Source organism: Pituophis catenifer, unplaced genomic scaffold (assembly GCF_029215685.1).
Source record: "Pituophis catenifer annectens isolate HBS135680 unplaced genomic scaffold, rPitCat1.0.hap2 SCAF_1, whole genome shotgun sequence".
In the NCBI taxonomy this organism is placed as follows: Eukaryota; Metazoa; Chordata; class Lepidosauria; order Squamata; family Colubridae; genus Pituophis; species Pituophis catenifer.
This window is the reverse complement of record NW_027256881.1, coordinates 58,158,128-58,446,485: the sequence shown is the minus strand read 5'-3', so window position 1 is coordinate 58,446,485 and position 288,358 is coordinate 58,158,128. Positions and strand designations below refer to the sequence as shown.

The window sequence follows — 288,358 nt, the reverse complement described above, 5'->3', positions numbered from 1 at the left end:
GTACGCACACTTATTTTTATCTGTTCAATGCTAGCATTACCTTTCTGGGGGAAACAAACAGCTATATAATAAATAAAAGCAGAAAAGTAAATCATCTCAAGTCAGAAGTATAGAACACAAAATTCAAAAGAGCAATGCATCTGTACTCAGGTAAGTGTATATTAGTGTACTGTATTTTTGGAAAATAAAATATGAGAACAATGTAAAAGAAATACTGAAACATTTAAGTAAAACTAAATCACTTCAAGCATATGGCATTCGTCTTCATCTAATGTCAGGTTTCACAAGTGGAAGCAACTGAAATGCTGGCAGTTGCCACATTCTGTTGGCAAAATAAAGGAATAACTAAATGAAAGAAGAACAAGAATTTCTATGGTTCTAATAACTGCTCAGAAGAGGTAGGAAGTAAAAATTTTCTTATCCCACATAAAAGTGCCTTTTCTTTTAACTGTTATAAATGGAAGAAATCAGATTTCTTCAACTGAACCTAGTTATTCTGGAGATAAATATGGATCAATAATTAGCAGGATCTATGTTATGTAGTACTAAAAAAGCACCTGGTTTTTGAAAACCTAAAGTTTCAAACAGGAATGATAATTATGGCAAAAAGGTAGGGTTATCTTATTCCTCTGGGGCTCAAAGCTAGGACTTTCTAGATTCCTCTTCTTCTGCTATTTTAGGAAAGAACTGTGTTTTTTCTTACAATTCTAAATTACAATACTGCGTGTTTTCCATACCAAACTACAACTGAGTTTGTGTATCACATTAAATCGAAACCAACGGTGTTTACTGTTTAGCATAATATGTGAATTTTATTAACAAAAAGAATATAATTACTCATATTGAAGGAATCAGCAACGTGGAACTTGCAGTACCTCAAGGACCTAACATAATGATTTTTAAATTGTTGCAGTCTAACACGATGTTATTTTCTTTTATGGTGCTGGAAAAGGTTCATGAGCATGCCTTTACCCAAATAATTTTTGGCACCTCTTTCTTCTCTCCAAGAAGGAAAGAGAAAGAAGATTTGAATATTTCCTTATAAACAGTAGACACATTGGATTAATATATAATCGGATTATCTTTTCTCCTGAAATCAATTTGAAGATAAAATTACAAACTTTATGCATAATAGAGTCTAATATAATCAAAGAAATGATAATAAGACAGCTAAAGCAATTTGATGAACTTTTGAAGGAGGTTATCATTTGGATAGCATTGCATTCAAAAGATACTTATATACTACTAAAAAGCAAAAGGAAAGAAAAGAAAAACACTGAAAGAACTGCAATGCTGTTGGTTACATATATAGCCAAGATTTAAGGTGGAATATTGTACAGTATAGCAAAAAACTATAAGAAAGAGTTGATCTGATCTAGGCAAACTTTTTATGACATTTTCACATACTTATTCTTTTAATTCCATTGGGCTTCAGAACTATAGTGAAGCAGAAAATAATTCCACTTTTATAAATTCTGGACATCAACATCACCAGGGAGAAATTTAATCTATCTATATAAAAGCGAAAACCACTGATGCATTAATCACGAAATTTCCAGAACCGTAAAGCCTACAAACTTGAAATTTGCCACGTATGTTCCTCTTGGCTTCTAGGTGCTCACTAAGAAAGGATTTTTCGAAATGACCATCAGAGCATTAGTATTTTCTAAATTGTTATAACAGGCTCTGATACTAATTAGTTAGATGTTCTACTCCCCCTCCCAACTTGAAAATAACTCTGAAGAGAATGGGATAGCATGACAGGCTTATGTGAGGCAAGCCTCATGGAGAGAAGAGGCTAGAAAGCCTGAGGGAGAGAAGGGGATAGGATAGGAAACGTTTCTGTGGGGCAAGACTGAGGGAGAGGAGGGGAGAGGAGAGGCTTCTATGGGGCAAGTCTGAGGGAGAGAAGAGGATAGGAGAGGATCTATGGGGCCCGTCTGAGGGAAAGAAGGGGAGAGGAGAGGATCTATGGGGCCCATCTGAGGGAGAGAAGGGGAGAGGAGAGGATCTATTGGGCCCATCTGAGGGAGAGAAGGGGAGAGGAGAGGATCTATGGGGCAAGCCTAAGGGAGAGAAGGGGAGAGGAGAGGAGAGGAGAGGAGAGGAGAGGAGAGGAGAGGAGAGGAGAGGCTTCTGTGGGGCCAGCCTGAGGAAGAGAAGGGAGAGGAGAGGATCTATGGGGCAAGCCTGAGGGAGAGAAGGGAAGAGGAGAGGCCAATCATAACTACTCATTAATTTTCAAACTCTAAATGTCGATTTATCAAGCCCACAAAAATTGCTCTCCTCTATGCAAAATCACATGAATACAGTCCAGCAACAGGTGTACCTTTCTAATGCTTTTCTATATTAGTTCTAACATAACTTTGATAGTGTTGGTTTATTAAGGCAAAATTTTAGCGGATTTGCTAGAAAAGCATCTAGCTGGATAGAAAAGGCTTAGGCACATTGGATGTTGTTGTACACAGAGCAAACATGTAAATTAGTTATGTCACACTGATTTCAATACATCTACTCTAATATATGACTAAATTAATTTCAATTTCCTGAATATTTCTAGGGCTCTTAAATTGATTCCTGGTGAGTGTGCCTGGTCTTCTACTTGCAGTTTTCTTGGGAAGCTTTTCAGAAATGGCTTGCCATTGCTTACATCGTAGAGGTGAGAAAGTGACTGACCCAAGGTCACTCACCTGGCTAAAACGGGACTAGAACTCATAATCTCTCTGTTTCTAGCCTGATGTCCAGATGTATTACCAAACTGACTTGCATTATCATTTTTTTAATTTTTGGTGTTTGTTTTTCTTGGGATAGGAAACTACAAAATCAGCTATAGTTAGAGCCCAATTTAAAAAAAAATAGCTTTTTGATACTCCACCTACTACAAAACTACTTCTAGTTGAAATCTGTGATTACCCCAAAAAAAAAAAAAAAAAAAAGGGAGGGGGGAATTTATGTAGACATTTGTAGAAAAGAACATAATTATGCCCTTTTACAAGCGTATAATATTTTAAAGATTAAAGAGAAGATAAAGTCTCTTAGCAAATACTGGAACTTCTAGTATATTATTTACCTAATACTAGAATACAGTAGAACAGAATCAATTTGCACAAGAAAACGGCATATACAGACATTGGCATTATGCCCATCTAATTGGATACCACAAGAATTATGGCTCCTAAAATGCCAAAGTGCAAAGATATACTTCTCATAAAAAGCACTCAGAGGTGCTCAGAAGCTTATCTAAATTTTAACTGAGCGTTTTCTATCTCTGATAGGTAGTAGGAGCCATATACATTCTAACTAAGAAAGCTTTGTGGGGCATAATTAATTTAGGATAAAAGACAATTTTCAGTCAAACAACTCCTGAAGATTAGCTCTTAACTACAGGTTATCAAGTTTATATAATCTAGATAATTACAAATTCAACAGTGAGGGATTATAATTTTAATTGTTTATCTTTGAGTCAATCAGTTAAATCTGAGCAAGTTATTTTATTTCCAATATGTCATTCTAAATGTACTTTTCTAGGGGAAATACTGACATACAAATTAGCAAAATTAGAAATGTTTATGCAGTAAGAAGGAAAATGTATTCATCCATGGACTATTTAAAAGAAACTATTTAAAATAAACCTGAAGAGATACAATTCTGTCTTTCAGGGTGGCATGTAAAAATATTCAAGGGAACACCTGAACTACTTAAAATAAATGAGAGATTTCTAATTCCTGGTGTTGTGAATTAGAGTCTTTCCAGAGTCTATGTAAAAACAAAAAGCAAAAGTGAATTTGGGTTATATAAGATATTAATATCTATGTGCTAGAAACACAGAATGAGATGTATTAAATGTATTCTCACTGTGTTCATGAAACCTTTTCATTTACAAACTGAACTGTAAGATTGAACTGAGTTTATTTACAAATGGACAGAAACCATTATGTAGTTTTATGCACTATAAAACTCAATATCCCTTTGTGTCAATAATTCTCTGTGCTAATTTTTCCAGGAATAGCTAATAACAAGTAAGCAACTAGTGTAGTAGGTTTAGTAAAACAGCAATGGACGATAGATTATTTTTTCTACCACAAATGATAGAGAAGAAAATAGAAATGAAGATGTTATCCTTAAGATCAAAAATATACATCTGTTGGGATTTGTGAACCTCCAAAACATATACTTATAAAAATCAAAAGTGTATAATTAGGAAAATCAATACTTTCATTTGAGCTTACACTTTGCCAACAAGACCAGCAATCCAAAGCCTATGCTGATATGAGGGTCCTCAACCTGAAAGGCAAGACTGCATGATGCACAACCAGCACAAGTCCCCCAGTGCCACAGCTCCATCTTTTAAAAGAAATTAGCCTTGTTGCAGCTCTAGGGTATGTTATTTAATACTCCATATTTCACCTCAGCCATCCCTCCCAACTCTCTTGTTCTGCTTGAGTCCCCCAAGGAGAGCTATAATTGTTGATTAGCATTCCAAAGTCATGCTTGCATCCTGTGAGCCCGTCATATTTAATTACATTTTAACTATATTCGTCTTCAATAATAGCCTGAACATAATTTAGATAATTATCCCTTGCGTTCTCTTTCTCAGAATCTGTCTGTCTCAGAGCTCCTTGAAATGAATATTGCTTTCTCTGCTCAAACACATAAACAGACTCTTGGGCCAAATACTTTCATCTTTCAAACAGCAACAGCTGTCACTAAGAAATTCCGTGGCTCTGTGCATCCAGTCAATTCAAAGTGTAATCTTCATGCTTTCTGCTGTTTTATTTGGGAGGCAGAAAAGAATACAATTATCAAGGATGAAAGTTCCCTATAAAAGTTTTTTTGATCCTTAAAACTTTAAATGTTTTTGGCATTTAAATACTCGACTGATCAGCTACTAAAGTGATTAAAGTATTGGTCTTGGATTAGAAAGAAGAAAGCTCAAATCCTCACAGAAAAATAGGACTCATTAGATGAGCCAGCTATTCTCTCTCAAATTTCTTATAGAATTGATATTTGGAAGATTTTGAGCTCCCGGAAAAAATGTCAGAATATAAATCCAATGAATTATTCACATTTCTGTTTAATTTTCCCTGAAGGTTTTCTTCAGATAAATCAAGGTTAAAGGGATAAAACTATCAGTCATTAATCTGTAATAATAATTGCAACTTAAAAAGTGCTATTGAAATTGCCTTTTTATATTAATATTGTCTTCATATTAATGAAATAAATCAAACAGGAAAGCAGGAAGAGAATTCTACTGTACAAATCCTGTATCAATCTACTTCAACCTTGGTTCTTAATGATGTAGCAATGACTTCTGGAGAGAAGCTGTGTCGCCCAATGTTGAACACATGTTTTTCATGCATAAGATCTTATATTCAATCTTTAGGTAAAAATTCTTTAAGTAAACACTGCTGAAAAAATACCTCTTGATAAACCTTGGAAGGTAAGAGAAGGGTGAATGATGGAAACGTTATGTTCAGACTAACCCTAACACAGCAATGTTTTTTAAAATTTGCAAAAACTACAAGAACATATTCAAGAGTTAGCATGCTGCTTAGAAAAGATGAGTAAAGAAGAAATCTCTGTCTCCCTCTTTTCTTTTTATTAGCCAGGAGGTTTATGCCTATTTGCAGAATAGGTGACTCCAAATGTCTGGAAAGCAAACTCCCTTACAATTTATTTATTTAGAATATCAATCTTTGTTATAGTTCTGTCAAGTATAAAGTAACATTAAGGCATCAAAGAAATTCACACAAAGAGAACTAAGCCTGCTTCATACAAAGTCGCTAAAAGTTAGAGTGGGTGAAAGGTGAGCAGAAGGCCTCTGTACTACTTTTGGTCACAGTGATTCTCCCCTAATTATAGCTTCCATTCAATATTCCACAATTGGTCTTTTGTTTGCACAACTAATGTTGTCTTTTGTCTTTTACATTGCATAGATACAAGTCTGCTCTTGAGAGTCCTTTAATTAGTAGAGCAGGTTTGGTCGGGCATGAGATGTGCTGTATGGAGGTGGCAGAAGATGAGGATGAGTGGGAGCAAAATGTGATCTTCTGGCAAAATACCCAAAGCGAAAACAATATTGTTCCAATTAAAAAAAAAACAATCTGTCTCCATGTTGCTGAGATAAATTAATAGAATTCAAAATGTGGAGAATTGAAAACTTAATAGGATTACTATTGTTCGTCCTGAATTTTCTTTTTAAAAGTGCCATTTTGATTTTTAATTAAAAGCTAAGTTGAACTATGGAATACGAAACTCCAAAATGCTAAACTGTTGGTGAAACCTAAGCATTTTGTGTTGTGCCAGATTTACACCAGCAAAGTTCTTATAACATTTTTGTTATTATATTAGTTTATCATGCATCATTTAATGAAAGAATAACTGTTACTCTTTGCCATATTCAAGACTTCAGAAAATTCTAGAATAGATACTCAGTAGATATAATGAACATATTTGACCAGCCAAGTTAAAAATTCTAGGCTTTTTTATGTTTGGTAATTGGGTCAAATTAACCTTCTATATATTTAAGTTGCCAAATCACTCACACAGCCATTCACGAAACAGCAGTTTCAAATCATGGAGGGGATGGGATAATAGCTTGCCTTTGAAATACATGAGGTAATATGCGTCACCACAGGGGAAAGCTTTTAAGATCATGAAATATATAATTTAAACTTATCTGCAATAATTGTAATGGATAATTATTTAACCATTTCATCTCTGAAATTGCAAACTGTAATATAATAATGCAGATTGAATCCACATATACAGTAGATTATTCAGTGAAATTGGACAAAATCACTGTAATTTCACATCCTAATTCAAAGGTCAAAATAAATAAATAAGCTGTCAAAAGATCATAAAGTGTTCTGAAAAAAGTAGCATAATTTACACAGCTATCTTGGACCAAAGTTTCCACTTTTTAAAAGAAAAAAACGTTTAGCTTCAAAATAGGTAAAAAAGTTTAATATGTCAAATATTATGGTATTCCAAAATACATTATTTCTTCCATCTGGACCAAAGAAACAATCTTTAGCAAAACACTGCAAATAATGAAATAATATTTAGTTTCTCCAATCTAATTTATTTAAATATATTTATATTTAAGGTGTTGTCTATGTTTCAACCAGTCAAACACAGTAAGAAATTGATTTACTTAAAATGAAATACCGGAGGTTATCTGTACACCCTGTTTACCGTACAACTGTGAAGTACTGTTTAGTGAGATGTTAATATTGTCATGTCTGTACAAAACAAATCTGCTAGGGCCTTATATTCTTACTTTTATGTTTCATGTTTTCAGCCCAGAAAACTATTTCAATATAACAGATATACAGCATGAAAGTTTGGAAAGAAAGAAAGGAAGGAAGGAAGGAAGGAAGGAAGGAAGGAAGGAAGGAAGGAAGGAAGGAAGGAAGGAATCCCAACAGTTCTCTGCCCCAAAGACTTACAATCAGAAAATGGGAAAAAGAAATAAGTTGGTAAGCAAACAGCTATAATTTATTTTTAATTGTGAATTGCAAGAAAGAGGTAATAAAGCTTTCATGAATAAAATATGACTTTGGGAATAAGTTCAATGTTGTGATACTTGACCAGCAAAATAATGTTTCTTTCGAATCTCCACTGTTAAATAAAGACAATCAGCCATTTGGCCAAAGAGTGGGCAATGTATAGTTCTCCATGTGCTTTTGCTGGGAAGGGCTGATGGGAACCAGAATTCAGCAACATAGGGAACGACAGATGCTGCCAACTCTGCTTGGGCCCCTAAAGATAACTCTGGTTTCCTCATCCTTAGATGTTAAGGAAAACATGAGCCCATGCTGAGCTATCACCCAAGGCCCTATTAACTCAGTCAAATTTTGCAGTTTGGCTTTTTCCAATACTCACTCTGATTAAGGTGTTATCATAATATTGTAGACAGGAAATATTCTTACAGATTGCTTATATGATTCAGACTCTACTCATAAAATATCTACCTACCATGTATGAATGTGAGGCTATCATTTTATACTTCTAAAATTACAGAACTATAATAATCAATGAGGGGATTTTTATGTAAATCTGTACAACATTTTATGCTCAGTGATTTACAATAGAAATAAGTCAGAATGGACAATGCATATTTATTGCAACAGAAAATCTATCAAAAAGATTTAATGAACTCTAGATTAAGCTCCTAGCATTTTACTATAAAGTTCTTATCATGCTTGAAAATATAGAAATAATATTAAAATATGAAACAGAAGAAAATGTGTAAAAAGTAGAGCAAAATCCAACTACTGGGTTTTTCTCTATCAACTGAAGATTTCTGATAGCTGAAAAGGATCAAGACATAGATATCAGCAATTCCCTCAGCCCTGTAGCCCCCACAACTGCCAATATTTTAATAAACTGCTGTCTTGTGGTGCCTGGAGGCAGTGAGAGTCTGGATGGCGGATGACAGATTTTCATTGAAACCTGGTAAGACTGAGTGGCTTGGGTGAATGGAGCTTCTGGTTCCAGGATTTTGACAGTGCTTAGTCACTCAAGCCCTGGTCATCTCATGATTGGACTATTGCAACACATTCTACATGGACTACTCTTTAAGAGTATCCAGAAGCTTCAGCTAGTACAGAAGGCAACCATGTGAGCAGTTCTTGGGGCCCCTAGGGTGGCCACATACCATCTCTGTTCCACAAGCTACACTGGTTTCCAGTTTCCTTTTTGGTCCAATTTAAGGTGTTGGTTATCACCTTTAAAGACCTTCATGGCATAGGTCTATGAAGGTCTTTATGTCTCACCTTGTCAGGAAATGTCTCACCTAGTTAGGTTATTTTTATATGCACTTTTCTTTACTGCCCATAGCTCCTTATATAACTCAATAAATAAAAGTAAATATTATTAATTTATAGTATATTCAGTTAAAAAAATATGAAATCCAATAATTATCTGAAATGATATCTTTTAAAAAGTGAAGCAAGTCAAGTCTAACAACTGGTTATTTTCTGGCACATTCATGTAATCTTCTTCTGATATCAAGCCCAGGCAACAAGCCAGCCGGTCAGTTTTTTTGTTGCATCCAATGAATCCGTCAAAATGCAGACATGACTCGGATGGTGCATTTGATCAGGCAAGATGGTGTTCATTGATCCAAAAAGCAGACCCTGCACCTGTGGGAATAACACTAGGAAGATGATAATTCATGTAGTCTTCTTGACAGAATTCAGAAGTGACTTGCTATTGCTTTCTTCTGGATATCTTTTCAGTTCTGAAGTATAGATAACTGTCCTGGCATTCCCTAGTGATGTCTTATCCAAGTATTAACCAAGCTGGAATTTCTTAGTAATATTCACCAAGCCCAACTGGTCCTAACTCAAGATGTATGCTCTGTGTGTGTATATGGGTGTGAATGTGTTTAGTCAAATAAACTGCCTAAATGATATTTCAAACCTCTAAGAGACACAGAAGGTTGTACAACTGTCAGTGAATTCAAAAGATAAATAAGTATCCACATTTAGCAAATATGCAGGAATTCAGTTTGCTAATAATTCTTTTTCTACCTACTTGCTAAGACAAGCTTAAGAAACAAAGCCACCTAACTAGTAAGAAATGTGGCTGAGTTACTTCCAAGAAAGTATGCTTCAAAGAGCACTTGGATATCAATCTGCTACATGTTTCTCCACACAATCATAATATTTTATATTGACCCTGATGTTTATAGTATCTTCAGATTCTGATTTAAAGTTCTTATTAGTGTTAACATGAAATATCTGATATATATTTTAACTGTAGTTAATCATTAAAAGGAGGAAAACCACAAAAAGGAAATAAAGGAATTAGGGAAAGATTGCACCAGCTATAAGCCTTAATTATACTTTCAGATAAGGGATAAATTTGGAGCTATCATCATACTCTGATAGAGGAACTTGTCTCCTTTACCTAGGAGCCTTGGTAGTACAGTGGTTTAATGCACCCTGTTATTAACACAGCTGCCTGCAATTACTGCAGGTTCGAATCTTACCAGGCTCAAGGTTGACTCAGCCTTCCATCCTTTCTAAGGTAGGTGAAATGAGGACCCAGTTTGTGGGGGCAATAAGCTGACTTTGTATAAATATACAAAAGTATGAAGGCTATTGCTTAACACATTGTAAGCCGCCCTGAGTCTCCGGAGAAGGGCGGCATATAAATCAAATTAAAAAAAAAAAAAGATCATTCAAAATAATTACTAAATTGTAATCACTGTGAATAAAATAGTATTAATTTAGTTACCATTTATTGAGGTATCAATGGTACTAGATATGCAAGTTCATTTCTAGCAAGTAAAATACAAAAGGGAACAGGAGCTGTTAAGAGCTGGAAAAGAAAAAAATAGTGAATTGCCCTGAAATAATATCTTTCAATGTGTGTGTGTGTGTGTGTGTGTGTGTGTGTGTGTGTGTGTGTATGTGTGTGTGTGTGTGAGAGAGAGAGAATTGTCCTGAAATAATCTCTGTGTGCGTGCATGTACATGTGTATTCGTGTGTGAGTGTGTGTGTGTGTGTGTGTGTGTGTGTGTGAGAGAGAGAGAGAGAGAGAGGGAGGGAGGGAGGGAGGGAGGGAGGGAGAGAGAAACTGTGGCTACCTTTTAAATTATGATTTAATTGTTCATGGGAAGCAATGAAAGCCGTATCATTAGAGACCTATGAAGCCGGACTGATAAAATCACTTGAGGAAATATATAGAATAATCTCACAGTAACCCCACAGGGGAAAAATTGAAGACCTAATAATTCCTTTATTTTTTTTTTTATTTCTATGATTCATGTATTTAATTTATACTGGTAAAAGCTTCTCTAGAATGAATCAATAGTTTAATACTGTACAATCTGAACTGCATTATGTCAGATAGGTGATGTTAAAAGATTCATAAGACTTACATCAGCAGTTAGTATGAACTATGATTTTCAATATTCAATAGCAATCAATATTCTAGTTAGGATATAAACTATTGCATAAGAATGAAAAAAAATAAACTGATTTTAGGAAGCTGTCAATTGTTTCATTGCTTAAAATTACAAAAGCTGTACTTTTAAATGAATTTTTTAATTGTAATCTTTCGTTCCATCTGGAAGTAAAGATTGAATTCTTTTTTTAAAAAAAAAAAACATGTTTGGACAAGACTTTAATCCTAACCTTTTTTTTTTAAGAATTCAAAACAACAGCATTTTCCCACAGGAAGGATTCTCATAATTAATTCCAAAATCTTATCGGCCTCTTAGTCTGGCCCCTTAGTGTGTTTGTAACTTTTCAGAAACGATGTTCTGAGCTTTAAGAGCCGCAGTGGTGCAGTGGTTAGAATGCAGTACTGAAGGCTACTTCTGCTGACTGCCGGCTGACTGCAATTTGGCAGTTTGAATTTCACCAGGCTCAAGGTTGACTCAGGTTTCCATCCTTCCAAGGTCGGTAAAATCAAGACCCAGATTGTTGGGGGCAATATGCTGAGTCTGTAAACCACTTAGAGAGGGCTGCAAAGCACTGTGAAGCAGTATATAAGTTTAAATGTTATTACTATTTAATCATGAAAGTGATTAAGAAATGAGGCCTGGTGAACCTTATGTCCCTATGGTCTATATTACAGCTGTGAGCTTGGTTGAAAATGACTCCAACTGCTCACAAGTCAATCCTAAAAATTTCAGTTCCTGCAATATAATCATTAGGAGCAGCTGTCAGGAATGCAAATGGACTGTCTCATAATCTTGTCTTTTTCTAGCCAGAATTCATCACCTGGCCACCAATCTGTGCTGCAATACTGTCCCCATTCCTTCATGGATACTAATTCAATATCAATCCTCACTGGAAACAAATTGTTTTGTGTTCTGAAGAGTGTTACATGTAATTGATATGCATTATCTGTAGTTCTCTCTATTTTTAATGCTCTAAGAACAATTAGGACAAACTTCTCTAAAATATTTTTCTTAGAACAAGAGAGCATAGTCAAGTGGTACTATATTGATATATCTGGGTGCATTTTGCCCAGTTTCTCATTTAACAGATAATACTGTGCAATTTCTATGGTTATAAAACAACTGTCATTAACTATTAAATTATCACTCAAACATAGATATACCTAATTCTGAAATCATGTGTTAATATTCTCATGGTGCTTGAAAAAATAATTAGAGGAAATTATATTTGGCTTAAGATACTTCTTGAGTTACTCTTATAAAAATGTAAGAATTGAAGGAACTTCGGCAATCATCTAGTCCAATATCCTGCTCAGTGCAGAAAATCATTAATGTAGCATTTCTGATAGATCCAGTCTCTGTTTAAATACTTCCAATGAAGAAGAGTCCATCACAGGGGTGAAATGCTCTCGCCCGATCCGATAGTGAAGGCGGTGGGTGGTTCGGAAAACCGGTAGCAAAAATCCCCCTCTCTCCCCCCCACCATGCCTAGCTGAGCCGCATGATCATCAGAGACTTTTTTTTTAAGAGCATTTTTTCTTCAGCCAAAAAAATGCTTCTAAAAGTAAAAACAAAAGCCTCTGATGATCACACAGCTCAGCTGGGATTGTCAGAGCCTTTTAAAAGCATTTTTTCTACTACCTCTTCGGCCAAAAAAATGCTTTTAAAAGTAAAAAAAAAAAAAAAAAGTTGGCCACACCCACCCAGCCACATTACCCATCCACCAAACCATGCTCACAGAACTGGTAGTAACAAATTTTACAGTTCACCATTGGTCCATCACCTTTCAAGGCCTGTTCCATTGTTGAATAATTTTTGCCATTCAACTAAAATCCATTTCCTTATAATTTAAACTCACCTGATGTGGTCCTGTGACATCTTGTGTTACAACCACACTGCTTAGTGACTGAAGCTCTAATCCCAATTATGGTTGTAAATTGAGGAATACTGAGGAATACTGTACTGTTGTTGTCATCCCCCTCATCGTCATCATCATTTTAATTGTATTCTGTTTTTCTGCCTAAAGGGGATAGGTAATTGATGACTTGGGTTTTTTAGTACCCAAGCTCAGCAATGGTAGAACTACTGTATTCTGTAAGTTTTTAAACAAATCAATTTTGATTCTTAACATGTCCTTTTCTAAATTTTTGGACTCAGTCAGCTTCCATAGAACACTGCAAGCTGAATCATTCCAAACACCACAAGGTACTACTTTTCTCAGTTCTGGAAAAAGCCAAATATAATAATTGCTCATGAATTTTGTTTAGACTTCTAAAACAAAATGCTGCATTTTCTACTTCTAGGTTATGACACACTGCCAGGATTCAAAGAACCTTGTATATGGATGACAGAATGGGTCTTACTTAATATAAAAGCTATGAAATAATGAAAAAAACCTAAAAGCACTCTTTGAAATCTTGAAATATGAATGTCTAAATTCATAAACAGTACATGGTGAATGAGACCAAAGTAGTGTAATAATATATAAACAGTGAGGTTTTTTTATTTTACTAGCAACTTAAAGAAAAATTATGTCCTGCAACAAATGAATTAATGTATTATAATGAACTATATCTCCTTTCATTCATCATGAAAAATTCCTTATGTTCCATAGTTTACAGAATTGAAAGTTGAATATTCAATGTTCTAATGGCTAAGCATATTACGTGAATTTCCACTGATCTATAAGCACTAATTTATATTTTAAGTTATGTGCAGCAATAATTTATTGCTAGACTAGGAAGTTGTATAAACTTAAGACTCATGCAACCTTAGCAGTGAGGTTCAACCTTATCAGTGCAACCTTAGCTTTTTAAAAATGGCAATATGAATTAAGGAAAATGCTGAATCCAGTTACTAAATAGATGTATTACACCACTTAAAAAAAACTTTTTAACATTTTGGACTTCACTATGGTTATTCAGCTTCAGAAATCCCATTGCTTAACATTATAATGTTAAGCATTTATAACATTTATAACAAATGGAAGATAAACTTTGTACACTACATTTTCCAAGTAAATGTAGCTGGATGGATTGTTTTAACTGTGTTATATATTTATTTGGTCTGGCAAGGGTGTGAGGCAGGGGTGAAATCCAAAATTTTCCCTACCGGTTCTGTGGGTGTGGCTTGGTGGGCATGGCAGAGGAAGGATACTGCAAAATCTCCATTCCCTCCCCTCCTGGGGGAAGAATATTGCAAAATCTCCATTCCCACCCCACTCTGGGGCCAGCCAGAGATGGTATTTGCCGGTTCTCCAAACTACTCAAACTTTCCGCTACTGGTTCTCCAGAACCTGTTAGAACCTGCTGGATTTTACCCCTGGTGTGAGGGGCATTTCATAGCAAAAATGATCATTAATTTTAGATTTCTTTCTGAAAATTCTTTCACTAACTAAAATTACTTTCCAAAGCCAGAATTTGATATTTCTTTGAAATTAACCATAAGGTTACACTATATGGCATGACAAATTGTTACTAAGGAAAAGTTTAAAGTTCTAAGCCCTTCTCTTCAATTATTTGGATGGAAAGGAAAGAGCACACTGTATATACAAAAAAACAAAAAACAAAAAAACACCTCACTGTGGCTGTCTGTAGACAAAGGACTAAAAATGGTGTAACTTCCATAGATGTGTAGTCAATGTATCTAGATTTGGATTTCTATTTCACCATTTCTTTGATATTAGTATAAGTCTTGTCCTGTGTAAGACTTGTCCTTCTCCTATGGTGAGTTGTCCCACAGCATTTGGCCATGGCTAGTTATTCTGCAGTGAATTGGCCTCAGTAACTTGGTTATGATGAGTTGGCCATGGTGACTTGTCATAGACACACACACACCCCAGCAATGCCAAACAAAGTTGCAATGTCCTGGGAAACCAAAGCTTCCCCAGCCCAGTCACACTTGCCCTCATCACTCTGCACTCCAAGGTCTCTGCCACCTTTGCCATCTTCTCGCTATCTCTGCTTCCAAGGTCTGCCTACCCTGGCCCTTTGTAAGACTGTCCACATGAAGCCATCTTCTCCAGCTCTCATGAAGAAAATGTATGCATGAACTTGGGAAGAAAGTCTGGCTGGCATGCCTGGTCAGCAGCAGAAGTAAGAAAGTCCAATTAGAGCAGCAGGGGCCATAGACTACAGAGGGTCAAAAAGCCATAGATGGGTGGGGGGGAGAGGTGGCTGTGGGGAGTTGCAGCACCTCTATGGTTGTAAGTGCAGGTGGGCGGGCAAGTGCCTGAATTTTGATCTTATAACTACAGACCATTGCAGTGGTCACAACTATTGGGACCAGTTTTTAGTCCTTTAATTCAGTATCATTTTAACTTTGAGTGGCCTCTGAACAAATGATAATAAGTTAAGGACTACCTGTATTTAAATATCTATATGCTTTGAAATTTCAATATTGTAACACACTGTAGAGGGCAGAGGAAATGGCCTTCAATAAATGTCTCACAAAAACCCCTCCTCATTTCATTCAAAGATAAAGGGAGGGAGGTGGAAAGCACATTCAGATTTGCAAGATTCTGTTACTAAAGCTTTACAATAAAAATAGTGCTGACGTACATGGGATTGGTTCTCTTGTCTGGTTTATGGTAAAGAATGGATATGCAGCTATTAAGCAGCTGTTCTCCAAGCTTCCCATCAGCTGTCCTCTCCTTGAACTTAAAGAACAGAATGATATGTAGGGAGAAATGTCAGAGAACAAACTGATTTCAAAATCAAGGTACAAAGGTTTGGGTGGGTAGTCACTTTTTGTTTTTGTAAACTGGAACTGGTGTATCCTAAACAAAGCAACACCTTTTTGGAGATGTCAGGGGCTACTCCACACACTTTAGGGGAATGTGGGCGGGGAAGGGAGGTGCAAAAGATGAAAGCTCTTTCCCTCTTGAACATGTACCATGACATCATACATATGTACAAAAACAGCAGGGCTTCAGTAGTTTTGACCACAGGATAGTGGTGGATGTTGCAGGTGCTTTTGATGGAGGGCCAAAAATGAAGGTGTATGGCACACAACTACAATTACTAATACAATGAAAATTACAGGGTTTGTTATTCCATTTAGCCTTTGGTGACAGTTTATTTGAAATACAAACAAATGTATACAATGATAGATCAAATAGATCACCAGAAAAATCCAACAATTGAATCCCATTATAAGGATTCAACTTTCCCCCCCTTTTTTTCCTTTTATCTTTTCTCCTCTTAGGATTTAAAAATGTTTTCTACTTTGGGCCCTTGAGACTTTGGGCTGACTATTCAAGAAAAGAAATATTTTCTTACTTTAAATTTATTATTTTTTCAGGTTTAATCCTGTTGTTATCAAGTTTCCCCTGAGTAAGTCTTTTGGGACAGAATGCTTAGTCTTCTGAGCATGTCTAAATAGATGTAGGCTTCCTTCCACAAATATAATTTTTGAATTTCTCCCCTTCTATATGGCACTCTGATTTTATTATTTTGCTTACTTTCTATTTGAAGGGCTCAGACTGCACTATTTAATTTTTGTTTTAACATTTTCCTCACTTTCTTTTCATAGATGAGTATTTCCAGGAAATTAGATTTGTATCTAGACTTTCAGACTGCTATCTTCTATTTTTCATTCAAATATGGAAGAAACTTTCCCTGGAATCTCTGCTCCTTATTAAACATCTATAAAGATTTCCTTTCTTGTAATAATATTTGGACTTGATTATGATATAGTTGAAAATCTTAGTCTTTAATTAACTTGGCTAACAGGAGTTCAGGTGAGGCTAAAATAACATAATTAAAGTGCTGCTAACTTTGCCAAAGGTGGGGTTTTTTTTTTTTTTTTTTTTTTTGCAATAATTTCATGCAATGAATACTGTTTTTGTCTTTCTTTTCTAGCAGATTTCACTAAAAATGAAAGTGAATTAAATTTTAAATACTGTAAGCTCTGGATGTTACAGTGACCCCATCTTGTGGTTTACATCCATAATTGTACTATCTCTGTAACTATTCCTTGTTTCACATTCTAATCATGCATATTCTTCTAAATTTTATTTTTTCTAAAATGCATACATTTATCCCGTGCATATAGTTTCCTACAATAATATGATTTTTTGGGCTGCATAAAAATCTTGGTTTACGTAGGAAGAACCTGGCTAAACAGAAATACATATACATACATACATAAATAAAAACATACACACACACACACACACACACGTATATATATGTGTATATATATATATATATATATATAAAATTTATATTTCGCTGATAAAGAAATAAAGGAGATTAGTATAGATCTATTTCAAGCTATTTAGCTCTTATCAGCTAGACGTACCCTTACTTGGATTCAAACTTGGGCTGCCTGCATGTTAAACAGTTGTATTAACCTCTGAGCCACAAGCCCTCCTCCCTTCATCAGCTTGACCCAGGGGAGAGATTAAGTACATACATAGATATACATACACATGCAGACACACACACACACACACACATCAGGCAAAACAAAAATCTCTTTTCATTTTTTTCTTATGACTTACATAATTCGTAAAACAAACCAATCAAAGTCTGGATAGTACACTGATTTTGATCATATGAAACAATTGTAATGTGTCTAGATTTTGCTGATGGTGTGGAAATAGCTTTATAAAAAGTAAACGTTCACTCAGATTGTCTCTAATGGCTTCATGGCTTCAGTCCTTAGAATTTTGTTTGATGAACAGTCTTGCCTGCACCTTCTTCTAGGATATTATTTAACTTACCATTCTATCTTATACAATATCATATTTTATGAAAAGCCAAATAATTTGACTTTGAGGGAAATTGGCAACCCTACAATATTTCCTAAACTAAAGGATCTTGCTGTTGATATATTGACTGTTTTTCCTAAGATATATAAATGGGTACATCCTAATACACAGATTCACTTTCTATTGCTAGCTGCCAATTTTCTTTATAAAATACTGGAAAACCATATCTTCAAGTGGATCAGGGGTATTTAAAATTATAAATAATTGCTCTGGCTAAAAAATGAACACAATAACAAAGAACTCTGGGAAATACTACAATGAAGGTCACATTTATCCAACGCACTTATAACTTTATTAGCCTTTGTGTTTTTACTAACATAGTAATTTATTTGTACAAATATTTTATATTATTTTTTGCTGTTTTCTTTTCTCACCATTATTTTTGTCCTGGTTTATTTTCTTTTCATCGCTATGTATTTTTCCCTCATTTTGTTTTTCCAATTAAAAACAAAAAACCTGTACGCACACTGAATGGTCATCTATTTGGCAACTTCAAATTTCAATTAATAAATCCTACATATTGGTAAACGTAATCAGAATGTCAAGTATAAACTAGATGATATTGATTTAGCAGATGACCCTCACTTTATCAAGGACCTAGATGTACTTATTTCTGACGACCTATGCTCCAAAGTTCATTGTAACAGTGTTGCTAAAAAAGCACTAAGAGTTCTAAATTTAATTTTGCGAAGCTTTTTTTTCTGGATACATTGTATTGCTAATTAGAGCTTATAAAAATTATGCTAGATCAATCTTAGAGTATTGTTCAACTGTTTGGAATCCCCACCATATATCTGACATCAGTACAATCAAGCGGGTTCAGAAGTATTTCACGAGAAAAGTTTTGCACTCTTCTGTACATAATAGAATTCCCTATGCCAGGGGTTAGCAAACTTAAACACTCAAAGAGCCACTTGGACCCGTTTCCCACAGAAAAAAAACACACCGGAGCCACAAAACCTGGGTGGGCGTGGCCAACTCGATGTCACTCACTCACCCAGTCACATGACCCCCCCAGCCACACCTACCCAGCCACAAAACCATTCTGTCTCTCTCCCCCTCTTCCTATCTCCCCCTCTCTCCCCCCATGTCTCTCTCCCTCTGTATCTCTCCCTCTCTTCCCCTCTCTCACCCTTCTCTATGTATCACCCTGTATGTGTCTCTCTATCTCTCTCTCTCCCCCCATCTCTCTCTCTCTCTGTGTCTCTCCCCCTCCCTTCGGGTAATCGTCCTCCTCCTCCCCCTCCTCTTGTGATGTCCTGGATGGCTGTGGCTGAGCCAGGAGCGTGTGCATGGGCGGGGAGACCCTCCCTAAACGAGCACCAAAGCACAGCAAAGGCACCCGCGGGGTGAGTGGCTGCTCGATTAGGAGGGTCTTAACAGGATGGGGCTTCTTTTCTGCACTAATGCTCTGGCCATCGCCTTGCTGTTTCATCCCCCACCCCCAGCAGCTCTTCGGCTGAGTGCGGTGGGTGCGAACTCCAGTCTGAAGTGCCAGGAAGCAAAGGTTGCTTTACGTGCAAATGTAGCGCAAAGGTAGGTACAGGGGAGCTTCTCTCCTGCACTCTCCTCCTCCTCCCACTCTCGTGATGCCCTGGCCGGCTGTGGCTGAGCCGGGAGCATGCGCACACGTGGGGAGACCCTCCTTAAGCAAGCCGCTGCCCACCCTGTGCGCACCTTTCCTGAGCTTTGGCGCTCGCTTGAGGAGGGTCTCCCTGCGCGTGTACATGCTCCCAACTCAGCCACAGTCGGCCAGGGCATCACGAGTGTCGAAGCCGCATGTGGCTCAGGAGCTGTGGTTTGCCGACCACTGCCCTATGCTGCTAGGCTCGAAATTCTCGGTTTGGATAACTTAGAACTGCGTTGCTTGCAGTCAGACCTAGGTATTGCATACAAAATTGTACACAGTAATGCTTTACCTGTAAATGACTTTTTCTGTTTTAATTGTAATAATACGCGCATGAACAACTGCTTTAAACTCAATGTAAATTGTTCTAAACTTGACTGTATAAAATATGATTTCTGTAATAAGAGTTGTAAAGTCTGGAATGCTCTACCTGATCCAGTTGTCTTAGCTACAAATTTTCACAGTTTCAGTCGCAAATTGACTTCCGTGGACCTTATTTCATACTTAAGTAGATTTAATCCACTTAAGTATGAAATAATGACAATGACTTCATCCCTGTCATTGTATTTTTTTTCTTTTATTCTTGTTCTCATTTTTGTTTGACAAATTATAATAAATAAATAAACATTACAGCATTCTGATATTAAAACTAGAGAAAGAATATGTTTATTTATCTACAAAAGTAAGGTGCATTTTTAAAAGGTGTTTTACAGAGCAGGGGTCCCCAACCTCTGGGCTGCCGTGAAATGTTTGCAACCAGGTTGTGGAAACTGCAGGCAAGCGTGCGCATACGCATCCACACTTGCGCAAGTGATGTGCGTACATGTGCATATGCACTCCATTTGTGTGAACTGTGGGCGAGCGTGCACACTGCTTGCACAAATAGAGCTGTGCTTGTGCGCTTGCTGGCCGCTCGTGCAGAACTATCCCCTCTCTCCCCCCTCCCCTTCCAGTCTGCAAAGCTGGAAAGGTTGGGGAACTCTGCTACAGAGAATTATTTATTTATATTAAACTGTAAACTGCCCCGATAGCCATAATGCTCTGAGTGGTTTACAGCAAATAGCTAAAATAAGTATTAACAATAATAATTTCTGTGAAATCAACACTCAGCAGAGTTTACAGACTTCCTAGTAAAAGCCAATTCTGTTTGCTATTTGGAAGATAGCCTTTTATTATTAGGGGCATGAAAACCTTTTTCTGCTCTAACATTCCATACACAGAATATTCAGTTTTAAGCACAGATCTGGAACATGATCATGGAATGAAATATCCACAAAATTGGATAATATTGTCCAGTGTCCAATCTTCTAAGATTTGCTGAAAGGGTGGTTGGTTCACAGTTTCAAAGGGCCCTGGATGAAGTGGATTATCTGGACTTCACAGTCATGATAGGGCACAGAACTGAAATGATATTGATTGTATTATCAATGTCCTTTGGAGGACTCTGGACAGAGATGGACTCTCTGCATTTCTCAGCGGCTTTTGACTATGGTATCCTTCTGGATTGCCTTTTGAGGTTGGGAATAGGAGGCACTGTATTATGGTCATCATTTGTACTCCATGGCAAGCTCCAGTCAGTGTTGGTAGGAGAGGAAAGATTGAGTCCTAGGCCCCTGCAATGTGGGGGTGCCCCAGAGCTCAAGTCTTCTGCCTCTCCTTTTCAACCTCTACATGAAACCACTAGAGGAGGTAATCCATCAGTATGGGGTTTGGTTTCATCAGTGCTAATCATCTGTTACAATAGCAAGTAATATCCTTAAGTCTATGTTAGCCTATTTTAAAAGGAAATTATTTTGTCGTACACTTGGATAGACTGCAATGTAACAGAGGTAGATTTTAGTCTCTGCAAAACTGAAAAACCAAATACTTGAATATAGACTATAAATGTATACAAAGACTTGGGCAAAGTTGATAGTCCACAGTCCTTTTCTCCCCAGTCAGATTTACAATAATGCCACTGAAAAAACTGGATCAAATTTGCATTCAAATTTGGAGAAAAACAAAACAAGTTATATAGTTGCATTAAATCTCTCACAGATTAGATGAACCTATTAACATTTCCTATATTTTTAAACAAAGCCTAAGAAAAGAGTTAATTGGGCTGGATATCCTCTTTGATAATGTTATCAACCCACTATTTTCCCTCTCAGCAGTTTTTTTTTAAAGGCAGCCCTGTCACACAAAAAAAGTTGTCACTCCAGTTCTACAGAAGTAAACAATCAGGCATCAAAAGGATCAGTTGAATAATTTTGATTGATCTAATGTAGATAATATAATTACAATAAGAGTCAGTTTGGTGTCGTGATTAAGGCATCAGGCCACAAACTGAGATTGTGAATCATCTTAGGCACAAAGCCAACTGAGCCCTAGAAAGGGGGAAATGGCAGATCACTTTTAAAAAAACCTTGCCAAGAAAGCTACAAGGAGTCCAAGCAGTCTCTGTGAACGGGAGACAACTGAATGGAAGAAAAAAATGCATTTTTAAAAAAGATTAGAAACAGTCTGAAAGTTTACAGACAACCATGAGTATGTTTGAGAACGGGCAAAGAAAATTTAAAAGCTTGATTTATCAACTTCAGTGCATTGCTCACGTGAAAGATCACTTTCTGTCCTAAGAAGGTCAACATAATTTCAATCCTGATATTTTCAGACATTATTATAGCCTTTGGGGTTGGCAGATTTAGAATGATTTTACTGATTCAGATTATTTTTATGTTTGTTATTGTTCAGATTTATTTATTTACTTTACTCTTCCTGTATGAAATAGGTTTAGTATCTTCCTCTATAATTTTTTAGCAGCACATATTTCTCTTATTAGAGCCAAGAAACCAAACATCAGAAATATTTGCCCTTTCAGAGAGAAGAGAACATGAATCCATGTCATTACTGTCACGCTGTGTTGAGAAAACAGAATTTTTCCAGAAGGGACTTTTTTTTTTTAACCTGTATGCAGCATTTAAAATGACAATTACAAGGCCAATATGCATTAATTGGCTTCCATTTAAAGAAGACAGCAAGCTTCCTCTCTAAAGATAATAAATACGGCAACATTTCCATCACCAGCATTTTGAGAATTAGTAAAAAAGGTAGAGGGCTTTAAGAATAACCTGTCATTTCAGGCCCTGATTCTAAATAATTAATTTACACAAAAAATACTACATTAAAATACAATTAAACCAACCAAAGGCAGCATATGCAGACCTGAAAACAAGTTTTCACACTTGACTAGACTATCAAATGCATTTCCTGACATGTATACTGAATTTCATTTTCTTCTCTATTGTTTCTCATTATTTTCTTTGGCACTTTCACTGATCAAAGAGGTTTGCTAAAAATGGTGTTGTCTTATTTTTCCTGCTGGGACTTTGCAGGTACTCTTTATACTATAATCTAATTCCATAAACAAAGGATTAGCTCATCAATGCTGGATTAAGCAAATAGGAAGCAGCAAGGAAGGAGAATACCATTATTCAATCACGCATTAAAGTACATTAAAAAAAACCCATAGAACTAAACACTCCTTGTTTAAATTTTTACTTTTTAAACTAGATTCACCAGAAATGTCCTTCTTTATTGTGATTCAAAGGATGAATGCTTATAGAATAACAATGAAACCTCTTTCACAAGATTTTAATTCTTAATTTTGATCTTGGCCTAAGTACAATACAATACAATACAATACAAAAGCTTCTATTTTATTTATTATTTATATGTTTTCTGATCTAGGCATTTAGATATTTAAATGAAACTCACTTGCAAGAAACTTTTGTTCTGTCAGCCACCATGGTCCACTGTTGCTGATTTGTAGAAACTTCAATGTAATAACTGTAGCTCCTATCATCACAATCCCAGAGGAGTAACCTGAAAGGCAGATAAATAATTCAAATGTCACCTCTATATGGAATTTTGTATTAGTAATTGAGTTTTTAAATTAATTGCAGAATATTTGTCATAAATAACATGTATTATTTAGCTTTAAATTTTCAAGAGCAAAAATTTAAATATATAGGTAAGCCTTTCAAATACAAGTAGTCCTCAATTTACGACCACAATTGAGCCCAACTGTTATGTTGTTAAGTGAGACATTTGTTAAGTGAGTTTTTCCCCATTTTACAACTTTTCTTGCCACAGTTGTTAAGTGAATCATTGCAGTTGTTAAATTGGAAATATAGTTCTTAAGTGAATCTGGCTTCCCCATTGATTTTGCTTGTCAGAAGGTCGCAAAAGGTGATCAAGTGACTCTGGGTCACTGCAACCGTCATAAATATGAATCAGTTGTCAAGCATCCAAATGTATAGTATGTGACCATGGGGATGCTGAAACGGTCATTAGTGTAGAAAATGGTCATAAGTCACTTCTTTCAGTGCTGTTGTATGGTCACTAACTGAACTGTTGTAAGTCGAGGACTACCTGTAGTATGGATATGTTTTTGATAATTTGGGTTTCTAAAATTATTCCACTTCAGATTTCCTAGCTCACAGTAATTCTGAAAAAAATCTTTCAACTACTGTGCACTGAATTTATCAATTTGTTTTGTATATATGTGGATTAATAAGAGGTGCTTTAAAATGAAGCCGGCTTGTTTCTTGGCAGCATTTTTATGAACATGGCCCTGAGATCTTCTCAGAATTTCAAATACTGTTATGTTCCCAGTCCCCAAAGGTAAATAATTTGATAATTTTCTTCTAGGAAAGAAAGAGTGGCTAACAGATTGATTGTGATGCATGAGTTTTGTGACTACTGGAATATATATATGTTTCTCTAGATCTTGGAAATATAAATAGCAATAGATGAATTTTAAAGCTATCAGCATTATTAACCATAGTATCTTTCATAATTTACTCATTAGACTGCTAGAACATCTTTCCCTCATTTTCTGGAATTTCCTATTTTTTAAGTTTAGAGTACAATGATTGCTTGAATAAACGGACACCTGAAGTTTAATGAACATATATCAATTAAAACCTATGAAAAAAGTTGTTGTTTGCACTGGCGGATAACATCTTTTTAGACTATTTATATTTTATATGATGAATCACCTCCTCCCCATTAGAGTCTCCATGTTTGTTTTCAACTGCTGAAAAAAGTATTGCTTCTACAAAATCATTTCATTCTTCACTACTAGCTATTTAAATGCTTTGTTTTAATGCTGAAGGATTATTGTAAAAGTTGGTGCATTATTTTTTTTTTAAGGAAAGAAACTTATTTGTTTGAAAGAAAATAACCACTGATTTCGAACTGGGCTTATTTTATAAAAATATTAAATGTGATATAAAAATAAGAAAAAGCTTCATTCTTCAGAACTGTAAATCTTTTAATATTGATTAGGTTGATATACTGGGCAAACAAGATTTCCAAATTCTACTGTAGAACCCTCTATATAAACCTGGGGTGTTATTAATAAATAATTTTAAGAGCCAAAATAAAAGAACTCTGAAAAAAGAGACTTTTAGTTCTCATTAATGCTGAGTTTCTGCAAATTAAAAATTCAGAGCTGATTCCATTAAAACTCCCCAAAGCAGTATTCCACATTTGGTTAGAATAAACATCCAGCTATCTAAAGTTCTGCTTTCTCGCTCACTGGCTTTTTGTTTAGCACAAATATCTTTTGATTGCTCTAAGCAAAACTGTAGCTAACTTGCTTATTAAAAAATCTGTCAACTTAAGGACAGAATCTCGAATGTGTGTTGAGCTTATAAACATAGCTGTAAATCAATGCAGAAGTTTTAATTATGGGATAAATCTTTTGAAGAATTACAAGTACTGAAACAAAAACATGTAAAAAAGGAAATAATCTAATTAGATTTTCCAATGAAATCATTTTTTATAACTGGCGACTCTGCAGTTTCCTTGATTCAAATTGTCAGAGTAACAGGAATTATACAAAAAAAAAATCAATTATTTTGAACTGAACATCGGTAGATAATACCATTTTGCTGCTTAATACCTTAACTAAAAACCAACTTAGCAGGGGACAGTCTCAGAACAAGAAGATTAGGCATATATGGAACATTGATGTAAACAGCAGAATGGTTGATCATGATAGAATATTTATCCAGTGTTAACAAAATGATAGATAATGTATGCAGTGCTTTAAGCTATTTTTAGTTTCTTGTAAGTATGCCAATTGGGTAAGACTATAAATATTCAGTTAGGTAAAAATGCAATTTATTCCAAAATGTCATGATGAGTATAAAGTGTCTTGTAACAGGTTAAAACTTACTGATTTATTATAGCTTAAATTTTTGTGAAGAAGAAGTAGAAGAAATGTTTTCCTTGTTGGCAGGTGTGTATATGCATGGGTTAAGCTCAGAGAGCAATAAAAGACGCCACACATGGTTAACAATGAGTAATTTGTAAAACATAAATAGATAAAATGAATAAAATAGAATGCAAAACCTAAACTCAGGCACAATTCAATTAAATGTTAAATAGAGGCTGAATAAATATATTAACTTTTCACAAGCGCAAAAATTAAACGAACACCTGCATCTTTCAAAGGAATGTTGTGGTACATTAAACTATTTTCTACAAATTTCTGAATGATGTTATTCCTTCATTAAGATCAATGTGCATAATACTATCTATTTATTATGTTCAGCATCAAACATTTGTTTTGATGGAAAGATGGAACATAGAGCTAATAAATGAAAAGGGTATAACAGCTTTTGCCATGCTAAATATTTTAGAACTTCAGATTCTCTTTGTATAGCTTTTTTGTTTTTCTTTCTTGTAAAATAAACTATCATGGCTATTCATCTGACGCTTTACATTTAAAAAATGTTATTTCATTAAGAAGCAAAAACACTACATAATTCCACCATCTTTGATAGCTCACAATTTAACATGCATTATTTGCCCTTTCAATCTATCACTACAGGTAACTGTATATTCTCCAATATACACTGTTGTATCCAGTGGCTAAATTTCTTAAAACTTCAAAGGAAAGCAATCTACAGTAATAAAGAGCTTGAAAAAGCAAACTTATAATGTGACTGATAGGCTAAGGTCAAAAGAAAATAAAAGGGGGCAGAAGGATGTATTTCCACATATATTCGGAAATAGTACAATGTACTGGTTTTTGTTATCAGCTTTTGTTATCAGCACAGCTCACTTTCATCAATATCTAGAATATTAAACATTTGCATTCGTAACAGCAACCTTGTTTACATTTTATTAATTAAAATAAATAACAATGACTCTAATAAAAATGGGATAACATCCACTCACATTTTAGAAAGCCTCTCTGAGCCTATTCCTTTAAGGGAAAACATGTACACCTGTTAAAAAAAAGTCAAGCACAAGAGCTATACCTTAAAAATGAGAGTAGTCATAAAATTAATTTTCCTTGGTTAATAATCCCACTTCTATACTATGGCTTATTGAGCATAATATTTCTATCCCATCCTAAAATATATGTGTGATTGACCAAGAGTGTGTTTGTGCAAGACTGTTTGTATTATTGATATTTTTCATCAGTGAAATTTGGCAATTCTATCCCTTTCTAATATTCTGCTAGACTCAATTTACCTTCTGATTGCATTTTAAAATGTTACACATGTCAGAGGTCCTGCTTTTAAATGTTTGCTTTTGGACCAGTAGTCTTGCAGGTTTGTCTGTTTCTGGAACAAGAATCTTTATTTCTGTTGAATGTTTTCTAATTATTCTGAAGAGGCAAGTTGAGATGCTGAGAAAATACCCTACAATAATGTTTCTTGAATACTTAAGCACATAAATTTTTTCAATAATTTTGCTTTAAGATAAATTATATACTTTCAAAACTGCATTTTCTTGCCTTTGTGAATAATGATAAAAATCCCTAGGGTTCTTTGTATCAAAGATAAAAATGCAACATTTTAATCTCCCACTGAAATTCTTTCTGAAATTGTATGTGCTAATTGTACTTTAGTAAAGTGTGTCAGACTTCACACCAGGCCCAGCAATAAATCTTGATTCTCCAGATGTTTTATTTTGCAATCAGGTCATTGCTTATAGCAGTGGTTCCCAAGCATGACAATGCTAGGTGAGTTATTTTATTGCAGACAGGACACAAACCATATATGTGCAGAAATCAAGCTTTATATATGTTCCCTCCAGAATTTGAATTCAAGGTTTATTTTCTTCTTGCTTTTACCAGTGTGTGAAATTAGATCTTGAGATTAGGAGATGAGCTTCTTAGTCTTTATAGAAAAATTCTGTCTAGCTGGAAGATCACTAGTCCATGCTTTATTAACTTCATACTTTATGCCACCAGAGGTTGTTTCCTCCCCTTTCCTTTCATCAGATGCTTCTATCTGATCATGGAGAGATGGAGAGCATATTGCTCTTTTGGTTTCTTCTTCTTTGGCTGAAGCTAATGAACTCTCTTTCCTTTCTGGGCATTTTGCCTCTCTCTCTGTCTGAAGAGGTAAAGTCAGCAGAAATGGAGGGATATCTCTTCTGTTGTATTTCTTTGTCATGATTTTCTCTTCCATTCTAGGAGTCTCCATCTCATTGACACTGTCTCTCTCTTGGTAGTTGTTCAAATGTCTCCTCCTTCAATGTCCTCTTCCCAGTCAATGACAGAAATGTTGGCAGGTGATGAATTCTGAGTGTTCAGTCCACCAGGTGATATAGGCTTCTGAGAGCACTGAAAATGGAACTGCCAAAATAGAGAAGAGGAATGTACATCATCTGCTATTTCCCATGAATATTCTGTACCTGGGTACCCTTTCTGATGAATCAGATATTCCAATTTGCCTTTCCTGTACTGACAATCTGAAATATACTCCACTTCAAACTGTTTCTCTCCTTCAATTTGGGAGGAAATGGTGGAGCAGAATTGCATAAGGAGGTATATTAGGAAGGAGCAGTAGAAAATGGAATTTGCTTTCAGTGTGGCTGGAAGCTATAGATAAAACGCTACAGGGCTGATTTGTGTTCAATAAAGTTCGCTTCCAGATTTGTAGGCAGTTTTGAAGGGAAGAACTCTGATAGAAAGCCATATGTGGCCTCCAGCAGCAGTAGGAATGAGGAGTTTTCTAGTAATAATGGTCAGTACAGCAAATGTAGAAGTCTTTGTCATGATCCAGCTGTTTCAGAAAAATGTAAATTAAATTAAGAAAAGAACTGTCCCCAATCCAAATTCCTGAGATCAGTTCAGACCTTGATAGTATATTCCACTCTTTGGAAAATATCTCTGTTTATAGATTTGTTGGTACAATCAAGAATCCATTGTTTTCTCAGTGATTATGAATCATCCAGGCTTTGAGGCTGTAAAACAGTCCCAATCCACAATATTTCCACGATCATGTTTTACAACTAGGTTAAGACTGTTTTATTAGAATACAGTATTTTGTTTTCAGCAAATATGTTATTTATCATTAATGCATAAATGATATTACTGCCAAGTGAAAAGGTTGATCTTGTGCAGTAAGAAAAGCAGATCTGGCACCATTTCCAGGAGCTGAGAGACACAGCAAATCTGGGATCACTGAAGGTCAATGTGGCCAGCACAATGACCACTGTTACAAAAAAAAAGGTGTGGCAAATCATCTGAAGGATGCCATCCTTATGAATATATTTTCAGTGTCAAGCATTTTGAAATATAAACATTATTTTGTCCTTCATTTATGTAAGTGCCTCTCGTATCTTCACCATTCTAATATCAAACTATAAGAAACTAAAAACAAAGAAAGCATTTTATTTTTCCTTGCATTTTATTTTATCATAAGGATTTTTTTCTTTATGCCTCTCTATCACAAATATACTATGGTGAAACCGTTTTGTTTTTTAAAGGATTATAATGACTTAAACATAGAGAAAAATCCTAAATTCTTTTTTAGAGTTGAATATTTTGCAGTAGTCTCCAAACCTTTATCACATATCTTTAAGAAACTTTCCCTTTTCCTTCTCAAAGACCTCTAAGCAATGCACATATTTGTCTTTGGTCTTATCCCACAAATAGTGTTATCCTCCTCCAACCTGCCCCATACCAAAACTAAAAAAGAAAAAAAAAATACAATTAGAAGGGAGGTAGCAGTTGGTCAGAAATTATATACTGAGCTTCATGGATACCCAGGAAATTTATTCTACGGTTTTTTCTCATTTAACACATTAACATTTCATTTTGTTCACACTGACTCATAGATAAATTTGAGGAGATAAATAAAAATTTCATCAGCTCAAGGCTATGCAGATGTAAAAATCACACAGCAATATAAAATAACACAAATTGGAGGCATTCTGATTCTGATGCTATTCTCAGCACAAAATAAATTGGCTGCCCTCAAGTTATGTCACTATTTTCATATCAAATGTGTCTATATGCATATACAGACTGGTTTGCTTTCCAACTTAGGTTTAAGAACACTATCAGTGCATGAAAATATGAACTTTTCACAGCAGCTATCAGGAGGCATGCATTACTGAACTATTTTAACATGAAAAAAGAAATCTTCTTACTGAATTGATCCAATCATGTATGGCTGCGCCAGCTGTACAACAATAGCACCACTGCCTAGCTGATGGCATGTATACCCGGAATCCCAGTCATAATTCTTTGTGTCTCCATTCAACAAAGCATTGCGGCTACGGCTCACGCCCTCAATCACGCTGGCGCAATCTGCAACTGTTGCAACATTCTCAGTGGGAACTGAAAATTAAAATACAAAAGAAATCAAAGGAAGGCACAGGCAACTCAGTTCCATCAGTTTCTCTATCTGGGGAAGAATAAAAATAAGCAAAAATGTTGCTAACACACAGGAAAACATGGATACATTTCAGAGGCAAGATTAAAAATGAATGAGCAATGAGTGAATTGTATCAGTGAAGGCCAGAAATCTTTTAACTTCAAACTAGTTATACAACAAAACATTCAGCAAACAAACATTTAGACATATTGTAACAATTACTGTGATTAACAAACTTGAATTATGCATTTAAAATCCTTAATCAAAAATTGTTTCGAAGAAGTAGATGAGGCTAAATAGGCTGTCAAGGAGAGAACTAAAGAGACCAATAACCATCACACCAGCCAGGTAATAGACACAGCCTGAATGTAAGTGTGGTTGTTAAGCAGTCCTTCTTCTGTTACTTTCCAAGCATCTGAAGTATCATTAATAGAATTTAGAATAGAATAGAATAGAATAGAATAGAATAGAATAGAATAGAATAGAATAGAATAGAATAGAATAGAATAGAATAGAATAGAATAGAATTCTTTATTGGCCAAGTGTGATTGGACACACAAGGAATTTTTCTTGGTACATACGTTCTCAGTGTACATAAAAAAAAGATACATTCGTCAAGAATCATAAGGTACAACACTTAATGATAGTCATAGGGAACAAATAAGCTATCAAATTATATTAAGAAACAGTCAATATAAATCATAAGGATACCAGCAACAAGATTACAGTCATGCAGTCATAAGTGGGAGGAGATGGGTGATAGGAACGATGAGAAGATTAATAGTAGTGCAGACTTAGTAAATAGTTTCACAGTGTTGAAGGAATTATTTGTTTAGAAAAGTAATGGCATTTGGGAAAAAAACTGTCCTTGTGTCTAGTTGTTCTCGTGTGCAGTGCTCTATAGAGTCGTTTTGAGGGTAGGAGTTGAAACAATTTATGTCCAGGATGCGAGGGGTCTGTAAATATTTTCACAGCCCTCTTTTTGACTAGTGCGGTATACAGGTCCTCAATGGAAGGCAGGTTGGTAGTAACTGTTTTTTCTGCAGTTCTAATTCTAATGCAGTTACACATACATCCTATTTGTGCAGTTTTTAGAAACAAAATTCAAGATCAGAAGATGTAGCATAATTAATCATCTATTAACTCTTTTGTCTCACATTTTCAACTGATGTTATATACCTGAAGATTTTTTTTTATTTTTATTATCCTCTCTTTTTTTGCATATATAAGACAGGGTGAGGAACGTATCAATATTTTCTCCTATTTTGTTCACAACAGCAACCCTGTGAGGTCAATTGATGGAGAGAGATTGACTGGGGAATGCCTAAGGTGGCCTAGCATCAGTCTCCTGGGCTCTAGACTGGGACCTTAACCATTACTCCAAACAGCTTTTACCTTAAGAGGATTTCACTCATAAATGAATTTAATCAATCAAACTTGATGAGGGGTGTTTTGATTCTAAAGTGTTCCTAAAACTTGCTTTTGTTGTTTAATTAGTCTCTTGTCTGTATGAAAACAAACTATATTTATTAAAAATGTTATTTTGGACTATTTATGAGTAATATTGTCCACGATGTTTCTTAATACATGGCCAGGAAAAACTTGCTGCACTATTTTATACAATAGGATATTAGAGATTAATCAAATAATTTCAGCACACAAAAGGTATCTTGCTGTTTCAGTTCCCAAGAGAGGATTGCCACTCCCCATTTTGAATGTTCATTATTGTCTTTCATATCCATCTGATAAATGTATTAAAAACACCATCTGGAAGGGACGTCATTCCGTGAAGCATTTCAGGGTTTTTGGTTCCCTTGGCTTTTCCCTATGGTATTTCTGTCTCAATCTGTGTCACTTTGTTTATAAAAATGCACTACCAGAAACAACACTGTCTTGCTTCTAAGGGTTTTTTTTTTTTGTCCTTCAACTAAATATTATATGTAACAGGTTATAAGATGGAAAACAGAATATGAATTATATTTTATTATATATTGTTTTTGCAGAACATATTTCTTCACAAATTGAATGTACCATTAGAATGGAAAACAATCCATATTAATGTAAATGCACCATAGAAGGAAACAAAATGTTTATTTTAATGTTTATTTTAAAATTGTTTTATAATTTTAGAATTATAAGTTGCCCAGAGTCACTTGGTTGAGTTGGGCGGTTATAGAAATTGAATAAATAAATAAATAAAAATTTCAAAATAATAAAAATAGGTAGATAAATTTCATGTTATTCTTTCTGGCCCGTATCAGGCAACAGGTGGCCAATAGACTGAATATATTATGAAACAGTAACATTTAAAAATAATGTTATTTCCAAGACAAGACTTTAAAATTATGTGTGTGTGTGTATAAAATTATATATATACGCACACACATATATACCCACACATATATGTATGTATGTGTGTATATATATATTATAAATAAAATATAAATATGTATATAATATATATACACACACAAACACACAAACACACATACATATATATAAGTATACATAAATATATATCTTCAGTAATACCTAATGAGAAATGAGCAAAAGGAAAAAAAATCAGACATATGTCTTTAGTTATTTTCTAATTTGACAATCGTTTTTTTAAAAAGTCAAAATATTATTTACTGAAATTTTTTTGCATTAATTGGATTTTATTTGACTAAAATTTCTTATATTTATTTCAATACAGTAAGAAAATACTAATGAAAGGACACTTTTTAGACAATGGCTGAACTATAAATTCCATAAGCTATCGAATGTTCTGTGCACATTCTGAACCTTCTTTTATGCTTTACATGTGAACAGAAAAGCACAGGGTTTCCCCACAATGTCTGACAATTTTATGATGATAAAAGTCTAAGCTGTTACCCTCAATATCTATTTTAGATTTATTTCTGTATATGAGAAAGCAATTGACATTCTTTTGTTATATAATTAAAGACTAAAAATAATTACTGTATTAACCTTTAGCACATTCTTTTATATGGAATTGGCAGAAATCAGAAATTGAAGAAATATTGATAACTGCTAAATCAGAGGCAATTCAATACTACTGGTTGTAATTGGATAGAAGAATAAATGGAAAAAAGTAGAGATAATCACTCTTAAGAACTGACAGAGGAAGACCACTAATCACCCTGAGATAATGAAATTGTTACAATGGAGAAGACATCATTATTAAATTGATACAGCATTCTAACATGAGCTAACATGGGATTGACTATCTAATACAAGATAATGGAAAAGAAAGCTGATATGGCACAGCAATTCAGACTGCTGCTTAAAGCTTCCCTCTTCTGAGCTCAATTTAGTTGTTAAATAGAAGTGGAGGATTCTAGAAGCATAGGAAAAAATGATTTGGTAAATGCAACAATATAGGAGATAGGTTAACTGAATTTTACTAAGATGGTTTTATTGCCAATAATACATACTTCATGCAACATCAATGCAGATTCTACACATGAAATCAATATGACTGGAATCAAATAGATTGCATAATTCAAAATAAAAGGAAAAGTGCAATCCAGTTACTATTTTCAGATGCATGAAGAGATCTTAGGCTCTTAGGGTTAAATACACGGATTAAAGTTTAAAGAGAGTAGGTGTAGTAATAAAGTACAGGTAGTCTTTGAGTTACAACAGTTCATGAAAACTGATCTAGGAAAATAAAACCCTAAACCTAATTCAGATACAAAAAGATTTGACTGGCTTTCAAAACAGTTTACTATGATAGCATATGTATGAACACACATGCACATGCACATACACAAAGAGAAGATGAATATGCTGAGAAACAAAAAGGATATTTTGCCACTGAATCAAGACTTCCAGTTTTAAGCAAGAAGGATATGGAAAGCTATCTCAAGCAAGGATGTCAATCATTAAAGGAAAATAACAATAAAATTAAAAAAAAATTTTTTTTAAAAAAAGATTAGAGCAGGGGTTCCCAACCGGAGGTGTGAGATGATATTACAGGGTGTGTGTGTGTGAAAACTTGGGTTTAGAAGTTTCAAAATTATAGTGTATAAGCATAATTATATGCATATAATTATTGACTTTTGTAAGGGGTGCGAGAATATATCAGAAGCGTTCTAGGAGTACGGGGTATAGAAAAGGTTGGGAACCCCTGGATTAGAAGAATTATGGAAAAATTTACAGCTAAGGCAGGGATACTCAAGAATAATTATAGAAGAAAACAGTGGCAAATGAACGTAAAGACAGAAGGAAAGACTACATCAGTGGTGGGTTGACCCCAGTTCGGACCGGTTCTATAGAACCGGTAGTAAAACCGGCAGGAGGCTCCGCCCACTGACCCTGACGTCATCCGAAGCGATATGTGCAGAAGCAAGGCACGCACACGAGTGAAGCGAGCGCACACGAGCCCGTTGCAAACTGGTAGTAAAGGTAAGTAGAACCCACCCCTGGACTACATGTAATCCCTTTACAAAAAGGATTATACATTTAGAGAAACACTGAAGAGTAGAAGTACAAGAGGTAATAAATCAGCAAATAAATCAAATGTGAAAGTATCAGACGCAGATGAAGCATCCACCATTAAAAGTTGTAGGAGATGCTATTCAAGTATTATCAGCTCTTTGACAGCAAACTTGGAAGAAAACTGTGTAATCCAGAATTTGGAAAAGATTAGTGTATAAACTATCTCAATGCAACAGTATGTGTCAGTAACAAACTCACTCCATCAATCTCTTATGTAAGAAAAAAAATGCAACCATGGACTGGAAAGACCTTTAAAAGGAGAAAAGAGAACTGAATGGCAACAGCTTCATATAGAGAAGACATTAAATTGCTCAAAGAATGCCTCACTAAGTGAAAGATAGAACAATATTTTACAACACCAAGGTAATGCTACTAAGAAATTGATTTGACTTTTTCCTTCTGTTGGACATTTAAATGATTTCTATAAAAACCACTACTGAGCAAGGGAGAAATGAGCATTTATTCACTTTGTCCCTTTCCACATTTTAAACCATTTCTCCCAGGCACAAAAAGATACGCAAATGAAGCCTTAGTGATTCATAAATGCTAGACAACTTTCTCTAGAGGATGTCCAAGGACATTCCATTTTTTATAGCCACTGTTTGGTCTGCAACCATTATTCACTCTTCTGTCTCTCTGAGTACTATGGAACTAACATAAAAAGAGGTTATAATTTGGGCACCTGAAAAGATAAGAGATTTTCAGTTGTGCCTGTAACCATATAACCTAAACTTTGCCTTCCAAAAATAGCTAACAAATGATAAATGGTATTTTTAACACTGTATCAAACTTTTTATGTGGTAAAGAGTTATTCAATTGTTTAATTTTAACAAGTTCCTATTTTTTTTCCCTAAAGCAAACTGAGTGTGCAGAGTTTAAACAAAACAGAATGAAATTATTTGCCAATTTGTGGAAAAGTTTCTAACCAGTATCTGTAGGCCACAGATTTTATTGTGCTATGACCACAGGAAACCACCACAACAGAGATTTCCAGAATTTTGAAAGTAAATATTGCTATATAGAGTACAGAAAGAGTAAAAAAAAGTATAAGCCAAATAAAATATTTGAGCCTGGATAGCTCAACAGACTAAAAGCCTGTTATTAACATTCATCTGTCTGCAATTATTGCATGTTCGAATCTCTCCAGGCTCAAGGTTGACTCAGCCTTCCATCCTTTCTAAGGTAGGTAAATTGAGGACCCAGTTGTGGGGGCAGTAAGCTGACTTTGTATAAAATATACTAAAGTATGAAGGCTATTGCTTAACGCATTGTAAGCCGCCCTGAGTCTCCGGAGAAGGGCGGCATATAAATCTAATTAAAAAAAATAAAAATAAAAATGTATATATGTTTTTTAAGATGAGGACTCATTTACACCAACATCATACACTACAGTATTCCTCTCCATAGCTTTTTTTATTGTAAAACATCCTTGCTTGTACTATATACATTTATAGTTTTCTATACATTGCTACATATATTATATGCACGGAACCCTTCTCCTTTCTTGCAGGTTTCTGCAGTGCTTTGAATAAAATTCTCCAAAGATACTTCACAACATTCAGGATGTGAATATAACACGTGTCTGCAACTGTTTTTTTTTTTTGGGGGGGGAGGGGCGGGGAATGCGTAGCTTCCTTCAAAAGTGTAATTTTGGATCTAAGATGAAGCACTTCTTAGTATTATTTCTTTGTCTTTCTTGCCATTGGTCTTATACAAGAAACTGTATTGTTATATTGTTATACAATATAACTGTTGTTGAGGGTTGTTGTTTTTTTTATCAAAAATTTTATCTCTGCTGTAGTCTGGAATCTAAACCCAATTTCCGTGCCCAGATTCCTTTGCTTTTCTTATTTGTTCAATTTGTTGTCTTCTGAAATGGAGAGATGTAACATATTCCTTTTTCCTCCTCACCTTTTATTTTGTATTCTGTTTTCATCAGCAACGCCTAGTCTACCTAGCTATTCAGTTCAGATATTTTCCTAGCACTTCTTCATGCCTATGTATCTGGTAAATGTTGTTATTCTTCAGCATATCATAGATATTCAGAATACAAAACATAAATATATTAAGAAAGTAATTTTCTTTTCTGGATAAAATAATGTTTTTCTATACCTTTCATTATCTTTGTATACAAAAAAATAAACCTGTACATTTTTTGAACTTTAGATCTTTTCTGAGCAAATAATCTTATTCATTTGTTCTTTTAAGCAATTTACATAGCTGTCCATCTCACAGCAGTCAGTTTGGATGGTATATAAAATGCTACAACCACAATCAAATCATAATACACCAGATAGTAGAATATCAACAACAACAATAAACAGACCAGTGGCGATTCTATATTCTATATAAATGGCAATAGAAATTCTGAAAATGGAAAACCAAACAAAAAGGAAACAATCCAGTTTGGAAAGATCGATGGGAAACTCAATATGCCTATAACAATAATGCTGGATGAAGATGAATGTAGCAAAAATCTAATGGAAGACCTAATAATAATAGCAGAAAGGGTTAAAATCAAATGAAAGGGATTAAAAACTGGGTATCTCTTGGAAATAATTGATTGCATGGCTTTAGGCTCAAAAATCTAACTAGTTACATCCAATGATAGCTAACAGCTTAATGAAGAACTGCATAAAGCAGATACCAGCAGTTGGTTAATAATTGACAAAATGTATCTAGTTTTAAAAAACTAGCAAAGGGATAACACTAGGAAACTATAGGCCATAACATGCTTATATACAATGTTTAAATATGTTCTTGTTTCAAACCATTTTGCTGCTTATCCAAGTAGCTTCTTCAGAGCAAACTAGCAGGGGGACCCCATATATATTCCTTCCACTCCTTCAGAGTGGTTTCATTTCTTACCTAATCTGAATAGTCTTCTTAGGTAAGAAGGCAGAGAGTTGTTGGGATGTAAATGTTCCAACTCCTAAATTTAGGACAGGGAAGATAGACAGTTTAAGAGAGGAGTGAAGGAATCCATTTATGCCAAAGTGGAAAATCCTTCCCTCAATAGAGGTAGAGGCCATGGTCCCCCCTTGTTTATGCTGTTCTTTCATCAGTCTTCAGGAAGATTAAGACCATTTCACAGGTTCACCATGGAGGCCACACTTAACAACCCATTTACAGGAAAGGATTTAGGATTTGGAACATTTACATTCCAACAACTCTCTGCCTACTCACCTAACAAGCCTATTCATTAGGTGAGAAATGAAACCACCCTGGAGGACATATGTGGAATCCCCCAAACCAACTTGTTCAGACTGAAGAAGTTATTTGGATAAGCAGCAAAACATTTTGAATCAACAGAAAAATAAGTCCAGTTGCCACGACTCAATTTCCAGACAATTCTCGCTGGATAACTGAGAATCTTCATTGACAAGGTTTAAATACTCACAGGCATTATAGCAGATAACATCCAAGATTATTTAGAAGAAAATAGCATCCTTCCAGTACAATAAAAGGAAAAGCATCAGTACAAAAGAAACTTTTGATTGATAAAATGGTTCTGGAAAATTGCAAAAGTTGAAGAACCATTTTACGTAAGATGGCTTGATTATAAAAATACGTTTTGCCAGTGCTGCACATTCTTCTAGGCTTCTAGCATTGGCAAAATCTCTCTTTTTCGGTTTTATACCAAATGTTCATTGCAATTGCAAACCAGTTACTGGTTAACAATTGATCTCTATGAACAGCCCTTTGAATTCAGGCAAGATTTGCTATCTAACATGATACCATTAAGGAGTACTCCATAGCAGTACTCAAAATATGTCAGAAGATGACAAAGCAGTTTTAAAACCATGTAGACCAGGGATCCCCAATCCCCAGGCCACAGACCAATAGGAACTTGGCCGGGCAAGCTAGCAAAGCTTCATCTGCCCATGTGCAATATCTAGGTAACATGTGAAAACACGCCTCCCAGTCCATGGGGAAAAAAATTCCTGTCCCTGGTGCCCAAAAGATTGGGGGCCGCTGATCTAGACCATTATTATAGTGTTTTGTATTAGGTTTATTGTATTATTTGTACTAGATAAGATTTAATTTGTCATATTTTAGGTCTATTCATTGCTTTTATCTGTTCTGTTAGATTTTTAAAAGGTTTTTTAAAATATTTTTTTTAGCTTAAGTAATTTCATTTTTGTATTTTATATGTTTTTAAATTCCTTATACTTCACCCTTCTTATGCTGGTCTTTGACTATAGTAAAAGTCAAAGACCACCATAAGGATGGTGAGTTACAAGGAATAATAAAGGTTAATTTGATTTGGGTACATTTTTTAAACAAATGATAAAGTGCATCATTGGTAATATAATTCCCATTCATATCACTTACCTATTAGTCCTCTGTCAAGAGTGAAGGTTTTGTTGGTGAACATGCATTCAAAAGCCACAATATGGAAAACTTTGTTTACTGTGTTGTGTGTTCCAACTATTCTGATATACCTGTAAGTAAAAACAAAACAAAACAAAACAAAAATCAACAGAATGAAATATGCAACATAGCGCTGATCTTTACTAATGCTGCAAGGATCAGTTTATTTCTGTACTGAGAGACTGAAGTGCCAAGAGAATGAAAAAAAACAGGCTTGTAGTAAGTGCATAAATAAATATTCCAGCTATATGAGAAATATCTCCTCCTTTCCAACCCACACCCCTATCCCATCTAGTAAGGAGGATAATATCAGCACTTGGCAAAAACCATTTTTTTGTACTGTTGCAGCAACAGCAACACAACAAACATTTTAGGGAAAACCTTAATAAAAATGAATCAAAACTTACAATATTAAAGAAAGAAAACAATTACATAATATTAGAGAAGCAAAGTTCTTGCTATATTTAGTGTATAAAGAATATTTATAACTAAATGATTTATTTAAAACAAACAGAGCCACTTCATCCTGAAGATTTTTGTTTACCTACTTTCAAATATTTGTCATATCTCTTGCAAATTGTTACTGGAGTTTTCAAGCTGAGTAACTGCTTTTTATGAATAAAATGCTAGGCTTTTCAGCTCAGCCTATTGTTCTACAATATCAAAATTCTGATTTTGATATTTGATATTTTATCTGCATAAAATGAACATTCTACAACTTTGTATATTGGAGAATGACCTTTTAAAAAGTGAAAAGGTTGGTTTGATTTTCTTTTTCTTCTAAATGCAGGCTAGATTGGGCAAAACAATTAGATTGTCTATTATCAATCAGATGGGGGAGGCTTATTTTCTCTGACTTCTTGATTTCAGGCCTCTGATGAATCAAACGTAAGCCAGTGCAGGTCAATAATTTAGATTTTTAAAAAAACTCTAGTTACCAATGAGGCAAGCAAATCAAAAAATAAAGGAGACTGCTGCTTACCCCAGGAATGAGGTAAAACTATAATTCAGTATATCATCACACCAATCAGCACGAGGAACAGAAACTAACTCTATATGATATGCAATATTGGATTATTGATAATATTCTTTAAATACTGTTTAAATTTGTAAAGGATTGAAGAGCAGAATATTCTTGAATTCCATTTAAAAAAAGCTGTAATGATGCTTTAACAATCTAGAACAGTTATCAACCATGATGCCATAGAACATTTGTGTGCCATGAAAAGGTTATGGCTGTGCCAAATCAACAAACCAAAGCAAATGAGAGGAAGTGATCCACAGCCAGAACCCCACCTCTATGATATCACCAGGGTGGATTGACTCCATTTCCCCTCCCAAGTCCCAGGAACTTGTGATGTCATGGGACTTCCAGTTTAATGACTCAAATGTCCCACCCATGAAATGTATCCTGTGGCATGAAAAATGTTGAAACCATGATCTAGATATGAAATAAGGCTGGGGAAGAGAGTGAATGGGTTGAGAAGAACAAGACTAAGACATTTGTGGTGGGATGGACAGAGGTGAGAAGTTTAAAGAAGGCAACATATGAAGCAGTTTATGGACCCAATGGAAGCATGGATGGTAAGGAAAAAGGGAAATACAATACATTTTGTTGGCATTGTTGGCATAAATTCTATTTAATTATCTTCACCTTTCACCATTAGTTTTTTTTTTTGTCTGTATACTGTTGCTTATTCCAACAAATACAGTGTGATAGGCATATATGTATGTTCTACTTTATAATGTTCCATATTATATCTAGAAACCTTAAAGACGTACTCGTAAGAGAAATATAAGCCAGCAAGATGCAGAGGTTTTTTAAAGATAAAACCTTAATTTATTCTTGTTCTTGTTACCAGATTGAATTTTATAAACCAAAAAACAAGCAGAGAAAAGGCAATTTAACCCAACCCCTTTAATATGCCCATTATACACACTCGTATCAAACTACAAAATGATGCATGCTTCCATTTTTCATTGTAGACACAAAGAAATGTTATTATTCACCTCTTTTTCATCATAATGAAAGGTTCCATAAATCAAAGACAAAGACAATAAATCAATCCTCCTCACCTAAAGAAAAAACCTTTCTCTTTTTAACTGGCCCTACTCTCATTCCATACTATAAATATGCTCCCTCTTTTTCTCCCCCCTCCTATATACACAGGCACACTGTATTTTGTGTATGTTTAAAAGTTTTACTACAAGCTGTTTTTTAAATTTTCAACTGCAGCTCTCTCTGCCATAGTTGTCATGAAGAATCACAAATATTTAGCAAATTTTTAGCTATATGTGAGATCCAACAAAAGGCCTGAAATGTGTGTAAAACCCTATTATTTGTTGCTAAACCTTTGGATTTTATTATTGCTATAAAGCTAAAGATATTGTGAACTTAACTCCCGGATACCACTGCAAACCCAGACGGAATTCTTGAAAATAATGTCCCATTAAATTTTTTATGTATGTATGTATTCAATTTATATGGCCATCCATCTCAACAAGTGTTTGAGTGGAAACAGAATGAATATAAAATGAAAACAATCAGAAGCATTGAAAAAAATAAAATAAAAATAAATAAAAGCAGGAAGGAAACATTATAACCTAAATTACTAATGCAACTCAGAAGCAGGTTTCTGCAGACTAAGGGGCTTGGGGAATGAATAACTTATACAATTTACATGTGCTGCTGCATTCTGCATTTGAAGTTTTCAAATGCTCTTCAAGAGCAGCCCGATGTGGAGCACATTGCAGAAATCAAGACAAGAAGTCTCTTTTGTCCTCAGGACTTAACTTTCTACAAGCATTAACCTTGAATCAATATGCTCCTCTTGTTCTTAATGGGAGAATGAGTCCAGATATTAATGAAATTAGATTATTAATAAATGTTCAGAAAAATCCCAAGCAAAGTAATATACAATATCTCAGTGGAATTTTAAAAAATCACAAAATTATTAGAATATAATTTCTTATCATCCAAAGTGAAAATACATGTTATTAAATCAACAGCTATCTATATAAAAGGAATTACATTTTAAGAATACAATTAGGATTTTGCTGCATATTCTTTGAAGATGATATAATTTAACTTCAGCGCTATTCTCTTGACGGTGGGCACGGCAGTCATGCCTGGGAGTGACACTGCCTTGCTCCAATGAGACTGAGTCTGCTGTAAAGTTCTTAAGTCCCGCCTCTTCCTGTGTGGTCCAGTTTTTTGACTCGGTCTTCTCTGGGACAGTCGTGTCTGTAGTTTCTCTACTATTTTTAGAGTATTTACTCTGCTTTTTGATTTTATTTTATTTTATTTTTTGTTATTTCTAATTGACTCTAACTGGAGCGAGAAAGGCTTTTGCTCATTCTTGGAACCACAACGGTTAGTCATAATGACGGACGCCAGCCTAGTAGGTTGGAGAGCTCATCTGGAGACACACATGATTCAAGGCAGGTGGTCCCCTCCGGAATGCGACCTCAACATCAATCTCCTAGAACTCAGGGCGATCTTCCTCGCTCTTCAGGGATTCCGGGCTCAGATCCAGGGCAGAGATGTCCTTGTCCTCACGGACAACATCACTGCCAAAGCACACATAAACAGGCAGGGAGGGACCCGTTCCCGAGTTCTTCTCCAGGAGTCTCTTCGGCTGGGGCTCTGGGCCGAGTCCCACCTAATTTCTCTCAGGGCAGAACACATTTCGGGGGTGTCCAATGTTCAAGTGGACTCCCTCAGCCGCAATCCAATCGACCCGGCAGAGTGGAGCCTACACCCTCGTCTATTCCAGGAGCTTTCCAGAAGGTTCGGCCATCCTCAGGTGGACCTGTTCGCCTCAGCAGTCAACCATCAACTACCCCGTTTCTTTTCACGTTTCCCAGCTCTGGGGGTGGAAACAATAGATGCCTTACGCAATCCGTGGCCAAAGGGAATCCTTCTCTACGCCTTTCCTCCATTCCCTCTGGTAGCCAAGGTGGTCCAGAAACTCATCAGGGAGGGGGCAGAAATGGTACTGGTGGCCCCCATTGGCTTCACCATCCTTGGTTCGCGGACCTAGTGTCCCTGTCAGTGGCCCCTCCCTGGAGGATTCCCGACAGTCAGGTGTCTCTACTACAAGGATGACTAGTTCATCCAGATCCACAGTCCTTCCAGCTAGCCGTCTGGAGATGGAGCAGTTCCTCTTGACGGAGGCTCAAGTTCCCCCGGATGTCATCACAACCATTCAGGCCTCTCGACGAGGATCTACGACTCGTATTTACAACGCCACATGGACTGCTTTCTCCAAATGGTGCAGGCGGTGCACTATACTTCCCACATCAGCATCAGTTGTTCAGATCCTTGGTTTCCTACAAGACGGTTTCTCTTCAGGTCTCTCTCCGAATATTCTACGATGCTAGGTATCAGCGCTTTCATCTATTCTGTCTTACTCATCAGCTGTATCGCTGTCTAAAGATCCTTTGATTCACAGTTTTTTATGTGGAGCTACAAACCTCAGGCCTCTAGTCATACACAGGTTTCATACTTGGGACCTTACCAAGGTATTGTCAGCATTCACTAGGCACCCTTTAGAACCTCTTCAGGAGGTGGACCTCAAATTTCTGTCTTTCAAAGTCTCTTTCCTGGTGGCCATAACCTCAGCCCGCCAGATTTCAGAATTAGCAGCCCTATCGGTCCGTCAAGATCTGTGTATTTTTCATGCGGACAAGGTGGTCCTGCGTCTGGATCCGGCATTTATTCCTAAAATCAACTCTGTCTTTCACAGATCGCAGGAACTTGTTCTTCCCAATTTTTGCCCTTCTCCTCAGCACCGACTAGAACAGACATGGCACACTCTAGACATTCGCAGAGCCCTTAAGATCTACATTGCCCACACATCTTCTTTCCGTCGCACAGAAGCCCTGTTTGTCGCCTTCCAGCCCTCTTCCATGGGCGCCAAGCTGTCTTCTTCGGCCATTGGACGGTGGATCAGGGCTACCATAGCTATGGCGTATTCAGTCCAGGCCTTGCCGGTTCCCCGGAATATTACGGCACACTCCAAAGGAGCGCGGCCACATCAGCGGCCTGGTCCACCAGGGCCCCCCTAGAGGAAGTTTGCAGAGCGGCCACCTGGTCCTCTCCTACTCCGTTCATCTGGTATTACCGGTTGGATACTTACGCCTCAGCTGATGCGGCATTTGGAAGGAGAGTGTTGCAAGGAGTTCATCTGGAGACTGCTTCCCGGGTCCGGCCTGATCCCACCCTATAGGACATTGGCTTTGGTGTGTCCCAGGCATGACTGCTGTGCCCACCGTCAAGAGAATGGGCGTTGGTCTTACCTGATATGCCCTTTCTGTGACAGGTGGGCATGGCAGTCGGCCCCTCCCTGTTGGGCAGTTCCCGGGCATGGGGGTGGGTGGCAATCTCATGTATGTTCTAATTTTCCAGACACGACAGTCTGCTGATCTACCTCGTCTCAAAACTGGACCACACAGGAAGAGGTGGGACTTAAGAACTTTACAGCAGACTCGGTCTCATTGGAGCAAGGCAGTGTCACTCCCAGGCATGACTGCTGTGCCCACCTATCACAGAAAGGGCGTATCTTGTAAGACCAACGCCCATTTGCCATGCTACTAATGTTGAAAAGCTTAGATTAAGAACAGATTTTTGAAAATAGGTTCTTTAAACTAGATTTTGATTAATATTTTAATGCTTGTATTTCTATGAATATTTGGGAATTTTTTTTCTAATACAGGCTTACCACAATTTTTTTTCAAGAGTTGTGCTTCAGTGGGATTCTTCCTTTATTTAAAGAATACTGTCATTTTCTTCCATTCCTTTTTCTTTTTTCCTCTGTGGATTCTGTTCTGCACCAAGCTATAACTACTTCATTAACTATACTGTCTTTTAAAATGAACATTTTTCTTTCTTAAAATTATTCCTTTTTTCCTTCAGAAACTACAAAAATTACATGGAATAGTTGTATAGTTACATATCTTTAATTGCAAAGTTCTTTTCTTTTCGCTCCTGTGAATTTTCCAGACCTTAAAAACCCTTCAGAAGGAAGCTTTGTAGAAGAGAAAGTGAACCAATATTTTGAAGCTCCATAGTTTCTATATTCAGAGAAAATTGAAACTTGGTCAATATCATCCAAAGTATTGGAATCAAACTATATTTTAAGAAATTGGTAGTAAGATACATAGTATGCCTTTCATGCTCAAGCACAAATAACGACAATTGGATATACAGTCCCAACTGGGCAAAAATATATGCTTTCACACATATGACTGTTCTTTACTCAACTATAAACTATACATGTCTATGGAGATTCTCAGTCATCCAGGTCATAGTTGCCCCAAAGGTGCTTTTTTCAAGAGGCAATTGAACTTTCTGTTTTTTCTTCGAAGATGTTTCGCTTCCAAGAAGCTTCTTCAACTCTGACTGGATGGTGGGGAATTATATATGACATGTAAACCAAACTGAAATAGAACTCAAGATTCATAGAGATACAAGCAACTGTTAGTTGGCTAGATGACTATAAATAAAATCAATTACATTTCATTTACTGATTACTGTCTACAATGGTTTAGTTAAGTTCTATTAAATGATATCTAACCTTATTAAGATCTGAACTGAAAAATTTGGGCAAAGATAAAAAATTCCTTCTCCCTTAGAGAGAAGGGAATGTGAAGAGGAAAAAAAGTGAAGGTTAATATCTGTAAAAAGTTCTGTCAGATAACAAATAATAAAATGCTATAATGGCAAACATATGGTTAAGGGAAATAGTGTGAGAAAACTAATTGGTTTATAACCTTCTGTCCCTGGAGATGCATATTATATCTAAAATAGTGTAACTGAATGGAAAATTGAGGTTTTTAGATAGCATTTTCAAATGCATTCTGATATTCCAAATCAAAAAAGGCATTGCAGACAAGCAATTTACATCCATCTTTGGGGGATATTCCATGGAGAGAAACTGTATGCATATACTTTATTTTCTCCAAGGACCACCCAAACAACTTAAACAGATGGAAGATAATTAAACCTTAAACATGGCTGGAGATGGCAGATACTGAACAGATTGCCTATCTTTGATGAGAATCAAAATTTCAGTAAGAATAAAAATACATCTGTTGTAAAAAGGATGAACACAGATATTATTTAACTCCAGATAAATATAATACCAACAATTAAAATGCTCAATACTTCCTAATTTTTTAAAACTACATCCAGTTAACCTACCCCAGCAGTTATTAACACTAATCTTAAAGATATTTTTTAGAAGAACTGCCTTGATCCTATCTGTTCATCTTATTACCTTTCCTCATCTATTTACAAAGCCCCCCTCAAAAAAATCAATTTATCAATTTGTATCAAATGCCCATACTCTGTAAATTGTTACCTCTATCTCTTAATCTCAAATTAGTAGCCAGTCATAATTTTATCCAAGATTTATTTGTTCCTACTTTTTGTTGTTCATACTATTATTAACCATTTCCAAATCCATTAATTCAGCAGCATCTATTCTGTCCACTCTTTCTTAATATCCAGCTATCAGAACTGGAAATTACCAACAGAAAAAAAACCATTTTGATCTTTACTGGCATATAAATCTCTGCATCTTTATGATCCTGATAGTCACAGCCATAGTTCCTCAAACTATTCTCTGTGTTTCCAGTAATTTTTTCATTTGTATGTGGCCAGAAATACATTTTGCATCTTCATATCTTCACAAGTTCATTAATAATCTTGGGTACTATTACTGACTTTATATTGTTTAATGTCAATTTAAAATTTTCACTTTCTATTTTTATTTACACAATGAATTCTTCCAAATGAATCATTTCTGTATCTTAATTTTTTTAAAAATATTTTAGACTGCCATTCTTAAAAAAATATTCACTATACAAATCAAACATTAAACATACTTCTTTGTCTCCATTTCTGTTTTTGTGTCACTATATTTTTCTGGATCAAGTACTTCTAGAAGCTTCTTGTTCATTCAATCTTTCCTTTCTTGTTTGACACTTACCATCTCCATCCTTCTTGTTGCCCAAGATTTCACTGACTTTGAGTATCATGATAGTTTTTTTAAAAACCACTAAGATAGCTTTTCTTTGTGACGTTTCAAGAGACCAAAAAAAAAAAAGTCAAATTCAGTTTTCTCTTTTGCCTGTTCCCATAGCTTCTTTTCATACATTAATCCTACAATATTGTTATATTCATATTATATTCTTAATTTCTTAATATGTGTCTTCCAGCTCAAATTCTGATAGTATACATATATACTTTAATTTATTTAAATTATTATTGTACTATACATCAATAATAAATCAACTTGGTACACCAAATTCACTTATTTATATTTTCAATTTCTAAGGCAGCTGACTTACCAACGTTCTGGAAGGCTTAAATTAAAAACAGATAATAATAGTACAATAAAAGGAAGAAAACAGCTACACCAAGGAACCCCCTCCCCCCAAAAAAATTAAACAGTTCCATCTCAAACTGCAGTTTCACACATCTTCTCAGGCCAGTACCTGTTGGAAGAACCAGATCTTTAATGCTCTCTTAAAGGTTAGCAAACTGGTACCTACTTACACTGCTACATTCTGGATTATCTGAGGATTTAATTTTAATCGTCCAAGAGATTGTTAGGTTGGGAAAAAGGGCAACATCTTAACTTCTTTGTTAGGTCCAGTCATTAGGTTACCAACTCAAGTATTTGCTGAAGATCAAGAGATTGCTTGGATAACTTTCTCTTACATGCTATATAGATATATTTGAATATTAGAGGTAACGCCAATCCCCAAAGCTTAAAGAAAAAAAAGGAACAATAATGTATTCAGTTTTCCCATTTCCAATTTCTTTAAGATTGTTTAAAAAGATTTACATTTTTGAAGGAAACAAAGTGGCAAGAATTTCCTCTTGCAGCTTTCAATAAGATATATAAAATCTAATCCTCATAAAAATGACTTGCCCTCCAAAACCAGACAAAATACAAAAAGTAGGCTGGTTGCACAAAGTACTAACCTAAAGCTCAGCAGAAATATTTCCTCACTATATTTACTATGCTCTATTTAATCAACACTTTTGTCTCGGCATTGCCATCTCATAACCTGCAGACATGGAGTCAAAATAACTATTTGTACTTAACTGCAACTCTAAATTAATTATCACATTTGCTGTTTATTTGAAGGATAAATAGGGCTGCCAAACAGATCTTTGTAAATCAAAAAGTGTTTCAAAGAGCTAGAATCACCTGGAAAAAATAATAAAGAGCTCTCTCAATCAAATGATTGGCATATTTTATAATATTGAAAAGTCTTCAAGATGTAAGTATACTTAAAGAAGAAAATACTTTGGGAAGAATGTATTCTCTATAAAAATAATTAAGTCAACTATGTTAACCAGTTATGCTTGCATTTATAAATTGAATTTTCAATCAGACATACAGTACACTAAATCCAGCTTCTCATTCAGCCAATACTACAAAATAATTTCAAAAGTCAATATCTGACAATAAGAACCTAATCTTCTAATGAACCAAATAAATTCCATGCTTGGAATATTTTAGTTATGAACAAACTAACCATATTTGAATGACAAATTCAATCAGTGTTGAGTCTATTTAGCCAAAAGATAAGCTCAATTATACAAATCTAGAGTGATAATAAAAAACAATATTAAGCAATGGAGATTTTCAGAGGATTAGTAATGACTTTGCAGATATATTCAGATTTTCATAAACATTACAAATGGAATCTTACTCTAATAAAGTAATAGGAGTGGTTATAATTATTTACTATGATCCCAATGTTATGCAGTATAGACCACAATTCTAACAATGAGTTTTTTTATCTTGCCTAAATATATATTACTGTTTCTGAAACTTGACTTTAATATAACTAAATCAAAAATGCCAATTCAGTTATCAATTTTGCATATCCAACTAAAATTTAAAAACCACTTGGGAATTTGGAAGATTTAGAAAAGACAATAGGAATCTTTATGACAAAAATCCATTAGTTTCTGAGGTATATGTAAATATCAATCAACCTTTATTATGATTGAAAGCCAGCATATATAGATAAAGAGGCTGATCAAGAACTCTACAGCATCCATTACTTGGTGTCCTTTTATTCTAATGTGTATCCATCAGTTAAATGCATTAATGTTTATGAGATTTTTGTTTCTGTACTTATTGTTTCTATGTTCTCTGGGTCTGCTAAATGAATTGTGGTTTTTTAAAGTAACTTAAAGTAACTTCCTTTATCTAAGATTTTAAAAAATGAACAAGCCAGTAAAACATTGTGTGGCTGATAGTCTATATTACAGTTTGTTTTTGCTTCAGACTGCTTACATCTTATCTTATTTTTAATCAAAGTTATTTTCAGAAAAGTCAACCTAATATCAACCTAAGGGGTATAGCAGATTACTAATAGACAATAACCTCAAAACTGCAAGGGACATGAGATGTAAGAGAATTCAGATGATGATGGTGGTGGTAGTTCCCAGGTTTGGGCTAGTCAGCATTCAGGTTGTAAGATTCCCCATCTGCCTTACATGCCACTTTTAAAGGGGAGAAGGCAGATGGTGGCAGTGAAATAATAAACAACTGTGCCCAAACAGGAAGACAATGCCAATTAGTGGTCAGGGCCATAAAACCAATGAGAACAGAAGGGCAAGATCTTCCCATCTCATACCCAGCACCAACAACCACCAGTCCAGCAACCTGTTTCTACTCCAGTACATTTTTAGGAATAAGAATTAAAAGCTTTTTTTTTTTACATTTAAATTTCTTACCATTTCACAACCCACACCCACCCTACAAAAAAGTTATATAATGAAAAAAAAATCTCTGAATAGATTCCTTTTGTGGCCCTAGTGAAATAAATAAAACAGTACGGCTTGTTTTTAAGTTCCTATTATTTTCCCAATAGTGGAACATTTATATTCTTTAGGGTGCATGATGTTCAGGCTATTTTGACAGGTTTCCCCAGTGGAGCAGTTCAGTCCCAAGCTGAAAGCAAAATACTTTTCTGTTTTCTGCAAATCTCTACTAAAACAACAGAGACCAAGAAAAGTTTTGCCATATGATCAGTTGCCTGTTTGGAAAAACTCTAATTTTCTTGGGGAATAAATTAATGGGGTGGCATGGGAAAAGAAAAATATAATTTTCCCATGAGTAGTCACAGGAATTTCAGAATTGAATTTCCTTTATATTAGCTCTGTTGTATTAACTCTAAAAAAGTAGGCACAATGGAGCTGAATATCAACATTATAAACATCATAGATTTGGTAACAAATAGAAGTTGAAGTACACTGATTGGGAGGATATATAAGAATATGCAGGAATTTTTACAGTACATACATTTTGCATTATGAAATAGAATGTAAAAGTAAACGAGGGGAAAAAATTGTCTGTACACTCCATTAAGGCAAGCATTCATTTTATCTTGCTATTCATTTTGTTTTTGTTTAAATATACCACAGATCAATAGGCCCAAAGATATAAAAGGGCCAAATTTCTTTTCAATCTTCTTTTCTACAGAGGTACTTTACAATTGCTATTACCAGCAATACAGAGCTGACATGCCTAAGACAATTAGACTCAAACAACATTCACAATCTGGTAATTACTGTCTTTACAAAGTTGTTTAGGCAAGAGAAATGCTCTTCAATTTACATCATGTTCAGACCAACTCTCAAGGATATTAAAAGGCAATTCTTCATTGTCTCTTCGTAAAAAAGGAAATGGTGTTATTCAGTACCATCTGCTATTTATTGCCAGATGAAGGGCACATTTCTTACAGCTCACACAGTTGAATCAACACATACATGAAAGGATGATATGTGAAAAAACAGAATCATTATTAAAAATATTAATTAGAAAAACACCCATTTAAATGAAATGTCCTTCTCAGTAAAGACACAGTCTTTTTTGTATTGCAGTGGACATCTCTGCCTTGTAAATGTTAGGAACTCACAAACTGAACATTGAAGCTTCTGACCTTTATATGTAATAGGGACTTTAAAAAAATTACCCTGGGCTATATTCCTGAGTAATTCCTGAACCTTTCATGTCATGCTTTATTCCTCTTTCACTATCAAATCATTCATAATGTTCAGCTACAAGCCTGTGTGTTACTGTTGAAGCAATCAATTGAAAATTAAAATGGTTTATATATTCATGGAAGCAGTTTTTTAGAAAGGTTATATATGTATAGGAAAAATGATGGCAATCTGGAGTTAAAGCAACAAAGATCTAAAAACAGAATTAAGAGGAAAGGCATAAGAATGACGGATGGGTCAGCAGCTGCCTCTGCTGGCGAAAGAGGACAGTGAAAGTAAACTGAGGCCAGTGGAGGGGGAGAGTGTGGCAGAGTGTAGGGCGGCCAAAAAGACAGATATGGGGGAAGATGGATGACTTAAGTGGAGGTGAGCATAGCAGGGCAGGAGAAATGTGAGGTACTTGCTTGACGCAATGCTCTCCTAATAATCACAACTGGGACTACTGGAACTGCAGTCACTAGATGTTTCCTAGCTTAGCGAGAGAAATTCCAGCCCCAATTAGGGTTATTAAGCAAGGATTACTGTACCAGTATGCTTTTATTTCAAGAAAATATACCACTAAATACTTTTGTTCCCATTCTTCAGACATTTAGAGATAAATCCAACATTTATTTTAAATTTAAATTTTAAATTTAAGATCCAAACTTATTCAAAATAACAAAGCATTGCTGTAAGAATAAGAATAATTTTATTTCTATACCACCCTTCTCCCGAAGGACTCAGGGCGGTATACAGCCTATTAAAAGCACAAGACAAACATCAATTAAAATAATTTAAAATTATTAAATAATTCGGCTCAATTTAAAACCCCAGAAATTTAAAACACCCAATTTAAAATTATTATGTTGATAGCCCGGCCTGGCGGAACAACAGGGTCTTGAGTGCACAGCGAAATGCCCGGAGGTCGGAGATCTTACGCACTTCCGGGGGCAGTTCATTCCACAGGGCTGGGGCTCCCACAGAGAAGGCCCTCCCCCTGGGTGTCGCCAGCCGGCATAACTTGGCCGATGGCACCCTGAGGAGACCCTCTCTGTGGGAGCAAACTGGCTGGCGGGAGGCTATTGGTGGCAGAAGTCGGTCTCGAAGGTACCCGGGTCCTATGCCATGGAGAGCTTTAAAAGTGGTGACCAACACCTGTAACTGTTTAGAGGAAAGAATATTCTTCTAAATATTCAACAATCCTTTTTTTCTTTCAAGGGAAGAAAATATATTTTCACACTTAAATAATCACAGTTCATACACACTGAACCATAATTCATGGTTTATGCCCCAATCACTGTCGTCACACAATTTAGCAATCCTAAATTATACTTCATGGAAATAGATTAATAAGTTCAATTCTAATTCCACGAAAGCATAATGAACTAAAGATGACTCTGTGAGAGCAGAACTGATAACCGCAGCAAAAAGAGGAGCTCTCAGGTTTCCCACTCCTGGAACATAAACCAGTGGTCTCCAGCAAATGTTAAAGCTCTGGCCACGGGGAAAGTCAGCTTTGTCCAAGCCACAATTCATCGCCTTTAAAGACATACTGGGTTCACCAACTTCCTTTCTTTGATTAAGGATTTCACTGAAAATGGCTTGTAGATTGCTTTTCAAATACTAATAACCTTCAGAATAACAAGTTTTATTATAATGGTGATTTTCCTTCAATCCTCAGCAAAAGATGTTTTGTGTAGGTTTAAGAACTTAAAGAAAAGTTTTTTTATTTGAAAATAAGCAGTGAAAAGATATTAGAACATTGATTTTGGAAAGTTTTTAAATAAACTATCAGACTAGATTGACTTGAAATAATATTTTTAAATAATTATAATACTATCCGTGGTTTGTTTAAAATCTTATTAAAATATATGAAGATTTTGAATTTAAGTGCAAGGAATCTTTCTCTGGGAAAATGTTGTGAATTAGAGAAAAAACAAGGTAAGAGAAGACTTTGAAGGGTAGTTTTTAGAAGCAACTAGAAAGAACTAAAGATTATAATTAAAGAAGAAAGTCCATTAATACAGAATGGATAAAAGTATTTTAACTCTGGAAAAAAATCAAGGATATTTGACAACAATATACACAGAACTTTCTTTTCAGATTGTCCATTACTATAAAAATGGTTTACAAGGAGAGATAAAAGAGGATACAACTGAAAATCAAGTTGTTTTGGATGTGAATTTAAAATTGACAGGATATAAGAATGATATTGACAAAGACGTTATACAAGATTTACAAATGAAATCAGTTAATATTTTAATAATTAAAATGGACCCACAAATAATAAATCAGAGGAGTGATTTAGATATGTGTATTTTAACTAAGAAGAATGTCTTGGACAAGTTTGTTATTTTGGATTTACAAAAGAGATGGGTTGTACCTACGAAGGAGTTCCTGAGAAAAGAATGAAAAGAAATCAAGTTTCTGAGATACTACTTAAAAGAAATAAACATCAAGATTTTTAAAAGTAAAAATAACAGGTATAAAGTTTGTTTATTTGACCAAGATTAAAATATACAGTGGATATATAAAATCTATACATCTTTGTTAAAATGAGGTATTTGACATGTAAAAAAATCCTACCACAATAAATCACTTCAGATTTTTTTTCCATCTTTAATATAACACATATGCTGCACAATTCAACTGAAAAACAAATTGACATCTTTTAGGGGGGAAAATACCAATAAAAAACTAGAATACTTTTTTTTCTAGCAGCTTTTAATAGGTTTTTTCTTGACCAGGATTGAATGATGAGGCTTTAAAGATTTGTTTATAGGTAAGATATGGGATCCTGCCCAGAGTCACCATGTAAGGGAGATAGGGACATGAATGAATGAATGAATGAATGAATGAATGAATGAATGAATGAATGAATAAATAAATAAATAAATGTTTTTTATTTTTAGAGAAAGCAATAAGCTAGCATTAAAATTGAAGGAAAGTATTAAATTTACAAAGGAGTTTCTGTAGAGATGAAGAGAAGATGATAAAAAATTAATTTGTAGAATATTATCTGATCAGCTTAAATTTCAATATGCTGTTGTTTCTGATAGTTCTTAATAGAACCTTTTCTGATTTATTTTGAACGATGAGACTTTAAAAATTTGTACACACGAGATAAGATATGGGAAGAAGAGATATATTTGTATTTTTAGAGAAAATGATAAATTGCTGAGTAAAGTCAATGAAAGGAATATGTAATTGATTTACTTAATCACACACACACACACACACACACACACACACACACACAGAGGTAGTTCTTAATGAACTTTTGCTGACTAAAATTGAATGATGAGGCTTTATTATTTGCTAATAGACAAAAAATGAGATATGGGATGAAAAGACTACTATTTACAGCCACAACACAGAAATTATGTGGGGAATGAGGCCTTCTCCTCACTGGGCATTTCACACACTAATGAAACATAAATTCATTACATTTAAATGGAAAATAAATTGTCGTGTTATACATTATGTGTCTATAGAAAATGGAAACAATTGAGATGACTGTTGCTCTTAAATGTTCTCTTTCTACAGAAAAAAGAAACAGATTAGCCTCTTGCTTTTAAATATTTTTTTTTTCTTTAGAAGAAAGTAAGTTAGGAAGAAGATACACTATGATTCCCTCCCCCCTGTAAATTGCTTTCCTTTAATATCAAGAACCAACTTAAGTTGACCTGGAAAGGGGGGTGGGAGATAAATTACTTCTAAGGTAGAGAAAGGAAGAGCTAAAATGCATTACTTGGAACAGTATACTCAAGAAGTAGGACATATTATCCACTGAATGAGCTAAAGCTAAGAGCCATTGACTATAATACAAAACTCCATTCTAAGGAAGTCAAGTAAGCTTTAACCTTAAAATGTACAAGGTAAAATACTACAAAATCAATCCTTTTCAAAGTGCTGATTTTCAGAATCTGGTCAGGGGGAAAAAATCCATTTCCTATACTCAGCAACTCATCTTGACTAGCCAAATGTATATTTACTATAGTATCATTTATCCTATTTTCAGCAGAAGTTCACTAACATACATAATATTCCTGAAATCTTCAATGTAGTCTGCAGCTAACAGCTAATTACTGTTGACTTACAAAAAACATTATATTGCCAACAAATGGCATACAATATTTAAGGCTTGTTAATCAGCAGTAGACAAATCACCAGAACCAATAGCATTACATGCAATAGACTTAGTTATATTAAATCCTATTAATTGTTAAGATGGCTGTACGTAGATTTATATTTACAATATTACAACATAAAATTTCAGGGTTTTTTTTACTCTAAGATAGATATAAGGAAAGCTAGAGAAATAAAAAAAAGAGGTGGAATTATACACACACGTATCAAAACATATCTTTTCATCTCTCTCTTTGTCTCTCTCACACACACAAACATATATTTTGCAATTTTTAGAGATTGGAAACATTTAGCAATGTTATCAGTCTGTCTTTTATAATCATCCTGGTCATTTTGCTCAGCAGGTAAAATTTGAAATGTAAAGTTTTTATACAAAATAATGTAAATTTTTCACTGTATTTTCTTTCATCTATTACACCATTTATCTTCTGTATATCATAAAAACAATGATTTAATATTGAATTTAACATTGCTGACAACAATTCTCTTTCATCAAATTAATCCAGAACTGGTACAAAAAAGAGGAAGAAAATGACCCACCCCTACTGAGATATTGTTGATCTTGCTCTGTGTTATATTCCAACTCGTCAATCCTACAAAAACAGGTTTCAAGAATTTGAAAAAATAAAGGGGAAAGAACTGAAGGAAATGTTGTAGTAAAATGTTGAAACAGATTACTGCAGAGAAAAATTGTTAATGAGACAAGTCAGAAGAGCTATATAGCGTGACATCTGGCTTATAAGAGCACTTGTGCCCAAAAAAACCATCAGTGAATCAGAAATTTAAAAAATGAGTAATGCACTATGGGAGACAAGAGAATTAAAGGTAGCTATGAATTTCATATGAAGTAGTATGATGTTCAATTCATAAGAAGCAATTACATCATTTACTCTATTTGAATTGGATTGAACTGGAACTCAGCTAAAGTGCATGTTCATTCTTTGGGAAGGGTAAATGTTCATTTATAGGAAAAGAAAGTTCTACAATTTCTGAAGGTAGGAATCCCTCTTAAGACAGGTGCTTAAAAATGTCCAATAGAAAAAGCTGCCTCTTGATGGCATACCTTGGAATTTAATTGAAGTCTAAAAGCAGAGGAAACTATTAAATAAAATTTACAATCTAAAAGTGTCAGATGAAAAAAAGAAACAACAGATGAGGGGAATGTTCAAAATAAATAGAAAATTACTAATATGAATTTGCTAATTATAAATGCTAAGAGGTACACTAGCTCAGGAATAATCATTTTGAATATTCTTTCAAATTTTCTTTTTAAGAATTAAACTAAAACAAAGCACAACTTCCATAATTAAATACTATATTATTCCTTGCTGATGTTCATAATCCTTCAACAGCACAATCAGGATTTGTTACTAAATTTGGCATTAATTTGTTAAATAATCACACATAACTTAAATATCAGCAATAATATAATACAGCATTTCACAATTTATATAATTTGAAACAATCTTTTGGCACGTATGTGATTGTTGAGAGATATAGAAGTTCTAAAAGAACCCAAAATGTGTTTGTTAAATAATTAACTACCATCATTTTTTTAAAAAGAAGAGTATCTATTTAGAACCTAACAAGATGCCACTGGTATAAAATGTATATGTCTGGAGGAGGGATGTTTCTGAATCTTTTAAAAATATTATTTTGAGGGACGAAGTCTGCAGTGGAGGAGGGAAAACCTCACTGTTATTGGGCAATGTTTGACATGCCTTTGTGTCATTTATAAGAAAAAAGGGATTTAAGTCTGAGTGTATCTTCCAATATTAAGATCTCAAGCTTTTCAAAGTCTAAGTGAAGACTACATTCCTGCTGTTAATTGAAAATGGAAGAAATTATTGTTTATCAGCAGCTTCCTGTTGATAATCAGTTGTCATATGCAGGCTGCAAGTTTTCAACTCTGCATGTGGCGCTTGAGCCTTCTGTGTTACACACTTGACCTGTGTAATTTAAACAAATTCAGAATATAATATCACATATGGTATACTTCATGCTCATCCTTTACACACTGGGGACCATTTTCTCACATATGTGTCAATTCACATTAATTCTGAATTAAGTCCTTTTAAATAAGCAAAGAACTAAAGAACTTCTCTGAATTTAATTGCTTGAAAATGCCAAGGTGGCATTTGATTCTAGTAAGTCAGCACTGATCTTTCTATAAATTAATTGGTTAGTTAAAACACAAAATAAGTTAAGTAGATGGACTACCTTCTTGTAATTTTCACCTTGTATTACAGGAGCTGACTGATGAAGAAACAGGTGACAATTTCTTGAAATGAAAAATCAGCCACAATGTTGTAATAATTGAAATATATTGGAAAAAATAAAAATAAAATAAAATAAAATAATATTTCATATTATAGCAGAAAACAACTCTTTATTGTTTAAAATTCTAAGGTTTATAAGAATTGTGAACATGATTTCTAGAAGGCAAGGTTATGGAAAGTATAATATAAAGATTATATTTAAAATTAAGGAAGAAAATGGTACTATAAAGTTGCTCATCCTTTATTGTTTTTCTCCTCGACTTGTTTTTTTGAATAGACCTTAGCATTAGGAAATGTGCTTTGGCAATCTCTCAAACGCTTTATCAGATACAAAATGAAAATAAAGGAGAACATGCCTTCAAATATTTATACATAATATAAATATAAAGGAATTTTCTTGATACCCTAATGATTCTTTATACTACACAAATGTCAAGTAAAAAAATAATAAAAGTTTTATCTTCAGGAAATAAGACAAAATCTAAATTACAGAAATTGCTGGACAGCAAGTTAAGAAACATTTTTATCTCTTTGCTGATATCTAGTGGTTCTCTAATTTTTTTTTCTACCTAGAAAATCATAGTCCTACCATAAAATATGCATATGTATTGACAAATAATGCAGAAATTTTTAAATGCTAATGCTTTTTTAATATTTAATCTTAATTTTAATATTAATTAAAAATTTAAAAATTTAATAATTTTAATCTGAAATCCCATTTATGTCTATGATTTTAGAACTGTGTGTTGTGGTATTTCTAAGTTCTTTGGAGGGTCCTTACCATATTTTAATTTCATTAAATGTAGTAATCTGAGATAGATAAGGAGGTAACATATTGGCAAGGAGAAGGTGGATATAACTACAGTATTATATGAAATTATTAGTGTCTAATTTCTAAGTTGACTGGCTTCTTTATTTATTTGACTTTGATGACCACTCAACTTGCAACAACTTTGGTGATTCCCAATTTCCTGAAAGAATTAATGTCATTTTCATTTTTTTTAACAGCAGATAAGAATTCTTCTTAGTGAGTCTCATTTCTTTCAGGACTAAAAAATTAAAAGATGACTTAAAGATTTAAAATATAAAAAATATTTGGCAAAAGGTTTAATAAGGGATTATCTAAGAAAGTTTAAAACGGATAAAGGGGATTGCTATTTTTAAAAGATTACTTTTTCTATTAAACTACATTGGAGAAACTGTAATTGAATTAGATAATTGACTCAGACATTCTGTGGGAATGTTTTTTGCTTTCTTTTAAAGACTATAGGCAGTTGTTGGAATCTATAAAACAAATGATATGGGCAACATGACTAGACTAGACCACTAACAGTAACTATGAAGATCTAAATGTGTCATGTGCCAAGAATTACGGTATTAAAGGCACAACAAAATAGAAGAAAAGAAGAGGGGAGTGTTGTTTTTCCTTTTCCCATTTAAGACTTTCACTTTTGGACTGCAACTCAATGACAACTTGCAAAGCTGCATTATTGCAGGAGAGAAAAGAGTTGTTACAACAGTCTGCACAGAAACAATTCTATTAGATAAACTTCAGAAAAGGTTTGATCCACTTGGCAATAAAAGTAGCTGGCTCACTTGAAACTAAATTTACAGCTTTAAAATTAAAAAAAAACAACACTTGAGATGATGGAAAACTTTGTAAACAAATCTGGAGATATAAAACAAAGTAATGGTAAAATGGAAATAAGATGGAGTAAAACAGAAGTTTTAGATGGAGAAATGGAGACAGTGCCAGATAATTTGGCTCTGTAGAAATTAAGAATGAATTTTCTTTGAAATGTAGAGCTACTTCAGGAGGAAAAGTGAATCCAGAAAACTACAGACCAATCAGTTTCACATCAATACCTGCAAAATCCTGGAAAATCAGTGTGTTTATGAGTACCGTATTTCCCTGAAAATAAGACATGTCCAGATAATAAGCCCAATCAGGCTTTTCAGCGCATGCGATAATATAAACCACCCCTGCAAAATAAGCCCCCCACCAACTATTTACACACATGCGCAGCCGGTCCCACCATTTCCTCTGGTTGCTTATTGCGCAACCAAAGTAAGTTGAGGAGGCGAGGCCAGAGACGGGGAAGGGGGGGGACATGCCCTCCCCTCCCTGTTCTTCACGCCGGCTGAGCAGCCCAACATGTCCCACTCCACCCCAATGGCAACAGCAGCCTGGCTGCTTCTCTTCCCCGCCGTCTCTTTATCGAGAGGGGTGGCAGGTGGGACGGGGGAGAAGCAAGACGCGTGGAGCGAGACGTGGCTCCCCTTGCTGCCTCTTCTTCCCAGCCTTCTGACAAGCAATGTCAATGGGAAAGCCAGATTCACTTAACAACTGTGCTACTAACTTAACAACTACTACTAACTTAACAAGCATATAAATCAAATTAAAAAAAAAAACTGTAGTGATTCACTTAACAATTGTGGCAAAAAAGGTCATAAACTGGGGCAAAGCTCATTTAACAAATGTTTCGCTTAACAACATAAATTTTGGGCTCAATTGTGGTCGTAAATTGAGGACTACCTGTAATCTCTCTTGTACAAACCATAATGAATATGTCCATACATCATACTCGCCTGAAAACAAATTACGATATCATTTGTATTCTATCTCATTATCAACTATAAATACTGATTTAGCACATAACTCCATGACTATTTAAGGTGGAACTACTATATTTACTCCAAAGCCAGAAGTAGCTATATAGATCTATGTGAAAGCAAAAGCTGAATTTTAAATTTGATTTCCTAATAACTATTGTATGGTTTCTTAGAATTAAATATGAATATTTAAAAAATAATTTGACATGACCTATGGAATGGTACAAAAAAAATCTGAAGAATGTTCTTTTGCATCCCACAGAGTTTTAGAATTCTGTGGCCAATGATTCTTGATTAATAGTGTTTGAACCTTGTTTTCTGCTGTTGCTAATAAAAGCAAATGACAACCTTTCTGTCATGGTTTTTCCTCGGTGACTTAATTATTTTTTAAAAAGTAAGCAGTTGAAAATTTGAGTTTTCACTTTATACCCAGGAGGTAAGACATGTTAACTTGTTTTATAGAGTGTATTATTCGGATGATCTAATTGTGTTTGTTTAATTTCAGTTTCTATTCATATATAATTACAACATATATATTTAAAGAGAAAACAATTATCTGGGTTAATTTTCATCTTAAGTAGAACTGATAGCTATGAAGAGCATTTCATTCTGATTCTGGTCATTATTCAAAGTCCTATAATTTGCTTCACATGCCTTGTAGTGTTCTCAATTTTTTTTCTGAACAGCAATTCCTATATTGAATAGGAAGTAGTTTTCAAAACTGTATCAGGAATAAAATAGAAAAGTAAGCTGAGTATGACTTCTATGATAGAGTTAGTTGGTTTTTATTACAAAACAAAACAACCTACCCAAACATCTGGGATTGTTTGAGCTTGTAAGGTTTTGTCTGTTCATACAGCCAATAATTCATTGTAATTCATTGGTTCACTAAAGTGAAATGTAGTCAGGTCTGTGACCTATGAGAATATAAAGTGTACTTTAGCCAACACTGCAGTTAAATGCACAAGTTCCTAGATTAAGCCAGTATATATATATATATATATATATATATATATATATATATATATATATATATATATATATATATAATTCCACCCCTGTAAATTATTCTTGAATTCTATTTGAAATGCTTAAACAAATAGAAACAGGAATAAGCAGTTCTCAATTTACATCTCTCCATGTACATTTATATCTATGTATTTTTAGCTATTTGAATATAAGCTTGGTATAGCTTGTTGTAATGCCAGTACATTGATTTAATGTAATATTTGGAAGGGAGAAATAATGGTTAAATCTGAATGTTGGTTAAGTCTGAAGATTACCCCCCCCCCCCCGCCCACTTTACTTTCCCTCCTCAGAGGTCAACTAGGGAGACCAAGGGTTTTCTTGAGAAAACCTCACAAGGGATTTCATTCTCAGTGCCAGCCTTGGAAATTGCAAAGAGTAATTTTTTTCTCAATCAGCAAAAAAACATTGGGTCAAATCTGTTATTTCACAGTGCTACCTGGATGTATGTTTTGTTATATTTGTATCCAAACTTGAGCTTGGTTAAAGCAAGAATATTGCATCTGTCAAATTGTAGCTTGTATTAACATGTCTCTTTCGAAAGAGAGCCAGCATATATTAATAATTTAAGTGCTGGACTCCATGGAAGTCAGTCATTCAAGAACAATCTCATTCAAGAAAATTCACTGGGTGTCTTGAGTCTTATAGAGGAAAAAAGGGAGGAGAATGCTATTTATACGACTTTGAGTGCCTGAAGGAAGGGTGGGATATAACTAACAAACAAAACAAAATTAGAGATAACTATTGAAGAAGGGATTACGAATTGTGGGCTTGATTAAATCACAGTTTGCTCACCTGGGTCATCATAACAAATTGCAATTTCCTGAAAGAAATGAAATTAGAATGTACAGTTGCAAGAAAAAGTATGTGAACCCCTTGGGATTAAGTGGAGTTTTGCATGAATTGGTCATAAAATGTGCTCTGAACTTCATCTAAGTCACAACAATAGAAAAACACAGTCTGCTTAAAATAATACTACACAAACATTATATGTTGCCATGGCTTAATTGAACATAACATGTAAACATTCACAGTGCAGGGAGGAAAAAGTATGTGAACCTTTGGACTTAATAACTGATTGACCCTCCTTTGGCAGCAATAACCTCAACCAAACGTTTCCTGTAGTTGCAGATCAGACCTGCACAATGATCTGGAGTAATTTTGGACCACTCCTCTTCACAAAACTGTTTCAGTGTAGCAATATTCTTGGGATGTCTGGTGTGAATCGCTCTCTTAAGGTCATGCCACAGCATTTCAATCGGGTTGAGGTCAGGACTCTGACTGGGCCACTCCAGAAGGCGTATTCTGTGCTGTTGAAGCCATTTTTTTGTTGAATTACTTGTATGCTTTGGGTCATTGTCCTGTTGCATCACCCATCCTTCAGTTGGTGGACAGATGGTCGTACGTTTTCCTGCAAAATGTCTTGATAAACTCTGGAATTCATTTTCCCATCAATGACAACAATCCGTCCAGGCCCTGAGGCAGCAAAGCAGCCCCAAACCATGATGCTCCCTCCGCCATGTTTTACAGTGGGGATGAGGTTTTGATGTTGGTGTGCTGTGCCTTTTTTTCTCCACACATAGTGTTGTGTGTTCTTCCCAAACAACTCAATTTTGGTTTCATCTGTACACAGTATATTTTGCCAGTAGTGCTGTGGAACATTCAGGTGCTTTTTTGCAAACTTCAAACGTGCTGCAATATTTTGTTTGGACAGCAATGGCTTCCTCCGTGGTGTCCTCCCATGTACTCCATTCTTGTTTAATGTTTTCCTTATTGTAGATGTGTCAACAAAAATGTTAGCATGTGCCAGAGATTTCTGTAGGTCTTTAGCTGACACTCTAGGATTCTTCTTTACCTCATGAAGCATTCTGCGCTGTGCTCTTGCAGTCATTTTTACAGGACAACCACGCCTAGGGAGAGTAGCAACTGTGCTAAACTTTCTCCATTTGTAGACAGTCTGTCTTACCGTGGACACATGAACATCAAGGCTTTTGGAGATACTTTTGTAACCCTTTCCAGCTTCATGCAAGTCAACAATTCTTGATCGTAGGTCTTCTGAGAGCTCTTTTCTGCGAGGCATGGTTCACATCAGACAGTGCTTCTTGAAACCAGTAAACCCAAAACAGGTGTGTGTGTTTTAAAGGGCAGGACAGCTGTCAGCAACACATCCAATATCATCATACTGATTGGAGTCAAGGTTGGCTCACTCCTGGCTCCAATTAGCTCTTGGAGAAGTCATTAGGCTAGGGGCTAACATACTTTTTCCTCCCTGCACTGTGAATGTTTTCATGTTATGTTCAATTAAACCATGGCAAAATCTAATGTTTGTGTAGTATTATTTTAAGCAGACTGTGTTTTTCTATTGTTGTGACTAAGATGAAGTTCAGAGCACATTTTATGACCAATTCATGCAAAATTCCACATAATCCCAAAGGGTTCACATACTTTTTCTTGCAACTGTATAAAGGTAGAGGGTATGCAAACATTGGGAAGATCAGGGTACTAAATACAGGGAAGCTAAAAGCCAATTTATGAAAGAGCTGACATAATTGTAACATTTATTTGCTACTTGTTTCAAGGGAGCAATATCTGTTTATTTTGATAATTATTTCTAGACTGTCTAGTTCAACAAAAGGGCTCAAGGCAGTTATCACAAAACATAAGAATTAAAACAAACTTGAACCTAACCCGGCTAATGATTTGTTACTGAAGTGTTTAAAATACATTTTGTTCAGAAAGAGATTTGATTATATCTTACTTAAATATATCTTATATTTTAGGTACATGAAACAGTTGTCTGGATTTAAACTTATTCTAAGTAGGCGTATTAATAATATGGGCTAACATTTTCTGATTTAAAATTTCATGGTTTTTTTCCAAGCCAAAAAAAAAAAAACAAAACAAAAAAACCCACTGAATTCTGCCTTGTTTAAGGCAGGTTGCAGGTTGCATAATCCTGCCCAGTTCAGTTTATTTTATATATCATATAATCATAGGATTGGAAAGGACCTTGGAGATCTTCTAGTCTAGCCTGTTGCTCAAGGAAGGAGTTCTCATACCATCTTGGATAAATGGTTGTCCAAATTTCTCTTGAAAACCTCCAGCAATGGAGCACCCACAACTCCAGGAAACAAGCTGTTCCACTACTTAATAGTTCTGTCAAGAAATTCCTCATTTCCAGGTTGGATCTCCCTGAGATGGGCTTCAGCCCATTGCTTGTAGTTCTACCCTCAGGTTGCTATGGAGAATAAATCAATGCTCTCTGCCCTGTGGCAGCCTTTCATATATTGGAAGATTGCTATCCTGACTCCCCTCAATATTCTCTCCATTTAATTAAGCCTACCTAGTTCCTTTAGCCATTCTTCATAGGATTTAACCTCCAAACCTTTTATCATCATTGTTGCTCTTCACTGCAATCTTTCTAGGGTCTCAGCTTCCTTTTTGTATTGTGGGAAGCAGAACTGCAGGACTGGATTAGCTTTATTGGCCGCTGCAGCACACTTATCACTTATGTAAGATTTGTTTTCTTAACAAACCCATGCTGGCTTCTAATAATCACCCAATTCATTTCTGAGTACCGTGTTTCCCCAAAAATAAGACGGGGTCTTATTTTCTTTTGACCCCCCCCCCAAATAAGGTCTTGGCCGTATTATTGGGGGATCTTTTTATTTTGGGGGTTGCAGCAGGCAACAAGTGTGGGACTGGATGTCCCATCGTTGCCGTCACCTCCCCTCCCTGTTCTTCATGCCTGCCGAGTGGCCCAACATGTCCCACCCCATCCCAATGCAAGGGTGCTTCTGCTTTTGGCTACATGCAAGGAAAGCAGCAGAAGCCTTTCTTTCTCTCCTCCAAACTCTGCCTCTGCGGCTTCCAAACCCCAGCCAGGGCAGCGGCCGCTCTAGGAATGTGCCTCCCACTCTATGGTGACGGCTGGAGCCTGCAGGGAGAGCTGGCACAGGCCATGGCCTCCGTGTGGATGCTGGTGGTGGGCGCTGGCGGCATTGGCTATGAGCTCAAGGACCTGGTGCTCACCGGCTTCGCCTACATCGACATGGTGAGGCCTGGGAGGCGTGTGAATAGGGGGTGGGGACAGGCACTTGTGCGGCTTGGTGCCTTAGGGCTGCTCGCGTTCTACACACACACACACACCATGGGAGGGGAGGGGCTTGATGGCGGCACGCAAAGGGAGCCTTTCTCTGCCAGACTCCCGGTTCTGAGTGCATAGGCTGCCCAGGGCTCCTGCACCCCCAAAATAGTAAGACCCCCGATAATAAGACCAAGCACTTATTTCAGGGTTCAAAATAAATAAATAAATAAGACCGTCTTATTTTTGGGGAAACATATTAAAATAACCGAATCTCTCCAAATCAAGCTGATTATTCCACTCTTTGGGAACTTAAGAGTTGCAGTCTTAATTGTATTACCGTGTTTCACCGAAAATAAGACAGGGTCTTATTTTTTAAGATAATAATTGGCCTTATTATCGGGAGGGTCTTATTATTTTTCAGGTGCAGGAGGCTCCTACACATAGGCCCACTGCAGGAGGACTGGTGCTGGAGCACCAACCAGCTGCTTTGCCACTTCTGCCCAGGCCGCTGCCTCCAGCAATTGTGGAAGCTTTTAATTTGCTTCCCGTGCAAACAGCATGAGCTGAGCTGAGGCGGGGGGGCGAATGGTGAGGGAACATGCTCCACAAGCACCTGCAACCACCCGAAATGGCCTCGCGGCCAGTCCCACAAATCGTAGCTTGCACGCCCCTTCTCTTAGTGGCGACCGTAAAGAGTGGCCGCAAACTCTTGCCAGCCCTAACCCTGTCGACCTGGGGGGACAGGTACTGGCGCCAGAGCTCCAAGCAGTGGCTGGTGTGGGCTGTCTGCGTAGCCATGAAGCAGGATCTGCATGGCCGGTTCTTGCCTGCAGCATTGCCAGCGAGGATCAGGTCAGAGCCGCTGCCGCCCGAGATCAGCAGGCTAGATTCAATGAGCCAGACGCATCACTGCCACTCGGGAGAAGAGAGAGAGGAGGTGCTGCAAGAGCCCATTTCTGATTTTCTTCTCCTCCTGAGCGGCAGCAGCATGTTTAGCTCCCCAAATCAGGCTTGGCGATCTCAGCCCATGAGTGGCAGGGGGAGTGGCAGGTGGGGAGTGGTGGGGAGGCGGAGAAGCGAGAATTCTGCAGCTCGCCCAAACCCCAGATCTACTGTTTGCCCTGCAGCCTCTTCAAGAGGAAGGCGATCGAGCTTTTGCAATCCAAGCCAGCGCTTCTTCTGCTCCCCTTTCCTCCCCCCTGGAGCCGAAGCAGAGAACAAAAGGATGGCTGGGAAGAGTTTAAGAGAGAGAATCCAAATCTACACAATATTAAAAAATTAAAACAAAGTGAAAAATTATAATAAAGTTAATAAATGTAAATATAAATTAACATTTAAAAATGAAATAAACAAAAAAGTACACACACATGCCCCTATTCTTACAAACATTGCCCGTGGCATGATGCACAAAACTTGCATCACACCAAGTTGAACTGACAGTTCTGCATCCCTTACTTGGTATTATATTTTGTTCAAAAAACCAGGGTTAAAAGGATCTGGTTTAACACTGTGTATTAAAGTAGATTGTGCAATGTTTGCCCAACTTGAAGTGTAACATGTTGATCCAAAATGAATCAGAAAAGGTTCACCTATATTTACTTACAATTGCCTCTCTTCCTGGTAATTTAAAAATACTTACAGAATCTCTGAATCAATTCACTTTGTATTATTCTATAATTTGGAAAAGGCCTGAGTAACATTGCTAATAGTTTTTATTTTATTTTGATTCACATAAGTTCTTTCCAATGTCTGGAAATGAAGCCAAATTAATGAAAATATATTAGTGATGCTTTGGATTTGTTATTTCCTCCACAAAACCTATATGCAAATGCATTTATAAATGTGTAATTCACCATTCTTATATTTTTTTTCCTGTAGGTCTATGTTTAGATTGCTACACATCAATGTTTTTAATTCATCTACTTATTCCTTCTTCATTTGAGAGATTATAAATCCATAGATGCCTTAGGTCCATTTCCTCAATTAAATGGAATAAGAAATCTTGTTTTGATATGATCTGATAATAATTTATGTTTGTGTATTGGCATAATCAGTGTCCACCAGTAACCAATAAGGGAACAAAGAGAAAAGTATGAACATGTGTATGTTGCAATCTAATCTTCAAACTAGCTTCCACCAAGCTAATTTCCATGCCCAGCGATAGATAAGACAGAAAAGAACACAATTCAGACTTATTAAAGCACATGTAAAGTGAATAAGGGAACATTAAAGCATTCCTGAAATACAAACTGTATGGTTCAGACAGTGATTCCCAAAGGAAGCAGCTCTTTTGGGATTTGTCATGTATCTCATTCTAGTTTAGTCATTTTTATCTTTAAAGAAAGCAAATATTTTTGGCATCATGAATGTTTAGCTTCTAAAATAAATGAGTGGAATGTATTGAGTTCTCAGTACTTGAATTCTCATGTGGTATTCTAGCATATATTTCTGTGAACTCCATGATAATGGAGATTTAAGTGCTTCTCAGAGTCAACTCTATCACATAAAAAAGAGATACCTCTGTTTAATATCATGTGGTGCTGCTATGAAACCAGAATCAATACAATCTTTTTAAGACTAGCATCAAATTCCCTTTGAGGTAATTTACTGGAGCAATATATCAATGATTGATGAACCTGAAATATGCAGTAGGACAAAATGGGCCAGGGACCTAAAATAGAAAGAATTATTCATTCTCTTTTTCAGATACTCTTTTTTTCTTCTGAACCTCATTCTTCCTTTCTTCACACAGAAGATTCTTGATGAGTGAAGAATCTCCCCCACCTTGGCCAAGTACAGATTGCTACATCTTGCCATCTTTTTTTTCTTTTGGAATATTAATAACCAAATTGGAACACAAATAAGCCAGTTTCTCCAACTTGGTACTCCACTACTCCACCATCCATACTGGACTATGTTTCTCCATTATCACTATTTAATATGGATGCTGATTTATGCTACAGATAATAACTTAGCATATTTATGTTGTTTAATATAAAAGAGGAATTATGTTTACATCAAATATAGCTTTAATTTCCATGTAAACCAGCATCCTGATATGTGAAACCTACAACTTCCAATTTAAGAAAGAACAGCCTAATCTGATTAGCTGGGAAACATGTAATAGGATTATGATTAAAGCTACAGATCATTTCTGAAGGGCAGTTTTAGATGAGACAGTAATTTAGGAAACATTTTATAGCATCAAGCATTTATTTCTTACTCTTATACACAGAGTAGAATTTAATATTAGTGCTATTAAAGGAACCAAAAAATATTCTCAAGGAAGTATTGCACTAGCATTTCTTTTGGAATATGCATGTATCAGTTTATTTTGCTTTGGTTTGAATAATATATAAGCATGATTCAAAAGGCTGTATTTCACTTCTTTTCCTGCAAGAGCCCACATATGAGCTCTCATCACCCATCTTAAAATATGATTCTTATCTATCCTATCCTATCCATCTCCCCCCACCCCCCCATCTATCTGTCTGAGTTATATTGCCACCCATCTCACACTAGTGATTTTGGGTAGCACACAAAGATTAAAACCCACGCAAGGTTAAAATAACAAACCTCAAGTTGTAAAAACCACCTCAGCAACAGAGTTTATCTAATCTCCTGGGATGTTATCCTTCTTTTTATATTCAATGTTGGTCAGATCACACTTAAAATATTTTGTCCAGTTCTGAGCATTTTAGTTAGAATATTGACAAACTGAAGCATGTCTTATGGCTCTTCCATGGTCATCTTCGATTCTGCCATCAACCTTATACAATTTCTTCCTCTTATTCCCTCAATCTTGTCAAACATAGTACTTTTTCTAGTTCATCTTCTTCTCACATCAAAGTAACTTTTTATTTGCTGATAAGTGTTTTAAGGGAATAATCAACCTTTATCTGGTACATTTGCTTTTTGCACTGCATAGTGCTCTTAACTGATTCCAAATCCATACTTTAAAGATATCTATCATCTTCCTCTCACTCTTACCAATATACTTTAACTATTCCAATAGTGTATGTGTGCATATATTTCAGAAATCAAAAATGACCCTTTTCTTTATGATCTTGTTTAAATTTGCCCTTGCTTTCCTCAAGATTAATCTCCTCTTTATATTTCAAGCACACTGTCCATCTTTATCTATTCCTCAGGGTAACAAAACAAAATTAGCTATGACTTTCACTTATCTGCCATCAAGCATTACTTCACTAAGCATGAAAGATGATATTACCTTTGTCTCTTAATATTTAACTTTAACCCAGATTTCACTTTTGTTTGTTTGAGATACTCTCAGCCTTGTTTTGTTTTAGGTAACAAAGTATTGGCATTTGCATATCTTGAACTGAGTTTCAGTCCCAATTATTAACACCAGCTGCCATATTTTCCAATCATGCTTTTCTTATGATATATTCACTATATATACTAACTAGACATAGGGATAGTAAACATGCTTGTTTCATTGCCTTCCATATTTTGAATGATTCTATTTCTTCAAATTTAATTGTTAGAATAGCTTTTCTATTTCAAAAATTTCATAGGAAAACAATCAGGTGTTCTGACATTTCCATCAGCCTTAATTCCATATTCTGACATGATCAACACAGTCAAAGCCTTTTGTAATCAATGAAGCAGAAACTCTTTGTTGTATTATCTTTTCTCCATTATCTATCACATATTAACTATCTAATTTTGTCTTTTTCAGATACCTGACATTTCTCTACATAGATTAACTTTTATTTATGTTTTAGGTAAAACATCTGATGAAGAATTGATGCAATTCTTCCATAATTTGCAAGTTCTCTTGCAACTTCTTTATACAGGTGGCTTTTTCCCATCTCTAAACCATATTTTTTTCTGTATACATATAGTTTAAGGTGCTTTAACCATCTCTTATCCTGCAATTTTAAATAGTTCTATAGACATTTTATTTGTGCCTGTTTATTTTCCTGCTTGACAGCTGGTCAAGGTCCTGCATATCTTCTCCCTGTACAAATGATTCTATAATCTTGTGTAAAGGATTTAAATGTAGTTTTTCTACATTGAGTTTCCCTTAAAATTAAGAATTTTCATAATCATTTCCCCCAATGTTGTGGTATTTCTTCTTTCTCAAATGTCAAGGTTTTTGATTAATAGCAAGTAAGAATAACTGGCCCCGTTTTACCTTACCATATTTTCTGAAAACAAAATAATCCAAAAAGACAGTTTCAGAATTTCTTGAGATGACTGTTTGGCAAAGTCTGCCTTCCAACAGATGTCAAGTTTATTGAAGTCCTCCATCACTACTCCTTGATGCAATTTTTTTTTAAAAAAAATTCAATTTGTTTCTTGAAAATATAATCCATAAATTCTTTCTAGTTGGGCAGGTAATATTAGATATCAAGAATAACAAAGTCTAGAATCAAGCGCACATACACAAACAATATTTTTAAACTTTCTTTTTTCTGAGGATGCACCAAAGAAGCACGATAGCAGGGTATTTTTAAGAACACCTAAATGTAAGTAAGAACCAAATCCCATGCACATCGTGTCCAATCAGGAAAAAAAATCTTGTAAATATATACAAAGACTTTAAAATGCAGGCCTTAGATAGGAAGGCATGTCTAATAGATCTCAAAGTTTTTTGTAAAGGTCACAGATTTATTAACAATGCAAACAAGCTTGTTAAAAGTTCAGTCTTCAAATCAGAAAAAGCTTTTAATAGGTATAGCTTTCAAAACATCTTCACATTCAAAATTAAGCACTTGCATAATTTAAGAAGAAACTCTTGAAAGAACACTGTGGCAAGAAACAGAAAATAACAGGATCAACTAGAAATGGACATATATCCAGGCACATCTATTACTCCATCCCTAATATAGAAGCAATTACTTTATATATTTGCACTTTCTGTAATCATCTCTCCTGCTTTCCATATATTTCCGTTTATCCATAATACGTTAAGTTTTCCTCAAGATTGTTTTCTGTCATAATAATAATAACCATAAAACTGATTTTGAAAAATTTCATGGGTGATATAGGTGACGACAATGGGACTGGTTCAATAAATTGCATATGGACTATATATTCCGGGTTACTGATTGCTGTGACTTTTCTCCTTTGTCATACTATACTTTCTATATGCACCAAATATAATTTGCTGGGGTTTTTTAATGTTGCATTACACATAACTGTATTAAGCAATCTTATATCAGGTACATTTTCTAAGCATCCTGAAGGATATTCAGTTTGCAAACTCTTTTTCAACTGAAAGAATCTCCATAGTTATTGGGCAATGATGACTTTGATGCTAAAAGCAAATGAAGTAGTAAGTTTTTTTCTTTGTAAGTTTTTTATTTCATCGAATATATATAATAAGTCTAATTTTGGTATGAATTTAATTCTATGGTTATTGCTATCATTTCACTAAAGATTTCAACGTTTTGGGACTTTATTACACTCCTACTAAATATGGAAGATAATCAATAAAAATGAAAATAGAGCACAATAATGAGTATGTAAAGGTATTTGGAAAAACAGTTGAGGATCCCAAACCAAAGAAAAATAATCACAAGATGTGATTAGAAAATAAATGTGTTAAGTCAGAAGGGTCTAGCAGAAATTGAAAAGGCTGGTTTCTTCTATACATGTCTGTAATGGTATGTGGTAAAGACTTTGAGAGACAGGTTGCTGCTTAAGGTAGGAGTCCCCAACCCCCGGTCCATGGACCGGCACTGGGCCAATGCCAGAAACCAGGCCGTGCAAACAAGCAAAGCCCCATCGATGGGATGCAGACAACATGAGAAACCATGCCCATGTATTTCCTGTCTGGTCTACCTGGTAAGGCTGACAATCTCTGATTTTGATAATCAATGAGCCAAAAGTTTAACAATAAATCTTAGACTGAACATAGACTGAATTCTACAACTTAAAGGAGATCAGTCCCAAGAGTCAGCAGAAAGATGGTAAATTTTTACTAACTTCTACCGCTCCGCCCTCCCCTGCAAAGGAAATAATCAAAAACAAGAAAACTGCAGAAATACTGTGTGAATATTAGGCATCTAAAACAGGAATACATTTTAAGAAATATTCAAAAAGAGACCTATAACATTCTTGCCTTATAAAGTAAAGGAGTAAAGGAGAAGAATGAACAATATTTATTTGAGCAATATTGTAAATTATCAGTTCTCCATCGAAGCACATTTCTGTATCTTCTAGCTCAGAATTCATCAGTAGCAATTACTCCTTTGAGTAGGCATCGTGTGTCAAAAGGGAAGAATGAGCTATTTTAATATGGAAATACTTACATCTTTCCGTTATTAATTGGCAACTGTTATTAACTACCAACAGGTACATAAATTTCCACCCAGAAGTGATCTCCAAGAAACTAATTCTGAATTGAATGATTATGTGCAATTTTACTGTATGAATTTATTACATCAAATAACAGACAAAATTGTATGTCGATCCTATGGGATTCAGCAATTTTTATTACTGACTCAATCAGTTTTTTAATATTTACTGGATAATAATAATTTATCTGCCATCAAATAAACTTTGGTTTCCATAAATACCCCCAAAAGAAAGGTAAATTACAACTCTAATGGAATTGTACTGTAATGGAAACAATCAACTTACCAAAATAAATTAAAATAGTATATAATTGGGAGCATAAGACAAAAGTATAATTAACAAAATCTTCATGCTTTCATAGTTTATGCACCCAAGAACCTTAATTATGAAACCATAATGAGAAAAAAAGTTTACTATTTTAACTGAATTAGCTATAATTATGTTATTGTAAATTATTTTCATGTAGTTTTTTATATCTTCCATAAATTATTTTATGTTGAATATTAAATATTCAATTAATATTCTATAAGGTCATTATAGTGCTATTCAAAATAGTACCCAGATTTAAGAATTGTGTTATATGCAAACTGGTCTCACATTATATAATATAAATCTTTTATCTCTTTAATGGGAACAGAGAAGAAAGAATTTGAGCCTTAAAATAAAAAAAGGTTGAAGAGAGACAGCACCCTCCAGTGGTCAAATGTGAAAAATACAATAACAAGCCTTTTGTGTTGAAATTCTTGTACATCCAGACATAGAGTAAACCCACAACTAATGGAATTCAATGAACACCACTGCATTCAATGTTTGTTAATGGCAAAACCAGTCTTTACAATGTTAGTTTCTGTATATATATAAATCCTAATCCTATGTTTACACATTAATATATGTGTGTGAAACTATACTTATTTTTCCATTAATCCATTAAATCAAATAAAGTTATTTATCAGCTTAGTTATTTATAAGCTTATAGTTCCAAGTTGTATAAATCAGCAGAAAAGTTTCCTTATTCTTTCCATAGTACAGCTTGCAAATTAAGAACCAACTCTATTAATAGGAATTTTTTCTTCTTCTCTGGTACAAATTCTCTGTTAGGTATGAATTATTCTTCCCTTTTTTGCTGTCAGTATCCTTCATGATTACATGCACACTGATAGGAATTTGGGTAAACACTAATCTCTGCTAAACGAAATTTTAGAGAACCTGGTGAATATTAATATTTTTGTTATTTTGGTAAACTAGAAACTATAGGAATTTTTGTGTGTGTGGCTGGTCCCAATTAGTGAAAATAGCCAGCAGTCAGCTGAGTTTGATCTGATTCAGTTACTCTATATTTCAGGGGTGTCAAACGTGCGTTGTCACTGTGGCATCACGTGATGTATCGGGACTTTTTCTCCCTTTGCTAAACCGGGCATGGGCGTGGCCAGTATGTGATGCATCCGGCTTGGGGGCCGGGAGTTTGACACTCCTGTTATATTTAAACCGAAAATAACACATAACTTTCATAATAGTTCAGTCCATTTAAAGAAAGCAAACAAACTTAGAGAATATACAAAAACATCCAACAGGATTAAGTCAGGTACAGTTGATTTCAATAATTCTGATCTGTATTAATTAGAGCAGCATGCTAAATTGAATCCCCCATGCCAGTTATAGTTCTCATATAGTTATCCTTATTGCAAATATAGGAACCGTGATGATGATTTATTCATTTTTTATTCCTATTTACACGGCATGTATATCCTAAAGTAAGTGATTCTGGGCAGCATTCAATAAAAATAAAAATAATATAAAAAATAAGGAGGAGGCAAGTTTCCAATACTGGAAAAGGGGGTTTTCCCCCAGCATATCTCATAGTGTAATGAAAATCTTTGAGTTTACTACTTTTACTCAGTAGTAAAAATGTAATTTTCTTTCAAATGTTTCATTACAAGAACAGGCCCCAAGGAAACACCTTCAAGAACACAAAGAATCCAACTAAAAATAACTTTAACAACCATTCATTCCATGACTGAATTTACGGAAGGACTGAACAAATGGTCTCCAAAGTTACCATCATTGCACTGCTACCACAATCACATGATCAATATTTGGGCAATTGACAGTTTTCCCCCTTTTATGACTGCAGAAGTATTTCAGCTTCCTCCATCTGCCAATCTCTTCTCTATCTCTGCCCTTTTGACTGTCCTGCATGGTGACAGTTCTTGGCCCCAGCAGTGCTGCTATCAATGCTAGAGCTGAAGAAGGCACAGGGCCTTCTGCAATGTCAGCCAGGCACCCATCCCTGGGCCTCTATTTCAGCTCCAATGCCACTGCAGAATGACAACTCAACCCCGGACTGCTGTCAGCCACCTGGCACCATAGCATAAAGTTGCTGCCACTCCCACCACAGGCCCTGCCACCCTCGGCAGGCCTTCACCATCTTCTACCTGCTGCAGATGAGGCATGCCCAGGTTCACCCTATGCAAAACAGCTGCTGGATGTGGCCAGGCCTTCTTCGTGAGGCCATTCATGCACATTTCTCCAAATAATTCACTGCCTTCTCAAGATGCCACTCGTGATGCTTCCGAGGCCTTCCAAAAGCTTGCTAGAAGGCTGGGCCCACCCTTTTGCAAATCATTTGTGGCCACCACCAAACTGCATGCTGCTTTCTAGTGGTGCTTCTGTGAGGAGTGCTACTAAGTAATGCTGTTGTTCAGTGGCCAAAAGGGCAGAGATTGGGGGGAAGGGAGAGGCAGGTGGGGGGAGTTCCAAAGGCAGTACCTTATCTAACCAAAGTTTGGGATTAAGGGGAAGGGGCAAGCTGGAAACACCTCCATTGCTGTTGCTAAACAATGCATGGGAATGGTTCAGATTAGGTCCCTGCCTTGCAATCAATGAAATTCAGTTAAGGATGGCAACAGGAACTGCCAGCATTGCCGTTGCTGAACAATGCATTCATGTGACATCTTGCTTTACGACCACATAACGACAAAAAAATCTAATTCCAATTATTCTCATAACCCAGTACCTGTTGTCAACTCTGAACTATCGTACGTATGTTTTTCACTATTGTGACTTATTCCTTGTTGAATGTCATAAAGTTTAATTATTCATCATCAGCACAACTCCGCAAATATCTGCAATAGCAATCTTCAGTCTAATTTCCTAATTCCAAATGACTATGCCTTTGTTTTGTTTTCTTTTCTCTGTGCACACACATTTGCAGTTATTGTTAATACATATTAGTTAAAACATGGACTCCAGTAATATTTAAGGGGCCATAAGTGCTATAACTTTATTTAATCTGGTGATATGCCCCCTACAACATGACATTCGGTATATATCATATTTTCGGCATATACTATTTTTATTTTCAGCATAATTATAACTTCCCTAAAAGTAATAGAACATTTTATAATTATAAACTCAGTGGTACAGGCAGAAGTTAAAATCCTATTTTGCTAGATAAAATCACAATTCAGAGTAATTTGCTACTGTATATTTTTTTGTGCTTTTGAATTGTAAAAAGAAATATTAAAGAGCATTATTTAACCAAGAGAATAACTCAATATTTTTGCTAATTGTATATTAATGCATATAAACTATCAACATGCTATGCTATCAACATATTTATTATTAATCCTGAATAAAAGTCAGTAGGGTAATTAGTTACACTAGAATGCCAATTCAACTCTTTCAAATCTTCTATGTAAAATATCTCTAGAAAGCAGGTCTGATCAAATGAAGTCTTATTGTAAATTGTCAAATGTCATCTCCTCTTCATGCCTGCCTTAAGAAGGGCACTCTTAATCATATGAATTAAGAACATTATTATTTTGACTGGTGGCAATTTAAAATGTACCAGAAAAAATTAAAATAATTTCAGACATTATGCCACCACCATTTTTGATCATGCAAGTTTTTTATCCTCATACTTCCTATGCTCTTTTCTATGAGATGATGCATAAGTTGAGGTAAAATAGAAAGGTGTCAAAGTGAGAGATATCAACATTTTCCTAAGCATTTAATGAGATCTCCAGAGCCAAAGGCAAACCAGTAACAAATCATAACTTTCCACATATTGAAAAAGGGCAGGAATTAGGGAGAAGAATGTCAGAGGACCCTGTAGCTTGTCAGCTGGAATTAATTGAATTTATCCATGCCAAGAAAACCTTCCTTTTCTAAATTAACGTTTTTACACCGTGAGAATTCATGGTAGCAATTTCATCTGGATTTTTAAAGAAGTATTTGTTGTTTGTTATTCTGTGCTTATGAAGAAAATCCCATAGGAGTAAAACAAGGAACAAAAAGGAAGTCTTCTAAAAAGATACCATTTAATTTTTCACTCTTCCTTTTTATTATTAGAATGTTTCTATCCTTTAAGCAAAACATTTAACTTTTTCACTGTCACATGATTATATTGTATAGCAACAACACAAATACAGTTAACCCTAACCCTAACCCTAGAATTACCATATTTTTTGGAGTATAAGACACACCTTTCCCCCCCCCAAAAAAAAGAGGGTGAAAATCTAGGTGCTTCTTATACTCCGAATATAGCCCTGCCCAGCTTCTCAAATGGAGGTTTCAGAGGCTAAAAAAAGCATCAGAAACGAAGCTTCAGAAAAGAAGCTCCCAAGCAGAGCTTCAGAGGCTTTGTTTCTGAAGCTCTGTTTCAGAGGCTTTCATTGGCAGGGAAAATGTTTTTTCTAAAACGGAGTTTCAGATGTTTCAGAGACAGAAAAAAAAAAGCAAACAAAAAAAAAAAATAGCAAGGCACAGAGCTCACAACCAAAGTTCCTGTTGCTAAAATTCACCTCTGGGAACAGCTGATTGGGGGTATTCCGGGAGGCCGATCCACCTGCCAATTAGCTTTTTTCTTATTTTCCTCCCCAAAAACTAAGGTGCATCTTAACTCCGGTGCATCTTATACTCCGAAAAATACAGTATATTAGAAAAGAACATCTTAGAACTGATTCCTTTGTTTGGCACTATCATTAAAAAAAATATCGTTATAAATTCTTACCTTATTTATAGTTATACAATATGGTGCACTCGTAAAATGACTCTGTGGGGAAAAATATGAACTACTCCCATGTTATTGTCTTGTACAATCTTTGAGTTTTATCAGTTTACAAACAAATATAATGAAGTAAACACAACTGCTTTGCTTGTTCTGTTTTGACAATCCAGTCTGGTTACAAAAAGCTGTATTTAGTGCATCAAACCATCCTAGCAGAATTCTAATAATTATTAAGATACCTTATGGAAACATCATAAAAGAAATAAATGTACTGCCATTATTGATATAATATTGGAAAACGTCCATTGCACAAGTTCTGGGAAATCAAGCATATCACTCTATTTAATTATGTAAATTATTTATTTTTATTAAATTTAGTAACCACCCATGTTACCACAATATAATTCTGGGTGTTTTGCAACATCAAAAAAATAAAATTTTACAAACCCTATACACAATAGGAGCTAAATAATAAAAAAGATAAATATACAACACTAACCAAAAGGTGGGTAAGGCGGGAGTAGGATGAGCGGGATCTCTTATTAGTCTGTCAATCACCCCCAATGTGAAGATCTGCCCCCACTGGAGCCCCAGTCAAGTGGCTGAGCCAGATCTTTAAGCTCTTGCAGGAAGATTTGAGCTGATCTGATTGGGGGGGGGGAGATGTTCCAAAGGACAGGAGCAATGGCAGAGAAAGCTCTTTTGGACACCACCCGTCAGAATACCCTGGCTGATGGCCCCGCAGCTTGCATCCTCTGCTAGCACAGGTGGGATGGGCCAATCCCACTGAGGTGAGATGATCCCACAAATATCCTGGACCCATGCCATGAAGGGCTTTAAAGGTAATTCCCAACATCTTGAATTGCATGTGGAAGCAAACTACAGCCTGTGCAGTTCACGAAACAGTGGTGTTATATGGGCCATTCTTGGGGCCCAAAAAACTGCCCGCGCCATCACACTCTGCACCAGCTGCAGTTTCTGAATGTTCAAGGGTAATCCTTTATAGACACATTTTGTAACAGTCCAAACATGACATAACTATGGCTTGAATGACTGAGCGCAGGGACTCCTGATTCAGGAAAGGCGGTATCTGGATTGATTATGTCAAAAATACTAACCCCAATTTATTCTAATCCAGTAATGCAGGCCCTTTACTATGCAAAATCTTTCTTTTCTTTTTGAAATAGCTGTAATAAATTTAGAGTTCAGGAGGAACTTCCTGACTGCATGAACTACTGTACCAACTAGTAGAACAAGCTTCCACATGACACAGTGAATCTTCACTAGAGATTCTCATAGAGAGGCTAGATGGCATTCACCACATAGGATCCATTAGAGCACTAACAGGGAGTAGGGAGATTCAACTGAATCAATTCTATGGTCTCTTCCAATTTATGATTCTTTCATTCTGCAAAAAGCCCGAAAGAGGTAAAGATCATTATCATCTATAAACTATTATTTATGGGGATATTATTCAACTAAACTATATAAGATATTCAGAATCCAAGCACATTGTTTTCCTCTGTATCAAGTTCAAGAATTAAATGTAACTTATAGTAAATTATTTTGAATAGGAATAGATTCAAGATATAGATAATAGATTCAGATACCTGTACAATTAGCACAGGGGTCCCCCAAGGCTGTGTGCTCTCCCCACTTCTCTCTGTATACCAATGACTGCATCTCTAACGATCCATCTGTTAAACCACTGAAGTTCACAGATGACACAACAGTGATCGGTCTCTTCTCCATTGTGGGTGGAGACAGCAGCCAGGATGGGGTGTGCTCATCTGCCATGCTGATAGACTGAGCCAATCAAAGTTGCCAAGTCCCGCCCCTGTTGCCGGGCAGACCCAGCTTTTGGCTCAGTCTGTCAGCGAAGACAGGCGTGTGGGACTGTTCCTCTAGCAAATTTCTTCTATTCTACTTTATTCTTTCTGAATAACATTCTAATCTGATTGATATTATTGGTTGACTTTGGACTGCTACTGGACTGCACTTGGATCACGATTGAAACTGTAAGCCTGGACGCCCCAGTAACCGGCCTGCCTGGTTATCTGGGGAATCTTCCCTTTCTATTAGTTGGTCTTAGAGTTTTTCTTTACCTTATTTTTTAGCGTTTACCCGCTGTGTTTCTTTATGGTTTGTGGAGCTTCGCGCCCCCGTGGGAGAGACCTCGAGCCTTCATTCGGCTTTTTCTTAGCGACTTAATCCTTGTGGAGCTTCACGCCCCCGTAGAGCTAGATTCCAACCTTGTTTCGGCCCTCGCTTTAAAAGGCCGACGAGCGGAGCTTCGCACCCCCGATAGTGCGCTCTTCTCCTTCCCGCCTTCAAACCGCTCTGCGGTTTAAAGCCGACGAGCGGAGCTTCGCGCCGACAGTGCGCTCTTTACCCTGCGGTCATTTTGCGCGCCTTTACCAACCGCTGACTAACGTTCAGCGACGCCCTCAGCAGTTTAGGCCATACAAGCGGAGCTTCACGCCCCCGATAGTGTCGGCTTCAGCGCCTCTGCCTCAGATCGATAGGCGCTTGGGGGAGTTTTTTCACGCACATCGTTGCGATTTCAGTCCTGCTTGCGATTACGAGCGGCTCTTTACCTGCCTTGGCTGCGTTGCAGGAACGTTCTCCGTTGATTGCCAGCTCGTGGTTTCATCGTTTAGAGAGGGGTCTCGCGCCCCCATCAGCAACAGTGAGCGCCTTCCCTAAACGGGGGACTAGTTAGCGTGGAGATTCGCACTCCCTTACCTGCGCAATTCCTGCGGTGTGCTGAATCTCTCATTGGTGCAGGACTGGGCATTCCCTGAATCGGTGGAGTTTTTCCTTGCGCTCCCATTGGCTGGGGCTCGCTGTCTGTGACCTCCAGGTCTCAGCCTGTGCTTTCTGACCCGTTATCGCTAATTCACCCGGGTACATTTGGCCGAGGCTTATTACCTGAGTCAAGATGCCCAAAGCTTTGCAGAAGTCAAAACATGGCCGGAGGGCGGGTCGCTCCGAGAGTCCCCATGATAAAGGGGACTCTCAGACCAGGAAAGACCACTCTGTGGTCCTCCCTTCTCGATCTGTGAGATCTGAGGTCCCTCGCTCGCATCACAAGCCCTCCCACCTCACGACCTCCTGTGCTGAGGCTCGCCGGGACAAGGTCCTCAAGAAGCTTTGCGCTAAAGCGAGCACACATCAGTCCTCCTCCAAGGAGACAACCGCTGTTTCCCCCCGGGGGGTTATCACATCAGGTACGAGAGCGCATTCAGACCAAGTCTCTCTGCAGGATTGCCCAGCGGTCATTCAACCGGAATCCCTGTGGGGCTCGGAAGTTGCCCCTGCGCCTCTTCCTTCATCTTCTTCCCCATCAGGACAAGCCGTCCTTGACCCGGTGGTTCAAACTTCCCCACCGGATCAGAGGTCTGACGGAACTCAACAACGCGATTTTCCTTCGCCTGACCAGATTCAGCAAATGATCACGACTGCAGTGCAGCAATCGTTGGCTTCCAACTTCCTTTCCTCCAATAGGACAAATTCCATCCATTCAGCGGCGACTCTTTCGGGGGTGGAAGTACACCCGGATGATGTCCTTTCAATCGAGGCCCCGGACTCTCCTGTAGCCTCTATTGCGAGCCGTTCCTCTTCGGTGGCTGACGATGCGTGTCCGGATATGGAGTTGTCGGAGGATGAGGACCTTTCCCCGGATCAACCCGCCTTTTCGGGTCTATTTCCTCAAGCCTTGTTCAAGTCCCTCCTGCACAAGGCTATTGCTACTGCCCAACTGGATATGCCTAAACCATCTCCATCTACTTCAGCTGTGGCCAAGGGGGCTCTGAACCCTCTGTTTGCTGAACCGTCGCGACAGGTGGACATCATTCCGACTCCACCGCTGTTCCTCGATGTGATCCGAAAGCAGTGGTCTTCACCTGGAGCGGCTCCGGCTCCTACTTCAACGGACAAGCGGAATTTTTCTGTGGCGTCGGATCTGGACTCTATTCTCCAGGTGCCAGCAGTCGACGCTCCTATAGCCGCTCTCTTACCTCAGGCGGCAGTTCCGGGAGTTCCGACCGAGGGCCTTCGTCCTGAAGAACGACGAGCTGACCAGGTTTTGCAACGGGCTCACCAGGGTGCCGCTTGGGCTATCCGGTCGTCGTCGACCGCCTCATTTTTTAACCGCACTACCCTTCTATGGCTTCGCCAGCTCCAGGACACCTTGGCGACAGAGGATGCACGCATTCGACTGGAGCTGAACAAGATAATAGCCGCCACCCAATTTTCAGCGGATGCCACACTCAATGCCGCTCGCTTCGCAGCTAAATCCCTCGCTTCTTCGGTTTCTGCACGTCGCTTGGTCTGGCTCCGCCATTGGCAAGCTGATGCCAGACACAAATGGCGATTGGCTTCGGTTCCCTTTGGCGGCTCCAAGTTGTTTGGGGATTCTTTAGAATCCTTCCTCGTTGAAACGAAGGATAAGAGGAAGGTTCTCCCGGTTGTCTTCCGTAGGGGGGAACCTAGATTCCAACCTTACCCGTCCCGGTCCCACTCTCGGTCTTATGAGGGTTCCAATTTTGCCCCTTCTTCTGCGAGACCTCAGGGGTATTTCCAATCCAGACATCGGGGGGCTCAGGACAGAGCCCCTAGAGGTAGGACATTTGGCTCCAAACGGCCCTTTCAAGGGGGAGGAGGTCGTTTCCCCCAGACGCCGTCGTTAACTGCATCCCGGATCCTCCCATAGGGGGCAGATTGGCCCTTTTCGCCCCGATTTGGGAGGAGTCCACCTCCGATAAATGGGTCCTGGCCACTCTAAGATCTGGGTTGGCCATTGAATTCCTTTCCCCTCCTCCAAGTTTTTTTGTACGCTGTCCGCTGTCCCATGACATCGAGAAGAGATCTCTTATGGAGTCGGCGGTTCAGCATCTCCTTTCAATCAGGGCTATCCAACTAGTGCCCGAGATTGAACAGGGCACGGGATTCTATTCCCGTGTTTTTCTTGTACCAAAGTCTTCGGGGGGGTGGAGACCCATTCTGGACCTCAAGCGTCTTAATCGGTATGTCGCATACCGGAAATTTAAAATGCAGTCTCTAAAATCTATTCTCGACGGTGTTAGGAGGGGCGATCTCCTCTCTTCTATAGACCTCACCGAGGCCTATCTACATATCCCAATTCTCCCTTCCCATAGGAGGTTTCTTAGATTCTGTTATGGAGGGCAACATTACCAATACCGGGCCTTACCCTTTGGTCTTTCGTCGGCCCCTCATGTCTTCACTAAGGTACTGGCTGCCTTGGCAGCCTTTCTTCGGTCCAAGTCTGTGCGTCTTCAGTGTTACCTGGACGACATCTTAATTTTGTCATCCTGTCATCAGGGGGCCTTTTCCGACCTGCAACTTACCATCCGTACCCTGGCTTCCCATGGGTTTTCCATTAACGTGGAAAGGAGCCATTTCGTCCCCTCAACTCGTTTGGTCCATCTCGGGGCTCTGATAGATTCGGTGGAGGGGAGGGTCTACCTGTCGCGTGAGCGTCAGGAGAGTTTACGCTTGCTGGTAGCTAAGGTTAAACGTACCAGGTCTGTCTCCCCCCTCGCTCTGTCCCAGCTCCTGGGGAAGATGATTTCGGCCATCTCTATCGTCCCATGGGCCCAACTCCACGCAAGGGAACTTCAGTGGTTCCTTCTACCTTGGCAGAAGGCAGGGAGGGGCACCTCCCGTTCTCCCATCCCTGTCCCCAAGAAGGTGCTCAGGTCCCTAACATGGTGGCAGTCACCAGCCTTATCCCGGGGTTGTTTTTTCTTTGACCCGCAGAGAGTGGTGGTGACAACAGACGCCAGCCTCCATGGCTGGGGTGCCCACTGTCGGGGCCAGATGGCACAGGGCACCTGGACAGATGTAGAATGCCGGCGTCCGATCAACTGGCTAGAACTACGGGCAGTCTACCTGGCCCTGCAAGCCTTCCGTCACATGGTGTCCAAGTCACATGTCCTGGTCCTCACGGACAATATTACAGCAAAGGCGCACATCAATCGCCAAGGGGGCACTCGATCTCGGCTCCTGATGGAGGAAGCATGGCGGCTGGGAGTCTGGTCGGAGCTCAACCTCGCCTCGTTGAGGGCGGAACACATTCCCGGTGCCACCAACCTACAGGCGGACTGGCTAAGCCGTCAGCGACTGGATCATGCGGAATGGCATCTTCACCCGCACATCTTCCAACTGATCGTGACACGCTTCGGGATGCCGGCGGTAGACCTTTTTGCCACGGCGGCCAACTCTCAATTACCACGCTTCCTATCACGGTACCCGTCACCTCATGCGGAGGCTGTGGATGCTCTTCGTTCCCCGTGGCCTCCAGGACTTCTCTATGCCTTTCCTCCGGTCCCTCTGGTTCCCCGAGTACTTCGCAAATTATTGACGGAACAGGCAGAGATGATTCTGGTGGCCCCTTATTGGCCTCGCAGACCTTGGTTTGCCGACCTCGTGTCTCTTTCAACGTGCCGCCCGTGGCAGTTGCCCCCAACCGGAGGACTAACACAAGGAACCGTGAAGCATCCGGACTTACAGTGGCTCCGTCTGACCGCTTGGCGGTTGAGCGGCTATCGTTCGAAGCTGTCAATGTACCCGCCGACGTAATCGACATCATACAAGCGTCGCGGAGGCCCTCGACGAACCGGATTTATTCGGCCACCTGGCGAGCATTTTGTGCCTGGTGTGATCGTACGGGGGTTCAGCCTCTTCGAGCTTCGATCCTCAATGTCCTAGTTTTTCTGCAGAACGGTCTGGCTAACGGCCTTTCGCCCAACACTTTGCGACGGCAGGTGGCAGCGATTTCGTCTATACTTACGCTCGGGTCGGTGTCCTCTCTCTCTCAGCATCCGATGATTCGCCGTTTCCTACGAGGGGCGACGAACCTCCATCCCCCAGTCCTCCACAGGTATCCGACTTGAGACCTTTCGCTGGTCCTTAATGCGCTCACGGGGGCTCCGTTCGAGCCTTTATGGACAGTGAGTCTTCGATTTCTAACGTGCAAAGTTGCATTCCTAGTGACAATCACTTCGGCTCGCCGCATCTCGGAGATAGCCGCGCTCTCCGTACGAGAGGACCTCTGTGTATTCCACGCGGACCGTGTGGTACTCCGGCTAGATCCCACCTTTGTGCCAAAGGTGAATACCACCTTCCACCGCATGCAGGAACTGGTGCTGCCTAACTTTTGCCCTCAACCGTCTCATCGACTCGAACGACGATGGCATTCACTAGATGTCCGTCGGGCTCTGCGGATTTACATTAAGCGTACAGCGACTATCCGCAAAACTGAATCGCTCTTTGTGTCTTTCTTACCATGTTCCTTGGGCAATAAGGTGTCGGCTTCCACCGTCGGTCGCTGGATTCGCCAAACGATAGCCAAGGCCTATGAACTTCGCGCTCTCCCTCGGCCTCCTCGTCTGACGGCTCATTCCACCCGTAGCGCGGCGACATCAGCTGCCTGGGCTGCCCAGGCATCCTTGTTAGAGATCTGCAGAGCGGCTACGTGGACTTCGCCGTCCCCGTTTATCCAACACTATAAACTGGACAGATTCGCTTCGGCGGATGCCGCCTTTGGTCGTAGGGTTTTACAACGGGTTGTTGAAGGGGGGATTGCTTCGGACCAGACTGGTCCCTCCCCTTCTTAGGGACTTGAATCTTTGGTATGTCCCATTCTGGCTGCTGTCTCCACCCACAATGGAGAAGGGGCGTTGGTCTTACCTGAGACAGCAGGGTGGAGACAGCAGCCAGACCCTCCCTTCTCCAGTCTGTCCTCTATTTCTTGTGTTTTTTTCTTCCTTTAAGCTAGTGTCCCACACGCCGAGCCTCTCTTCTTGCCTTCACCAAAAGCTGGGTCTGCCCGGCAACAGGGGTGGGACTTGGCAACTTTGATTGGCTCAGTCTATCAGCATGGCAGATGAGCACACCCCATCCTGGCTGCTGTCTCCACCCAATGAGAAGGAGCGTCTCAGGTAAGACCAACGCCCCATTCGAGACAATGATGAATCCGCATACAGACGGGAGGTTGAACAACTAGCCTCATGGTGCGACTGGAACAATCTGGAACTGAACACACTTAAAACCATGGAAATGGTGGTAGACTTTAGGAGAAACCCTTACATACTTCTAACTCTTACAATACTAGACAACACAGTATCAACAGTAGAGACCTTCAAATATCTAGGTTCTACCATATTGCAAGATCTAAAATGGAGCTAACATCAAAAATGTCATCAAAAAAGGACAACAAAGAATGTTCTTTCTGCACCAACTCAGAAAGCTCAAACTGCCCAAGGAGCTGCTGATATAGTTCTACAGAGGAATTATTGAGTCTGTCATCTGCACCTCTATAACTGTCTGCTTTGGTTCTGCAACCCAATAAGACAGACACTGACTTCAGAGGATAATTAGAACTGCAGAGAAAACAATTGCTACCAACCTGCCTTCCATTGAGGACCTGTATACTGCACGAGTCAAAAAGAGGGCTGTGAAAATATTTACGGACCCCTCACATCCTGGACATAAATTGTTTCAACTCCTACCCGCAAAATGACTCTATAGAGCACTACACACCAGAACAACTAGACACAAGAACAGTTTTTTCACGAACGCCATCATCTGCTAAACAAATAATTTCCTCAACACTGTCAAACTATTTACTAAATCTGCACTACTATTAATCTTCTTATCGTTCCCATCACCCATCACCCATCTCCTTCTACTTATGACTGTATGACTGTAACTTTGTTGCTTGTATCCTTATGATTTATATTGATATTGTTTCCTGATTGCTTATTTGTACCCTATGACTATCATTATGTGTTGTACCTTATGATTCTTGATGAATGTATCTTTTCTTTTATGTACACTGAGAGCGTATGCACCAAGACAAATTCCTTGCGTGTCCAATCACACTTGGCTAATAAAAAATTCTATTCTATTCTATTCTAAATTATTTTGATGTATTCACGCTACATATTTATCTTTGTTTTTGAAACACATGCTAACAATCCAGGAACTGTATTTGCGTGTGTGCGCACACATAAAAACAAACTAACTCAGATACCTATCTTTTAAAATATGAGAATCCCAAAAAAAAGCCAAGTATTAAATGTAATTAGTTCCCTCTCTAGTGAATTTTATCTCATTAAAGCAAAGCTTCACATACAATAACATAGCATGACTATTTGTTCTGTGGGTTTCTATATATTCCTTAGCACTGCAACCATTTTTATATATTACAAAGATAAATAATATAGATTGGTAGGTGGAATTTAGTTTAAATCATTAGGTAGGTTACATTATTTCCCTATTTATTTTAAATTTGTTCATGCCATCTTAATTTTATTTCAAATAGACTATAAACAGAAATATTCTGAAAATATATGTAGCCCAAATAAAAGACAATAAAAGGATTTTTCCAGTTTTGCAGATACTTCTAGAAACTATCTAAAGGATTAATCTGCAGCTATTCAACTGCAGAACATTACTTCTGTGCCACAGACTTGTATATGAACTATTAAATCTATTAAATCAATAGCAATTCCTCCAATATACTATTAAAAAAATGATTTAAAGAGCAGTACATTTTTGTTCATGGGGCAGGCGAGGCCTTTTTCAGCAACTGTGGCTGAATATAAATATATATAACCTCTGATCCATCATTGCAATTATACAGGAACTGAAACATGAAATATGAAGTATTTAAAATATACATGAAGTGCCATAAAGATTGTATTAGAAGATGTAAAACGAACAATTTCGAATACAGACACGCTACAAAAATTCTACATACAATGTTAAGCATAAACAAACCTTTATTTTTTAGTTAGACAACTGTTCCATGACCTATGCTGCCTTGCAATGGGTCAAAGACAAGAATCATTCCCAGCACTACTCAGAAATATCCATGACTGAGCCTTTTCTGCATATTCTGCATGTGCAGTACCTATTTGGGAAACTGTGGCCATTTCCCAAGGCTATATTCTTCATAATTAAACAGTAAGAACAAATGGTATTAAGACTGTTATTCCAAAGAGGGTCTTGTGGAAATTAATTGTTTACAATGTGAAATTAGCAAACCATGGTGCAATTAAACAGTTTGTAAGATCATGCTGAACAGCCTTTGTCATTTTAACACTTATTCCCCGTTTGGTGAAAATGTGTTAGAACCCTTCGTTCCTTTATTTCAAGCCATCATGATTTTTTTGGTCTCATTGTAAAATTCTACCTCATTAATTATCCTGAACTTCTGCATCTGAGAACTATGTCAAACAGAGTTGGCAATAGAGAAAAGGCATACTTTTAGAGTATACTACTCAATCCATGTCCCAATGGGTTATTGTTTCAGAGATAGGGAAGAGCCTTCTCTGTGGGGGCACCTGCTATCTGGAATGAACTCCCCCTGGAGATACGGAGGATCCTGGATTTACGCGCCTTCCGCCGTGCCCTCAAGACCTTTTTATTCCAACAGGCTGGCCTGGCCTTACCTCCCTTTTTAATTGTAAATTTTAAATTTGTCTAAAATTTCAGGGGTGTTTTAATCTGTTCCGGGCCAAATTTATTTAATTAGGTTTTTATACTGTTTTTAAATTTTGTAATCTGTGTGTTTTACCTCTTGGCTGTTCACCGCCCTGAGTCCTTCGGGAGTAGGGCGATATATAAATCTAATAAAATAAAATAAAATAAATAAATAAATAAATATTATTTCCTTATTTTAACAGACAAACTACGGTGGGCAAAAAAACCTGTAGAAGTGAGAACAACTTCAGACTTCCTTATTTAATTTCTTTGTGGGAACTGGCAGAAAGTGTTGAAAATGAACACATGACTGAAGCTGATTGAAGCAGCCACAACTTTGCCAAATTTCAATCCCATGGGAATAGTGGGTCTCATATTTTGGATACATTCTTTAAGTTAGCCCATTTGAGATAGATTGATTTAAAAACTGTTGCCTTGTGGTGCACTATTTTGCCCAATTGAACATTAGACAAACAGGAGAATTTTACTAATATATAAATGACAAATTAACCATCTAAAATTTGTGTAATATTTAATAAAGAAATTTTTTTTTCCCAAAACATGGGGGGTGGGGGGGAAACAGTTTTTAAAAAGTATGTTCATAGAATTACAGAATTGAATAAGGATAATGAGGCCAATTTCTTGCTTAACACAGGAAACCAAATGAAAGCATTCATGACAGATTACAGGTAGTTCTTGAGAAATGACAGGACATTCAACAATGGTTCAAAGTTATGATTGATATCCAAAATCTATATACAGCCCTGTGTCAAAATTACAAAAGCTCTACTGCCACTGTCATTTGCTCTTATGATTGACCATGGGGATGCTGCAGCGCCCGCCCCACCCCCGCCTCTCTTCTGCCCGCCTCCTGTCTCAATGGGTTAGGGTTCTCCTGCTCCCCATGCCTCCTAGAAACAGGCACATTTTTCAGGGTTCCAACAATTCCTTGTGAAAATGGCAGCTGCTTTCAGAGCTTTCTGCGCCTATCAGCTGGCTGCTAATCAGCTGGCCACTGGGAGGCTGCAAAACTTCCTGCTCTTGCCTGGCTTTGGGAAGTTGGCCTCTGCATAAAAGGCAGCTTCAGGACAAGCTTCCCAAAACCTTCCCCTTTCTTTACCTCCTGCCTCCCTCCCCCAGAAAGCCACATTTCTTTAAAAAAAAAAAAAAGCTGGGAGACTTGTTGATCTCCTGCCCCCCCATCCAATTAGGTGCTAAAGCTAAACTCTCCCTCTGCTCACCAATCTCTCTCTCCTTTTAAAAAAAGTTATCTTGACTCCATGCTGAAGAGTAGAGGAAGAAAGCAACAAGGAAATATTAATCTTGAGCCTTGGTAGTACAGTGGTCTAAAGCACCCTGTTATTAAGACCAACTGCCTGCAATTACTGCAGGTTCGAATCTCGCCAGGCTCAAGGTTGACTCAGCCTTCCATCCTTTCTAAGGTAGGTAAATTGAGGACCCAGATTGCGGGGGCAATAAGCTGACTTTGTATAAATATACAAAAGGATGAAGGCTGTTGCTTAGCGCATTGTAAGCCGCCCTGAGTCTCCGGAGAAGGGCGGCATATAAATCAAAAAAAAAAAAAAAATCTTTCTGCAGTGTTTTGCCTTGAACTAAAGGAAAAAAAAGTCATCTTCAAAAGTTGCACAACAAAATAGAGGATGCTTGGTCTTTGCAAGCTTTAAATGTCCATCCCACTACAGTACCATAGCTAATTAACTTTTATAGATGAAGGGATTTTTTTTGCCTCAACAAAAAATCTTTACACCTCCTTAGTAACTTATATTGTATAATGCACATTCCAAAACATGACATTTTTGTTTTACTTATGGTGACTGTTTCTACTGTATATTATTTTTGACAGAAGTCAAAATTATTCAGAAGTATAAATATAAATGTTATGCCAATCTAGGAACAAAGTAATATATGTATAGTTCATAATAATTTCCATACTGTCACTAAATTAATATTAATTAATTTAAATATTTATACAATTTAGGATACTCTTTATTTGGTAAGCTATTATAGTAGTTAAGATTGGACAGAGTCTGTGGACTGTCCCACCTCACACATTCACTAGATCTATGGAAGTCCAGTCACCATCCGTAGTCAAACCTACACTGCAGTTGTTGAGGGGATAAAATAAAAGGTCCTCATATATGCCACTTTGAATTCCATAAGAAAAGGTAAAAAATATAGGTAATAAAGAAGCATTTGTAATATGTCTGTAAAATTTCTCCTGTTGCATGCCAGATTTATTTCCCTAAAGAAATACAATGTTTAGTGTATGTATCACAAACTATTTGGAATGTATAGTTTAAAAAAATATGTTTACAGGAATCTGCATTGAAATACACGAGAATCAAGCTGAAACATAAAAAGCCAGATTTATTCCTGGCAATATACAATTAATAGCTATTCAATCATACCAACAATTAAAGCAAACATAATACTAGCTGACAGCTGGCTTGAAAAAATTTGGCTTCTGAAAGTAACAAATATGCATCAATTTTCCTTTTATTCTATCATAAAGGTATGAATATGCATGATCACCAAGAAATTGTATCATTATCTATATTGCACTTCAAGTGTGAATTTAAGCAGAATACAGTTTGTTTCAAAAATCTATCAACAAACTATAGTCATCTGTTTAGAAATATGGGCATACATGGATTTCTTTTTGTAAAGACTAATTCAACAGATGGCATTCACTGATAAACATACCAAAATAAACTCAAAAGTTATGGACAAATCCAAAACGAAACTAGACCATTAAAAATTTAGACAGATTAGTATAGCTAACTGGCAGCAAACATAACGTTAGGGCTTTGAAAATGGAAAAAAACCTCTCTCAACACTCAGCAATCAGTTCTATAACCTTGTGTAATGCATAACAAATCTGCAAACTTGTGACATACTGCAGAATTATTAATATTTGCAATGTGTGAATTAATTCTTCAAGCAGCTTTATAATTAGACTTCAAACATTACACTGAACAGTTGATTCAAAACTTATTTTTCCTTGTCAGAAAACATTGTTACAAATCAACTGGAGGACTTTATAACACAAGGCAACATCGGTATGAGTTAACATGCTGATGAAACACTATTGTTGTTTTAACTTCAGATCCCATGTTTTCACAATATAAGAATTCCTCAACTAAATTCCTTATTTAGTGACCATTTGAAGTTAGACTTTTTTTGCACTCCTTTGTGGTCGTGTGATCACATTTTGTGATCGCATGGTAAGCAGCCCACATTTAACAACTGTTTGCAACATCCCATGGTCTATGATCACAATTTACTTTTTTTTTTTTTTTTTTTTTGCTGGAAACCAGCTTCTGGCAAAAAAACCCGCCCACTGTAGAGAATGGGTTCGCTTAACGACTCTGATGTTTGCTTAATGGCCATGGTGATTCATTTAATGACTGCTGTTAAAAAAAGTCATAAAATCAGATTGATTGTGTAATAAACGGCTTAATAACTTACAATTCAATAACAGGCTCAACTATACTTGTAAATCGAGCACTATCAGGAAAAATTAATCTATACCATTAGATTATACCTGGGTGGTTTCTGCAGTCTCTATGGCAGGTTTATTGGACATATTTTTCTCATTCAATAAATTTTTGCTTTGTACTTTAAAGACATTTTAATTACCTTATAGATCTCAAGATGCTTTTTCAAACAACTGAATCTCAGGAGACAGAACTGTATACTCTTTATGTATTTTCCTGGCGGCGGGGGAAAGAGAGATAGTAAAGAGAAACAGCTTCAGATATCTTATTGATTTCGGGTTCCGGTTGACATTGCAACAAGATTGAACACGAGGAGCAGGTCCCCGTGCTCCTGTGCTGAGTTCTCACCGTTGGTGGACTCCAAAAGGAGCCAAAGAAGCCCTGTAGGGGCGGCAAAGCAAAGGGGTGCCCTGTGAGTCCGCAGAGAGTTGCAACTCTCCTGCTGGACCCCAGGGTTTTTTTTCCTTCTCAGCCACGACGAGAAGAGGCAGCCTAAAGATGGCTGCCACAAAGCTGGGGTAGCCAAGGAACACCTAAGACTGGTGCTGGAGTGAAGTTAGTGAACATTGTCTGGAACTGGGTGAAAGGATTCTTTCTTATAAAACCTAACCCCAAAGGAAATAATCTAGGAAAAGAAAGGCTCACAACTGTTTGCTAAAGCAGCAACTAAGCATTTTGAGAAAAACTTCAGAATTGAAAGAAAAGAATTAAAGGGAAAAAGCAAATAAAAAAATAAAAAACTGTTAAAATTACAGAAAATTGGACTTTTAAACTGAGTAGGTGTTATTCTGGAAAGGCATTTTAAAAATACTGGAACTATTTACTTTTTAGGTAAATACTTTGTTACTTTGTTTCTATATTTTGACTTATTAAATTGGTTAACATTGAAATCTAAACTGGGAGTGCCATCTGCTGATGAAAGGAAAGTATAACATATTCTTAAATCCTGGAAAATTCTGACAAGGATATGTTTTATGCACCTACAATGTGACTACTGGAGATTTAAATATGAATATAAGGAAGATTTTTTCATTAAAGAAACCCCTGAATGCTATGATACAAGACTGAATGCATAAAGGGGATTTAAGGAAGTTCTGAAAAGCTTTTGGGATTATCTAAAGGAACAGATTGATTAACTATGGAATATAAAAATTGTGAACACTGAATTCTTTTGGAGGAGTGACTTTAGGCTAGAAATGATTTGTTCTTAAATATAATGGTGGCATGATTAAAAGTTAGAATAGGGATAGAAGTAAGAGAGAGGGGGAATATTAGTATACACATTTTTATACAATAAGATAAAAGTAATAATAAGAGGGAAGATTAGAAACTGAATGATGGTATTATTACGCATGTTTAAACAATATTGTGATTGGCATTGGAATAACGTATTGAAACATTGAATAATTAAATAATGAAAGTCTATAATTTAATACAAATAGGTATATTAACACTAGAACTACATAAGCTTGAGGAATGTAACAAATATGATTAATAGCACTATTTTTATTTGTACCAAAATGTATGATACCCAGATGCCACTCTGCTCACGCATTGATATGGATATATTGTAAAATAAAATAAGAAACTTGGGGGGGGGGGGGAGGTATCTTATTGATTTCGCAGTCCTCTCAAAAATCAGATTTCATTGGCTCAAATCCTAAACATTAACACACACACACACACACACACACACACACACACACACGTGCTATTCTGCATTAGAGCACTTGGAAATAGTGCTTTTGTCTCTTTTGGCATTGCTCCTCTTTCTCCTTGAAACTTATAGCAGGTTTGGACTTTCAGAAATATGAAAGGTACAAAGCTGTGAAATCTTAGTGTTAGCAACTATAGCTTTGGCAGAAGAGCTGTTACATGATACCATAAGCACAAGTACAAAAACCTACAGCTTGTGAACTCTCTGCATTCCACCAGGGTATTGTAATCACTGTAATGGTAAAGAGTAACACATTTTTTACTCCATTTCCTCTACACGCACAATATGGTTTTCCTTCTAAACTCTTACACATAATGTACCTTGGCAGGGACTTAGATTTTTAAAACCAAGAATCTGAGCTCCCCTTTCTTTTCCTTCCCAGCTGGTCTTCTTATCTAGCTGTTTTCTCCTGATACAATCTATCAGAATGTGACTGCTTCCTTTCAGAAGCGTTCTGCAAGCTCCATGGTCAGCAACCTGTAGCAGAGAGATTTTGATGTATGATAGGAAGCTGTTAATGTGGAACCAATCACTATTGAGTAGTGTCAAATGTGGGTCCTGTCAGAAAAGTGAAATCAAAGAAAACAACAGCAAAAAATAAACATTGATGGCTGCAGAACAAAAAAAATGTAAATGCCAAATGGAAAAAATATTAGGAAAAAAATTAATCTGTTCAAATGAATGTGAAAGTGACCACATGGAAAAAGGATATGGAAACTGTTTGTTAAAGAGTAAACTTTAACAAACAAAACTTTCCTTTTATGAGTTGCCAAGTATGTGAAGTATTTTAAATGGGTGATTCCAAAAGGATGCCAATAAAAGGAAATATTTGTAGCTCTCCAAAACCACTAAGAACCCCTCTGAAAAGATGTTTAGTAGTATGATGAAGCAAGACAGACTGTGGATGAGATGAAAATACATTAAAAAGAATGACTGCTGGAAAAATGGGAATGAAACATATTGTAGAGTGAAAAAGGACAGTTGGCAAGAATGTGATCAAAAAGAACAATAATGGTTAAGATTAAGCAAAGAAAATGTAGAAAAATGTTAATGGAAATAAAAAAATACTCGGAAAGTGACTAAAGGAAAGAATGGAATTCAAAATAAAACTGAGGAAATATAGAAAGAAAATAGATGAAGGGAATGCTGGAAATAATATTTGAGTGTCTATAAAGGAATGATGCATGGAAAAATGGAATAGAAACTAATGGATTTCTCTAAGAATGTTAAAAAAATGGTGACAAATGATGATGATGAAGAGGAGAAGTAATCACTGAGGAATGTTTGAATTATGAAATGTTTGCACAAATATGGAGTTAAAGTTTTGTCTCTGAATGTCATAACAGCAGTATATGGTAGAAATAAAGCATAAGTGAGATATAAATTGAATGCTTAGCAAGTAGTTCAATAAGGAGCAGGACGAAGACAAAGGTATCTGATTTCCCCATGGTTCTTTAATGCATTTATGAATAAATGTATAAGGAATGCTTCTGATGATTGATGGGGAAGTGAATGTATACTATTTGGCCATGTTGTTAACCAAAAGCTTAAGTGATCTGTAGTGAATAGATGTAATGAAATCTGTGGATGACCTTGGAGGAGAAAGAGAAGAGATGCTGCCTAGGAAAAAAATCAAGCAAAAATGGGAGGAGCCCACCAATGGATTAACAATCAGAGGAAGAGATTTAGGAAGGATCTGCCATAATTAATTAGGAAATTAAAAGTGGCAGCAGGAAATTTCTACTTTCAGACTTTCAAGATTCTGTTACTGTAGCCTTACAATAAAGGATACCAGCACCATCATTTGTTTAAAATGGTATAGGATTTCCTGACTAAGTAGGAGGTTGGACTAGAAGACCTCCAATGTCCCTTCCAACTCTGTTATTCTGATAATTAGTTCATATAGCCGAGTTTCCTGTCTGGTTCATCTGGGAGAGCTGATACAGCCCAAACCACGTAATAGGGCTGTTATTGTGGTGAAATGGGAAGGACTATTAGATTTATTTATTTTTTTGTTTATTTATTTTATTGAGTATGTATTAGATAATATATATAAGTATAAGCATGAATTCAATATATAAAATGAGTACAATTAAGGGGAACATTAGGAGAGGGACGGTAGGCATGCTGGTGCTCTTATGCATACCCCTTACAGACCTCTTAGGTAAGGGATGAGGTCAACAGTAGCCAATCTAAGGTTAAAATTTGGGGGGGGGGGGTTGGGGGATGAAACCAGAGTCAGGTAGTGCATTCCAGACATTGACCACTCTGTTGCTGAAGTCATATTTTCTGCAATCGAGTTTGGAGCGGTTCACTTTAAGTTTGTATCTATTGTGTGCTCGTGTATTGTTGTGGTTGAAGCTGTAATAGTCATTGACAGGTAGGACATTGTAGCAGATGATTTTATGAGCTATGCTTAGGTCATACCGAAGGTGGCGTAGTTCTAAATTTTCTAAGCCCAAAATTTCAAGTCTGGTGGCATAGGGTATTTTGTTGTGAACGGAGGAGTGAAGGACTCTTCTTGTGAAATATTTCTGGACACGTTCAATTGTATTAATGTCCAATATGCAGCGCGGGTTCCAGACAGATGAGCTGTATTCGAGAATTGGTCTAGCAAATGTTTTGTATGCTCTGGTTAATAGTGTGATATTACTAGAGAAGAAGTTACACAAGATTAGGTTTACAAACCTTAATGTCTTTTTGGCTATGTTGTTACAGTGGGCTTTGGCATTTGATACGAGTACTTCAAGGTCTTTGACAGAGTGAGGGTCATCTACAAGGTGGTGTCCACTCAGCTTGTATTTTGTGTTCTGATTCTTTTGGCCAACGTGTAAGACAGAGAATTTGTTGGTTGAGATTTTGAGTTTGACCATTCTGACACAAAGTCAAGGTCTTTTTGAAGGGTAGCAGCATTGGTGGTGCTAAATAGTTTTACATCATTTAAAGCGGGGGGGGGGGAGAGAAAGAGAGAGAGAGAAGTGGGATAAAAATAAAACAACAACAACAATAATAATAAAGAGTCTCGTAAATTTATTAGGCATATCCCCCAAAATAGCAAAGAAAACATTAGATGATTGAATTATATTTTAGTGACACCATGTGGCTACATGCCAATTTGCTATCTGCTGAATTGAATTTCTTGTCATTGTGTAGGACAGATGAAACTCCATAAAAAGACATAATTCAGAAAGAAAAGAGACCTCACTGATTTACAATTTAAGAACCACAACTAATAAATCGATAATCAAACCTAATAAAGTGGATTAGAGAGTGAAGTTTGTCCAAATTTGCTTATTTTCCTGTATTGTCACATTGAATGTGGATATTGATCACTAATTTAGCACTTATTCTCTAAACCTAACAACTAATTTTAAAAGCTTATCCAGAAGGATATAAATCAGGGGTGCCAAACTGGCGGCCAGCAGGCTGGATGTGTCACACACAGGCCACGCCCACTCCAGCTCCAAGAATGGGAAAAATGTTGTGAAACATCACATGACTGCAATGTGACGTGGTAAGTTTGACACCCGTGATATAAATAATTAACACCAGAATTTTAGCACACTGAGATCTGTCTAGCATCTAAATTAACTTGCTTTTCTATGCCAGCAATTTATCTCATTTTACACAGAGAAAAAAATAGTATTATCATTGATACTATTACTACAGCTACTTTACTGTTGCAAATCTTTATTTAGATTTGCAACAGTTTTTCTCTCCCCCCCAATTCTGACAAGAAAATTATTGTTCTATTTGGCTATGAGATTGATTTACTGTTTTATGAATGACAGGTAAAATTCTGCTGGTTTTTTTTTCTGCTATTAAGATAAACAGAAAATACAAAAGTGTTTTTAAAAAGACTATAGCATTTAATCATAATAATATTTAGAAGGAAGTACATGAAGCCAAAATTATGACAGTGTTCATACATCACATTAAGCTATAAACCACTGTTTATCAACTACACTGCTGACTTCATGCATCTCAATTTAAGAAACAATCTTAAGCTCTCAAGCATTTTGAATTGTGAATACAACCATCAGAGTCATCCTGTAAAATGTAGAATTTTTTTTAGAAAAATAGAACCTTGCTATTTTAAATACAAAAATGGTCCAACTAATTATCTAATTCTAACATTCCATTTAAAACAACACCAATGAGAATGTTTTAGTGAATCCTTAAGAATGCTATACTTGCCCACAGTTTCTTCTGCATAAGTAATTTCTACAAACCAAACAGTTGCCCATAATAGATTCTTATGATTCATGCTGAAAGAAATCCATAAACTAAAAACCCAAGAAAAATAGTTCCTGCTGTTGCTCCACAAATGTTTGCTAAGTGCTATGTAAGAAAAATTTTCTTCCAATAAATTAGCTTTAAAACTGCACAGATTTACTGGGACTATTATAATAGTTTGAATTATTGTTTCTGTCTAATTTCCCTTTTATATGCATGTAGAAGGGAGAGTAAGGTTAAATTCAATCTTAAATTCTGGTTCTTCCATATAAGTAAGATATCATTTATTAAATATCATATTTTCATTTGCACAAGAATATCTGGAGATTGAATTTCATTTTTATCAAAGAATACTAGAGCACAGTATAGTAGTCCCTTCTATAAGTTTGTCCTGTGCATTGGCACTTGGAGAAAAGAAACCCAATACAATGACTATTAGCAAATGACAAACACATATAACACATGTATAAGCAAATAGATTGGTCTATTGCAAGCCTCTGCTAAAATAAATTCCACACAGAGTATAACAACAGAATTAATAACTTAGAAAACTAATTTGGATTTCACAAAATGCTATTAAAAATCAATTTTGCACTGTTAAAATATATTGCAAAATAATGCAGCAAATGATTTATTGAGCAGATTAAATCAGTTTGTGTTTATTGTAAATATTCTAGAGTTCATTTAAAAACTAATAAATTATCGATTTGGTTACTATGTGAAACAATATCTTGTAGAATTTCTTTAGCATCACAATGATATTTTATTATTGGAAACTCAGTGAAGAAGTTAGGAAAAGAAAAAAGTACTAAGAACACAAAGCAAATGCCTAAAGCAAAGAAACTTCAATGAAATCAAGGACAAGCAATAGTTTTTTGTTGTTTCCAAGACACTATGAAATTGAACTAATTACGATACCCTCAGGAATACTGTACTGAGATTACTTTGATCTAAGTGTCTCTTAGTACATATGACTCATATTTACATAAAAATTAAGATGTCATATGTAGTGAGAATTTAATGCAACCTTGCATTAACTTCTCACCTAGCATCATGAACTCCAGGCAAACAAGTGCATTCCATCCAGCAGAATGAACAGACTGAGATGCAACAAATAAATCTATTTTTATCTGTTTCAATGAATATTTTTACTGACCTACCTCATTAGCCTCTTAATAGTGTTATAAATAATTTTCTAGCTAAGTAATATGTATGAGTTTATAGTTCATTTGATTACAAATAGTTCTTTAATGTTGTTTAACAATCAGTATTTCCAATGCTACAAAAATACCTTCCCAATATCAAATATAGTTTTGACGTATTTAAAAGAGAAAACAGATATAAATGAACATAAATATCTTACAATTTCTTTTCTATTCTATCTGTCCATTCTCCTTATTCCTTTATTCTTTTATTTCTTCTAAACTATCCTAACATCCTTTTGCATAGCTTCTATCACAGATATTTATTTTATTTATTTATTATAATTTGTCAAACAAAAACAAAAACAGGAATAATATAAAAATACAATGACAGGGACGAGAGGCACATTAGTGCACTTATGCACGACCCCTCAACCGACCTCTTAAGTATGAAGTGAGGTCCACAGAAGTCAATTTATGACTAAAACTGTGAAAATTTGTAGCTGAGACAACTGGATCAGATAGAGCATTCCAGACTTTGACAACTCTTTTACAAAAATCGTATTTTTTATAGTCAAGTTTAGAACGATTTACATTGAGTTTAAGACAGTTGTTCGTATGCTTATTATTGCGATTAAAACAGAAAAAACTATTTACAGGTAAAACATTACTATGTACAATTTTGTATGCAATACCTAAGTCTGACCGCAAGCGACATAGTTCCTAGTTATCCAAACCAAGAATTATGAGCCTAGTAGCATAGGGAATTCTATTATGTACAGAAGAGTGCAACACTTTTCTCGTAAAATACTTCTGAACCCACTCAATTGTACTAATGTCAGATATACGGTAGGGATTCCAAACAGTTGAACAGTACTCTGATTGGTCTAGCATAAATTTTATAAGCTCTAGTTAGCAACACAATGTTTCCAGAAAAGAAGCTTAGCAGAATTAAGTTTACAACTCTTAGTGCTTTTTTAGCAACCCTGTTACAGTGAACTTTGGAGCATAGATCATCAGAGATAAGTACACCTAACCCTAACCCTTAACAAAGTGAGGGTCATCTGCAAGATCAATACCACCTAGTTTATACTTGATATTCTGATTACGTTTACCAATATATAAGATAGAGCATTTATTAATTGAAATTTGAAGTTGCCAAATGGATGACCATTCAGACACATAGTCAAGATCACTCTGCAAAACAACAGAATTATTTGTAGTATTAAATAATTTTACGTCATCGGCAAAAAGGACACAATTGCTTTTAAATTGATCACATAAATTGTTGATATAGAGCAAGAAAAGTGTGGGACCTAAAATGCTGCCTTGCAGAACACCACTATTAACTGATGCAGGATTAGACAGCGAGTTCCCTATTTTGACTTTCTGCAATCTATTAGACAAGAAAGCAGCGATCCGCTTGTGCAAAGGTCCAGAAATGCCATAAGAATTTAATTTCAACAGTAGTTTATCATGTACTACTATATCAAAGCCTTACAAAAACCTATGTAAATTGTATCTACAGCTTTACCTTGATCAAGACATGTAGTCCAGGTATTTTTACAGTGCAAAAATTGTAAATTACAGGACAAGTTTTTCTTAAAGCCAAACTGTTTGTCGGATAGCAAATTATTTGTTTCTAAGTGGTGGATTGGTTTATGATTGATGCCATAACTTTGCATGTAACACAACACAAAGAAATTGGTCTATAATTTTCATCTAAACTAGGGTCACCCTTTTTAAAGATTGGTATAACTATAGCTGATGACCATAGATCAGGCAGAGAACTAGTTCGAAACGATACTTCAAAAATTGTACACAAAGGTTCAGCTAAGACAGTAGCAAGCTTTTTCAAGAAAAAAGCATGCAATCCATCTGGACCTGTGGATAGTGATGGCTTTAGATTACACAATGCTAGTTCAACATTATCTACTGTAAATTTAAAATTCAGCAATTTGCTACAACTATTTGTGGTTTGACTTGCAAATGAGGGATTGCAACCATTGGTACCTACAAAAATTGAACTAAAAAATGTATTGAAAAATTGGCCTGACCAACATTGTCATTACAATCACCCCTGTTTTGCCCTTTTAAGGGTGGAATCACTTGCAAGTCTTTAAGTTTTGAGTTAACAAAGTTGTAAAAGGCTCACGTAGAGTTTGAGTTTAACAGTTTTCCTCATGTTTACAGAAATAATTAGTGCATTCTTCTTTAATTTGACGACATAAGGCTTTGTAGCAGCTTTTGAAGTTGGCAATGTAGCCTGTCTTCTTGTTCCGCCAAATAATTTTTTTCTTATAATGTAATTTTATTATTGCCTTGGGTAATTTCATCTATTCCAAAGCAGCAGCTATGGATATCTTATATCTTCATCTATTCCAAAGCAGGAGCTATGGATAGAATGAAAAGCCTTTGGATAAATAAAAAGTATATCTATATGTGGATTTGGGGAAGGACATTTCCCCATGAAATAATCCCCCATCTCCTTTGTGATAAAGTTGTAGCCTATTCTCTTTCAACTTCCCAAATTGCACTTGAAAACGGGACTGTGAAACTATGTATTCTTGCCATCCTCCCAACATTCCCAACAAGAGCCAATGTGGCACAGTGGTTAGAGTGCAGCACTGCAGGCTACTTCAGCTGACTGCTAGCTGCAGTTTGGCAGTTCAAATTTCACCGGCTCAAGGTTGACTCAGCCTTCCATCCTTCCAAGGTCGGTAAAATGAGGACCCAGATTGTTGGGGGCAATATGCTGATTCTGTAAACCGCTTAGAGAGGGCTGAAAAAACACTATGAAGCAGTATATAAGTCTACGTTCAGTTAGACTCATTTATTGCTTCCTATCCTTTCCCCATATTTTAAATATCAAATGCCACAAGAAATATGAACAATCATATTCCAAGTTTAGATCAAGAAATAGATTTCAACTCCCTTTTTCCCACCAGAGGTCCCACATTTATATCTGACACATAAATCAACTTCATGTCGTTGAGAATTCATTAACCCCATTCATAACATCTCAGGATTTTTCTCCATTACTTTCTCCTTCCATTCCCTAAGTAGCAAAATATAAACCAATATGAAGTGAAACAGCATTTTAATGGACTAACTGGAATGTGTTTAAAAAGGGTAGATGTGTATATTATTATTTAATCACAGAATGTTATTACCTGTAGTGGTATATTATCTACAGTGACTGTACATCAGTACACAACTGGTGGTATTTTCATAAGGATGTCATTACACAATCTTGTTAATCAATATGGAAGACTGTTCTGTTCCATATAACTGAGGTTTCACTGTAACTAATTTTGACTGGATTGTAACACTGAAGAAAAGAGACTATGCAATGAAACCTATCTATCTATCTATCTATCTATCTATCTATCTATCTATCTATCTATCATCTATCTCTTCAAAGACTAAAAATTAAGGAGACAATTAAAGAGAAAAATTTCTGCTTTTAAACTACTGTACTAGATAATGGTGATTTTTTATTTTATTATAATATTTAATTTATAAGATACCAAATGCAACAATTATTTACCATATTTTATAAGATGTTTCTAAAAGCTACTTTTATTAACATTTCAGGATATCAGCAGCTTGAACCACTTAGTTAAAGTTATTTCAATATATCTACTCAAATGTTAGTTTGGTTTGTTCTAATATGTACTGAACTAACCATTGTATCTAATTCTAATCAATTAAAGTAAAACAATTTATTTCAATATTAAAATACTATGGAATCAAAACAGTAGGATCACACTAACCTGCAGACACGGGCAGGAAAATACAGTTTCTGCCAAGATCGACATAGATATTTTGAGTGATCAATTACACGAATCCAGTCTAGTTCATCCATGGATACCTCAATATAATATGAGTATGACCTTTAAAGATCAAATAAATTAAAAATATTGCCATTATCTATCTAAAAATTTCACACAATATTTTATACACTCTGAGGATCACTATGTTACATTCAATGTTAGAGGGGGGGAAATCTATATTTAGGCCAAATGAGCTAATCTTGCTTCCTTCTATCTCTTACAAATTTCTTACAAAGATCCAAATATATTCAACAATTCTGAGAATGCAGGGGATGAATAATTTGATTAACCCATCAATTTTATGAGGCAAGATAGTTAAGCATACAACAAATCCACCTCATTTTCAGGTAAATGCAAATATTTAATACACTTAAGATATAAAACAAAGTATTCTCTGTGTTTTTAGTTTTTAAAATTTAAACTTAACCAGAGAAGTTACACATTAAAAAAAATCAATAGGAACCTGAAAATATTTAGTAACTCATAGACATCATTAAACAGCTTGATCATGTGGCTGTGTTTTAAGCCGTTTTTCCATAATTTTTATTTGATGCTTATCTTCTACTACAGTAATGTTTACTCTTACTCACATTACCAAATACATTACTGTATTTTATCAACATCCTTATCCACTTAAAACATTTATTTACTATTTGTCTTCTATAAACAGTTCAGAAGGCACACAAAGCTACAAGTATAAAACCTTTCCCCCCCCATCCCTTTGGTACCCTTTTAAGGCAGTATTAACTTGTGGTGACTATCCTGACTAGTTCCTGCAAGTTTTTTCACAGTATTTTTCAGAAGTGGTTTACCACTGCCTCTTCCTAGGGCTGAGAGAGAAAAGCTCATCCAGCTGGCTTTGTGCCTAAAGCGGAACTAGAACTCCAGTGGTGGGTTGCTGCCAGTTTGGGTGAACCAGTAGTGGTGGTGGCAGGAGGCTCTGTTCACACATCATCAAAAATGATCTGCGCATGCACAGAAGCGCCGCACACGCCCACGCACTACTGATAGCGAACTGATAGCGATGGGTTTTGAAACCCACTACAGTAGAACTCACAGTCTCCCTGTTTTTAATGTGGTACCTAAACTACTACACCAAACTGGTGTTCATAAAATGAAATAGGGAATTATTAAAGTAGTAATAAAAATATTTAAAACAATATTTTTATAAAAGCAGCAGTGAAATTAGGCATTTAAAGAACTCTCAAATCCAATCTTTATTATGGTCAAAGACCAACATAATTAAAGCACTCTTAAAAGTAGAAAGTTTCAATCAACTACTAGAACCTGTGTAACAAAATATTAATATCATTTTTTAAAATAACTGAATATTCCCACTTATGTTATTTCATTTTAATGATTTTATGTACTTGAGATCACTCCCATTCAGATAAATTTTCTTCAATTGAATTTCTTAGTGTCAGTTGAAGTTCTCAGAGTCTAAAGACAATAAAATGGTGATGTTCTCAAGCTCAAATCATTTTTTTATGGCCGAGAATGAAAGACAAAAAGACTTAGAACCTACCTGCTATCTCGATCCCATAATAGTATTCGTATGTGATTGACTATTGATGGCTGACCCAATTTAATTTCAATACCAGAACGACAGTCATCATCGATAGGATGTCGGGAAAATCCATGGTCTAGATCATAGTTCTGTGTGTCTCCATCTAGTAAGGCAGATTTCAATTCCCCTTTAACCACTTGGGCTCCATATTTCATAGTAGCAATGTTCTCACCTGGTACTGGAAAGAACAGCAATGAAAAGTAGTTTTTTTTTTCTTTCTAGCACATTTCCAATTGATTGGTAAAATACACTACCTCTACCCTGTGACTTTTGTCAGAACAGTGAAAGAAGTTCCATAATCTAATCAAGAAAGCAATAAGATAGTCACGACAACAAAGCCCCACTGATTAAGACTTGGCTCTGCAAGTTGGTCTGGGGGACCCAGTGGGAGAATTCGACTGTGGAGGTGGCTGCTAGATTGACCGCAGACGCCACCTTCTCTCCCTTGCCGTGACACAGTGGTTAGAATGCAGTATTGCAGGCTAACTCACTGCTCACTCCAGGAGTTCAATTCTGAGCAGTTCAAAGTTGACTCATCCTTCCATCCTTCCAAGGTCGGTAAAATGAGGACTGAGACTATTGGGGGGAATATGCTGACTCTGTAAATTGCTTAGAGAGGGCTGTAAAGCACTGTGATACAGTGTATAAGTCAAAGTACTATTGCTTGCCCTCTGCTTCTCACTTGCTCATCTTTTTTACTAGTCATACTGATATATTATCTTTTACTTTTTCATTGTTTATTTTATTGTTCTATTATTTTATTTTCACTTTGTTTAAATTTCCTTTTTATTTCCTTGTTTTTTATTGTTGTAGAGTAACCCCATTATAAGATAGGTGCAAATACATTTGATAATAATTTTTGATCATGTTAAAAATCTCTAATATTTTGAATAATTATAAAATGCGTAAAATGCAAATTCCTGAGAAATCAATCAAATTTGATCGATAATTAGAAATTACCTTTTGAATAAAAACAGCCTCTTTATAAAAACACTATTCTAATAAAGGAACATGGAATATGAGAACAGAAAAAAAAAACATAAAAATTTACAGCCATTTAATTTAATGAAATTTAGAATTAAGAAATATTGAACATGAATTCACTGTTTGAATTTTTGCAAAAAAATGATCGCTATATCTCAAAATTCCATAAATAGAAGATCAGTCAAAGAACTAATATTTCCCTCGCCACCCATTTCCTTGTAACCTTAAGACAACTTCCTCAAGTTATACCATAAAAAGAAAACAAAACATTCCCCTAATTCCAGTGACACATACGCCATGCAGTAGCACTCCCAACCCACTTAAGAATAGCATTAATTACAAGAATAGTTTTTCATTGACTCAACCTTTAAATACCAAAATACAAGGAAAAAGCTTTTGTTATTTCACTGAGGATTAGATGAATTAGGATCAGGCAATATATTTAGGATTTACAATCAGTTATCAGAGGCTACATATTTCTGCTGGTTAACGGTTGTTTAGCAGCAATAACAACAACATTTTTAATTAAAATATTTTAATTAAAAAGAAATTAATTTAAAAGTAATTAAAAATGTATAAAATCTTCCTTTGCAAGTATCAAAATGCTTACTTAACATGCCCCTATAGTTGAGGTCCATGTCCCGACTTTCAGATCGAACTTTGATGGCATCCAAAATAGCATCAGGAGATAACAATCCCGAAGGTCTTACGACATTTAAAAGTTCTGTCAAGCTCATCAATGGCAAGCGCACTGCCTTCATGATTTCAGCATGACTTTCCTTAGGATTGTGTTTGCACCAGTTCATCAATGCTTGAAAAATGTCCTTCTCAGGAGCTGCAAATGAATCCCTCAGTACAATACTGAGAAGTGCTGGCTAAAAAGTAAAAAGAAATGGCAGTAATATAACATTGCTCAGTCAGCTCCAAGTAAAACTATACTATTTGAATTCTACAGTACAAGCTCTTCATTGTGAGCTAATAAATTCTGTTGGCAAACTTTTGCTTATAATACCAACATCCCATATATCCACATAAAAACATTACCCTTCCTACATAAAAGCAATATTAGCAGTTCCTTACTAACCATTCAGGTATCTGAAGCTAGATGAGATTATTCATTTCTATTATATAAATCATATAGTTCAATACAATCCTATTAATAAAATTAATAAATAAAATTAACTTGCAGCAAAACTGTTCCTCTGGTCCATTAATGAAACTTATTTTTGTTTTGTGAATATGCTTTTTATTATAATGTGGATTCTTTTTGGTTTTGTTTCTATTATTGTTTTTTGCTTTACTCTACCCAGAATCCTTCTGGATTGGAGCAGACTCTAATTACATATTGATACTTTTAATCAACTATTACAGAATTGCATGCAAGCACAGAAACATTAACTCCTGAACACAGAGCCTTTTCAAGAAGCATCTTCCTAGTTTCAACACATTTCAGAGAAGATTAAGAATTGAGGAATAATTGTGATTGAAAAATGGAACAATGATTATTCAGGTAGAACACATTCCAGGAATGATTGATTATTGAAAGGGCTTATGCAGGAAAAGGAAAGCAAAATCATTGTTGAATACCATCTGGTCCACTGAAAAATAAACATCTGGATAATAGTTTTAAATTCTATTTCAACCATTTCAACAATATTTCCAAATATATAAAAAAAGTAACTTTAAAAAAACCCTAAACAGTTGACATACCTTAGAAAGAGACAGAAAGCCTTCACTGGAGAGTACCTCTTGAGCATTTCTGTCCATAAATATGAAGCACATACATGTCAATTTAGGTAGTGAGTAGAGATTAGCAACATCATAGGTCATGCAAACATTTTGAATGTTAAGAATGGTGCAAAGGTATTCAGAGGTGGAATCCTCCAGTTCTGGAAACCCATATTTATGTGCTAAACTCAAAAAATCTAACAGGACTTCTTCTTTCTCATCTCTTAATGTGGCACGACCTGTATAAATATATTTCAATAACATTGTAAAGGCTTCTGCGGTGGTATCATGGAGAGGGATTTCTGCTTCAGGCTGAGATTCACGCATTCCACCATATAATAACGCTCTGTTCAAACACAGAGAAAGAAGAAAAGTGAGGAAAATTTGCATTTGATAAAATCATGCAAACTCTAAAACAAAAAGAGTGATATTTTTATCACTGTAAAATCATCACACTTAGTTCTTAAGACAAGTGTTTGGATTTGAACTATTGAAGCTTGTATCAAGCAGTTAAAAATTACTTGCAATTGATTCCTGGACACAGCTATATGTTGCTTTAACATACAGAGACTATATGCAGCCGGTTTTGCATTAAAAACAAGAGACAAGGCAATACTGAACACTATGCTAGTGAAAGGAACTTCTCAGTATTTGTCCTCTATGTTCCCTCCTTCCCCTGAAGGTGTGTGGCCTTTAAGGAATAGTTATTCAAAGGTTTGAAGGAGTTTCCCAAATAAAAATGGAGTAGTCTGGGAGGTTGAGGAAAAAATTAAATTCCTTGGAAATGAGTAAAATTACCCATCACAGACAATCAAATGGATTGCTCTAGATTTGGGGATTAATTTTGGGAGTCATTTTTACAAATTCTAAAATCTATTGTATTTTTTTTCAAAAATGTTACACACTAGACAACATAATAGATATTATAGAAAGTTATATATGCTGCAAGAAAAAATAAATTGATCCATAAAAAACTATATACTTAAAAAGAAAAATAAATACTCTAAAGAAGAAGAAAAAATAACAGAATTAGGAAAGGAAACATTAATACCAAACTGCCTTCCTCTTCAGTTTTTAATACCAGATCTCAACCAGAAACTAATTTTATGGGATTCTTGCATTTCAAAGAGTTGGGGACAAATAGGTAACATGGGAAATTTCATAATCTGCTTCACAGCATTAACTCCTGTTTTGTTAAAGCCATTTCTGCTGGAAAGAATTCTGAATTTCAATCCTCATTAAATGTAGCCTATTAGTTTGAGATACTGATGTAATGAAAGTCAAGTATAACAGAGCAATGTACTTTTATTTTTTTACATTAAAAAAAAGGCATTGTTGGACAGATAGTATCAGGTTATTTCTTAATGGCTTTTTATTTCATCTTGCTTACCCAGAAATTCAAAGTATATCTGATAGAATACTATACTTCACCTGAAATACTGACACCTTGCAGCCAAAATCACTCGGTGTGCAGGAAAACGTTTCTTTTCCACTATAAAGGTAACGTCACTGTATTCCTCCCCATTCATCAGAACACCAACATGATCAGATAGAATGTGAACGTGGTCTATTTCACCTACTGCTGTGTAAGGTCGGAGTGGATGACTGTTGCTCATGTTGCACAAGAAATGTTTATGTTACACCTAAAAAATACAGCATAAGAATATTGAAGAAAACCATTATAAATGTTAAATTGAGCGTAACATAAATGTAAAGGTACTGGACTAGGACCCAGAATTAAGTTCACGAACTTGCCAAGGAAGCTAACTGGGTGACCTTAGACCAGTCATTTTCTTACAACTCAACCTATTTCACAATGTTCTTATGGGAAAAGAAATTGAGAAAATATATGCATGTAGAAAGTACCACCTAGAAAAAAAGCAGAGTATTATTTAATTAATTAATTTAATTTTGAGGCTGCCCTATTTCTTAGCAACTCAGAGAGACTTACAATTAAGAAAGAAGCAATTTGTATAGAAAAAGCCAAAACTCATTAACTTAGTAGCAGTAAAAAAACTAAACTTAATTGCCCTATCCTAAGGCCTGGGAAAACAAATATTTCAATCATTTTTTCAATGTAATTTCATACATAACAGACATAAACAAAATGCAGCAATATTTTCATCAAATCATTGCTACAACTGTTATGTTGATATATAAAGAGGCCCTTCTAAAAATTAAAATAAACCAAATAATTATGTTATAGTGCTTGCTTAATTGTATACTCTCTACAAGTTAAAACTGATTCTGTAACCACAGCAGATCAGTTAGGTCCTATGTAGGAGTGCTCAAATCAAATAGTGAAAGCTGTAACATAACCTTTCATGCATAATTAGCTAGAATATGAATATTTATGAACTCTTCTCCCCAGAGTCTAATTAATTATCTGAAACGGAGATAAGAGTGATTTTTAATTATTAATATTAGATTTTCCTAAGAAATAAGTTTAATCAAGGCAAAATTAACTATTCACTTCCTGTAAAGCTCTAGTTGAATCCAATCTCAGAGGATAGAGCATTCACAGAAAGTGAAATCTCAACTATTTATATTCTAACAAACCTTTGAAAAGAATGTAGGTAGCCTTTGATTTACTATAACAATTGGGATAGGAATTCTGGTCATTAAGCAATGTGATCTTAAGTGATTCATCAAGTAATCAAACCCAATTTTACAAGCATTTTTACACTAGTCATCAAAAGCATGGCCATTAAATAAATCTGTCTTTCTCTACTGATTTTGCTTGTCGGAAGCCAGCTGGGAAAGCAGCAAATCATGTTCATGTGTCTGCAGGATATTGCAACTGCTGTAAATGTAAACCAGCTGCTAAGTGTCTAAATCCCAATCACATGACCATGGTCTGGTATGATGGTCATAACTTCTAGGACAGATCGTAAGTCACTTTTTTCAGCACTGTCATAACCTTGATCTGTTGTTAATGAATATCATAACTCAAGGACTATGTCCATTACAGGACATTTGCAAAACATACACTTTTGCCCTTTTTTTCCATTCATGTTATCCTACAGTATGTAGCTTGAAGTTACTTCCCCCCCCCCAAACTCCTATTTTGGGGAAAAAATAAGGCTTTGTGCGCATTTATAAACAATTTGTATTTTCAATAAGTGTTTCTTATCTACACAAGAATAAAACTATAGAATATCCATTCCATTATTTTAGGCATGTACAATTATATTGATATCTTATGGTTACATAATCAAATCATATTTTGTTGTACAAAGAGCAAATATTTATGCAACTCTTAAATCTTTACTTATATTTAATATAAGACCTTAACTTACATTACTTCAAACTAAAATACAAATGATAGATAATAAAGCTAAGAGTTTTAGCCACTTAAAAATAGCTCGTTCTTTAATCTTTGTCCATATTTATACAGAACAATATGTTCATAAGAAACATGAAGGTTAGTTAAGCCAAAGTAGAGTGAAATGTTGTTTTCTGAAAAGTAGTTCATTCTGTGTGACACAAAATGCAAAACAAACAAAAAGCCAGCAACAAAAAAGGTATTCGATCAAAACATGGTTTTTAAAATCCTTTCGATCTTCAAAAAAACATTGAAAACTTTTATAGCTGTTTCACAACTTTTTTATGAAGCTGTAATGCAGGTCATAGACAAATTCTGCCTATTTTCCATGGACAAGGAAGAGACAGCCAAGTGTTAAATAGGGGGTTATATAGGGAGTCAAGCTATTCTCCAAAGCACCTGAAGGCAGAAGCAGCAGCAATGGATGGAAACTAATCAAGGAGAAACCAACCTAGAAATAGGAAGAAATTTCTTCAGTTAGATCAGTGGAATGGCTTGCTATCAGAAGTTGTGGGTGCTCCATGACTGGAGGTTTTTAAGAAGACAATGGACAACCACTTATCTCAAATGGTAAAATATAGGTTTTCTCCTGCTTGAGCAGAGGGTTGGACTAGAAGACCTCTAAGGTCCCTTCCAACTCTGCTATTGTGTATTTTGTTAAATATATGAAACAACATTAAATGTCTCACACAGCAGAGCAGTCAACTAGATTACCAATTTTTCCTTCTGCAGCCCCTTCAATGTCCTCAAAACCTGCTCTGGATGTTGGACTACTCTTTGGAGCAGAAGGGAGAACAGAAGCTGCAAAGGGAAAGGAATGAGTAAAATAATTCTATTCTATTAATATATTTTCATGCTATCCGTGGCAATTCAATTTACTGTATTATGCTTCTTTTAAGAATTTTCAGAAACTAGATTAGAATAAATTATAAAATATTGAGATATGGGATTCCAATAGTAAATTGGTTCTATTTGTCTCTAGATGGCTTCTAGTTTGAATTTAAAGTACAGTATTTGATATTATGGATTTAAGATACAATGTCCTATTTAGTAAACTATCTATATCTTAAATAAAAGTACTTCTAGATTTCAGCATAGTCTACAGCATGATTGAGTTTTCAAACAACTTGCTCTACACATTAATTCTATCCTTCCTTTGGTTAAATCTATGTAGTTGCAGAAGACTTCCTTAAGAGCAAATCCCTGGTACTTCAGCTTGTTTCTATTTTGCTGGTTTTTAAAAAATTAATCTGAGTAATTTCAGTTTTCGCCTTTAGATCTGTATACAACTGAATCCATTCAGACTCATAGTAAATCAAATAATAAATAAATAAAAGCAAACTGCTTTTATTAATATCAATGTGAATCACTCTACTCCAAGACGAAGGCTTCTTCAATGAAAGTCATGGGCTGCCATTTTCGTACAGTGGAGATGGAAAAGATTTTTTTTGTTTTCCTAAAATCAACAATTAACTTTTCTCTATCTGAGCCAGTCAGAGATTTCCCAGGAAAATGGCCTGTCAACAGTGGACCACAACCTTTTTTTTTTTTTTTTAGGAGCTGAAACTCTGTATAAAACCTGGAAAGATACAAAGTGTTCAGTGCAAGCCGACAAGGATTTCCTGTGATGTCTTGCATACCTCATATGCAAGAGTCATAGCCATAGGACAGTGATGGCTAACCTTTTTGCCGTCGCATGCCAAAAGCGGGAGGAGCGGGGGTGTCATGCGCATGCGTGCCCACACACATAATTCAATGCACCCCACGCATGCGCGCGAGACCGCTGCATGCTTTTGGTACGCAATAGCCCGGTGGGCCTGATAGGCCAGTTTTTCGCCCTCCCCAGGCTCCAGAGGCTTTCTAGGAGCCTGGGGAGGGTGAAAACAGCCTTCCCCACCCTCCCAGAGGCCCTCCAGAGGCCAGAAACAGCCCATTTCCTGACTTCCAGTGGGCCCGGAAGGCCCGAAAATCAGCTGAGCTAGGGCAATGCTTGCGTGCCCACAGGTATGGCTCTGTGTGCCACCTGTGGCACGCGTGCCATAGGTTCGTCATCACGGCCATAGGAGATATAGCAAAGGAAACCAGGTAGTCTGTTCTCCCAGATGGTTGATGAATCTGACTTAGGTGCTTCTATTAAATGCCTGGTCTGTCTAATGTAAGAACATACAAATTCATGGTTTGTTGGTATGTGAACAGACAGGCCTGATGTTATTATTGAGATTTGGCTGAGTGAAAGTGAGAATGAAGTCTGCTCAGCTGGGTCTAAGTTCCTGCATCAAGCCTTGAGGCCAGTGACATCGGAGGGGGTAATGGCACTGATTTATTGGGACTGACTTATCAGTCAGTGCAGGGCTGCTCTTTCAGTGGGCAGGCTGTGAGTTCTTGGGCCATATGGAAAGCTAGAAAGCCTATTGCTATCTGATTGCCAAGCTGTCCTGGAAGATCCTTTCCTGGGTTCTACTAAAAAAGCAGATAAAAGCCACTGCCAAGAGGGCACTTTCCAACTTTGGCTGGTACACCATTGTGGACCTACCTGGGCAGGAGGACTTTGCTACAGTGATTTCTCTTAGATTACTGCAATGTGGTGTACATGGAGCTGACTTTGAAGATCTCACAGAGTCTGCAGTTAATTCAAATTTAGGCAATTGGCTGTAAATTTGATAAATAATAACTTATTAAAACCATAATTTTACAAATATTCATCTACCCAGTTCTCAAGGCATCCTTCTTAAATAAGACAAACAATTTTTAAGCAAACCAAAAACCACATGACACAGTAGTTCTGAACTGAAAGAGTGAACCATATGATTAATTATAGATCAGAGCCATGAATTCAAAATCTTCCTCAATCATGAAACTGAAACCAACTGTTTCTCTGAAATTTGCACATAGAGATCTACTTTAGGCTAAAATAGGATGGCTTCAGGAAAGCTGTCTTCTAGTTTAAGCTCTCCAGAAGGAACAGATACAGAGATAATAAATACATAGAGAAAATAAAATTATAAAAATATCTGCTTCATCTTGTAGTTAGTGCAAAACACATTTTACATTTGGGCCATAGGTTTAGCAAACAAATTTTCACAAACATACACAGATATCTGTCTATATATAATAATCAATTCTTGAAAGAGATGTAAAGAGGCCGCTCATTGTCTCAAGCATATTGTGAGGGGGGGAAAACAGATATACAGACAGAAAGGGCTGATCCAAGACATTTTTGCTACCTCAGATGGGTCAGCAAATCCAAGTTCTCCATCTCTTATTGGATTGCCATATCCTAATAATAATTTTCAGCCTAATCAATCATACAGGATTACGATGAGAATAAAAATAACTTTAATCCCAACCTTTATTTCTTACAAAAATGATATCTGCAAATGTCATATAGACATTTAATATAGAATATAATGTTTTAGGGTGGGGGAAGTGAGATCCAAAGGGGAAAAGATGCTCTGGATCATGTGAGACCATTACACCGTACCTGTTGGCAACTATCTTAAACAGTGTTTTTCAACCAGTAACCTTAAGATATGTTGATGTGAACTCCAGAATTCCCTAGGTAACATGTCTTCTTTATTTTTATTTTAATTATTTCATGTATGTTGTCTTTTACTACCTATAGCAGGGAACCACAAGAATTATTCTGAAAAGAGCACAAATTGATAAGCACAACATGGTCTTAAAAAAAGAAAATGTAATTTGTATGGTCTATATCTCCATGCCTTATTGAGTGTAACAGTAAACAGCAATGTATTTACATTTACATTTACATTCCAAAGCCAGAATCTCTGACCACAGACAATAGATGATAATTTGTATGGAGAAAAAACTGCTTTAGTAAATTTCCTACTCTCATGTGGGAAGTCAAGATACTACATGCAGCTCCCCTGTAATCTTTTCTCATAACGCTATGAGATAGATTAAGCTGACTGAAAAGCAGAAAGTAGAGGAATCTGTTCAAAAGGTTCTATCAAAAGAGCTTCCCTTTTAAATACCTCATACTTTTGATTTTTTGGTTGATTATGAGTTATCCTCATTTACCAAGAGCAAAGGACTGAAACATGTTTTGTAATGTCACAACGCAAATCCAGTGTCATCAAACATTGAGCAACAAATTTGAAAGGCCTGTGTTTGCATTATGACAGTGTGAGGTACCTGTTGTCACTTTTTCATCACTGCATTTTGTACCACATGCTTATGCCATGGAGCATCATAGTTGGGTGAGTATTTAAAGGCGGATCTGAATTCAATCATTACATCAATCTGCTATGGGTACAATTGGAGCAAACTTTAGCATATATTTTTTTTAAAAAAGAAAACAAGAGACAAAGATTAGAGTTTATATGTACCATGTACAATACAAACATCATCAAGAGTGGATTTCTATAGTGTACATACTCATTTAGAAACCCAACTGAATTAAATGAGATGGATGAGAGCTGCAGTCTAAGAATCTAAGACTGATCGGAAATTTTGGGGACAAGAGGAATGCAATTTCAACATCACTAAACCTTCACTAACTACTTGATTTAGAATAGTTTTCCTAAGGTTGTTTTGGGGCAGGAATTGTAATTATGTGCTGGTAAATTTAATTAAACATACGGCCCTGGCACACGAACGGCCTTATGTTGCAGCTTAGCTTTTATTTTATTTTTACCAAGAGTTGCACGCAAACCCAGTAAGTAATAACTAAAAAACCGGGAGTTTACATTCCAAAAGCATAGGCTTAAAAGGCCCAGGTACGTAAAGGGCGTCAATTGCACACAACGCCCACCCCTTTTCTACCAAGACCTCAATTTCCAGACGTTCGCTTTCATTATGGGATGAGCCAAGCCACTTTGCAACCCCCAGGAAAAACCGGACGCGAAACCTGCTGCACATCTCGAGGCGGAGCCCTCGAGGGGAGGAAAAAAAAGAAAAAAGAAAAAAAAGCTCGCGACGACTCCTTGGCGATACCCATCGGATGCCCTTTTGCCTGCCATGAAATAACCTCGCCGAGTGGCTAAGAAATGCTCAGGGCCGCGGGGGTTGCCCGGCAGGGAACGGCGAACCGATGTTAACGGCCATGGCTGCTTGCCGCCTGCGCGCCGGCCTTACGAGCGAGCGCGTGCAGGGGGGGGGGAACACCGAGGAAACTCCCCCCTCCCCCCCCCCAAGTCCTTTCGCCGCCAGACTTACCGGCTGGAGCGCTGGAGCAGGACACCCCCCTCCCCTTCCTCCTCCGCCGGCCGTGGCGTTCAGGCGTCGCCGCGAGCACTGACGTCACCCTGGCAACGCCGGCGCTCGGCGCGCCGACGTCATCGCGACGGTAACGAAAGCGAGAGTCTTTGCCATTACAAGATGCACATTTTGTAGAGGTGGGGATTGTTCCTTTTTTGGCGCCGGTCCTGTAATCTCCAGAGAAAGAAATGAGGAGGGGGCGGTCTTGGGGGAGGGAGAAAGCCACACCGTGTTCAACCTCTCTCCTCATGGAAATATTTGCTCTTTAAAATCAGTGGAGAAATAATTGCAAAGCTGAAATTCAAGCCAGGCGGACGGGCGCCTGCGTGGGCGGTCAAAACCTAAATCTTCCTGTTTCAACTGCCACGAAAATTAAGAAAAAGAAACAGATTCATTTCAATATTTCATTTTTTTTTAAAAAAAACTTAAGCTGTAGCTTATGCTACCGATAGCTTATGCTATCCGTTTTCGGAACTAGCTCATTGCTGCTAACAAAGATCAGTTGCGCTTTCTTTTTCTTTCTTTTTCTTTTTTTTTCTTTTTCTTTCTTTTTCTTTTTTGAGACAACCCTCAAAGGAGTTTCTTTCACAACATATAGAGTAGTGAGGGTCACACTGACCTTAAAATACATAGGTACGGTCTTAAAGGTCCAGATTAGTACTGAGTTAAGAGAAAAAATATTTTTCTGATCATCAGCCTTCTAGATCCTTAATTCCATCTATAGTTTGCAATTTCCCTGCCCAGGAAAAGGTAAGACTGGATAAACCAAAACTAAACTTTCCTCCTTGTAATATCCTCTGCATTAAGCAAATTGGAATAATCCTTGAAAATGAATGTTAAGCAGTACAATCATGTTGCCCTTTTTATGCCCTTTTGTTGTTAGTTGCAAAGTTGTGTCCGACCCATTGCGACCCTATAGACAACATTCCTCCAGGCCTTCCTGTCTTCTAGCATCCTTTTGAGTCCATTTAAGCTCACACCTACTGTTTCAGTGACTCCATCCAGCCACCTCATTCTTTCGTCTCCTTTTGCCCTCAATCTTTCCCAGCATTAGGTTTTTTTCCAGTGAGTCCTTCCTTCTCATTAGGTTGCCAAAGTATTTGAGTTTCATCTTCAGGATCTAGCCTTCTAAAGAGCAGTCAAGGTTGATCTCCTCTAGGACTGACTGGTTTGATTGCCTTGCAGTCCAAAGGACTCGCAGGAGTCTTCTCCAGCAACATAGTTCAAAGGCCTCAATTCTTTGGCGCTTGGCCTTTCTTATGGTCCAACTTTTATACCATGATGCAGTGAAAACGGACCTTTCATTCCTTCATTGATGTAGGGTTCAGAATTCAGCAACCAGTTTATAGGATGAAAATTGCACTTGCATGTACAAGAAATACTCCTATTACTATCCTTTTCTTCTGTAGTCTCCAATTATGGTCGCAGTCTGCCAGATTTAGTCAGATTAGATTGGATTTGGCATTTTTACTTACCTATCAAGCCCTTCACAAGGATCTGAGATAGGCAGATGTTTGATGGTATTAAAGGTACTGTTGCAGGATACAAGATATTCCGTGTAAAGGTGCTTTTTGCAAATGACTGATGATTTTGTCAATGCCAATAGAGTTCAATGTATTTTTTTGGGATTGCAACCAAGACACCTATCGCTATTGGTACTATCTTTGCTTTTTTTGCCAGTCGTTCTATTTCTATTTGCAGATCTTTGTAATTTGTGATTATTGAAGAAATACAAAGATCAGTGCTGATCCCCTAACTGCCTGGGGAAAAACCCTGTTTTCTTGGCAGGCTTTCAGAAGTGAAAGTTGATCGTTGCCTGCTTCTGCTTCTGCTTCCTATGACCAGAGAAAGTGACTGGCCCAGGGTAATTGAGCAGGCTTCTAGAACTCACACTCCCAGTTTGTAGCCTGATACCTTATCATTTATATATTTATTTCATAGTGTTTTAGTTGTTTTTATATTTTATGATATATGCTGCCCAAAGTAACTTATTGAGATGGGCAACTATAGAAATCAAATAAATAACGGTAAAACCACTACAAGTAATCTTCAGTTAATGATCCTAACTGGAACCAGCAACTCCACTGCTGAGCAAAGCAGATGATAAATGGGAAACCATGTAATCGCAACTGTGCTTTCCAGCTACAAAGACTAGCAAATTTCATACCTTCTGTTTTCTATCTACCTCCTAATCATTCTCACCTTTTGAAAGGCTTGTATAGATAAAAAGTAATATCATTGTGCTGACAGCTCACAGCTGGGAACTGCTGACATGCTAGGCAAACATCTTACAATACTCTCTTGAAATCTCCCTTTCTAATCGCTCCACTTGTGGGGAGGCAGACCAAGTTATTTCTGTAGGCCAGCTCTCCTTTTCCTGACTCCACATTCACAACAGAGTTATGAGGAAAAGATTTCAATAGAGTACTATGTACTTCTGCACATCAAAAGCAATGTGTTTGTGCATCGGCAACGGGAAAGAATCAGACAAAGGAGGATTGCCTATAGAAGTTGTTTTCCCTGTCCTCGTAGAGCAGAAAGATTGGAGGAAAAAATTTCACAAGAATACTGTAAGCTATCTGTAATGTGCCGGCAGCTTTCAGACCCAACCTGCTTGTATGATTGCACTAGTTTCAATGTGTAGAAGAGTAAACAGCTTACTCTTGCAATCCCTTCCTCTCTCTCTGCTCTGCAGTAGGGGGAGGGAGAAAAAAACAGGGCAGGCACACATGTTCTGTATGTAATGATAATCACTTGACTAAGGAATGCTGTGAAGATATTAAATGGTAGTAACTTGGCTGTAAAATTATTTTTTAAGCACCTGTGTAACTTCCAACACTTGCTAAACAAGTGTTTGGTAAGAGAGGAATATCTATGTACTAAACTGGCTCTCAATTTAGTCTCCAAAACCAATATTGTTTTACTACGGTATCTTCCTAGTTTTCATTTTGCAAATAACCAACTGAAATTATTTTTTCCTAGTGCCAAATATAAAGAAGCATAAACAAGATTCCACAAAAATTGAAGAGTTAGCTTCAGCAACAGAGAATAAAAAAAGAATACAACTTCATAATTTAGTATGCAAGTATTTAATATTTTCCATCTTCCAGAAAAAAACAGTCTTAAATTGCCATTTTGATCTTTTGTCAGCACTTCAAAATGATCCAAATAAAGCAACGGTTATTTACTGAACAGGAGCTAGGAGCAAGAATCAATTGTATTGCACCAACCATAAATGGTTGGAATTTACCAACCATAAAAATGGTTCTACGGTGAACATTTTTCCAGAAGAAAAATTTCAGAACACTTGACTGCATTCAGGCACTATGGCAAAATAATATATTTTTTAAAAAGTTGGCCCTTAAACATGATTTGTACTAACTGTGGTTCACCATTTTAAAAAATCAGTTATGAAGGTTTGTTCTACCCCAAGAGATCTCTGCTTAGTAGAAACAGAAGTAAATTTCTAAAAAACAAAAAGCTGAAAGCTCTGCTTTTTCTATGGTAGATTTGGAAACTCAAACCTTGATAAAGATCTTAACGCTGGTTTTGAGACTGACCCACGGTAAACAAGTTTACATGCCCCAAAAGAAAAATATTAGAATATTCTGTCTTCAGATTGAGTAGGAAATTGCGTGCAAGAGCCAATATTGAGCTTCCAATATCTTCTTGCATACAAAATGAAGAGAGAAAGGAATTTGAGACCATTAGTACTCTGTTGCTTACTCCCTAACCTCTAATCTGAATGATTTTTCTGCTGTATTACACTAAAAGTGTTCACATTCACAACCAAATTCATAAATTAAGTAGGGAGAGGAGAAACAGAATACAGCATCAGCTAGTCTTTTTTCTTCCTGATTACATCAATTATTTTCCCTTAAAGAAGTTACAATAGTTTCTTGTAACTAACAGTGCATTGTTCTTATTTCTAATCTAGATTAAAGTCACCATATGATTAGGGTTCAGGATTTCAATCCAGTAGCCATCGGGATCCTGAATAAAAGCAAGGCCTTTCATTTTACCTATAAAAGAGGAATATATAGTTTTAATAATTTTCATTTTAAGTCTTTACATTGTAAAGATAATGTAGGATCCAATCTGAGTCGGTCACCAGAAGTTCCCTGAAGATGGGCTCCAGCACAAGTCCGAAAGCTCGGAAAACGAAACCGCTGGTCCCTGTGACAGACCCAGATTGAATCCTACTTTACAACTTTTCCAGATTAATACCATATCTTTGCCAAGGATTTTTTTTCTAATTACAAGATTTTTATCATTTATTTACAAAAAGCAAGCTGGAGATAGACAAATAGGTTGGAGATACACATCATGCTACCCTACATATGTGTATATATAATTTGACATGATCGATGTATTCACCAATTAATCTCAATACTATATACAAAGAAAAAGGCTCACAGCACACTCACCATCATCTGGTTTTTTCACAAATTTTACCCCCAGTTCTTCAAATCTTTCACAAGCTTTATTTACATCAGGAACAGCAATTCCAATGTGACCTAAAGAACAGCAGAATAATCAAAAACAGTGCTACATTGGCAATATGTGAATAATGCCTTTGTTCATAAAACATTAACATAAATCATCCATTTTTTGAAAAAAAAATACAACCATTATTCTTTACTACATACAGAAGAAATCTATTAATTGTATTCAAAATTATATTTAAAAGGGAACACCCCCAATCTGAAGTGATCCAGATGCATTGGTACAACTTCTATCATTTCCATCCAGTTCTGAAACTCAATGATGGGATTATGGGAATCATAGTCCAATAAATTTAGAGATTATCAAGAAGATACAATTTTACTGAATGAACAATCCCTAGCTTCTGCGATATGCTAAACCAGCAGTCCCCAAATTTTTCGGCACCAGGGAACGGTTTAATGGAAGACAACTTTTCCATGGACCGGGGAGTGGGAGCAGCACGCAACCTAGATCCCTTGCATGTGCAATTTAGAATAGGGTTTGCACTATGTGACTCTAATGCCTGATGATCTGAGGTAGAGCTGAGGTGGTGATGCTAGCACTGGGAAGCAGCCGCAAATACATATGAAGCTTTGCTCGCTCACCCATCACTCACCTTCAGCTCTGCAGTCTGGTTCCCAACAGGTCACGGACCAGGACAAATGTCTTAACAAAAGTCTGAGCAGCATCCACTATTGTTGTAAACAAATATTCAATCTTACTCATTTTAAAAATAGCAAGTCATTACACCTTCTCCTGTCCTTAACTTCAAAAAAAAAAAAAAAAAGAATAAGTTATCTCTATGCTTGTACACAGCAGGTTTTTTCTGTTCATGCTTGAAGACTGTCATGCCTTTCCGTAGTCTTCTCTTTTATAAGCAAAATATAGTCAGAAAGCTTAAGCATTCTTCCTGAGATTTGGTTTCCAAGCCCCTTATCACTCTCTTACTAAACCATGCAGCACACTTAAAGCTTATTAATTTTTCCCCCTGGGAATTGCTTGGATCTGTGCTTGCAGTATCTTGTTTTTAAGACTTTCCCACATTGTTGTTTGTCTTTTTAAGATTTCAAGCTGTAGCATACTGCCCATCTTTTTCCTTAATACATTCAATTCTTGAAGCCAAGTGCATATGGCTAATATTTCACCATTTTTCCCTTCCTTCGTTTTTGTGAATTTCAGAACATAGTCACTTGGCCTCAAGGTGCCTGACTCATTCCATCAATCTCCCAATTGGTCATAATTAGACCCAGGAGAGCCAATTCTATCATCATATAAAACCATCTTCTTAATAAAAGTGCTACGTTACCCAAATCTATACCTCTCTCCTTCCTTCTGTTTAGTTTTTATTCAGTTATTTCAATTTATATAGTCACCCCATCTCCCTTATCTGACTCTGGTCAACTCCTAAGTTTAAAAAAAATTAAAGTTGTTTCAAACTATTGTTGAACACTGCTCCTTTGTCTGCCCTTGAAGACACCTCAGGATATGCAGAATGCTGAAACCGACATGCTGCCTGGTAAAAGTAGAGCTGTGTAACACCTAAAACTGCAGACTCTGCACTGCTGACTTGACCTTATAAAAGGTTTATTCTTGATCTTTACTCTCACATGCTGTCCAAAAGCCAGTTATTCTTTACATTAGTTGCCTTCTGGAAAGCCATTAAAACATAACTGTTTTGACAAGTCTTCAGAGTTGTGGTATGTCTATTATTTATTTAGTAATATGCTTTCAATATTTTTTTCACTCTGATATAGAGTTTTAGGATTTTGCTATTTTGTAATTTTGTTTTGTAAATTACCTACAGAAGTGGTGGTATGCAAATAATGACAATAAATACAATCCAGATGTAATTAATATGATAATCAGGTATATTGTTGTTTTTGTCTGAAGTTCCTCCAGTAGAATTACATAGTAATTGTAAATATGGTTTCTCTGACAAATGAAGCCCAACCTAGAAGGAAATTTATGCTGCCATCAAATTGTGGAAACTGAATACAACCAGATGCATTAAATTGGGGAGAGCTGATCCTAGAGCCAATGCCATTGTTTTATTTCTTGGAGAATTTTTTTATAGATGAAAAGATTTAAAATAAATATGAAGCTGGAGTCCCCCCCCTTTTTTTTATTGAAGATTAATAAACTTTTCTGGAAATAAAAGATACACATGTAATGCATTTTGACTTTTTTCCTTTTCAAAACATACCAAATCCTCTGGGATCTGAATTGCCATTGTGGTAAGCCTGATTCTCATCATTTTCAGTTCCCCAATTGCTAAAAGAAAGAAAAGGGAGAAATGGAACAAGTGGAGGACAAATATATATTGATTAAGCAGTTCCAGCACAAATTAGAAGCTAGCTAAACTTTTTGAAAAAATATTTATGCTTAAAGAAACTAAAGAAAAGCCTAAACTCTACTGTATTTTTCGGACTATAAGACACACTCCCCCCCCCCAAAAAAAGGTGGGTGGAAATGTCTGTGCATCTTATAGAGGGAATATTGCGACCCGGGGGAGGTGGGTGCAGCACCAATCAGTTCTAGGCGACACACATTGCCGCCGCCTATCGCTGCCACCCATTCGTGGTGAGTAGACCGTAGCAAACGGGCCGCAGGGGCAAACGGGCTGCAGAGGCAAAGGCAGATTTTTTCCCCTTGTTTTCCTCCTCTAAAACTAATGTGCGTCTTATAGTCCGGAGAGTCTTATAGTCCGAAAAATATAGTAAGTATAGAGAACAGTAAGTATATAAATTTAAACCATTAGCAAATTTCAACCATTTATATTGGGATTATTGCTTTAGATAAATCAAAGCTACTATATACTAAAACCATCCATATCAAAAATGAGCTGCATCCAAAACAAACTAAACCTATAAACTTATAAAGAACAAGGATTTATTTGCTTTGATATAAGATTGGAAGTAAATCATTCGGGAGGAATCTGCTTCTTTATTGCAGTGAATCTGGTACCCAAACTTGTAAAACTGCAGGTAGAATTTGCTTAACAATCATTCATTTAGTGACTATTTGAGTTATGATGGCACTGGGTACCTATCCCCAGCCTTGAAATAACTGTTATAGTGCCTCTGCAGTCACATGATCAAAATTCAAGTGACTGGCAGTCCACCTGCATTTACAATTGTAGGGATGTTTCAACTTCCCCTAACCATCTATATCCTTTTGGCTTTTCTGCACTCTGCTGCCCCAAACTGACAGCACAGTAGCTGCTTGTACACCCTCTCACTGGGCAGCAGCCATCCCCAGCCACCATGGCCATTAAGCAAATCTATTTTCCCCAATGGGCATGTTTTCTCAGAACCTGGAAATAAACATTGGGAACTGGAAAAAACATTGGAAATCCAGTCATGTAACCGCAAAGGAGCGTTGGTTCCAAGAACCCAAAATGTGATTACGTGACAGTGGCATGAGTGGATTATGTGGAGTAACATAATGGAGTAGTGGAGTAACTAGTTTTGGGGGACTTCTAATGATCATTAAGCAACCAGTTATAAGTCAAGGACTACCAGTATTTATTTTAATGTAATTTGACAGTCACATGATTTGTAGCTGTTAAGCAATCAGTTATTCTTGGAATTTCTTTCCACTCTGAGTAGAATTGGGAACTATTTTCATTCTTTGACCAGCATTTCTATTTTATTTGAGTGCTGGTAAGTTGGACACCTGTTCCAGTTTAAAACTGATTACACGCATTGAAAAAAATCCATATATGACAATAAGTTGATCAAGCACACATTAAAAGCAGGATATGTATTCCTTTATATGGAACTGTCCTTTGAGTAGGCAAATTATAAAACAGACACATGAATTATTGGAATGCTACTCTATTGTTATATAGCAGTGATGGCTAACCTTTTTCTTTGGACTGAGTGCCCAAAGTGCGTGAGTGTGCTCAAATGCGCGTCCAAGCCCCCAAAATGCAATGCGAGTGCCCCCACACACACCTGCCCCCCCATGCATGCACACATGCCCTGCCCCCTGCACATGCGTGGCAGAGACCCAAAGACCAGCTGGCCACCGGGAGGTGTGCATGCATACACAGCAGAGCTGAACAGGGATGATGGCTTACGTGCCGTCAGAGAGGGCACTGCGTGGCACCTCTGGAACGTGTGCCATAGGTTCGCCATCACGGTTATAGAGTATACTATCAGAATCTGAAAACCTGAGTGACTCTCCTTCCTTCTTATACTAAAGAGATCAAGGTAGAGCATCCTTAACTTTTCCCCTCATCTCCTTTCTGCCTGGGTTAAATTATTGCTTGTATAATGGATGGTGATTTCCTTCTTCAAGACCATTTTCATACCCTCTACAGGACCCAGATCTTTCTTTAAAAAAATATTTTAAGTGTGTTATCTCTTCTAGGTGATCCATAGTTTGCAAAAAGATCACTCCTTATTCATTTCTCAGAATCTCCAGGTTTGAAGAGTATATAGAGGAAAACCTAGGGACTGGGGAAAAATCAACATGCAACAGTCATCACATTTGAGAGAATACACTCACTGTGTCAATTCTACTGTGGCCTTTCTAGAAAAGGTCCATGCTATCCTCTCATTATTATCTTTTGGAATATCATTTTTATCTTCATAAGCCAAAAAGTAGAGGGAGAACTTCATAGAAGGAAAGTCATATTTTTGAAGTAAACTGAGGGAAAAAACATACAAATTATTTCATCCTAAACATGTAATGATTTGCTATCATTTCTTTTAAATGATTGTAAATGTACTGATTTTTTGAAGTAAAAAATATACCAAGAAAGCAAAATTTATCACATCTCAGAGAACAATAAATTCATTTGGCGCAAGCTTTCAGAGAGACCTCTATAGCTTTAAATTGAAGGCAATCCAGTCTTTCACAAAATAAAGCTGATTTTTTTTTTCCAATTTCCTCATTATAACACAGTATCAAGCTCCTTGATGATCAGCTTTAGGACTGCTGTTGGTAATTGTTTTAATTGAAAAAAAATCAATTAAAAATAAACCTGAGGTTTACAATGACAACAAAAATGTACAAAAAAGTTATAGTTTTATTACATAGATTAAATCCAGAAGGACACTTCTTATGGCAATGTTGAAGAAAATGCAACATTTTTCCTTGGAGGAACATTTGTAAGGAACAACATAAATTAACCTATAGTTTGCTGTACAGTAACCTATTACTGAACGAAATTCCTTCTGAGAAGAGACATGAATTCACTTTACAATACATCTCCCAAATCCTTACTTAATATGTCAATCAGATTTAATTCTGACTACATATAACAAGTATGCTAGCCAAAAGCATTTGGGGTTTTTTTTTGTTTTTGTTTTTTAATTTGATTTATATGCCGCCCTTCTCCGGAGACTCAGGGCGGCTTACAATGTGCTAAGCAATAGCCTTCATCCTTTTGTATATTTATACAGTCAGCTTATTGCCCCCACAACTGGGTCCTCAATTTACCTACCTTAGAAAGGATGGAAGGCTGAGTCAGCCTTGAGCCTGGCGAGATTCGAACCTGCAGTAATTGCAGGCAGCTGGTCTTAATAACAGGGTGCTTTAGACCACTGTACTACCAAGGCTCCTTTGGTTTCTTGTAATTTCAGAGATTTTTGTAGTTATTGTTCTTAGAAAATCAAGTTTGTAGGGCACACATTCCTTTCATCACATGCAGCAAATAAAACCTTACAGGCTGTAGCATACTGGGGATTTCCACTCAAGAATGCTGCCTCACATCTAACTATACTCCAATATACTGGCAGGGTGAGATGGGAAAGAACAACACTGTTCTTTCTCTGCATTGGAGAAAATGTAGAGTTAAGCATGTTTCTCATTCAAATTATTGACAAAAACATTACATCCACAAACAAAACAAAGACTCCTTTTACTGAGTTGAGGTTCCCATCAAAGAAAAAGGAAAAGATTTTTTGTTTCTTTCTTTAGAAGTTCATCTCTTTTGTGCCAAGTTTTTTCAAAGGCCTTCCAAATCATTGGAACAGTTTAAAGCAGCTTAAAATCTTTCATTAGTGGAGGACTAGATTCAAGACTCTTTTGTTTTTAAATAGTTAAAATACTAATGAAGACAAGTAAATTGTTTTTACTTACGTCATCCCAAGAATTCTAGTATAAAAATCCAGTGATTTTTTAGGATCTTTTACTCTTAGCATTGTCTGCTGCATAAGAAAGTCCTACAAAAAAACACAACTTTGGTAAATCAGAAGACTCAACAAAATAGAATATAGTTTCCCTAGGGACAAAAAAATGGCCAAGACTAAAATATTTGTTTTAATATCAGATTAACAGCACTATACTACCTGGTCAGTTCTTGCATGATTTTAGCAGGATTCTGGTGGATGTTGATGCCTAGGGTATTGAATAACAATCAAAGGACCATTGTTTTGAAAGGGAGCTTCAAGTTCACAATTTTTGTTCAGCTTAAGAATCTAAATTAAAATATGGTAAAAGATAACTGTCCAGGGCCCCTTAAATACATCACCTTACTTGATGTCGACTGGTGGCCCCCAGGGGGAGAGCCTTCTCTGTGGGGGCACCTACTATCTGGAACGAGCTCCCCCCCGAGATACGGAGGATTCCGGATCTGCGTACCTTCCGTCGCACGCTTAAGACGTTCCTATTCCAGCAAGCCAGCCTGACCTAAACTTTTCCTAAACTTTTCCTCTTTTAAATGGGAATTTTAAATTTGGTTTTAAATTATTGGGGTTTTAAAACGGTTCAGCCAAATTTATTTAATTTGTTTTATCTCTATTTTAAATTTTGTATTTATATGTTTGATTTTATGGCTGTTCACCGCCCTGAGTCCTTCGGGAGTAGGGCGGTATACAAATTTAATAAAATGAAAATGAAAAATGAATGATAACTGGTTCAGTTTACACCTGTTCTTACTGATAAGAATGTTTCTAACTTTCACTGGAGCCATTAGTAAGAGAGGCTTGATTTAAATAACTCTTGCAACATACTTCTATTTTATCTTTTCAAGAGCATATTATAGTATGTTAAATGGAACTAATTCCCAGAGATATGTGCAAATAAGATTACAATCCACTACCTTGTGTTAAATCTTCGTAAACTTGGTAGAAATACCAACACAACTGTGTTATTAACAGAGAAGGATATAAAGTACCTCAAGGAATTCTGATAACACTTGAGAAGGCATCTAGAATACAGATAGTCCTCAACTTATGACCACAACTGAGCCCAAAATTTGTTAAGTGAGACATTTAAGTGAGTTTTGCCCTATTATTACTTTTCTTGCCACAGTTGTTAAATGAATCACTGCAGTTGATTAGTTAGTAACTCGGTTGTTGAGAGAATCTGGCTTCCCCATTGACTTTGCTTATTAGGTGGTCACAAAAAGTGATCACATAATCTTGGGACACAGCAACGGTCTTAAATATGAACCAACTGCCCAGCATCTGAATTTTGGTCACATGATCATAGGAATGCTGCAAAGGTCGTAACTCTGAAAAACATGGGTGTTTTTGCAGTGCCATTTTAACTTTGAAAGGTCACTAAATGAACTGTTGTAAATTCAAGGATTACCTGTAATCAATTCAGGTTGCAATGTGCAATCTTGCAATCCTAAACAGATATGAGGGGCCCTTGATGCTCTCTGAGCTTGGTTGTTTTCTTGCAGATGTTTCATTACCCAACTAAGTAACATCATTAGGCCTAGCACTCGTTTGGATAATGAAACAAAATGAGGATCCCTCATTTCAATCCTGAGCTACAAATATTCTCCTTTATTGGCTACGCATATCTATATCATGGTTAGTAGGATAGCTAACAAAGTATAAAGTAAATGTGCAGAATAGCTTTTCTCAGTTTGGGGCTGTCCAGATATGAACCAAAACTCTCACTGTGCAAGGTTTCAGATGATGGGAAGTGCTGGCCAAGCACACAGACCAGGCTGGGAAATAAAGAATATTTGAAGCTCAGGGTTAAAAGGAAGGGTCTTTGGTGCTTTCTGAGCTTGCTTGTTTGGTTGCAAGATATTTCATTACCCAAACTAGGTAACATCATCAGTGCTAACATCAGGACTATCACTGATGATGTTACCTAGTTTGGGTAATGAAACGTCTTGCAAGAAAACAAGCAAGCTCAGAGACCACCGAGGACCCCTCAGGCTGGAAAAGGCTGGCATATGAGGCAAGAGCATTCCGGGAAGGATTTGATCCTCCGGCAGCCAAGACTTGAGGTCATTTTTTGCTTGGCTAAGCGCTCTGGCTTCCACCCTGGCATTCTGCAACCCCTGAATCCTGCGAGCTCTACCCGTTCTTTCGGCGAAGCCAAAGTCGCTCGCAGTGAAATCAAGAGTGCCCCCCTTCTTCCCACTTTCCAGCAAGCTTTCGCTATTTGTTCAACGGTTTCTTCCTCCTCCTTCTTGCAAGTCACTTCTTTCTCTTTACCTTCGTGCTGGGATCGGGGTCAGCACAGGCGCTATAGGCGTCTTCATCGGTCAGACCGCTCACCTCGCCTTGCTCCGACATGCTGCAACCTAGGACCCGAATAGCCACACAGAATTACGCCCAGGCCGTCCCCTCCCTGTCGCGTATTTTAGAGGCGACGAGATGGGGGGGGGGGGGTAAATGAGCGAGAAGGCTCTCCAGCCAATAGAAGCAAGGCATGCAAATCGGGCAAATCCGTTGTTCCTACAATTCCCAGCATTCTTTGCAGCAGGAGTGTGTTTAATTCCATCCTCCTCCTTTGCATCCCCAGTTCCTTTTAAAGAAAAGATGATTCAACCCCTATAACTGACGAGGAAGCTAAGTAATTACTGCGAGTTCGCTTTTGCAGGGGAACGATGACCTACGGCCCGGAAAATTAGAACAGTAGTTGAAAGAGCAGCAAGAGTAACTGTATGACTTATACAGTAGTCGACTGCAGAGAACTGGAAGAAAAGAAATATATATATTTAAAACAAAATTATGTATGTTAATTCTAGCAAAACTTTTAAAAACTCTATTAATACATCCAATAAAGCTCAATCAATTTGATCCACATGATCAAATTTGAACCACATTCATGCTTTTCGAAAGCAAAGAACTGAGTAAAAAAACTTCACAGCTACAGGAGACTTAATGGAAAATTTTAACTTGTTTGGTGTTCTCACAAAATCCAATTTTCTGAAATGTAATGGTAGCTGTGAAGCATTGGTTTTCAAAGTCAGTGTTTATTACAGCAAATAAGGCATCTGGTAATAAACAGTTGAGCAGAAGGCTGCAATTGAAGAAACTGTTATTAAAGCAATGCTCTCCAACTTAGTATTGTCCCCATGTACATTGCCCAAATGCTTATTCAATAAAATATGAGTTGGCTCAGTTAATGCAGCAATTCATTCATTCATGCCTTCAAGTTAGTATTGACTTGGCAACTGTCTGGACCAGACCCTGCAGTGTTCTTGGCAAGATTTGCAGAAGTAATTCGTAGCATAGTAAATCATAAACAATCATTTGTAAATTACACTCTTTGATTTACCACAGCACTCCCTTGGGGTAACTTTCTTGGATTAGACTGGCAGACTGGAACAACAGAGAGCAGGGTTTAACCTTTTTCTGCAGGGCTTTTCAAAGTACTGTCCTGTTCCTTCTTTTCTCCAGGCTAAATGATTCCCAATTCTTCCAGTCACTCAGTTTAAATTTGTGAGATGTAAATGCCTTATTCCCTAATGTGTAAATAATGTATATATGGGACATCGGGGGTTAACTTATTCTTTGGTTCCTAATGTATTCATAATTCACCACTCCCATTCTTGGCTCCACCCCTTGTATATATAAGGAGCCACCTTCACCATTATCCTTGCTTCTATCTGTGAATATTCAGTGAATATAGAATGCCTGTTATAATTAAAGAGAAATATATTTAAACCTCTAACTCTTATTATCATTATTGAGTCTGATCCTGAAAATATTGCAACAAGCTGGTAGCAGAGGATGGTTAATTGACTCAATAAATACTTAAAGATGTCTAAGAAAGATAGGCCCAACACCAGGGCCTACAGCAAAGAAATAGAAACTGAACAAGAAATAATCAACGAATCCACAAACGCGATTTCGAGAGAATCCGAAGAATACACCACTGAAGAAGAAGAACTAATAAATGAAAATAATGACCAGGAGGAAATCGAAATAGAAAATAACGAACTCAGGTCAGAGATATTAAAACTATTAAAAAGCCAGAAGAATGATGAAAGCCTCATCGCGAATCTCCAAGAAATGCTGAAAAACAGCGGAGCAGCGAGAGAGAAAAACATTGCTAAAGAGAAACCCAAAGACCAAAAAACTGTGAGTGATATGACTACAGAGAAAGTCGTTATGAAAAAGAAAAGATGTGATCCCGCGCGAAATTTTGAATGGCAGCCATCTTGGTTCCAACAAGCCTCCAAAGTGAGCGAGGCAGAGCCAATCAAAATGCTCAGTTCAAAATTTCTGGCGCGAAAAACGTTATCAGACAACGAAAGCGAAAAGGAAGATTCAAACTCTTCAGAAGAACCAGAATCAGAAAGCGAAGACGACTTAACGAAATCCCAAGTAAAGTCAGCAATGAAGACGCTTTTTGCTGCATTTGGGCCAAAATTAAAAATTTCCAAAGCGACAACGAAGAAGCTAGAGAACAAGCCGATACCTCAAGACCTGCATGCTCCCATCCTGACTTCGAGAGCGACGACGCCCGAGCCCAGAGAGCCATGTCGATTCCGCCCTACACCGCAGACCGGATCAAGTACCAACGCACGCAAAAGAAAGAAAAGAGCAGTCGCCGCCATCAAAACTCCTAAAACCGAGCCAGAAACCGACTCGTCTGAAGAGGAGCGGAGCGAGCGAGCTGCAATGGAGAGAACCTTCCACGACGACGCCAAAGAAGAAATGAGCAACGCGCATGTGCGAAACTACGTAGACGGTCCGGAAAGACTTGAACTGGCCAGAGAACCGCGCAGACTCGTTGCGAGCATCCCCATGCCGTTTTGCAATTTCCTGCACTTGCGAGACCACGGACTACCTCAGGTTGTAAGTAATGGACAAAATAATGTGGGAAACTTACCCAGTGACTTCCCAAAACTTAGAGTTGATGGCATTAATTTGCAAGAATGGTATCAACAGCTTCAGGTTGTCTTTATGAAAGAAAATTTACTATTCTTTATCACTAGTCCTCCAAGAAGACCTTGGACTTTAAAAATAGATTGTTTACATCATAGAGCATTTTTCTTAATAATATCTAGCGTGTCTCCTGCAATGTATCATAGCATCAAACCAAACCTAACTGTTTCAGAAATAATTCAATGCATGTTTAATCTGTTTCACAGCGATAGTGTAGCTACCACTACAAGAATGTCTAAGGATTTCTTTTCTTCCAGAGTAAAACCAGGGGTTTCCATAAGTGAGCATTTGATATCTCTAAACAAAATAAGAGCTGAGCTGCATTTGAGGGGGGAAGTGATTTCAGACCAAACAATGAAAAGTGTTATTATCAATTCACTTGATTCATCATGGGATAGTTTTATGTCACACTTAGACACCATCAATCTAGGATATTTATCCATAGAAAGTCTATCTAACAAATTGATAGCAGAAGACAATTCAAGAAAAAATCGTTCCAGCAATCACACAGAACACAAATCTTTTAGGAAGGTAGCTTTCCAGGAAAAATACAATGAAGCTTTTAAATGCCATAATTGTGGGTCCAGGGAACACAATAGAAGAGACTGTCCCAAAATCTCAAAGGAGAGACATAGGTCAGAGTATAGGAGCAAATACAATTATAGACAGTCTTCCACAGATAGACATAAATATAGAAGCCCACCAAATTACAGAGATAGTAGAGGGGGTAGAGAAAATTCAAAAGAGAGAAAATCTGGTTCACTGAATGGACTAAATAAACAAGACAGCACTAAAACACAACAAAATGAGAACAATAATTGGCTTATTGATTCTGGGGCAACCAACCACACCACTAATAACAAAAATATATTGTCTTCATTTACAGAAGATAAATTTGTAATAAAGGTAGCTAATCAAGAAAAGGTTCAAGTATTAGGCAGAGGAAATGTGACCTTGCCTGGCCTAGGAAAAATAGAGGGGGTATTGTTAATTCCAGAAATACCTCATAACATACTAAGTGCCATAAAACTAAGCAGAGATTCTGACATCAATATAGTTTTCTCAAAGGGGAAAGCAACTTTAGAGAAGGACAAAACAAATGTAGGCACTGTGATGATTAAAGGAGGCCTACCCTATCTAATAACAAAAGAAAGATGGTTACATAACATTGATTCAAATATGGAAGATTGTATTGAGGCAGATGATGAAAATGTTAGTAACAGTGACAATGATGAATGTAAAATATCTCATGATCACGCAAATACACACAATGAGAAGAAACCAAGAATAGGTAAACCAATTCATGATGAGTGTGCTCACATCTTGCATAGGAAGTTAGGACATGCAAGTTTTCCTGTAGTACAAAAAATGACTGAACACGCAGAAGGTGTCAAAATAAAAAATTGTGAAAATTATTTGGAATGCTCAGTATGTAAATCCACTAAACTAAAAACTAGTCCCAGACCAAAAAAATCCAACAGATCAACTAACAAAATTTTTGACTTAGTACATATGGACCTAGTTGGTCCATTAACTCCATCAATCACTTATAGAAAACGTTACTTCCTAACAATAGTAGACGATTACAGTCGCTATGGTTTTGTTTACACATTAAAACACAAGGATGAAACCTTTCAGAAATTTAAGGAATTCTACAAACGCATAGAAACACAACATAATATCAGAATAAAACAAATTATGACAGATAGGGGATGTGAATTCATGTCTAAAGAATTCTCCCAATGGTTAAAGGATAGAGGAATGCTACATTTCACATCTAGTCCATTTTCTGCGTTCCAAAACGGGATTGCAGAGAGAAAGAATTCCACACTACAAACCATGATTAGGTGCACATTAGAGGATGCTGGTTTAGGCAAACAATTTTGGTCAGAGGCCTTACATTATTCAAATTACACTCAAAATAGAACCTGGTCCAGTATTGTGAATAAAACACCATATGAGGTGATGTATAATAGGAAACCCAAATTAGCACACATGCACATATTTGGAGTCACTGCAGACGTACACATACCTAAGCAGTTGAGAAGAAAGGGAGAAAACGTATCCAGAAGATTAAGATTTATGGGATATGAAACTGGCACCAAAGGGTACAGATTCATTGATAATAATAACAAATTTATAGTCTCCAGAACAGCTGTGTTCCATGAACAGGCCAATTGGTCTAAATTACATCTTAATGAAATATTTCCAAATAAATGCAAAGATACAAAACCTTGTGAGGAAGGGACAATAGAAAATCAAAATATCAACAAAAATAAAAACAAAACCAAAACTTGGACAAATAGTCAACACAAAATAAAGACAGACACATTAACAAAAAAGGAAGCAAGATATTTGCATGATAACCATAGCAAACCCGAAAGAGCTATTAGAAACAATAGAAATCAAGTACCAAATAAATACAGAGATTACATAATGCATATGGATGGTGAACAAATGACACCTAATACATATGAGGAAGTATTAAAACTCCCTCGTGAAGAAAAGGAAAAATGGGAACTAGCTATGAAAAAAGAGATGGAAAGTTTGCAAGGATTAAATGTGTTTACACCTGCGATTGCACCTAAAGATAAAACGATTATAGGTACCAGGTGGATTTATAAAATTAAGAATCTAGAAGGAGGCAATACTCTATACAAAGCTAGATTGGTTGCACAAGGTTATGCACAAAAATATCCGGAGGACTACACTGACACATACTCCCCCACAGTGAGAACAGAGAGTGTTAAAACAGCTCTAGTAGTGGCATCTGCACTCAATCTTGATGTATTTCAATATGACATACAGACTGCGTATTTACACGCAAAACTAGATAAGGAAATATATGTAAGAGCACCACACAGTCAATACACTAATAAGAATGAAATTTGGCTATTGAACAAGAGTCTATACGGATTAAAGCAATCTGGCAAAAGATGGTACGATTGCTTGGTAAAAGTACTTAAGACCATGGATTTCAACGCTACCACTGCTGATAACTGTTTCTTTGTAAAAAAGAGTGATGATCATATTGAATTTGTATTAATTTATGTAGATGATATTTTATATATAGGAAAACACAAGGAGAGAAGAGAAACCTTTGTAAATAAGCTAAACGAACATTTCTCGTTGAAATCTCTAGGTAAGGTAAACAAATACCTTGGTGTACAAATTAACAAAACTAGAAGGGGATTCAAACTTACTCAGAAAGATAAAATCATTGAACTTCTGAACAAATGCAATTTAAACAATGCCAAACCCTGTGACACTCCTATGCAAACTGATTTCCTTAGAAACACTGATGAATCTTCCCCTGAATTCAAGGATAATACATTTTATAGATCAGTCATAGGTTCACTTCTTTATATATCTAATTGGACCAGGCCAGATATTGCATTACCACTCAACTTATTGTCAAGATATGTTAGCAAACCAACAATGTATCATTGGGAAGCAGTCAAAAGAATTCTAAGATATCTGAAAAGTACATTAGACTTTTGCTTAGTATTAGAACCTAGTAATGGTAAAGAACCAAAACTTACATGTTACGCAGATGCGGATTGGGCTGGAGATATATCATGCAGAAAGAGCACTTCTGGTTATATTTTTCTATTAAATGACTGTCCAGTTTACTGGTACACTGGTAAACAAGAACTGGTAGCCACTTCGACCACAGAAGCGGAATATGTTTGTTTGTCCAAAGCTGCAAATAACCTTGTATGGTTTAATGATTTGATTTCAGATGTTTGGAAAAAACCTGCTTTGCCTTTTGTTATGCATGAAGATAATAAAGCAGCCATTGAAATATCCAGATCCGATGCCATTGGACAAAGGTCCAGGCATATAGATATAAAATTTAAGCATGTGAGACAATTGTCTCAAGATGGATTTATCAAAGCAGTGCATTGTGATACCTCTGAACAATTAGCTGACATATTGACGAAGCCTTTACCTTCTAAACAGCACAAATATTTAACATCAAAATTATATGTCTTATATTGTCCTGAATCTGAATGTAATTGGTGTTGTATAGCGAACCGGCATTTAGAGGGGGATTTGTGAGATGTAAATGCCTTATTCCCTAATGTGTAAATAATGTATATATGGGACATCGGGGGTTAACTTATTCTTTGGTTCCTAATGTATTCATAATTCACCACTCCCATTCTTGGCTCCACCCCTTGTATATATAAGGAGCCACCTTCACCATTATCCTTGCTTCTATCTGTGAATATTCAGTGAATATAGAATGCCTGTTATAATTAAAGAGAAATATATTTAAACCTCTAACTCTTATTATCATTATTGAGTCTGATCCTGAAAATATTGCAACAAAATTTCTCTTGCCTGGTCCTTCTAGTGTACTTTTCTTCTGAATCATTCCAACTTCCCAGAAAAAAAAATCATGGTGTAAAAAGAAATGCCCACAGGAAGGAAAAAGTCACTGACCACGGTCATTAAAAGAGCAACCTATACAGGACTTCTGATCAAAGTTGCTTTGGAGAGTGTACGTTTGCAACTCCTTAAAGCAGCTGGATCTGTAGTGCAATCTCAGGGGAAAAAGGTGTCTGGTTTAAGGAATTCAGAGAAGTATAATGCTTACACTCCCGACCTCAGTGAAACACATTTTTGCCTTTAATTAAGGCATTGCAAGTCATCGTATGTATATCTCAAAGATCTATTAGAATCCTATGTAGGATTATGAAAGGAAAAAATATAACTGAAAACTTCAAAAGCCAATAATAATCAGCAACAACTGCATTGAGTAAAATGGATTAATAGTCTGAGTCAAGTTTACTGCCAATTTTTAACTTTTTATGAGATTAACTTTCCAGAAGGTTCTGAAGAAACATACCCTAGTCTTAAAGTGAATGTTTGTTAAGATGTTTGAAAAAGTTGCATAATAACATAATGCAGTAATTCAGAAGCATTTGTAATCATGTTGTCATCCTTTACCAGGACACACTAATCAAAACAACAGGCTTGATCAAGAGGGTCTAGATTTAAAAGGGCTAGAAGGATATGCCAAGATACTGGCTGAGTTAATACAGCACAGTAAGGTAATAAACTATGGTTTATAAAGGATAATGTTTGATTTACCACAGCACTCTCTCCAGTTCTGTTTATATAGAATGCATGCTCATGATTAAACATGATTTAGCTAAACCAATTTTGAGGTTAGAATGACACATTAACCAACAAACTATTTACTTTGAAGAAGTTATTATATATTATATAATGAATTTGTTCTTTTATTGATTTGGTTCTTCACAAAACCAATATAATCCAGATGATCATTTATTCATGATCAAACAAGAGGCAGGGATTCTCAGGCTGATCTCTCACAATTCTCTCTAATAGGTTAAAATTATTTCTCTGTGAAGCTTCTAGGCAAAAATGGAACCCAAAAAGTGACTGGCAAGCATCTTTTAGATGCTATAGCTTCAAATTGTGCAAAGGGCAAGCTGGCTATTGCATTCACTAGTTGTAAGTATGAAAAATGAGTTTACTGTTCTTCCAATACCAAAGAAATTCAACATAATGATAGCAGTGTTTTAAATTTAAAGAAAAATTGAAATTTGAGACTTACTATTCAATATAAAAATATTTCTGAGAACAGGAATTAAATAAAATGCTCAAGATTCGATAATGTTTTAAAAATAAGTTAGAAGCAAAGCTGAAATAAAGTCGCCATACAGAGCAATAGTTCCCCCAAGACTGAGTACAAAAATACAGTTGTTAGCAGGAAAAATATGCTGATTCCAAGTGTTCTTTCTTCTTTGGTGATATTTTCAATATTTGCAAGTTGGAACAGACCGCACTCCAGGAACCATCTGTTTCAGCAACGGCACAATACTTGTGAGATATTCCTACTGCTAGGCAGTAATGCTGCGTTTTGATTCTATCCCATTATTAGATTGATAGATTCTGCACTCAACTGCCAGTGTGGCCCTTGCACAGCTTAAAGGTTCCATGTCCTTCCACTTATAGTCCAAGCTGAGTGTTGAAGCCTTTGGAAGCTTTGCTGCAAATGTGCTCTCTCTCTGAATTCTTCCGCCCACCTTTATTAGACTTCATTTTCCTTTGAGCTCAAGAGGGAAACTGCTTAACACTCAGTGGATGAAGTGAACTTCCTAGCGATCTGTCCATTTCCTTGCATCTTTTGAACACGGTCAGTGAAGAAAGAATTTTGGTTTGAGTTTGGTTTGAGAAAAAGATAAGGAAAGTTGGTTCATTTAGACTCAAGCTCATTGCCCTCTTATTCTACCAAGAGCCTGTTGTGCTGCTCTTTAAAGATAGCAGTAATGATTATATATATATATATTAATGTTTTTATGCAACTCTAAAGATTCCAGTGATTAATTTCTATCTTCCAGTATATGAAGGATCATCTCACCTTAAACATTACAAGAGGAAAAGAACTATTTTAAATAGATTTTAAATAGATTTTATTTAAAACAAATAATTGTTTCTTTTCAGTATTCTCATTTTAAAATAACTTAGATGGTCAAATATAGAATAAATCAGCATTAAATAAAAATTCTTTGCTACATACCCATTATCCTGCTCCATATTGGGATAAGTCACATTTTGCCAAGAGCAAAGAACAAGTAATAGAAAATTTTAAAAAGGCATGAGGTCAGAGGGTAAAAAAGGTAAAACTAATTTACATCATCATTCATAGTAAGTCTTCATATCTCCCTGTCCTTACTAACAAGCTTCCAGCACATACATATACTGTGTTATACACTGCCTTTTGTTCTATATAACATAAAACCATGCACAGGTAACCCTTGACATATGACTGGTCACAGAATGCAGTGTCACCGATGTTGAACAGAAGGAACAGGTTTACCAGAAGAATGCCAGTTTTATAGTAGCTGTACTGATTGCCAGTAGGCTTCCAGTCCAATTGAATGTCCTTGTTTTTACCTATAAAGGGATTGCTTATGTTTTAAAAGAAAAACCGAAAAACCAAGAACCTAAAAAGAGAGGTGTTCAACAGAATACCTTAGTTATTCAGGAATACTTGATACTCTAAAAGAGTATTTGTAGTTCATGGCTGAACTATGGAATTGATACTCTGATATATCAGCATCTACTGAAATCAATTATTCCAGATACTGTTATTATACCTTTTGGTTGCATTACCCTCATGGCCTGAGCTTCCAAGAAGTATTTTTAGGAAGCAATAGGTGCTTCCCTTTTTATTCTATTGTAAGTATGAAAAATGAGTTTACTGTTCTTCCAATACCAAAGAAATTCAACATAATGATAGCTGTGTTTTAAATTTAAAGAAAAATTGGCCTAATCTCTTCCCTTTTTTAAATATGTAAATTTTAATCTGTTTTTAAATTATTGGGGTGTTTTAATCTGTCTGGGCCAAAATGATTTAATTTGATTTTATCTGGTTTTTAAATTTTTTGTATCTATGTATTTTATTGTTTGGCTGTTTACCGCCCTGAGTCCTTCGGGAGTAGGGCAGTATACAAATCAAATAAACTAAACTAAACTAACTGTTCTGCAGAAAAAGCAATGTGAACCAGGCATTTTTCCCTAGCTATGTGGTGGAACATCTAAAAAGTAGTTTATTCTCAAGACTGCTTAAAAGTTCATTTTTATGGGGCTGTTTTGCAAAACGGCACCACTGCACTGCAGCAGTTGCCAAGAAAGTACATTCTGTCAGATGACAGGGAATATTTTCCTGATGTGAGAGACCTTAGTATTGTCTTCTCACCCAACATCAATACAACAGAATAAAACAGTCCTTGCAGTTTTGTCTGCCATTCCACCAGAAACTCTTTATTCTGGAGAGAAGCATTATTCTAAAGGGAAATTTTTCAGAGCTGCATAATAGCACTTAGACTTATATATTGCTTCATAATGCATTATAGCAGTTTACAGAGTCAGTATATTACCCCCAACAATCTGAATCCTCATTTTACTAACCTCAGAAGGATAGTAGGCTGACTCCTTTCTTTCTCTATCAATCCTTCATTTCTCTCCCTCAGCCACTTTTCTCAGAGGGCTACTGAGGAAAGGACAAGATGGTCAAGCAGTAGGTCTGAACTGTTCATTTGAGGACACTATGGTAGATGCCTAGAAGTGGATTTGAAGAATTTAGGTTTAGATATAAGATATAATTCTTTTGGAAGGGATACACACTTTAAGACATTTGGTATCTTCTATTCTAAACTATCACTTTGCAACAATTATTAATAAACTACAGGAATAAAAATGGAGAACGTAGCAGACCCTGCTCAGGATGAGCCTGCTGCTCGAGCGGAAAACCAGCCTCCTCCACCTGAGATTATAGAACCTGGTCCTGGACCACCTGAGGATGAGCCTGTCTCAAAACAGAAAGATGCAGATTTATCCGACCGTTCTCATTTGAAACCCACTGTTCGTGGAGGCGGAGAATCTGCAACCCGTAGAATGTCTAAATTTCGCCGAAGTAACAGCGGAGTTCAGTCACTGCAGGAAACTCTGAAAGAAAAACAGGTTTGTAATCATGATGCACACAGTAATAACTTTTAAACTCTCCAAAATTAGGCTTGATTCCTGCCTCTTGATCCAACTATTTAAAGATCTTTGTTCTCAGTTAATATTTTTCTGCATTACATATTACTGTATAATTTGAGGCAGTCATGTGGGCAAAAGTACAAATCTCATAAATTGTTGCCATGACAATAACCCTGCTAACCTTAGTAGCACACTTAGGATAATATGTTGTTCAGATCATTTGATTTGATTAACATCCAACTTGGAACTGGCCAAAATATTTAGAATATAATTAAGAAGGGCAAAGCATGTATTCCTGGATCCACAAGGATTATTATATAGTGGTCCATTAGATATTTGCAAGAGGAATAGTATCAAGAGTTGCATTTCATGAATGAGTTTAGAAGGACATTGTATTTTGTCAAATCGATAATTCATGGCACTCATATTCCAAGGCCTGAGCAGGGAAGATTTTGCAATGTAGATGTTCTATTTACATTTTCCAAAGTACTGGAAAGCAAATGTCAGTTAAAAAATAGTTGGGGATTTTATACCAGGGTTCTTGACGGAAACTTTTACTATCTGGGATAACTGTCACAACTGATTCTGATAGAAACTGTACAGCAGCATCCATGGCGGGGTGGGGGAGGAGATGGGGGGTGAGAAAGCATTGGGAGGTAACAGGATGAGGAAGCATATTCTACCATTGCAATGCAAATTTCACCCCTTTTCTATATGTCACGGCATCACACACACTTCCAGAAGGCTCAGGGGCAGGGCCTATAGCACAACTCTGCTTTTGTTATTTTAATGAAAGAATCATGTTCTGGGGCACCAATGCAATGGTGAAATTAAAAAAATTTTCTACCAGTTCTGTGGGCGTGGCTTGGTAGGCGTAGCCTGGTGGGCGTGGCAGGGGAAGGATACTGCAAAATCTCCATTCCTATCCCACTCCAGGGGAACGATACTGCAAAATCCCCGTTCCCTCCCCACTCCTGGGGGAAGGATATTGCAAAATCTCCATTCCCACCCCACTCTGGGGCCAGCCAGAGGTGGTATTTGCCGGTTCTCCAAACTACTCAAAATTTCCGCTACCAGTTCTCCAGAACCTGTCAGAACCTGCTGAATTTCACCTCTGTACCAATGTCTCTGCACCACTTTCTGGAACCAAGCCATTGATGGATTGATTGTTTTTTTAAAGGCCAGGATTTTTTTCTCAGAAAAACTGATGGAATATTTTTATTACTCATAAATTGAAAGATCACATTATGATTTAGAGTGCTGTACCTTTGAAAATAAATAACTTTTTATTGTAATTCATTTTTTGTTTTGCATTCTTTTTTCCTCTCTTTTTAAAATTTTGTTCACCTCTGATTTGTTGATGTTTTTAGGACAAACATGTTCATTTGGGGTTTAGTCCTAAAAGGAATTATTTTGAATCTCTGAAGCAAAATATTTTGACTGACTAAATGCAAAAATAAATAAGGGGCTCACTGCCTTGTCGTTTTTTATTAGTCCCATTATGAATTAACTGTAATAATTCAAGAATGAGGTGGCATGCTGCCTGCTTTCTTTCTTCCTTCCTTCCTTCCTTCCTTCCTTCCTGTAATCTATTTTCTTCCTTTTAAAACTGGTGTATTAGCTGAATAAATTCAAAAACATATCAGGATCAGTTGTAACTGAAACAATATAAAACATAAACATAAACTGTGTATAATATAGAGAGTTAATTTTTTTTGTTTCAGATCAACATTTTGCATATATACATTTGCATATCTAAAAGCTTGAAGTAATATGTATGTATTTCTATGTTTATGTTATTGTGTAAGTATTTAAGAATCCCTACCTCAAAGAACTGTTTAGAAAATAACAGAAGAGAAACAATAAAGAAAGGCAAGAGAAACCAAAATAGGGATAAATTTGTTGAACATTGCCCATTATTTAGTTTCATACCATTGAATATATTTGAAATAAAATATGAGTACCACAGAAACAATAAACAGTAAACATACGACTATTGCATATTTTTTCCTCAATTTTCCCAACTAGGCACGATACAAAGAAGCAAGAGAAGGCAGAAAAATGAAGGTTAATTCTGCATATAAATATATCTTTGAAATTCTATCCGACAAACTTGGATTAGACATTGGAACAGTAGAAGAATTAATCCTAGATGGCCCATCAGTGAGTTTACTTTACATTTGTTTTACAAGGAACATTTTTAAAACTTTGTTCATTCTGTGTTTTACCCTCTAATACTAATACATTGATAACTAATATCATCATAATACAATCTATGCTGAGATTTTCAGCATCAGAGTCACCAAAATGTAAGGCATTATGATTAAATTCAATGTGTAAATCCAGATAAACATCAGAATAACTTACATATAAACAACTTACATATTGATTTTTTTTTCTAATCGAATGTGCATGCTGTTATAACCACAGTGTACTGTATTTGTACTCTATATTATGACTTCGTGGTCTCATTATCTGAATGCCCTTGTATACGCATAAATTTATTCACACATGGTCACACAGTATAGGATGAAGGGCAGGGAGATTCAGATAATCAGACCAAAAAGTCACAATATAAAGAATACAAATACTTTCTGAAATGCCTTCCACATAAGAATAAATAAATTCAGGAATCCAACCTTATTTGGATATGGCCAGCCTATTATAAAACTATAAATATAATAAATTAATTAAATATAAATTAAATAAATTATACACTCTTTGATCATCATGTGCGTTTTTATAATCAAAGGTATTTTTTTTAAAGTCAGTATTCCAAGGTTTAAATTCTAGATTTTTCCTGTCCAATTAATGACTCTTTAATTTAATTTGAGGAAATAAAAGGCATATAGGATTTATTAACATAGCTGCTCTCAGGAGTTTAGGAATTGCTGGTCTTTGCTAGTTAGGTCCGTCCCTATGTTTTCTTCCTAATCAAGCTAGAAGGGAATCTTACTCATCACAACATAATGACAACTGAAAACACCTTAGAGGCATTGTTTTCCTTTAATATTTGGAAATTAGTACTCCCTTAGGGAATTTTTAAAGAAATCAATAATCTGGTGAATTTACACCATATATTTCCTTTTTAACAGTTACAAGCATTTGATAGTTTTTTTGCCAAGGGAGGAAACAGAACACTGAAGTTTATCTATCAAGAGGGTGAAGCTCCTGGCATAGGTAAATGTTTAAAATGATTTTATCTACAACTTTAGAGAAAAGTAAATTGTTTGGGTTTGAAGGAGGGGTGGGTTCTAAAATTTTTTACTACTGGTTCTGTGGGCCTGGCTTATTTTGTGGGTGTGACTTGGTGGGGGTAATGTGACTGGGTGGGCATGGCCAATTTTTTTTTTTTAACTTTTAAAAGCATTTTTTCTACAACCTCTTCGGCCGAAGAGGTTGCAGGAAAAAATGCTTTTAAAAGCCTCTGACGATCCCAGCTGAGCCGCGCGATCATCAGAGACTTTTTGTTTTAACTTTTAAAAGCATTTTTTCAGCCGAAGTTGTTGTAGAAAAAATGCTGTTAAAAGTAAAAAAAAAAAAAGTCTCTGATGAGGTGGGCGGGGTAAGCGAGCGGCGCCCGTCCAGGGACCGGTTCGGGGGTATGGCCAGCCAATGTTATTACTGGTTCTCCAAACTACTGCAAACTTTTACTACCAATTCTTGTGAACCAGTGCGAACCAGGAGCAACCCACCACTGGTTTGAAGTATTGATAACACACATACAAAAAAAGAGCCAATCATGTAAAATAATAAAGAATTTCTACAAATTGGATTTTATCACTGTGGTATTTTCTGCTGCCGATATGCTACATATCATGGGACGATCTAATCAGTGGTGGGACTCAAAATCCTTTACAACCAGTTCTGTGAGTGTAGCTTGGTGGGTGTGGCATGGCATGGCTTGGTGGGCATGGCAGGGGAAGGATACTATAAAATCTCCATTCCCACCCCACTCCAGGGGAAGGATAATGTAAAATTTCCATTCCTTCCCCACTCCAGGGGAAGGTTACTGCAAAATTCCCATTTCCTCCAAATCAGCTGGGACTCAGGAGGCAGAGAATAGTTGGGGTCGGGGCCAGTCACAAGTGGTATTTAGTTCTCCGAACTACTCAAAATTTCCACTACTGGTCAGAACCTGCTGAATACCACCTCTGGATCAAATGCTAATAATAATGTTGTATTTTCTAAATGATGGCTTGGAAACTCATTCAGTATTAATTTTAGAGGTGCCATGGAGGAATTTAAATATAACTTGAATTATATGAGGGTATAGCATTAGTATAAGTGTTTTCTATGAATAATTTTTTCAAAGTTTTATATTCTATGTTTTAGAAAATATATCTGTTGTTATTGCTCATTAATATCAAGTAGGAACAGTCAATTGTTTTGTAGCACATGATAGGTCAACATAGGACAAATTTAAATGATAGATTGAGGGTAAATATAAGTTAATATGGACTAGACAAGGACCTGTACATTTTGATTGATTGACAAGTTGGTGTCAACTTTTAGCTGAGATTTTTGCCCAAGAAAAGCTGTTCCCAACCTTATCTTCAGTTCTTCTAAGAGTGCATGCACTGCTGCTGTACCTCTGTACTTCTTTTGCACAAACCAGTGTATTTATTACATAGCATGACTTGATGAAAAGATAGCTAGAAGTTTGATACCCTAATCAAAGGAAGTGCCAAAGTAATTCCACAGCCGCTAAACTTAGCTTAACAACAGCAGAAATAACAACAACAATTTATTCAACCGCCTGACTCTCAACAACTCTGGGCTGCTCACAACAATTGAGAAAATTATAATAAAATCAATTTTAAAAAGAGAAAATTATTTTTGTCTCTCTTTTTTTTTCATTTTCAGAGTGTGGGAGAGCAATTCCAGGTATTCTGAAAGGAACGAAAATGATGAAATTGTACGTAGATAAATCTCAAGACAAATTCAAAGGACAGTGCTTATTTTTTGTACGTGCTAGAAATGACGTGGCTGTGAATATTAAGACAATGCATGAGGTATTTTTATTTTCTTTCTCATTATTACCTCTCCTCAAAAAGCAAGATCATCAAATTTAAGGACAATAATAGAAATAAAGCCCATAAATTATAAAGAATCTTAATTCTGGGTGAGTGCATAGTTATTTGATTTGAACCACATAAGCACCATTATTTTGTACTTGGGCCCTAGTCTCAGATGAAAACATTCAAGCCACATGGATTTCATTATGACCAGAGGTGGGTTTCACCAGGTTCTGACCAGTAAAGATTCTGACTGGCCTATTCTCTGCCTCCCAAATACCACCTGATTGGGAGGAAATGGAGATTTTGCAGTAACCTTCCCCTGGATTAGGGAGAGAATGGAGATTTTACAGTATCCTTCCCCTGCCACGCCCACCATGCCATGCCATGCCATGCCACGCCCACCAAGCCACACCCACAGAACCAGTAGTAAAATTTTTGAAACCCACCACTGATTATGACATTGCAATACACACTTCCTCATTTGAACCCCAACCCATCCTGTAGATGCCAGTGGGTAGATGTAATATTATAGCGTCTGGGTTTACAAAGTACAAAAAGCCATAATGTGATTTGTTTGCTTTATTGTTAGTAGAGTATATGAACAGAGCAACTGTAAGATTCTTCATAATTTAGGCAGTATTAAATGCAAGGAGAAAAAATTATTCTTGTTGCAACATAAAACTTTTTTTTAATTGAGAGAGTTAGTATATTTATTTTGAAATGTCAACTATTATTGCATAATAGCTTTTTGATTCTTTCCACATCTGATAGTCATAGTATTTTAATCTTCCCTGTTTAGGACATATACTATTCATCAATGGATGGAAGTGAAGGTCTTTTGCTTGCCATCAAAAATACCTTGGCAATAGTTTTTCTGCCTGCCATTCTTGCCACAAGCAATTGGGGTGCTTTAAATCAGACCAAGCAGGGAGAACTTGAGAAACAAAGTTTCATCGAAACCTTGAATAGATATTTGTCATTTTTGGATGGTAAGAACAAATAGATCAAACAGACAAATAAGTTGACCCTTCCATTTTTCTTTTTAAAATAATTGATAATTTGATGTACTGTCTAATATCTGGTTGGGACATATTATATCCTGATTCTTATTCCTATCCTGGCTAGCCAAAAGAACTGCTGATGTGGACAGAAAAGAAGAGCTGAAAGACCTGATTGGCTAATCAATGGCGTACTTTTTTCTGTCCCTCTTAAAATACAGGCATCTTTCTGGGAATCCAGTAAAAATCATTAAAACCTTGTCTGACCATATTAAATGTATTGCCCCAAGTAGAGTGGGGAGAACATAATACTATAAAATTTACATATCATAGCTCTCTTGCTTCAAATATGAAAAGCTGATAGTTTTATAGTATATGAAAAGTCATCCTAAGACTGACTGAAATAATAAACTGGAGTGACCCAGTATCATATGACGAAAGGAAAGCAGTGGATTGTCAGAGCATTTTAGTTCAGGGGAAAATTACAAGTAAGGATAATTTCCACAACTCAAATACTGCACTTGATTTTGTGCATTTAACCAAGAGATGGGTCTTACTCCAAGGCCATTCCTAAAGATTGCAGAGAGGTAATCTAAAGCAATTCACATTTGTGTTATATGTACTTTCACTGTCAATTCTACAGAAATCATTTGTCCTTGTATATTACATTCCTATGACAATTTGTTATTATTGTTAAAACAATTTGTTATTATTGTTAAAACTTCCCCAGTAAGCTCTTCCTCTGGATTTTCCCTGACAACAGTATGCTTATTCATTTTCTTAGATTTTAAGCAAAGCTGTTGTTCTTATATAATAATAAATTAAGTACTTAATATGTTAAGTAATTATATATGTGTATTGAACCAGAACTCTTTATGCTTTATGCTTTTCCCTTTTGCTTTTTCGGTCTTTCTTCTCCCATTAATTTAAAAATTTGATCCTTTTACTTCTTAAGGCTGTCTCTTACTAGACTCACCATTTCCTTTTCCTCTTTTTCTGGCCATACATCAGGTTAAGCCCTTTCTGTTCCTTTCCTTTCACCCTGAGCATTTGTGTGTGTGTGTTGTTGTAGCTGTGTCTTAGACTTGCATACCCAGCTCCATAACTTTTAATACTTTCTTAACTCCTGAGCTTCATTTTTGCTTTTGAGACAACTTCCTCCACTCCTTTGGAGATCTCCAATTCTGGTTTTCTTACTGACTCCACAACGCCTCTCAAGAAGTCACTTTATCTCTTCTGTGATCTGTAATGCTACCTCTCAGGATACTCTGAGGATCCCATTTCTTCTGTTTCTGGCATCTTCCACTTACAACCCTGTGAAACCAGACTCTTAGTGCCCAAATTAACTTCCTAGCTTCTGGCAAGCTGTGGTCTATATATATCTGTATCTTTGAGGTAGGATTCTTTTTTTTTTCTCCATCTTTTCATTTATAATATTTGCCAGGTGCAGCACCACCTGAGAATGTGCAAAGACTTGAAAAAAGGACATCCTACATGCTTTCCCCTAGAATACAAACTGTTGTAATGAAACAGCCCAGGAAACAAATAGTAGAATCTGAAAATGTTCTTTCTCATTATACATAGGTGCTAGAGTGAGCATCCAGGGAACTGTTCAACTGAAAAAAATAGATAACATTGATTTCTCAAAATTCCAGTCTTTTGAGGAAGTGACAGCAGCCGCCGCCAATCCTGATATTATACATCAATTGGAGGATGCACTTATGATATGGTACAAGCAAATTGAGCAAGTAAGCATCTTCTGGTACCCTAGACAAGCAGAGGAGTATGTATGAGAAGCATAGTTTAAAAAAAAGAGCCATGAAGAAGGCATTTCTGTGGCATCTTTTTCAGCACAGAACACTGTGGTGGCCAATCACATTATAAAATACAGACACACCTTGACAGTTCCAAGCTGGCGAAAACTGGTTTATATCAACATTCCAAACATGCTTTTTTAAAGCAAAATCTTTTCTAGATTAACCAGGCATTTGCTTGTGTTGTGATTTTACCCTGAAGGTTTAGGAAAGTGGTTTCCCTTTGACCAAGATAAGAAGTTACTGTTTCAGATCAAAACAGGTTGGTGCTTCATTTGCTCTTGGAACTGTTGTAAAGGCCAATAGCCTGAATGATAAGCAACTATATTTCAGCAAATCAAATATTATTTCAGCTGATAGTTAAGTATTAATTGAAGATGGCAGCCTAAGATAAGGATTTCAAGGGGCTAATTTTGGACATCTTAAAAGAGTAGCAAACTATTAGCTCTGATGATCATGATGATGAGGATGAGGATGAGGATGAAGGTGGTGGTGCTGATTAGTAATGAACAGAAGCACTTGTAAGATTTCCAAAGCACTTTTGTGCTCTGCAGCTTAAATTACAAGATGAAGGCAGTGGTTTCTGTGCTAGAGGCACAGGGATAAGAGTGATGCAAACAGCATAATAATGCAAGCCTCACCCTTTGTCTACATGCATCTTGGAATGCATCTTGGAACATGGTATTGTATGCCAGCCCTCATTTTTCTGAGGAAAGTAGGCAGGGCCTGCAGATGCCATTGAAACAAAATGTCATGTGACAGTCTTGAATGTGACATAGCAACAAAGACATGATACTTATCTTGTACAAATTTAATATTTGCAGGTTTTGATTGAGAGTGAACAGATGAGAAAGGAAGCTGATGACTCAGGTCCACTTACCGAATTAGAGCACTGGAAGCGTATGTCTGCGAAATTTAATTTTATTATTGAGCAGATTAAAGGACAACCTTGCAAATCTGTCATAAATGTTCTCAACGTTTCACGTTCCAAAATTATAAAGGTAATTCTTAGTTGTTGGGTTTTTTTTTTTTAAAAATGAGGTTTTAATGAATTTATACAGTCTACTTCAATATATCCCCATTCCCTGTTTAAAATAATATAATCTCTATGAAAATCTGTGGTAAGAGGCAATACCTAAGCAGCCCGGGATGAGCCCAACAAGTTAAACAGGTCGGGCCTGCCTTGAACTTGGATGGGAATTACTATAAAATCACACTAAGCTAACTTGGGAAGTAAAAAAAAACCCAATTAAAAAAAATACATTCATATTTCTGCCAGGAAAATTACATGCAATCATAAAGCATTAAGTTTGACTCTGTACCTCTTTAATTTCATAAACAAGTTATCACATGTTTGAAGTATTACACTTTTTCCATTTAGTTTAATTAATTCATAATTAAACTGGTACATCTGCCTGGTGTAGCTCTAATTGCTAACATGTATTAGAATTGTGACACTCTCATAAGCATGCATTTCAGAAGAAGTATTTGTTTTAATTTAATCAGTTAAAATGATTACATCAATCCAATGGTATGACACATAAATTATGATCTAGATCAGGGGTGTCAAACTCACGTCGTCACGGCAGGGTCACATGACATATCAGGACTTTTTCCCCCTTCACTAAACTGGGCGTAGCCAGCACGTGACACATCCAGCCCGTGGGCCGGGAGTTTGACAGCCCTGATTTAGATGTAAGGGTCAAGCAGGTGAGGTGGGAATCTGATTCTCATATCAAAGTTGTTTTGTAAATAAAGGACAGAGGGCAGTACTTTCAAGGCCAAGTAAAGACTTTACTTGGAGATCCACAATTTAAAGCTGGGCCCTCAGATACATAGAGCGCAAGACTGGCTACTGGTTGGATAGCTTCTAATTCTCCACAATAAATCTACTTATCTAACATGTCTGCTTGGAAATGTGGAGTGGATAGAGTTAAATGGACGTAGTACTGTATTTGGCACAAAGCCTTGATTCTTCAAAAGTTGGGCTTTAATTCATTTCCTTGTGGTCTCTGTGTGTGCGCTAGTACTTAGATGTAATGCAGCTATTTCTCTAAGTGTCAGAACTGCATTTGACAGCAATATGATTTGGTTGACTGTTTGATACTACTGCCATTATATGGCGTAATTGATTTATTCTAATTTAACATTCAGAAAATTGGGGCTAACTTATGGCAACTTTACACAGATATGAGCATTAACATTTTTTGGAAATCCCAAGTCCAACTTTTGATGACTGAATTAAAACAGCTTTTAGAGCCTAGAGACTTGGAGACAGCCAGTGGGTTCAGTAGTGGTATTCACTTATCTTTGTTACTAGTTCACAAATATGAGCATGCCAGTGGTGGGTTCCTCCCGGTTCGGGCCGGTTCCGCCGAGCCGGTAGCAGTGACGATATGACATCACCAAACCAGTTCTGCCCCCCGCCCACCCCCCGCATTATTCTTACCTTTAATTTGGCCCCACCCCAATCTATTGCTGCCTCCTGAGTCCCAGCTGATGGCTAGAGGGAAAAAAACTGTTTAAACTCTTGCCGCGGGGCTTCAAAGGGCCGCCCTACAGCTGATCAGTATTAAAAGAAAACAAATGAGTAGACCGGTGCCTGCAAAAATAAATGGGTAGACCAGTGCCTGCAAAAATACATGAGTAGACTGGTGCCTGCAAAAATAAATGGGTAGACCAGTGCCTGCAAATATACATGAGTAGATCAGTGTCTGCAAAAATAAATGGGTAGATCGGTACAGCTCTGCAAGCAGTTAAAAGCCTGGTAGACCAGTATCTCTGCTAAATCCTAAATAATTATCACATGACCATCAAGCCACGCCCACAAAATGAGCCATGCCCACAGAACCGGTAGTAAAAAAATTTAGAACCCATCCCTGGAGCACGCGTGCCACCTTTGCGCATGTGCAGAGCATCCATGATGATGTCCGGGCGGGTGGGCAGAGCCTACCCTGACCGCCGCCAGTACTGGTTCGCACAAACCGGGTAGAACCGGTAGAATCCCACCACTGAATGGGTTGCCACTGCTCTCAGCAGACAATATTGTCCTTCCAAGCAGTTGCTCTTCCATTTTTTTATTCTATTTCCACAATCTTGAATTAGCTGCATAGCACTGCATGAGTGCATTGTAATACCACTTCCCCGGTATGAAAGTATTCCCCTTCAGTCTACATAAGTGTATTAATGTAACATGGCAATGTCCTAATATATTTGTTGTGGCTCCGTTACCTGAGCCTGTGTCATCGGCAAGAGAGGACTCCGAGAGCGAAGGAGAGGAGTTGGCAAGGCCTCCCTCTCCAGGATCCTCCTCTCTGGCAATGCCTTCGGTGTCCGCCGAAGGGCAAGAGATAGGCCCGGGGCCAAGCATGTCCACGCAGCCACAGGTGGACAGTAATGAGGGAGATGAGTCTTGGCTGGATCCTCGGCAGCGTCGCAGAGATAAGCACGCACAACAGAAGAAGAGGCGTGCCAGAGATTAAGCTGAGTCACTGGACCACACCCCACAGGGTATAAAAGGGGGTGAGGTGGCCATTCAGACTCTGTGATGGACAAAACTAACTACTATCGAGTCACATTGCATCTTTGGAAACAGCATTATCTGCCTTGGATTTAATTACGGACTGGACAATTCTTGAACTGTGTGTATCTTGTTTATGAGTAAAGTTCTTGGCAAGCAGCTACTGGGTTGCTGCCAAGCCTCTTATCGGAAGAATTGGTTGTCTGCCAGTTTATTTAACCCCGGCTGTCTGTTTGTGTGCGTGTGTGAGACGGGGACAGAACAATATTGTTGTGCTGCCTCAGCACTCAGAACAACTTGCAAGTCAGCATGACTACTTTGTCATGGCACCGATCTAATGCCTCACCCCTGATATACATGGTCCTGACCCTGATGGCCTTCAGGAAAAATACTAAAAGGTTTCCCCAAGGTACTAGTGTCAGTATGTGGATAGAACTGACATGGGTGGCTGATGGATGATGTGAGTTTTATGGGGCCTCAACCTTGTTTGTTGTTTTAAAAGTTTTCATTCTGGTAGATGGGGAGCTACTGTATATAAATTTATTTAATAAGTAAACAATATAGTTTTGTTGCATATACAGTGTAATCTCTAGTCTCAACAGTGAGTGCAATCACTGGTAGTAAAATGAAACAATTTTCTTTAAATAATTTATTAATAATGTGTAGTTATCAAGAATTTGAATCTGTAGGCTTTTAAATTTTATGTATGTATGTATGTATGTATGTATGTATTTATTTATTTATTTATTTATTTATTTATTTCAAGTATAGCTAGAATGTAATTACATTTCTACTACATGAATTCTGCACATTTTATTTCAGTGTTTTAAAAGTTCAACATTTTGTTTTACTCTAGCTGTGGCGAGAACTGGATGCCAGAATAACAGATACAGCAAATGAATCCAAGGATAATGTTAGATATCTATATACACTTGAAAAAGTTTGTCAGCCACTCTACAATTACGATTTAGTGAGTAAATTTTGAAGACGTCTGCATACAGTTTTGTGTATATTATGTAGTTACATTTTCTATTATAGTACATGCAGTAAAATAAATGGCTTTAAAATGTATATTATAAGCAGAAGATTCTAAATCTAACTATATTCTAGATATTCTAGTGTCATAAAATATCTGACCTTTAGGGACAATTATTATTAATTGATGCCTTACATCTTTCTGTTAAAGATGTAGATTTAAATTAATTGTCAAGACTGGGCTGTAGATAGGAATCTAAAATAAGGAAGAAACAAACAATAATCCAAAGTATAACCCAGACTGAAAGGAGAACCTGGAATGCATTCATATGAAATACAACAGAAGATACTTGATAGAAAATAATTTATAAGTTACTTGTTAATAAGTTATGCTTTATTATTTTTATGGGTTTATTGTAAATTGCCTTAATCATTCTTGGAATAGAAGAGTGATTCCAAAATGAAGAATTACTTTTTAAAAAACTTTTTATTGGGTGCAAAGAAAATGGGGGGAGGAACTGCATCCAGAAATTTGCCTTTTAACTGCAACAAACAAACGCTTCACCCTGGCACTTCTCATTTTAGGCATTAGGAATTTAGACTTGTTCTGAAAACAGCCATCTCCCTCTTGCACCCAGTCCCATCTGGTAGTTTAAAGTATGCCATCTTTCACTCTGAATTCTACAAAATATTTCTCTTAGGTTTCCATGGCCCACGGAATACAGAATTTGATTAATGCTATAAGAATGATTCATAGTGTTTCCAGATATTACAATACTTCTGAAAAAATGACATCTCTCTTTATCAAAGTAAGTGCTTTTAATCAGTGGACTGGAGAGCATTCTGAACATAAGTATGTTGTGCAAGTCTCAGTGTTGGTTATAGTTTTCTGATGTATGCAGTATATTTCATTGTTTTACATCTGCTGGTAAGTGTATCATTAAACAACAATATGTATTGCAAGAACTGATATATATATGTTCACTCTAAAAGGCTAAAGGGCCATATGAAATCTCAACAGGGCACCTGAGGTTTCCCAAGTATTAGCAGACATTATTTTCCTTGGCTTCAACCAGATTCCCTCTCTGCTTGTTTTTTCACATTTTAATTTAAATTATATTTTAAAACATTTAATTTTAAAAAGGTGTCATGTTTGAAAGCAAGTCTCCAGCTTCACAAGCACAATGGGCAAAATAAGCTTTCTTGGAAAATTAAAGTAAGCCAGTGTTATCCAGTCATCTCTTTGGAAGAGAGCACAAAGGAAATGGGATGGCAGGGAGGTAAACCAGGGAGAGTTTTCAGGGAGTTAGAGGAGTGCTAGGTGGCATTCTAGGAGATCAATAGTGGGCTGTGTTCCCTCATGGTAGATATTGTGTGCATGAGCAAGCAACGCCACCTACAAAGCAGCCATTTCTCAAGATCACTAAGGGGCACATGACATGGATTTTATAGCTTGTTAGGTAACGTAGTTACTTTGCACTTTAATATCTCTTTTTTCTTTCTCTATTTTAAAAGGATGATAAGGCTTTATAAAACCATTACAGACTGAAATGTAGGAAAACTTTTTATCCTATTGCTATATGGATTGATCGATAGCTTCTAACATTCCTAAACTGAAAAGATAGAAGGAATGGCTGGCAAATATCTCCTGATAAGAGAAAATTTGTTAGTGCTAATTTGGTGTCTGGTTTGTCATAAACTCCAAAAAACCTTTTTTCTCATTAGCATCTTAAATTTCACGCCCTTGTTTGACCACATGTAACTGATTTCCTATGCAAAGCGGAGGTTACTTTTATCTTGTCCAGTCAACTTTTCTCTTGCATTTTCTTTGATGTGTTAGCTATAAAATGCAATGTAAGCTATCGATCTTGGTTCCCTCTTTGAATGAGAGGAATCCTTTTTATCAGAATATTCTAATAAACTGAATAAAATGATCTTCTTGTCTCGGTCTTCTCATGGGAAAATATGCATACTGAGGCACAAACCTAACAGCCATATTTGGCCTTTCAGCACACACGTTTCTCAAAACTACAAATATAATCAGTAGCCCCAAATGATTGGAGACCACTAGTTTCAAATGTATGCACACAGAGTATATTTAATTGTGGAACAACTAAATGCAAGGAAGAGATGGTGTCACACTGCACAACATGCATCTTTATTTATTGTGCCAATAAAGATGGAATCTAGTTCAGATGTAAGTCTATTAGTATGACTTTTAAAGCTTTCAAGCACCCTCTTGTCTTTAGGATTTATGTAATAAAATAATGATTTTTAAAGATGTGATTTTACTGTAAATTATCCAGTTTTTGTGATAATCTCAGGCATAACACAATAACTACAGTCTGAGACTGTAGTCTGATGCAAGCTTGTTTTCATTATAGTATCTTGAAAGAAAAGAAAAAAAGGCAGAAAAAGTATACAATACCAAGGCACTTGTAGGAATAGTTTCTTTTAAATTTTGAATCCCCCCCCAAATAATAATACTGACAATTAGATTCCTTTGGTTTGTCATTAGATCAGCAGTTGCTGTGAAACTTTGGGCATTTTTTTTTTTTTTACTGTTAATGGGAGAACATATCTAAATAACTAGCTATATACAAAGTTCTGGAAACGTGCAAAATGCTGAACTTTGATGTAAAAAATTATGTATGTTTTTTCCTTTTAAAAAATACAATAGGTTACAAATCAGATGGTCACAGCATGTAAAGCATATATTACTGATGGAGGATTTAGCCGTGTATGGGAACAGGATACTCCAACAGTAATTCAGAAAATTAAGGTATGTTTGTAATGCTGTATATATTTTCTGTGGTATTGTTTCTGCTCCCTACTGAATCCCTATAATGGGATTAGCATGATGTATAACTGCTATAAAACAAGATTTTGGATTTCATGTTAGCTAACTTATTATCATGAACCCTCATTAGTGTTATTAGTAAAATTCATACAAAGCCATAATTTACCTGATTGTTTATTAAAAACAATACCAATGTGGAGTTTTCTGCTTAATTAGGCCTCTGGAGATTTACTCCAGCATTGTACTTCATAGTTTTTATGCATGGAAATGAAAAGAAATCAATTTTGAATTATTAGAAAATAGTGAGCATTTTGTCAATATTTTCCCTTAATTAGCAGGAAATTATTAGCAATCAGTATAGGAACCTTATTATGTAGGCTAAGAAAAAATTATCTTCAAAAGCTTCTGCTTGCTCCTATGATCTAAAACAGATTTAGATTTCTTCATATTTCAGTTGACAGCATTAAACCAGATAAAATATTAATTATGAAGATACAAGCCTAAAATCAAGTTCTAATTGGAAAAGCTCTTTGTAAAAGATCCATAAATGGTGGGCTTTTTCCTACAGTAAATTATATGCATACATTAGATTAGTTGAATGTATATCCACTCTAAGGCTTATGCCTCTAACTAATCTTACTAATTACACTCTGATAGTAATTGCTACATAATGTTGGGTTTTTTTTAACATTTTAGGACTGTATTTTTTTGTTTAAAGAATATCAGAAAAGTTTTCATAAAACAAGAAAACAAATTTTGGAAACTTCAGGGGAGAAGACATTTGAAGTATCTGAGATGTACATTTTTGGCAAATTCGAAGCTTTCTGTAAAAGGCTAGAAAAAGTAAGTATTCTTTAGAAAACCTCAGTCTTTTGCCTAACCTGTTCTTAATTATCATTGTGGTTTAGGATGTAACATTTCAGATTGATATAAAAATTCATGACTGAAAATGTTTGCTTTTTAAATATGGAACTTCTTTGGTATGCTAGAGAAGAAAGCCATGTAATAGCATCCTGGTTTATTTCAAGCAAGGGCTTGTGAAACAACTGACAGTAGTACAGACAGATACTAGAGCTAGACAAAAAGAATTTGGTTTGGGCCTACTTGGTGATTCAGGATATAGCTCAGTTGAACTTGGTCTTTCATAGTTGTAATTTAGTAATCCAATGTATGAATAAATGGCTCAGAGTGGAAATGGCAGGATTTCAGGCAAAGAATGAGAGTCCTAATAAGGTTTGATTTAAAAAAATGAAAACTAGTAGGAAGAAAGAAAAAGAATTAATAAGCCCAAAAAGAAATAACTTGTCCCATCACTTCCACTATCAAAGACAAGCTTTTTACAATAACTCTTTACTTAAGAAACCATTAGGCAGAAAATAAAGCAAAATGTGAGACTGAATAAACTTTATTAAATCCTTGCTTACTTCTGGACACTAGAGAAGGCCTCCATTGTCTCAAGGAGCACAGAATATATTTGAAGTGTTTGGTTTTTAGAATTTGACTAAATTCAGTGAATGTTGGGTACCAAGCAAACCTCAACCTTTTATGAGCTGCCCAGAGTTGCTTAGGTGAAATGGATGACCATACAATCAGATTAAGAATACCGGAAAATATAAGGATAACTTTGAAAAGATGGCTTAAGATAAAATATGACAATAGTCGTCAATCATAGATTACTTAAATCAGTTAGGCTCTATACTTTGTAATTGCTGTAATTGAAAAATAAAGTTGAGGATTTTTTTCCTAGGAAAAAAATATTTTAAAATATAAAGTCATCTTAGGTGTTCAATATTTACAGTATAGTAATGGGTACCTTTTTTATCTGATGTCTGATGGTTTTGTGCAAGACTTTTCATTTAAGAAAAATATAATATTAAAAGAAACCATAGTTAATATTTGAAAAAAACAACCTTTCTGATTTTAGATAACTGAGATGATAACGATTGTTCAGACTTTTTCTGCCCTGAATATGTCTACCATTGAAGGAATTGATATTATGGCAATTAAATTCAAAAATATCTACCAAAGTGTTCAAAAGAAGAAATATGATATCCTTGACCCACGGAAAACAGAATTCGATGTAGACTTTGCAGATTTCATGACAAAAATTGAAAATTTAGAGGTAGGTCACATAAATATCTCAATTCAACTCAAATATGAAAAATGTTATTAATTCAGATTAGGACAGGCTGTGAAGTTGTGGTTTCCTTGGTTAGCATGATGATCTGTACTTAAACTCCCAGATTTGACAAGCTGTTTATGTGGCTTTTCAATAAGGCTTAAAGTATTTTGCTAAGTGAATAAAGTTATTTTATTTTACTTTATATATGTATATGGCTGTCCATTTCATACCTAAAACTGGGCAACTCACAGTTAGCAAGATGGCTACTCAGATATCTTAGACCCATCCCATAAATGGCCTTAATAGTAATAAGCAATTCATTAAAACTGGCCACGGAAGCCAATCAGCAACCAGTGCAGCTTGTGTAACAGTGATGTTACACGTGCCTCCAAAGCTGTTTATATCATTGCATTCTGAACCAATTGTAACATTCATATACTTTTCTAGGATAGCCCCATGAAGAGCACATTGTAGTAATCCAAATGAGAGATGACCAGAGCATGAGTGACTGAGCCTTATGACCCAAAAAATGGTGCAACTGGTGTACAACATAAAGTTGTACAAAGGCTCTTCTAGTCACGAATGCCACCTGCTCTTTGATCAAGAGTTGTGAGTCTAGGAGACTCCAAGTTGCATATCAGTTTGTCTGGGATAGTGCAACCCTACCCATTAAAGATGATAAACCTCTGAAACCTGAGGTACTACACATTCATAGCCAGGGTTCAACTGTCCCACATACAGACCCTTACAGCTTCCAGGCACCACAAAGGGCAATCATGTCATCACTTGGATCATCTAAGATAGAGATATAGAATTGAGAATCATTGGCATATTGATGATAGCTCAGGCCATGGTGACAGATGTTTTCACCCAACATAGATGTTAAAAAGGAACAAGGAGAGTACAAAGTCTGCAGTATCCCATAGAGGAGCAGCTATAGGCTGGACTTCTCATGGTCTATCAACACCAACTGAGACATGGCCTTGGAGAAAAAAAAATGAACCAGTGCAAGACTGTGTAACCCAGTCCAAATCCTCCAGTTGACCCAAAAGGATACCATGAGTTATGCTATCAAAAACCACTGAGAGGTCAAGAAGGGCAAGAATGGATGCAATACCTCCATCCTGCTCTTGACAGAGATTGCTGTTTCTATCCCATAACTGGCCTGAAACCTGACTGAAAGTGCTCCATATAATCTGTTTCATCCAGGAACCTCTGGAGCTGCAGCAATCACTTTTTCCACCACCTTTCCTAAAAGGAAGGTGAGTGACTGGACAGAAGTTTCTAGGCAGGTGGGATCTGATGAGGGTTTCTTAAGGAGGGATGGTATGGCCTAGAAATGGAAATTCTTACCACCTCTATTTACCTCAAGTTGTTCTTTCTTCAAACAATGACTTTAAGTGAAAAATATTATATTCTTATTCTGTGGCTGTCTTACTCTCTAGGAAGGAATGTTGATTTCTGAATTACTAATATTCAGTTTTGTTTTGTTTTCTGTAGGTCCAAATACAGACATTTATGGGTGCTTGTTTTGTAAAAATCTTATCTTCACAGCATGCTCTCCAGCTGCTTCAGAGGTACAACAAATATTTTAAATTAGCATTTCACTTGGGTAAAGAGTTACGTTTATGTCCATTTGAAAGATTAAAGGCAGGTGCTGTCTCTTTTCACAGTTGATCTAGCAAAGACAGTCCCACATTATCTTATTTCCCATTTTTTTTGTAGGTGGGTAGCACAATAGACTATATTCCTTCAGCTAGAGCAAGTTAGATAATTATTTAACAAATTATATGTAGTAGAAAAAACCTAACCCAATAGCAAAATTTAAGTTTGTTTTTTGATCAGGTATTCTTTGGTCTTTAATGTTCTTCAGCTTCTTTTCTTTCATTTGTTCTGTTTTCCTGAACCTCCAATGCTTGTTGAACTTCCACCACAACTACTATGTATATATTTTTTAAAGAACACATAATAAAAACTACCAGATATTAGCTGCAAAAATTGAAGTAATTACACAAAATTCTAAGTCTTTGTCTTTCAAGGTTATGTTGATGCTTGTAGTTCCTATCAGATACTCCTCCATAATTATGATTAGCATAGCTAACAAACTGACAGCTTCCTTTGAAAAGAACAATCTGGATGCTGTAATAATTGTCTTTATCAATATAATGTGATAAGATCTTTGTGGATTTTATTACAACAAATCAATTCAGTTGATCTTCTGGAAGCATAGTGTTTACTGTTCTTATAGCCTACTTTGCATCATTTGAAATTAAAAAAACTTTATTTCAGTTTGATTATATTAACAGTATCATATTCTATACCTTTATGTATTTGAATATGAACTCTGTAGGTTTCAGAAATTGAACATGCCATGTCTTCAGAATGAAATTGCATATACAATCGGGCGTATTCTTCAGCACTATGTTGCCGAACTTGAATCAACTAAGAAGGTATTTAGTGTATGTTTATACTGAATAGAATCTGTTCATTTGAACAGGTTTTCTTGTTGGAAGAATCAGTTTTAAGTGATAATTTTGTGGAACTTACTTTAACTCCATTGAGACAAATTGTAGTAAGTCATGTGGGGTTGTTAAACATATATCTTTTTTTTCTTTGATAGTGTTTTATACAAGGGACATCTCGTGGAAGAGAAGAAGTAATTCAATATTAATATAAATAAATAATAAAGACAAAAACTTTATAAAATATGAACAGTCTGCACAATCAAATGGTAGATTTGCTTTTAAAATTGTAAACTACATTGCACATATCTTTTAAAAAGGCACTATACAGTAGTCCTCACTTAACAATGGCAATTGAGTTTGGCATTTCTGTTGCTAAGCAACACAGTTATAAAGTATGTCAGATGACTGCACCACTTAACGAAAAAATTCTGACATTTCTAGTTGCCATTGTTAAGTAAATCACCATGTGACAAGGATGTCACATGTTGCCATTTTTGATCACCTATGGATTTCCGCATTGCCTTTGTTTGTCGGAAGCTGGCAAAAAAAATGCAAGTGGCAATCATGTGACCTTGGAAATGTGTTGATTGTAAACAATTGGAGACCAGCTATAACTACTACTCATTCAGCACCATTGTAAATTTGAACAATCACTGAACGAGTGTTCATTAAACAAGTACCACCTATAGATGCATTAGCTATTTGTGCAGTTATTCAAAGACAAAAATAATTAAAAAGATAATAATGATCTAATTTGCTTTCACAGACTTCACTTCTAGTAATGAGATCTAAAATTGTGAATGCAATAGAACAGGCAGAGAAGCATTGAAATGTCTATAATGTACTTCATTGTGTATATTATAGATGTTAATTTCATATTGCCTACTTTGGAAATGCCAACAGGGTTGATTAGCATTAAAAAGATTATTAATAAAAAAAAACAGCTGGAAAAGAGAACAAATCTTATATACTTTCAAAGCTATTTATAATGCAGAAAGAGAGAGTTGAGGTGGCTTTCCATTCTCATAGTTATTAGCAAGTAAATTAGCTCTAATATATAATGTTTCACTTGCAAGCTTGCCTTCCTCTCCTTTTTATTCCCTTACTGAAAATTATACCTGATTAGTCTGGAATAGCTAAAATGGTCTAATCCAACTTCTTCCAACCTGCTGCTCTCCATTGCGTGTTGGAAATTCTTGCAAATATTCTTGCAAATATTCTTTCTGTAGGCCATCAAACTGTAGAGGTTTAGTCTCATATATTACATTCCTTCCTATGCAGATGCTTCTGGAGTGACTTGTAACTCAAGTACTAATGGCATTCTCATTTGACACTTGACTTTGTTTTATCATAGCTTTATCAGGTACAAAAGGATAATCCTCCCCTGGCTCGAAACATGCCACCGGTAGCAGGAAAGATACTGTGGGTGAGACAACTGTTCAGACGTATAAGTGAGCCAATCAACTATTTTTATGTAAGTTTGTCATCACCCACCTATTGGTAAACGACAAAGTTGACACATGATTTTCAAAATATATTTCATAGTCCAGTGAGAATACTGCTTGTTATTATCTTGTTTCTTCTATCTTCTTCACAGTCTTTCCATATTAGTGCTGCTGGCTATGAATGTAGGTAAAATGATTTAGAATATCCTGTAGAGGGCAATGTTTAATTGCTTTGAAAGCAATGTCCCTCCTATCTACTGGTAGTTTCCACTCAGTTTCAACAGAACCATATTAACCATGGTGTTTAAATTATAGCTGCTAGAAAATGCCAATAAAATGTTTTATGCGTGTGGTTTTGTTTTCCTTATGTCTGCAGAGATTCCCTTTTGTCAGGCATCTCTTCAGACAGCCAAGCCCAGCAGATTTGATGTTTAGGACAGTGCTAGACACTGTTAGAATCGCTGTATGATTAATAGTCGTAGTTGTTTTTGTCCAAATTATTTCTCATTAAAAATTGATTGCATGTGAAAATCAGCATTTCAGATAGGAAGGACTGCTATTCTCACATAGATTTGGATGATTTTTCTTCTTACACTGGGGTAATAAATTGCATTGATTATGCAACAGAATATTGCAGAATATCATCACCCCTTAATACGGACTTCTTTTCAGACTTCCAGCTTGCTAGGTAGTCATGTCTTCTTTGGCAGATGCAATAAAGAAGCTCCAGTAAACCATCTTGTTCCAAAGTTTTACTTCCCTAATCCAACAAGCTCCCTATTTTCTACAGTTTTGTGAAAACATGTTTCAAAGCAAGGGAGAGAGGAACAATTTTGAATGACCCTGCAGTGTCCACCTCTTGTTATCTTTAATTGTGCTGAAAAGCTGCCATCCCTCAATGCAGTTATTAGTCTTACAAAATTGCCTCTGAGTGACACCCATGGAATTGTTTTTTCCTCTTAATATTAGTTTGGAATGAATTTTACTTCATTGTGATTCTGGCTAAGAAGAAAAGGCTTAAACTTTCCCTCCTTGTTCTATGATCATGCTGAAGATGATCCTTTGCCCATGCTTTCTATTATATATGATAGATTCCACATGGAATTACACATTTCAAAGGTGCCTCATAGGCCACTGAGTCCCAACCTGCAAGGCAATAAATGAATCCAAATTAAAGCCACTCCAACAGATGGTTATTCTATTCCTGCTTTTCATATCCCACAATGGGAAGTGCAACCTCTTTTTCCTAGATAAATTAATGTGTGCCATACTCATTCTGGAGACCACATGCTCTCGTTAAACTGATAAAAGCAATCCAGGCTCTTGATTTGTCTCTTATTAACCAGCTTAATATTTGTATTGGTTCTTAGGTCTCAAAAGACCTGGGACAAGTATAATTTTTATTTTGTTTTAGTGCAAATTGGAACACACCCACGCAACTTAAATTTCACTGGATTTCCTTAAATATTCCTCCAGGAAGCACTTTTACCCATTAAAAATGCTTATGTTTCTCACTGTTAGGTATTTATTTGAATTTAATTTGTGATGCTATTTGTAGAAGAAATGGTGTGAACTTCTGGCATATATAAAATATTGAAAGGGTTTTTCAAATGCAAACATTGCAAGATTACAGGTAAATTTGAGAGATAGGAATTCTGAATGTACTCTTTAGTAAAAGCAGAAGTATTTTATTCACCTACATTTTAAATATGTAGCTCTTTCGTTATCATTATTTTAACAGAAAAACTCAGACATCTTGGCAAGTGTGGAAGGAAAAGCAGTTGTTCGATTATATAATAAAATTTCCTATGTATTGGTAGAGTTTGAAGTACTTTATCACACAGCATGGATGAAAGAGATTTCACAGTTAGAGTATGGTAAGCCATTTAATCTGTTGCAAACTCTATTGAATAATACCATTATGCTGTCTCATTAGTTTGGGGAAATATCTCTAATTACAATATTTGACTTTAGCAATGCAGGTTACACTATTGGTACGTCACCCTGAAACTGGAAAGCTACTGGTAAATTTTGATCCCAAGATTTTAGAGATTGTTCGAGAAACAAAATGTATGATAAAAATGGGCCTAGAGGTACCAGAGCAGGCAAAGAGGATAGTCAAAATTGAAGGAGAAGTAAAAGGAAACAAATTATGCTTGGAGGTAGGTAAAGAAGTATGTTGATTTTTCAAACAAATACTTATCTTGATGTAAAATATACATTAAGGAGACTTTATGATATATGTTGAGCATATGAGCAAGAGAGGCAAATAAAAAGAAAACCCCAAAAGGGGCCAAGGTAATACTTTAATTGTAAATTACATTTTGCTGGGATAGGCATGTATTGCCAGGAAGGAGGAGCAATCTTATTCAACTGACATTTAATTGAGAAATGTGTATCTGTAAAAAAAATGTCAGAATAGCTCAGTAATAAAATTCATACATGAATACAGAGTTCAAATCATGACAGTTAGAAATCTTGAAGCTTTTTTAAAATACAGTAAAAAGAGGCAGATATGTCAGGATTGCTCCTGGGGAAGAGGTCATTAAACTAGTAGAGAGAGTGGTTTTTCAGCTTTTCAATATTTGTTGCTTTGATGCTGTAAGGAATTTCTCATCATTGGATATGTTCATGAATACCTTTAATGCTATTCAGAGCAGTGCAATATAATGTTGAAAATTATATGCATTATATCTTGACTAGGTATTCATGAATTGACTATATATAGCCGAAGCTTGCTCCAGAAGATTATAGATTTTATTTTTTTTTAAAAAAATGTATGTTTTTACACAGAAATCTGCCTAGGCTGAAGGCTTTAGGAAATTCATTATATATTTTAATTTCTATTCATATTAAGTTAAATCCTGAACATTTATTTTAATTCACAGAACATTCTACACTGCTATGAAAATTTGTGCCAAGAAGTTCCAACAGTGTTTGTCAACTTGATGGGACCTAAAATGAAGAAGGTATATTAGGATATCTATCTATATACTACTAAAACTCTCGTTGTCATGATTGTTAACTGTGAGAAGTGGTGCAATTTTTGAACTAAGATACCTCAAATAGCCTAATTTACAGAATATGTCCAAAATCCAGCATCCTTGACTCTCAAGGAAATAAAATTTGGGAAAATTGTGGCTACTTCAGTGCTACTGGTTACTGGTATACTGGTGCACTGCTGCTGCTGCAATCATGTGATCTTCATTTTCAACGTTCTGTGACAATTTCCCAGTCAGTCTCACAATCCCTCTCTCCTTCCCCAACCCAGCAGCAGCCACTCACCTTCCTTCTCGAAAGGATATGGAAGGCAAGAGAAGAGAGGGAGGAAAAGGGAGGAAGGAGGATAATGACAGTCTGACTGGAAGAAAGGGAAGGAAACAAGGGGAAGGGAGGAAGAGAGGGAAAAAGGGAAGAAAGCAGAGAAGGGAGGGAGGGAGATTTCTGATGCTCCCAGGCAGCTTCCCACAAGGAAACTAAATTGGGAAGCTGCACTAAGTTGAAAGTTGCCCCATTCCTGCTGCTTTTTTACCCATCCATAATCATTCCATTTCTCTGTTTATGTAAGGAAATATCTCTGAAATGATGACTCAAAGTGTAACAAATTGCCTATTATGTATACAGATATTCATCTCTTGATTACATTATGTCTTGACAGTTGCAGTGTATTTTCTAGGATGCTGCCCTATCTCTTTTACTATGCCATTACTGGTAAAAAAGTTAAAGTTAAAAGTTTTAATAGATTGCTTTATCTTTGTACTTTATATTTGTGTGAAAATTGTTTTAAATTTTACAATGTTCATTTTGGACAAAATGTATTTATGAAAACCAGAAATAAATACCTTTTGCTATATAAACTATGTAAATAGAAGTGTCGGGAAGCAACTTGACAAAAGATTTCAGAGAGTTGTAAGAAGTGGCAGAAGAAATATTATAATAACATCTGTAAAGCCATTGAAGAGAAATGGAAAAACACGGAAAATCTTCCAAAAGATCACTGAGCTCCAAAGGAGATTCCAACATCAAATTTTATACTCAAGTACTTCAATAGACAAGTACTTGCTGATTAGAAAAAAAATAAAAAAGGTGGAAGGAGTGTATTGAAATTCTGTACAGTTGAAATGTCAACATTCAAGATACCTTAGAAGATACTCTCTATTTAAAGCACCTATGGTTTTACTTTTAGTATGTGTGAGTGTTTGTATGTGTTTGAAGCTTAAAACAGAGCAGAAACCATGATCAATGGTATCTAAAGCCACTGAAAGGTCAAGGAAAGCAAGAATGGATGCACAACCCTTATCCGAGAGATCATCTGAAAGCATGACCAATGTTGTTACTATCCCATATTCAGGCCTCACTACTAATTGAAAGGAATCTAGATAATCTGCTTCATCTAGGGTCCTCTAAAGCTGTACACAACCACCTTCTCTATTATGTCCCCACCCCAAAAGATATTGGATAAAATTGTTCATTATATTGGGGTCCAGCAATGGTTTCTTGAAGAGAGGATGTACTAGCAACTCCTTAAGAGGCAGAGGAATGAATTCCTCATCCAAGGAGGAATTCACCACTATCAGAACCCACCCAGATGACATCCCCTTCCCAGCAACTTTAATTAGGCAGAAGGGCCATGGATATAAAGAGTAGATGGCTGATCTTAGAGTCCCAAGGTTCCTGTCCACTTTCTCAGGTGCAACATGTTCAAACTGTTTCCAGAAAATAGGGTAAGACTTCCATGGGACTTACAACAAGGCCAACATCCAACTGAGAATGAATTTGAGTGATGTATCTAACAGGAGTTGAGCACTGTATTCCACATAGCCCTATAAGGGGCTCTCAACATCCCCTCCACCCAAAATTATATTTTTGAGCATGGACCATGGGATGGCTGTCTGTAGACACAATAAGGGTGAAGAACTATTGTCACTTTGCCACCTTTACTACCACAAAGTAGGCCTTCATAACAGTTCTAACCTGTGTATGTTAAGTTTATCCCTTGTTGTGCATAAGCAATGCTCTAGATGTTTTTTGTTTCATTTCATCTCCCTCAGTTCCTTCCTCCATGGTGAATGATGGGATACATGAGAAGGGAGAGGTTGCATAGGTTCAATTTGGTTGAAGGCCTTGGTAGTTCTCCTGTTCTAGATGGTATCCAAGGCCTCAGTTGGACTGTGGCAAACTGACAGGCATACCACCATCTCCCTCTGAAACTCATCTGGATCTATCAGTGAGGGTGTTTAGTGCAGTATAATCTATGAGATGCTAAAAATTTACTATAGTCCTAATAATTCTTTTTCCCCTTCTCCTTTTACTAGGTGGAATCTGTACTGAGGCAAGGGCTTACTGTTTTAACTTGGTCTTCTCTGACATTAAATAGCTTCTTTCAGGACGTTGATGAAGTTATGAAAATGTTTAATCAGCTTTTGAAAAAGGTATATTTAGTGGTATCAAGGATTGAAATTGGGCCCCAAGAATGCAAAGTATGCATTCTGTTGCTGAATGTTGGCTCTACAGCTTAATTCAAATTCAGATTTGCAAAGTTTCATAAGACTGAAAGAACAGTACAATTAATTTACTGTATTGTTATTTAATATAATTAAGTTACAGTCTTATTGAAGGATTGGAGCATAGACGAATCTTTTATGTTGTATGGATTTGTACAGCTTTTTAATTTTAATCTTATTTTAACTTAATCTAATTGATTAATCATGCTATATGTTTTTCTAGTAGGGCTTCTTATCACCCCCAAGTTTATGTTTTTTAAAAAAAATTTAAAGCAAAATGTTTGTGTAATCCTAGCAAGGAATTGATTAACAATCTTTTCTTTAATACAGATTAATGATTTGTGTGAAATGCAGATTGATTTAACACTGAAGGACATATCAAATACTCTGCTGCTGATACTACCAGAAAGTGCAACAAAAGTGGAGGACTTACTGGCACGCAATGAGGTAACCAAGGTTTTTAGCCACTCTTCTGTTGGTGAGCATATGTGCATATAATCAAATTTTAGATATTTAACTATGATAATTTTTAAATATTTCTTTAGAATTCTAAAGAATTATATTTTTCATACTTCACAAGATGGCAAGCAGATTATATACCAGCATGTTTCTCTTTTAGGTTTATTGATTTGCTTGAAATTTATATTTTCTAGATTTATGTAAACTTCATTCATCTCTGTTGATGAAAGACCAGTGCTTTAAAGTGCTGAATAACTGCAGAAATTTACCTTGTAGGATATTCATTTCACCTTCTGTGATTATACATTCAGTCTTAAAGAACCTGCTTCAGCTTGTTAATAGCAGTTCCTCTGAATTTACCACACAGTTCTAATTATTATTTATTTCAAGTACATAACTGCTATTCATGTTTTGAAAACCTTATATTCCAAATAGCAGAAAATAATTGTACTAGTAAATATGAAATCATTGATGCTTCATCCACAAAAGTGATCTAGGTAAGTTGAAGAGCTTCAGTATCAGACTATACTATGTAGAAATAATACATGACTTAGTATAGGTACATGTAAACTGCTTGTGCCTTAGTTAGCTCCAATTTGGGATTGGACGTAACTAAGATATGTACTGTACATTGAGCTGCTCTTGAAAGCCACTAGAAACTGTAGCTGGTTCTGAATAGAGCAGCTCAAATAATTACGGGCTTTCCTTTGTTCGCTCATGTATCTTATCTATTTCAAGAGCTGCACTTGGCTTCCATGTTCACTGAATGTCACCTATAGTGCCCTTCAGAGAACAGGGTGAAGATATCTCAGACTGACTTATCCCAATAGTTTCTACCTGCCCAGTTAGACAAGGAAGAGTGGCTTCCCTCTAGGTCCATGAATGACCATGGCACTTTATTCTGGAATAGCATCTCACTGAATGCTTAATTTGCCTTATCACACTTGGAATTCAGTCATGTCTGGCTTTGAGGGAGATTTTTCCTGCATATGAATATTGATTATATCAGTTGTTTTTCTTCCCCAGCATAGGTTATCTGTGTTAATGTTGCTGAGAAGGACAACTTGGAGCTTGGTTGTTTTAATCTTGTTTATGTGCATAAAGTGTTTAAGTTGTCCAGTCAATGATTAAAACTACATAAAAGTCTAGTAAAATAAATAAAATGCTGTGATTGTATTTAAACAGGTACACACAAAGGAATGGGCTGAAATATTAAACAATAAAAGTAGGCATATAGAAGATGCTGTACAAGAACTCATATCAATATTTGAGCACATTTATGAAGTTAAACATGTTAAAAAGCCAGCACCCAAAAAATTTCAATCACCAGGTATTTATTTATTTATGGTTCCCGTCATCTTTAAGAATTTAACTATCATCATCAAGACTTTTTCTATTTATTTATAGTGATTTTAATAATTGATAGTATTTTTTTGTAATTCTAATTTTGGAAGTATAACAAGGAATACACTCTTTATTATAAGTCATTAGAACATGAGGTTTTGCTGCCTGGAAATATATTAATTCTGGCTTGTATTTAATAGAAGCTTAATTGTTTATCTGGCAGTATACTGAGGTAAGAAATCCTGGGATGCTGTAGGAATTTGGGAGGGAGGCTTTAGGAGGTGACTGCTGCAGCACTGTGTGAGCACAGGAAGGCCATGGGGTGGGAGGGTGTGGTGTTGTGTGAGTGCAGAAAGTGCACGGAATGGAGGGCGCAGCATTGCATAAGCACAGGAACACCAGGAAATAGAGGGTGCAGTGTGAGGTGCAAGCATGGGTAAGCCTGGGGGATTTATCAGAATGACTTGCAACTTTTCTGGCTGGCTTCCCCATTGATTTTTCTTGTGGGGAGCTTGCAGAGAAGATCACAAATGGCAATCATGTGACCTCGGCTCCCTGCAATGTTGTAAATGTGAATTGGACATTCAGTATGCAGTGATGACCAGAACCTCAAGGATTGATCCTATGTCCCAAAGGAGGGAAAGATGTATTTTCAGAATCTATAAGATTCTGTTAATGTAACCTTATAATAAAGTAGAGCTAGTACTTCTGGTTAAGTTTCTTATCTGGACTACCTCGCAAGGCTGACGTCAACCTTGCAAGTCTGAAAATACAGCTCAAGTAGAAAGAGCACAACTGGCACATAGTTATGGAAAATCATGATATCTTTCTGGACTACTTATGGCAATTAAGATGGGATGAATAATATTCTGGTGCTCTCTGACTAGTGTTGGCAGGCAGTGGATGGAAGAAACTGAGCTAGAAAACTCTGAAATTCAGGGTGGATCAGGGCCAATGCTCTTGTTTAATATTTGCCTGAGATTGATAGGTGAGGACATTCATTAATTTTGAGTCGGGTTATCATCAGTATATCAAAGACAGCCAGGTATACATCTTAACCCCAGTCTGACAAGGTGAATTGTCAAGTCTCAGTGTCTACAGGCTGTGCTGGTCCCAATTAAGAGGAACAGGCTATCTTCCAAATGCAGGGTTTTATGTCATATTATTGGATACAAAGTTTGTGTAAAAAAAATTCACCTTTTTTAAAAAAAATTAACAATATAATACTAGTTATTATATTTATAAGCTCTGTGCCTAAGTCATCAAGTGCAGAAGTAGAATCATTTGGGTTTTCCTTTCTTAGGTGTAGAATCAACTGTTCCTCTGTGGTTGCTGCCCCAGTTTTATGTTTCTCTTAACATTTACATCAATGCTCATGTCAAAGATGACCAATAAATCTGAATTGTCACTTAACTGACTACCAATAGGAGCAATATGTATTGAGCTCTGCCTATTTAGGATTCTGTGGATTCCTTAGATTGAATGTGTAAATGGAGGCAAAATCTCCCACAATATTTACTATATGAATTTATGCACACGGCGGTTGATTGAATGAATTCACTTCTCTTTTATTTGCAATAGAAGGAAAACATGTAGCATTTGGAGGTGGAGAAGAAGAGAGACTATCTTCAGGGTCTTCAATTATGATTAGTAGTGAAGAAGCTGAGGACAGTGAAAAAGAGGATGAGTTTAAAAAGGTATTATATCTCCTACCGGTATTGAACTACTGAAATAATGGAAAGAATTTAAAAACAATTGCACTATTTATTAGGATAATTGTTGAATGTCCTTCTAACTTTCCAATATGATATTTCATCTTGTGAAACTGCTTTAATTGAACAAAATTATAGACAAATTTAATGCAGAATTATCTTGCTGGTACAGTATGATTTAAAATAAAAAAGTGGCAAAGGGGTGCTGAAACCATCCCTTCCTTCACTTTTGCTAGAAACTTTTCATCCAATTTTCACTTGGTGAGACTTAATTCTCGACTTCATCCTGGCCAATATAAAAACAAGGAGAAGAAAGTATATGTCTGGGGCTCCTTCCTGACAATACCTTCTAAGTAATCACTTAGATCCATGCTTAGTACCTAGCTGTGCTTTCATTCCATTATTAAAACCAGCCTGTCAGTTTGGTGAGCTCTGAAGGAGATCTCATTTGCCTTACATGAGATTTTCTTGTGGCCCATTTAGCTAAAAATAGGAATGTTGTTTTCAACAGGAAGATCAGTATCAGTAACCTTCACAGGCTATGTCAGAGGACTTAAATTGCTGAATGGTTTTGAACAGATATGTAGTTGAAACAAATCTAAACTGCTGCTTTTAACTGCAGGAATGCAAAGAGGTAGTTGCATATTTTAGCCATCAGTTGCTGGATAGCCTGCAGAAAACTACACGATTATCCTTAGATGCTCTTAAAAGAAGAGTATTTGTTTCAAGGTAAGTGATATAAGTGAAAATTTGTTTTTTTTTCCTCACCTGCCCTGATACACTTGGCAGTTTTGTTTCTACCAGCAGAAAAGAACAAATGAGAAAATTCCAGCTGAATGCTTCCTAAACAACTAATAAAGTTTTCAATACCACGAAATAAACAAATCCCTGAATTTTCTTCTTCACCTGCCATTCCTTGATCATTTGCTTTTTAGCCATAAGGGTAAAGGTATTCAGTAAATATATTCAGAATTCTTAATCCAGGAGGTTATCACCATTACTTCCATTAAAAAACAAGGATTTTTGACTGTGTATGCTGATTATGATAAAGAATCTCCTTTCTATGGCTTAGTAGATGGCGAAAAGTCAGTTATGACTTATTTAATAGACTGGTTAATGCAATATGTGAACATTTAAGCTGCATGGATTCGTGCAAGTGAAATGGATCCTTCCTTGGATGGTCCATGTAGCTACCAGAAGTTAATCTTAATTCAAAATATTTCATCTTTATAAAACTAATATGTGCACAGAAAACATAGTGCTCGACATAGGGGTATAGAAATGTTATTTGTTATTAAACAAATTGTTGTTAGTTATTTATTAAACATAAAATAAGTTTTAATCAATGGCCTATCTTAGCCCTGGGAATTGTGACTGTCACTATGACCTAAGAGATTCCTCTGAGGAGCCCATGATAGCCCTTTCTCCCTGAATGCTTGTGTTTAATATAATAAATGATTTAATCTTCATTTCTTGTTCAGCTCCAGCAACTTTGGACGGCTGCCTTATTTACCTCAGACAACAGTTAAACCTGAAGATGTTGTTACTTTTCTGAAAGCTGAAGTGCATTTAGCCATTCCTCATGTGGTAAGTGGTTTTGTTATATGTGATTTTTGCAATCACAGAGTAATAAATAATCTGTGAATTTCTTCTGACTATGTCACACACGCAGTGCTACTCAACATGTTTAATAAAAGCTTGGATGATGCAATAGACAATACACAGACGGATGTGGAATATTCAGGAAGATATCAGAAGGTTGGAAAGCTGATCTGGTAACAAAAATGAATTAAAAGAATAAAATATATTTAAATAGAATGTAGTGCTAAATACACAAATATCAAATAGAAATATCAATTTCATGCATGCTGTGAAAGAAGATTTTGTCCATGAAAGTTCATACAAATTTGCTTTAAGGTGCTTTCAGGATTTGTTTTCAGCTCTTGTTCATTGAAATACAAATGTAGCAAAAGCCCCAGGCACAACTGAACTGCAAAGAAATGGATGACATTCGGTTCCTAATTTCTAGAATTAAAATTGTATGACATGTATATTAGAGTAAGATTAGAATAAAATTAAAGGCTGTCTATTAGAGTAAGTGAAGCATTTCATATTATTGCATCATCTAGTAATGTTGGAAATTCTGGATCACAAGGAGGAAGCTATAATAGAAGTTCCATTCCATTCCAGTGCAGTCTCTATTTCTGCAAGAGGAAGGGCAGATGTAGAGAGAAACTTTGCGCCATCAGCTCTCATCTGCAAAAATCTGCTCACTAGCTCAAACCCTGCATGTTACTAGTGTGATTGATCCTAGCACACTTAAGATTTTCGTTCTTTCTCTGAAACCTGGAAAAATTGCAGCTTTTATGTTCCGTTTGATAGAAGAAAACCTGCCACTTCATTTGAATGTGCAGCTCTAATATTTCATAGTTTACACATACTGCATTGAAATACATAATTTTGTACCAGTGAGCTGGTGACTGATGGTGATAACCAATCCACCATATGTGTTCCTTGAAAAATAGCTTTTCCACCTTTATCCACCATTATTTTCAGGTGATGGTGCCCAGTTTGGATGATATCCAGCAAGCCCTCAACCGTATGATTCAGTTGACCTTGGATGTAAGCCGTGGTGTGGCTCACTGGGGCCAGCATCACTTGTTGAAATCCAACAACCAGGGGGAAAGCAATGTTCCTGCATCACCTAGCATATTAGGGAAACTACAAAAAAAAGAAGAAAGTAAGATCACTGTTTCTCTTTTTTCCTCCTTTAAAAACATTGCTTCTAAAATTTTAGTCTTATTTTAATTACCCAGAAGAGAATCACATTGGAATTCTAAGCATGCTTGTTGAGATGTAAATCCCTATATACTAAATGGGGTTTGCTTTCTTTAATAGGTATATAACAATAGCTATATTAGACTTATATACCACTTTACAGTGCTTTACAGCCCTCTCTAAGCAGTTTACAGAGTCAGCATATCGATCCCAACAATTTGGGTCCTCATTTTACCCACCTTGGAAGTATGGAAGGCTGAGTCAACGTTGAACCTGGTGAAATTTGAACTGCCAAATTGCAGTCAGTCAGCAGAAGTAGCCTGCAGTACTGCACTCTAACCACTGCGCCACCATATAGAGTCGAACTGCATTTTATCTCTATTACAATAAACTATGAAAGCATAATAGAAATTAGCTACTACCTAGTTATTTTAAATTATTTCTCTCATAAGTTCTCATAGGTTCAGAATTGTAGGAGTTTGTCCAACACATTTGAACACCACTAGGTTAGAGAAGTAGTGAGTATGATATAGCTGCTATGATAGAACAATTTGAATGTTTATCTATAACTCCAGAGCCAAGAAGTGTTGAGGGCCATTACCTTGGTGCCTTTAAAAAGGGACTATATTAACTGCTTGGAGTTTCCTACAACTGTTAGACAGGTAGTAAATAAATGTAATAATAAATAAAATATGTGTGTGGATATTGTTGCTATTGAAATTTCAGTATTAGCTCTACATTGGGAGTACCTTGTCTTGAACATGGAGAGGAAGGAGTCTCCATCTCCTATTTAATAAAAAAAATGCTTTTCTTTATGTGCATTTTTAAGAATGTTTCATTAGTACTGAAACACTTTTCTGATTAATATTTTATTTAAAAACTAAAATAGTTTTTTTTAATGAAAAACATTATGGTACTCTAACATAATATTACTGTATTAACATATGCCTTATGGCTTTATACAAATATAACACTACGAATAATCGTTTTAAATAATTAAAACCCTTTTTAGACTGGTGTTTTTATTTTAAAAATTAAGGACAGTGTGTGTGTGTGTGTGTGTGTGTGTGTGTGTGTGTGTGTGTGTGTATCACTATCCCTGTCTTTCAGTTTAAATAGTCCTAACCAGAGAAGCAGCTTAGTATTCAGTAAATATTGTTTAAAAATAAGTGAACCGTGATAGGTTCAGCTTCCTAGCACTCACCAACCATTGTAATTCTTCCCATTTAAAAAAAAATGGAACATTGTACTAGACATTTTCAACTATGGAAACTTCTTTTACAGTTTTGTGATAAATGTTAGTTAGTAGACAGGATATAGGTATGAATAAAGGAATCTCATCAAGCCAATTAAAGAAATTCTTCTACTGCAGTATTTTGCTGATTTCCTGACTGTGACCAATGAAGCTAAAATTATGTAAAACAAATACCCCGTTTCCTCCAAAATAAGACATCTCCTGATAATAAGACCAATCGGGCTTTTGAGCGCATGGGAATAAGGCCAAATACTTATTTCAGGCTTCAAAAAAATATAAGACAGGATCTTATTTTCAGGGAAACACAGTACTGTATATGTTTATATGTTTATATTTTATATTTTTACTTTTGTGGGTTTTTTATCAAAATGTGATGTGAATGTACCATACTACAAATAAATAAATTCTATTGTAGTCAAGAAAATATAAACTTTTTTGAAGATATACATAATTAACATAATTGCTGATTTTTAAAATATATATCTATGTCTACATCTATATCTATATATAGATAAGGAATGTGAAATTTTTATGCGGTACGTTAAATTTTTTTCAGAAACACTGGAGGAGCAATTTCCTGCTAGAAAGCTGAGAAATTTTTATCCTGGTGTGGCAGAACATAAGGATATATCCAAATTAGTTCTGCTTCTGTCCTCAGCAGTAAACTCTGTAAGGAAAGCTGCAAGTGAAGCATTGCAAGACTTTCAAAAGTATAAAGCCCTGTGGACAGAAGATAGGGATGCTAAAGTTCAGGTAACGCCCACTTTGGAATCTTTGCTATGATTTGAAAGTTCTGTGAAAGATAAATAACATAGTTATAACATAAGGAAAATGCAAAGCAGTTGCAAATCAGCATTTTCAGCCTTAGTAGTGAGCTTGCTATCCAATAATAGCAATAGCACTTAGACTTATATACTGCTTCACAGTGCTTTACAGCCCTCTCTAAGTGGTTTACAGAGTCAGCATATTGCCCCCAACAATCTGGGTCCTCATTCTTCCGACCAGGGAAGGATGGAAGGCTGAGTCAACCTTGAGCCTGGTGAGCTTCGAACTGCCAAATTGCAGGCAGCCGGTAGGCAGCAGAAGTAGCCTGCAGAACCTGAATTCTAACCACTGCGCCACCACGGCTCATGTGGCCCCACGGTAATGGTCTGTTACACTAAAGGAATTACAAATGTTTGAGGCCTACTTAGAATCAGTTCTCAACAAATTGACATAATTTATTCAGTCATTCATTAAGGATATACCTCTCCCGGTGTTGTTTTTCCATCTTTTTGAAAGCCAGATTTGTCATTTCTTTGACATCCAATGCACATATAGCATCTACTGGGGAAGAAGGAAAGAGTAGAACATTTTTGATGCAACTAATGAGAAAGACAATCAGTCATTGAGTAATAATAATACTGTTTCATCTGGTCTCATAAGGATTCTGAGATGGGGGCTGGCATCAACCCTCTTAAGGTATTCTGATACAGTCAGAATCCCTTTGTAACATTCAGAATCCCTAACAAAGTCAAAGAACCAGCTTTGCCAACTGATGTAGGGCTGCACTGCATTATAGTACAGAGCAAGAGATCAGGTCTTCATCAGCCAAAAAGAAGTTCCTGGATATTCTGGGGATGGGTAGTTAGTGGGAGACATTGTCACAAGGAAGACAATGGAGAAGAGGATAGGAATATATCCACAGCCACAAGCAAATCTATTATTTATGGTTTACCTACTATAGCAATTCAAAGTATGTGACCTAGTAGAATGGACCAGAATTGAAATGATATGGTACCTAAATTAATCCGAATTAAATAAAAAATATTAATGGTTGCAATTCCTCACAGCAATTTTTGGCCAATAACCCATCTCTGACTGAGATCCGATCAGAAATTCTTCATTATGCTACCTTTGAACAGGAAATAGAAGATCTAAAACCAACAGTTTCTGTTGGCCCCATTGAACTCAATACAGGTATGAAATGGAGGCTGCAATATTTGGAAAAGCATCTAACAATTAGAAGACAGAAATATTTGCATAGATAAAATTAACAAAAAAGGTGCAATAGTATATATCTTTAAATAATATACATTTGTTGATTTTATGTGAATAGCTGTATCAATATAAATCTGTCCAATTTATAATTTAAAAAAAGAGAAAAGACAATAATTAATGAAAAGTTGGGCACAGCGATGTTAATAGAAATTGACTAAAATATAAAAATTATACTTTTAATCTGACCAGCAATAGTTTTCCTGACAAATCTCTTTTTTAAAAATGAAATCAATAAAAATATCAAAAATAGCAATAAATATGATAAATATCGCAAAGAAAAAGATTAAAATGTGGCATAAATGGTCTTTAAAACACTATACAGAAATTATCTTCCATGAATTCCAGTCATCCTAGAAAGGGGATCAGTTTTGCATGTATAATTCCCAATCTCTCTCTAAATCTTTGTGCATCATGACAACTAACTTATGATTGTGCAGAATGTATATCTGCTATTCCAAACAATTAGAGGGAGGAGCCTATGGACTTAGCTTGCTCTTTCAAGTTTGACAAACCACTACTGAGAATGTAACAATTGAGCACAGAGACTTAACTGTATATTTTAAAATCTTTTGAATTTGAAAACTTAGGATTTTCAACTAACATTTAGTCTTTTGGGGCAAAAATATTTCAGGGATTTGATGTTCAAACAATAGAAAACCAAAGCTCTTTATGCATGCAAAACTAGTGACACAACTATTTCAGTCCCAGATGTTATGTTGTAAATTTTCTGACAGTACACTTCTATTTTAGAGCAGTTTGAACAATTCATTTAAGAATGAGGCATTCACACATCAATAGCTTGGCAATATGCAGTATGACAATTTTTCAACAGGGCCGATGAAATTAGCTCTTTCAATTGAAGCAAAAGCATGGAAAATGTTGCTCTGTCGCTATTTAAATGAAGAATACAAGAAAAAAATGCAAGACATGATAAGTTTTATAACGGAGTATCTGAAAAAATTATCTCGACCAATTCGAGATTTGGATGATGTCCGTTTTGCTATGGAAGCTCTGTCTAATATACGTGATAAAGAAATAGAAATGGATATGATAATGGGGCCCATTGAGGTAAGTTTCTTAAAAGCAAGAATATAATTGAAACAAGTTTTTTTAAAAAAACAAGGGTGCTCAAAAGTGTAAATTGCGTGATACTGATTTTGTTTTAGGAGGCCTACACAATTTTATATAGATTTGAAGTTGAAGTAACAAAGGAAGAATCAGAAGGTGTTGATACGTTACGATACTCTTTTAATAAGCTTCAAAGCAAAGCAGTAAGTATATTAAAATAGCCTATTATATAACAATAGTTTATGAATATAAATTCACAATATACGAAGTAAATGAAATTGTTCTATAATAGCAATAGTCCTGGTATATGGATCTCTACAAAATTCCAAGATTCTTTATTCCTTCAGGAATGTATATAATAGCCATCATAGATTTGCCCAAATCTATATCTTAACTTCATAGCCTCAGGGTTTCATTCCATTTATATAATCCTCCAAGATTTTCAGTTTAAACTTTTTTTTTTTCATTCCCAAATCCCTTATTTTCCTCAAATCCTGCCAATCGGTATATACTGGATCATTTCTGTTCCCACAATTCTATAGATTTGGGGACACATATATAAAACTATAATAATAACTATTTTGCATTCTTATTACAGATATTTATTTCTATTTCAGGCTAGTGTTCAGGATGAACTAATTCAAGTCCAGCCCAAGTTTAAGGGCCAGCTTCTGGAGGCAGTTGAGGTTTTCCGTGAAGATGTGTCAAGTTATGAAGTAGCATATGAGACGGTAACTTGATTTAAATGGGGGTTGTGAAGAAACTACAGCTGGTTGTTTTAACCAAAAAATATTGAGATTTAGAGATTTAAAATACTAAATTATTAATGCTTGAAATCTAATTACTTTAAAGGCTAGGACTCAACCCTATAGATTGAAGAAAACTTAATCCAACAATAATAATTTACTGAGTTATTAATAATTCCAACAACTTACTGTGACCTAACTGAAATAACAAGCAGCAATATAAAAAGATTCATTAAAAATGTAAACGTTAAATATTTCTGGGCTTAAAAGAAATTTTGAGGACCAAAGCTGTTAAGATCAACTATAGAGAGCTGTAAATCAGAATATTCATTACCATAACAAAGGACAAGAGACATCTGTTCTTCCCAGTCCAGAGTGGGAAGATCTTAGTTCTTAATAGGTAGCATGGGTGGAAGGAAGATACCGCAAAATTGCTTTTGCTTCCACTATAAATATGGATTGGATGTCAGTCTTTGCAATTTTTAGATTTATTCATAGCCACTAGCATTCCTAGTTTTTGCAATAAATAAAGATAGTTTATCAATGTTTATCCTTGAATCACTGTCTTGCAAAACTTGTGGTGTCAGTGTTGGCTGGATTAAAAACTGACATGAATGAAGTAATCCAATTAAAAAAGAAAAGCTTTTGATATTGCTGTTTCATAAACATGGAATAAATATGTAAGGAAAATAATTATACCTAATAGAGCGTCGAGGTGGCGCAGTGGTTAGAGTGCAGTACTGCAGCTACTTCAGCTGACTGCTAGTTCAGCAAATCAGCAGATCAAATCTCACCGGCTCAAGGTTGACTCAGCCTTCCATCCTTCCTAGGTGGGTAAAATGAGGACCCAGATTGTTGGGGGCAGTATGCTATTTAGTATACTGTCTTTGGTGTAAACCGCCCAGAGTCCTCGGAGAGTGGGCGGCATAGAAATATGACTAATAAAATAATAAATAAATAAATAGAGCTTTGAAGTACTACTTCAAATTTAGTTCTCAAACTGTACTTTAGAACATGATATACTGTACAACATGTACCATTTCTGTCAAACATTCTTTAAAGTAGCTACAGCTTTTCTCCAGATCACATAATTGCTTTGAAGAATTAAATCCAAAGTGCCACACAGTTGTAACAACTACACAAATAATATAAAGCATGATGTCCTATAATATTAAATTTTCACACCCTAGTAATTGTATGATGTCTCTGTTGAAAGAATGTGAGAACAGAACATAGGATTTAATCTTATCAGATAACTAGTTTTGATACATTTTGTGTATTTTAGGAAGGACCAATGGTTCCAAATACACCACCTCAAGAAGCTAGCAACAGATTACAGATATTTCAGGTAAAATGTTATTAAATTGAGTAGCAAGATACCTATTAGTTCTCTCAAAAGGAAATTATTTCAATTTATATTCTATTGAATGTTGCTTTTGAAAACTCTGTTTTATCTTGGAAGCTATAAAAATTATTAATGCACTTTTTAAATAAAAGATAACATTTTGTGCAGCTGAATTGAGAACCTTGAGAATATTTTGTATTGTGTATTCTGAAATTACAATAAGGTTAGTTGATTTTTTTGTGTCTGATTTGTTCCATTTGAGCAGTTACAAACCAAATAGATATATCTCCATTTAATAAAAATATTGCAACAAATCTGACAGTTAATACATGAGTAGAATTATTGTTAAACAATAATGGAATGGAATGGAATAATGGAATATTTTATTTTCCATTTATTCCATTGTCTATTATTCAGTCATATTTCTTGATACTTTATTTTCTATTGTAATAATTTTGCAGCTCATCTTTTACGTGGTATTTGGAGAGCCATTGGGCTAGCCTGAATCTTGCATAGCTATTTAACTTTGTGAAGTATAAGATCTTCGACTGAACAACAAGATAACGAAATAGATATAGAGGTTTAGGGTATAATTTCATAAAGGGTATAGAGTATGCTGTTTTCTCTTTTTATGTATACATGTATTCAGGTATATATACAATGTTTCATCCTTCTTATTCTCATTCACCAAATACTACAGCATAGGCTAGTTTGCAATATTATATAATTAAAGTCTTACAATGGATTGTAAAGATCAACAAGTCCAATCCTTACTAGAGTATTCCTGACAGATGGCTACCCAGATTCTGTTTATACATTTTTTCAGTCTTAAATGCACCGTGTAATATCTGATGAGATTAATGCAATCTCACATGTTACATGGGAAACTCTTTTTCAAGTCCCATTCTTGTAGCTGCTCAGTGGAAGATGGACAGAATTGGAGGGAGTTGGAGTGTGGCTGAATTGGTATATTGAAGGTGTGCTCAGTGGTGGGATTCAAGTAATTTAACAACTGGTTCTCTGCCCTAATGATTTCTTCCAACAGCCAGTTTGCCAAACTGCTCAGAAAATTAACAACCGGTTCTCCCGAAGTGGTGCTAACTGGCTGAATCCCACCACTGGGTATGCTACATGTGAGAATTACTGGTGATAAGTAGGTATGGATGTGAATAATGGATGTGAATAATGGATGTGAATATGCATATGGTGGCAGGACTAGTCAATCCTATCTATTCTCACAAAGTAAAGAGGTGTCATGGAATGTCCAGCTAGAATGGGGGGAAGGAGTGAAGAGTCTGACAAGCTTCCTACAGGGCAGGAAGTGATGCAGACCTAACCCCCCCCCCCCCAATTCCTGAAGTCTTTATCTGGCTGTTCCCAAGAACAGGCACAAGTAACCAGAATGGCATTGTGAACTGATCAGAGTTGCTTCTTTATTGTTGCTAACTTATGTACAAGAATCTCACCAGACTCACTGCATTGTCTTGGGAACAGCTAGATAAGGATTTCAGGGATTTTGTTTGTTTGTTTATTTGTGTGTGTGTGTGTGTGTGTGTGTGTGTGAGGTTGGTAACACTTCCTACTGTGCACAGAGTCTAAGCTCACCAGCCTCTTCACACACACACACACACACACACACACACACACACACACACACTAGCTGGAGATTCCACCCTGGGGTATCAGGTCTTAGAAGTTGGTGGAAAATCACTAGGGAATTCCCTAGACTAGATTGGAACATAAAAACCTGCTTGGAGAAGGCAGTAATAAATCACTTAAGGAACACTGCCAAGTAAATGTCATGTCTGTGTCCATGTAGTCAACAGGAATTGAGCTTATGCCTTATTTGCTTGCATATACATTTGCATAAGGCAATATGTAGATGTGTATAAGAGTGTGTGAGTAGCCCCATCTATTTTTCATTTGGTTCTGCGCACCACTGACATTTAAGTATCAAAATATTAACCCCCAAAAAGAAAAAAATATTTGTGAATGATCTAAACTCTTAATTCCTATGTATTCTTTTATTTATTAGGCCAACTTTGATGAGCTCTGGAGGAAGTTTATTACATATTCATCTGGTGAACAGCTATTTGGATTGCCTGTCACAGACTATGAAGTTTTGCATAAAATCAGGTGATTGTGGAAAACTGCTGGACTAGTTAAAAAGACATTTGCACAAAATTGTAGCTACTATAGTGTAGTTTATACTGGAGCCCCAATATAGTTTTCAAAACTGTGCTTGTCCCAAACTGTAACAAAACAAAATAGAATCATAAAGTTGATGAAAAAAAATCAGTAAGGAGGATTAAGGAACCAACTTTGTGGTAAGAATAAATATGGCAGCAGAATAAAAAAAACCCTGATGAATATCTGTGATAAGAGAAAACAAGTGTTAAGGGATACATTGATAACTAAGTAGGAAAAGCATGCAAAGCATAGTATGTAACCTCTTAGCAGTGATGCTTCCCTAGGTCAATATTTTTCAACCTCAGCAAATTTAAAATGTGTGGACCTCAATTCCTCAGGCCATACATCTTAAGGTTATTGAAGTTGAGAAACCCTGAACTAGGTTACATGATTAATGTGCATGAAGGGGAACGTAAGAGAAGACCAGTTGGTAAAATTCTGAGCACCTATCCAACTTCTTCTCCAATATTTTTTCTGAAATTTTTCCTTACAGTCATTGGTTGCATCCAACCAAATTTCAAGCAGTGTCTTTCTTTTATTGCCTTCTTTTCCAGAAGTTTCATCCCATTCTGGTTAGTTTTCATACAGTTTTTTTGATAATGGACAGATAGATGTCAGACTTGACCAAGAACAATGTAGAACAATCCAGTTGGAGTTCTTTATATGCTTATATACAATGGACAGAATCTTGTCCTTACTACTCTTACCCTATTGGATAAACCTTTGCAGATTCTAGGGAGTGGCTACCTCTTCCTCTTTCTCCTTCAGCTCTGAGCTGTGCTGCCTCTTGTCTCATCTTCCTCCTTCCTGGGAAACTGCCACGTCATTTTAGTCCATCACACTAGCTCCATGTGCATAGGCATAACCTCTCATAATAGGATGGACAGCAAGAGTCTAAAGCTTTTTTACTCAATTTTTTCCAACATTCCCTTTTTTTGGAATAGTAAAAATAGGCTATAGAGAACTATTGCTTAACTGGAATTCCATCCAAAATGCTAGAAATAAAGTCAAATTGAAAGATTGAGATAGGTTTAAATTCTGTGAAGTGAGGGTTTTTTTAAAAAAACGTTTATCTTTCCCTATGCTTCTCTTTGATATATAGCATATTCTCCCTCCCTCCCTCCCTCCCTCCCTCCCTTCCACTAGAATCTCAGTAGCATGTAGTCTGAGTTATCCAGGTTTGTGACCTCAGATGTAGTTGATATGAATGCCAGCTAGAATAACTTATTGTGTTTTGGGGAAATCAAGAACAATTTACTTATCAAATTTATATGGCCTCCTATCTCACAAGGAGTGTCTCTGGGCAGTGTATAACAAACAAACAAACAAACCAGAAAAGTATATTAAGAACAATCATTATAAAAGTATAAAATAATAGGGATTACAAGGTCATAAAAGGGAAGATTTTAGTTTTATCTCAGGGCATTGGCTAAACCTCAGTTCAGATCCTTATTCAGCCATGATGCTCTAATAGGGTTTTAGCATGTCTCAACCTAACCCCTCTCAAAATCTCTCTATGCTATGAAATGTCTCCAGAAATTTTGTTAAGCACATCTACAAAATCTTGAATTTGAATCAGTAATGATTTATTATTTAGACTTTTATGCCACACTTCCTAAGATTACAATTTCCGAATTGCCTATACTTTTCTAATCACATTGTGGTATAAGCAGAAAGAATGCTATCGTAATAATTTTACTATAATTAATCTTGTCCCTTTTTCTCCTACAGGAAAGAGTTGAGTTTGCTTCAGAAATTATATGGTTTGTATGATACCGTGATGAACAATATAAGTGGCTATTATGAAATTCTTTGGGGAGATGTTGATATTGAAAAAATCAATGCTGAACTTTTGGAGTTTCAAAACAGGTGAGATTGCTTCCTATATAAACATCTGTACTCAACTTCTTTAACTTTAACACTATTTTCTGATAATTCTATATCCTATCCCATAATAGATTTATTCATGTCAAAGGCTAACATTGGAACCACTCATGGAATCCCTTCTGAGGTTCTCTAAATAAAGCAACATATAGTTCAAATTGAGGGAAATTGCCTATTTGAAAAGGAAGAGTAGCATGCAGTCACTGAGATAGTGACAGCTGTTGTTGCTGTATACATTTGTGTAGGCTAAATCTGCCCTCCTTTAAGAGGCAATGCACAAAGCTGTAATTTTTAAGGAGTGCTTTTAGATTATTTCATACGGGATTTCATTTTTGTTCAGATAGTTGCCCCGCTTTTCTCTTCATTCTTCCTTTTTTCTTTTAGAATAGTATTTTTATTACTTTTTTTTCCAATGAAAGATGCCGTAAGCTACCTAAAGGGCTTAAAGACTGGCAAGCATATTTAGATCTTAAAAAACGAATAGATGATTTCAGTGAGTCTTGTCCACTGCTGGAAATGATGACCAACAAGGCTATGAAACTTAGACACTGGAACCGGATTTCTGAAACAACTGGGCACCCATTTGATGTGGAATCTGATTCCTTTTGCCTTCGGAATATCATGGAAGCACCACTTCTCAAGCATAAGGATGATATTGAGGTAGCCTTTCCTATTGCTGCATTTTATATTTCACATCAGGAAACATACTGTTAATGCTTTTATCTGCTGGGTTTTTTTTTACAATGGGTGATTTTAATATTTTTCAGCATTTTTATGTTGTAAGCTGCTCAGAGTTATTGGATATAAGATGGGCAGCAAACAAAATTTATAAATAAATACAGAGAGAGAGAGAGAGAGAGACAGAGAGAGACAGAGACACACACAGTGACACACACAGAAACACACACACACACACACACACACACACAACTCAAAAATTTCTGAGTGTGTATAGGAGGAGTAGGATAATACATAATATACTTGTGCATTATCCTAATAGGAAATAAGTTATAATGGAGATTTTTTCTATTTAAACATTTATAAGTGTCCTTATACATTATATATTTTAATATTTGAACCCAGTGATTGATTTGTCCTACCAAAAACATGTGAACTCATACAATGACATATTTTTTAAGCATAATATTTTCCTGTACTGATAGAATGAATGGGACTGTCAGATAGAATGGTCTTGTTTTTTTGCACTTTTGCTGTGAGTCTCTGGAACTGTTGATATTGTATCTTACATTATTATAATATCCAAATGATTGAGCTTAATGCAAAAAAGACTTCAATAACAACAGGAAGTAAAACTGTCACTATTGTTAGTACAACAAAAAAGGCAAAAAATGAAGGCAAAAATGTTGAGCAGGATTTTCTTGAAACTCACCTCCTGCCTCAATGAAGCCCATAATTTAAGGTGTAATGTTAATGCTTTAAGTTCTCCTAAGAACTTAACTATATCAACATGTCAAGTTTTTCTACATGCATGTTTTGTGCAGATTTCCATGTTATATGCTCATCATTTCTACTTTTTTAAACATTGTTACATTTGTTTATAACGATATTTTCAACTCAAAGGCTATTGATAAGTCAAAATTACTTAGTGGGATGAGTGGTACTTCAGTTTGATAAATAATAAAATGTCTCAAATCCCCTAATACTTGATAGGACAGCCAGTTTGTTGTAGTAGCTAAGGCACCAGACTAGAACCTAGGAGAGGTGAATTTTAGTCTTGCCTTAGGCACAAAACCAACTGGCTGACTTTGAACCACTCTCTCTCTCTCTCTCAGCCCTAGGAAGCAGGCAATGGCAATCACTAATGAAATCTTGCTAAGAAAACTACACCAACTAGGCCAGGTAGTTGCCAGGGGTCAACAATGATTCAAAGGCACAAAAAGTAAAAACAAAATAGTTTGATAGAAAATACATAACAGACAACATGACATCCAGTCCCATCAACCAAAGTCTGATTGCTCAAAGTATAAGAGGTATATCACAATTAACATTGTTCCTACTGTAAATCACTTTGTGGGACTAATAGACAGCATGTAAATATTCTTTAAATTGATATATTAAAAATAAGTATTTAGAAATTGTCATATTTGTCATTAAAAACACCACATTTGAATGATTCTCTTCTATGCATAGGTTTTGGTTTCATTAAGCAGTCAATTAATACTTTACTAGACATAGTTAAGAGTTTCTGAGGTATATCATGAAATTCGCCTTGAGATTAGACTTGAAATGTTAATGCACAGTATGTTTTCTTAAATTATTCTACAGGTATAGTAAAGTTTAGTAAAGTATTTTTCTTAACATTAACATGAAGATATCACCACTTTTACTCCTCAATTGTAAACTACCCATATGTCAAGGATCTTATACATTCCTGAGATAGTTTATTATTTATTTGTCAAATTTAGGTACTACACATTTCATTCTCAGAGTAACTCTATATAGTGATATAGGTAAAATGATCCTCTTCACCTCAGGAATGTCTGTGTAGTATTTTTTTACAATTGACCTTCACTTTCTAGAGATCAGATTGTCTGAAGTGTACAAACTCAATTTATGGCTTCAGCATCCTTCTTTTTATTGGCTTTTCTTGTTTTTATTGACCTGGAGTTACCAGGTGTCAAGCAGAGAAATGGAGTGAATATGGAATGTTAGCTTCTCCCCCATCCCCAAGTGCTTTTTGGTGTTTTCTTTGGCCTATATAAGCAAGTGATTATTTTCTTAGGGATACCTCTTTAGTTAATTCATATTTTTCTCCAGTTAAAGATGGTGCTTCTTCTGTCACAGCATGACATTTTTCCATGAAAGAAGGTTTAGTTTTTTTGCCATGTGTTTATACCTTGCTTTAAAGATATATGCACTCATGTTTTGCATAGTTTAAGGGTATATCTTTTCGGGACAGGACATCTGTATATCTGCTATTAAAGAGAAGGATATTGAAGCTAAGCTGGCGCAAGTAGTGGAAAGCTGGGCATATCAGGTCTTGAGCTTTTCAGCATTCAAAGGACGAGGAGAACTCCTTCTCAAGGGAACCGAATCTTCTGAAATTATCACAATGATGGAGGACAGCTTAATGGTCCTGGGTTCTCTGCTGAGTAACAGGTAATCATGAAAATTTTAATCATTTCTACTGATATGTTTTCATTATTGAAGAACTGCCTCTTGTTTCCAAGATAGGAAGGCTGGCACAGTCGACATTAGCCATACTGATTATTCGTTTAGAAAATGAGGAAAGGGAGGCTGGATTTAATCTTGCATCTTTGCAAACAGATGCTCAGGTGCCATCAAAACTGACAGAAATTACTGCAAAGTTACCAAAGGCACGTGCCTCTCCAATCTAACAAAGACACTGTCAGAGTGTGTTACTGCATGAGGTTTTATAACCCCTCCGGTGTAAAGGATAACATCTAACAAAACAGCCCTTGCATTCAGGCAAATTTGTACTTTTTAATTAGTGTTGATACTGTATCAGAGCTATATTGCAAATATACCCCTTTATAACTCTGTGATATAGTTGAGCTGGCAATGCAACTCTGCAACTTTTCCCAGTTTCTCCGATGAGAGATATAAAAGACAGCATGCAATCAAGGTGGTGAAAATATGTATGGAGGAGGTGATTAGAATGGAATGGAAAAGAATATTATTTTTATATAATAAGAAACATTATAGATAATATTATCATATTATCTTTGCATCTAAGGTTAAGATCAGGGTTAGGTTTATTTGGAGACATGGCCAAAATTAATGCTATGGATAAATTCCTAAAGGCTTATTAAAGAAACCAACATTGACATATTTTCGTTCGGATTTGTTTGTGGATATCAGTAAAATACAGTGGAAAACGCCATTGCTAATGAAAATAAATCTACAGTTAGGGTTAGGTCTACTTGGAGTCATGCCCAAAAACTAATTCTATGAATAGATTTTTAGCGGTTTTCTAAGGAAAGAGACATTGTTTGGAGTTCATTGTGGACAACAGTAAAATACATGGGAAAATCCCATTGCCAAAGGAAATGAATCAAGGAATAGGGTTAGGGTTTGGATTAGGTTTACTTGGAGACATGCCCAAAAACTAATGCTATGGATAGATTCTTAGAGGTTTATTAAACATTGACATCTTTTCGTTCGGAGTTGTTTGTGGACAACAGTAAAATACATGGGAAAACCCCAATTCCAATGAAAATGAATCTAGGGTTAGGGTTAGGTTAAGTCTACTTGAAGTCATGGCCAAAAACTTAATGCTAGGGATAGATTATTATTAGTTTTCTAAGGAATGTGACATTGACAGCTTTTCATTCAGAGTTATTTGTTGATCACAGTAAAATACATGGGAAAATCCCATTCGAATGAAAATGAATCTAGGGTTAGGTTAGGTCTACTCGGAGTCATGGCCAAACACTAATGCTAAGGATAGCAGTTTTCTAAGGAAAGAGATGTTGACAGCTTTTCATTTGGAGTTGTTAGTGGAACACAGTAACCTCTGGTCTGTATGCAGATTCATCACCATCTCAAATGAGACCAATGGCTGATGTATCATCTGCAAACTTCAGTACTTTGGTTAGATGAAAAGTAACAGAAGATGGAATATGAAGCTGTATTCCTTGGATAATAGCATTTCTGACTATTAAAGGCCTGGCAACCCCCAAGTTTCATTTATTTCTCCCATTCTAGCTATGACTATTATAGAGCAGAAGTTATTTTATTTCTCCCATTCTGTCTATGACTATTATAGAGCAGAAGTTATTTGACATTATGCATCATAGTAATAGTTTTATACTAAAATAGTTTTGTATTTGTGTACTTCAGAGTTCTTTAGTTGAATTGTATTAACAGAAGCATTTTGTGGAAAGATCCCTGCCATAACCAAAGGATTGTTCCAGAAAGTCTTTCATTGCCATGAAACGATGAAAACTGATCACCAAGTGTTCTAACTATTGTTCCTTGGTTTTGACTATGATGGCATAGGTTTTGGTTTTTTTGCTTCTATTAAGTTTTAATCATCTGATTGTTCCTTATAGCAGAGATTAAATTCGCAATCTACATGGGAACTCTCAAATGCATGCCTAACACAAAGGAAAGATTGCCATAGCTTTTACTCACATTATTTTACAGTGCTGGGAAAAAAAGGGTCATGGCATTCAGCCCATTTGGTCTGTGTGAAATGAACAACTTTATAACACATAAAATCTACACAGTAACTGTAAAGAACAGTTTGTCCTTCATTTGCCAGGGTGATGATGTCTTTGGATTTCAGAGTTGCCTACTGCTGCATAGCTGTCTGAGGAAACAATCACTGCTTCCTCTGTTATACAATACAATTGGTCTGCTTCCAATACCATTTTCTCCCTTCCATTTTGGCAACAGCTCTACATATGTGAAGACAGAAGAAGTTCACATCAGCTAGATATTTTCAACCAAATGAATGAAGCTGTGCTTTCTGGAGCATTCTACTTTCCATTCTATATTATAAGCAATGGACAAATTGCTTATCATGGGATTTCATCACCACAAAGGTGCTTTTTCAAAAGGCAACTGGACTTTGTTTTTCCTTGAAGACATTTCGCTTTTCATCTTCAGAAAAAAAAAACCCCACCTTTGGTACAACCATGACCTGGATGACTGAGAATCTCCATAGATGGCAGGCATGAAATGCTCCCGGTTCGGACCAGATCACCCGATCTGGTAGCGATGGCAGCGGGTGGTTCGGAGAACCGGTAGCAAAAATCCCTGCCCCTCCCCATGCCCAGCTGAGTCACGTGATCATCAGAGACTTTTTTTTTCATTTAAAAGCATTTTTTCTACAACCTGTTCAGCCGAAAAAACGCTTTTAAAAGTAAAAAAAAAAAGCCTCTGATGATCGCGTGGCTCAGCTGGGATCGTCAGAGGCTTCTAAAAGCACTTTTTTCTGCAACTTCTTCGGCCGAAGAGGTTGTAGAAAAAAAAAATCCTTTAAAAGTCTCTGGCAATCCCAGCTGAGGTGCCTGATCGTCTCTTAAGGTGGTAGGAAAAATGTTTTTAAAAGTAAAAAAAAAAAGTTGGCTACGCCCAACCAGTCACATTACCCCCTCCCCCACACCAAGCCATGCCCACAGAACTGGTAGTAACAAATTTTACATTTCACCACTGATAGATGGGATTTTATCATTAATACTGTTAGCTTTAGGGCCAATTATTTGTTTATGTATTATTAAGAATGCGCTGCCCTTTTCTCTTGTTCTCTTTTGTGCAGATTTCATATTTCTCCCTTACTGTCAGAGGCTAAAACAATTATTAATTGAGAAACATAAATCCTGAAATTATTCTTTGCCTCCTCTTTTTAGATACAATGCACCATTTAAAAAAGATATTCAAAACTGGGTGTTCAAACTCAGCACCTCCAGTGATATAATTGAAGAATGGTTGATTGTACAAAACCTCTGGGTATACCTTGAAGCTGTTTTTGTAGGTGGGGATATCGCCAAGCAGTTACCACAGGTAAATCAGTAGGTAAATCAGCTACTGCTGAAATGTGCAAATATTTAAGTGTAAATGTATCTAGCCTGGACTTAAGAATGACCTCTGAGTCTCATTCAAGTGTATATTGATTTATTCTATTTAGGAAGCAAAACGTTTTCAAAACATTGATAAATCATGGATAAAGATAATGCAGCGAGCACATGAAAATCCCAATGTAGTTAGCTGTTGTGTTGGAGATGAAACTATGGGACAACTTTTACCCCATTTACATGAACAATTGGAAGTATGCCAGAAGTCACTTACAGGGTAAAAAATTACTAATAACTTTTTCAACGCTGCAAAAAAGGTGGCTTGAGATAAAGTAATGTTTTATTACCGTAATTTAACACTGCATTTTTATTTTATTAATCTGCCTCTTATTCTAGCAACATTCTGGATTACATTTTTAGAAGAGAATTTTTAAGAATATTGTTATTTAAAGAGAGAATTTTAACATTTTAGATTAATATGTAGTATGCATAGCTAATTGTAAATTTATGGATTTAGATTTGTGGATGTAATTTCTCTAATCTTGGATATTTCTTTTCATTTTTTTAAATGTTCAAAAAGTAATTAAAAGTAGTTGCAAAATAAAATAGCATTGTTACATTTATCTCTTGGAAGTAAAAGTTTTGCATATTCAATTCACTGGTAATATTTAAAGGGAGCAAAAAGAATAAAATAGCACTAGATTTATAGCACCAAACTCAGGGTTCCCCTCATTTGCACTTCATTTTTAAGTTGTGTTTGATTTTCTGGTGCAAATTGTGTTTGAAGATGCTGAAGCAAAATGAAGCAGACATCCAATTGTATTACATCCAATTGAAAAAAGAAAGTGACATGAGGATTACAGGAAAAATGCAATAAAGAAATTTGAATAGGGAAAACAAGAAGAACATTGGCTCTTGGAGTTCAGTGGCAGCTTCACACAGTTGAAAAATTCAGCTGAAAGCTCAAAATATTTGTATGTACATTTATCAGTCTTGGCTGATAAAACACATTCATAAAAGAGGAGAATGATTGTTTTTCTGAAATATTCTTCTTTTCTTACTAAAGGTATTTGGAAAAAAAAAGATTGCTGTTTCCTAGATTCTTTTTTATTTCTGATCCTGCCCTTCTGGAGATACTTGGACAGGCTAGTGATTCTCACACTATTCAGGTAGGTTACAAGTGTTATGTAGATTTGTACTTATATATATGGATGGATAATTATTTATCATATTATAATTCCTCAATGAATATTGAATTATGTCAGAATAGTTATCAGAACAAACTACTTATATTACGATTCTTCAGTTCTATATTTTTTTCCTCTAACATGTGATCTTATTTATAAGAATGGCTAATTTAAATGATAATTATATTGTTGTAATTGGTCTTATTTTTCTTTTAGCCACATCTCCCTGGTTTATCCGACAATATAAATGAAGTGGAATTTCACCCAAAGGATTATGATCGCATTATGACAGTTGTATCAAGAGAAGGAGAAAAAATTCCTGTAACATTTTACATTGTTAAATTAGTATAATTTTAATTTTAAAAATAGTTATTTTATACTCCAAAATTCTCCTGAATTAAAAAGAAACTCATGTTGCTTGGCACAAACCAATATAAAAAAAAAATCTTATTAAATTATCTTAGCTATAAATAATCTCCTTTCCACCACAAATTTGCCAAAGCATGATTTAAATTTTATTGAAAATGTGGAATTTAATGTTTTAAAGTTATTTAACTATCTTTTAATGACTGTCATTCAGATGGTATGAAGTAGAACTGTGGTATTCATAGTTTCTATTATGTTATTTGTTGTATGTTAATTAATTTTATAACATGTTCTTTAATGGAATGTTTCTTAAACATTTTCTTTCAAAACCCCTTCAACTTTTAAAAATTATGGTGGACCCCAAAAGAGCTTTGAACGATATATTTATCTGTGTTTACTGTATTAAAAATTAAATTAATCCATTCATTGCTGAATATACCACAATTCACAATTTAATATTGTATTATTTTTCAACATAGGATAGCAGATAACTTTGATTTTGCAGAGCCCTCACTTTAAGAAACACTGTTTTAATAAATATTAAGCTTTGAGATAACCTTGTTTTAGTAATCCATAACTAAGAGCAGAAGATAGTATTCTCTGACATTGTTAGACAACATACATATCTAATGTTTAAAACTATAGCAGTTTTTCAATAAATTATATTGACTTGTGACGTTCCTGCTATTTGAAAGAAATAAGCAAATCCACCTCAATGTGATATCCTCCAGACGTGTATACTCTATATTTTTCACAATGTTCCCTAAGAATTCTGGTAATCGTAGTGCAAGACATCTGGAGAGTATCAGAACAGAAAAGAATCAAATAGATTGAAATTTATAGTCATTAAAAAAAGCAGTCTTCTTGCTTTCAATTTCTTTTATGTACTTAATATTTCTCTGTGGTGGCATACATACTCAATAGCAGGTCAGAATTTTTTAATACTATATTTTGTTGAATAAAAATAACCATATTTGTTGAATGTGTTATGATCTGATATGCACATAATGCTAAGTCATATAGGTAGTATTACATATGTGTTATGTGTTACATATTATTTCAGTTGGACACCCCAGTAAATGCAAAAGGACCCGTAGAGCTTTGGCTACTGGACCTATTGAAAATGCAACAGTCTTCATTACATTGTGTAATTCGGGCTGCATTTTATCAGATTAGCGATCCAGGCTATCAACTGCTAAATTTCCTATATCATTTTCCAGCACAGGTGAGAAATTTGAAAAACAGTTGGCGTTCAAACACAAGCATGCAAAGAGGCTGAATTTGTATGCCAATAATCAATAAAAAGCTTGGAAAAATTTACATTATTTTGTGAACTGTAACTTTGCCTTTTGTGACAATAAATGTAGCAAGTAATTAAAGCGTACAGATCTATTTGTTTTTGTGTGAACATTACAACTGCTTAATGCTAATTGAGCAAATTTGGACTCTCTTTTATTGATTGATTTAGACAGTAGCTTGTTTTAGATTTGTATAAAGTGAATATGCAACAGTGACAATTTGGGAAAAAAAGATAAAAGGGATGAAAGAAGAGACAAAAATACTTATGTGCAGTAATCATGCAATGTGACATGGTGGCTGCTTTAATTATATATACAAGTCATCAGTTTTAGAAATGGGAGGTTCCCACATGTCCCCATAATTTCAGAGGTTCTCAGACAAGATGAAATCACTAAATGTCTCAACAGTTCTTTCTTTAGGTTATCCTCACATCCAGAGGAGATAAAATAAGAACCAATTAGAGTTTATTCACCATATGTTGCCTACATTGATGAAAGATGGAAACCACCTCACAGAAGCTCTTTATTAAGCTTCCCACTTGCTTCCTAAGCCCTTTCCCTTAGAGTGCTCCTTATTCGTTATCTCTGTGGCAATAAAGCAAAAGAAGGTTCAGGTTTTGTTCTGAGTATCTTTGAAGACGTTCTGATTGTTCACCCTGCATAAAAGGCAAAGTCTATAATGAAGCCCAATTTATTAGCTGTTCAAATTGATCACCCTAAATTAGAATTTAAAATGGGAAGTTGTTGAAGTATTTATCATTCATTGAAATGAACTATAAATATTCCTGTACACATTTTATAATTTGTTTAAATTATAGGTGGGATTGCTGGGAATTCAGATGCTATGGACCCATGATTCAGAAGAAGCATTAACGAATGCAAAAGATGATCGGAAAATTATGTCAGTGACCAATCAGAAATTTCTGGATATTCTAAATACTCTTATTAGCCAAACTACTCATGACCTTTCCAAGTTTGACCGAGTGAAATTTGAAACTCTTATCACCATTCATGTGCATCAGCGTGATATCTTTGATGACCTGGTAATATGGAAATATTAATGCTTGAGATGTTAATGTACATATAAAATTGTTCAAATTATGTTACGCTGGTACTGTTCGTGGGTATAGCAATAACACTTAAGTGGTATATAAGCCTAAGTACTATTGGTATTGCTATAGTGATTTACAGAAATCTCTGGGCGGCTTATAATGTCAGCATATAGCCCCCAAAAATCTAGGTCCTCATTTTAGTGACCTCAGAAGGATGGAAAGCTGAGTCAATATTGAGGCCATTGGGTTCAAACTCCAGACTGTGGGCAGAGTTTGCCTGCAATACTGTACTTTAACTACTCCACTACCAGGGCTCTATAATCGTGAAACTGTGCAGGGCATCAGGATGGGATTGAGCACTGGGGATTGAGTGGGGAAATTGTACCCTCCAGCGATGGTCATCACCATCTGCACCACACACACAATTCTAGTTCTGAATATTTAAAGACAAAATTAATGAATTTGCATATTTAAGCTGAAATTCTGCAGAAATGTCTAGTAGCAATTGGCAAGCAATTCAGTGATGGACTTCTGTAAGTGAGGTCTCATCTTCAGAAGAAAAACTGGAGAATGGGCATATCAAATGTTCCGCAACATTCCTACTTAAAAGTGAGAAAGAGAACAAAATAACAAAGCAAGTAAATCCAAACATTAATTTGGGATAATATTAATTGGAGAGTAAGTTGGCAGGGGCACTAACTAAACAAATATTTTATCGTTCCATCCCTGAAATTCATCATGCAACTAATGTTTCTGTGCAGTTATATAATTCAGGCTCCTTTTCTCTTTTGAAGGTTAAAATGCATATAAAATCAGTGACTGATTTTGAATGGTTAAAGCAGTGCAGATTCTATTTCAAGGAAGATCTTGATCAGACATTGGTGTCTATTACTGATGTTGATTTTGTTTATCAAAATGAATTTCTGGGATGCACAGATCGTCTCGTCATTACCCCTTTAACAGACAGGTGTGAATAATTTATTTATATTTAAGTCTGATGGAGTCTTAGTGTTGCCAACTGGAGCACACTATTTTCTCCCTGCAACTTCTAACTAATTTAAAGAAGGGACTGCATTAAATTCTATACTTTACCACTTTTTCACTCTATTTGTTAAAAGGTTTGTAAACTCAACATTTTTAAAGAATCATATGTGTGTACAAATATATGCTAAATTTATCTTTACAGATGTTATATTACATTAGCTCAAGCTTTGGGAATGAACATGGGAGGAGCCCCAGCGGGACCTGCAGGGACTGGTAAAACAGAAACAACCAAGGACATGGGGAAAGCACTGGGGAAATACGTAGTAGTATTTAATTGTTCAGATCAAATGGATTTCAGAGGATTGGGACGAATTTTCAAAGGTAAGATTTGGCTTATTAGATGGGTTAAGTCAGGGGTGTCAAACTTTTTCTAGTTTTCAGTTGTTTTAAATATATTTGAATGCAAATTAAATGCATTGCTTCCTAAATAGGTGCTACAAACTCAAGTGATGGAAACTTGACATTTGTATTGCATCATCACGATACAATAAACAATAAATATTGTTATGATCTGTTTCTTGTATTTGCATTCCAACATTAACAGCAAGTTCATAAATCACAGGATTTGCACTGCAACATCACTAGACACATTTTGTCACTTGCTCCATTTTTACACCACCCACAATTCTAAATATTGCCTCGTATCTTCTAACTTCTTTCTTCTCCCCTACATATAAGAATTACGATGTATTCACCACAAAAGATAGTGAAGATACTGTAATGGAGGGTCTTTGATCTCCTGATTCTGGCACTGAAACTGCACAGCCTCTCCCTGTATCTTCTCAATCTCAATCAAAGCCATAAGCATGATAATCTTCATTGGCTAAACCTATGTGTGCAGTTTTAATAAGTCTATGAGCATAGACTTCTTACAGTAGCTCATGTTTCATAAGTTGGTCTAGGGTGAAAACTAAGTGAGCCTCCTTTAAGGGTGAAAAATAATTAAAGCCTTGTCTAAAGGAGAGAAGAGGAAAGGGAAAAAGAAAAAAGAAAAGAAATATTGGTAGAGTACATGCTTTGGAAAAAGGAAGTCTCAGATTCAATCCTTGGCATTTCTAAGTACTGGAAAACCTGGAGAATTTGTAATGTAATATCCATAATCACGGGTTGAAGTTACTCTATACAAGGAAGGTTCTGCATTTCTAAGTTTTGCTTAATGAAGAATTCTTTCCTGACAGCAATGAAATTGAAGTTAAGTTGGATTTATTTTTGAGTAAATATTGTCAAATAACATTGGGTTGTTAATACCAGATTAAACTAGAACTACAGAATCAAAAATAGTTTTCATGGAAGACCTAGAGAAATGTAATCATATATATTACATAAGATACAGCTGAATGCAACAGAAAATTAAAATCTATTGGGAGATTATGATCCTGCACTTTATAGTTGTAAGCAGTATCTTTTTTATAATTAGAATTTTAACACTTCAGTTATTATCATGATTGAAATAACTTCAGAAATGTACAATGCCCACAATTCAGTAGTGGGTTCCACTTACCTTCACTACCTGTTCAAAATCGGGAGCGCGTGTATGCGTGGGGCGCTTCTGCGCATGCAGAAAACCTGCGCATGCACAGAGCGTCTGTGATGACATCCAGGCGGGTGGGCGGAGCCTCCCGCCTCTGCAACTACCAGTTTGCCCGAACCAGGGTGAACCGGTAGAAAACCACTACTGCCACAATTGACGTTTCATGCATAAAAGAGAATTTTATAGTACCAACCATTTTAAAAAATCATTTTAGCTGTAGACTCTACAGAAAAGAATTTCAGATTAGATTAGAGGCAAAGGTTTACTGATTAAGTGACACAGTACCATGATCAGAAATTCCTGGTCTGCAACCTATATATCTATCTAGGAGTCAAAACCTTTAAAATCTATGATCATTTTGAATTAATATTATTGCAGGTTGTTAGCTTTTCCATACAGACCAGACAGGAATCATGACCAGATGAACTACCGTATTTTTCGGAGTATAAAATGCACCTTTCCTCCCCCCTCCCCAAAAGGGGGTGAAAATTTAGGTGCATTTTATACACCGAATGTAGCCCCGCCCACCCACTGGCCCCCACCCTTTGTCCTCTGTCTCACAGCAGTTACCTCTTTGCAAGCAAACAGCAAGAAAAACCAGCTCCTTTCAGCTTCAGCACAGCCTAATTAGCACAAGTTTTTTTTTTTAATTTGATTTATATGCCGCCCTTCTCCGAAGACTCAGAGTGGCTTACAATGTGCTCAGCAAGTTGATTGGATCGGCCTCCCGACTCTCAGCTGATTTGCTCTCAGCTGTTTTGCGCAGGGCTTTGCTGCTTGCTGCAAAGAGGTAAATTGCTGGAGCAGATTTTTTTTTCCTTGTGCTAATCAAGCTATGCTGAAAACGAAAATGAAAGTAAAGCAGGCTGTTTGCTGTTTGCTGCAATGAGGCAAAATTACTCAGAGGCAGAGGGAGATTTCTTTTTCTTCTTTTCCTCACCAAAAAAGGTAGGTGTGTCTTATACTCCGAAAAATACGGTAACTCTACTTTTATTGTAAAGCTTCATTAACGGAAGCTTGAAAGTCTGATACTGGAAATTCCCCAATGGCTCTTTTACAGCCTGATACTGTATATTAGGGAGGTTTATTTCTGAGATTTCTTTGCCTATTATGCAGTATGCAGCCTATGCCATCTCTTAATTTATCATTCCTGAGGTAGCATCTCTTCCCCCCTCCCATCTTCCAAGGTTATTCCCACATACCATTACACAAGATTAGATATTCAAATTCAATGTGTACACTAGCTTGATTGCAAACAAAATTCCTCAGCTAGTGTTATCTTTGAGTGTTAACACTCTCCAGCAGAGGCAGAGAGATAAGTAATCTCTCATCTCTCCTAATTTTACTAGAGATGCAATCTAGCTCTACACAAATTGTTTCTCTGTGAACTGTAATCCTATATCGTTAGGTTCCAGCTGTCATGGAAGTCATTGCATAGCGATGTATGCTGTCTGCTCTGGACAGTTGTACTGTAAATGCAGAAACAGATTATTCACAAGTCAGCAGCCTAACTAAAAGAGGGAAAGGTTTGTCACTGTAGCTCTGAATGGAGCTAATAGAGAATCTTATCATAGATCTTTCCCTTTACATCTTTTTCAGATGTTTTTCAATGTTTGTGATACATTGCCTGTGCAATATTATGCTTGATTTAGTAGTATTGCTTCCAAACGCTATTGAATAGCATCCAACATTTACCTTACTAATGGGTGACAGTACCAGATGATTTGCTTTTTTATGATATTATAATATCCAGGTTCAGACACTTCATATTTCTTTCTGGGTATGATTCGAGGAAAAGAGATGTTGCCCCAATATGGTAAGAATATGAAAACATTAATTTCAGGAAAGTTGTAATCTGTTTAAAAATAAATCATTTCCTATTTCAGGTCTTGCACAATCTGGCTCCTGGGGATGTTTTGATGAATTTAACAGAATTGAATTACCCGTCTTGTCAGTAGCAGCTCAACAAATTTACATCATTTTGACAGCAAGAAAAGAAAGGAAAAAGCAGTTCATATTTTCGGATGGAGATATAGTGGACTTAAACCCTGAGTTTGGAATTTTTCTGACAATGGTAAGTTTATTGTGATGAGAGTGTAGAGGTTCTTTTTAATTATTGATGAGAGAAAATCAATCATACATTTGTTATACAACTTACTTGAAGAAAAATTCACGTTTCATTAATTACCATATTTTTCAGAGTATAAGATGCACTTTTTACTCCCTAAAAGAGGCTGAAAATTTGGGTGCGTCTTTTACTCTGAATGTAGCTATTTCGAAGCTAACAAGGCCCTAGCAATCTTCCACACGCTTTGCCTGCTCCCTCCGACTCTCAGCTGTGTTTTAGAAGCTTTTTTTTCAGCCCTAACGAGGTGCTAGCGAGTGAAGCGATCTCAGTGCTTTGCCTGCTTTTCTCATTGTTGCTCCCTGTCAGCTGTGCTTTAGAAGCTGTTTTTTATCCCCAAGCAGGGGTAAAAAGCGCGCACACTCAAAACCAGCAAACTAATGTGCTGAAGCTGACCAGACTAAGGACGCTAGTCAGATGAATACCGGGTAGGCAGTTTTTTTTCTCCCTATTTTCCTCACCAAAAACTAAGCTGTGTCTTATACTCCGGTGCATCTTATACTCAGAAAAATACAGTATTTTGCCTATCCTAGCAATATATTTACAAGCTGTTAAATTTATAGCTATTGCACATTTTATTCCTCAAATAAAACTGATTGATTACATGCCATCAAGACATTGTTGACTCTTAGTGACCACATAGATAGATTTTTCTCCATGTTGATCTGCTCCTGACCTGGTCCCTCAGATCTTCCAATAGTGTCCCTATTGCCAATGCCTCAGTAATTGAATGTACCATCTGGCTGCTGCTCATTCCCTTGTTCTCTTCCATTCTACTTTTTCCAGCATTAGATCTTTCTCCACAGAACTAGGGACTTCCATAAAATACAAATATTTAATCAAATAAGGTTCATATGGTATCTGTTTTAAGAATTTTCTCTGTAGATAAGTTTTTGAAATCTAATACTTTGGCTCAGGGAGGGCATGTTTATCTTCTGGCAAGATGATATCTGTTCAGGGTCTATTAAATATTATTTTCATTCCCCCATCATTATTTAATTGTGTTGTGTTTAAATTTTTAAAATAACACTTGATTAATTGTTCATTCAGAATGAGAGAGCCGAATTGCAGTCAAATTTATCTGGGATCTGACATTTTAATCTAATCTGATCAGAAAATCATTCGAAGCTGCAGCATTGTAACCAAGTTAACAATTTGTGCTGAAAGTACTTCCGTGCACTTAAGTTTAGAAGTGGGAAATTGTATTTAATGGAGGGAGTGGCTGTTGCCAAATAGCCAGCAACCATGTCTATGTGAAATTTTAAGGCTTAGGCAAAATTATAATCAAAAGGACAGCAATGTTTACATTAAGTAGATGTGCAAATGAAAATTACTCTCAGATTTCCACTTATTGCCCATCAGTCATGATGTTTGCATGTACTAAAAAGTTCTCTGTACAGAGAAGACTGTTGGGAATATCTCTGAGAATTCTTTTCAAATGTATAGAATAACAGTCCAATGGTGGTGGGCATTTCTATCTTCAGTCCCGTAAAAACAGAACATGTGCATGGAACTACATGTTCAGACTGTTATTTTCCAAGAACATTTTTGTGACTATAATAAAGCTTGGGACTATAGGAATCCATGCACAATGCTCCCGGATATGACAAGAGTAAATAGCTATTTCTTCCCTCACAATCAGGAAACTATAAGAAGTTCAGGCTGGCATCCATATAAACTAATATATACTGCACTCCTCCACTGTGAATTCAGGTAGACCACAGTCTTTTACATGAAAGGCAAGGACATGCCCCCATGCTGACTTTGAAATACGAAGCACTATAGCTAACATGACCTATGGTTTGATATAATCAGAATTAGTCCCGCTGCTTTGAATTATTTCTGTTTCCTTTTATTCATAGAATCCTGGCTATGCTGGGCGGCAAGAATTACCAGAAAACTTGAAAATTCAATTTAGAACTGTTGCAATGATGGTTCCAGACAGACAGGTACTGCTACTACTGTGCCATATTGTCATGCAGTATCATTTTAAATTTATAGGGCATCACTTTTATATCCCCCAAGCTTCATATACTCATTTAGCCTGGGCTATTTTCATTTTTCCCCTACTTTTGATTAATTTCTTAAATCTGTATGATTCCATTTCAGATCATCATGAGAGTGAAACTTGCAAGCTGTGGCTTTATTGACAACGTCATTTTGGCTCAGAAATTCTTTGTTCTGTATAAGCTTTGTGAAGAACAGCTTACTAAACAGGTAATATTTCGTTCTCTTGTTAGCCATGGGCAAAAGGTAGTCATAGCTAACAGCAGCTCAATCAGAATCTTTTAAGTAATAAAAATAAACATGTAAACCTAACTTGAAAACCTTATCAAGGCTTTTCCTAATTGATTTTGGCCTATTGCTGTAGAACGAATGATTAGATGAGTGTGGTCTAATTTCCTTATAAGTCTTCCTTTATCATGGTGATGATAACTGGCAATATCCTAGACCCAGGTTATTTATCTATTTAATACTCACATTTATACGGCTGCCCATCTTACAAAAAACAGGGTATAACAATCTGTGAAACAATAAATATATATAGGTCAGGGGTGGCAAACTCGATTTCATTGAGGGCCACATCAGGGTTGTGTTTGACCTTGGGGGGCTGGCCAGGGTGGGCATGGCCAGCTTGACATCACTTGTGTCGAGGGCACCTGTGGTGGTCTGAGCACTCTGCCAGCAAAAATGGAGCAGTTCCGTTTTCGCTGGTAGAGGCATCGCAGGCCAGTCCTTTGCTGTTTCCAGGGTGGCCCTGTGGGCCAGATCTAAGCACCACACGGGCCGAATCCATCCCCCGGTCCTTGAATTTGACACCCCTGATATAGGTAGTCCTCAATTTACAACCACAATTGGGCTCAGAATTTTGGTCATAATTTGGGGCACTCGTTAAGCAGGTCACCACATGATCTGATTCAACTTATGACTTTTATGTTGGTCATCAACTCAATCACTGCAGTTGTTAAGTGGAACACATAGTTGTTAGATTAACCATGTGGCCATTAAGCACATTCAAAAGTTTTTTCCTGCCAGAAAATAGCAAAAAACATTGCAAATCATGGTCATATGACTGTGGAGGGACAGCACAACATTTTATGATGATCAAAAGTGCTTTATAAGCTGTAAAGCATTCTTACTAAGGCTATGATAATTTTGAATGATTGTCAAGCAACTGTTTTTTTTCTTGTGAGGATTACCTGTACTTTTTAATTTAAAAAAATATATTTTAAATTTTAAAATGTACAAATCACACATTAAATCACAGCATTAAAACATCAACCACAATGTAGCCATTGAAGAACATCACCAGTTCCTTGAAAAATCTAGGTGTGGTGATATAACCAGGTCTTGAGGGACTTCTGGAATGATAAAAGGGTGGAGAGGAGAATGATCTATAGGGTAGACACCATGGCAGAGAAGGCCCATCTCCTGGGATCCACCAGATATAAGTCCTTGACAAATGCTACCTGCAATGTGCCTTCTCTGTCAGATCTAATTACTATAGATCACATTTTATTCATTTGTTTTTGTAAACAATTTTTAAAAACAAACCTCACCCATTTTGTACAAGATATATATGGCTTCTAGTAATGCCTATTAACACATGTATCTAATACACAAAAATTGATCCAAAATCATAGTAATGATTCTGTTGATGTGGACCCAAAATGTGCTAATAAGAGGACAAAATCAAACCAAATGAGTTAGTATTTCAAATCCGGTTCATCTGTAAGCACAGGATAATTGTAACCAATTTTTACTAAATTTTCCCTGAAACATCCAAAATACATTTAGACATTCCTTCGTTTATTAGCCTTACTTTAAGACCACAAGAAGTTAATGCCATGTTTTTTTAAGCAAACTTCTATTGGCTTATCAGGATATTCAGTATATTTAAGCTTATATTTCAGAAGTTGTATGTATAATAAATATCAATTTCATTAACCCAACTTCCCATTAAAAAATACTGATTTAGGAGCCACAGGTGACTCTTCCAAAATTGCAGCCATTGTATAAATTCTGAAGCCACAAATGCAAGTCATTGATCAAGGTTTACTATTTGAAATATCATGTATTTGTCATACTGTTTAAAATTAATAGCAACTTAGGTATATCTAATTCAACACAAATATTATGCAAGGGAATAATACTTATTCAGAACATCTTAATGCTCCCTATATGTGATTGATTTTGAAGTGAATTATCAGTTCTTAGCTGTATAAAACATAGCCTCCAGACACATCAACAGCACCGCTTGGACAGGCCAGGGTCACCATGTATAACTGGATATCATCAATATACTGATCCATACAGGACTGTGAACATACAGTTAACTTCACCCAGCAGTTTCATGTAGCTGTTAATATACTGTGTTGAGCTCTATCACAGGTGAGGGGCTGTGTGTTTGAACCAACCACAGAGAAAGGGAAAAAATGGTAATGTGATGCACTCCACTCCCGAAAAATATAGTAACTGACTGTATCAAAAGCTGCCAAGAGATGAAGAAGCACAATGATGGCTGTACCATTCTCTTCTCAGTTCCTCCAAAGATCACGAACAAGCATGTCCAGTAGTGTCTCGGTACTATATCTAAAAGGGAAGGTTGGAGACTGGATAAAAGTTGTCATGATCATTGGATCCAATAATGGCTTTTTGGACAGGGAAGAATGCTGCTTCCATCAAAGTTAATGGAAGCATACCTTCTTTTTAATCACTTGAGACAAACTTTTTATACATACATGTGTATATGCTAGTATTGAAGTACTTATCTGCAATAGAAAGTAGGTTTTACAGGTTTTCAAATGTTCACAATTCTGTGAATGCCATTACTAAAGAAAGAAAACATGCATAACCTATTGATGCATCTATTTTGTTTTTTAGGTTCACTATGATTTTGGGTTAAGAAATATCCTTTCAGTGCTGAGAACTCTTGGATCACAGAAGAGGGCAAGACCAGATGACAGTGAAATGAGTACTGTTATGAGAGGTCTAAGGGACATGAACCTCTCTAAACTTGTAAGAATTTATCTACTGCAGTGTTGGTATTGGGCTGGTTGCAATATTTTTGTTTAGCATTGTTTTGAACTGCATTTTCCAAATGAAAACAATGCTCTAAAATTATATTTTGACAACTGTCATTATTTATAAATCAGTTATTCCACTGAATAATTAATGAAAACATCATTCTCTTAAAAGTTAATTACTGTACTTAAGATTTGGAATAATTTATATCGTCAGATCAAAAATTGAAGGCTGATTTTGAGCAAGAAAACATATATCCCCTCTACACAGAGCCATAATTTTAATTTTGATCAGGGAAGCCAGTAGCTAATTTTGGTAAAAGAAGAAATATAGACAGTAAAATGTAATTTAAACTATTCTCTCCATGAAATATGAAATGTTGTAAAAGTTATGAATAACCTGGAAGCTGTTTAAACTTCCCATTGCTAGAGTAATTATGAAAATGATTTAGTAAGCTTCTTGTATACTTCTCTAGAAGTATTTGGTTCTCAGTCTGTCTGCATACTCTCTTGTGCATATATATAGTTACTTGATTTGCATACAATAAATTAAGCAGATTATACAGAAAGTAATAATATTGAAACCCCACTGGATCCAACAGAATCAGGTTGTTGGAATTTATGCAGTACTTCCATATAATTTACTGACGTTCATAAATTGTATCTAGCTTGGTCTCTATGTTCTCAGGCTCACAAGAAATATATATTTGAATATTCTCTTGCTGCTCCCTCCCCACAAGTCAACAATTTATATTTAAAAACTTTTTTTTTTTTTTTTTTTGTTACCCAGGTAGATGAAGATGAGCCCTTGTTTCTTAGCCTTATCAATGATCTCTTTCCTGGGCTGGTGCTGGATAGTAATACTTACGTTGACCTTCAAGCAGCAGTTGCAAATCAGGTTGATGAGGCAGGACTGATTAATCATCCTCCTTGGAATCTTAAACTTGTACAGGTATAACATTACATATTTTAGGCTTTCAGAAGACAGTATTGTAGAATATACAACTCAGTTAATTAAAAAAAAGTTCCAATGTGAATTTTACCATCATTTTTCTCATATTCTTTTAATAATGTTTGAGAGCCTCTTCTCAAATAATCCAAGTGTAAGACTACATATTTTACATTATGTATGTAGTTATTAATATTCAGGAACCATACCCAAATATAACTTCACTAGAAAGAGATATAACATCCCTTTTCCTCCACTTCCAATAGCCTAAAGCCTTCAGATAATTTAGGAATATAGTTCTCCCACAGTAATCAGCCAATGGCCATTTTTTATTTTATTTATTTTATTTATTTGTCAAGAACAAATTAAGTAATGTATATAAGTATAAGCATGAATTGAATGCATAAAATAGATACAAATAGAGGGAACATTAGGAGGGGGACGGTAGGCACGCTTGTGCTCTTATGTGGTTGAAAGTTCTGGAAATTGTAGATCAGGAAAAGGTCTGAAAGGGGCAATTGATATGAACTCATAGGCTCTTATGATTTAGCACCCTTCAAGATCAGTCTTCTATATCACAGGAATATTCTATTTATAAATTCTCTTTTAAATTGATGTTACAGGAGCTATTATGTATTCTGTTCTAGGGCATTTGGAGACAAAGGCCAAAAAAGTAGAATGTTGTATACATTTTTTTTCTCTATTAAGTATATTGGGATTTTATATATATGTTAGCAGTACCTAGGCCATGATTAACTTCACCATTTAGAATTTAGCCTTTTTTTCCTCTAATGACAGCGAGCTTTTTTCCTAATGCCAGCTCAGGGCCTCTCATAAAATATGCCCTCTCACCCTTCATGTTTTAGCCCTTCTCTGGAGAAAATATTTCTGAAAGCAAAGCCAATAATCCAGCTCCATTCCTCTCCTACCGTCCCTCCTTCTTTAGTTATATGAAACTTCCAAAGTACGCCACGGGTTGATGACACTTGGACCAAGTGGATCTGGAAAAACAGCAGTTATAACTATTCTGATGAGGGCAATGACAGAATGTGGATATCCTCACAGAGAAATGCGCATGAACCCAAAAGCTATTACAGCTCCTCAGATGTTTGGCAAACTGGATACAGCAACAAATGATTGGACAGATGGAATTTTCTCCACCTTGTGGCGAAAAACCCTTAAAGCCAAGAAAGGTATAATAAGCCCACTGAAGAGTCTGTTTATATTTTGAAATAAAGAATATTTTGAAATAAAGAAATAACTAGCAACATAATCACAGAATATCATTTTCCTACGAAAAGTGTTTTTCTGTTTTCATCTATACTGATAGGAATTATATCACTTGAACCAAGCTAATATGAAAAACTATACTTTTCTATGATACAAATTGTTTTTTATTTCAGTTTTTAGGCGGAAAACATACCAGTAAAAAAGCTAGTACCTGCACTACCATCTTCTCTTAGGTGGATAAAAGACCTGAATCTGATTGCAGCAGGGCTTAAAATGTTCAGCACAGTCAAATTGTAACATTAGATATGCATTACAGAATGATGAAGATGACGATGATGATAAGCTTATTAACCAAACAAGAAGTTTTGACTTTGTGTAAACTCTTTCATTTTATTTCCAGGGGAGAATATTTTTCTGATTCTAGATGGCCCTGTAGATGCAATTTGGATTGAAAATCTGAATTCGGTGCTTGATGATAATAAGACTCTCACTTTAGCAAATGGAGATCGGATTCCAATGGCTCCTACGTGCAAGTTGCTCTTTGAAGTGCATAATATTGAAAATGCTTCTCCTGCCACAGTTTCCAGGATGGGTATGGTGTACATCAGTTCTTCTGCCCTAACCTGGAGGCCAATATTGCAGGTATGTTTTCAGAAAGGATTTTAAAAAAATAATAATTTTAAATTGTTGACATCTGACTAGCATTCTTCTTGGGTTTTTTTCCCCCCCTCAGGGATGGTTGAAGACTCGTACTCCACAAGAAGCAGATGTATTATTGGGTCTATATGACAAAGTTTTTGATGCAGCATATACGTACATGAAACTGAATCTTTTTCCAAAAATGGAATTGCTAGAATGTAACTATATCATGCAGGTATATTTTTAATAAATCTAACAAAATCATGCCATATTGCTATCAAAATACACAGAAATCTCCTTTTCTTGACAAGGCTATTGGAAAATATGAGATACATTAAATACAACTTTGTTATGTCCCTTGTAAGTAGCAAAATATATTATGTAAATCCGCAGTTATTTTCATTTTAGATTATACTCCAGGTATTCTTACTTCTCTCCCTTTCTCTTCTCTGTTTTTAAAATATTTTCAGTCTATTAATCTTTTGGAAGGCTTGATACCCTCTAAGGAAGAAGGTGGCATTGTATGCCTGGCACATCTTCACAGGTTATTTGTCTTTGGCATAATGTGGAGTTTAGGATCCCTTCTAGAGTTGGATAGCCGGGAGAAGTTGGAAGCTTTCCTGAGAAACCATGAAAGCAAACTGGACATGCCAACATTTGATAAAGGGGAAACACATACAATGTATGAGTATTTTGTCAGTGATTATGGTAAGTGATAAAATAGTGCAATGCTTCTTACTTTTTTAATAACCCTGATATTTTTAGTATAGTTTAGCAGAGAACATTATCTGTTTATAGCTTATTCAGCCTATATGTTCTGACCTAGGCTTCCTGATATAGTAAAAAGCACACAATTAGTCCCCAAACCCTTTTTTAAAATTATTTTAACGGCTGTGAATTCCTTTCATTCACAGCACGTGCTAAATCACCAATAGTTTATAAATAGTTCAAAAGAAGTCTGCCACAGTCCTTTGGATAAGGCTGGTAAACACTCACCTTTATCTTCTTTGACATGCTGCCAAAGACCTAATTGGCAATTATCTTGGCAAGGCCACACGAAAACACAGAGTCAAAAACGGAGCTTCAAAGTACAAACCAACACCATCCACAATGTTGCTTCCTGCAAAGGCCCACGTGCTGTGCTCTTCCTTTATGTCTTATGGGAGGGGTCAATCATTTCCAAGCCTTACTCCCGAGTCATCCTTTTTGTTTTAACTGTTCTTGCCTTCTGGAAGCTCTGTGCATGTGCGCACTAGGAACAGGCTCCCCCTATTCCTCTGCCTCTCTGATGTCTGACTCTGGAGGCTCTGGAGTCCGCACATAACTCCCAGATGGCCCTGGCCCCATCTCTGCCTCCAACGCAGAGCCCTCGTCCGAGCGTTCCCCAGACTGCAGGACTGGCCCATGTTCCTCCCCAGCCTCCTCACTGTTCGACTCTGCTGCCAGCTCCGCAGGCTGCTGGCGGACCACAACACTATAACATGTAAATTTGACACTCATCCATAGATCAGAAACCCTCATTCATTTGGATGGTTTCTATTTGTACATTACACATTTTAGTAATTGCTACTGATGAGTCAATTCTGATTTAGTTATTTCATTAACTTTGTTGACTTGCATGCCATCTCAGCAATGGTGGGATTCAGCCAGTTCTCATCACTTCGGGAGAACTGGTTGTTAACTTTCTGAGCAGTTTGGTAAACTGGTTGTTGGAAGAAATCATTAGGACAGAGAACCGGTTGTTAAATTACTTGAATCCCACCACTGCATCTCAGTAACTGGGTGGCTGGAGACAACTTAGAATCATGAAGTTAAAACATAGGAAAATAACATTTAACAACAAACAGACAAAAGCCAAATTATCCTTGGCACGACACACACTGTGTAGGAAAACAGCACAAACCATTTTTCAACATTTTGTTTTAGAACTAGATAGATAGTTCTGAATGGCAAAGGTTTACCCATCAAAGGACATCCTCCCCAAAGGGGTGAAAAATAGGATCCCTTCATTCATGTTTTTCTTATTGTCCATTTTCACCCACCCACCAGAGAGCAGAAAGGTGATAGCTGTTTTCCAAAATAACACTTCACTGGTTACAGGTTATCTCATCACTAGTGTTTACTTGATTTCATCTAATTTTGGTCAATATGCCTGAAGATTGGTCTGACTGAGAAAAAAAATCAGAGACCTTGATTTCTTCAAGTCTATTGAGCTGCTACTGCACAGAATATCTAATTTCCTAACAGCTATTTTGATTAATAAATATAGTAGTTAAAGAAGATAAATAATTTGTGTTTTTCTACTGTTGTTATGTTCCATTTTAGGTGACTGGGATCACTGGAATAAAAAGGTTCAGGAATATGTTTATCCAACTGACAGTATTCCTGAGTATTCTTCTATTCTAGTTCCAAATGTAGACAATGTCAGAACACAATTTTTGATGGATACAATAGCAAAACAACACAAAGTGAGTGCATATTTTTTTGGCAAATTGTGAACTAAGGGATGCTACTTTGCCAGTGAATACAATGCACACATTCTGCTAAGCCATCATACCGTACACTAGTGTGTTTAGCTTTGCCTTAAGATTTTGGGTAAACCTGCCATTCAGGTTTCCGAACTATGATTTATGAAAATCTATTTGCTTTTTTCACAATTTCTCTCCTACTATTAAATTTTAGAAGTGGGAGGTGTGATGGACACATTTGTGCTCAATGTCATGCATGTTTAATTATTTGATTTTTCTATATGTGTCTATATGTTGTCTATTTTGTCTGTGGAGATATTTCCAAATAATTCTCCAATGAATAAAAACACCCTTCTCTAGCTAGAAAATATTATTCTTTTCTTTTAATTCTTTTATTTCTTTTTCTTACTTTGCAATCGTTCCATTCATCTTCTCTCCCACACCACTCTTTCCACACACCATTCCATGCCAAAATGTTTTTATTAGCTATCAAAGTGTGTGTGTGTGTGTGTGTGTGTGTGTGTGTGTGTGTGTGTGCATGCTGCAAGCGGGTGACAGATTTTATCTGTGTTTCTACAACTATCCTAAAGCTCTTTTTCTTATGGATGAAATGGCTTTAGCTCCAGTTCATTGAGCCCCAAATATAAATCAGAAATATTATATATAATTCAACAAGACAGCAAAGTCACGTTGCTTTTTTTGTTGAGTTTAAGTGTGTAATTTTTTTTGGCAGAAAAATATATAATATATAATAAGGATGTGAAAATAATGATACTAAAATTATTATAGGCAGTATTGCTCATTGGTGAACAAGGAACTGCAAAGACTGTAATGATTAAAGGTTATTTAAAAAAATATGACCCAGAAGAACAGTTATCAAAAAGTTTAAATTTTTCTTCAGCAACAGAACCTGGAATGTTTCAGGTAAACTGTAGATTTTATGAGCTGTTTCTAATAATCTGTTTCTATATAAACTATTTGAAATAAGATAAAGAAAAGGCACAATTTTGATATTTATTGTTAATACTCCAGCAATGATTATAAATTATTTTAAAGCATGCTTGTATAATTCCAATTGGTTGGCTTAAATTAAAATGAATTACATATACATATAACAAATAATTAAAAATACCTTCATTTTTATTTACTTATGTTTATTTGTGTTGTTTAATTATTAAGAGGACAATAGAAAGTTATGTGGACAAGCGGATGGGCAGTACCTATGGACCTCCAGGGGGCAGAAAAATGACCATATTCATTGATGACATTAACATGCCCATTATAAATGAATGGGGAGATCAGGTACAGTTCTAATAAGTATCCCTAATTCTACAAGTAAGCAATATTTTGTTAATAAAACTGATACTTTTAAAAAATAAGCTATTTCTGAAAACTTTTCCCATGTTAACAATATTTTCTGTTTGTGTTATAAAATTATTAGCACTGCTTAGAAACAGTATTTTAAGAATCAGTCTAGGAAAATTGTGGGCTGATTATAATGTTCTGCCTGAGTGGGGAATAACAAAATACTACAACTGAATAACAACTTCTATCTATTAAATAAGTACATATTCTTAAAGCAGTCAAGTCGTGTATTTTTCTTGACGTGCTTGCAGGACATTTTTAAGCAGTGCAACCCTTGTATGAATCAGGAGTGACAGGGATACATAGATTGCATTTTAATGGAATTCCTGCATATGCAACTGAACTGGGAGCTCATATGTATGCAGACAAATGTTGTATTGGGTTTTAAATCTGCAAAGAAACCAGGAGGTCAGCAATACGGCATCTTAACTGAATACTTACTGAATATGCAGTAAGGAGCGCCCGTATTTTATTTTAAAAGCCCCCAAGTTCATTCCTTCACACTAAGATAGTTAGAATAGGGAGAAATTTTCCATCATCTCCAAGAGCTATTTTCAAGATAGTCCATGGCAGAGGTGGTATTCAGCAGGTTCTGACCAGTTCTGGAGAACCGGGAGCAGAAATTTTGAGTAGTTCGGAGAACCGGTAAATACCTCCTTTGACTGGCCCCACCCCCATTTGTTCTCTGCCTTCCGAGTCCCAGCTGATCGGGAAGAAATGGGGATTTTGCAGTACCCTTCCCCTGCCACGCCCACCAAGCCATGCACACCAAGCCATGCCATGCCCACAGAACCGGTAGTAAAAAAATTTGAATCCCACCACTGGTCCACAGGTAAGAAACCAAACTCTGTTCATATGCCAGAATGCCCCTGACAACTATGCCATTCTACATGATTAGGGGAGATGAAGCCCCTGGATCTACCATTGTCCCACCAGCCTGCCTCTTTCCTTGCTGCAAGATTCAAAGAGCAATAATTTTCCCTTTCTGTGAAAAGAAGAGTTTTGGTCAGAATTCCGAAATGGTCTGTGCCTGAGTTCTCAGGAGAAAAGTCTGTGGACCATCATAAATGTGGGATTCTTACCAGCTATTGTTTGTACAGAGAAGATCAAGTCTTCAAAAACCTATATGTATGAGCAATGGAGATGGATTCTGAATAGGGGAGAAGGTGTAGGACTTCAGAAAAAGCAGGAGGAGTTGACAGAGCAGATAGTGAAGGGGTATCAAATTGGCGGCCTGCAGGCCGGATATGTCATACACAGGCCACACCCACACCAGCTCTACGAAGGGGAAAAACATCGTGAAACATCACATGCCAGCAACATGATGCGGCGAGTTGGACACCCGTGTGATAGTGGATTCCCTGTACCTGCTGCGGTACAGGGAATCCACTGTTCTGAATTAGATAACAAGAATGTTCTCAGTATAAAGAATTAGTGTAGTTTTTATTGTTAATAAAAATTGTCATTTTTGAAATCATTTTCATTTACTGTATATACTGTATTAATTCATTTTTGCTGTTGAAAGTTAAGATATTTCTTCATCCTGAAATCAGGATAGGTCCATGTTATTCCTATTTATTTTAGGTGGAATGATACTTTGCGTACAATGTAAAGGTACACTTAAACCACATTCTGCCATGTATCTCAAGTAGAATAAAAATATGTGGGCTTTTTTTTTCTTTTGAAAGAATGATCTGTTGCTTTTTAAAAAAATGTGCAGGTAACAAATGAAATAGTACGTCAGATGATGGAAATGGAAGGAATGTATAGTTTGGATAAACCTGGAGACTTTACTACAATTGTTGACGTGCAGCTTATAGCAGCAATGATTCATCCAGGAGGAGGTCGAAATGACATCCCACAACGCTTAAAGAGGCAGTTTACTGTATTTAATTGCACCCTTCCATCTAATGCCTCCATTGATAAAATATTTGGTACTCTCATTTTTCTGTGTAATTTTAAGTAGAACCCAAAAGATTTCATGCATTTTTATCAGTAGATAATCCTTTTCTCTAGAGAAACTAAAGCCATATGTGTGTAAGCTGTTGCATGGAATGATATTGTTGGACATCAATATTTAATCTAGTTAATAATTTTAATATTTAATTAATTTTATTTATTTAATTTTATTTTACGAATTATTTTATTGATTATTGATGAGGTGATCTAAAGAATGTTCTCCATCAGAATTAAAAAGAAATAAGTCTGCACCCAAATGAATGATCATGCTAAAAGGAAATTAAATCATTTTGATTCTCACCCGGTCCAAAAATATGGATGATAAATTGGATGATACATTCTCTAGAACTAAATTTTTCCTACTAATAGCTGAGCATTTCAAGGACACTGTAATATAGATTCTTCAGCCACAAATAACTGAGCATTCATATTGTTTGTATATTTTGCTATGTTTTTGCCCAGTCCCTTGGAGAATTTATATTCTAGGACCAGTAATGCTATCTTGCCAGAGAGAAACCAGGTAATTTGTTTTTGAGAGTCCTCCCTGGGGACTTATATGAAGGAGCCCTCCTGCTTCTGAAGATAATGCGAGTTGAAATCCAAAATATTTGGAAGACTTCTGGTTAGGAAAGATTGCAACCAAATTTTAACAGAGCCACAGAGAAAGGAGTTCTATCATTGCAGACAAAGGAACAGCACAGACATGAGACAAAACATAAAGAAATATAAAATTGTATAGTTTCAGTACCAGGGAAATCAGGAGATCCAGGCAGTTCAAATGTGTATAAAGATTTATTGTAAGCCTATATTCTCTGCAAGAATCTGAACTAGTAACAGTCAAGGAAAATCAGTAGGATTTAAGAATAGAAAGGAATTAATGGTGGGCTGGACTTAGATTTCTTGTGGGCATGAAAAGACTCATGACTGATGATGCGTTTGACCCCTCCCTACGTTTTAAATAAAATTTCTTGGACAATTCAGACTTTATGAAAATGCCAGACTTGCATCGTAATGAAAAATGATTTCCAAAATGGAGTGCCAACCATCAGAAAGTCCTTTTGCCTAGTTACCATCTAGTTCAGTTGAAGCTGGTAAAAAAGGAGTTCATAAAGAATATATAAAAAGGGCTTTCTCATTAAGATCTTACCTGAGTTTAATCTTATGGAAAGAGAGTAGAGTAGAGCATATCTACAGGAAATTGCAGGAAATATAAATAGCAAAATTTAGTTCTGCATTGCTTGCCATTTGGAGATAAGCCTTGAAATCCAACAGGCTTCAGTTTTAAATTATTCTTAAAGAATTAGGGTTTGTTTTTTTTCTATTACAAGACAGACTATCACTCATTGTCATATTTTATCTTGCCAGTTCTGTAATTGTGGCCTAATAAGTCCTTTAATTAAGCTATGTGTTTACAATCCTATACAGCTAAGAGAAAATCAGAAAAATTACAAATCCATACACTTGAACTGACTGCATGACACTGATGCAATAAAACTTCAGATTTAAAGCTGTTCTTATTTGAAAATATTAAAGCTAAAACTGTTCTATTATTTTTCAGGAATAATTGGCTGTGGATATTTTCATTCATGTAGAAATTTCAAGCCTGAAATAAGTGATATGATAATGAAATTGGTATCCGCTGGTAGAATATTGTGGCAATGGACTAAGGTATCAAAATCAGTACTTACTAGAAAGAAATTCACTATTTGGAAGTTATGGAAAACAAATCTGTTTTTATATGTTGTAGATGACTAATTTGATTCAATTTTCTTACCTGAACATAAGTAAGTAGAGAGTGCCAGAATAATCTTGACAGGTGCTAGAAAAATCTGGTCCACTAAGATATAAGTACTTATTATGCTTTATGCAGTATTGTAAAATTCTTCATTATCTTCTGTACTTTGTTATTTTTTCTTGCAAGAGTTGTCCTCTTTGTTTTTTAAATTTTAAAATGAGAATAAGGCCTCCGCCTTACTTTAATTTATGCAAGAAGCCTTATTCATATGGTTGCTCTGAAAAAAAAAAAAAATTCATCCTAGACAGGGATGAATCTAAAACCAGCCCCACTGTCCCTTAATCGAAATACACAAGTATGTAGTCAAGGAAAATTCACTCAAAAAGAAATTCACAGGTAAGATATATTTCCCATGTAGCAACAGTTTAAAACATACTGAATACATTGTACTTGTGCTAGTGTATAAGGAAGTCAATTCTACATGGGAACCTATGTACATGCTTTTCACTTCTGCATTATGAGAACTTTAACAAATACACATACATTTATATATATTTCTGTTATAGATAAAGATGCTGCCTACACCATCCAAATTTCATTATATCTTCAACCTGCGTGATCTTTCCAGAATTTGGCAAGGCATGTTAACAATTAAATCAGAAGAATGTACTAGTATTCATACACTTCTGTCTCTATTTAAACATGAATGTACCCGTGTAATTGCTGACAGGTATGACTATTTACTGAAGCATTACAAGTAATAAGAGAAGGAATCAGCCACTTTCTATTCGGTTTTCATTCTGAAATCCAGATTCCAAAGATGAATTTGGAACCCCAAAACAAAACTACAAAAACGAAACTGCAAATGTACACCCTGTACAAGTTGCTTTTGCAATGTGTTAGAGAAAACAGGGGGTGAATGAGCAGGCAGAGTCTAATATATCTATTTTGACTCTGCTTTGAAGGACCTGGACATTTTAAGAGATTTTTTTTTTTAATTTATCTTTTAAATTATTATTTTTCCTTTCCATCATAGGGAAAATGGAGAGGGACTTCATATGTTGAAAAAATTTTCAACTGTCATCTTCTCCCCTCCATTTTTCCTGACTCTGTTTCAACTTGGCTAGTACTTCAGAAGGCTGATGTAAGGAGACTTGACATAGCAATTTAGGATGTCTTATATCACCACAGAACTGCTAGAGGAGAGCAATAAACCCCATATTTCCAGAAGGTCAGAAATGGAAAAGGTGGTGATGGAAGCAGAAGGTCTTTTTCAATATTTTTCCACCTCTGCCCTTTCCAGCTGCCAATCAGTAGCTGTCTTTATACCACAGGTCAAGGAGAGGAATTTGAGCTCCTCCCATTTAGACTTCTATGTCATGGTTAAATTGACATCCAGTGGTGCTGAAAGCAAAGGAAAACAAGATCCATGGAAGATCTGGGTGGCCTCTTGCCATGTAACAGAAAGTATGTAAAGTTCAGATGTAGTGAATACTCCTGTTGCAATATTTTCAGGATCAGACTCAATAAAGATAATAGAAGTTAGAGATTTAAATATATCTCTTTTTATTCATAATAGGCATTCTATATTCGCTGAATATTCAAGATAGAAGCAAGGAAAATGGGGAGGATGGCTCCTTTTATATACAAGGGGCGGAGCCAGGAATGGGAGTGGTAAAATATGAATACATTAAAGCTCAAGTAATAAGTTAACCCCTGATGTTCCATATATACATTATTTACACATTAGAGAATAAGGCATTTACATCTGACAAATCCCCCTCTAAATGCCGGTTCGTTATACAACACCAGTTACATTCAGATTCAGGACAATATAATACATATAATTTAGAAGTTAAATATTTGTGTTGTTTAGAAGGTAAGGGTTTTGTTAATATGTCAGCTAATTGTTCAGAAGTATCACAATGTATTGCTTTGATGAATCCGTCTTGAGATAGTTGTCTCACGTGCTTAAATTTTATATCAATATGCCTGGACCTTTGTCCAATTGCATCGGATCTAGAAATTTCAATGGCCGCTTTATTATCTTCATGCATAATAAATGGTAAAGTAGGTTTCTTCCAAACATCTGTGATCAAATCATTGAACCATACAAGGTTATTTGCAGCTTTAGACAAGCAAACATATTCTGCTTCTGTGGTAGAGGTGGCTACCAGTTCTTGTTTACCAGTATACCAGTAAACTGGACAATCGTTCAATAGAAAAACATAACCAGAGGTACTCTTTCTGCATGATGTATCACCAGCCCAATCTGCATCAGCATAACAAGTAATTTTTGGTTCTTTGTCATTATTGGGTTCCAATATTAAACAAAAATCTAATGTACTTTTTAGATATCTTAAAATTCTTTTGACAGCTTCCCAATGATACAAGGTTGGCTTGCTAACATATCTTGACAATAAATTGAGAGGTAATGCAATATCTGGCCTAGTCCAATTAGATATATAAAGGAGTGAACCTATAACTGATCTGTAAAATGTGTTGTCTTTAAACTCAGGGGAAGATTCATCATTGTTTCTAAGAAAATCAGTTTGCATAGGTGTGTCACATGTTTTGGCATTATTTAAGTTACATTTGTTTAGGAGTTCAATGATTTTATCTTTCTGAGTAAGTTTGAATCCCCTTTTTGTTTTGTTAATTTGTACACCAAGGTATTTATTCACTCTACCTAGTGATTTCAATGAGAAGTGTTCGTTTAACTTATTTACAAAGATTTCCCTGCTCTCTTTATGCTTTCCAATATATAAAATATCATCCACATAAATTAATACAAATTCAATATGATCATTACTCTTTTTTACAAAGAAACAGTTATCAGCAGTGGTGGCGTTGAAATCCATGGTCTTTAGTACTTTTACCAAACAATCGTACCATCTTTTGCCAGATTGCTTCAATCCGTACAGACTCTTATTTAGTAACCAAATTTCGTTCTTATTAGTGTATTGACTGTGTGGTGCTCTTACATATATTTCCTTATCTAATTTTGCATGTAAGTATGCAGTCTGTATGTCATATTGAAACACGTCTAGATTGAGTGCAGATGCTACTACAAGAGCTGTTTTGACACTCTCTGTTCTCACTGTGGGTGAATATGTGTCAGTATAGTCTTCTGGATATTTTTGTGCATAACCTTGTGCAACTAGTCTGGCCTTGTATAAGGTATTACCTCCTTCTAAATTCTTAATTTTATAAATCCACCTGGTACCTATAATTGTTTTATCCTTAGGTGCGATCGCAGGTGTGAATACATTTAATCCTTGTAAACTTTTCATTTCTTTTTCCATAGCTAGTTCCCATTTTTCTCTTTCTTCACGGGGAAGTTTCAATACTTCCTCATATGTATTAGGTGTTATTTGTTCTCCATCCATATGCATAATATAATCTTTGTATTTATTTGGTATTTGGTTTCTATTATTTCTAATATTTCTTTCAGGTTTGCTATGGTTGTCATGCAAATATCTGGCTTCCTTTTTTGTTAATGTGTCTGTCTTTATTTTATGCTGACTATTTGTCCAAGTTTTGGTTTTGTTCTTACTTTTGTTAATATTTTGATTTTCTGTTGTTCCTTCCTCGCAAGATATATTATCTTTGCTTTTATTAGGAAAAATTTCATTAAGGTGCAACTTAGACCAATTGGCCTGCTCATGAAACACAGCTGTTCTGGATACTATAAATTTGTTATTATTATCGATGAATCTGTACCCTTTGGTTCCAGTTTCGTATCCCATGAATCTTAATCTCCTGGATACGTTTTCTCCCTTTCTCCTCAATTGTTTAGGTATGTGCACGTCTGCAGTAACTCCAAATATGTGCATGTGTGCTAATTTAGGTTTTCTATTGTACATCACCTCATATGGTGTCTTATTCACAATACTGGACCATGTTCTATTTTGAGTGTAATTTGAATAATGTAAGGCTTCTGACCAAAATTGTTTGCCTAAACCAGCATCCTCTAATGTGCATCTAATCATGGTTTGTAGTGTGGAGTTCTTTCTCTCTGCAATCCCATTTTGAAATGCAGAAAATGGATTGGACGTGAAATGTAGCATCCCTCTGTCCTTTAACCATTGGGAGAATTCTTTAGACATGAATTCACATCCCCTATCTGTCATAATTTGTTTTATTCTGATATTATGTTGTGTTTCTATGCGTTTGTAGAATTCCTTAAATTTCTGAAAGGTTTCACCCTTGTGCTTTAATGTGTAAACAAAACCATAGCGACTGTAATCATCCACTATTGTTAGGAAGTAACGTTTTCTATAGGTAATTGATGGAGTTAATGGACCAACTAAGTCCATATGTACCAAATCAAAAATATTGTTAGTTGATCTGTTAGATTTTTTTGGTCTGGGACTGGTTTTTAGTTTGGTGGATTTACATACTGAGCATTCTAAATAATTTTCACAATTTTTTATTTTTACACCTTCTGCGTGTTCAGTCATTTTTTGTACTACAGGAAAGCTTGCATGTCCTAACTTCCTATGTAAGATGTGAGCACACTCATCATGAATTGGTTTACCTATTTTTGGTTTCTTCTCATTGTGTGTATTTTTGTTATCATGAGTTATTTTACATTCATCATTGTCACTGTTACTGACATTTTCATCATCTGCTTCAATACAATCTTCCATATTTGAATCTATGTTATGTAACCATCTTTCCTTGGTTATCAGATAGGGTAGACCCCCTTTTATCATCACAGTGCCTACATTTGTTTTGTTCTTTTCTATAGTTGCTTTCCCCTTTGAGAAAACTATATTGATGTCAGATTCTCTGCTTAGTTTTATAGCACTTAGTATGTTGTGAGGTATTTCTGGGATTAATAATACCCCCTCTATTTTCCCTAAACCAGGCAAGGTCACATTTCCTCTGCCTAATACTTGAACCTTTTCTTGATTAGCTACCTTTATCACAAATTTATCTTCTGTAAATGAAGATAATATACTTTTGTTGTTAGTGGTGTGATTTGTTGCACCAGAATCAATAAGCCAATTATTGTTCTCATCTTGTTGTGTTTTGGTGCTGTCTTGTTTATTTAGCCCATTTAGTGACCCAGATTTTCTCTCTTTTGAATTTTCTCTACCCCCTCTACTTTCTCTGTAGTTTGGTGGACTTCTATATTTGTGTCTATCTGTGGAAGATTGTCTGTAATTGTATTTGCTCCTATATTCTGGCCTATGTCTCTCCCTTGGGACTTTGGTACAGTCTCTTCTACTGTGTTCCCTGGATCCACAATTGTGGCATCTAAAGGCCTCATTATATTTATCTTGAAAGACTACTTTCCTAAAAGATTTGTGTTCTGTTTGGTTACTGGAGCGATTTTTTCTTGAATTGTCTTCTGCTATCAATTTGTTAGATAGACTTTCTATTGATAAATATCCCAAATTAATGGTATCTAAGTGTGACATAAAGCTATCCCATGATGGATCAAGTGAATTGATAATAACACTTTTCATAGTTTGATCTGAAATCACTTCCCCCCTCAATTGCAGCTCAGCTCTTATTTTGTTTAGATTTATCAAATGTTCACTTATAGAAACCCCTGGTTTCACTCTAGAAGAAAAGAAATCCTTAGACATTCTTGTGGTTGTGGCTACGCTATCGCTGTGAAATAGATTAAACATGCATTGAATTATTTCTGATACAGTTAGGTTTGGTTTGATGCTATGATACATTGCAGGAGACACGCTAGATATTGTCAGAAAAAATGCTCTATGGTGTAAGCAATCTATTTTTAAAGTCCAAGGTCTTCTTGGGGGACTGGTGATAAAAAACATTAGGTTTTCTTTCATAAAGGCAACCTGAAGTTGCTGATACCACTCTTGCAAATTAATGCCATCAATTCTAAGTTTTGGAAAATCGCTAGGTAAGTCCCCAGTATTATTATCCCCACTACTTACAACGGAGGGTAGTCCATGGTCTCGTAAGTGTTGAAAGTCACAGGATGGAGTGGGTATGCTGTGCATTAGTCTGAGTGGTTTTTCTTCATCATAATGTCTTCTGTAGTTCTCTGAATGCATCTGCGCATGTGCATAGTTTGTATTTCTGTCGAAGTTGTCATAGGGAGCCTTTGTCGCTGCAGTTTCTTCGTAAGGTTCTTCCTCCGACGATTCGGTCTCCATTTCTATCTTGATCTTCTTGCCGATGGCTGATGCTTGCTTCTTTTCGCCAAAGCCGCTCCGCTTGAAGCTCTCCACCTCCGGAACCGTCTGCGGTGTGGGAAAAAAACTGCAGGGTCCTCTGGGCTCAGGTGTCGTCATCCTTTCTGTACGAGTTGAATTGGATATGTTCTGGTTTTTCTTTTTGCTTGCTTGTCTTTTTACTTTTAGGTCATTGGCTTCCGTTGATTTTTTCGCCATTTTTAAATTTGGATCAGAAGTTCTAAATAGTTGTTTCTTTATCGCTTCAACTTTCAGTTCAATAGATGTTTCTTTTGTGTCCGTGTTTGATCCTTCTGAAGAATAAAGGTTTTCTTTACTATTTTTTGTACTGTTTGATTCTTTTCGCGCCAGAGATTTTGAATGGTGTATCGTGATTGGCTCTGCTTTGCTTGTCTCAGTGGCCGGTTGAAGACAAGATGGCTGCCATTCGAAATTTTGAGCGGGATCTCTGTTCTTTCTTCTCGTTATTTTCTCTTTTATAGATGGGTTGCTCACCGTCTTTGTTTCTTTGAATTCAGCTGTCTCGATGCTATTTTCTCTCGCTGCTTCGTTTTCTTTCAAGAAGTTTTGAAGGTTCGCGATGAGATCGTAGTCATCCTTTTGTATTTTTATTATTCTCAGTATCTCTGATCTGAGATCGTTGTTTTCTATTTCTTTCTTATACATGTTTATTTTATTGAGTCAATTAACCATCCTCTGCTACCAGCTTGTTGCAATATTTTCAGGATCAGACTCAATAAAGATAATAGAAGTTAGAGATTTAAATATATCTCTTTTTATTCATAATAGGCATTCTATATTCGCTGAATATTCAAGATAGAAGCAAGGAAAATGGGGAGGATGGCTCCTTTTATATACAAGGGGCGGAGCCAGGAATGGGAGTGGTAAAATATGAATACATTAAAGCTCAAGTAATAAGTTAACCCCTGATGTTCCATATATACATTATTTACACATTAGAGAATAAGGCATTTACATCTGACAACTCCATTTTGGTTTCTCTAAACTGGATTTGGGGTAGGAGTCTAAAGGAACAAATGAACTGCTATGTAGTAATGTGTCTCTGAATTTGATCAAACTCAGTTTTTACATAAGAGTAGTTGGCATGCTATTTTGTTATTATTATTTGTTGTGAACAGTGATTCACTGGTCCAGTAGCCCAAGATGAAATAGCCATGGAGGGCAGTAACCAGTAATTAAATGGGAGGGTATGTTCCTACCATGGGGAACAGTATCTGGAAGGGAGACATTTTTCTACAATACAGTAAAATGAAGAAAAGTAGGCAAACTAGACATCACCACTTGATCCATCACAAGTTAGAACAGTATTTTTTAATCTTGCCAACTTTAAGATGTTTGGACTTCAACATCCAGAATCTTGCATCTAGCAATGAAAAATGCTGATTTAGAGAATACTACCTCTTAAGTTTGACAGGAAAACACATGGACAGCTGAAGTTAAGTAGAGGATGAGAATGTTGTCTTTTGTTATAAAAAGAGCCTGTATTACAAGATAGTTGATAAGAAAACTTTAAACATACCAATTTACTTCATGATGAAGTATGGTCCTAAATTGTAGCTTTGGCTTCATTCAGAAATATATTATGTATCTAGTTCTAAGAATGATATGAATGTTACTGAAATGATTTTGTTCTCATTGTGTTTACATAGTTAATTAATCCAAAATTAGAGGGAGTTTTGCATTTATAATGACTACATTTGTTTCTTGCAGATTTATTACCGAAGATGATGAAGAATGGTTTGACAGAAATTTTGGTAGAGTAATTGAAGAACATGTGGATCCAAACTTAGTACCACAAGTTCCAGCTGAACCATATTTTGTTGATTTTTTGCGGGATATGCCTGAGCCAACAGGTGAAGAACCAGAAGATTATGTGTTTGAAGCACCCAAAATTTATGAAGCGGTATTTACATAGATTTTGATTTTTATATCTTTTCTTGAGTCTAGGGTGGATAATTGCAAAAATATAATGAATAGAGTTACATAAAATTGAAATCCATAGTTGAAAACTGCATGAAGTGTACCCATTACATTCCAGCATAATAAATATTTGCAATAATTCTCTATAATGTTCAAGATTAACGCCAATTGCACGTGGTACTTCCAAACATAGAAAAAGTTCCAATAAAGGAGAATATTTGTAGCTCAGGGTTGAAATGAGGAGTCCTTGGTGCTCTCTGAGCTTGCTTGTTTTCTTGCAAACTTTTCATTATCCTAACTAGGTAACATCATCAGTGCTCCAGAGCCACAGGTTGCTGACCCCTGAACTAGGTAATATCTTCAGTGGAGTTTAGAGGATGTCAGTGTTCTTCTGTTTATAATGGCTTCAAGCGTGGATGCGTAATATAAGGGTCTTGTGATGGGTCAGCTGTGAGTCATCAGTGAGTCTTGTGATGGGTCTTGTGATAAGGAAATTACATCAGGTCATTGGGAGGTGAACTGCTGGTGGGGGGGTTGCGTGGGTTGCTTAAGGGTTAGTGCTGTTTCTGGTTGGTGTAGTTGATTTGGATTCTGAGGGGTTCATAGACTGGTTGTAGATCAATGTGTCTGTTGATGGAATTTCTTGTGGAGTGTGATTAGTCTATATTCCCTTGTGTTAGTAAACACAAGTGATACTGAAGAATAATTAGAATGTGCTGGATGTCACCTACAACCATTGCCTCCTCACCAGTCACCTATTTTTCCAAAAAATTAGGCTAAGAAAGAAACATTTTTTTTTTGCTTGAACAAACTCGTGATAAAATGGATGGTAATGCTCCAAAAGATCATCTTATTAATAAACAAAGGGTCTGAGCTTCTTTTTCCTAGTTTTCTTGGTGACAGAATGTAAAGCTTGTTTTCTCAAAACAAGCATTCTTAGCCATAGAAACCACAGAAAGTAATAGAGTAGAGAATACAGAAAAATTGAGATGAGCAGTGTGCTGGAAAATAGTACAGAAATATATCAACTTCATTATTTTATTATTTATTAAGCATATTTGTAAGTTGCCACCAACAAAAAAGCTGTCATGGCTCATACAGAAATATGATCTCAAGAGTAACCTAATTTTCACAATCTTTCTTATGATTTACACTTATGATGCACTTAAACTACAAGAAATGTCAGGATAGAAATTGTGTAGTGGCTATGTTCAGGAAGCTGTCATAGAGAAGAGCAATTATTAGAAAGGAACGTGCAGGTTGAAAATCCAACTAGTGCAAACCCAAGGTTAATTGACGCAGGCCAGCTATTATAGCTAAAAAGGCGATAGCCAGTGGAATAAGACAGATGCAAACATGAATAAAGAGGTTACTGTACATGGTATAAGAGTGTGCTGCCTACAGCACTGGAACAAGAGAGAGAAGATATCAGGGTTTACAAAATGCAATCAAGTAATTAGGGAAGGAAAGTTATTTTAATAAAGTTTGTGTCTAGAAAACCAATGTGGGTACCTGCCTGATTTCTCTGCATTTATGTGATGACATTTCTATAATTAATATTATTATAATAACTATAATTAGATTATACATATTATAACAAATATTATCCTGTGATATATTGTATAATTGAATAAATTATATCATGTCTGACTTTACTTTTTGGTAGTATGTTCTCTCTCCCCCACCCATCCCTTCCATTCAATCATGTGCAATTGTTGGAGAATGCCTGAACAGGTCCATGCAGTTTCTTGGCAAGGTTTTTCAGATGTGGTTTGCCATTGCTGCCACCCTAAGACTAACAGAAAGTGACTGGCTCAAGGTCACGCCACCGCCTTAACCTTTACATCAGGGGTGAAATTCAGCAGGTTCTGACAGGTTCTGGAGAACTGATAGCAGAAATTTTGAGCAGTTCGGAGAACCAGTAGTGGAAATTTTAATTGAAATACCACCTCTGACTGGCCCCAGAGTGGGGTGGGAATGGGGATTTTGCAGTATCCTTCCCCTGGAGTGGGGTGGGGATGGATATTTTGCAGTATCCTTCCCCTGCCACGTCCACCAAGCCGCACCATGCCCACCAAGCCATGCCCACAGAACCACTGGTAAAAAAAAATTGGATTTGACCACTGCTTTACATTATATTTACCTTTCTTTAATCTTTTAATTTAATTTGTTAAATGTTAAAAATGTTAATTTTTTGAAACAGATTATTAATCTCACCACCATACACAATAGCCTCTTTATCTATGCTTATATCTGTCTTATCTGACATGCTTATTTAAGGTAACCTCCTATCTAGGCTTTTGTTTGTTGATTTTGTTTGTTTGTGTAGGTTTAAATTCTTTGGGGAAAGACTTTTTTTTTTCAATTTTAGTGATTTGTTGATTGCAATGGTCGCTATTTTTTTTTAAAAAAAAATAAATGGTAGTTTTAACATTCTTATTATCTTTACCATTAGGTTCCATCTTTTGAATTTTTATCTGATAAATTACAGTTCTACCAAAGACAATATAATGAAAATGTTCGAGGTGGATTGCTTGATCTGGTGTTTTTCAAAGATGCTATCACACATCTTGTTAAGGTTTGTGTCTTTAACTCTAAATGTAAACTTCATTTCAAATCATTCATTTGGATTATGCCGATTCTACATTTTATCAATTTCAGCAAAAGTAAATAATGTAAATAAATGAAAGCCAATTATTAAGAATTCAAAAACTAATAGTGTTTTTTAACGTGATGGTGGTATGAAGGAAGTGATAATGATAATGATGTTTTTAGCCTTACAGATATGTTGATACAGACTATCCTCCTGATTTGCCATTACTGGGAAAACTCTTTCATGTAGGTGACCATGTAATGGAAATTATTAGCTCTCCTAGAAACACTGTTTTGAAGGGCTGCATATTATTTTAAGGAATTAATTAATTTGTTAGATATAAAGGTTAATGTGGTATTTAATTTTGATTATGGTATCAATTAAAGATTATTAGGTCTATATTTTACCCGCAGAAAAGCTATAGAATTACCTATAAAACTCAAAGGGACATAAAAGCAATTCTGTAGTGCAGAGTTTCTCAACCCCTGGGCCATGGACCGGTGCTGGGCTATGGCCTGTTAGGAACTGGGCCACACAGCTAAAGGTGAGTGGCAGGTGAGTGAGTGAAATAAAAACAATTGCCCCCAGTCTGTGGAAAAATTGTCTTCCACAAAACTGGTTCCTGGCGCCAAATGGTTGAGAACCACTGCTGTGGAGGAGACTTCAGTGTGGGATTTTGTAAATACTGTATATGCATTGGAATTGTATAATAAAATTTATCTATTGCTTTTTACAACACAATTCAGAGAAAGTTTCTATGAAGTTCCTTTGAGATATATAAATTCACACAGAGTTGTACACCAGGGTTGGGTTCTACTTACCTTTACTACCGGTTCGCAATGGGGCTGCGCGCATATGCTCTCTTTGCTCGCTCACTTGCGGGCTTTTCTGCGCATGCGCAGAAGCTTCTGCGCATGCACAGAAGCGTTCTGATGACTTTGGGATCGGTGGGCGGAGCCTCCCACCAGTTTTACTACTGGTTCTATAGAACTGGTGCGAACTGGGGGCAACCCACCACTGATGTACACCATCCTCAAAGAAGAATATTTTTTATCTTCTTTTCATTGCTTGGAAAAGATCTATTAAAAACTGACAAAATTCCTTTTCTTAAAAAATAAATCTTCAGCGTAATGTAGTAGCTAGGACAGGAGAGACTAAGGCTTGAATCCATTCTTGGCTGAGGAAACTAACTGGGTGACTTTAAGCCAGTCATACTCCTAGTCCCACCTACTCCTCACGTTTGTTTTGAAACTAAAATGAAGTTCAAATTTTATTTCCCTATCACACATCCTGAAGAAAAGAATATAAATCCAACGAAAACAAAATAAAATAAAATCTTTAAAAATAGGCTTAGGCTATGATTCAACTTTTCCATCCTTATGCAATGAGTTTAGCATACACTGCATGTCCTTCTTTTCTTTTAATATTGTAGATCTCCCGAATAATTCGGACAGCGTGTGGAAATGCTTTACTTGTAGGAGTTGGTGGTTCTGGAAAACAGAGTCTTTCTAGGCTTGCTTCTTTTATAGCTGGATACAGAATCTTTCAGATAACTTTAACAAGGTCAGAAACATTTACTTAACCAAAATGATTGAGTTTCCATACAGAATTAGAGCTTCTATTTGTAATGAAGGTAGGAGTGGTGCAGTTATCTAGAGGAGGAGCTCTTGTCTCACAATCAGGAGGCTGTGAGTTCGATCCTAGGTAGAGACAGATATTTCTCTGTCTGGACACAATGAGAATATATCTGCTGAACAAAACTCCACACTGGTGACAGGAAGGACATCTGGCCAGTAAACACTCTGCTAGTTCCATTCAGTTGCCCAGACTCCATACCGCAAGGGATTATGGGGTCATTAAAAGATTATGATGATTTGTGATGAAGGTAGAAGGTATTTACGTGTATTCAGGACCACTGTTACAATATTAATGATTACATGCTCTACTATTGAGTCATATTAAACCACATATTTTAAAAAATGACAAAACTGAGGAAAGAATTTCTAGGCACGTGGAGGAATTCTTGTTCTGCCCTCTGCTTATAATACATCTTTTCAAATAGCACTTGGCATGATACTTATAAAAGACTAGGTATGACTGGAAGTTCTTTCTCAGATGCCTATCCCAGATCTTTGGGAAGGACTTCACAGGTAGATAAAAATGCCAAATGCAATCTGGCTGACTGTGCAACCAACTATAATGTAAGAGTTACAATATATTAAACTATAATATTTATATGCCATTTAGTGATAAACAAAAAATTAATTTCATTTGTGATGACACTCAAATTAACAAATATACAGAATTTCTTTTATTCTTGAATTCTTTTAACTGCATTGATACTTTGCATATGATATTTTTTTACTGGCATTCTTATAATGCAGAAAAATCATTACATTTTAAATTAATCACATTGATATGATTAATGATTGATAATAACTCAACCTATTTAAGGTTAGAATTTGGCATATATTTTGAGGCTATGTTGCAGGGTTAAGTATTATAAAGCATCAGTGAGACAATGTGGTCAGTAGATGTGAGTTATAGTTCAAACAGAATGATAATATAACTAATATAACTGTTGGTTCACAGCTGATTCATGATGGCATTGTGTCTAATTTATACAAAGATAACCTTAATTTCTTCTAAGATGGTGAAAAGATTTTGCATAAAAATATCCTGGAATTATCAATAGCTCACAATGGAGAAGCTACTTGGATAAGCAGCGAAACATTTCAAAAAAAAAAAAAAAAAAGCTCCAGTTACTCAACTCTACTGGATGACGGAGAATCTTCGTAGATATCCTGGAACCAAGTTTAATTTTAAATTTGGCTTATTTTTAACACATAATCCAATTCCACATCCTTTTCTTTGTTTACATTCCATTTGAACAAATTATATCTTTCAGTTGTTATAGTCCAGTCCTGGCAGCCATCCCAAACAGCTTTCCTTTTTTAGCTATTGAATCAGATGTGCCTTTATGTATTAAGAGCTTAAATGCATTTTGTTTCTTTCCCACACTTTGACATTAATATGTGGGCAATGAAGAGCATAAACTTTAAGAACAATACTTTTTCTCATTTTTGCTTGAGTGGTTTCAGAAGTTCCATTTCAGTAACACTCCCCAATAAAATATGCAACAAAATGTTTTTGTGGATATAAGTCCTAAAGGGAGCATTTCTAGTTGCATATGGAAGTCTTCTCACCTCCCATACCTGCTTTAATGATTTCATATTTGCTAAACTTATACCTGAAGAATTTGTACTGCAGGTTAAATTTGCTTGTTGGTTTGGTTTCTCCTCTCAGGTCCTACAATGTGACCAATCTAACAGATGATTTAAAGAATTTATATAGAGTTGCTGGCGCTGAGGGAAAAGGAATCACATTTATTTTCACAGACAATGAAATAAAAGATGAAGCATTTCTTGAATATCTTAATAATCTGCTTTCCTCCGGAGAGGTTAGGATTTCAAATCACTATAGATGTTGCTGTTATGCTGATTATTACATTTTTACTTATGGTTAAATAAGCTTCACCTTGATTAAGACCCTGATACGATGATTCATAAAACAAAAAATTACACCTCTGAATCACTTTGGAAGTTGCTGGGTTTTATTCAAAAGCTACTTTTATTGTATTCATTTGAAAAACTGAAATTTAATTTATTCATTGATAGTAATCTGATAGTAATCATAAAGTGGTATGACCTTTTTTGTCTCACAAGAAATACATATGGAAGCAATAGACCTTTATAAGAGAATGAAACCTAGTAAATCTTTAGCTGACCAGTACCCGTTTTTTTCCAGCGGAGTATATTTGTTATAACTTATTATTATTCATTTATCATCTAAATAAAGTTAATATTCTAGAATCTTCAATATTTTGAACTAGCTGTAAGCATCGGAAAGAATAAAATCCCAAGCCCAAAAGACAATGTGCAACATTTTGAATACTGTGGGCTTGAATATCTATGCTTCATTATTTCTTGACATATATTTTTATAAATACATTAGTGAACCTCAGTTACTTATGAATTATAACCTGAAGCCAATGTCTCCCGAATTAGGAGAGTCTTGGAATCTATAAATTAAAAACTGTGGTATTTTAATAATATTCATAAATGTCTTTTTTCTCTGATTTTTGCTTTTCCTGATAAGATCTCCAATTTATTTCCTCGAGATGAACTGGATGAAATAACTCAAGGACTTATATCTGTAATGAAAAAAGAGCTGGCACGAGTTCCCCCAACTTTTGATAATCTTTATGAATATTTTATATCACGGTCAAGGAAAAACCTCCATGTAGTACTCTGCTTTTCTCCTGTGAGTTTCCTTTAAATATATATTTAGACAACCAGTGACCCATTAGGTCATCATTTCAGAGACATCTCCTTGCCTAAACAGATAAGCAGAATGATCATGGGCAGGCAAAAAAGCAGTGGGAACGGGAGCAACTTCTGACTTACTGTTGGCTTTCTCATTGACTTCCCTCGTAGGAAGTTGGCAGGGAACATTGGAAATGATAATCACGGGATTATGGCTGACCATATCATCAGGATGGTGCTAAAATAGCCATATCCTCAATAGGGTTGAAATGCACTTACCTTTGCTAATGGATTGCAAATGTGAGCACACGCACCTCTTCCACGCATGCACAGAGCCTTCTGCTCATGAGCAGAGGGTAAAAAATGGGACGTGATGACATCCGGGCGGGTGGGCAGAGCGTCCCGCCACCAGCCATACTGGATCGTGCAAGCCGGATAGATCCAGCTGGATTTCACCACTGATCCTCAACAGATTTCAATCTTATGGGACTAATGGTTCCCAGACTTTTAATGCATTAAGTCAACCCGTTTAAGGTATAGGTGGTCCACAATTTACGACTACAATTGAGCCCAAAATTTCCATTGCTAAGCAAGGCAGTTAAGTGAGTTGTATCCCATTTTATGAATGTTATTGCCACAATTGTTAAGCCAATCACTACAGTTGTTAAGCGACTCTGGCTACCCTTGTTGCACTTTGCTTGTTGGAAGCCAGCTGTGAAGTTAGAAGTCATAAATACATGCCAGTTGCTAAGCACCCGGATTTGTTCAAGTGACCATGGGGATGCTGCAAGGGTCATAAATGTGAAACGTAGTCGTAAATCACATTTTTCAGTGCCATTGTAACTTCGAACGATCACTAAATGAATGCTTGTAAGTTGAGGACTATATGTTATTTCAAAAACTTTTGCCCTATGATGCACGTTACCCAATTGAAAATTGCAAACAGGAGAGTTTTAGTAGTGTGTGAGTTTGTGTGTATGTGTGTGTGTGTGTATTTATTAAGGGATTGCAGGATCGTAAATAGGGATTTATTGTTTTTTGTCATTCTAAAACCACTGAGAAATTCTAATAATTTATAAGTAAGATTTTTTTTTTAAAAAAAAAGTAAAGTTCTAAAGAAATCTGTATTATCCTGCAAGTTTAATTCTACAGTCATTTTTGTGGGCTTGTTTCTACTAAGTTAAAATAGACTGCTGTATATATAAAGTACAGAATAAAATTGGGATATGCAACCCAATTCTGTACATGCTATTTGGAAGTAAGTGCCACTCCCAAATAGCACACACAGAAGTTTAAAGTAAAATTCAGAAGTATTTCCTTTCTTAAGATTACAAATAATATTCTAGACCTATTTATTCCAGATCTAGACATAGCACGGCATTTATGTTGTATGGCAATATTCAACATAAATCTGCATTTTTTTAAAAAAAAAATACCTACAAGCATTGTTAGAATTGTGTTTCTAATATTTTGTTCCTCTCTTAAATGATTTAATCAGCAATTACTATTTATTATAATTAACAGCTTACATTCTAAAATACTTATATTAAAATATGAAAGATTTCATAGGAGCCTTTATTCTCCTCTCTCCAATGAGATTTTATGATATTATAGATCTTGTGCAGATTGGTTCGTATTTATACCAAGCAATAATGTGATTTCCTTGGAATGTTATATGAACATAGTTAACATGAATATCCTTAGTGCCTTATAAATTAACACATTGTTTATTGTGGTTAATCCATAGATTTAACACAGTGTATGAACCTAGACTATGTGTATAGTCCCAGCATTTTTTATATGAAACAATATTGCACTTGAAACTGTATATAAGTCAGACAGCCGATAAGTTTAATAAATCATGATGATGATGATTATCATCATCATCTGCTATATTTCCCATAAATATATTTCATTGATATGTCACTTTTTGTCCATTTCTTACTTTTGCTAGGTTGGTGAGAAATTTCGTGCACGGTCTTTGAAGTTTCCTGGTCTTATATCTGGATGTACTATGGATTGGTTTACTCAGTGGCCCAAGGAAGCCCTGGTTGCTGTGTCACAATATTTTCTGTCAGGTTTCAATATTGTCTGTTCTGCTGAAGTTAAAGCTCATGTGGTAGAAACTATGGGCATCTTTCATGATCTAGTGTCAGAAAGCTGTGACAATTATTTTCAAAGGTAGTATATTTAACCATGTATAATTCTGTAATAACTTTTTTAAAAATAGATAGCTTTATATACCTAAAAACCATTTTGCAATTTAATCTCAACATGATTTATAAATTTGAAAGAATTTTAAAGGTCATCTAGTCCAACCTCTTGATCAAGGCAGGATCTATAATAGCATCACTGATAGATCAATATCCAGCTTCTGTTTGAAGAATTCTAATGAAAGAAAATTCACCACATCATGTGGCTGCTGTAAATAACATCACTAATATATAGTAAAAAGCTTAGAAGCCTCCATTGCCTTATTTTTCTATGTCAGTTGCCACCCTTGCAAAGCAAAATATACTTACAATTCAACAGCAACCCTGTCACACTGTGACAATTGATAAACTGAGATGTAACAGAAAACTATATATAGAACCATTATTTTGGTTTGAGGGAAAACATGATTATTTTACAAACTTTACTTCATAAATTACTGTTTAGAACTGCGATTCATATATGTAATATAATAATCTAATACCCTAGGTTGTATCTTGAGATCATTATAGTTAAATGGCATTTAAATCTAAAGAGGTATCACAATTGTAAATTACAGATATCGCCGAAGAGCTCATGTCACCCCCAAATCTTATCTTTCTTTCATCAATGGCTACAAAGAAGTTTATGCTGAAAAACTGTTCAGCATTAACGAACAAGCTGAGCGTATGAATATAGGTAAGTACAAGTCAAAGATTTTATTTTCTCAATTCTTTTACTATGTCATCATATATCAATATATTCAGAAGTGAGCCTCAGCTGGACTTGTTTTCAAAAACATAAGATTATATCTTACTCTTCTCTACTAATCGATTTTAAAATTGCAAATGGATCAGTTGTTCTGTTCCTATAATTGTTTATTACTTTGGGGGAGTTAATTCTTATTCTTATTCTTGTGTAACTATCCTGGAAATACTTGTTATGAAAAGTAGGATGTAAATCAATATAACAGTTAATTGTACATAATGATTGATTCATTATGTGCCATTAAGTTGAAGTCAAGACTTAGCAAAAGATAGATGCACTCAATTACAGCAGTGATGGATACACCAATGTTTCTCAACCTTGTCAACTTTAAGAGCTGTGGTGGCGCAGTGGTTAGAAAGCAGTACTGCAGGCTATTTCTGCTGTCTGCCAGCTGCCTGCAGTTTAGCAGTTCAAATCTCACCAGACTCAAGGTTGACTCAGCCTTTCATACTTCCGAGGTGGGTAAAATGAGGACCCAAATTGTTGGGGGCAATATGCTGACTCTGTAAACCACTTAGAGAGGCATGTAAAGCACTGTGAAGCGATATATAAGTGTCATTGCTTTTGTTATGGGTGGACTTCAACTCCCAGAATTCCCAGCTGTGACATGTTGATAGAGAAACACTGGGATACACTATAAAAAGCTCTGAAGGGCCAGGTAGGGAAGATCATGTTGGAGAAAGTTTTAAGTGTTAACACTGACTTAATGGTACATAATCAATCAAAGAAAGTGAATGAATAAAGACTGAATTACAAAACATGATATTAAAAAAAATCAGTGAATGGATTAAATAGATGGGATTAAATTACGGTTAAATTGAATTGATGAGATCCTCAAAACAGATGAAAAGTTTGAACAAGAGGCACACTATGAAGAGCTGTTTGATTGTTGTGAACTCAAGCAGCATTTTGTTGTGAAATCTGAGATAGAAAGATATGAGGTAATTTATTCGATAGCATTGGTATTAAATAGGTTTAGCTTTAGTAACTTTTGTTTTTTCAATCACCTATTTATTTTCTTCAGTTTACTTTTTCTTTACTCTTACTACTTTTTGTACTTTACACTATGTTGCTTACCCTGAAAAGGAATAGCAAAGTAGATATAGATTGATAAGATTTGTTTAGCCGAGCTCTCTGGAGATCTGAATCTACTTCTAAATCCTAGTCCAGAGGTCAGACATATACCCACCTTTTAGTGGAAGATGTTGGCATTTTATGTTCATAATATTGCCTTAATACAAAATAGAACTATAAATGATTGCCAACTTCATCTGGATTTTGACCATTGTTATAGGGCTTGCTAAACTAATGGAGGCTAGTGAATCTGTTGCTAAACTCTCTCAGGACCTGGCAGTAAAAGAAAAGGAATTGGCATTGGCTTCTGTAAAAGCAGACAAAGTAAGTATAAGCACACATTAGAACATCGCTCATGGATTTTTATTTGTTTGGCCTGTGTTTTTAAGCAAATATGTTGGCACCTTCTGAATCAATCCATATTTTTTCCCCACTGCTCAAAAATATGCACTTTAGAATCTGCAATAGTTGGAAGTTCACTAAAGCCTAATACCATCTATTCATGTTGTTATTCTTCTTTTTATACTGTACAGCTTCAGAATTCAGACAAACACTCAAAACTGATCTGATGACATATTTCCTTGATCCCTTCCCATAATGATTATTTTAACTGTTATAACTGGGTTAAGTCTATTTATTTATTTATGGTAATTGATTAAATCCTAGTCTAGTTCATAAACTCAAGGCACTTTAGAACAGTTAAGCTGAAAATAAAATCACAAAATCTAGCACCATACACAATATATTATGTTAAGATCATAAACACCTAAAACACATAAAAACGAACAAACAGTTGTCTAGCCATACAGTTACCGGTTGAAATGGTTGTAGTGGCCTTCCAAAAGGAAAGTACAGTGGGGGCTATATTACTCTATGCTTTTAGGTGACCCATAATGTCAATGAAACTGATTAATCTATCTTTCTGTGATAGCATGGTCCCTGTTCTCATCAAAAAGTCATGCTAAGGCATTAATTTAAAAAAATTAGAAAATAGTTAATTGAGCCAGTTACTACCAATATTTAATCCTCCATTCTTCTCTATTTTAGGCAGTGTTGAATGAGGACGATTTTTAGATTCTTTTCATTCTAACCCAACAGAGATCTCTTTTTCAAAGGTGAAAATCCCAGGAACCAGAATAAAGCAATCAGTTTTACCTTGGAACCATACATCTTCATATTGAAAAGTTGGAGCTGATTTCTAGAAACATTTTTGTCTGACTTGCATTGGTATATGCCCTTTCCTTTTGGCTATGTGCTCAGACTGTGTGCTTAGCAAACAAATATTTACATATATCCTCAGGCAGAAAACTGCACAGCTCTCTACAATTTCCCATTAAAAAGGCAGGGTTGGATGAAAGTGATGTTTAGGGAATGGGAAAAAGGACTGATAACAAAAGGGATATACAACCTGGTAAAAGAAGTCAGTAAGGATGGAGTCAAGAAAACTAAAGCAGAGAAAGAGATGCATTGAGAAAAACTACAAGATATAAATAAAACATTTTTCCAGAGTGTCAAAATATGATTCAAGGCATTTGTTGCTCTAGTACATGGGGAAGGTAGAGAATAATATAGGAAACATGGATAAGGAGGAAATGCTTTGTGCTGTCTTTGCATCCCATTTACCCCAGAAGAAATTCTTCTTAACGTGCCTGAGGAAAGGAGGGATGCACAGTCCAGAATCAAGAAGGGTATATTAAGAGCCTACCTTGCTACCTAAAAAAAAAAATGCAAGTCTCCAAATTTTTTGCAAGTCCTTTCCAACTATGATTTTATGAAGTGATCCTTTGCTTCTTTACCTTGATTGGCTTCCTTGATTTATGTCTTTGCCTTCTTATTTGTAGTTTCAGTGTCATTTTCTGGTTCATGAGGCTTCCCGCCATTGAGTCTGGACACATTGCCTTACCTTGATTTTAAGCTTTCTGACTCACTAATTCCAGCAGACTTTTATCCTTAACTAGAACATGCACTGAAAATGGATGGGTTGAACCTCTTGGCTCTCCAAAGCCATTCAGTAGTTTTAAATCATTTTAAAACAAAATACTTGCAGTATCACTAACTGATGAAGAAATTACTGTTTTTTTATTTTCTTCCTTCCTTCCTGCAAATTATTTTCCACTGAGTGAAAAAAGAGAAGAATGATTTTTTTTTATTTAAAGTTTTTTTTTCTAGGTTTGCTTTTAATAATAAGGTGACAAGTAAATGTTTTTTTGATAGGTTATGCATCAATTAATTAACTGTGTTCAAGAATTACAGGCTTAATAGGTGTTATTTTCCATCTACCACATATACACTATTCTTCAATAGGAAGGAACTTACCCTACTGATATTGTGCTGAAAATGACAGCTTATTTAGTGCATTGTTTCCTGCCAAGTTCTTCCTGTTTCTGGAACTGTGTGCTTGAGAATGAAGAGGCAAGGAAGACTAGGGAGTTCCTAATGTCAGTCATACTATAGCTTTGGCCTTTACCATTCTAAATTTCAGATATTTGCTACAGGGGTGGATCGCTTGCGCAGATAACTTCTGATGACATCCGGGTCAGTGGGCGGAGCCTCCCGCCGGTTTTACTATCGGTTCTTGCAAACCAGTCTGAACTGGGGGCAACCCACCACTGATTTGCTCTGTAAATGATAATGCATCCTTTTCAAAAATGTTACATTAGGTGCTGGCAGAAGTGACTGTAAGTGCTGAGGCTTCAGCTAAAGTGAAGAATGAAGTTCAAGGGGTAAAAGACAAAGCCCAGAAGATTGTAGATGAAATTGACTCAGAAAAAGTGGTAGCGGAGGCAAAGCTGGAGGCAGCCAGACCAGCCTTAGAAGAAGCTGAAGCTGCTTTGAATGTGAGTGGCGCTTAGCCTTGCGAATGAAATGTGCAATATAAAAAATGCAGCTTGTGTAATTCTTCTGTAAATTTATGGTGAGAAACTAGAGAATGTTATCTTAATTCAAAATAGTTTCCAGGTAAGTTTAAATTACCTGCTGTTACCAAATTGCATTACCTTTTTGTCACATACAGTACTTGTTTATTTGAGAGGCGCTATTTACCATCTTGATTATAGCAGTTTTAATGGTTGGTAAAATTAGTGTCTCCCTATTTCAAATTCCCAATGTCCTTTTTGACAGCTGAAATAGGAGTTAAATGTCGAAGAGTAAAGTTTCTTAGTAATTTTATAAAATATTAGTCAAATACTAGTCATATATTTTAGCACGCCTGATGACTCCATGTTTAAATACCTGAATTGAAACAACATTCAGTAGGGCTGAGCTTCACATATTACATCAAACCCATAGGCTACTGCTGCCGCTATTTAAGGAAGCACAACCTATCAGCACCAACGCCCATTGTGTTTACCAATTTGTTTGTAATTGCGGAGATAATTACATCGGCAGAACTGATAGGTGCTTGGCTTTCAGAATGAAGGAGCATTTTCTGAAATGGGTCCAGACAGCTTTGGGTAATCCAACAACAACAGCAAATCATGGCCATAAAATGCCTTCTTCGGCCATTGCGAGACACTTACTAGCTACTGGCCACCAGGTGGATCCAAACTCTGTGTTTAAAATTTGTGCCATAGGAACTCTCATTTTTTGCTTTTTGCCAAAGCGGTTGCCATTAATCGATTGACACCTCCCTTGTGCATGCAGAAACAGCTGTATGTCAATCTACACCTCCTGTGGCTTGAGGTTTGTCATTAGTTGCTTCCCTGCACACGTTATAGGCTTAATTAATGCTCTTGCTAGATCTTATATTTCAGGCTGATTTTAACCACGTTATTGTAATGTTGGTACTGATGAGTCAATACGAAATGCTTGCATCTACGGCTGTTTGTCTTTTAACTGTATTGTTTTTAAAAAATATTTTAAAAAATATTGTTTTTAAAAAATATTTTTTTCCCTAGACTATCAAACCTGCAGACATTGCAACAGTTCGGAAACTTGCCAAGCCACCTCATCTGATTATGAGAATCATGGATTGTTGTCTATTGCTATTCCAAAAGAAAATTGATCCAGTTACCATGGATCCAGAAAGGCCTTGCTTAAAACCATCCTGGAGTGAATCATTAAAAGTAAGCAATATTTCCAAGCACTTTTAATATATTTTTTAAATCTATGGTTGAAATCTCATAAAATCAGACGGCTGGAATGGAACTTGAAGGTCTTCTAGTCCAACCCCCTGCCCAAGGCAAGAGTTCTTATAGCAGTAACAGAGTTGGAAGGGATCTTGGAGGTCATCTAGTCCAACCCCCTGCTCACGCAGGAGACCTATACTAGGGATTCGAACCGCCGAACTGCCGGCCTTTCTGATTGACAAGCTCAGCTTCTTAGCCACTGAGCCACCTAGCCAGGCTTCTTATACTATTTCAGACAAATGGTTGTCCAATATTTTCTTGAAAACCTCCAGTGTGTAACAAAGCTGTAGCACAGTTGTAGAAGAGGGAGTCCTCAGTTTTCAAAGTTTGCCTTCTTTAGCCAAAAACACAATATACTAATCTAAAGTTCCTGATTCTCACAAATGTTTTGTTTTTAAGTATAATGTTTACAGCAAAAAAAAACCATTATTTAATGAGAAGAATTTCCTTTCCTTTTCTCCTGGTCCATTTGATCCATATGTTCCATATGCAATATTTATTTTTGGATTTGATCCTCATTTATCCAGAATTGACCAAATCACATCAACATACTTTCTTGTACTGGCTTTTTACTTTTGTATTCAATTCAGATGTATTGTCCTCTGTCCTTCATAACCTTCTCTTTTCTTAAGTAATAATTGCACAATACCACAAGCGCCAGAAAAAGTTAGTTAGTTTTACCTCAAGCACGTACATGCTAACGTACACACACAGAGACACACTATGCCAGTGTTATTTGAATTAATTTTTTTAAGAAGTTTTTTTTTTCTTCTGTTCAGTTGTGTCTGGTTCCCAGAGACTGCCTAGACAAATCTCTGCAGTTTTCTTGGCTAGGGTTTTCAGAAATGGTTTGTCATTTCCTCCTTTCTCAGGCTGAGAGAAAATGAAAGGCCCACAATTACACAAATCCCAGTGGTGGGATTCAATTTTTTTCACTACCGGCTCTGTGGGCATGACTTGGTGGGCGTGGCATGGCTTGGTGGGCGTGGCTTGGTGGCCTGGCAGGGGAATGATAATGTAAAATCTCCATTCCCTCCCCACTCCAGGAGAAGGTTATTGCAAAATCCCTATTTCCTCCCAATCAGCTGGGACTGGGCAGGCAGAGAATAGATGAGGACAGGGCCAGTCAGAGGTGGTATTTATCAGTTCCCCAAACTACTCAAAGTTTCTGCTACCGGTTCTCCAGAACTGGTCAGAACCTGCTGAATACCACCTCTGCTCAGTTGGCTTTGAGTCTAAGGCAGGACTAGAACTTGTGGTCTCCCAGTTTCTAGCCTGGTACTATTACGTCAAACTAGCTCTCTTTAAGAAGGTAATCAACAATTATATGATTTGGGTTACTCATATATTATATAATTAGCATTTCTCAAATATATTCGATCCAATAACATTTTACACTTCATCTGTTTGCTTCCCCTGTTTCCTTAGGACAGTTCTTTAATCCTTCGTTTCAGCCATGTTCATAATTATAAAATCTCTTCCTCATCCCACCCCACAGTTGTGGAGCTTGTTGTTCCTCAAAACCTCGTATAATAAAATCACAGATAAATAAACTGAGAATAGGTATCTGAATCAGCCAGAAAAAGTCTTTTGAAACATTCCACATATTAACCTTTCTTACTCCATAATTTCAGTAATGAAACTAACAATGGTGTTAAATGTTTTGAGACTTGTTTAAAGAAAGAAGATTTTTTTTTATTTAGAGAGGAGATGGGCTCAGAAAACTATTATATCTGGAAATGTGGTAAAGAAAAACATTAAATTTATAGGCAATGATGCTTTGTGTTTTCCCCCTGGTTTTTTTTTTTACAGCTAATGAGTGGACCATTTCTCCAGAGTCTCCAACAGTTTGCCAAGGATATGATCAATGAAGAGATGGTTGAATTATTGCAGCCTTATTTTCAAATGGAGGATTATACTTTTGAGAATGGCAAAAAAGTCTGTGGTAATGTGGCAGGGCTACTTTCTTGGACCCTGGCCATGGCAACATTTTACGGCATAAACAGAGATGTATTGCCTCTTAAGGTAAAATAACAAGATTTCTAGTTAATGAGAAGAAATCTATTACAGATTCGTATTATCATTTCTGTCTGCACAGAATAATTACAGAGACATCAAGTATCTCATCTACTTTTAGTTTCAGAGACTTTGTAACAAATAATTTAAGTACCCAGGTAGCTCCATAGAAATCAGACCATATACTATGTAGTGACAAAACAGCACTTGGATACAAAGTGATTTGGACCTGCATATGCCACTATTATGAAAGGATATTCTAGGCTGTAAGACTAGTAAATAGTCAGCTACCCAAAGGCCCAGTCATCTCTTGTTGTATCTTCAAATTTTCACCTTAGTTTTCCTTTACATAGAAGATAAGAATCAAAGCAGCATTTTCTGAGATTGAAGGGTTACTTAGATCGTAACTACCTACTAAATTACTTGCATCTTATCCCCCACTTTATAGAAAAATATAGGAAAAACATATCTACAATGACTAATTGTTTGATTATGGGCCATCAAGTCATTTTCAGTTTCTAGCAATCACAAAGATGGATTTTTTTCCATGACAACCTATCCCTAATCTGGTCTTTCATCTCTTCCAATGTTTCACCTATCATTACTGTAACTGAGTCCATCCACCTTACTGCTGGTTATTATCTTTTTTCTCTTTCCTTCGACCTTTCCCAATATTAAAGTCTTTTCCAGATGGCTATATCTTTATGTGTTGAAAAGAAGATAATTTGAGCCTGGTCATTTGTGTCTTCAGTGGGAACCAGGTTAATTTTTTTTTCTTGGCTGTCCATGGTATTCTCAGGCATCTTCTCCAACATGAATTCAAAATATGCCTTGCTTCTTCCAAGATTTTAAACATAAAAATATTTTTAGTAAACATACTGCTTCATTTTTATTTATTTTTTTAGACTAACTTAGCAAAACAAGAAGGACGCTTGAAAATAGCCAATGCAGAATTGGGGAAGGCACAATCATTGCTAGATGAGAAGCAAGCAGAGCTGGACAAAGTGCAAGCCAAGTTTGATGCAGCTATGCAGGAGAAGATGGTAAACAAGATGTCCAAATTACACATTCCATATATTTTGCTATTTCTTATTTGTATGCACTTTTCATTTTAGGTTAGGAAAATTCTTGCTCAGCAATTTTGGATGCTCTTTGCTTAACTAGTCATTGTCCTTGCTTCCTCAGTTCTGAGGCAGGGAAGGGAATCGGGCAGTAGATATTGGCACTGCCAACTTTTGCATTTCCATATCCATACCATCAAGCTTCTGAGATTGGTATGATACTGAAATTTCATTGAAACTCTAGTTAGCACTTTAAGCAGAAATATTAAGGCTGTTGATCTTGGTGCCTTCAGATCTTTGTTGTATCTTATTTAAATTCTCTTTTCAATTCTTTTAATCAGAGGTTGGCATGTTGCAAAGGGGAGGGGAAAGACTTTGGAATGTTGTCAAATAAAGAAAATATCAAGTTTTATCTTGACTTACAGAAATGTTTCTAGGCCTCATGTAATTCTAACAGGCATTTTGGAAAGTAAAAATGGCAAATGGTTGTAGATCAGTATTTTATTCGAATGTGTACCTTTTTCTGCCTAGGGTGTGGGAAAAGAAACTAAACAATAATTATAGCATCCAGACAAGCTCAAAGAATTAGCAAGGATACCTATATTAATTTGCTTTTTAGTAAGTGAATGTTCTGCAATTAGTTGCTTTGGCAGCCAAGAGACATTGGGAGGAGGCAATGTGTAGGTAATCTAAATAAAATTCTGTGAATAAGCAGGTATATCCTTGGTTAGTGAAATTACAAAATCCTTTAAGGTTCCTAATCTATGCATGCTCTGAATTAATTATGCCCAGCAAAAAAAGTGGCAGTTTTGTAATCTTCATGTCCAAATTTACAACTAGAATCTGTGCCAAATATGTTGGGGTTGACATATTTATTTTTAAGTTGCATGCTCAACCTGCACAGTTCTTGGGATGAGCCGTTGAAAAGTGTAATATATAATTTCAAATATCAGGACCTCTTGAATGATGCTGAAATGTGCAGGAGAAAGATGCAGGCTGCCTCTGCCCTTATAGATGGCTTGAGTGGAGAGAAAATCCGGTGGACTCAACAAAGTAAAGAGTTCCGAGCCCAGATAAACAGGTATAGTATGTGACCAATGTGATAATAGTATTCATTATAAAATAACATAAAGCAGTCATAGGAAAATGGAGATCAATGTCTGTCTTCAATCCATAAAGTATAACTGTTCTTTTTATTATTTTATCATACTGTTTATCTTCTAAAATGATTAGAAATAGCAATAGCAATAGCAATAGCAATAGCACTTAGACTTATATACCACTTCACAGTGCTTTATAGCCCTCTCTAAGCGGTTTACAGAGTCAGCATATTGCCCCCAACAATTTGGGTCCTCATATTATCCACCTCAGAAGGATGGAAGGCTGAGTCAACCTTGAGCCTAGTGACATTTGACCTGATTACTGATTTGAAATAGATAACTGCTGGATGGATAACAACGAAATTTTGAGTGTGACTCGCTCCCTTCTTATGATGGAGACTTAGATATGTAAGCCAAAATTAGGATCTGTCAGTCTGGCTTCATCCCTCTAATTTTTTACATCTCCTCAGAGTTTAAATCAGAGCTACTAATTGCCAGGGTTATGTCAGAAATCGTAATGCTGCTTCCTTGTGCTGTGTTCCATTTAATCAACTCACTGAAGCAAGAAGTTATTTTTTTTTTTAATTTGATTTATATGCCGCCCTTCTCCGGGGACTCAGGGCAGCTTACAATGCGTTAAGCAATAGCCTTCATTCTTTTGTATATTTTATACAAAGTCAGCTTATTGCCCCCACAAACTGGGTCCTCATTTCACCTACCTTAGAAAGGATGGAAGGCTGAGTCAACCTTGAGGCTTGGAGAGATTCGAACCAGCAGAAATTGCAGGCAGCTGTGTTAATGACAGGGTGCACTAAACCACTGTACTATCAAGGCTCTTTTATTGCAAGGAGGATCTTTGTTCATTTCAGCAGTCAATCATGCACATTTTGAAAAAGCTATAAACTTTCCAGCTTGAACCTGAGAAGTAAAATAAGTATCAAAGTGATTTGTTTTAAGTGCCTTTTTCCAACAAGCTTTTTAAAATGCCTTTGCCACATTCCTTTTTTTTTTAAGGTTAAAAAAAATGTATCTTAATGAAAGATTCCATGACTTTTCCTAGGCTTGTGGGAGATGTGTTACTTTGCACAGGCTTCCTTTCCTATTGTGGCCCTTTTAATCAGATATTCCGGAATCTCTTGCTTAAAGACTTATGGGAGACAGAGATGAGATCACGAAAAATCCCTTTTACCGAAAATCTGAATATCATTTCAATGTTGGTAGATCCTCCTACGGTAGGTCTTCAGTTCTATTAGTTTTCTTACAGTTTAGATTTTTAATTCTATTGACCATTTCACTATGTGGTTGGCTAAATCCATTAACACATTTTAGTGGCTTGATAAATTCCTTCTCACTAATTCTGTCTCAGTACGTGTCAACTTTGCCTGAGTGTAAAGGCTGTGCAGAGTAACCGCTTGGGTAAAAATATTCCTGGATATTATCATATCTAAACTAGAGTGAGAAGTTGAAGAATTGCATCTGCGTGGTAAAAATGTTAGTAAAATAGCAACAGAATATTCATTGCGCCCTCAAAGATCGCATTTAAATCATCCTGGGTTGCCTCTGGGGTGAGAATGGAGTCAGAGTACTATTATATTACAAAGGAGACAGTGTTACAATGAAAGAAATTCAAACGTGTGTGATTGAAAAACCTAATACAATTTCCTAGTCAGCTGTGGAGATGCTATAGGTGTTTGCCCTTTGGAAGGCCAGGCATTTTTATGGGGAAAATATAGTAAAAAATATGTCAATGTGTGATGGAGAAATAGATAGGGGTTCATATGTGGCACTGAGTAAATAAACCATGTCACTTCCATGTTGAGACTGCAATCTTTACAATGGGCTGGCATTAACTGCCATTTCACAGTTGAATGATGGTAGCAGTAAATTGTCCAGGGTAACCAGGATTCCAGAAGGGCAGCATTCAGAACTTATTGTTCTTGTTGTTTGGTTCAGTTTTCTTATTCATCTTGTGTCTTCTTCTATATATCTAGATCAGTGAGTGGAATCTGCAAGGGCTTCCAGGAGATGAACTCTCAGTTCAAAATGGCATCATTGTTACAAAAGCAACCAGATACCCGCTTTTGATAGATCCACAAACTCAAGGGAAAACATGGATTAAGCAGAAAGAAAAGGACAATGATTTACAAGTAAGTATTACAGAATTTTAATATTCCCTTCAAATTCTTGTTTCCTTTCCACTCCCCCATCTCAGAAAACTCAGCTATAGTAATGATTACATATGAAGAGGAGAGTTACTGCATTGCAGGGGCCAGAGCAAATCAATACCCAACCATCACACTCAGTGTTCCTTGGGTGAGGAGGAGCTAAACTTTTTCTCTTAACCAGGTCACTGGAAGAGATGCCCCCAGGTTTGCCACTTTGGCAGCCACAAAAAATCAATAGTTAATAAATAAATGTGTCACACTGTAATCTGATACATGATGGCACTTCTTCCCTGTGGTTTATTGTCCTCATTTGGGGTTTTTTGGGGGGTAGTAACCACTTCTCCTACCCTGTTTCCCCCAAAATAAGACATCCCCTGATAATAAGCTCAACCGGGTTTTTGAGCGCATGGCAATAGGACCAAGCGCTTATTTCAGGGTTCAAAAAAATATAAGACAGGGTCTTATTTTCAGGGAAACACGGTATTTGTTTGGTATTTTCAAGAAAGGATTTTTTATTCATGTAATAAAAGTAAGATAATTCTACTCAGACCCATCCAACACAAAGACTTGTAGTCTTCACAGAATTTTCCTAGCTATTTTGTCAATCTGAAAACAGCTTAGATAATCCATGACTGTACTTTACAAGGCACTGGGACAAAGTCACTGACCTTAGAAAATAGGAACATTAAAAAGTTGCTTAAATTCTGGTTCATATTTTTCAGACAGAAGTGGGTATTCAAGTATAGACTTGCCTCCAAGAATTCTCATAAAGTAAAATATAAAAGGAAATTTAGAGAATTATGAAATCCTATATAAGTCCTCACAAAGGTAACCTAAATTCACTGAGATTTACGTCAGATTAAGCAGGCACATGATTACAAGAACTTTAAGAAAATTCTAAAAATAAATGAAAATAAGAACTTTGATCAACTATATTGCCTTTGTTTATAATCAACTATTTTTATTCCTAAGGTGACAACTTTGAATCATAAATATTTCCGTACGCACTTAGAGGATGCCCTCTCTCTGGGAAGGCCACTTTTAATAGAGGATATCAGGGAAGAATTAGATCCTGCCCTTGATAATATATTAGAAAAGAACTTCATTAAATCAGGATCCTCTTTCAAGGTTAGCTACGTTATTCATTATATTCTGTTTTTTGTTTAAATATATGACAAATGTTCTCAGGCAAACCACTTAAAGAAATTCTATAATCAAACAATGAACCTTCCCCTTCATTCTATGACCAGTTTCTTCAATTTCCAAAGAACAGATAGGTCAGAAATCTCCTTGACAAGAGATTATTTGTTTGTGAACCTCTGGGGTAAAAGTTCTCATTTTTCCTCCTACTCCTTTCCAGTGTTTCATTGAAAGCCTTCCCCCCACCCCCACCCCCGCTTACCTGCTACAAGGACAGAAATGTTTTACTAGATAATGGTAGCAGCATTTCAGAGATTTTTTTTTTAAATTACTAGGCTTTTATGAAGCAGCCTTGATTCTCCTTGACATAGTGGTTTATTCTGCAGTTTGCCTCACTGAGGTACAGAAGTGGCATGATTTGCCTGAACACAGCACTTAGCATCCTACTCTGGACTGACATTTCCAATAGTTGGAAGTTTCTTTCCATGCTCAGAAATCTGTGTTTGGCTAATACTGGAAGAAGCAAAGTGTAGCAATGAGGCTACTTCGCTTTGCTTTGCTTCACTTCACAGTTAAAAAGGATTTACTTTGGGTTTAATGAGATGCTTTAATGAGATCCAAGATTTTTGTCCTAGTAAAGCCATCCCTTTGTCCAAGTGAAGCTATCCCTTTAATGATCTGAAGCAACCATTATGTATCTAAATGGTGTTGATTCTGCACCATCTATTTACCATATCCATTACTAGTGCCATTTTCCCCCAGCATAATACCATTTCATATGACCTCCAATTTTCCTAGGACAATTGATAGGTATCAAATTGCATTTGTCAGCAATCTGTCTCCTTTTGAAAATCATTGCATTTTTGGCCTTACACTTTACATTTCTATGGAAAATAGTGGGCAAATTTACCATCAGATTATGGCAATGGGGAGGATTAAGGCTCTCAGCCTTAAACTAAGGAATTCAGAAATTGCATATCATCGATCTGTCCAAAGCTTGCCACCCCTAAAACAAATCAGTGGCAAAAGCACAATGCATTCTCTTCTTTTTTTGTAATGTTATATTAAAGGGATAAAATACTAATTGAATTTGTACCATACACTATGGAGATTAACTAATTAACTTCCATATGATAAGAAATATGATAAGAAATCTGAAATAATGATATATTAATAGATAGATAGATAGATAGATAGATAGATAGATAGATAGATATAGATATAGATATAGATATAGATATAGATATAGATATAGATATAGATATAGATATAGATATAGATATATAGATATATAGATATATAGATATATAGATATATAAAAAATACTAAAGAAAGTATATTGGTTAGTACATTTACATGGTTAATTTCCTTGATTTTCACCCATGTCGCAGTACTTCCTCTTCAGTTAAATATTGGAATGGATGGGAGAAAGTGTCAAATGATTGAACAGTGATTTAATGGGGAAAAAATGAGGACAAAAATTATATTTTATTCGGAAATATTTAAAATATTTGTTTTACTCAGGTCAGTTAAGAAAACTGTCCATTAAGACCTGTAATGTTAAAAATATCTTGAGTTGCGTGAATTTTGCATACCTTCCTGAACAATATTTTTCAGTTATTATCTGTATTATTAACAATGCAGTGAAACGAGATTTGAATTTTTATTAAGGTTAAAGTTGGAGATAAAGAAGTAGATGTCATGAATACGTTTAAACTTTATATTACTACAAAATTGCCCAATCCTGCCTTCACTCCTGAGATTAATGCTAAAACATCAGTAATTGATTTTACTGTTACAATGAAAGGACTTGAAAATCAGTTATTGAAGAGAGTAATTCTCACAGAGAAACAGGTAAGATAACCCGTGTAATGAGTTGTTATACATAATGAAACACTGATGTTTCACTGAAGCTTAAATACTGATTCCAAAATTGTAGTTTGCAGTTCATTAGCAGGCAAGGTGAATTTAAGATGATCTATGGTTAGCAATGAATTAGCAATGGTTAGCAATGACTTTTGGAACAAAGAAAATGGGCAAAGACTAGGATAGGAAAGGGAAAAGATTTAGACACATTATTTTCCTTACTCTTTCTCCCCAAAATTGATTATATTATTAGGTTAAGGTAATTACAAAGACCTTCCCTTCCACCTCAATGGGAGGCATTTCATCAAGTATCAAGAGTTCTTTGGAACCACCTTTCTTCATAAGGACTACATTCTCAGGAGTGAATATTTTTAAGCACTCTCTCCTTTGGAAAGGTGTAGAACACTTAATGCAAAGCCTAATTTGCCATTACTCAAAATAAATAAATATAACAGGAATAAAAATATTGCATGATATTTTTACTTTTATTTGATTTTATTTATTTTCTAAATTTATATGCTGCCCATCTCACTATCAAGCAACGATGTGAATCCTGTTGTGATTTTTGATACTGCACAATACAGCAATGAAAGAAGTAGAGTAGATGGAAGCATTTGCAGGAGAAAAACAGCAGGAGAAAGGGGAGATTAACACTTGCTCTCCATATTTGTATTGAAGTTCATTCAAAGTTATTTTCTTAAGGAGGTTTTTTAAAGTCCTATTTCCAGATTCCATTGGAAGAGTTGCTTAAGGAAAGAACTGTACAGGAAGAGTTACACACCCATTTTCCACTTCTGCAGTGCACAATTTGTAAAACATAAAGTATCTAAATGAATTGTTTTCTCCTTTACAGACTAGGATGTAAGTGGATTTAAAAGGTGTATGCATAATTATTTAGTTTTTAAAATAGAAAACATTATTGCAGCAATTCCTTAGAAAATTAAATGTGGAAAAAGCGAATCTTGCAAATTTGGGTAGATTGTGTTGTAGGCAATAACAATTTCATAAGAATGGAGGAATGTAAAAGAAGACAATCATGGATTTCTATAGAAATAAATTTCTGAGATCTATCAAAACCATTTATATCATGGCACATTTAGCTGCTGATTTCTGGTACCTAATGTTCCTATGATCAAAAAGATCACCAAAATCCTATATATCCTGAAATGTACAAAAATACTTTCCTAACAAGACAATCAATAAACCAGATTTAAACTGATCTTCATCATCTTTTTAATGCAAAATTGAAGAAGTAAACAAGTCTGTGTTGTGATATTTAATATAGGAATTAGAAGCTGAGAGAATTAAACTCATGGAAGATGTGACTTATAATAAGAGGAAAATGAAAGAACTAGAAGATAATCTCCTTTATAAATTAACTACAACTAAAGGTATGGTATTTATTTTTACCTACTATTACATAAATTATGTAGACATATTTACCAATGCATCATAATAAAAGATAAACTTCTAATTTAGAGCTTATTGGATTATTAATTTGAATCTACTCTGTCCCTCAGAAATTTTCTACCATATTTGGAAAAAAAAAAAAGATTTTGAGGCAAGGAAATTTTGGTTCCCTGCAGATAAAACAATGGGTGTAGTTTCTCCTGCTGTTAAGAAGCAACCTTAGAACAATAAGAATTAAATAGATACATTTGCCCTTAAATCAACAACTGGGATGGTATGGTAGAACAGTTAATTGTTCTAGCATCCCACCTAACTGGCAATGGCTGTCTAAACTATCATGAATTAATTTGGTCATAATTATACTGAGATATTAAGGCAAATTGAGTAATGGAACTTTATTAGGGCTGAAGAATTGTTGTTATCCTTCACTGTCTTTCCTAACTCTAAAATCCATTACTCTAAAATCTATAATGATCCATAAAGAATATACATTGAGCCAGTTTGGAGTTGAGTTTAAGATACTTTATTATTCATTTCATTCATTATTACTTTAAATTACATAGCTGCCAGGGGTGAAATGCTACCGCTTCGGACTGCTTCGGGCGAACTGGTAGCGGACATGTGGATTGGGTCACTGAACTGGTAGCGACCGCTGCAAAGGCAGAGCCCTCCCCTTGCAGGGCAATCCAAAGAGGGGAGGGGCACATGCACATGTGCAGCAGCCCTGGGATGTCTGTAGCATGCCTGCCCTCCCGGAGCACTGCTGTGCTGCTGCCATTCGCTTTCTTCCTTCTCCCACCGTGAAATGAAAGTGAACGGCGGCAGGGTTGTTTCGGGCAGGTGTACATCTGCAGCCAGGCGGGGAGGGAGGGCGGTGAGAGCAGAGTCAGCACGGGAGGCACGGGTGGAAGGCGGCCTTTTCTGCAGCATCCCCCTCCCCTCTTTGGATCACCCTGCAGGGGGGTTGCTCTGCCTTTGCAGAAACGGGGTGGGTGGTTTGTACAGAGATTGGTGGTGGGGATGCATGGCCCTCCAGGATGGAGAGTGGGGCAAGAGAAGACTCCGAGGTTCGCTTGGGCAGTCAAGCTAGATGGCGGAGGGAAACTCAAAGCATTGGGGGCTTCAGAAGGGCAGAATGTGCTTCAGAATGTGCAGCTCCTGGCTCTAACAGTGAGTGATGTCAAGTTGGCCACGCCCACCCAGTCACATGACCACCAAGCCATGCCTACAGAACCGGTAGTGAAATTTTTTAGATTTCACCACTGACAGCTGCCCATGTCGAATGCACGACTCTGAGCATCTTACTTTTGACTCTGGGTTGTCAGTCCCTCTGTTGTCCATTAGTCTTTTTCATGGTAACCTTCCCTCTGGAAGTGAAAAATCTATTCAAAATATTCTAAAACTTTATTTGAAACATTTACTGTGCTATTCTTTAGGTTCTTTGGTGGATGATGAATCACTGATCGGTGTTTTGAGAACCACTAAACAAACAGCTACAGAGGTATCTGAAAAACTAGAAGTTGCAGGAGAAACTGAGAAAAAAATTAACACTGCACAAGAGGAATATCGTCCGGCTGCTACACGAGGGAGCATTCTTTACTTTCTGATCACGGAAATGAGCATGGTTAATATGATGTATCAGACTTCCCTAGCCCAGTTTTTAAAACTGTTTGATCAGTCCATGGCTAGGTAAGAACACAACGTTATTGTACACAGCGATTTTTTTTCTGCTTCCTCTCCAATATTTGTTGTAATTTAGTCAATTCGTTTGCTTTGTTTTGGCACCTTAGATCTGACAAGACTCCTATTCCACAGAAAAGGATCACAAATATTATTGAGTACTTGACATATGAAACATTCACATATTCTGTTAGAGGCCTGTATGAAAATCACAAATTTCTTTTTACCTTGCTTTTGACATTAAAAATTGACCTTCAGAGGGGCCAAGTCAAACCAAAGGAATTCCAGGCACTCATTAAAGGTAATCATCTAGAATTCTATATTAATTTTATTTTATATATTTTGCATGTTAAATCCTCATCACAATCTGGTATGAAGATTGAACAGAGCACGCAACACCTAAAGCCATTGGATTGAATCACCAGAGCTTTGTAGTAGTCATAGCCAAAAAAGTTATTCATAAAAGAATATGTGTTCATCATAGAAAAATGCAAACTATATAATATGTCACCATAGATACAAAGAGTATGAACTTAGTTTGATTCATTCATTCATTCATTCATTCATTCATTCATTCATTTGTTCATTCATATGCAGTAATCGGTTATAATGCTATGAAACAAGAAAATTATACGTTTGTCTCACAGAATAAGTATTGAAGCAGAAATACCAGAAATACTATTTCAGTTATTGTGGATACATGTGAATGTAGGGATGATTTTTGGAACAGATTGGGCAATTTTATCAATCTAAGTGAAACAAGGTAAAAATTAGATGACATGAATGCTGGATGGGAAGAAGACATGAGAGCACAACCACAAGAAGTGATTTGGCAATTTGGAGACCTGAGAATGAATGAGAATGATAATCATTTGTTGAGTATTTCCTTCGAAGAGTCAGTTTGTATCATGGAACATTAGAAAGTCCCTGTGAATATGGAAATAAGAGCCATATTGTTACAAGAGGAAACAGGGCTGTAATAGAAAAGATTCTTGTGGCCAGGGAAGAACAGAACTCCTCCATTAATTATGCCAGGTATAAATTAAACTAACGAATAGCCTTGAATAGCCTTAACAGTATTCTGTTATTCTTCCCTACTAGTTATAAAGATTTTTCCGGATGCCCAAATGGTTCTTGTTTCCTGAGTTTGCCAGCCAAATTCTTTTCAAATGCACTGTTTAAACATACATGGCTTATGGACAATGAATAAATTAACCACGTAATTTCTTTCTTTCTTATGAAATATTGGGAGAATTGATGAAGGAAACAAGGATGATGTTAAGTTTTGAATATGGGAGGGGCCACTATTTGTTAGCTTCAAAAGTGGATTTTCAGGAAAAAGTGGACATAGGGGGAAAAAAGAATGTAAACTAGAACAAAAGGAGAATGAATGAAAAAGGAGAAAATAGAGGCATGAAAATAAATTGGGGGAAAATACTCTCCCAAAAGAATCAGTGGAAATGTGCTAAGAAAACACAATATGGAAGCTGCATGGAACAGAATGGGAAAAATTGTCCTCAAGATTGCCATAGAACAGTTTGGATTTATTCTAGTGGAAATTATTAAAAAGGACACTTACTAGCATGATGACAAGATTATTGATAAATATAAATTTGTGCAAGACAATGGTTGCTGCAAAAAATAAGTATGAGAGAAAGATATTTTATGTGTGCATAACAAAAATAGAATTGCAAAGTATTTACTCAAAAGAACAAGATTAAAGGAGGCAGAAAAAAATGCAAAGTGACTTGATGAATGTAAAAATTGTTTTGAAAATGGGTGAACAGAGCTTAAATGAAGAGGCTCCCTCAAAGTGAATGGAATTAAAAATTAAAGTGATTAAATGAGTTGGAATGAAATTCCAATAAAGAAGTGAGAGAATGCCGAAAGGAATATTTGAGATTTTTATGGGAACCATGATGAGATATCAAAGAATGGAATTGGCATGGCTGCTATGAATATTAATGTGCAATGCTGTGAGAATGGTGGACTGCAGTTGTAGATAGCGTAAATAGAGAAATACTAAATATGGACACGGTTTGCCTAAGGAATAGCTGTGCACCTTATTTAACTTGCATGAGAAGTTTGCACAGTTTGAAGAGTGCTGTAATTGCTGCTGTAGATAAAAAGAAAGGTAAGAAGGACGGCTGAACGATTAGTTTATTAGTTGTATTTGATAGAATTTTGATTGACAGCTTATAAGAGATGACAATGAGCAACATCTGTAGGGTGGCTTTATGCCTGGCAGGGACTGCACAGAACAAGGTTTTGCTCCTCATCAAATCACTGAAAAACATGAGAAACTTTGTTGGTTTAGAGAAAATGTATGATCAATGCATTATAATTTGTTTTACATGTATATATTGAAGGTTTAAGTATTGAATTTGAGGAGTTATCAAAAAGAATAAAGAATGTGTGGGAATATGGAATGCTTGCAAATGATTCAGCATGGATAAAACGAAGATGGGCAATGTCTTGTTAGCTGCATGTCGGTATAAATAAATATATCAAAATGTTTGTGGCATTAAAGATGTGTTGGCTGGAGATATGAAAGTATGTGTAACTTTGTGTACAGGTAATAATGTGTGTTTACTCAAGAATTTATTTTGCAGCCATGATTAGACTCCAAAAAAGAATGGCTCTGAAAACTGATGAATCAAGAAAAAAGGTAGTTGTTCTTGATAGTAAAAAGGAATGAAGATTAATACCTAAATGGTGAAAAAAGGAAACTAGTATTTGAATCCTGATTACTCAAGATGGAGAAATATTAAGATGTGTAATTGATGATAAAAGCTAATGAGTAGTATTGCTGTCCATTGTGAGGAATTAATATGAAGGGGGGGAAAGGTATTGTATAAGAGCCTGATTCGGTCTACTGTATTATATGGAGGTGTGAATTGGGGATGTCAGTAGAAACATCAAAGTAGAATGAGATATTTCTGAACTATGTGTAATAAAAAAGGAGAAAATAAGATCATGAATCTACAGCTGTTGAGTGAGTATGTATTGATTTTGAAACAAAATACATGGAGGTAGTTTAATAATATAACAACAATGAATGGAGATCAACTTGCAAAATATATGAAGAATAAATAGGTCAAGAGGAAGGAAAAGACCAAGCAAGTTGTGATTCATTGGAGCTGATGAGTTCTTTGGAAAGAGAGTGGTAAAAAATTAGAGAACAAGAGTGGTTTGGATATAGTGGAAGCAAAGGGTTTTTTTTGCAGAAGTGGAAAAATATGATGACATATATCAAATAGTCTTGTTTTAGATGTTCCATTACCAAACTAGGCAACATCACCAGCACTTTCAGAAATGTCTGCAAGAAAACCACCAAGCTCAGAGACCACCAAGGACTCCACGGTTTAACCCTGAACTATACATATTCTCTTCTATCAGTCTCGTTTGATGTAGCTAGCTGGATATAGCTACAGTTATAGATAGATATAGCTGGATGTAGCTGGATGTAGCTATAGTTCTTTTCTTTTCTCTCGTCTTTCATTCATTTATTTTCCTTACTATTTTTAGTATTTTTCTATGGTTTGCATAACATCACATGTCCTCAGAGAAAATAATCTGTTGGGTATGTGCCAGTGGTGAAATTCAAATTTTTTTTACTATCTGTTCTGTGGGAGTGGCTTGGTGGGCGTGGCTTGGTGGGCGTGGCAGGGAAGGATACTGCAAAATCTCCATGCCCTCCCCACTTCTGGAGGAAGGATATTGCAAAATCTCCATTCCCACCCCACTCTGGGGCCAGCCAGAGGTAGCATTTGCCGGTTCTCCGAACTACTCAAAATTTCCACTACCGGTTCTCTGAACTGCTCAAAATTTCCGCTACTGGTTCTCCAGAAACCTGTTGGATTTCACTCCTGGTATGTGCACAGTACAGTCCTTGACAAAATAGTGGTAAGCATCCTTCATCAAATGGGAGACCAGGATTAAGTACCCCAATGGAAAAGCTGACATTATGAGAACCACTTTGGTCTAGTAGTTAACGAAGTTTTAGGTAGAAGATGGTGGCTCAAGTCCAGCGGTGATATCCACTTACCTTCACTACTGGTTCTGGAACGGGAGCGCGTGAGAGTGTCAAAAACAGGATGTAATGATGTCCCAGTGGGTGGGCGGAGCCTCCCGCCACCGGCACTACCAGTTCGCGCGAGCCGGATAGATTCAGCCGGATTTCACCACTGCTCAAGTCCCACCTTAAGTCATGAAAGCCAGCTAGATGACTTTGGTCCAGTCACTCTCTCTCAGCCTAACCCACCTCACACAATTGCTTTTGTGGGGAAAATAGGAGGAGGAAAGTGTGTTAGCTATGTTTCCTGCCTTGAGTTATTTATAAAAATAATAAAGTCAGGATACAAACAAACAAAATAAAAATAATCATCTTACTTTCACTTTCTAATTGACATAGGACAATTATACACATCCCATGCTAGGACAAATGTGAATTGGAGAACAAAGTTCTATGCAACTTGATCACGAACCTCTTTGTTTAGCTCTCAGTCCTGCTGAGTTCAATATGAGTTCAAATAGCTAAGACACTTGCTTAGAATTTAATTGCTCTCTGCAGCCCTAAACATTTTTATTCAGAAGTCCCATCCTTTCAGGCACAGTGGGCTGGCTCTGGTGAATGTTCTTTGGATTGCAACATTATTCTCTGTCTCAATTAGAGATAATCTAGAAAAACAACTATGCATGGAACAATGTGATACTTGAGATAAAAAAATGCCGTTTTTTTGTTATTGTTCAGATCCGTAACAAGCATAACATGCATGTATTTCACAATAATATGAAATATTAAGGCTTGATATAGTTCTTTGTTAATCATAGGGGTCATTTTCAATAACTATTAATACTTTTCATCCAGGCGGTGCTGCATTGGATCTAAAAGCTTGTCCTCCCAAACCATTCCGATGGATTCTAGATATGACATGGCTCAATCTGGTAGAACTGAGCAAACTACCCCAGTTTTCAGAAATTATGAATCAGGTATGTTTATAGCCTTAGTTATTTTTACTTCTTTTAGCATTAGCAAAGAATCCTATTGTCTTTTATGAGCACTTGTGACATGGCTATTCATGCCAGGGCATTATGTTCTGCGTTTTAATTGCACATATTTTTTTTCCTCCATGCATTAAGGTAGGTGGATGCAGAAATCATAATAAATGCTATCATATTTTGAAATGTGATGTGAAGTGACCTTTCCCGAATCCAAAGAACTTCCATGGAGACTTCTTGTCCATTCTTTAAAGGAAAAATAAGCTCAAATGTTATCCTCTTGTTCTTCATTAGATATCCCGTAATGAGAAAGGATGGAAAAATTGGTTTGATAAAGATGCTCCAGAGGAAGAAACTATTCCTGATGGATATAGTGATTCACTAGATACCTGTCGCAAATTATTGCTTATCAGGTAAAAATCACAAGTAATTTTGGCATTACTTTTTTAATATAATAATAATAATAATTTTATTTCTATACCGCCCTTCTCCCGAAGGACTCAGGGCAGTGTACAGCCTATTTAAAAACACAGAACAAAACAACGATTAAAATTTAAAATCATTAAATAATTAGGCTCCAATTAAAATCCCAAAAATTTAAAATACCCCAATTTAAAATCGTTATGTTGATAGCCCGGTCTGGCGGAACAACAGGGTCTTCAGTGCGCAGCGAAACACCCGGAGGTCGGAGATCTTACGTATTTCCGGGGGCAGTTCATTCCACAGGGCTGGGGCTCCCACAGAGAAGGCCTCCCCCTGGGTGTCGCCAGCCAACATAACTTGGCCGATGGCACCCTAAGGAGACCCTCTCTGTGGGAGCGGATTGGTCGGTGGGAGGATATGTCCTTAGTTCTTTTCAGGAAGTACTGCATATTGGCACTGGAAGATACACATTTTCTAAAATGTTACTTTTAAAGCATTACAATAATTATGAATACAACATTATGAATAGGATAATTTATGAATTAAAATAATAATGATATAACACTAATTTAGGAACATCTTTTTTGTAGGTCTTGGTGCCCAGATCGCACACTTTCTCAAGCCAGAAAGTATATTGGAGATTCCTTGAGTGAGAAATATACAGAACCTGTCATCTTAAATTTAGAGAAAACATGGGAAGAAAGTGATAAAAGGACACCTCTCATTTGCTTCTTGTCTATGGGATCTGACCCAACGAACCAAATTGATGCATTGGCTAGAAAACTTAAACTGGGTATAAATTTATGTTACATTATATAGCAAGGATGTTAGAAAATTGCTACACTAAATCTGCCTTTGCAGTAACTTTTTAGCGAATCTCTTGGGAATCCTACCTTTTGAAGTATTTTCTTCCACTAAATAAAAGCCCAGTTCCTTAATACTGTGCCTTCAAGCACGCAAGTCTCTGTGGGCAGCTACCTCAATACCTGCAGGCTCTATATTATACTTTATTTCATTTTCCATTCTTTTTTATACTTTTCATTAAATAAACAATGCAACAGAAAGCTATCATGTAATGTGGGACTAGCACAAGCAAAGATAAAATAAATATTCAGTATTAATATGGAACACAATAATAACTCTACAACTGAGATAAATAAAAGATATCAGGTGTTCTTCAGTAGCGAGTACATCAAATCCATAATTGAAAAAATGAATTAATAAAAATAACTCATTCTTTTCAAAATTGGTTTGCAATTGCAAAAGCAGGAATATTTTCATTTATTAGCATTTTATTGTGTTATTTTTTGTAGAAAACAGAGCTATATCCATGGGTCAGGGACAAGAAGTCCATGCACGCAAACTAATTCAGATGTCAATGGTACAGGTAACGTGCAATGTTCTTTTTAGTTGGGTTTTAATTTTTTTCCAACCAAAATGTTTTGTATTTGAAAAAAGCTACAGTCCTTTACTTACTGATTTGAGAATAACTCTCATTCAACTAAATAGCTCAATAATTATGCCCAGATCTCAGAAAATAAAATTTATTACATTGGTAATTACCCCCCAAAATTACCATTTCCCCCAATTGACAATAGCTGTTCTATTGTAATTTTTATAACTACCACAAGATGGCAGTGCTACTTTATTTACAATTGGATCTACTACTTTCATCTGTATGTAAATCCATACTTGTTTTTGATAGTATTAATAAACACATATTGGAGGACAAAGTATGGTATATGAAAGATAAATTTCCATTAGAAAAATCTTCATATAGTGTTATTAATCAATAGCAATATGCTCAGACAAATGGTTTAATCAACTGTTTTGGGAACAGGGTGGCTGGGTGTTACTTCAGAATTGTCATCTAGGTCTAGAATTTATGGAAGAACTTTTGGAGACAATGTTGACTGCTGATATTCCCGATGACACCTTCCGAGTTTGGATAACCACCGAACCACATGATAAATTTCCAATCACTTTGCTGCAGGTTAGCAAAATCTAAGGAAAATGGGAGTGTTTATTGATTAAAAAATCAACTAAAAATACTACCTTCTTTGGAACTGAAAAAGCTAAACATTTAAGTATTTGAGCTAGTTTGCATTTAGACTGGTTCAAAAAGCAAATTGTTTTCTACTCTTTTATGGGAGCTGTTATCTGCCAAGCGGATGTGCGATACATTCAAAAGCAATTTACACTCTAGCTCTGAAGTGTCTGGTGCTCTTGGGCTACTCACTCATCGCAGATCACTGCTATTTTGAACTAGCAACAGAGTAGTTTGTGTATTCATGATATGAGGTATTAGATAATTAAAGAGATGAAAGTGAACATAGGCAACATGGATTAAAGTATTCCGATCTGAATTAAAGCTGGGTGTCTAGCAGAAACTGCTACTCATGGAAAGGGGAGAGGGGACGATGATTACCGATTCCTCATTGTTCCTGTGGCCACCTATGTTCTTATTAATACTGGGGGGAGGACTGTCATCCAACTCTCTAACAAAATTTGTGGTGAAGGGAGACTTCCATGATCAAGTGTTTCCTCTCAGTCTATGAGTCAGGTCTATATACTCATTTCAAAATAAAAGTGGCAGGAGTTAAACCTGACTTTCTAATTGCAAGATCAAAGTTTAATGGGGGTATTTGGCGGACCATCTGCGGCCAGAGACAGCTCCCCATCGCCCGGTGCATTCTCACAGGAAGAGTCTCCTTGGGGTGCCGTCGGCCAGACAATGTCGGCTGGCGACCCCTAGGGAGTGGATCTTCTCTGTGGGCACACCTACCCTGTGGAGTCAGCTCCCCCTGGAGCTCCAGGTGGCCCCTAACCTTCGCTCTTTCTGCCATGACCTTAAAACATGGTTATTTCGCCTGGCTGGTTTGGACTGAAGGGGTTTTAAAGGGGATTTTAATGGTCTTTTTATAATCTTATTGGGTATTTTTAACATTGATTTTGCTTGTTTTTATTGTCGTGAGCCGCCCTGAGTCCTTCAGAGATAGGGTGGCATACAAGTTTTAATAATAATAATAATAATAATAATAATAATAATAATAATAATAATAATAATAAAAATGAGGGGAAAAACACACTGAATATACTGAGACTTTATTATTGCTCCTCATATCCTAGAAGTCATTGTTGTAATTAAAAACCAATACCAAGACTGACACTCATCAACACTAGGTAGACCAGAGCAGAAAATCAAGTCCACATGAAGGCTTCAATTCATTTTAATTGAGAATGGATATAGTAAAAGAATCTCATGAAGCAATCCCTGATTGTCCTTCCCTTAAATTAGGGAAGTGTCTATCTTAGCCACTTCCAAATGTTACATTATTGCATTGTTCTCAACTTAAAAATATTTCAGCCTCTTTTGCTTACATAATGGTCCCTGCTTATTTCTGTCAAGATTATCTTCCTTACTCTCTACAATTATATGGATTGGGAGAAAATAGTTGAACAGTGAGAAAATGTAGACATTGGAAAAGGAAACCCCTACTAATAGAAAGAAATAAGAGAGAAAAAATGAAAGTTTCTAAATGTTTTGTGATTGCCTATTTTTAGGTTTTAAATTGACATGCCGAGATGAGGTGGATTACCTTAATGGTATTTAAATGCTATAGCCTTGTAAGACAATGCAGAAACATATATGAAGTATGTGTGCTTTTATTTTTGATCACATTTCCTTCATTCAAATGCTTAATAAGCACAGTCACAGTAGCATTTGCAATAAACTGCAAAAACAGCAAATATTACTTGAGATGCACACAATGATGCCATCATGCAAATGCCACCATTACATACTATGCCCCAATATCTGAGGCAGGTGTGTAAGTCACAGCATCTGTGTGATGCCTATCATTAACATATCCTCATTTGCTCTTTCTATGCCCTTGCAGTTGCTATGGTAAACATTCTAACTAGTATATTTTGTTGTATTTGTGGACTTGATGAAACAGCATCATTTTCTAAATGATGTGCCCTGACCTTTACTTTTCAAAACGGTGTGGCATGCCTCCTTTGGAATCAGAAATAATAAACTCCTTTTTTGATGTTATGCCAGACTTCAATAAAATTCACCAATGAACCTCCACAAGGTGTACGAGCTGGTTTGAAGAGAACGTTTTCTGGGATAAATCAAGACCTGCTTGATGTCAGCAATATGCCTATGTGGAAACCTCTCCTGTACACAGTGGCCTTCTTGCACTCCACTGTTCAGGTATTACAGACAAATAGCACATTTTGTGCCTAAAATAATCTTTCTTTTAGGAACCACAATAAATCATTCTGGTATCATATTGAGGCCTACAAGCTTTGTATGTCTCATGCCAAATGAAGGCCATATATTGTAAATTCATCCCTCAATTCCAAATGTTCTTCTATTTGTATTCAAAAGCCTGGTGACAGCTTAAATATTTTATTTCTTCTAGCTGTACTGATAGCCTTGTTATTGTTGTGACCTCAGCTTCCTGAGTCATTAAAACACACAAGTAGTCCCCAAAAAACCTCTTTTATTGCAACAGCTGTGAATTACGTTCATTCACAACTGAGTCCCAATTAGTTGCAAAAAGTCCTTCGGGAGAAATTCTTCGGGATAATCACCAACCTTTATCTCCCTTGACACTCTGCTAAAGACCTACTTGGCAAAGCCACATGGAGTCCAGAATCAAACAGAGATGCTGACTGGGAACAGAATTAACAACGTTGCTTTCCTGCAAAGGGCCCACATACCTTTGCTTCTCTTTTAAGCCTTATGGGAGGGGCCAATCATCTCCAGGCCATACTCCCGAGTCGTCCTTTTTGTTTTAATTGTTCTTGCCTTCTGGCAGCTCTGCACATGCACGCACTAGGAACAGGCTCTTCCTGTTCCTCTGCCTCTCTGATGTCCGACTCTGGAGGCTCTGGAGTCCGAGCATAACTCCCAGATGGCCCTGGCCCCATCTCTACCTCTGACGCAGAGCCCTTGTCCGAGCCTTCCCCAGACTCCAGGACTGGCCCATGTTCCTCCCCAGCCTCCTCACTGTCCGACTCTGCTGCCAGCTCCACAGGCTACTGGCGGACCACAGCAGTTATTTCCCTGTTCCTTATTTATATTTTAACCACAAATAACACTTAAATAATAATGTAATATTAATACTATTATTTCTTGTATCTTTTAAAGAAGAAATATAAATTAAAAAGATTAAAACCCTTTGTCTTATTGTATAAATAGAATTTGGGAAAATATACCATGTTTACTTGTCATAGTACACTGAATTTTGGATTATTTCCAGTTGTATATACCAATACATGTATTAATTATGCTTCATAAACTATTCACAGAAAGAAAATGTCCATCTTTATATTAAATAGTTTGCTATATTAATGTGAATGTCAGTAATGGAATTTGCATTTTAAAAAAGAGATTGTGTTGTTCATGAAAAAAAATCAAAATCTGTATAAAAGCTATATACTGAGAAAGATTAATAATAATATTGCTCTGATATGGATATCGGAAGTTGCTACACAAATTATTATTATTATTAATGAAAAAGTAATATATATATACATTCATAAATCTCAATAAATTATTACTTGTTATATATTTTCTATAATAAGGAAAGGCGAAAATTTGGTCCTTTGGGCTGGAATATTCCTTATGAATTCAATTCTGCAGACTTCACAGCCAGTGTTCAATTTATACAGAATCATTTGGATGAATGTGACATTAAGAAAGTAAGTATCTGTAAATTTGTACTTAGAAATGCTGCCAAATAGTTAGGTATCTCAAATGGGATAAACATTTCACAGGTTTCTAAGGCTCACTGGAGATGCAGCTTTGTTACTGATATAGATGAAAATGATATAGATGAAAAGTTTATCCCTTCACTCCTCAACCCCCTATGTTTCAAACAACTGCTTTATGTGACAAGAATTGTCGAAAAGCTTTTGCAGAAAAAAAAAAAAATCTCCTGGAGGTATCAGGAGCTGGGATCAGGGAGGAGTGTGTGGGATCGAGTTTAATTAAGAGTTGGCAGAGTGATCTTGTTCTCACCAGAACTGGCTTAGCTAATGCAAGTCAAAAGCCACTCTTGGATTTCTATCAGTACTGTTCTTCTGCTATCTTGTATTGTAAAAATATCTTAATTGAAACATTTCATAACCAGAACCATAATCCTTCAGTGTGGGCAAAATTCTTACATGCGAAAATCGCTTGTGCGTTTATTTTCAGAATTTTTCTCCATTTTTACAAAATGAATTTGAACTACCCATACACGCTTTTTAAAATATAGTGTATAAAGTGTTTAATTATGAGGAGAAATATGCTTTGAATTGCAGGGCTATTGCCCAGCCAAAGGGCAGTACTTCCACACTGCACAGCTAAATTAGAGAAATACGTTTATGCCCGTCAGAATCAAAATGCACATTTTGGGCGATAGGGTGGGAGGGCATTAAAGGAATGCAGAAACACAGATGAAGGAAAGAGATTATTTCTCATCACATTGTGTAAGAAAATGAAACATTCCTTGGCTGTGTATAGTCATATAAATTCAAATGCACACATATCTTTCTTCTGAAGCCGAGTCTTTTCTCAAAAGAGTATATTAATATAGAGTGTGTAAGAGGCATTCTATCCTCCCACACTGCCCTGCTAAGAGCCAAGAGATTGCAACGAGCTGGTAATCTTGTACAGAGTGGTTTTAGCCTCCCAATGGTACTGTAATCTGCACAATATTGTTGTTATTAGGATTCAAATGCACTTACCTGCACAACTAGAGTTAACTTAAGGGCTCAGTGTGAAAACAATGCCCATTTGTTTACTTTTGCTGGCAGCACTATACAGACAACATTTTGGCTTCATAAAGCCCATACGTGCTTTTAGTTTTCCTGGATTGTATAACGAAAGAAGAATATGCCTTGCCAAATAGTGAAAACTAAAGCTAAAGCAGCAATATATGATGCGGTATGCCACTGTCTTTTGTATGCATATCGGCACCTATTACAAGATGGATCATACATTAAACAATTGCTTAAACAACAAGGAAACACCATTTATATTTTAGACAGCTATTCAGCATTTCCAACAGTACATTTAAAATGCATGCAGTTAACACTGTAATATATAACTGGATTACAAGGCAAATTGGCAAATGATTTTTTGTTAACCATTTTCAGCTATCTGGATTGATGAAAATTTGGGTGATGTATATCAAGAGGAAAAGAACATTTAGTGAAAATCCAAATCTCACTCCTTGATAAACTCCAAGATCCCTGCGTATAAACAGAGTGCGAACTGATGCGAGGGAGAGGTTTGCAACTACAGTAAGGTGACCAGACGTCCCGCTTTTGGCGGGACAGTCCCGCTTTTGAGCAATTTGTCCCGCGTCCCGCGGCGTTTTAAAAAAGTCCCGATTTTTCATTCTGCCTCCTGAATCCCCGCTGATGGCTAGAGGGGAAAAAAACTCTTTAAACTCTTGCCGCGGGGCTTCAAAGGGCCGACCTACAGCTGATCAGTGTTAAAAAAAAAAATGAATAGACCCATGCCTGCAAAAATAGAAAAACAGCCCCTGTTAACAGCTTCCGCTAGGTTAATTAGCTGCGAAAAGCTGCAAAAAGTTCCTGGAGCAGATTTCCCCCCCCCCCTAGCTATACTGAAAACAGGCGAAAACGAAACTAAACCTGCAAGGTGACAAAATGAGGCAGAGACAGATTTCTTTCTTTTTCTTTTTCCTCACCAAAAAAGGTAGGTACAAAACTGCAAACAATGGGAAATTTTGGATTTTAAAACACAAAAGAAAAAAAGCTCTATTTAACTAGGGAATTGTAATAATTGAGATACTATTAATAATTGTATATTGTGTTGAAAGCAGAAATGGTTAAGTTGTGGTTTGGAGGAATATATGGGGGAAATTATTTGGTTTATTATTATTGGTAAATATAATTAATTGATTTGTAAGAAATTGGATTGCATGGAAATAATTGGAATATTCATGTTCATATTGATTAATATACAAAAAAATATAGTTATATAACTAATTGATTTATATTAAAATGTTGAATTTGTATTAAACAACTGTATTACATAATTACATAATTAACCAATGTGAGGATGGATATAAAAATAGATGACAATGGGAAGGGGTATAATATAGAATAGAAGGGAAAAATTGAATTTGATTAAGATTAGAGATGAGGATGAAGGGTAATATTGTTTTTTTAAAAAAATAGATGAGGAATAAATATGGCAAAAAGGAAATATAGAAATTGTAAATTTAATTGAAATGACTAAACGCTGTTTAAATTTGTGAACCAGCCAAATATTCTGTTCAAAGAAAATACATTGCATGTTTGTATGTGTGTTTCTAAATTCTAATTATTGCTATTTATTCATATTTGTTCTCTTTTATTCTTTAAAGTTTAACAATTCATTCTTAATCTTAATATCTTTATATTTGCTTGGGGTTGGCTTTCTTCCCTTTCATCTTTTTTATTGTACAGCAATCTTTCTCCTCAAACCTACCACCACTCTCTTTTCTTTCCTTCTTACTTTCTCTTCCCCCCACCCTCTTTTTCTCCTCCCTACTTCCTCTTCCTTTCTCCTTCTCCTCCTCTCTTCCTCCCTCTCTTACCCTCACTCCTACTCTAATTTCCATTCCTTCATCCCTCTCTATTGCTGTATCCTTTAATGCATATGGACTACTCAGAGGGCTGAAAAAGTTATTTTTGACTGGTCCTCACACTTTTGACCAGTCCTCGAACTAAGTGTGAGGACCAGTCAAAAGTGCGAGGACCTGTCAGAAATGACTTTTTTCAGCCCTCTGGTTAGTCCTTTTGTGCATATGGACTACTCAGAGGGCTGAAAAAGTTATTTTTGACTGGTCCTCACACTTTTGACCAGTCCTCGAACTTACGACTGTCCTCACATTTTACATTTTTGCCCTATCTTATCATCATGGTGAAGAGAAGCAGTTGTGAAATGAGTGACATGGTTGTTAAGAATGCTGCATGGGCATAAATATGAGGATGGTCATAAGTGTGAGGACCAGTCAAAAGTGCGAGGACCTGTCAGAAATGACTTTTTTCAGCCCTCTGGTTAGTCCTTTTGTGCATATGGACTACTCAGAGGGCTGAAAAAGTTATTTTTGACTGGCCCTCACACTTTTGACCAGTCCTCGAACTTACGACTGTCTTCACATTTTACGTTTTTGCCCTATCTTGTCACCATGGTGAAGAGAAGCAGTTGTGAAATGAGTGACATGGTTGTTAAGAATACTGCACGGGCATAAATGTGAGGATGGTCATAAGTGTGAGGACCAGTCAAAAGTGTGAGGACCTGTCAGAAATGACTTTTCAGCCCTCTGAGTAGTCCCTATACACATAGCCATGGCCACCCGGTCACATGACCAGCTAGCCACGCCCACCCAGTCACATGGCCTCCAAGCCACGCCCACACAACAAGTCACGCCCACAATGGTGTCCTTCTTACCAATGTTAAAATCTGTTCACCTTACCCTATACGCATAGCCATGGCCACCCGGTCACATGACCAGCTAGCCACACCCACCCAGTCACATGACCAGCTAACCACGCCCACCCGGTCACATGACCAGCTAGCCATGCCCACAAAATAAGCCACGCCCACAATGTCCCTCTTTACCAATGTTAAAATCTGGTCACCTTAAACTACAGACTATGACTAAAAACTAAATTTTTGATACATATTTGTTATTTTCCATTTCCCACATTTTACCTAGGGGATATCTTGGAGCACAGTCCGATACATGATTGGAGAAGTACAATATGGAGGTAGAGTCACTGATGATTATGATAAGCGCCTTCTTAACTGCTTTGCAAGGGTAAGAAAATAAGATGAAACAGTTTTTAATCAAATAAACTAAAGAATGTTTTTTGAAATATACTTTCAATACATTAAGGCAGTCACTGTAAGAAATACATCTTCTGGAAACAAATGTTTTGCTGGACATTTAAGAGAACTCCTACTGTCACAGGGGCCTATGCTAACCTTGGTTTCCTACAGGCCCTGTTCTTTCACTCTCCTTTTGCTGCTGGTGCTGGTTCACCTGCTCTCTATACAAATTTTCTTTACTACCCCTTCTCCTTAAAGGAAGTTTGGGCCAATGCCAAATGAGTGGACAATGGAAACAAGAAGAAAGTGGATCCTTTAGATTACCTTGCCTAAAAGTTTCCTAAAACTTGGAATTGCTAGAAAAATTAAATCTTATTAATTTTGGATGCTGCATTTCCATTAAGATCAATACATTAGGACCTTGTAGTTAGATTGAAGAATACGTCTCTTTCATGGGTTTTGGTTTAAGAAAGACATTCCCAAATCATTAATGAGTCAGTTAACAGTCTTGATGTACACCTATAGTATGGCTTTAATGAGTAGCCAATTTCTTTTTTTCTACTTGAATCACATATCTATTAACTTTTTGCCATTAATTTGTATAGGTCTGGTTCAGTGAGAAGATGTTTGAAAACACTTTCTGTTTTTATACTGGATATAAAATCCCAGTTTGCAAAACTCTTGAGCAATATCAAGACTACATTTCAACTCTCCCTGCCATGGATAGTCCTGAAGTCTTTGGTCTTCACCCTAATGCAGACATAACGTAAGTAGATCTAACAAGTTGATAGTCAGGTTTTTAAAAAGATAATTTTAGTAACAAAGGACATTTTACTGGGAATTTCAGAGCCTGAATAAATGTAAAATTTAAGGAAGTTTTCCTTGACTTCCTAAAGATTAAAGATTCAAGCTGATGCACATATATCTGGACCGAGAATCTGTTGAAATCACTGGGACTAACTTTTGAAGTCAAATGCACAAGATTGTGCTGTATAGTTATTGAAAAGTTTAATCAGTGCGATTGTGCTATAAACATAAAGCATTTCCCAAATGTTCAAGCATAAAATTCAACAGTACTTTTGTCCCACCTTATTATATTAAGTGATCTGGTTGACACTTCTGTAAGCAGAACATAGATTAAACAAATTGGAAGAAAAGTAATAATTTTGAATTTCTCAGGAAGCTCTAGTTCAGTGATGGCTAACCTTTTTGCCATCGCGTGCCAGGAGAGGGGGGCGGGGGGGAGGGTCGCGCATGCACGTGCCCACGCACATGCGCACGCAACCCCACCCACCCCCGCTCCTGGCACATGATGGCCTGGTAGGCCCGTTTTTCTTTCTTACCTGGTTCCAGATTCTCTCTGTGTATCTGGGAAGGGCGAAAGCAGCAAAAAAGTCACTTCCTGTCCCACCGAGAGTTGGAAAATGGGCCCTTTCAGCCTCCGTAGGGCCTCCAAGGGAGTGGGAAAGGCTGCTTTCACCCTTCCCAGATACACAGAGAGGATCTGGAATCAGGTAAGAAAGAAAAACGGGCCTTCCCCACCCCCTATCAGGCCCTCCAGAGACAGGAAACAGCCTGTTTCCCTACTTCTGGTGGGCCCAGAAGGCCCGAAAATCAGCTGTCCGGCGCGTGCATGCACCCCAGAGCTGAGCTGGTGTGCCCATTAATATAGCTCCGCCTGCCACCTGTGGCACGCGTGCCATAGGTTCGCCATCACGGCTCTAGTTTAAAAATAAAATTTCAGCCGCATCTGATAAGCAGTTTCAAATAGAAATAAAATATATGTGAGCATCTTTTTACCCCCTACCAGGTTATTTCTTATTTTTAGCTTCAAAAATTGTATAGCTTATTGTAGGATATAATCAGTCTCTTTGAAATTTGTCTCCTTATAATTCATTTATTTCTGTAATGAATTATATAATTTGCAGAATGTTGAATCTTAATATTTGGGGATCGTTAAAAATAAACTAAAATATCTCAGTTGCATTACTATCAAAGTTCAAACACTTTGTTTATGTATACTTTGTTTATGTATACTTTTTTACTGTGCTCCATGACTTTCATTACAAACATTTGTAGATCATTCACATTTTCAGTCATCAGAATAATATCAGGCTCTTTCCTCAGTTTTAAAATCATGTTCATCTTCTTACATTCCAGCTTTTCTTAATATATATTCTGCAATACAGGTTGAGTAAATACAGAGAGCATAGAGCTTTGCCTCACTACTTTGCCATCATACTGTGACTTTCTGATCTGCGTATAAGTTTTTAATAAGGGCAATGAGATGTTCTGGGATTCCCGTTTTTTTCTGAGCATTTTCTGCAGCGTGATACGATCAACACAATGAAAGGTTTTCTTATAATCAAGGAAACACATACTGACTTCTTTTTGGCATTTGGTTTTCTCAATTATCCAGGGTGCATCAGAAATAGTGTCTCTTATTAATAATTCCTTGGTCTTTTCTAAAATCAACATGAATATCTGGCATCTCCCAGAAAGAAGAGAAAAGGCATGAAGTAAAAAACTATGACACAATAGTTGCACCATCACTGTAGTATGGCCTGAGGGTGTGTTTTAAACCAAAGGAAAGATTTGGCAACTATCCTTCAAGGCTCCTGTCTTGAGCAGAGGGTTGAACCAGAAAACCTCTGAAGTCCCTTCCAGCCCTATGATTCTATATTCTATGCTATTCCAAAGGCAGCATATCCCAGGGTATAGGAACTACTACCATGAAAGCCTGACATTTCATCCCAAGCCATAGCTCTCTCAAGGGAGGTAGTTTCTCAATAGGTGACCAGACTGGATATCAAAGCATGCTTACAAAAACAATGCCTGCTACTCTCTATAAGGTTTTATGGATAATACCCAACACTTTGAACTTGATACAATAACCTATTGTCAGATAGTGCAGCAATTAAACAATAGGTGGAATTCTACAACAGTGTATTTCTCCAGTTAGTAGCATCGCCACCACTTTCTGTATCAGTTGCAGTTTCCAAGATGTCTTCAAACATAATCCCATATAAATTGCAACAGTCCAAAGGCGTGGTAATCAGGACATAAGCATTTTGGTTCAGGTTGAATTGTAATTGACAGTCAATGATAAGGAATCATAAGGTCCCATGATTTTATTTATTTATTTAAAACTTTTATATAACTGCCCATATTGAACAAAACTCTGGGTGGCTTACAACTGAAAAACAATATTTATCTATCATAAAAACATTAAAACAAAAACAAAACCTAAACTTTCCCATGCAGTGCACAAGTTCTCATCCTATTCTAGCATTTGGGAGAAAAGCCAGTTCTTAAGTGTTTTTTTAGGTTAAAAGAGTGGGGGCCTGTGAAAGCTCAGAGGAAATGGTATTCAAAGGGAAGAGGCTGCCAGGGAAATGGCACACTTCCTAAATTCCATAAGATGGCAGCCTTTAAGGGAAGGCCTTAGGAACTTGCCCATTCTTTCACATGTGATAGGACAGGTAGATGTCCTTGGGAAAAGGCAATCCCAGAAGTAACTTGGTCCTGTGCCATGTAAGGCTTTCAAGGTAATAACTAGCAACTTGAATTTTGCCCAGAAGGAAATTGGGAGCCCGTGCAGCTTGCTCCCAGCCACAAGGGCCCAGTCCACTTCTTCAGAATCAATTGTTTTAAACTCCTCCCAGATAACAGGGTACAGATATGCCTCAATCACTTCTAAGGGACCTACCCAACTGGAACCCAACTCCAAGCAAAATTGAGCAACTTTGTGTAGCAGTTGGTAGGAATCTCTTGTGTTGCTTCATCTCTCGGAGCTGCTTGATTGGTCTGGAATCATGGCTGAAAGGAAACCAGATTTTATTTATTTGTTACCTTCTTTGATCAAGTTTTAAGACCACCACTTGCTGAACAATTTTGGATGGATTGCATAATGCATTTTTTTAAAATAACCTGATTCTTCAAGCATTCTCTATAGCTAATTCCTCATCAGTTTTTCAACAACCTCATTTGGAATGCTAGAAACACTTGATGCAACAGCTTTTTAAAAAAATAGTTTGCTGTCTGAGTTGAGGATTCCATCCACCATGCATAGTTAAAGAACAATATATTGAAGAATTTAAATGACATTCCTAGTTTGAGAGACTAGCATCTAACTGTTTGGGGAATCTACAAAAGCTTTAGATTTTTCTCCACGGGTCCTTCCTTTACCTCATTTTTTCTGCATTAGAATTTAAAACCCTGAAAACCCATTTGGAGCAGTAATATCTCCTGTGCTTTAAAACTTAAAATATTTTCAAAGCAATGCTGAATTTATATACAGAGCACATGTTTAATAGCTGTAGATATTGAAGACAATCTGGTCAAGAATAACAAATTGTTCTCAAAAACTCCAAGCACTTCAGAGCCTCACAAACTCAAACCTGAAACTTAGCCTAACTAAAAGTTTCCAGGTTCCTCCTTTTCAGGAAAGAGGATGAGGAGATGGTAAGAGAAAAGATACAAGACAGAAGCCTGTTGAGATAGGTCAACAAAATGCTTAATATTATACATGAATACAGCTGTTGGGGTTTTTTTAACTAATAATTGAAATTGTGTTTCATATTATGAGTTGTTAGTTGGCCTTGCCTGTTTTAAAGTCTCAGAAATATACAAAAGCCATGTGCTGGTTACATTCAAATGTCATGGCCAATCATGGTTTAATAATCTTCAGTTTAATGAATTTGTTGTCTTTGTTTCCCAAATGCCAGAAATAGCAGGAATCCATTGAATTGTCTGTGGCTTTTTATTGTGGGTTATTTATAGCAATCATATTTGACAGTTTACAGTTTTTACAAGTTCTGACTTTATTACATATTATTTAATATTCCTTTCAGATACCAGAGTAACACAGCAGCTGATGTCTTGAACACTATAACCAATATTCAACCAAAAGAGAGTGGAGGTGGAGTAGGAGAAACTCGCGAAGCTATTGTGTATAGACTAGCTGAAGATATGCTTGAGAAACTGCCCCCTGATTATGTACCCCATGAGGTAATTGTTCTAAAGTACACGTAAGCATGAAAATACTAATCCATAGTGGTAAACTCTTTGTATTGTTTAAGAGTGCTGAAAGGAAATACTTTTCTCAACCCCTTCTTTGTGTGTCGATTTCACACTTCTGCTATTGGGCAATTCTTTTTCTAGTCAAGATCCATACTTGCCCCTCAGAGTCAAAGAAATATCATGGTTGTGTTATGCTATCACTGGAGGAAATAGACTTAACATTTGGGGGAGGGTGTGAGTTTATGGTATTGTTGAATATACTTTACTATTTTACAAAAACAAAAAAAAATCATTCTGGCTTTAAATTATTTTCTTTGTGGTCAAGTATCAAAAGTGGGGATGGGTTCTGGATATGATCCAAATAGCTCTGTTGGACTATATGGAGCAGCTATTTCAATTTTGCCAAAGGACCATATAAATAATACAGCAATTATTAGAACAATATTTTGGCAAACGTCTTGGCAAAATGTGAAATGTGTTTAGACAAAATGAAACAAAAGAACTTCATCCTAATTTATTATTTTTATGTATTTATTTATTGATTGATCCAATTTATATGTCCACCCTTCTCAGCAAATGACTTTGAGCAGCAAACAAAATTAAAATACCGTAATTATAAAGCATGAAATTGGGGCTAAAATGGCTTGAGTTATTTTGTAGTCCCAGGCGCAGAACTGTATGTCTCGCAATTGACTCACCTTGGATCATATACTTATTCTCCTGGTGGAGTTCCATAGGATAGACATTACTTACCCCAGCAAATGTTATTCAGTGTGAATCCAAAAGCTTGGTAAAGTATGATTTGGCTTAGCCTGGTATAAATAAAAAATGCCAACCCTTTTCTTTTTGCCTGATTAAAAGAAAATATCTACTAATATTTTAAACAGGAGCTGAAATTATTACTCTGGTCCCAGGTCTGTGGGTTTTTGAACACTTTGAACAGGCTCAATCTGACCCAGAAATTATTCAGGCTCATTTCTGATCTCCACAACATATCCTTGGAACATTATCTTGTTTTTAAATATGCTATCGGCATTGCTTGGTTGAAAGCCTGAGATTAAATATGCATTTTCAAAGCTCTTAGTATCTTAATTCCAAGGGGCTTGTTTTATTAAAAAGTCTATAGCTAGTGATTCTCCACTACTTGTTATTTATATCTCTTCAAATAATTCTTGTGTTAAAAAGAGCTAAAACCACTTTCCTAGAGGCAAAAGTAGCAGTTTTGAGGGCAAATAATTGAGGGATAAACCTATCCCTGCTTATTTTGTTTCTCATTCATTGGTGTCTGTTCAAAGCTGCTTCTTTTCTTATTATGTGTTTATGAAAATATTTTTTAATTTTTAAAAAGGGATGTCTTCCTGAGGTGTTCCTGTCTCCCACCATCACTAAAAAAGATGTCATTACATGATAATATCAGCAAATAAAATTAGAATGAAAAGAATTCTACTTCTGGATGGATGAAATATGAAATGCTTTGTCCTGTTTTATAACTCTCTGCTTCCAATAGACCCGAATAGAATTTTTATTTTGTAGAGAATAGTTTTCTGAAATGCAACCATTTTGCATTACCCGGATTCTAAACCTGCTGGTAGAAGAAATCCTCAGGTGCCGCATAAGAAGGAAATGGGTCCCTTCATGATGTTAAAATATGAATTTCTATATCTATATCTATATCTATATCTATATCTATATCTATATCTATATCTATATCTATATCTATCTATCTATCTATCTATCTATCTATCTATCTATCTATCTATCTAATGATTCTAGCTTAAGGAAAAATTATTAGCTAATCATTTACCAATGAGAATGTTTCCCTTGATTCCATATTTCACATGAAAGGTCATGTGCATCCCTAGATTGTAGTAACTGCAAACAACTTGGTATATTAATGAATAATTTTCATATTTATAGTCAAGATGCTGCAAACATTGGCACATCTGTGCTGCTATTTAAAACTCCAATGAGGAGTTCAAGAGCAATGAGAAAAGATGCTATAAAAATTCACCCAGAAGAGATATGAAAGAATAAGACAAATATTAAAGTTGTAATTTCTCCACTTGCTTAAAGAAAAAACATAAAAGCTTTATTAAATGTAATATATATTTACTGTTGTTAGTTACTGTACTTATTTCTCAAAATTTAATAGTTAATCTGCATTGTCTGCAACAATGGCTTACAAATCTTAAATAAATGTAAGAATACAATAATTGCATTGCTTTCCACTAACTGGATAGTCATTTCCATTGTGTATCTGAGCTTAGATAATCATAATGTCTAATGATTTAAGGCACATTCCACTGAGAGCTGCTCACAGATATTCTCTATTAGAATTCATGGTGGCTGCATAGAATTTCTTCATGAACTTGATCCACTATAACTATTTGAACACATACAGGAATATTAGAGTTCTAAAGATACATTTGGTTTTGCAATAGCATTATAGTACTTCTTTCTTTTCTTTTCTTTTCTTTTCTTTTCTTTTCTTTTCTTTTCTTTTCTTTTCTTTTCTTTTCTTTTCTTTTCTTTTTTTCTTTTCTTTCTTTTCTTTTCTTTTCTTTTCTTTTCTTTTTTTCTTTTCTTCTTTTCTTCTCTTCTCTTCTCTTCTCTTCTCTTCTCTTCTCTTCTCTTCTCTTCTCCTCTTCTCTTCTTTTCTTTTCTTTTCTTTTCTTTTAAATGATTGGAGGTCCTTGGTACTCTCTGAACCAGGTTGGGTTTTTTGCAGATGTTTCATTACCCAAACTAGTAATATCATCAGAGCACTTCATTTCAACCTTTAGCTACAAATTTTCTCTTCTATCAGTAAAGCATGATCAATTTCTGGATTGAATTTTTAGATTTACTTTTTATAATCTACTATCTTTATTCTCACATATTCAAATGATTTCCTGTACATATTTTCACAATAGCCCACCAAACAAACATGTAAAGTTCATTTAAGCCAGCCTATTGTAAGAGTGAGGTTGCACTTTGAACTGGTGTACCATGAAAGAGCAAAATATGTTCATTATCAGGGTATCAAGATTATTATCAATGGGCTTTTACTCTCATTTGGGAAATTCTACCTCCAGCACCAAATGGGAACCATATAGTATACTTGGCTGGGAAGAGAAGGAAATTGCTTGTTTACAGTGTTGATGCACATGAACATACAGGCAGATCCTATCGTACTGTAAATAGGAATAGTGTTGCCTAAATATTCTTTATTTAGCATAAAGCTATCCTAAATGTTTTATTGATTGACTTGTTTTCTTTTAATTATTTTTATTTAGGTAAAAGCTCGTTTAATTAAAATGGGCCATCTTAATTCGATGAACATTTTTCTTCGCCAAGAAATTGACCGAATGCAAAAAGTTATCAAAATAGTCCGAAACAGCCTCCTTGACCTTAAACTAGCCATAGAAGGAACTATTATTATGAGTGAGGTAACCAAGTACAGTATTATGTATAATCATTCATTCTGAGATAAGAACATTTTCTATTCAAATATGCCATGACATGTTTTAACTTTCACTTCTCCAGAACCTGAGAGATGCTCTTGATAACATGTACGATGCTCGGATTCCTCAGCTCTGGAAGCGTGTATCATGGGATTCTTCTACCCTGGGTTTCTGGTTTACTGAACTTTTAGAAAGAAATTCCCAGTTCCGTGTTTGGATCTTTGAAGGAAGACCACATGTATTTTGGATGACTGGATTTTTTAATCCTCAGGGTAAATATTTTTCATTATAAATAAAATCAACAATATGTTCTGTTATAAGAGTGAAGCCATATTAGTCTATTAAAAACATAACTTTTTCATTTCATTTGATTTATTCTATCACATTCATATAGAAGCAGAGGCAGAAATCCAATATATATAAAAAAACTTTTTTCAATTGCATGGTGATAAATTATATATTACTGTTTAGGATTTCTGTTAGATTCTTGTGAAAGTCATATTTCTCTTTAGCTGATTATTTAAGCAAACCAGTGAATATAGCATCATTTAAGCCATACATATTAAATTAGTTCTTTCTAAAACTGTTAACATGTAACAGTTTGTTTCATATAGGTGAAAGTCATTATGCAGGCACAGATATCAAGGATTTTTCAATTTTTATATAAAATTTTATTACAATTTGAAATAACTAAATGACAATTTATTGTATCAAATGAACAAAATTCTGCATTTCATAAAGTGATTAAAAAATTCAATGTTCTTTTAAGGATTGCCTTTGAAATTCTTATCCTGGTTATGATTAGAGGATTATTTATCTCTTATTGGTACCTTTGTTTAATTCACAAAAGAATTTTACAGATTTTTTGGGGGAAAAGCAAGGGAAAGATAAATATAACCTAGCTGAAGCTATTCGGTATCATCAATAGTTTGATGACTCTTGTGATGAATTGATGCACTGTGTAGTTCTAAAAGTTTATTGCTGTATTTCTTTCTTTGTCCAAGTTCAGCTCTCAGTTTAAAAGCATTATGTTTCTCCAAATGTAAAATACAATCCAGGGCTTAGTCTATATTCAGACCAGACCAGCAGCCTATATATTTATAATTGTATTTTCTTATTTTTTTTTTATTTACCCATATTTTGTATTAGGTAATTTTACTGAGTATTTTAGTGGTTCTTTTTTATGTGAACATTTTAGCCATAAAACACTTCAGTATAAAAATGTATACAAGAAAAAGGTTGTACTAAACTTGTCTTATTCTTTGGCCTGTTTTATAGGCTTTCTAACAGCTATGAGACAAGAGGTTACAAGAGCGCACAAAGGCTGGGCTTTAGATACAGTGACCATCCATAATGAAGTTCTGAAACAGGTCAAAGAAGAGATCACTGCAGCCCCTCCTGTAAGTATACCATGGATACATCCTTTTTTTAATTTCCAAACTAATTTTATTTTTTATTTTTATTATTCATATTTCTATGCCGCCTGCTCTCTGAGGACTCTGGGCGGCTTACACCAAAGACAGTATACTAAATAGCATATTGCCCCCAACAATCTGGGTCCTCATTTTACCCACCTCGGAAGGATGGAAGACTTGAGACGGTGAGATTTGATCCACTGATCTGCTGAACTAGCAGTCAGCTGAAGTAGCTTCAGTACTGCACCCTAACCACTGTGCCACCTAATTCTGTTTTCTGAAAATTCTAACATGATTTTTTTGAAAATAAATGTTTGGTTTCTATTCACTTTAGATTTTTCAACAATGAAATGATCAATAAAAGAAAGCACATGTGTTTTTCACTTATGTAGCCCTGACATGCTCCTTTCCTACCTTCCATTACCAAAGTAGCAAAGATGGAGGAGAGAGATAGAGGAGGATGACATCACTGTAACAAAAACCTCTCTAGATTGATTTGTTTCTATCATCTGAGGGGGGGTGGGGTGTTCAGAAAATGTAGGATTCTACAAGGAATTTTTCTTATTGCATTCTTAGGAATACAGGTTGTGACCATGCCCAGATAGAAAGGTACATAGAGCATAAAACAGAAAACTCCTTTTAATCTCACGGTCAATTCTTTTCAGTAAACACAAATAAGTGTTACATTGTTCATTATCATTCAGAAACATTATAGATTATTTTACTTTCTCAAATTTTGCTAGTATTTTTTTTTCATTTTTTCATTTTGTTAATTATACTATAGTTTATACCGTACAAGTTAAATCAGTCAAGTTCTGTTATAATATTAAAAGCTGATAATTTTCTAACCATAATAATTATACATTCTTTTTATATAGGAAGGGGTTTATATCTATGGATTATACTTGGATGGAGCTGGATGGGATAGACGTAATAATAAGCTTACTGAATCTACAGCAAAGATTCTTTTCACTTTACTTCCTGTTGTACATATATTTGCAATTAACACAACAGGCCCAAGAGATCCTAAACTCTATGTTTGTCCCATTTATAAGAAGCCAAGAAGAACAGATTTGACCTATATCACTGCAATCTATCTAAGAACAACTGTATCTCCTGATCATTGGATACTAAGAGGAGTAGCTCTTTTGTGTGACATTAAATAAATTCTAGTCCTTGGACTACAACAAAAACATGAAACACTCTTCAAAACACAAGGGCACACAAATTAATTTTTCCTTAAAATTAGATATTGTTTTCTCTTTCTAGCAATATTTGTATTGTTATGTTTTTTTCCCTATTTATATTAAATCTTATTGTCAAAATGTAAAATCAGTTGTTTTGGTCTTTTTCTTCTTTCTATTTATTTTATTTATTTATTTATTATATTTCTATACCGCCTTTCTCCCATGGGACTCAAGGTGGTGTACAGTCAAGAAAAATATAGATACACAAACATCATAAAATTGCTAATTAAAATTATTATTATAACATAGTTTGGCTCAATTAAATAGAACCTAAAATTAGATAACATTTTAAAAACATTCACATGTTCATATGTTTAGCCCCGCTTGTTGGAACATCAGGGTTTTGAGGACACGGCGGAAAGCACGGAGATCAGGGATATTTCGTATCTCAGGGGGCAGTTCATTCCAAAAGGTTGGAGTCCTCACAGAGAAGGCCCTCCCCCTGGGAGTCGCCAATCAGCATAATTTGACTGACGGTACCCTGAGTAGTCCCTCCCTGTGAGAACGAACTGGTTGGTGGGAGGCTATTGGTGGCAAAAGACGGTTTTGTAGGTACCCAGGTCCTAAGCCATGGAGCGCTTTAAAGGTGATAACTAACACCTTGAATCACACCCGGAAGACCACCGGGAGCCAATGCAGCTTGTGTAGGAGAGGTGTTACATGGGCGCAACGAGCTGCGCCCATAATCACCCGCGCGGCTACATTCTGGACCAGTTGGAGCCTCCGGGTGCTTTTCAAGGGGAGCCCCATGTAGAGAGCATTACAGTAGTCCATACGGGAGGTAACTAGGGCATGAGTGACCGTGCGCAAGGCGTCCCGATCCAGAAAGGGATGCAACTGGCGGATCAGGCGAACCTGATAAAAGGCACCCCTGGCCATGTCCGTCAAATGATCTTCTAAAGATAGCCGTGAATCCAGGAGGACACCCAAGTTGCGGGCCTTCTCTGTGGGGAGCAAGATTTCATCCCCAATTGTCAGTGATGGTACCAGCTGACTATACCGGGACGCCGGAAGTCACAGCCACTTGGTCTTGGAGGGGTTGAGTCTGAGCTTGTTTCTCCCCATCCAGATCCGCACGGCCTCCAGGCAACGGGACATCACAGCAAGGGCATCATTGGGGTGGTCTGGGGTGGAGATGTATAGCTGTGTCATCAGCATACTGATGAACACTCACCCCAAAACCACGGATGATCTCGCCTAGCGGTTTTACATAAATGTTGAACAGAAGGGGTGAGAGGACTAACCCTTGCGGCACCCCACAAATAAGGTGCCTTGAGGTCGATCTCTGCCCCCCTGCCAACACAAACTGCGAACGGTCAGAGAGGAAGGAGAAGAACCACCGAAGCATGGTGCCCCCTATTCCTAACCCCTCCAGCCGGTGCAGTAAGATACCATGGTCGATGATATCAAAAGCCTCTGAGACATCTAATAGGACCAGGATAGAGGAGCAACCTCTGTCCCAAGCCCTCCAGAGATCATCCACCAACGCGACCGATGCCGTTTCCATGCTGTATCATGACCTGAAGCCTGACTGGAACGGATCCAGATAGACAACTTCATCCAGGTATCGGGGTAGTTGTCGCGCCACCACACTCTCAACAACCTTCGCAACAAAGCAAAGATTGGAGACTGGACAATAATTTGATAATATAGCTGGGTCCAGGGAAGGCTTCTTGAGGAGGGGCTTCACAACCGCCTCTTTCAAGGCGGCGGGAAAGACACCCTCACTCAGAGAAGCATTTATAATCCCCTGGAGCCAGCCTCGTGTAACCTCCTGGGAGGCCAGTACCAACCAGGAGGGACACGGGTCCAATAAACATGTGGCAGCGTTAAGCTTGCCTAGAATCCTGTCCACGTCCTCAGGAGCCACAGAGTCAAACTCTTCCCAGATAATGCTCTCAAGACCTGCCCCCGTCTCCTCCCCTGGATCTACCCAATCGGAGTCCAGGCCTTCCCGAATCTGAGCGACTTTATCATGCAGGAATTGTACAAAATCCTCAGCTCGACCCTGTAAGGGATCTTCCCGTACCCCCACCTGAAGTAGGGAGCGGGTCACCCTAAACAGCACAGCTGGGCGGTTCTCTGCAGATGCAATAAGAGCGGAGAAGTAGTTAGACTTCGCCGCTCTTATCGCCACTAGGTAGGTCTTAATATAAGATCTCACCTGTGTTCGGTCAGATTCAGATCGGTTTGTCCTCCAATCGCTCTCCAGGCATCTTTTCCAATGCTTCATCTCTCTCAGCTCCTCGGAAAACCAAGGAGCTAGACGAGATCGGCATTGGGTCAGAGGCCGCAAAGGCACGACACGGTCCAAGGCCCCAGTAGCCGCCCTGTCCCAGGCGACCACCAGGTCCTCAGTCGAGTCGTGAGCCAGAGTCTCAGGAAATGGCCCAAGCTCCTTCAGGAACCTTTCGGGGTCCATCAGGCGCCTGGGACGGAAACATTTGGTTGGTTCCGTCTCCCTGCGGTGGGTGGAAGTGACTTGAAAGTCCATGTGAAGGAGAGAATGATCAGACCATGACAAGGGCTTGATGTCTATATCCCCTATTCTTAGATCATTCAGCCACTGATCAGAAACAAAAATCAAGTCCAGAGTGTGATTCCCCAAGTGGGTGGGGCCTTTAACTACTTGGGTCAGGTCCATGGCCGTCATGGAAGCCATGAACTCCCGAGCCGTCTCCAACATCTCACCAGCGGATGGCAGATTAAAATCCCCCATAACAATAAGTCTGGGGGTTTCCACTGCCACCCCGGCTATAATGTCGAGCAGCTCAGGCAGGACTGCTGTTATGTGGCAGGGAGCCAGGTACGCAATCAGTAGGCCCATCTGAATCCCCTGACCCTACTTCACAAGGAGGAACTCACATCCGGCTATCTGAGGAACAGTGGCCTCCCTCGGGCAAAGACTTTCTCTAATGATTGCTGCCACTCCCCCACCCCTTCCCTGAGTCCTTGGCTGATGGAATGCACGGAAACCTGGCAGGCACATTTCCACAAGGGGAACTCCTCCCTCCTGGCCTAACCAGGTCTCTGTAATCCCTGCCAGGTCAGCACCCCCGTCTGAAATAAGATCATGAATGAGGGGGGCTTTATGATAATTGTACTTTATAACTAAACAAATTATAGCATTTGAATTATATGGGACAGGTTTTTGGAATTTTTGTAGGAACTAGGCTTTTTAAAAATGTAAGAATTTTCTTAAAATTCAAGTTTTAACTGGTTGGTGAATCAACGGCCTGTCAGCAGCTATAGAACAGTATATACCATTTTTGAAAGTATTGTGTAAAAAATATTTGGGGAAATGTGTGTGGGCGTTTTTTAAACAGGCATTGCAAGTAACAGTTCAGTTACAACATTTTTAAGCAAGTTTAGCTGGATTGAGATCTAAGAAATTAAGCCATTGGGGGAGGAAATTTCTTTACATGAGATGTAACCTACAGCCATTATAAGCATAACGGTTGCTATTGGAACAAATTTTACTACAGAGAATATTTTAATTTTTAGACTAACATGTACCTTTACAGGGGGGAAAAAACAGCACTTCCAGACTTACCTCTGAGGGCAAAACCTTCACAATGACCAGTAGAAGGTACTAACATTGGACAATGATACTGAACTTTCTCAGATACTGGATGGCCAGCTCACAGTTGCATATAGACATCCATGAAACCTGAAGTAGATTCTTGTAAGAGAACAAGAAGAAACAAAATTACAATTATGGTAAGCCTGAAATAAGCCCAGATGTCTATTTTGCTCTACACTAAGTACCAAGACAGGCCCTGAGAAGAACATAAATGTCATTAGATGGACGTTCACATATTTTGTTCTAATGTGATGTATGCCATCATCTGCTGACCAAGCCCCTCTGTATTGTGCAAAGTATTTAATAGATAAAGGTTTGACATCAAATCACAAGAATAAAGTAATAACAGAGCATTTCAATCACTTGGGACATTTTGTGGCAGACTTCAAAGTCTGGTTGTTATGGGGAGGGAGAGTTAAAAAGGGGTCCTGAATGAGAGATTCCTGCAGTCACAAACCTACAAAAGTTTCAGGCAACCTCAGAAGGTCCCAACAAACAGTATGGGTTTTATAACACACTTACAATTATTAATTGATAAAATACTGGTAATCTGTTTTAACGTTTAACTGTATCTGCATAACCTGTTTTCTCCTCCCCTTCCTCCTGCCTCATTTAATTTCAATTTAAAACCTGCAACCATCTGGCCACTCTGCTATGCATCTGGTAAATTAAAATACAGTTCCTGAAATACAACAGGCTAACATGACTCCTCTCCTACACTGCACACCCAGTAAGTCAATCATATAGTAATTTTGTCTGATATTAGTATCCAATGAACTGCTTTGCACATACTGTACATCATGATTTGCCTAAACATAGTTTATTTGTTAAATTACTGTTGGGATATATAACCCATTAAACCATGAACCATGGTTAATATATTAAAAATTCATTGGCCCATATTTTCACAGTATATTAAGTCAGGTCCAAACAAATTCCATAAGACATAATATAGGAACCCACACATAAATATTCTTATACCTTTCAGATTACAGATTAACAGAGTTGGAAGGGTCCTTATAGGTCATCTAGTCCAACTCCCTGCTCAAGCAGGAGAACCTACACCATTTCTGACAAATGGCAGCCCAAACTTTTTTTGAAAGTCTCAAGTGATGAAGCTCCCACAACTTCTGAAGGCAAGCTGCTCCATTGGTTGATTGTTTTCACTGTCAGAAAGTTCCTCCTCATTTCTAGGTTGAATCTCTCCTTGGTCGGTTTCATCCATTATTCCTTGTCTGGCCTTCAGATACTTTGGAAAACAGCTTGACCTCCTCTTCTCTGTGGCTGCCCCTCAAGTATTGGAAGACGGCTATCATGTCTCCCCTGGTCCTTCTCTTCACTAGATTAGCCATGCCCAGTCCTGCAACCGTCCTTTGTATGTTTTAGCCTCCAGTCCCCTAATCATCTTGGTTGCACCTTTTCTAGAGTCTCAACATCTTTTTTATAGTGTGATGACCAAAACTGGATGCAGTACTCTAGCTGTGGTCTTACTAGGGCTTTATAGAGTGGTATTAGTATCTCACTTGCTCTTGATTGTATCCCTCTGTTAATGCAATTTAGGATTGCATTGGCTTTTTTAGCTGCCTCTGCACACTGCTGGCTCATATTTAGCTGGTTGTCCACTAAGACTCCAAGATCCCTCTCACAGTAACTGCTATTAAGCCTGGTTGTCCCCAGTTTATATGTGTGCTTTTGGTTTTTCTTACCTAAATGTAAGACTTTACTTTTGTCTACATTAAATTTCATTTTGTTAGATAGGGCCCAGTGTTCAAGTCTGTCAAGATCCATCTGGATCTTGAGCCTATCTTCTAGGGTGTTAGCTATTCCTGCTAGCTTAGTATCAACTGCAAATTTGGTGAGTTCCCCTTCTATTCCTTCATCTAAGTCATTTATAAAGATATTGAAGAAGTCTAAGTATATTATGTCCACAGTATATCGCTGGTCTACTATATTGAAGAATGAAATAAAATTGGTTTGGCATGATCTGTTTTTAGCAAACCCGTGCTGACTGCTAGTTATTACTTTACTCATTTCTAGGTGTTGGTAGATCTGTTTTTTTTATTATCTTTTCCAGTAACTTCCTGGGTATTGGTCTGTAGTTTCCTGGGTCTGTTTTTTTCCTCTTTTTCGAAGATGGGAATCACACCAGCTCTTTTCTAGTTCTCTGGTAGTTTCCCAGTGTTCCAGGATTTTTGAAAGATGTGGTGCAATAGTTCTGAGATGACATCTGCCAGCTCCTTTAGAACTCTGGGATGTAATCCATCAGGTCCTGGTGATTTGTATTCACCAAGATCAGACAGGTGTTCTCTTACTAATTTTTTTGCTTATTTTAACTTTTATTTCCAGTCTGTTTTTTTAGTTATGTTTCTGGTAGGTTGGGCTATAGTTTCTTTTTGCATGAAGACAGATGCAAAGAATGAGTTAAGCAGCTCTGCTTTCTCTCTGTTGCCTGTTACTTCATTGCCATTTTCTCTCTTTAGTGGACCGGCTGTTTCCTTGATTTTTTTCTTGTTATTTATATATTGGAAGAAACTTTTGTTTGTTATCTTTGACTTTTGTTGCAAGTTTTTGTTCATTCTGAGCCTTTCCTTTCCTAACTTCATCTTTGCAGATTCTGGCTATATGCTGATATCCTGCCTTAGTTATGTGTCCCTCTTTCCATTTTTTGTACTTGTCCTTTTTGTCTTTCAATTTTTCAGAGAGATCTTTGGGCAGCCATGCTGGTTTCTTCTTGGATTTCTTGTTTTTCTTTCTCAGCGGTATTGCGCTGATCTGGGCTTTTATGGTCGTATTTTTCAGAGTTTCCCAAGATTCTTGAGTTCCCCTTTAGGATTTTCATCCAAGGAATCTTTCCCAAGTTCTCTCTGAGTTTATTAAAATCAGCTCTTTTAAAATCAAAGACTCTGGTGAACGCTTGTGTTTGCGTTATGTTGAATTCTAGTATGACATGGTCACTCTCACCCAAGATTCCTGCAGTTTCAACTCTTTCTATCACTTCTTCTCTGTTTGTACGTATTAAGTCCAGTATGGCTGTCCCTCTAGTTCCCTCCTCTACCTTTTGGACAACAAAGTTGTCAGCTAGGTTGGTTAGGAACCTATTTGATTTTTCACTTGGTGCAGAATTAGTTTTCCAATTGATATCAGGGTAATTGAAGTCCCCCATTACTATTGTAGTATGTTTCCTACATATGTTTATTAGTTGGTTGGCAAAAAGATATTTTTTCTGCTTGATTGGGTGGCCTATAGTATACACCTATGGCCATGTCATTCTTTTTGTCTTTTATGTTGACCCATATGCATTCTAGGTTTTCGTCTTTGGTTTCATGCAATTCTATAGCAATATAGTGGTCCTTTACATACAGTGCAACTCCACCTCCTCTTTTATGGGCTCTGGGTTTTTTGATGCTAAGGTTTTTCCTGTCTCTAATATGGTACTACTAGATACAGGGTTCAGAATTAACATAAAGAATGCAAATCACTTTCCATTTCATTAGCTGTTAGCTTTTTCTTCTAAGATTTTTTAAAAATTTCAACGATTTATGACAAAATGCTTTTCCTTGGAGATTATCTATACTTGGTCCATTTTGACAGAATGCTTCAAATTAAGCTGTGCAGAAACTGACATTCAAACTGTGCAGAAACTGTGCAGCTCTGACATTCAATACCTCACAATCATAATTAATTAGCTGGTATTTTTTTTACTCATTCTTGTTTAAATCTCAGGAAGCTACTTTTGTACCTATTCCATCAGTTATTGCCAGCTATGAAAACTTTGAGCTTAAATGTAATGATCTGCTTTAAGGACCGAATAGGGTTACATTCATTTTATTTCATCAAAATTTGCATCAGACATATAGGGCATGATTACCAAAATACTAATGAAATACTTCACTGCCTTAACCATAATAATTTATTTCCAGTTTCTTACCAAACTACTTGGTATGGTACAATGCTTTTGCAATACCTGTCTTAAATCATCTTTCTATCAATTAATCATAGGCATAGTGTGGGTTGTTTATTGCTATAGTAAATCAAAAGTATTGACATATCACAAATTTGCAAGTGGGGATTTATTTCCCTTGCTGATTATTCATTAAGAAACATTTCTCATTTCGGCCTAAAGGATTCTATTGGAAAAGGAAAATTTGGGGTCAGTGAAGCTGATTCACTCAATCCTTCTCCAATTATTCTTCAAAACTGTAGTTCTTCCTAGAAATTAAAATAATACTAAAAAGGAATTAAATTTAGACAGGCAATGATATATTCAGAAATTCAATATCCCATAATCTGGTACCCTGCAAATATTCTGGAATTCAGGTTACTCAATTTCCACCTAGCATGGCTAATGGTGATATCAATTGCTGATCATAGGAATTGGACATCCAGCATACATGAAGGATCCTGGTGAAAAAAGGTTTAAATTGCATTTTACCCCATATCCTTGGAAATCTGATCTGGGATGCATGCCTTGCTTATCCCTGTTTTTCTTTTTCCTTTAAAGTTTGGGGAAAGAGAATTAGTTAAAGAGAAAAGTCTTTGGAATTCACCTTTTTAGTTACATATGACATACCCATAGGGGAAGATGGAGATTGATTTTTAAATTTATACTTCTGATATAGGTCCTTTTGTTACTCTACAATGCTGCAGTCCAATAGGAATCAGGTAAACTTCATCCAACTAAAGGATAAATCTTCCTACTCATTTTTCTCAATACAGATTTCAATTCTCTAAATGATTTGTTTCAACAGCTTGAACTAATGTGTCCCATTATGGCTCATATGTCTTTGTTCCCCAGCAAAGTATTGCAGTTTTTAGTGATTGGGGATGGGGCCCTATTTATGCTTCCAATTCTCATAAGAAAAAAAACAGATATCTATTTCCTACTGATTAAAAATGCTCAAGAAAGAGGATTTTCACTCTATTTACTCCCTCTGTATTCTTGTTAATAGCTGTAGCTATTAACAGGAAAACATCTATTTTCAGGAGCTTCAATGAACTCTCATTTTTTTCTGTCACTGTCAGGGACTAAAAAACAAACAAACAAAACAAAACTTTCTAATACACAGTTTAAAACTTTTCAGAAGCGTAGTACATATTTCTCTTTAGTACAAAGAAAAATATCTGAGGATTTTGCAGCTTTTAGACTTATGCAGGAGATAATGTATGGCACTTCCTTCTTTATTAAACGAAGACAAATTTAAAATTTCTTAGGGGATTGTGCACATGGTCCCTTTTTTTTTTCCTAAGGATTCCTTCTGTGAAAGTAAAGAAATTTCCATCTTTTAGCAGATCCAAAATACCAATGCATTTTGGCATTTCTGGATGGCAAAAATCTGGACAACTACTAGATAGCAGCAAAGACGGTTTTGTATGCCAAGTTAGTGCCACATTTAGTTCTGAAGTTGTACCCAGCAGCTTCAAAAACCGTAAGAACAGATTTAAAAAAGGGTGAAGAGTCAATGCTATAACAGTATAAAATGAAGAGGTACATATCCATATTATCATTCTCTTTTGAAGTAAGCAACATTGCATAGAAAGCAAGAATGAAACATTAAGCTAAGGTACAGTTTAAGAAATTAAAGTATAATAAAAGGAAGTATAGCTAAATCTGATTCATATCAACACCATTCACTGTATCTAATCATCTAAAAATGTACACACACATACTGTATATACACACGCACATACCTATGTTAAAAACCAAAGCTGAATCATTTGGCATGCGTCCTATTTATTCCAATACATTACATCCCCTGAACATTCAACCTTCTTGAAATAAATGATTAAAACAGCTTTTTTCATTTCAAATGCAACTGGGTCTTGAATGAGAGCCTGCTGATCACCAGCCCAGCATCCTAACCACATGAGCCACCATGCTCCCTATTGCACCAATAAAGGAATGTTATTATATAAAACTTGGTGCAGCCAAAATTTAAATATTAGGTGTATTTGTAATCCAACTTGCCAGAAAGGATATTTCAGAGTTGTGGGAAACTAAGAGCAACTAAGAAGAGCATGCCATGAAATCTGTAATACATTGCCTGAAATAAATGATGTGTTTTTTTTTTCTCTTGTAATATTAAAAGACTTGAACAGTTCACTTGACTTAGTTGGACTGAATTTCACCTGAAGGTATATAGCCTAATGGTTTATCAAATTATCACTGTTAATAGATGTATGAGTGGCATCTATAAAAATGAACATTTTCCTACTTTAGCTGGTGCTCCAGCAATGATAATTTCTGGACAAAGTTTGATCCATGCATTGGTAACCTCACATCTTGATTACTGAACAGGACTCTCTGTCTCCCTAGATATGGTCCAGAAACTACAGGTAGCATACATGAAATGGTTAAGCTATTATGGGATGTGCATAGCCACTGAAAGAATACCAGTTGGATGTGAGACCCACTTTAAACGTTTTATATTACTCCTTAAGGCTCTAAAGCAGTGGTTCTCAATCTGTGGGTCGGTACCCCTTTGGGGGTCGGACGACCCTTTCACAGGGGTCGCCTAAAACCATCGGAAAACACATATTTTCAATAGTCTTAGGAACAATTTTATGGTTGGGGTCACCACAACATGAGGAACTGTATTAAAGGGTCGCGGCATTAGGAAGGTTGAGAACCACTGCTCTAAAGAATTTCAGACCAGGAGACATAAAAGATACCTTTGCCCTTCTGTCAGACCCTATGATAATAAATGGAGGCCTTATCTAGTAAATTGATCTTGACACAATGGCTGTAATTCACACAGAATGTTTACCCATAATTTAATGTACTTTATTGCATTAATCCAGTTGTTAAATCATAAATGAATTAGACAGATTATGTAACAAGCTGAAACAAAGTTATCTTTTTAACTAGTAGGTTGTATATACAATTTTAGTTAATTAATATATGTGCACTCAACCAAAAATCCTATAAGGGATAGGACATTGGTATGGAACCATTGCAGGAAATATAGTTATTCCTAGCTGCAATAATGCTTCAGATTAAGCAGCGTCTACATCTTTACACCACCAGACAGAAAATGTACTGGGAAGTAGGAATAACCTTGAGGAACAGGAGGAAGATCCACAACTAAGTCACAGTCAGATAAAATAATTTTGATCTAAGGCAAAAATGTAATTTGAGAAAATATGTCAGACTTGACTGTCCCTAATTTTCACAAAAATAAGGGGAGGGAGGGGGAAGCACATTCAGACTTGCAAGGTTCTGTTGCTATAACCTTATAATAAAAATTGTATTAACATTCCAAGCTTTGGTTTTCTAGTCTGGTCTATCCCAAAGGGCTGACAGAAAAGTTCCTTTGAAGGGTAAAATTGTAGTAGAAAATGTAGCACAATCTCCTCTTCTATTTTTTCAACTAGGCACACCTGAATTGCCCTTTCTGTTTGTAAAGAGAGTTTATTGGCCTATTTTACATTTCAGTGTAATATTTATGTATTTATTTAAGTCTCAATGCTTGCAGTTAGGCAAACAGAGCAGAAATCCTGTAGCTTCCAATTCATGCAGAGTTTCTGCATAATACAGAATTTATCATTAATTGGTTCCGGGAGGCACGATGAGTATCAAAAACGATGAGCCAAACAAATTTTTCCCATAAGGAATAATGTAAATAAATTCAATGCATTGCCAAACAAAAGATAATGCACATTTTTAAGGCAATATGTAAAAAGATAGAGTTGTATAACTTTGCTTTATATGAGAAATAAAACAAAAAGTTAATAAATACTTAGATTAAATAAAATAAAAATGACACTTTGTCTGTACTGATGAGAAAAAAAGCGCAAAAATACACAAGACTAATGTGTCATCCTTTTTTTTTTTTTTTTTGGCTGGTAAGGGTAGCCAGTCATGAGGCAATTGACAACAAGAAGTTCTAACTTGTGCATTGAGTACCAAACAAATGACAAGTACCGGAACAAAATTTTCTGTCAAAATGAGTTAAGTACCAAATTCAGTTTCAAAGCCGAGGTACCACTGTACAGCATTTGAAATCATTTAAGTGAGTATCTTTTAAGGAACAGAGGGAAGGGCCTTGAACAGGAATTCTCAGATTTCCTTCCCTGAATCCATCCCTTTCTCACCACTGCTGTCACTATTTATTCATTTGCTTGTCCTTCCTGGTCTTAAAAAAAAAAAAAAATCACTTCATCAGAAAGAGAACATAAAATTATGCAAAATGGGATGACACAACCTTGTTCAGACTATGGGTCACATGGGGCTTGTGAAAGCCCTGCCAGCAATATGTAGGATTTTAATTAAAGTAATTTAGCATAGTTAATTACTCTTTCTATAATTAATAACACCCTCCCTTCTGTCACATTAAACATAACAATTCAGCAGGAATGTTTAGAGAAGCTAGGGTTTCCTTCCATGCGACATAATGATCACTCTGTGACTTCCTTTTACAGTTCACAGTTTTGCAGATCAGGATGAAATAGCAAGCAGGAGAAAGAGCAGCAGTATCAAAAGAATCCAGTTCGTTGGCAATGAGCTCCTTGCTTTAATGTGGTCCCTGGCAGGTGTCTAATAATACTCTTCCTCCCCACCTCCCATTTGTGTCTGTTGTTTTTGATCCAAATGGAGACTCAAAATCAGCAGTCCTCGCACTCTGAAGGCAGTACCACAGCAACTGCTGGAAATCAATCAAGCATTGCCTTGAGTTACAAACTATCTCTGTCTGGATTCTTATTTGCTGTTTCCTAAAGTGGCATTGTAGTGGCTGAAAAAACAATTTTTGGCTAGCATTCTTAGAAGTTTTCTTCACTGAAGTTTCAAAGTACCTTAAACTATTATGTTTCAGAAGCTACAATATTTCTTATATAAATAAATAAATTATGAAATTATGTTGATAAGTCTGCAGGGAAGAATTTCATTGATCAGATATTTAGATTTTTTCCCTTCCTTTTCATATTCCATGAAAGCTGTGCTGGGGTCAAAATATTTTCATTTTGGAGATTCAAATGCACTATTCAAATCTGATATATTGCTACCCTTCTGATTTGGCTGGTTCCTTCCCTTTTTGATGCATATTTCAACAAATGTTTTAATAGTCATTCTCACTTTTCATTCAGGGCAAACTTTCCAAATCTATAACAATTCATTCATGCATGACACAACTATAACTTCTTCTTTTGAAACCATTTACACAGTTCTATACTTCAGAGGTCAGCAATTTCTTTTGCGTAAAGATTGCTCTCCCAAAGTGGGAGGGGATGCTGAGGAGAAAACAGGTACAGCAAGATAGGTGGCACTCAAGTCCATCAGATGCCAATGTGTTGTCCTGCTCACACACACACACAAACAACTCTGGCTTAGGGGGGTTTATTAATATTCCCCCACAACTCCCTTCACCAAAAACTCAAAACAGTCCCAACTGAGCCCAGCCACAAGCAGACCAATGCTAGTCCACAAAGCAATGGCCAATGAGTACACAAGGCACTTTAAAATTTCTCAGTCAAAATAAACCTAGCAGGCAAAATTAAATCCACAATACAAGAGGTTTC

At 36.3% G+C, this 288,358-nt stretch overlaps 3 protein-coding genes across 3 annotated transcripts in view; 1 reads left to right on the top strand and 2 right to left on the bottom strand.

Moving 5' to 3' along the window:
- BTBD9 (BTB domain containing 9) overlaps positions 1-115,196 on the bottom strand; it is a 128,277-nt gene extending 13,081 nt beyond the window's left edge. Inside the window, exons 1-9 of the mRNA XM_070949895.1 lie at positions 115,121-115,196; positions 108,049-108,260; positions 106,600-106,963; positions 105,500-105,764; positions 103,864-104,083; positions 102,279-102,398; positions 38,832-38,941; positions 29,767-29,956; positions 23,077-23,184 (exon numbers count right to left, since the gene is read on the bottom strand). Of these exons, the coding sequence (XP_070805996.1) occupies positions 23,077-23,184; positions 29,767-29,956; positions 38,832-38,941; positions 102,279-102,398; positions 103,864-104,083; positions 105,500-105,764; positions 106,600-106,963; positions 108,049-108,233 (1,562 nt within the window). The 5' untranslated portion in view covers positions 108,234-108,260; positions 115,121-115,196. The remainder of the gene's footprint in view (positions 1-23,076; positions 23,185-29,766; positions 29,957-38,831; positions 38,942-102,278; positions 102,399-103,863; positions 104,084-105,499; positions 105,765-106,599; positions 106,964-108,048; positions 108,261-115,120) is intronic.
- A 3,036-nt stretch (positions 115,197-118,232) lies between these two features.
- GLO1 (glyoxalase I) lies at positions 118,233-128,183 on the bottom strand. The gene is made up of 6 exons (XM_070949886.1): positions 128,059-128,183; positions 125,738-125,820; positions 124,160-124,300; positions 121,851-121,918; positions 119,590-119,679; positions 118,233-119,184 (listed from the first exon to the last, which is right to left on the bottom strand). The coding sequence occupies exons 1-6, from the start codon at positions 128,137-128,139 to the stop codon at positions 119,096-119,098; spliced, it is 552 nt and encodes a 183-aa protein (XP_070805987.1). The 5' UTR covers positions 128,140-128,183; the 3' UTR covers positions 118,233-119,095.
- Positions 128,184-144,158: 15,975 nt separating this feature from the next.
- DNAH8 (dynein axonemal heavy chain 8) lies at positions 144,159-275,181 on the top strand. Its single transcript, XM_070949873.1, has 89 exons — positions 144,159-144,281; positions 145,087-145,276; positions 146,870-147,033; positions 147,924-148,100; positions 151,476-151,589; positions 152,296-152,403; positions 154,275-154,376; positions 155,091-155,237; positions 156,319-156,516; positions 158,017-158,093; positions 158,867-158,966; positions 160,336-160,455; positions 162,168-162,303; positions 162,401-162,588; positions 163,315-163,395; positions 165,742-165,858; positions 166,261-166,377; positions 167,575-167,719; positions 169,315-169,430; positions 170,068-170,174; positions 170,933-171,032; positions 172,002-172,185; positions 174,035-174,231; positions 175,311-175,437; positions 176,351-176,586; positions 176,685-176,789; positions 177,204-177,317; positions 178,618-178,680; positions 180,713-180,813; positions 182,599-182,736; positions 183,171-183,411; positions 185,672-185,871; positions 189,090-189,243; positions 189,368-189,531; positions 190,321-190,423; positions 190,658-190,762; positions 191,871-192,032; positions 192,924-193,148; positions 193,952-194,124; positions 194,344-194,522; positions 197,619-197,806; positions 199,720-199,806; positions 199,967-200,074; positions 202,742-202,876; positions 203,672-203,833; positions 204,777-205,023; positions 205,461-205,702; positions 205,794-205,934; positions 206,170-206,407; positions 208,025-208,167; positions 208,957-209,091; positions 209,347-209,469; positions 211,253-211,466; positions 213,050-213,159; positions 213,793-213,956; positions 221,140-221,332; positions 223,805-223,927; positions 225,375-225,505; positions 227,249-227,402; positions 228,101-228,265; positions 230,222-230,448; positions 231,038-231,156; positions 232,520-232,623; positions 234,960-235,136; positions 236,196-236,363; positions 238,239-238,451; positions 239,348-239,485; positions 240,457-240,584; positions 241,664-241,835; positions 242,595-242,750; positions 243,741-243,896; positions 245,580-245,762; positions 247,060-247,165; positions 248,621-248,873; positions 248,975-249,165; positions 253,735-253,856; positions 254,160-254,278; positions 254,879-255,081; positions 255,602-255,675; positions 256,129-256,281; positions 258,352-258,507; positions 259,887-260,003; positions 264,023-264,124; positions 264,741-264,901; positions 268,989-269,145; positions 272,433-272,585; positions 272,683-272,872; positions 273,879-274,000; positions 274,894-275,181. Exons 1-89 carry the CDS (start codon positions 144,174-144,176, stop codon positions 275,179-275,181), a joined length of 13,494 nt encoding a protein of 4,497 aa, XP_070805974.1. The 5' UTR covers positions 144,159-144,173.
- The last annotated feature ends 13,177 nt before the right edge of the window (positions 275,182-288,358 follow it).

What these genes read in the sequence shown, in the direction of transcription:
- GLO1 (XM_070949886.1), bottom strand. Translation starts at nt 128,139, where the DNA reads ATGTCGGAGCAAGGCGAGGTGAGCGGTCTGACCGATGAAGACGCCTAT. An exon ending in ACCCCGATCCCAGCACGAAG is followed by an intron (nt 125,821 to 128,058) that starts GTAAAGAGAAAG and finishes GTTTTTTTGTAG; the next exon opens with GACTTTCTTATGCAGCAGAC. An exon ending in TGTGAAAAAACCAGATGATG is followed by an intron (nt 119,185 to 119,589) that starts GTGAGTGTGCTG and finishes CCTCTTTTATAG; the next exon opens with GTAAAATGAAAGGCCTTGCT.
- DNAH8 (XM_070949873.1), top strand. Translation starts at nt 144,174, where the DNA reads ATGATGAAATTGTACGTAGATAAATCTCAAGACAAATTCAAAGGACAG. An exon ending in TATATCATTTTCCAGCACAG is followed by an intron (nt 192,033 to 192,923) that starts GTGAGAAATTTG and finishes TTTAAATTATAG; the next exon opens with GTGGGATTGCTGGGAATTCA. An exon ending in TCTTGCACTCCACTGTTCAG is followed by an intron (nt 258,508 to 259,886) that starts GTATTACAGACA and finishes TTCTATAATAAG; the next exon opens with GAAAGGCGAAAATTTGGTCC.